The sequence below is a fragment of the Cyrtonyx montezumae genome, unplaced genomic scaffold, assembly GCF_038088225.1.
Source record: "Cyrtonyx montezumae isolate F1298 unplaced genomic scaffold, pur_monq_1.0 scaffold_15, whole genome shotgun sequence".
NCBI classification, from domain to species: Eukaryota; Metazoa; Chordata; class Aves; order Galliformes; family Odontophoridae; genus Cyrtonyx; species Cyrtonyx montezumae.
Window position 1 is genome coordinate 1541022 of NW_027071881.1, and position 288358 is coordinate 1829379.

At 44.9% G+C, this 288358-nt stretch overlaps 2 protein-coding genes across 2 annotated transcripts in view; both read right to left on the reverse strand.

The window, feature by feature from the left end:
- Window positions 1-26556: 26556 nt before the first annotated feature.
- On the reverse strand, window positions 26557-206713 carry GALNT17 (polypeptide N-acetylgalactosaminyltransferase 17). The gene is made up of 11 exons (XM_065731702.1): window positions 206460-206713; window positions 160147-160330; window positions 144076-144242; window positions 136085-136259; window positions 134038-134235; window positions 93226-93343; window positions 41066-41251; window positions 37867-38004; window positions 36581-36676; window positions 28181-28348; window positions 26557-27940 (listed from the first exon to the last, which is right to left on the reverse strand). The coding sequence occupies exons 1-11, from the start codon at window positions 206695-206697 to the stop codon at window positions 27812-27814; spliced, it is 1797 nt and encodes a 598-aa protein (XP_065587774.1). The 5' UTR covers window positions 206698-206713; the 3' UTR covers window positions 26557-27811.
- Window positions 206714-271992: 65279 nt separating this feature from the next.
- Window positions 271993-288358, reverse strand: part of AUTS2 (activator of transcription and developmental regulator AUTS2) — a 659029-nt gene continuing 642663 nt past the window's right edge. The window contains exons 13-19 of the mRNA XM_065731703.1: window positions 287916-287945; window positions 286482-286553; window positions 283512-283653; window positions 282938-283015; window positions 281162-281245; window positions 280026-280248; window positions 271993-275514 (exon numbers count right to left, since the gene is read on the reverse strand). Of these exons, the coding sequence (XP_065587775.1) occupies window positions 274275-275514; window positions 280026-280248; window positions 281162-281245; window positions 282938-283015; window positions 283512-283653; window positions 286482-286553; window positions 287916-287945 (1869 nt within the window). The 3' untranslated portion in view covers window positions 271993-274274. The remainder of the gene's footprint in view (window positions 275515-280025; window positions 280249-281161; window positions 281246-282937; window positions 283016-283511; window positions 283654-286481; window positions 286554-287915; window positions 287946-288358) is intronic.

Consider the following 288358-nt stretch of genomic DNA (forward strand, 5'->3'; position numbering starts at 1 on the left):
AAGTGTCTTTTAACCCCAATTTCTGTTTAGATCTCTATTTGCCTGTAATGAGCTGGCTTTAGAGTAAGCTGTCAAAAATAGTTCTCATGTAATGACAGAAAACTGGGATAATCACAGGCCCACCAAACCTGTCACTGCAGAGACAAATGCAGTGCAACAGCAATTTGTACTGTAAGCAACCTGTAGCACGATGCCGATGATGCTGGCAAGCACATTTTCTGTGTCCTGGGGCTGCACAGATAAAACTGGGAACTTCTTCAAGCATTCGGCACTGCCTGGATTGCTTGCTGGCAGTGGATAGCTTCTAGGTTTCAGCTAAAAAGTAGACATGGACAAATAGTGGAAATTCTGGATGGATCAGTTGCACAAAAGCTCCAGAACTTATAACACCATAAAGTAGTTCCTCAAAAATTCAAGTGTTTGCCTCAGCCCATCAGTTTTCAGCCCATGTCCTTCTGAAACTAGCAAGCTTGATCAGTCAGTAAGGTGCTGTTCCAGTGAAGAAGCCAACAAAAGCCTTCTGCACAGGCCCCAGGTGGCTGGTTTTCACTCATCAGCCAATAGTCGAAGTTTAAAGGACCTCCGGGGAGAAGGACCTGGGTGCTCTGGTGGACGACTGGTTGTCCATGAGCAGTGTGCCCTGGTGGCCAAGAAAGCCTAGGATGCATTAAAAAAAGCATGGCCAGCAGGTCAAGGGAGGTGATTCTCCCCTCTACTCTGCCCTGGTGAGGCCTCACCTGGAGTATTGTGTCCAGTTCTGGGCTCCCCAGTACAAAACAGACAGGGATCTCCTGGAAAGAGTCCAGTGGAGGGCTACAAAGATGATAAAGGACATGGAACAGCTCCCTTATGAGGAAAGGCTGAGAGAGAGCTGGGGCTGTTCAGCCTTGAGAAAAGAAGACTCAGAGGGGATCTGATCCACGTCTATAAATATCTGAGGAGTGGGAGGCAAAGGGACAAGGCTGAACTCTTCTCAGCAGTGTGTGGTGATAGGACGAGGGGAAATGGCCACAAACTGAAGCATAGGAAGTTCTGCACAAATGTGCATGGGAACTTTTTCACAGTGCAGTGATGGAGCACTGGAGCTGCACACAGAGGTGGTGGATCTCCTTCTCTGGAGATGCTCAAGACCTGCCTGGACACCTACCTGTTCAACCTGGGCTGGGAGCTGCTTTGGCAGGGGGTTGGACTAGAGGTGAGCTCTAGAGGTCCCTTCCAACCCCTACAATTCTGTGATTCTGTGATTCATCACAGCTCTGAGAGCTGCAGGACTGGAGGGCTGAACTTCACACCCACAGATCCTAGGGCAAAACCACTGCAATAAATATCTGTATTAGGGATCTCCTGTTACAGGCTTCTCTAGCATATGTTGAAGCTCAGCTTCATCTCAACTTCCAGGACAGCCACAGGGACAAAGCAGAATCAATTCCCAGTCCCAAGGAGAACATAAAATCATAGAATCGTTAAGGCTGGAAAAGACCTTTAAGACCATCTAGCCCAACCATCCACCTACCACAATACTGCCCACTGACCATGTCCCTCATGCCACTTCTCCAAGTTTTTAAACACCTCCATGGATGATGACTCCGCCACCTCGCTGGGCAGCCTGTCCTAGTACTTAACCACTGTTCCTGAGAAGAATATTTTCTTAATATCCAACCTGAACCTCCCCTGGCACAGCTCGAGGCTGTTCCTGCAGTCGTGATTGAGTGTTGCTGCTACTGAGCCATGCCCTGATTCTTCAAGTCCCAGCCTGCAGAGTGTTCTACAGCAAACATTAAAACCTCAAGAGTGAAGGATTTCAAATGGAGGGGCTGAGAGACCCCTAGCTTTGTCAGTATGAACAGTACCACTGTAATAAGCATAATCACTGCATGTTGTACGGAAAACCTCTCCAGTGATTGCTGTTTGCAGAGGCTGATTAAATATAAATTAAACTCATTTGCATGTTCAGCATGCTATGTGTATTGAATGGCAAGAGCATCCTCCTGACCGGCCCAGCCAGCATGTTCGAGGTGATCAGCCCCTGGGATGTATGCACACAGAGGCTGCTCCACGTGCTCAAACAAGCACCAGCGACCTTGGCATCTGCATGTTAACATAATTAAAAGAGCATGGAGCTACGTTAGGGGAGGGTCAGGTGGGAGTTAGGGGAAAGTTCTGCTCCAGAGGGCGGTGGGCATGGAACAGCTCCCCAGGGTGGTGGGCACAGCCCTGAGCCACCAGGGCTCAGTGAGTGGCTGGACAATGCTCTGAGATGTATTGTTAGGGTTTGGGTGGTGCTGTGTGGGGACAGGGGTTGGATTCAGTGGTCTTTGTGCATCCCTTCTAACCAGGGATATTCTGCAATTCAATGATCATAAAAGTTTTAGTGCTAAATCTGAAATATCATCCAAATCAAGGCCCAGAGAATTGTGTTGTCTTTAGCTTATGGAAGTGTGGTACTGACTTGGAGCGTCCTTCATGTGAGAGCTCTTTGGATAACCCATGTTTTTTTCTTTCCTCTATTGAGAGAGATTCTTGACCCTAGTCTGAAGTCAAGACTTGCTAAGAGAAGGGAGAGAATAACTGACTTCTCAAATTCCATGGTCAGAAATTGAAAACATGCACTCCAAGATATATCTATTTTTTCTATATTGATTTCTAAGGAGGACTTCATTTGAGAAGTTGCCTGGAGACACCGGCAACAGCCAGGCCAGAGAAGATGCATGAGGAAGCTTATGGCCAAAGCCATAGGATCTGAGGAAGGCAGGATTTTTGTACGTACCACGCTGAGCCAGCAACTCTGGCTGCTGGTGCCAGTTTTAGTGTCTTCTCTCATTTCAAACCAGAAAGAATCTAAAAGCCTGAAAAATACTGAAAATGGAATTTGCTTCTTACACTGAAAGAAAGTTTGAGGTACAAAAACAGGCTCCAGATTAGGCCCTGCCAACACAGTCCTGCCAAAAGTAAATGTGTTTGCAAGTGGATAACCCATACTTTAATTCTGAAGTCCTTCAACCACCTACTCTGAATAATTTTTATTACTTAAGCTCGATTTCAAGAGGCAATTTGAAAATAAAAAGTTGTCCTACTCCTTTGGAGACTGATCACAATTTTCACTAGCTTTTGGAGAAATGAAAACAGCAATTATTTTTAAACGGTTTTCCCCTATAAATAGGAGAAACAAGCATCAGTTCAGAGGACAGAAGAAAGGAAACAATTGAAGAGGGACTACACTGTGCCAAAACAGAAGAAATGTTGGGCATATGGGTTCGCTTATGCTGGTCGTGGTAACAGGCTCTAAGAAAGACAGAGATAGCAAATTAGGGGTACTACGAATCATTGTTTTTTCTTGGGAAAGCAGTTACAGTGCTGCCATGATAAATCGCTTCTGAGAATTCAGGGTACGCAGTGTTGACATCTGTCAGGCTGGAAGCTGGATGTACATCACAATAGCAATTATTCCAGCGTTTTTAACCAAATCAGAAGAGTGAACTTGCACAAATGAAAAGGCTCCTTTATGTAGAAGCTGCCAAGTTTAAAATCAATTCCTGGCTTTAACAGAAACCCAAAGCAACCTCGAGCAGCCGAGGTAAACACGGTGTTTCTCTTACAGACTTGCTGAACTCCTAACCCGACCCTGCAGAAAGCCCCACTCCAGCACAAAGATTGTTACTGCTGCAATCACACCAGCTCCACGCTCCCATAGAAGGATTAACATTTAATTATTTCTCAGTTTGTTTTATGAAATATGGACAAGCTGCTTCCTTCGCAATAAGCCATGAAGACATCATCCTCACTGCATGCAGGGGGAGCTCAGTGGGGTTTATTTACCCATCCCTTTCTCTAGGTTTGGCTCTGAAATTGCTACTGCACGCCCCAGGCTGAACTAAGCAGATACCAGCAGGTAGAGCTAACAACCAGTGTTAATAAAAATCAATGAAGCATTCTTACAAGGAAAACTGTTATCCCTTTACAGCTCACAGCCTCCTCACTCTGACAAGATGATGATCAGCAGATGTGGAAGCATCAGATGGAGGCAGCTCCAAGAAGCTATCACATTACACATCCTCTTACAATCAAAAACATCTGATTATGTATTCACAGACATTTCTTAATACTTTGGGGATGCTTTATCTCACTGGCCAAACAAATCAATTGATGTCTACATCACTTCTAAGTGTGAAACAATGTGTTATTATAGTTATGGTGACCCCGGTGATATCAAACCTTCCAGTCACAGTGACCTCACTAATGAAAATGCTTCGTATTGAAGCAGTCCAGCTTTGTAAAGGTCTTACTGCGTGACAAAGGAGCCTCAGGGATAACCGCATCCTCATGGCCTTCCAGCCACGCTCCTGTCCAAGACATGATCTCACCACAGGGCTCTATTGCCTTTTGCTGAAACAATGCCTTCTTCTGTATCCCAAGGAAGTTGTTCACTTCTCTGGCATGCTAAGGTAGGGTTGCAGGAGCAGAGATGGCAGTTCACACCTCTGTGCTAATCCAAACCAGGAGCAACTGACTGCCTTTACTGAGCAACTGCAAAGATATGCTTAGAAATAGTCATCTGCCTTCTTGCTCTCTGTCTGAAAAATAGAGCTAGGAATTACTTTTCCACTGGCTTCTACTACAGGCATTAGGCTGCCCACACCCAGGAACAATGGGTTTGCTGTACAGATAGCACAGGAAACCTACAGCAGCACCTCATAGGCTGCTAAAAGCCCCACATTGTCCCCAGTCCCACCAAGTTACAGCCATGGGGTTGGGTTGGTCAAAGCATGGTGGCAGCTGGAATGGGAGACAGCCTCAGAGATTTATCTCAGTTATGGTACAAAACATGTCTGTTTAGGGACGTTCACCTCAACTACTGTCATCCAGATCGTGTTGGTTATTAGGGAAGGTTACAGTGAGGCACAGGTGGCATAGGCAGGTCTAATAAATGTTTAACGAGCTGTTCATCCACATGATGCTGTAGACTCTCCTGAGTCACAGCTGCTCATACAGGAAGAGTGGCTCAGCTGCAGGCGTCTCAGCTCTACTCATCTACCTGTAACAACCCAAAGCCTGTTGCTGTGTCTTTAGCTGTTAGGAAAAAATGATAGGCTAACTCTTAACAGTTCTCCTCAGGCTGTATGAGTCTATGAGCATCATAAGCACGACGACAAATCATCCCGCTTAACAAACAGCTCAATTTTCTCTGTTCCCTGACCCCTCTGGTTAGAGCTGATATCAAAAGTGAATGATGCCAGATGAGATAGAGACTGAGTAAGCGCAGGTATTTCTCTATTTATATTGATCCCCATTTATCTTCCAATATATCCAAACACTTTATTTTTCAGAATCTGATCAATAACCTCATGTGACACGCTTGACCCAAGTTCTTATTTCCAAGATTTTTCTCAAGAGCAGAGCTGACCTAAACAGGAAGATTGCATGGTCATTCTGAGCAATATAAATTCCTGGTGTCATTTTCCATTGCAAGAGCAAATGAATGGAAATAGTACTATCTACATCTCATGTGGAGAGTGAGAAAAGCATATTCTTTTCATTGGATTTGGTTTCCCTATTACACTCTGCAAAGAAGAGATACTTTAATTAATGCAAACTTAGTAAGAAATTAGAGCACCAATATAATTGAAGCATTGATTAAAAAGTCAATAAAACAACCAGCTAAACCTCTTTTGAAAGTGGAGCAATATGAATTTTACTTGATTAAATATTACAATTCAGCCAATATTTAACTATTCAATTGTATTGACTTAATTTCTAACATGAAGCTGGGAATAAGCATCTCTTGGGACTTAATTATGTTAGTTCTGCTTTCTTTGTTGTTTTCTTGTTTGTTTGTTTGTTTGTTTTGATATTTCTTAAACTTCTGACAGAGCAAGTCTTCCATCCCAGGGAAACATATTCCATGAGGATAATTTATGGGTAATTAGGAGTTCTGGTAATCATGTTCATATTTGAAAATTAACTTCAAGAAATCCATCATAGCTATAAAAATTCATTTTTACTTCAAGACAGCCTCCATTATGAGTTTGTTATTGAACTTGGCAGCTAGGTCAAATCAATGGCTGTATTCTAAGTCTACTGAAGGTCATTCTGCTATGTAGTGAAGACATTTACCCTCCCTCTTTCACAAACATTGAGAGAAATGTTGCTGCAACCTGCTAGCCAACCTCCAGCTCCTCAGTGACACACAAGGAGGCCACATCTTTTCATTTACCTCTAGCACTGAATGGATCTGCAACACAAAACACTCACGAAGAGGACTGAGTTTCACCTCTAGGAAGCATTGACCCTGTAAGGGTCTAGCCCAAGGCAGAAGGCACAAGATAAAATGGTGAATGCAAGCTATACTTTTACATTCAGAACTAAGTGACATAAGACAAACTTCTCAGCCACTTGCACAAGTACTACAGAGGAGGTTTTTCTGAAGGGAATAAAAAGAGGGCAGAAGGTGTGTTGAGGGGAAGAATGAAGAAAGAAGCTCAGTGATGTCAATCCAGACCAACCATCCCACCTCCTGTCTCTCAAAGATGAGAAAAACTCCCACCATCAGAGCAAACTCAGCTATGGGGCTCTTCATCCTCAGATGGCCATACTCAACTGCTTCTCTATCCTCCTCCTCCATATGGAACTTTCTTTTGATTGTCATTCAAACACAAAAGTCCAGGAAAGGACATATTGTGACCACAGGCACACTATGTGACCACTCCAGGTTTGGATCAACCCCAACATGCAAGGAGACCACCTTGCAGCAGGCTGGCACAACCACCCATCCCATGGGACATGGCTGTCCTCACCAGATTGCTCCTTACCAGGAGAAGTCAGATAGGGCTCAAACAATGGTGCTGCAGGTTGCAGTCCTTCTGGAATACCACTGAAGATGATTTCCTGGCATTTCCCTTCATAATCATAATACTCATAATTATAGAATGGCCTGAGTTGAAAGGGACCTCAAAGATAGTCTAGTTTCAACCCCCTGCTGTGGGCAGGGTTTCCAACCTCTACAGCAGGCTGCCCAGAGCCACATCCAGCCTTGCCTTGAATGCCTCCAGGGATGGGGCATCCACAACCACTCTGGGCAACCTGTTCCAGTGCATCACCGCCCTCTGAGTGAAAAACTTCCTCCTAATATCTAACCAAAATCTCCCTGTCTTAGTTTAAAACCATTCCCCCTTATCCTATCACTATCAACCCATGTAAACAGTCGTACCCCCGACTGTTTATACTCCCTTCAAGAACTGGAAGGTCACAATGAGGTCTCCCCATATCAAGCACTGTGGTGATGCTTCTCTGTGGGGAACGCTGGCATTTTCTGCTGTCTCCACTGCACAAACCATTAACATCTTGAGTAATGTTTGGGAATATCAGACAGGCTGGAGGAGGCCATGTGCCCGGCTTCTCCCAGAAATTGTCTAGGGTAAAGAAAGCAAGTTGTTCTTGAGGTTTTCAAAACATTTCTAAATGTTGGTTGCAAGATACATGGGCATTTTTGGAAGAAACAAAGTTGTGCTTCAGAATTTAGCAGGACTTTTCTCTGAAGAATTAGCATGGCCTCATTTGCCATTTCTTTTTCCCCTATGATATACTCCAGTTCTTTTTACCAATTCTTTGAACACAATAACTATGAAGTAAGCACCAAAGCACAGATGAAAGTGAGAGAAGGAGTCACATTTCCAGATCAGTTTTTGCACAGCATTTGCATATGATCTTTAATTGGGCCTGCAGGAACATTTGATCTCTCTCAAGCGTGCAGTTACTTTCTGCACACCCACAGGCTATGCCTGCACCTCCTGAAGCAGAGCTTGCCTTACATACAAATACATATATCTGCACAAGGAAGGTGTCTTGAGATCTCTTGAGGCAATCAGAGAGCAGTCAGGGGTCTAAAACCACAGGAGCAAAGTCTTGTCTATCCACAATGTCTGATGTGACTGAGCAGTGCAAAGCAGAGATTTTACAATGGTTTTCTTCAAATAAAACTGAGGTCAAGTTTAAAAATTGCTGCTTTGTCAGACTTGGTATGTGCAGCTCCTCTGGCTGCAGAAAGGTTGGTGCTCATGTGAGGACATTTCCCAGTTGCTCTGTTATGAGGCATCACTTGGGAAAAAAACAACAATATAAATCAGCCTCCAAAGAGAGGGCTTTCTCTTTTCTTTTCTCTTTTTTCTTTTTTTCCCTCTTTTCTATTTTTTCTCCTTTCACATCTTCTCTTCTTTCCTTTCCTTTTTCCTTTCCTTTCCTTTTTCCTTTCCTTTTTCCTTTCCTTTTTCCTTTCCTTTTTCCTTTCCTTTCCTTTCCTTTCCTTTCCTTTCCTTTCCTTTCCTTTCCTTTCCTTTCCTTTCCTTTCCTTTCCTTTCCTTTCCTTTCCTTTCCTTTCCTTTCCTTTCCTTTCCTTTCCTTTCCTTTCCTTTCCTTTCCTTTCCTTTCCTTTCCTTTCCTTTCCTTTCCTTTCCTTTCCCTTTCCCTTTCCCTTTCCCTTTCCCTTTCCCTTTCCCTTTCCCTTTCCCTTTCCCTTTCCCTTTCCCTTTCCCTTTCCCTTTCCTTTTCCCTTTCCCTTTCCCTTTCCCTTTCCCTTTCCCTTTCCCTTTCCCTTTCCCTTTCCCTTTCCCTTTCCCTTTCCCTTTCCCTTTCCTTTTCCCTTTCCCTTTCCCTTTCCCTTTCCCTTTCCCTTTCCCTTTCCCTTTCCCTTTCCCTTTCCCTTTCCCTTTCCCTTTCCCTTTCCCTTTCCCTTTCCCTTTCCCTTTCCCTTTCCCTTTCCCTTTTTTTCCTCTCCTTGCTCCTTTCTCCTTTCCTTCCCATCCCTTCTCTCCTTTCTTTTACTTTCCTCTTTTTTTCCTTTCAACTCCCAGCCTCTCCATGGAATGGATGTACAGCAAGCTCTGAGCTGGACTTGAACAAAGAAAATCTAAAACTGCCATTACTTTTCCCTGAGATAGGAACTTTAAGAATACAGGTGCCCATTGCTGGTGTCATTGCTTTCAGGAGAGACACTGAAACAGTTTAACGTTAGAAAAGCAAATCAAAGCCCAAGTGAGCTTTGAGATTGCAGCAAACATGCCCTGTTGTAATTTGCAGCATGATGGATGTTCTGGTATGCACGTGAGATGTAAAAAAAAACCACAGCAACGTACTGTGTGACATATTCCAGTCTTAGTTTAAAAATAAATGAACATACTCTCAAAACGAGAACAAAAACAGCAACAAAAAGATACAGGACTCCAAAAGGAAAGCTTATCCAGGGGTTACGAGTGCTTCATGAACTGAAAGCAACATCTGAAAAAGAGAAAAAAGAAATGAAGAACAAAAAGACACACACAGAGAAAAGAAAACACACTCTATGACATCTAGTGGTAAAAGAAGCTGTGCGCACATGCTCTGCCACTCCACACAGCCCTACAAGACACAGTCTTATGCCAGTCATGAGAGCCAGGCTATTTTTGGCAGCGAATTCACTGTACTTACGTCTGCACTTCTTGACAATAATCTGTGTGCAAAGTGCAGAGTCTTTATTCGCAGGTCTATCAGAAGTCAATGCGCTACATGCAACGGGTGAGCGCTTTCAGCTCCTCCAGCAGCTATGCTGCACATGGAAAACAGCCCTCTGCGTAGGCAGATATCATTCTGACAATAGCAGATAGCTCCAGCTCAAACCCAGATATCTGTGCGCTTTTATCACCAAGCTTGTTGCTGGCTTCTGAGAAATGATGACTAGCTGCACCCTCTATTCTTCTGGTTTGGAATGAGAAGGCCAAATATTGGCATTCTTTCTAGATATTCTTGTACAAAGTTGGGCTTGATGATCCTTATGGGTCCCTTCCAACTCAGGATATTCTATGATTCTACCATTCTAATATTCCATGAAAGTACTCTGATATAACTCATTGCTCCTTTGGAATATGGAACTACTTCAGCTTTTTTAGGTCGTTTTGTGCTCCCATCCATCACATAATAGCTGCCCCAGTCCTGCAGAATATTGTGTCTGGAAGAAACCAATGGACTTGAACAGACCTCTGTAGCAAAGTCTCCTAGAGCATAACTTCACCCCTGCCTGGCTTAATTCAGTGCAGCAGTGCTATTCCTTCAGGAATCTGATGCAGATCTAGACCTTTGGTAGACCTCCACCACCAAAACCTGGTGTCTGTAGGGTGCGAGAATCAAAGCACCTTGTTCTAGAAATCTTGTATCTCAGGGCGAACCCAGTGAATGCAGGTTCCCAGTTTGAGATATACAATGAATATCAATAAGTGAAAGCCATGAGGGCTAGTGATAATGTCCAGAGCAAGTGAATCCAGGTCTCCTGAACCTAAAAGAAACCCCCAAAAGGAAGAAGGGGGAAGAAAAGTGTGAGTGCATGTTCTCTTAGTGGGGAAACTAAATACTGCCATGTATGCCTAGCTGCTGCACAGCTTGACAGTGCTTCTAAAACACACATCGCTCTAGCTAATAACTCAGCACAAATAGCGTAACACTGAATTAAGAATTGTCCACAGTGAATTAAGCAGGATCAATTTAGAAGAATATTAATGTTTGCATAGGATAAACCATGTCCCTGGCTGCCTTTTAAAGCAATTCTTTAAATAATAAGTGTACCCATTAAAAAAACCCTGAAATGCCTGCCTTTTTTTGCAGTTAAAATCCCTTGTTTTAATAGCTATGATTCAGAGCACTTGGTGTAGAGGGGCTTTATCAAGTGGTACTGCAATGGGCACATTGCTGGCATTGCTCCATAGGACCCCAGTGTTATCTGAGGCTCTTGCAGGAGACTGAGCTGAATAAACCAAGCCAAATCAGATTAAAAAAAACAGATTATCCCGTGTTCCTGACATTTCTGCCAAGTTGCAGAACCCTCCCATCATAGAAAAGGCAGCACTACTTCATTATCATAACTGTTTAGGTTATACTGCACTTCCTTCAATGGAGATGGTCACAAACAATTTCTGGGTAGTTTTAATTTTGTACTTCTCTCTGCAACAAGAAGCAATGAGAGAAACTTCAGGGTGAGTCTACATAGACCCAAAGGACATCCTTATAGTATTTTCTGAGATGCAAAGTGTGGGGAGGCAGAAAGGACAAGAGCAATGGGCTTGGATCTACAGGAATGGAGATTTTGGAATAAAATCTCATTAAGAGAGAGGTCAGCCTTGAGGGCTGTAGTGGCTGTGGGCTGGGTGAGGCTGTTTCTGGAGAGATGAAAGAGCAGATTACTGGATCCAGTACCCAGTCATCCTGCTAGGCAGCTATAGATAGGAGGTGACGCAAACGTTGGTACCTCTTGCATCCCCCTCTCCTCCATCCATGCTGGAAGTGTTCATGCTTTCAGCCTGGCACTAATGCCCACACGCTTCCTGCTAGGAGTCCTCTAGGTAGTGCATTAGTCACACAGTTTGTCAACGTGAGCTCCAGGCCGGCATTTATTTGAACTCCTTTTATTTTTTTCCCCCTAGCACAACTGTCATTGCCCTCGGTGAGAATTTGAATGCACTCAACATCCTATTTGCAGGGCTGCTGCAGAGCTTGCACGTTTCCATCACCAAATCTTGTACTGTTCTGCCAACACAGAATCACAGAATCATAGGGGTTGGAAGGGACCACTGGAGATCTCCCAGGTGAACCCCCTGCTAAAGTAGATCGCTACAGTAATTTGAACAGGAAGGAGTCCATTTTTTACTAACTCCAGGGATGGAGGGTCCCCCACCTCTCGAGGAAGCCTGTTCCAGGTCTCTGTCAACTTCACAGCAAAGTTCTTCCTTCTGTTCAGATGGAACTACCCATGTTCCAGTTAGTGCCCATTGCCCCTTGTCCTGTTGTTGGACACCACTGAAAAAAGAGGCTGGTCCCACCCACTTGGCACCTGCCCAAATGGTATTGATAAGCATTGACCAGATCCTCCTTCACATTTCTCTTCAGGTGAACAGCCCCAGGACTCTCAGCCTTTCCTCAAAAGAGAGATGCTCCAGGTCCCCATCATCTCTGCAGCTCTCAGCTAAGTTCTCTGCAGCATTTCCCTCTCTGCCTCGAACTGAGGAGCCCAAAACCGATCAAGTGCTCCAAATATTACCTCTTCAGGGCAGAGCAGAGAGTAGGATCATGTCCCTCACCCCGCTGGACATGTTCTTTGTAATGCACCCAAGTAACTCTGTCTTCTCAGTGTTCTCCATATCTAAGGGCATCCACCTTGTTCAGTGGGCCTACATTTTCCATACTCTTGTTTTTGCTATTGGCATACTTAAAAAAGCCTTTCTTCCTGTCCTTGACCTCCCTCATCAGGTTTAACTCCAAGTGTGCTTTAGCTTTCCTCATCACATTCCTGAATGTCCTGACAACATTCTTAAAATTCTCCCAAGAGGCCAGACCCCATTAATTCCACTTTCTTCTTGCATTTGAGATTTTCCATGAGCTCCTTGCTCATCCATGCATGTCTCCTGCTACCTTTTCCAGATTCCTTGGTCTTAGAGATCTTGAGCATGGAAGAAGTGATGCATGAATATCAAACAATGCAAATTGGACCCAACTACCTTCCAATGCTCTAACCCATGGGATACCTCCAAGTGGATCCTTGAAGGGAATCCGATCTGCTTCATGATCAAGAAATTACAGTGAAAATCTTTATTCTGTCTTTGCCATTCACAAAGGCCACATAGAAGATGAGAATCAGAATGATAAAGAGTCAGGGTTGGAGGATGGATGGGCTTTTCTTGTTTTTGCATGAAATGGAAAAAAAAAGCTGCTTATCTGATAATAAAGTGCAAATACTCCTTGAACAATTGGAATCTTATTAAAATATAGAGGCAATGATGGATAGTCAGTACTGAGGAGGTATAAATTGAATATTTTTGGCAATGTGTTGAGTACCTTCAGAGAAAATGTTTGGAATACTTTGTCATTTCATGGCTAAATCCCAGCAAGACCTGGACTATTTTCATTTAGCTGGGTACCTCTTGCAGAGCTAAACTCTTTTCTCTCCATTTAAACTGCCTTTTTTTTCTTGCAGGAAGACCCAACTTTAAGCTCATTGATTTAGTAAAGATCAATTTCACTTCAAGAGCTTGAGAAACACTACCTCAAAAGGACTGACAGATTTCATGGGTTTCCTTCTGCAACTTCACTTGCAGTTGCCTTCCTACAGTTGAAGGATTATGTCAGCAACCTAACCTCCAAATAAATCAGAGAAACAGTTTTGAAGTGAGCAGACTGGAGTGGAGGAATAACATTTTTTATTGTCCTTGTTCCTTTTCCTGAGAAACACAGGGACATGTACTATGGGGCAGTGGGATGGGGAGAAGGAAGATCTTGAGTTTGCTAACTGCTTTCCCATGGTCATGATCTGTTGTGTAGTCCTCAGTTTCACAACTCCAGACACAGCATACTGGATCCATCCATACTGGGTGGTTTACTCCATCTCCTTTGAGGTACCTATTGGTCTGGAGCTTTCAGAACTGATCAGGGACCAGAGAGTATCACTAAATATAGAAATATACAATGCACAGTATTCAGAAATACATGTGCAATATTCAGACAGTACTGTATTGCTTCAGAAAGAGCAAGAGAAGTAAATCACACTTCACCAAGTCTGCCTGCAAGATAAGAATAAGGCCTCTATTAACATTTAAAAGAGAAGATTGTTTTCCTTTCTTGCCTGCGGACAAGCTGAAACCAATCATGACCACAGATAAATCCATCCTAACATCTTGTGCTGAGACTCTGAGTAACACCAAAGGGTTTTATGAAAAGGAAAGCTCAAGGTGAGTATTGCTCAGAACCTCTCTGCTCTGAGGGACAAGGGTGAAAGAGCCAGGAGTGAAGCAATCATCCCTTTGTTCTTCCATGCAGTGAGCATGGCCAAGGCTGTGCTGGTGTGGGGGAGGGAAAGAGAAAACAATTTTCCCATCTGGAAAGACATCCATGCTTAGGAGCCACTTAACAGTCTCCAAATCCAACCTTCAAGGTATATTACAAATTAACTGACATGTTCTTATGTAGGTGAAATGAGGACATGGATGGGGGCACACGTGCTGCCCTAGCAGCCCTCATCAAATGACACACAGTGCAGTCTGCTTGGTAGCCAGTTTGGGCTTTAAATCTGTTCCACAAACACTTTCTGTTCTTAGCAGTCCTCTAGGCTACCTCCACTTATTTCATCACTGAAACACGTTGAAGCAAAGCTTTGTTTGCGGTGAGGCATGGAAGGAGGAGGAGAAAAGAGCCTGGAGGACTCAGAAAATGAGGAGCAACATCACTCCTCCTTTCACTGACCGTGAAAACATCACCACACGTTACAGGGAATGCACTTAGCTCAAAGTGGGGACGCAGTGCTGAAGATCAAGGAAAGGGGAAAAGGAAAGTTGGAATTGGGACACTTGACCACAGTCACTGAAGAGATCACAGCTGCTGTGTTGCCCTGGTGCTTCCCATTGCTCACTTTTTGCACTCCCAGTTTGGCTTCTCTTGGAGCAAAAGCTGAGCACCTCTGCTCTCCAACCACGGGCCACTCTTGCTAAGAAAGTTTGAAACCTCACCCCAGCACTCCATACCCAAACATCAGGGCACGTGGGAGAGCTCCTGTCTGGAAGAGGCAGCAACTTTTCCTTCCTACCGACTTAACAATACTGGCAGTATTTTCCTTTTAAAAACACTTTGCAGCCAAACCTCGCTCCTGGGTATTTTGCCTTAGATTTTGAGGACCTCTTGTGGTGGAAAGTAGAAACGTGCTTTTTGAGAAGAGCAACCACTGCGAGGTGCGGGCTGGTTGGGTTCCCCACGTTATTTGCAGGAGCTTTACAAACAGAGGAATGGAGATCAGATGCTCCCCCTCCTTCAAAATGCTCCAGACAAAGGGATAAGACCCCCAGCCTTTGTAAGGGTACAGTGAATGGCACAGTTTGACAAGCTGGGTGACCCTGAAAAGAGGAGGCAGTGATGCCTACACCTTCTAAGGAGCCAGGAAGGCCCTTGTTCACTCCCTTGCAGGCCCCAAGCTATGCCATAATCCATTTTGGGACTTCATTTTCCCTGACTGTTTCATTTAGGAGTTCTTTTTTTGTTGTTGGTGGTGGTGTTTTGTTTTGGTTTTTTCTTTTCATTTTTAAGGGACTTCTTTTTAGAGGGGAAAAACACAGCAAAGACAATCTTGAGCTGCTCACCATCCCACAGAGCAAGCCCTACCACGTCAGTTTGGCAGTGCCCACTCCAGAAGCTCAGGGGTACCCATCAGCTCTTGGGACTGAAGGCAAATGTTTCACTGGGGATGTGAACAGCAGCAAGACCTCCTGTACAGAGAGAAAGAGAACACTGCCATGCTGACTTTGCGCTCTCAACATTGGATTATTTGTATTAGGACTGTATGGGCTTAGGGGTAGGCAAAGCAAGGAAGGAAAAAGCCAAAATAGCTCAGGTTAATTCATGGTCTCAAGTTGTTCCAGAGGAGGTTCAGGTTGGATATGAGGAAACATGGGGTCACTGTCTCTGGAGGTGTTCAAGGACTGTGAAGATGTGGCACTGAGGGATGTGGTCAGTGGGCATGGTGGGGGTAGGTTGGAATTGGGCTGAGGGATCTTGGAGATCTTTTTCTATCTGAATAATTCAATGATTCTATATCTCTACACTCCTATGTGTTGCTAAGGAATGAAGGTTATTTTTGTCTCTTTGAAGATGTTTGATGTCCTCTCTCAGTCAGCACCATTGACTCTGCCTGGAAGATGCTGGCAGCAGATACCTGGGTTCTGCCCTTTCTTTGCTGTCTTCAGGAGGTGCTGGCAGAGACCACGTAGACAAGCTCAAAGCAGGGCAGTGCTGGGGCAAAGGCAGCCCATTTTCTGCCCTGTTGACTTACTTATTTACTTTGTTCTTACCATGAAAAGACTGAAGTGTGACTTCCAAAGGCTTTATTTCTAAGTGTGTACCTCTGGTCACCATCTCCAATAGCTCAGGACATGCATAGAGTGACACAACTGTGCCCTTGTCATATCCCATGCCATCACCAGTGGCTCAGCACAAAGATTTCAGCACAGTGCAGGGCTGGGACAGCACTGCTGAAGTCAGAGCCACCTCTGTGTGGCCCCTTGTGCATCTCCTGCTCACCTCCCAGCAGCTGCAAGCCCCCTCACAGAAAAGCTATGCGCATGAGACTGCAATTCCACACACCATCCCAGATAATAATAGCTCCTGGATGGAAAATCCAACCATCAATGGTTCCTTTCTAAAATATCTGTTTCTTTCTTATCTCCCTGAGCCCGAATAATTAAACTTGTCAGTTGATCACTGTGCCTCTGCCAGAGTGTTGGGATCATGCTGCTCGTAGGGCACAGGGCTCCTGGAGCAGAGCCCGACATGGGAGCACCCCACTCTCCTGTACATCTTTGAAGACTATATTTTGCAATGCAGAGTGATGCCTCTAACATTGCTCCAACATTGCCCCATGGGTGTTACTGGGCTCACGTGAGCCCATGTTCGAAAAGCCAACACTTCTTTGGTCCCCATCCTGACTACAGTGACCCATCCTGGGCTTTGACACATAGGAACTGCTCTGACCCAGAGCCAAGGTAGATTGGGTCTCCTGCCATAAAAGTTACCAAATAGAGATTTTGAGGCTGTTACTAAATAATCTCACAGCTAGGTGGAGCCTCCCTGTCTTTTTGGGGACAAAATCTCATGTTAGATTACTTCAGTAGGGATGCTTCAAATTGAGGAGTTTTTGTTTTGTTTTGTTTTAGCATGCAAACACTGACACAACAGCAATCCCAATGCCCCAAACCCGCATCACCCACTCTCATGTGTGGGCATGGAGCAGCCCTAGCTCCAGGCTTGCAGACCCCAGAAGCCACTCTGCTGTGTGACTACGCACACTCAGCCACACTGCAGCCAAACACCAGAGGGATGAAGGGTAATTGAAGACGTGTGCTCACATTTGGCTTTGCATCTGCAGCTGGTCTGAGCATTTGAGTCAGTCAGGACAGCACCTGACCCTTCAAGAGAGAATAAGGCATGGCTGGCTCTGGGGACAAGGATTGTCTCTGCAGCAGTGTGTTCCTCCAGGCACTCCAAGATCAGGCACCCCAAGGCAGAACCTTCCTGGTCCCTTATCACAGGGATCAGCAGCATCCATCTTCATCTGAAGTTGCCACTCCCTGGTTGACAGACTGATGGGTAGGACCTTGCTGGAGTGAAGGACTGGGGTTAGAACAGGGGGCTGGACACACATGGAATGGAAATGTGCTGTGTACCATGGCACATCTGGCTTCTGCCTATGGCAAGCTGGGGACATGTGGACACATGTCTGACTCCAGGAGAGCACCTCTGTAAGGGACCCACAACGTGCCCCTTTTTAGTGCCTTATTTACCAAGGAGCTCCAGGTTGGTGCATGCCAGATGGAGCTCCCATCCCATGCTCCTCTCCCCATCTGTGCTAGCACAAACCATCCTCACATGTACCTTTTTCTAAGCCAAACATAACCTCCCTGCTCCAACCTTATAAATACATCACATAGTCACCAGGGTGCTGCCCCACACGGAGGAGCCATTCACAGCACTATTCCAAAGCCACTTCTAGCCCAGTTTGGGATTTGTTAGCCCCATAGGCAAGTCCTGGGCTGCCCGTAACACTGCCATCACGCTTTGCTTTCTAATCCTTCAGACACGCAGGGCTGTTTGAGTTCCAGACACACGGTGGCACTGGGGAAGCAGCTTTCAGTGCTGAGCAGCTCTTCCAGAGCTTCTCTCACTGTACCCCCAAGCACGAGAACACGGGGCAGCAGAAAGCCCTACAGGCAAAGCGTGAACTTCACTTTCCATGCACACGAAGGATGAGCTCCTTAGGGTTTGGTACCCAGCAATATCAGCGTGCATCATCCCGTGTTGCTGGTTCCCATGCACATCTTACTTAGTTGTCTTTCTCTTGCCTGTATGCTGCTGTTGCCCACTCGGGGCCACTGCTCCTGGTGACCTGGCTGCAGGACACCCAGCCCTATTGCTTCCCCAGGGGTCTCATGCACTGTGATTTCTGATGTGCTTGCAGGGTTTTTGGGGTTTTGTTTTTGATTATTTTTATTTCCTTATGTGAATACATCATGATGCATTTCCCTTCCAGGAGGAGGATGTGAACACACAGAAGGAGAATACAAGGCTCTGCCATGAGCACTGGGACACTCACAACAGCCCAGTGGGCAAGAGGTGACCTCTGGGCAAGCACTGGGCACCAGTTCCTTCCTTGGCCACCAGTGCTAGGGGAGCAGCCATGGGGTGTCTGCCAGCACTATCAGATCCCACAAGCTGCTGGGCACTGGTACAACAACAACTCTACAATTCTGACTACAAGGGGACAGGCAACTGCGTGCCAACAAAGCGAGGAGATCACCCCATGGGGCTTGACCATGTGTGGGGTTGAAGAAAATGAAGACTGTTCAGTCTGGAGAAAAGGAGGCTCAGGGGAGACCCCAGATTTCTCTACAACTGCCTTAAAAGAGGTTGTGGCACATAGGGGTCAGGCTCTGCTCCCAGGTAACAGTGATAGGTTGGAAGGTGATGATCTCATGTTGTGCCAGGAGAGATTCAAGTTGGATATTAGGAAAAAATTCTTCCCGGAAAGAGCAGTGCTGCAGTGGCACAGCTGCAGTGGTGGGATCACCATTCCTGGAGGTGTTCCAGAACCATGGAGATGTGGCACTGAGGGACGTGGTTATGGGCATGGTGGGATGAGAACTTAGAGGGCTTAGAGGTCTTTTCCCAACCTTAATGATTCTATGCTAAGAGTGTAGCCAAAACATGAAGCATAGAATGGTTGGGTTGGAAGGGACCTCAAAGCCCATACATTTCCAACCCATGGGCTAGTTGCCACCCACCAGATGAAGCTGCCCAGCACATAAGAGCAGCCTTCATGTAGTACTTAGAGAACATAAAACCTTCCAAATCTCTCACCCATGCCTTGTTGGGTGCTCAGGCTGGACAACCAGAACCCAGGATGGCAGAGAAGCATTGCCCAGAAACCCCCCTGGCACAGGGCCATGCCCAGTCACCCTCCTGGGCCCATTCCCTGTGCTTTGTCTCCTGCACACAGCTCCCAGCACTGGGGGGGTGGGGTGGGGGGGACCTGCAGTGGTCAGGGCAGGCAGGGTCTCCTGTAATCAATGGTTGGAGTAGGCTGCACAACAGCAGAGCTGAAAAATAGCAGTGGTGAAGCCCAAAACGCTGCAGCAAACACCTCCCAGGTAGTTTTCCAGGCCAACGGTTACAGCAATCGCTCTCGATGTTCACACACAAATAGCAATAATTAAAGGAAAAGAAACAACAGAACAGCGCGTACGCCTAACAAGATTAAAAATAATAATAACGATTTAAAAAATTCCTCCTCGGAAAACAATTACTCTTTATGTGCACTGTTTGGAGTCTCAGAGCAGACCCACATTTAAACAAGCCAAATTGTAGGGTGCTGGTCCCAAGAATCTGGGGAGAAGCTCTGTGCTCCATGGGAGGAACTCCCTGCCCTCTGCCCAGCTGATTTCTTTAGAAGAACATTAGTGTTATTGACTCGATTGTCTGTCTCATTGCAGTTTAATAGCAAAATTGCAGAGAAATGGATGAGCTTATTGCTTTTAGCAATTTCACGCACATATTTTCAGCATGGGGGAAATTGTTCATTACAACATGAGAAGCAGCTCGTTTGACTTTGAGGTTTTAAGCACTCTGATTTTAAACATCTTGAATAACAAATATATGTTACCTGCCATCTATTCCCAGGAAGGACTCAAATACTTGGAGGGACATTGATTTCACAAGCAATTAAGTAACATTTCAATCCCCACCATGCCACTCTGGCCGTGAAATAACTCACTGCTGAGGATGAGAGCCCCCTCCTCTCCTCAGGCCATGCAGATATTCTTGGGTTGAGGTTGGAAAAGACCACCAAGATCAGCTAGTCCAACCATCAACTCATCACCACCATTCCCTTACCCACAGCAAGAGCACTGGTGCTAATTGGGAGCAGAGGGCTCTCAGTGAGTTGGGCAGGAGCAGGTGACTGCCAGCTCTGGGGTGCACCCGCAAGCACTCTGCTTTCAGAGCATTATTTTTCTACATGTGCATCATTGAAAAAACATGTTTTCCCTCGCCAACTATTGTCAGCGATCACTTGCTTCCCAACAGTCCTGAGATAGCAGCTGATTAATATCAAATCTCTGGGAGCTGTTAGATATCCATCAAAGGCTGAAGTGTGTGTCTTTTGCCTATTGAAACAGTTTAACCACTGATGGGATTATAATTATCTTGCTATCAACTGCAACAAAGCAGCTCAGCAGGAGCTGTTACACTTAAACAGGGGAGGTCAATGGAATTATTCTAGTGGGAAAGTAAATGTGAGACCGTGACCCTGCTCTATAGATTGCCTATAATTAATAGGGTTTATGATTTATAGCGGGACCACTCTATCACCTGGCAGTGCCAAGGTTGGCAGCTATGTGCCCCTGGCCGTGCTCTCCCAGCAGGATACACACAGCTGGGAGTGATGCTCGGCTCCAGTGGTGGGTGATGGAGAAGTAGTGATGCTCTGGGGCTGGAGAGCATGGAAGCTGCAGTTCATTTATTTTTTGAGCAGATGGGAAAAGCATCTGCCAGGATGGGGTCAGGGATCCCACATATCCTGCAAAGACCCATGGCCATGTGTTCAGGCTGGGCATGCAGGGCTGACTGCTTCCCTGGTCCCACTTTGTGTGGGGCACCTCTGTTGTTGGCAGAGACAGAGGCTGCAACCCTGGAGGCTGCAGCCCAGACATTTCCCCATTTTTCATCTGACTGATTCTGTCCCAGTCTCTGTCGTTTCACTTTCCTGGTTGTTTTGCCTTCCATATCTTTTTCCCTTGACGTGGGACATACTCATGGCCCCACCACTGTTGTAGCACAGGACAGGAGGCTCTGGGCATTCCTTCTGCTCTAATTCAGCTCATTCTGGGGAAGACTGTGGAGGACTTGTGTGGTATTTTTTCCCCTTATTAAAAATCACAGCCCACAGTGAGTCTTAATTTTCAGATCCACCTCTACCTGTAACCCCTTTCCCCTTCCCTCTGTGTGAGTCCTCTCAGTGGAGGGCCACAGGTTCATCCTACTGCTTCAGAAAGACGTGTCTTCAGATCTGCGCTGCCTGAAAGCAGGATTCCCCCAGTGTCTGCAGAGATTTATGTTGGAGAAGACTCAAGGACTGGAAACCACCACTTTGGCCATCCAACAGGTGCCCAACCAGTGCCCAACACTAACCCTAACCCCAACCCCAATCCTATCCATCTACTCTCTACCATCTACTGTGACTCTAACCACAACCCTAACCATCTACCCTCTAATATAATCTTAACCCTTACCTAAACCCTAACTATCTAACATCTACTCTCTACCCTAACCCTAACCCTACTACTAGTCAAACTCTGCACAGCTGGCAGAGGTGGGATGGCACGTGCTCTGCTGATGGCTATGTACAAGCAATAAAACAAAGGTCTGCCCAATGAGCACTGTGATTAAAATTTAGAGAAAGAAAAAAGATGGCTTGCCTGGGTTCCAGCTCCAAATGGAAACCTGTTAGAAGAAAATGGGAGATAGGGAATCTAAATAGCAAAATGATGTACAGTGAACAAAACAATGGGGTGGGAGAGCAAGAATACAGGGAAAGCAAAGCAAGAGGAAAAAAAAAAGATGAAACAGGAAAGAATAAGAAAGTAAAAAAAAAAGATCAGGAGAAATAAGCAATCAAATGAAACAGCAAAGGAAAGAGAGCGAACAGAAGGAAGCACATGGAGAATAAAGGAGCAAGCAAGGACAGAGACAGAGCAACCTCCTGCTGAGAGCAAAGACAGGAATGTAAGGCAGCCCCAGCCACAAAAAGTAAAACAGGACAGTCATTGTGAAAGACAGAAACTGTTTTCCTTTGTCTCAAAGTTTGCTTTGTAAGACCTTTTCTGGTGACAAGACTCTGAGTGATAACTGAGTGATAACTGTTATCTGGATGGGTGTTATGGTGCCACTGTCTCTGCTTATGGTTGTAAAGATAAGCAGAAATAGGTGCTAATAGTCTTTTCTGGGGGGGGTAGGCTTGGAGAAGCTGACCACCACAAAAAGACAGCAATGCTCCTGCATGGCAATGAAGGCAGCATCCACTGCTGGCTTATCTGTTGGGCCAGACATGTCACACAAAGAGAAAAGGAAAAAACACCTGAGAAATGAGGGATAAAAGGCCTTCACTGAACTAAGGATTTTGGGGGGAGAGCTTTCAGCAATGAACTTTGGAGAAGAACTCCCAAAGAAAAAAATCTTTGAGGAGAACTCCCGAGGAGACGTAGGACGGACCCCTTGGCCTGCTGGCTGCCATCCCCCGCGGTGACCTCACAAGTTCCTGAGATCAACGCACCTACTACGAACCTCTCTGGATCCACGGTGGTGATTATATCTCTCTTGCTTTCTGCCAAGTCTCCTTGCTTTTCATCTCCTTTCTATCGCCCACCTTCCCTTCCCCAGATCCCTAAGCAACTAGTATTTGTAATAAACTGGTTGGGCTAACATTTGACCCGTTGTGTCTTAATGTCACCATCGGGTGTACATATACATATAAAGAACCTCGTCTCCCTCCTTTATATTGGAGCGTGACAGTCATAAAAGACAAAAAGAGAACGAAAATAGCACCAAAGCCGAAAGCGTGATGGGAATGGAGGTGGTGGTGAGCTGAGGCTGGAGTGGAGGGAGAAAGCAGAATGCATGGAGCACTCCCGGCAAGCTCTGTCTGCTGCCATCCCATGCCATGGGACGAGGAGGGGACCTGCAGAAGATCATGGGGACACCCAGGGAACCTCTGCCTGTCCGGGGAGGGTGTGAGGCTCAGAGCGTCCTGGTGAGTGCTGCTCTGCTCTAGTGCCAGCAGCTCTTACTGCCTTACAGCTGGGTGCCAATCCCAGTCTCTGCACAGCACATCATCTTGACCCCACTCTGCTGTTATTTTCCTCCCGGCTGTGATTCTGAAGAGCACTGTAAGAATTAGCTCCTATGCAGGTTCTTGCCTATCTATGAAATTCTTGCCTATAACAATAAAACCTAGAACAACAATAGCCAGGACATATATTTGGAAAGCTATTACACATCATGTCTCGGAGCCACCAGATGGGAATAAAATAAGAAACTTCTCCTTGGAAAGCTCTGTGGGTTATAAAATCTTTCTTCTTGCTATTTTGTCTTCTGCCAGAGGAATAACACTTGACACAGACCAGGATAGCTGCTCTTGGCAGCAATTCCTGCATGCATCCAGAATAAAGCATTGAGCACTTTGGGTGATAACCACAGCTAATGCCTGGATTGGTATTTTCCCGTGTGCTAAGCACCACCAGTGTGAACCTAAGCCCCATCTGGGGGTCAGGAGAGCTGCACCCAGCTGAGGTGGCAATGGGACTTAACACAGCCATCCCCCTGGGATGTGACACCTAACCTGCTGCTCTCCCCCAGGGATCCTGGGTTAAGTGGAGACTGCTGAGCTTGAATTTCAGGTTTGTCATTCCTGCTGTGTTGTTTCATTTGACAGTGGTGCTGGAAAGATGCTGTCACTCTGCTTCTAAGCAGAACGCTCTGCCTGGATCCTGGTCCCACCAGCACTGACTGCTGAAGACCTGAGTGACCTGAGCGGCTTCGATTGGTCTGGGAATGTCGTGTGGCTCCTACCTGTAGGAAGACCTGAAGCCATTAATAATTTGGGACTTTTTTGATGTACAGAAGCAGTGATTTCAGGAACCACCTCCTCCAGAAACATGGCATCACCCAAGCTATGAGACAGGGACATTCAGGGGGATTGGACTTGATGATCCAATTCCTACAATTATGTGATGCAATTTTATGATTCAGTAAAAAAGCCAGAAGAGCTTGGCACCGTATCTTTCCATCTCTGATGGGGATTCAAGGATTCATGGCCCCCAAACTGGCACCAAGTTCTTCCAGCATTAAAGGGACCATCTCCAGATTGCTTTGGTTCACCACTTGACACAACAGCCCTTAATGCTTCAATGTCCCTGAAAGCCAGCTGGGATTCCAGTGCTCATGTTCCCTCTCCCCACTTCCCAACCTAATGCAAGCTGGTTTTTCTTCTGCAAAGAAGATTTTCCAAACAGCCCATTTCACCCTGCCTGCAGAGCACTTCAGTCCGTACCCATCAGCAGTGCATGAGTGCCCCAACAGCTCCCTGCTCAAGCAGAGAGATTTTGCTATCAGGACTGCCAAATGCATGCAACAAGAATATGGATTTTCTACCATTGTGGTAGGTTTTGAAGAGCAGTGGCTGTGGACTGGATGCTCCATGCTGGAGCTGTATTCCCCATGCTCTGTAGAAATGAGCTCAGTGCTGGAGGCCACACTCACCTGGACTATTTCCAGCAGCCTGCTGTGTCCTTGGCTCCTAAGAACAGCAACAGTGCCCTTGCTGTAGGGTGCACACACAGACAGAGCTCCTACCATCCGTATCTACCCACACCTCACTGCCCTCCTAGGGACATCACATCACCAGCCAGCCTGGATTTTAGGACAACATGGATGCAAGAAACGGGGTCTAAGCTGTACCTCAAACTTCAGGTTACTTTCAGTAGCATCCACTCTGTGTACATTTGCAAGCGATGCTGTTTTACCATGTAATGTCTCTTTTTAACTTCCTGAATGTAATTGCATTATCTTGGTGAGTGGCAGCCAGCATGGATGAATGAAATGGGAGGTTAATCTGCACCGGCCATCTCTCTTGATTTCTCCTTCATTTCCATTTCTTTATAAAATGGAAGTTCCATTAAGACAGCAGCACTTTTCTATTAACTGAGTAACGGAGAAGAATGACTGCCTCTGTATCTCATCAACGGTGAATCTTTTTAAAATCACTCAAGAGGCAAGGCTCAAATCATATATTTAATAAGAACCACTTTGATATCACTTTTTAAAGCAATTAACATTATTATTAGAGATAAGCGCAAGATGCAACATTTAGATCCAGATTCCTAAGACAGATTTCTAAGGTTTAGGAGAGTGCAGACCTCAGGTCATCGCCTCAGCAATCATCTCTGCATGTCACAGACCAGTGTGAGAACAGAACTGCACTTACACGCACACAGCAGATAAAATTCTCCATTTTAATCCCGGTTTTGCCACTTTTCAGTCATTTTCATGCACTCTACGTACAGCAGTGAGAACAAGGAAATCATCTTGACAAGGTTTCTTCCCCACCTGAGGGTCCTGGAGTGAAGCACTCATTCCCACACCCCCTTCCTTTGGGACATTCAGGCTTTTGCCTTCCTCACGCTGCACGAAGGAAATGCATCTCCGGCGTTTTGCTTTTGAAGAATCAGAGCCCATCACCAACGGTATCACCCGAGATCGGGATCACTGGGATCACCCGAGCAAGCTCACAAAGGACATCACCACATACTGCCGTGCCGTGACCTCGGCCAACAGTGCCATGGTTGAGCAGAGCAATCCCCGCCTGCTGGAGGAGCACGTCCTGCCAATTACGGCAGCCACGGCTCCTCAGTGCTGACAGCGAGGGGACAGGAGCCTCCAGCAGCAGATGGAAGGCTGGCGGCAGTGGCACCTTCCACCACCACGATTAAATGTGACAAAGCCCATCTGCCGGCGCCCTGAGCACTGGCAGGACTAGAGCGGAGCTGAGAGCCATGAGTGATAGCACAGCAACATCCAAAGGATTCCTTTTTCCCCCGCCCCTCCAGAACATGCAGGCTTTTCCCAATGATGCACAGTGTGTGGCTTCCACTGATGGCTGGCAGCAACTGACTGCTTGATTAAATGGGAATTTTACATTTTGGCCACTAGCTGTCTCAAATCCCCCACACTTTCTTGGACTCTTCTTCAATGGCAAATGGCTTTTCTTAGAAGGCAGCAACAAACGGAGGGGAAATGTCTCATGCACCTAAAGACATTGCAATTGTGTCTGTTTCATAAGTGCTTAGATTTATTACACGAGAGATGATGTAACTGTGAGTAAGAGCAAAATTCTACACTGAGTCCCTACTTTGCAATTCAGGACAACAAGAGGTTTTACTGCATGATGGAAGGCAAGGGAGAAAACCCAGAGACAACTCCAACGTCTTGCAACGTGTAAGTGAACAACCAAATGTGATGCTGTAGAAGGAACAATGAAATAGATCTGTTTCTGTTCAATAAATTACTAAAACATCAGTCATAAACCTGCTGTGTGGCACTGAAAATTAAACTCGTTTAACACCCAGGTAGCACTATCCCGATGCAAATGGAAGACAGGCATGAGTGCTCCGCAGCAAACAACTCTGTGCACATCCCATCTTTGGGAAACATATTTACACATACATCTCATATATTAATATATTTTAGTGCACCCTAGCCAGAGGGCAACCAGAAAGAATATTATTCTGTGAGAAGGACAGGAGATGGGCTGGCTTCCCTTCTCAACCCAGCAAAGCCTGTAGCCGCCCATTAGTCCCACATCCATGTGGAACGACTTCTCAAGGCAACGTTTCCCTTTTCCAGTTAGTCCTGGTGTCTACCAGGACCCACTCCCACGATAGATTTGATAGATTTGATAGATTTGATTCCCAGGATTACTGCGAGTCAGAAAAACCAGATGAGATCGTCCCACCATGTTAACAAGCCTTAAGTGACTTCAACATGAAGAATTTCAGGCAAGTCACCGTTTATTGGTCTCTCCCCCTCCCTTACATCAGCTCCACTACAGAAACAAGCTGAGCAGGCAGGACAGATGTGTTTGAGGCTCAAGAAGAAAATGATACCACTACAGAGGAAAGGAGACCACCACTATTTATGTCTTCACTCAGAGACAAAGATGCCTTAAAAACAAACCCTATGGCCTCCATGGGAGGGAAGCCTGAGTGGGACTTTCACTCACATGACCCGCCCTCAGACTCTTGCACACATCAGCACATCCATCTGAAAACAGCAAAAAAAGGGGTAACAGGGGGTCCCCAAGGGGCAAGTTCCCAGCTGGCAGCCTGCTGTGCAATGTTTGGGCTGCCATGGGTTAATTCTAACAAGCCATGCATCCAAAAGACCCTAAAATGGGCAGGCAACCAACTGTGGGGCTTTTCACTTAGGGTCTCCACGAAAAGAAGGGCCAGGACCGCATGGGGCTGGTTTGGCTAACAGCAGCAAGTGGGCAATGGGCAGTGGACAACAGGAGCTCAGGATTCTTATTCAACTGCATTTCATGTAATGACATCTGTGATGGGGGATTGGAGAGATCTACAGGATCTATCAGAGTGTCTTTGAGAGCTTTGCTTCTCCCAGACTCAAGAAAGGGGATGCTGGATGCAGGAGCAAGAAAGGGAGAAGAGAGAATGGAGCTAGCAAGATGCCACATCATTCAAACACAGCTTGTTTGTGGCTTGGCAACCTCTTCCTTTCACAAGCAGACATGTTTGCACTCTTGCCATGCAGATATATGTAGGGTCCTCAATCACAGTACAAATCTGGCTGGGTCTTGGGAGAGCTTGGAGTCATGTGGGAAGACAGCATTTCCCTGCCAATGAAATGCTCACAAGGATGCATGAGCTTATTACACTTATTCCAGCAGAAATAAGTGGTACTTTTTAGAGTGCTTGCCAGAAGAAAATAGGACTTCTGCCCCAATTTCACACGGTTGAAATCACCTGCAGGAGACTAATATACAATAAAAATAAAGACACAGATGCCCATTTCCACCATGTCCTCTCCTAATAACATGAATAAAGCTCTGTTTTGATATTTTGTCCTTTCCAAAGGAGTCCAGATGGATAGATCCAAGTCAGCCATCTTTCAGGTGAAACTTCTCTGACTTCTCCACTCTTTACTTGATGAAATTTTTAATTGTCCACCTCTGTCCTGTGCAGCTGCGAAGAATCAGATCGATGCCAGCCATTCCCCTGTTCTCCACCTCCAAGCAGCGCCCTGTTCCCTTGTTCAGGATGGCACCATTCTACAGTTAAAGACATGAAGAAAACAAAAAAGAATTCAAGACACAGGGATGCCTTTGGAGCAAGTGAGGACCACACACTGCAGGCTGGAAAGCACACAATGCTTCATGGATCAATAATGAGATTCAAGCAATAAAATCATTTCCAAAATAATCAAAGGGGTTGAGTGGAGCAACCTCTGCCACTGCCAGCCCATGTTTTTGGGAAAGAGGAGAAGCAGTGATGGCAGACCCATAACACACCTGGATGAAATTCCAGCGCTTATGAAGGCTGCTCTTGACCTTGTCACAGTCGAGGAGCTGGGGAAAGCGGCTCTTCACATTGTCCACCAGGCAGCGGGTGTCTGGCAGGAGCGTTGTGGTCCCAAGGGCACCAAGGTGAAGGAACCCCTCCTTGGTGTAGCGTGCAAGCTGGGATGGGGAAGGAGGGGAAAAAGACCATCAGTATCTTTGAAGTATCACTTGTACGCTATACAGAAGAGGACAACCATGTCAGAGCCCAAGGAAAAATCTGTGAGGATGATGAATGGAGAAAGTAGAACTGATGAGGATAAAAGAATAACTCTTCCTCCAGCCTTTCTCTCCTATTCAGTTTATTTTGCAGATGCAGGTGAGGAACTAGGGGAGAGGAGAGCGGAGGGGAGGGGAGGGGAGAGGAGGGGAGGGGGAGAGGGAGAGGGAGAGGGAGAGGAGGATTCTGAGCCTCAAAGCCTTAAATCACAGGGCAGCCTTCTCCTGGCTTTGAATCTTGGCTGAACCCAACTGGCTTGGAGGTCATGCTGGCCCAGTGTGGCTGCTCATGTGCTTGCCAATCCAGTCTTGCTTTTGCTAGGGAGCAATGCCACTGGTGCACCTGGCACAGCCCTACAGCAACCTCAACATCAGCCAAAGGGCAACATGTCACTGGCTCTGTTACCCAGGAATGCAAACACAAACATCTCCCACAGCTCAGCACTGCAGCAAAGGCTCAGACCCACACCTGACTGCCATAATATCACCAGCACGAGTGCCATCCAGCCCTGGGTGCTGCAGTGGATGCTGCCAGAGCCAGGCCGGGGGGGCTGGGGCTTTGGGAAGCAGCTGGCACTGTAATGGCACCATGCACAAAGGGTTCCTGCATCTGCAGTGTTTAAGAGCCCCCACTACAATGTTTCCCTAAACATATTTAAATTCAGGAGTGAAAAGGAGATGAATGACAGCGGCCTGCCTTTCATAGTTCAGGGGAAAGATATACACAGCTGCTTATTTAAATTATGAATCAATCTATTATCCAGCAGACAAATGAGGAGTATTCAGCACGTTAATTAACTGAGCATATCTGTGACCCAGATGTTTAAAAAGAGACAGTAAATCACACTGGGAGTATGGGTTATCTCTGTTAGAATAATTAAGCACTGGAAATCAAGTTAAAACAATGTAAAAGGCTCTGACTTGAGCAAGAAACAGCAGATACAGCGCTTGAATCTCATTTTCCTTCCCTCCATTTCTCTCTTTCCTAGGGAGAAGGGTTCTGGATCCTCCTGCTGGCCCCACAATGCCTCTCTTCCTTGGGATGCTGCCTTACGCTTTTTGCTCCCAGCTGCAGGATTTGCACTTAGAGCTCCCAGCAAGGGAGCTGCCCTGTGCACAAGGCAGGAACAACTTGGGAAGGACTTCCTGAGCACTACGTAAGGCTCAGATTCACATGACTTGTTTTCTGCAGTTTGACTTTTGATGTTTCAAAAGAGGTGGTGTTCTCAGACTGACAACGCCTGTAGCCACGCAATTCATCTGAATTAGTATCTGAGCACCAGCCCACAGGATGGGGCCACTTGTCTTGACAGAAAAATCATCTCGAGGTCCCAAACAGGCAGTGCAAGTTACCCTCCTCCTCTGGTTCCTGACATGCTTCCTACCGTGCCCATAATTAGCATGCTAGGCACTTCCTTTTCTCATGCTGTTTGGCAGTTTGTCTTCGTAGAGTTGGCCCCGTGCCCATGAGGCAATGCGATTTCTGCTCGTCCACGTTATCGCCTAATGCGGTGGGAAAAGTAAGTAGAGCAAAAATCAAATCTTTCCCGAGGGAGAGAAAGGGGCAGGGGCTGCAGGGAGGCTAAACGAGCTGAAAAACAAACACGGGTATTATGAAAAATGCATCAAGTGCATCTATTAGATGTGTCATCTACTATGTATAATAGCCAGATAAACAAAGCCCTGAATATGTGTCTGGATCTGGAGGCGTCTGATACGGCCCCATGGGCTGCTGTGGGGAAGTTAACCAGCTCTTTTTATCTGGATTTGCCTGAAAAGAGATGAGAAGTGTCACATCTGAAAGAGCAGCTCCAGACTGCTCATCACTTGCAGAAGGCTTGGGTCTTATTTAGAAGATTCTTCATATTATCAATGAATCACACATGCCATTGGCACTGAAACCTTTTGAGCAGTTGCAGCAATTCACCATTTCACCAACCAAGCAGTTGAAGCCCACCTGCCCACTTCCACGTGGTTGGCACAGCCCAAGGCAGTCGATGAGAGTTTGTTCTTCAACTGCATGTGAAAGCTGAATGAGCCAGGGCTGATGCTTGCTGCCTGATCAATGCTGGAGGTGCACCCAGCATCCGGGTACCCCCAGGGTAACAGCACTCACTCCTTGTGTCCAGGCCTGGGGCTCCCAGCACAAGGATGTAGAGTTGTTGGAGCTGGTCCAGAGGAGGCCACAGAGATGATCAGAGTGCTGGAACATCCCTCCTATGATGAAAAGTGGAGGGAGATGGGACTGCTTAGCTTGGGGAAGAAAAGGCTCTGAAGAGACACAATTGTGATCTTCTAGTACTTACAGACAGGAGGGGGATTGTCTTTCTATGTAGGTGGACAGTGACAGGACAAGGGGAAATATATTTAAGCTGAAATAGGGGAGGTTCAGGTTAAATGTTTGGAAGATATTCTTCACTCAGAAGATGATGAGGCACTGGAACAGGCAGCCCAGAGAGGTTGTGGATGTCCCATCTCTGGAGGCATACAAGGCCAAGCTTGAGGGCTTCCAGGACCGTCTGGTCTAGTCGTTGGCAACCCTGCCCACAGCAGTGGGGCTGGAACTGGGTGATCTTTGAGGTCCCATCTAACCCAAACCATTCTGTGATTTTACAGTTCCTCCAAGCTCTGGGAAGACTTTTCCACCAAATACTTTCCTGCTGCACAACACGGTTTTTCTCCTCTCAAATGCCTTGCAAGAACTGGGAAACAACTTTTTATATGGGCAGATAGTCGTAGGATGAAGAGGAATGGTTTTAATCAAAGAGATGAGAGATTTAGGTTAGATGTTAAGGGGAGATTCTTAGATAGCAGTGAGGCACTGGCACTGCTGCCTAGAACTGTGGGTGACCCATCCCTGGAGGTGTCCCAGGCCATGGATTGGCCCTGGGCATCTTGAGCTGGGGGGTACCCTGTCCATGCAGGGGCTGGAATTGGGTCATCTGTAAGATTCCTACCAATCCAACCCATTCTGTGGATCTACAATTCTATGACTTGTCAAGAAAGGCACCTAAAGAAATTGCTTAGCTTCACACAGGACAGTGAACAAACCTAACAGACCAAGGGGACAGGCCAGAGAAAAACTGTCTGAAAACACTGATGAGGTAACCACTGAGAAGTGGTTAACCTTGATGAAGTTTTCCACAGCTTAATCAGTGTAAGCAGCCCTTGGCCACATCCCCAGAGAGAAAAAAGGATTCTACAGCATTTCCCAAACACATTTCCAAGTTTAGGCTACAAAAAGACAGCTTTGGATCTTGCTGGGTTCTAAAAATAAGGGATGAAAAGCTCTGGGATCTCAAAATGAATCTTTATGCCATCAAAACAGATGTTGGGACTAAAAAAGAAGGCTTTGGATGAGGATCTGGGTCCTAAATTGGTGCTGCACACATGCCCCGTGCATTGTAAAACAGTACCAACAATACATCTTCTTTGATTATTTTTTCTGGCTGGCTGCATCTCAGGGATGGGAGAAAGTTAATTAGACGCCTTAGCACCTGGGAAATAAAAGCCTTGATGACCTTCATTGACTCTATTGGAAAATAATTTAGGGTTGTTTAGCTTCCTTTCTGCAGTGAGCAGACCATCAATTAGCAACTGTTAAGTAAAGAGTACAGTATTTTCTCCTTAACCCAATTTCATCCGATGTGCTGTTTTGTCATCCTTGACATCGCGGTGTCCCGGATGATCTCAGTATTGATGACTTTGTCCCCAGGTTCTGATGATTAAATGGGCAAAACATATTTCATCCTATAATTAAATGAAATGCTCTGCTGGGTGAACATTATCTTAAGTTTTATAGCATTATAGTGCTTTCTATCACATTAATATATCACCATCGCTCTGTCACTCCAATGAGGTATTACTATATTATTAGTGTGATACATCATTACAGCAAGGTTTTTTCATGATGTATCACCTAAAAGATGAAGCCATCAGGAAAAAGTCTAAAAGAGCACATGCAGTATAATTACAGGATAAAAGGATACTTCATTATGAAATCTGATAATTATTTGACCTGGAAGTTAATAAAAGCAGAGAGAATGAGAAGGTAAAGGGAAAACAGAAAAGCAAAGCAAAAAAACAACAAAAAATTCCCAATTATAGACTCTGCAACAGAGGTGCTATGAGAAAAGGCCAAGAACTCATCCACATTTAGCACTGGGTATGGGACCACTGCACCCAACCACATCAATATACATGCCTCATAGAATCACAGAATCATTACGGTTGGAAAAGACCACCAATATCACCAAATCCAACCCCAACCCATCCTCACCATGCCCACTGCCCACGTCCCTCAGTGCCACATCCCCATGGCTCTGGAACACCCCCAGGGACGGTGACCCCACCACTCCCTGTGCCGATGCATTACCACTTTTTTTGGAGAAGAAATTTCTCCTAATATCCAACCTGAACCTCCCCTGCCACTCTCCTTGTGTTGTCCTGCAGCTGAGAGCAGACACATTACTTGCTGAAGCAACAAATCTACTTCTGAACTGGGAAATGGATTTCAGCGTGGTTATGATGGGCCACAGCATCGGGGACAGAAGCGGGCGTTGCAAGCCACCGTGTGAGCACAGGCACCACTCTGCATGCTGAACTGCTGAACAACCCAACAGGAACTGCAAGTCCTTGTGTTTTACACATATATCCAGCAAGTGAGCTGTCTTAGCAAAGTGTTTACATCACTTCTAATGATATTTCCAGTAATAAATTACAACATGAAGCCCATTAATTAAACTGTAGTAGTGAAAGTCCAATTCCTTTTGTGCCGTGTCTGTGTTCTTGCAAAAGGCTGATTTCAGAGCTTCTGCACTCCCTGATAGCTCCTTTTCAAGGAGTTAAAGCTAATTGCACATATGGTGAAACAAAAGAACTGCCAAGAACTAGCTCTCAGTTGGAGAGGGAAGAGATGGTGTGAGATGGAAAACCAGGAAGAAAAACCTGTGCTGAGCTTGCACAACAGGCAGTGCTTTATTTCAGAGTATCAGGTTGGAAAAAGAAAACGTCGTTATGTTTAATCACAAAAGAAGTTGTGGAAAAAATAAGTAACCTGTTTTGAGTCGTTGCTCTTAAAGCCCAGGCTTAGCAGGCACTGTCAGATTAGCTCAATTTTGCCCATTATAATTCACTTAGAGGTTTAAGTTTCCATCCTGGAAGTCCAATAGATAGTTTGTGCCATTTAAGAAAAAGAAATCGTGCATTTATGCAACAGCTAGGTTATATTTAGCAGTGACTTGATCAGCCATGGTTGACTGATCTCTGTTTAAAGATGAGGATAAACCAAAGTGAGGTTTGTCTCTACCTCAGAGGACTCCTGTGGCCTCAGCTCAGCTGGCTCCTGAAGTTTGCAGTTCAGGTTCAGATGAGCTTTGCAATTAGTTAGCCCCAGTGAATCTGGAAAGCTGATGGTGACTGTATCGTGCAAATGGACTCATTATACATCTCAGTCTTCTTCTTGAGCTATCCCAGATAGTTCAGATCGATCCCCACACAGCCACTAAGGCTGCCACAGCTGCCATGTCCTGCAGCACTGACTCCCTGCTTGGTTCCATCTCAGTCTTCAACTCACCTTCCTGCCTATCTTAGCAGAAGTCATTCTGCAGGGGAAGAATTAAAAGAGATCGAAATCAAATGTCCTGCGAAGCTACCAAGCCCTTGGGAACAGCTACCAGATTTTGCTATGAACTCTAATATGAATTTCCCATCTGAACAGCAGCAATGGCAGTAACTCCATGAAGTCCTCCTCCCATGCATGCGTTGTGCAAGCGCTGTGAAGGAGCTAGACCTGTCTGCAATGTCCAATAGCTCTGTTCTCAAGCTCTGTTCAAAACCAGCTTGAAGCCACAGCACCTTCTGCATCAGCTGGAAAACTCTGATGCTCCTACTGGAAATCCACTCAACAAATCACTCCAAATAGATTGGGAAACCTATGCTATTGAGCCTTCTCCTCCCAGATCTCCTTTCCGATTAATATGTAGGCAGTGTTTTATTATGTAAATACCTGCAGGCATTTAATGGGGGTGGTCTTGATTATGTAATACTGAATGCCTTAATTAATGCAAATGCAGTACTGAGCTTTCTTTTGCAACGTGATGAATAAAACTGAAGTTTCCTTCTCCCAGCTCACATGGAGACCACAACAGTGATGCTGGGCAGGCTTACTGAGCTCTTTGGAGCAGTTGAGCATTTCTATGTAATATATGCATTTCTGGGACAAGCTGAAGTCTGATGCAGCACTATTTCATGGCATAGCATACTTGTCAAACAGCTTATCAGTGGATATAAGTCTGTATCTTGGACATACGTCTTCACTCACTGCTGTGTTACCTCCTGTGCTGCTTCACTGCAGCAGGATTTCATCAATAAGGTTTGAACACCTCTATGAGACACATGGCCCTTCCTCCTGGCAGATCTCGGGCTAACCCTTGTGCTGCCTGCCAGCACAGACAGCCCTGGTTGAGAGTAGTGATGCTAAAATAAGCCGTTGGAAGGCCTAGCCAATGCCAGAATGACAAACATCATGATACCATGACAGAAAATGGTGGAAGGACAAGCTGGAGCCGCCTGACTGAAGAACATACCCCATAGAGAAAAGCTACCAACACCCAAGTAATGCAAAGGTAGGCTTTCCTTAAAAAGTGCAAGGACAGACTGTTCTGCAAACAAATACAACTCTCTTTATGCCCTCAACACAGCCAGCTCAGCATCCAGCACAACAGGATGAGTTTGTCTCCCCTAACCTCACCCAAATCAGCACTAAGCTGCCTGTGTCAGACTAGGCCTCATGGAAATGAAGAGTAGTTAGCAGGACTTATCCCACCACGCCAGGTGTCATGGGGCTGCTCCTGAGTGCCTCTTCCCACATTCCTTTGAGAGAGCACAGATCATGGCTTCAGACCAGACCCCCAGTGATCAGACAGCTATGAAGGTACACTTCTGCCCAAGTTTCTAAATAGATCAGTGGATGTAATTCCTTCAGTAGCAAGATGCCTGACAGACACAGCAGCAAGGAAAAGTTTCCGGGTTTGATGGTGGCCACAGTCTTTCCAAAGGAGAAATGGAAGAAACAGCCATGTTACAAAGGAGCTTGTCCCGTTTCAGAACCTGTTACCTGCAAACCCTGCATCTTGGCTACATTTGCACAGCATTTACGTGGGAAATGGATACCTGTTATATTTTCTCCTTCAAGACCGGATGGGAGAAGGGCATTGTGATAAGGGAACTGCATGCTGAGATGACAACTAGTGGGCACACAGAAAGAAAAATAGGAAGGAAATCTCACAATTTAGGCAAACCACTGAAGTGAGGATACGGGCATCGGTAAGAGGAAAAACAGAAGGGAAAAATTAAGTTAACCCAGATCCTGCAGATCATGGGAGTACAGCTCAGAGTCTGCTGTTGGCAGATACCAGCAGCAGCAAAGCAAGCGATGCCTGTTTTCTTCCAGCACTACAGCTATGGAGCTACCAGCTTTCCTCTGCTGCTTTCTTTTCCAAATGCTATGAAAAATAAAACTACACAGAAGGACAAATAAATCTGTCACTGCTATCTCTGAGTATTTGACACATCCACTGTTCCTCCAAAAGATTGAATATGAATCTTGTAATGAATTTTGATCCAGAATGAGCTTGAAATTAGGATAAGAAGCTTCTGGTTTGCTCCTAAGATTCTGAAGAGGCCAAGGGAGTGCGAGGAAACTAATGCTATGCTAAGGCCCAGCCCTGCTGAAATGGTTAATTATCATCCTATCAAAAAGCCCTATTTGTTTTCTTATTTCAGTTGGTTCGTTTCTACTCCGTCAGATAAGAGAGAAAGAAACAGTCTTCAAATGCTCTTCTTGTGTGTGCCCTGCTCTGCTCATTGGCCATTTGCTTTCAGAATTATTTACCCTCGCCCAGAAGATGTTTTCAAATTACACTTTTACTCACAGCTCTGCTGCAATTATGGTAATCCAGAAAAATAGCTCTAAGAGGAGCTGGGAAAACACATCTTTTTATGTGAGTTGTTTTGTTTTCTTCACCAAAAGACAGGCCTTATACATTTGAGACTGAAGCCAGCAGACACTGCACGTCCAGACTCCATCCTCCATCCCTCCAGCTCTGCTCCCTGCACACGTGGGCTCCTCACCTGCGGTCCCCAGCCGTGGCACGGGTACAGTATTGCTGTGTGGTTCTCCTGTGGGCCCTGGTCAAGGCAGACATCTTTCGCCTTGTTGTTTCGAAGCTGTAAGAAATAAAGACTGAGTGGTTTAATTGTCCTGCCTCTTCAGACATAAGCTGGGGACTGGTATGCTGCCACGTCTCTGGCCATGGAAAGAATATGTGGTGTTATGTATCAATGGGCATAATCAGGCAGAGAAAAGTTTACTGTGCCATATGTTTTCTTTAAACATGGGCGTAATGGTGACTATTTTTATATCATAATCACCAGTCAAAGGAGCCAGCTTCCTTGAGCAGTGTTTTCATTTGGTCATGCGTGATAGTAACAAATGTATTTTTAGACTGTTTTCAGCACATTGTCAGGAGCCTGAAATCAATGCAGAATCGTTCCTATTTCATCAGAATCCCAGAGTGTTCAATAAGGGAGGAAAAAGATGTCCAGGTAGCACAAGGAAACCTGTTAAACTGTCTCAGGGAGGAGGAGATGCAGAGCTGATGGCTAAGTAATCACAGACACCCGTTAGAGGGAGCACGAGAGTGCAGGGCTCATGCTACAAACCAGGTCTGTGAAGGAAGAGATGTCCTCCCTCCAATTTCATCACATAGGTCAACTGAAATGAAATAACGCCTTTAAAATATTGCTTGGTTTGGGGCAGGTGCCTTGAAGCTATGAAGTAAATCCAATAAGGAAACTTTCTTAAAACTGATGCCCATCTGGAGTGCTCAAGATGTGTTTCGAGAAGCCTTCTTGAACTGCCACTGTTCTATGAGACCCATAGCAACAAAATGCTGTTAGCTGCCTGTTTTTATATTCCTAGTACTGTCTCAAAGCCAAGGGAGATTGAATTAAGTCTCCTTGCTTTATCTCAGCCTTAAGCTGCCGTGACAATGTATTATTATACCCTATGGAGACCACGTAAGATATTAGGCTGAGGTTAAGTCAAAGGGTTTTATAAAATGACTACACATTTGCTGCATAATCCATGCACTCAATAGGCAACACACACAGCTTTGTGTGTCAACTCAGTAAATACCATATTAAAACATTTTACTGTATACGGTCTCCAAGATTAGAAATAGATCCCAACACAAGTTTTCACAAGCAACTGTGAACAGATTTATAAACATTTATACAGCTACCAGGAAACAGTAAGGTCTGATTCACATTCAAATCCTTCGAGGCTACTTCTCATCAGAGCCTCACCAACTGTAAATATTTCCTGTCTCATCTAAGGATGTATCAGCCTTAATTACCTCGCCATACGCAACAGTGTTGTTGTATCTTCTCATTTCTGGATAAACGTGGTCCAGATACCACTGGAAATTTTTACACTTCAAGTTCTTCCTTAAGGCTTTTCTCTCAGAGACGTCCCCGATGTCGATACCTGGATTCTGAAAAATGAGAGACACAGCACATCACTGAATGGCTCTTTAAGAGAAGATGAGTGCACTTCACTGATTTCATGTTTCTTTCCAATCCACGTGGAAACTGCCAAAGGTGGAATAACTTCACACAGAAGCTGTGCCAGGAAATTTTGGCAGGTGCATCCAAGGCTGAAATCATCATCAGAGAAGTCTGACTTCGGACAGAGGCTTCACAGCCACAAACAGAAGGAGACACTTCTCTGACAGGGTTTGAAGGCCTTCTCACATCAGACACCAGACTGACACAAGATACACTTTGGTCCTGCGAGGAAACATGAGAAGTGCAACATGGCAGAGACAAAGCTTCGCATTAATCCCCTCTGACTCTGGATCAGTCTGAAAATGATGGAGTTTATCAAAAGGCACGGTGCCATGCTATTTTTAAAAGATCTCACCTACCACTTAGGTACTGACACAGTGTATTTTCAGAAGAGCTTAACAGCAAATGTATATTGGGGTTTAAAAGATGGCTGTGTGCTCAGTCCTGGGAAAGCAAAGCCCTGTCTGCACCAAGCACCAAAACCCTTTCCCTTACACGACCTTTGAGGTCCCTTCCAACACAAGGCATTCTGTGATTCTATAGGACACTCTTCCAAGAGGTATTTTAGAGGACGACATGATTAGAAAGGTATATAATATATATATATATATATATTCAAAGGGAATGGTTTAAGATTCAAATAGAAGAGAAGCCAATAGCTAAGAACAAAGGATAAAAACCATGGGAGAACAGAGGATGAACCTCAAAAAAAAAAAACAACCAAAACCCTTTTTTGACAATTTGGACAAATGCATAGTGAAAGAGCCTCCCTGGAGACGTGGAGGAACCCCACTGCTCACGCTGATTTAAAAGAACACAGAGCTGCACCGTCTGTCCCAGGAGGAATGAACTCACAGGGGCAGGAGCTGAAGAGAGCAGTCCATCTCTAACCTTTTATTTCATTACAGAATTTGGGGAACTAATGCAGCAGCCAGGTGAAGGAAGTCAAAGGCACAAAGCAGCCACTTCTTCCTCCAACTGTCTGGGTTTCTACTCTATTTTAGCTCCTGCTCTTTTCTCTTCCAGTGATCATTAACTACAGCTGGGAAAGCAATTTTCCATTACAATGCTTGTAATGATCTCCTAATGAATTATTCACTCTGCTTTAGAGAAGACACCATTTTAATCTGTGACTGGTAGCTCACAGGTGAAATAAAGATGATTCAGTGTAGACAGGTAGGACAGGCTGAGATCTGAATGTGTGAGACTGGAATATTCAGTACCTGGTGCTGCATCAGGGGATGGCCAGGTGGGGTTAGGAAAAGGTTCTGCACCAGAGGGCAGTGGGCATGGAACAGCTCCCCAGGGCATTCGGACAGCGATCTCAGACATAGGGTTAGGATTCTGAGGGGGTCCTGTGTGGAGCAAGGAGCTGGACTCGATGGGTCCCTTCCAATTTAGGGTACACTATGACCCATTGTCCTGGTGCTGCCTTTTCAGAGATGTGTGGGATCTGTGCCCTCCTGCCACACACTGGGTAAACAGCATCACCTTCCCTCCCCACTCATCTATTTCCTAACAAAAAAAAAAACCCAAACAATACAGGGCTTCCCACCACCCTCATAAGGGCAGACCAGAAGCATGGGCAGTTAACAACCTTTCCCAGGTATCTGTTGTTCTCTAATGCAGTACAAAGTTGTGACTACTGTGTCTCTAAATGCCAGGAAACCTCCCCAGATGTAACCTTTCCTCCAGCAGCCGCAGCTCCCGCTAATGCCTTTCAAAATGCCCTGAAGCATCATGCTGCCAGAAGGCAGGTTGCTGCAGCAGGACCCTGGAGCAGCTCCCAGATGGGGTGGGATCTGCAAGGAGTGCTTATTTCCACTGCCAATAGGATGACAGTGTATGTACTTCGTTATTACAGGGGGTCTTGGCATTCCTATCCAAGAGATGCTCTTGGGCTTTGTGATTTAGACATCACCTGCTCAAAGACCAGAAGCCAACAGCAGCTGTGGATGTATGTGAAATCTTCCTGGAGCTTATAGATCTTTGTGCAGAAGTGTAGGGAACCACCTAGAGAGATTCACATGTAGGATCTGTTTCCTGAGCATCCTGAAGAATCCCACAGCTTCCTAAAGATGCACCATCCTGCAACAAGGCAGGATTTACATGAAAAATAATGTCAGATCTGGGGAAGTTTAAAAATTTCTATTTGGAAGTAAATATAACCATCAGAGCTTGGAGCACTTGTACAAACATGGTGCTGCTGGGAGGGCATCTCCTTTTGTGAGCCACCAGCCTCTGACCCCTCACCTTGGTTCCTAAGCACTGTTGGCCTCATCCTTCCCAGTGCTGGGAGGACCTGAGTTTGCCTGCACACAACATGGACCTGCACAAACTGTGGAGCAACACACAATGCCATAATCAATCATCCCTGAAAGGAGATTATAGGGAGGTGGGGGTTGGCCACTTCTCCCACATAACAGTGATAGGATAAGAGGTGATGGCATTAAGTTGTGCCAGAGGAGGTTCAGGTTGGAGAAAAGGAAAAATTTCTTCTCAGAAAGAGTGGTGATGCAGTGGCACAGCTGCCCAGGGAGTGGTGGGATCACTGTCCCTGGAGGTGCTCCAGAGCTGTGGAGATGTGGCACTGAGGGACGTGGGCAGTGGGCACGGTGGGGTTGGGGTTGGACTCGGTGATCACAGAGGTCTTTTCCAACCTTAATGATTCTCTGATTCTGTGATTCAGTGTAATGACATAAACTCATGCTGTGTAAACACTCAATGGGAAGATAAATACTACACTGCAGGTTTAACACTGAGAAAACTAAAATGAAAACACCTGATGGCAACTGTAAGAATTCCCTCAAGTTCTGCTGGTGCTGCAGCATCCCCATCAAAGCTGCAAGAGTCCTCATGGCTTCCATGGCGAAGGATGTGATGCAAAGTATTTAAGGCAGTTCTTTCCTTGAGAGCACTAAATCCTCTACAGTTCAATATTTTAACCCAGCGAAGCAAAAACTCAAGAGGAGGGCACAATGGCCATACCTCCAGAGGCAAATTCCATGCGATGTAGACATGGGACTTGTAGTCGTCCATCCACACCTCGGCCACTCGCAGGGCGTTACGCTTGGTGTAGAAACCTATGTTGTTGTTGTAGGGCTTCTTCTTGCGTTCGATGTGGGCCACCCTGGAGCAGGGCAAGACTTCCATGCTGCCACCGCACAGCCACACCTGCAACGAAAGCAGGCAGAACTTCCATCAGCAAAGGGGCCTCGACAAAAGGTCTGCGAGCAAATCCAAGAGAAAGAAGGTTTTGTGGTTTCTATAGCACACAGTATCTCATCACCTTGCTGCAAATACAAACCTGTGGCCGTGTTTGGACTTTGCTCAGCACCGAGCCAGAGGGAGAGGTTAGCCTGTGCCCACAGCAAAATGCACTCTGCCTTTGGTGCGTTGGTATCACTGTGTTGTAGGATGAGGTGCTGAGTTTGCAGAGATGCTTCCACTAAATAAAAAGGATTAGTGCCTGGAATAACTGAAACAATTGCAAGAGCTCCTTCTGCAAAAGGGATGACTCAGAGAAACATATGGCAGGGACAGATTTCTCCCTCTTGAAAACATTTGTTCATTATTTTTCTTTCACATGCTGTTTAAAATTCCCTTAAATCACAGTTTACAAGTTAATAAAATATTTTGAGAGCTTATTTTTCTCAGACACAAAGGGAATGTGCAGAATGACTCGCCATACCTGAGTTCTTCACTGCCTGTTTGCCTTCACCAAGAAGTTCCTTAGATTAAAAATCCACAGCAAGGACACCAGGCACTGGGCAATCATTATAAACACATATGCCAGCCAGGCCTAATAATCCCAGTTTTGCCTATTCTGCAGTTTGCTTTGCATTATCCTTTTGCACGGTTGTTGTAACACCCAGTGTTTCTGGGATCTTATCCAGGCTCACCACCTTTATTCCCATCTGCGTTCCCTAAATGTTATCAACCTGCTCTGTACACTCCCTGGCACGATGAGGAGCCTCCAGGCCCCCACTGCCTTACCAAAACAACCCAAACTCAGCCCATTTACCTCACAGGGGTCAGAAAAAGGAGTCCAGGGAGAGCAGCACTATGCAGGCATTTCCACAACTAGCCAAGGATGTGTTGTGCCCAAACCCCAAATACGTGCAGCTTCCTGTGCTAACAACATCCAAATGACACACATGAGATATTAATGAAATCACAATAGGAAAGGTGAAACTGCTCTGTCAGCTGCCCTTTTGAATTATGAAATGGCAATATTTCAACTGCTCCGAGGAACCCTCACATCCCCTCCTGGTGTCATGGGGGAGTGCATGAGAATTTGTCCTGATCTGAGATCAAAATAATCATTCTCAAAAGTTTTAAGCCATCATGTAGTCGAAATGCCATCTTCCAGCCAGCTTGCTTCGGGTAGTGGGAATGTAATATTGTCTTTTATGTTTTGTTTGAATAATTCACATGGTTTTATGCTAGATAGCTCCTCATATTTCTGGAATATCTGTGCAAATCATCTTGAAATGCATATATTGTAATAAACAGAAAGTGCTGCAAACGGGAGTGACTATCTATGTATCCACGAGCCAGAGACATCAATGAAACCTTAATTCAAAAAAAGGCACTTCTTTTGAAAAAAAATAATACAAAAAAACCCTCCACAATGCTTCTACCATCTCGTAAGTAAATCTTACATTGTCATTAGAGAGATAAAAATCTAACGGCTCTTACAACATTTTTGCTGGCAGCAACAGGAACAAAGAGAAGATGGGGCTATTACACAGGGAGGGGCTGTGCCACCTTGGGATTGCTGTCCCCATTGAAGCAAACTGTGGGCCCAGATGTCACTTGTTCCCACGTGGCAGTGAGTTCCTGGCCCTGCTGGCATACAGGTGAACAGGTCCTCAGGTGCTCAGACCCATAGTGCAGATTCTTTTCTGTTGTCAGCAACTCATTTGGGAACCTTCATTACTGTTTCTTTAAGCAACTCTCTGTTGCACCAAAAAATATTTAATAAGAAGACGCTGAGAATAAGGTTTTTCTTATTCATAGCAAACAAAGCTGCAGTCCCTTAGGGGACTCTACCTACTGCAACTAACAGCTTTGAATAGGCAATTAGTCCAGCAGGATTTTTTTTCTGCTAATTCCTTATGGAGTTGTCCATGTTTCTTAGGAGATGGGTAATCAAGAGAAGCACTCGAGACCAATAAAAAAAAAAAGTTATTGTATATTAATTCATGTTTAGCCCCTTTAATTTGGCAGAATCTTTCACACTGCTTGCTACAATGGAACAAATAACAATTATATCCATTCATAAAACACGCATGGAGTGTGTAGAGACATCCTGAAGACTCAAGATGGAGTGTGTAATAGAGCAGGTTAAATAATGAGGAACAAGTCACAAGTTTCCCCTTGTTTTCTGACATTCAGATTTCACCATGACTATTAGCTTGCCATTCATCCACCCGTAAAGAGATGCAGAATTATAAATAGAACATTCCCCTCCAGTAAATGACAGTGACTCAGTGACTGCTCCTCCATCCGTCTACACACAGGAGTAATCAAATGTACAGAATGATGCCTGGGTTTAAAAAAAAAAACAAAAAACACTTAATACTAAATTCTATTAAAGCATTTCCAGAGAAACAAACAGAAAAGAAACCCATCACCAGGAGAACTTTGGCGTGTTTTCACAGAATCATACAATCGTGGGGGTTGGAAAAGATCTCTAAGATCATCCAGTCCAACCACCCATCTAACACCAATTTCTCCCACTGGATGATGCCCCCAAATGCCACAGCTCCACAGCTCTGGAACGCCTTTGGGGACGGTGACACCACCATCTCTCTGGGCAGCCTGCTCCAGCACCTGACCACTTTTTTTGGATAAGGTTTTCCTAACATCCAACCTCAGCCTCCCCTGGTGCGACTTGAGGGCATTCCCTCCTGTCCTTCCCAGGCAAAAGATGACAGCTGTAAGAATTCAACATGGAAAACCAGCGATTCTCAGGCAGTGAAATCTGTGAGTGTCGCCGAAACAGCATCAGCCAACTACTTTCTAGAAGTGTTTGCCCACTTGGGAGGCAGCCCTTGGTTAGTGCAAGCTTCCATAGCCTTGCTCTAGGGATGGGGTGACCCAGTTTTGCTCTCCCATCACCCTCAGGGAAGAAGAAAGGTGTCCAGAGGTGTGAAAGCACTGACAAAATAGCCAACATCATGCTGACCTGCACTGGAACAGCCAAAAGGGGGAACAAATTTGGTGTGGGGCAGTGCTGCAGTAGAGCTTTGAGGGAGGTGCAGGATTTTCTCTTGTGCATGAGTGTGCAAGTACATTGCGATATTCAAGGTAAAGCATTCCCCCACCTCCCAGACGAGGCACCAGCATCTCCCCTGCCATCAGCCTGCAGGTGTTCTGCAAAATCAGAGCTGTTCTCTCACTGCTCATGAAGAGCATGTAACGTGTCTCCATGCCTAGTGATGGCTGGGATGTCAGTAGGTGCAGAGCTCAGCAGCACTGCAGGAAGCACGTGTCCTCCACTGCTACTGCCCTGCTGGTTGAGGAGGGAGAATGGGCTGGAGTGTGCAAAGTGCAGCACACAGACAGCCCTTTGTGCTGCTAAGAAAACCCCCTTTTCATTTGACCAGCTCATTGCAGCAGATCACAGAAACAGTTTTCCAAGTGCTATGCAGTTAGGAACAATTACTGTCCACGATCCCCTTTGCTCTCCAAAATTCACTGCAACCACCAATTTGCTTTGCTCCTGTCTGCCAAAAGCAGCAATTACCCCTCCAGGAGCATTATTTAAAAAACAAAAGGACTTCTGACAATCTGTGTGCCATCATCGAAGCCAGCCAGGTGGAAACGAGAGCCCCAGAGGAGCTCTGCCTGCAGGAATCACAGCATCATCAAATCAGTAAGGTTGGAAAAGACCTCTAAGGTCACCTAGGCCACCCATAAAGGAGGGTACTGAGAGCCTGTCCTGTGCTACACCACACTCAGGGCATTGTCCGTCCTCTCCAGTGGGCTCATGAAGTATCACATCTCGAGGTTTGCTATAAGGTTCCTTCTCAAGAATGGGACTGAAACCAATTCACTTTGAAAACGGTTTAATGCATACTAAGAAAAGTTTGGTCCTGTCCCAACGCAGCACCTTCTCCTCTCTTATCATCTTCATCCACGTGAGAAAAAAACATCCCATTGCTTGGGCAATGCCTTACATAACGCCGTGTGTCCTCCTCACCACTGGGACATCATTAATAATCATCATAATAAAAAGTCAGAAGGACAGCGGCTATCCGGGGTCCTGAACGTGGCATTCTGGCTGCGGCTCTCCGAGACTTCCATAATGCACACTGACAGCTCCCATTACAGGATCCTGACTTTCCTTGCTTATAACTTCGCCAAATTTTCAGTATTCAGACTGAAATATATCCTAGAACAGCTCGAGCCTGCCTGTGGTTAATGCAAAGAGACATCATGTCCAATGGTGTCAGGATAAGTCTGCAAGGTAAACTTCTAATCTCCGAATGTATTGTGACAGAAGGATACAGCAAAAAATGCTCCTAACTATCAGTACACAAACTCCAGTCTTTTCCAGCTGATAAGTTCAATTCTAAGGTGATTAGCAAAACTGTACTTTAATTAGCAACAGATTTCCCATTTAACAGTTTTGTCTTATCTTCACTCCTCTCCTTTTCTTTTAAAAGCAACTTCCTTAGTTAAGGGAAAAACACAATTACCCAGGGAAGCTAAAATAATAAAAACACATTAGAATAAAGGCCTAAATAATAAAACTGAGAAACAGCAATAAATAAATAAATAAAAAGATGGCAAAGAAATACTAATTTCCCCACAAGCTCCCTTCTACAGCCCTGAGATAGGGTCTCTCTATCCAAATGATTCCTGTCAAACAGAAACACTTTCCCCAACACATTTCTCGCTGTGTGGCTGAGGCAGTTTGTCCGTTCTGTTCCCATTCTGGCACCCATGCCTTCGTGCCAACATGAAAGTGCTGCAGAAGAAGGGTCAGCAACGAGATGAAGAAAGCTTTCCTGCAAACCCCTGTACCCAAAGTTGCAAGACTCTCATAACCAGCAAGCTGGATTATTCTTGATATACATACATTTAAAATGTTTGCCTGTATGTTATATGCCGTATCATCATTGAAGTGCTGCTGTGAATACTGCTGTCCAATTGTAAAAAGAACTGGAGAAGAAATGTAAAATTACATGAAAATGAATTAAGGCATCACACGGAGAGGGGGGAAGTAAAAGAACACTTTCTTTCTACTGCAGAACAATGCAGCATTCATAACCTCCGCAGGAGGACACAAACACTCCTTGAAGAGGGCTGTCTTTTAGGCTGGGTATGTGGATTTTCACAGATCCCATTGGAGGAGAGAATTTACCTAAAAGCAGTGAACCTTCACAGGCACTGTGCTGCTGCCATCCAGCAAAGGTGCAGTGCTGCTCCTACACACCAGGCCAACCACCAGGCACTGCCTTTGGAAAAAGGCAACCCTATGTGGGGAGGTTGGGCTCAGTGGTTGGGATGCCTGGGAGGTGGGGGTTGGACTCGATGCTCTCTAGAGGTCCCTTCCAACCCCTACAATTCTGTGGTTCTGTGTGGGTAGGGGCAACTGATGGATGCCAAAAAAACCCTTCTTCCTGAAGGAAATCTTGACACGAGTTCAAGCCAACAGACAGATTGCCTTGGAAACCTCCATGTGAGGTGGAAGGGGTTCTGCATCCTGCAGATGGGAAAAAGGAATTCTGCTGCTCAGAGCGTTGGTTTGTTCTCTCCATCATGAGGCCACAGGAACTCCTTCCAAGAGGATAACTGATTTCAAAGATGATTATCTGTCCTGAACAGAACCTGTCCTGACCTGATCATCTCAGACAACACTGAGACAGAGAATAGTAGCGACAAGAAGATCTGCGGCTGTTTAAAACAATAAACTATCTCTTTTTATTTCCTTTTCTCACGTATTATCCTCTTGAAAATCAGGACTTAGAACAGGTTCCTGTCTCTGCTGTACCAAACCAAGACCAGACATATCCAGATTATCCAGTGTCCAAATGTCCCAGCTTTTCTGCTGAGACTACTAAATGTACTCCTGCTATCACAGCCATTTAGAAATGCCAAACAGAAGCGGAACCCAGGTGCGAAATTCACTCCACAAATCCTAACCTACAGCAACACCGTGTAACAGTGATGGTTTCCACCCTCTTAACTCTGTGTGGAACATAAATAGTTTAACATCTGACATATTGGAGATGCTAGAATAAAACAAGCTTCACGTCAATGTGAAGCAGTGATTTCTCTGTGCTGCCACAGTTCAAGGAGAATGAGACATCCACACTGTGACTGTGTTTGCTCAAACTTGAGGCTTTTCCAATGAAAAATTTATGCTGTGCTCCTCCGTCAAATCCAACAAAACCTGTTCTACATTGTGCATCATTGCTGGGTACAATGGGTATTGATTGGGCTTCATCACCAGATAAGGTGTGTAAGAATGGGTTTGAGAGGAGGCTGTATTTAAGACACTCCAATCACAAAGCACAGCAGAGGAGGATTAGCAGCAAGGCATGTGTCCCCAGCCTCCAGGCTCAACAAAAAAACCACTGTGAAAAAAGGGCATTTCGTCTCTCATCACATCAGGATGGGTACTTTAATTACTTTAAAATTAAACTACAGCAACTGGGGTTACCTGTTGCATCTGCAGAGATGCCCTCACCTGAGTCCCAGCCTTGGATGGAGCCCAGGCTTGTGCCACTGGCTCCTGCTGGCTGAGCCCAGCATCGCCATGGAGTGTGGAGGTCCAATGATGTGCTGAAGTGTTTTGCAGCTATTGTGGTATAAACCTGTGTCTTTCATAATACGATCAGTGTGAAAATTCCTCAGTGCACTGATGTTACCTGATCAGTCTTGGCAGCATGACAGGGACCTGATTATGCTGTAATAGCGTAATGCAAAGATTATTATGTAGACCCATAAAAGACAAGTGCCTATAACTAGCATCAACAATACCTGTAAGCCCGTTTGGAAGGCAACGACCATGTTGGGCTTTACACCCTTCTAAGACACAGCCTTACCTACAGGATTTGACCCTCATCTACTTGGAGGTTGCTCATTTTTGGTTTTTATTGCCGGTAACACACCAAAAGCATCTTCATCACATTCTCCTATTACCACCTTTGTCAAAGCTGTAAAAATAAAACAGCATAAACAGTTCAAGGGAATTTTGATCTAATTTTCATGCACGGAAAGCTGCTAGAGAAAATTCTCCTCAGACAGCTCTCCGGACTCACACAGCTCCACGTGGGGAGCGGCAGGAGAAGGGGGAAGGTGTCGTGTAGCAGTTTAACCATAAGAGGCAGTTCTGAAACGGAATTATTTATGCAGAGAGAGGCAGTGCATGCTAGAGCTGACAGCTCACCGAGCTCCTTCCAGTCGTCTTAACTCCAGCGTATCATGGCTGCAGCTTTTGTGATCGGTAATTACAGATATCCTCTCATCAGACACTGACGGCGGAGGCGCTGGAAGGAAGCCGAGCTCCGACACAGATACTTGTAGATGGATAGGATTTAATGCAACCCAGATGATCCTTTCTGCAGAAAATTGCTCGAGTAACTCATCAAAAAGAACAGCTAATGAGTTTAAAAGTAGAACGTGCAAATATTGAGGGAGGAAATGTATGCAGTGTCTGTTATTTGGTGTGAATGCCCATACACCACATACAGACGCACACGGTATGCTGTGCCTTGTCAGAGCTCTAACTCAGACCGACAATGCTTTCTAGGCTCTCAGATGCTTATGCTACGGTCTTTCTCATTCATTAGGATTGGTAAGAATGCCAAACACGAGCATTGAAACAGACTGTCAGGTTTCCCTATGGCTCCCTCCCTCAGTTTTGGATTTTGTTCCTATTAGGAGGGGCTTCAAAGGGCTTTATCTGTCCTTGACACACAGAGTCCCTTGACATTCTGCCACGGGGAATCTCCAAGGGGGGAGATTCATTGGGACAATGGGAATTTACTCCAAAAAATGCACCATTACAAACCGTAGCACCGCATTTTAGTTCAATCACAGAAACACAGAATGGTAGAATCACAGAACTACAAAATATTCAGAGTTGGAAGGGACCCACGGAAATCATGAAGTCTAACTCCTGTCTCCACACAGGACCACCCAAACCCAAACCCTATGTCTGAGAGCAGTGTCCAAAAGCTCCTTGAGCTCCAACCGCTCAGGGCTGTGCTCACTGCCCTGAGGAGCTGCCCCATGTCCAGCACTCTTTGGTGCAGAAATCAGGCTGTCATTTTAGCAGTTAGCTATGGGCAGCATGTGAAGGGCAAGTTAAATTTGTAAGCTAGCTGTCATCTGGCCCTTGTTTTAGAGGGGAATAGCCAGCTGCCTGTGTCACTGAGCTCCGTGGGCTATTGCATGCTACTTCTCAGCACACTCCCCCTTGCAGCACCACGTATGCTGCAGACAGACTTAATGTGTGCAAGTTTAAAATCTGAAAATAAGGTCCAAACCAGATGGTTAGAGACTGGGGCCGCTCTGTCATATTTTTGCCATTCACTCTGCCATCTGCTTATTTTCTAAGGCAATGCTAAAATCCCATCTTCAACGGAGTCATCTTAGGCTTTGAAATAATGAATACTTTGCAACTCAAAGCAAGTGTGAAAGTTTAAAGCCCGAGCAATTGCCGTGGCTCTGAAGCTATCATCAGCAAAACTGCTGATAACTGACTGTCACAGACAGCCTTCGACCTCCACTAAAAAACTCCTTTAAAGTTCTGGCACATGTGTGGGTGAAGCATTGTGCAAAGGCTCTCAAAAATGAAAAGCCTCCTACCAGCTGCTCATCAGCACCGTCATCTGTTCAATGCCACTCCTTCAAGTCTGGCCAGCTCCAGAGCCATTTCCCTTTGGTACAGATCAGCCACTGAGCTGGAATTATGATTTGAGGTCTGGAAGCCTTGGGCTGGGGATAGCAGTGAGGATGGTACGGCAGTGCAGATGACTGAAGTAGACATGAGCTACTCCAAGAGCACCAAATTACTCTGGTGCCTGCCCACCTGGATCCACTCATTCATCTTCAACAGTTTCCATTACAAGTGGCATGGGCTTGCACTCATGGTTACATGTCAGTTTACTAAAGACCACCGCATCTCTCTGGTGTGAGAGTACAATGGGTGCATGCTCTGTGGTTTCAGAGGACTTGAATTTGCTCACAGCAGCCAGCACCAATCTTCAACTATCTCACTGAAACCATGGCCGAGAAGACAGAGGCTGTGTAACGAGTGGGGATAGGATGGAAATTAAACCACATCTAATGCAGAGTGGGGCTTTCCCTTTGATGCAAACTGCATTGACTAAAAACAGAGCTGTGTTCCTATTTTTATTAATACTAATCTTAATTAATGCTATCTCTGTAGAACCTAACCCTGATCAAAGCCTTGTTTGGATATGCAGTCCTGCAGAGGCAGTGTTTATTTGAACTGCTGAGGGTGATCCAATCCACTGGAACAGTCACAGCTTCATGGGAAGATGTGAGATTGCATCATTCATGCCCAGAAGAGCAGCAGCAAGCCTCTCCCAGCACAGCCACACACTTCAGCTGTGCTCACGTCCCACTCCTGCAGCAGAAAGTGTCCTTTGTGGCTGCCCAGAAAGCACGCTGCTTTGCATTAAGTCCTCTTATAACACACACAGAAAGTTGTTCCATCGACCTGCGGGACCACATCACCATAGCAGTGATTAAAATCGTTTTGAAAGATGACCTTGGCTGTTTGCACAAGCCACACTCCATCAGTTTGCTCCTCCCCTCCTCAAATCCTGGCCACAAAGCTTCTGCTTCATCTCTATGTCCCTCGGGGTCTGGTCACAGCAAAGACACCACCGAGCATGACCACTAATGACTTTTCATGCAGCAAACACCAGCTGTGCTCATTATATTGCACCTCGTCAGTGCAACGTAATGGCAGTGAGACACCAATGAAAGAGCAGCTCTGCATTGCCTGCAGGTGACTTCAGTGACGTGTGGCTGCTGTGTGGCAGAAGGGATGCAGGCTACCCTAGCAGGATGTCCCTTCAGTCACATTCCCAGGAGGGATGGCTGGATAGGTCTCCATGCTGCTGCAGTGTCTGCCTGCTGCCCTGAGCCCTGGCTGAAAGTTAAGCCATGCACACACACAAACAAGGCTCTCTGCTGCAAATCGCTCTAGAGTACGGCTGCACTTGATGGGTCCACACGAGAGCCTCCTGAAGAAGTTACAACACACAGCCTACACACTTGGCTGATTGAATTTTTTTCTTTGTATTTATGAAAACCTGAAATGTCCCCAGTTCCTTATTTTTCCCCTGCAGGTGTATTTACAATATAATGCTGGGAGTATTTTGGTAGCATAAGGGTAGATAGAAGAGCGGGAGCCTCTCCATCCCATGGCACCAGTTGTGGCTGCAGAACTTTATGTGCACCCTACAGAGAGCTCTTGTTCGGTAACTATTCTGTTTTCAGACTATCCATACTGCTATGAACAGGAAAACATACCCTCCTTACTCATCTCACCCAGCCAGGATGCACAGCAGGAGCACCCAGCACTGGGATGCAGAGGCTGAGAAGCCTGTGGTACATTCCTGAGCAAGCTGATCCAACCTTGAAGCTCAGCCAGCATTGAGCTGGAAGTGGATGACAGCCCTCAAGAAGTCTGAGTCTGAATTATTCTGCAACTCCTGTGCAGAGATGCTTAAGACAGATGTACAGAGATCCCTGTGAGGATATCACTAGGCTAGGGTAGAAAAGTTGTGAATTATCATTTTGGCTCTTCCACTGAGCAGCTTGACAAGTTATTGCTGTGCTACCTACCCTAGTTATTCCCTTCTACTAATAGTACAGTCTCACCAGACAGCATCTTGTGAGGAGGGAGGCTGTAACAACACATGGTGGCTCCTAGGGACACAGTGGGGTGGTCCATTCAAGACAGGAATATAAGGAATGATTCTGTACAGTAGGACTCCTCAGGCTATTTTAAATTTAAATATCTACACAACAGTGTTTTTCAAATGTTTCTCATCTCTGAGCACTGTCAGTTGAGGAGAAGAGCCCTTCATGAACTTCTTCAAGTTAGACACAAGAACTTTGTTTCCTGCCTGTTTGCAGTCTGCATCTGGACAGCTAGTGAGCTGTCTACACACAGGGAGCAGACTAAAACCCTGGTCTGAGATGTCTTCTAGGTTCCTTAGACCATACTGTAGATGGGAACATTCACTGTGTGATTCAGTTAGACCACACAGCTACACGCAGGGGAGATGGAGCAGGGCATACCTTCCTTCTCTTCCATGCAAGGACGTTAACTGTGGCTGGGTCAATACAAACAAGTTGGTGGGCAAGGAAGACATGGTTAGGAATCTTTTACAAGTCAGACTCTGCTTAAATCAATCAAAGATCTGCAGTAAATTTAAAACAGAGAAGCTGAGTTAATAGAGAAGACAGTTAGGCAATGCAAGCACTTTGCCACATATTAAAGAACACATATTCAGCAATTCATACGTGTAATAAAAGCCCAGTTTCTCTGAACACTCAGCTATCTCAAGTGAATCTCTGCACTGAACAACCACACCCCAAAGCCCTCTATAGCTCAGCTGCATCCTGCTAAAGCTACGGATCCAGTGATACCAACACACCTCCGAAATGGAGCTCGACTCAGTTCACTTATTATGAGGGTCTAACAGTATTTATCTGGCATGACACGCAGAGTGGTTTGGCAAAATCACACATTAGCACCTTTGTGTGCTCAAGCTGACAGGATCCAGTTTATTTATTTGATGTCACCTTGTCTGCCACAGTTCTGTACTTTCCATTGTCCTGCTATCTACACAAGTCATGCCAAATATTTAACAGGCTTTAAGAACCTCTATTCTAACTCCCTAAAGGCATAATCATTGTTCAAGAGCATCTAATATCCATCAGCTTCTATTTTTATATTCCGTCCCCTTTTAAAAGCACTAATTAATTTACTCTTCCTCCTAAATAAATAAATAAATGCCTCTGTAGAATAATGATGCCCTCAATTCCTGCAGAAGGAACTGCAAGCCTGGTTAGTGGCACCACATTTCATTCAGCACAGCCCCATTCTATGACTGCACTTTAATAAAGGGAGCACGGTCCTTATCCATTCTTCCCTGACTTCTCTTGTCCTTGATTTGCCAATTAGAAATAACTGCAGTCGAAGTGATACAATCCCACAATGCTGGTTGCAGACAGACTGTCACCTGAATAGCTATTAGAGAGCAATAAAAAGCTCATAAGGATTCTTTTCCCAATGAAGCATGTTGATGAAAACAATGAATGTTTTAATCTATTTATATGTATATACACTTAGGAGTACACATTTGGATATTTTGTTCTAACACGAAGAAACCAATTATCATTCTCCGTAACTCCAAGCCTCAAAAAGCAACCAGGAAGTATGAAAATGGTGATTACATTCTAATAAGACATTTCCATAGAGGATATTCAGCTGAAGTCTAGGACGGCACAGAAAACAGACAATCAATGTAGAAATTCATCAGTGAGGCAAAACTGCTATTTTCCAGCTCTTCCAGAATGGGGCTGCACTTCATGCTGTCCGGGGTGGTGGCACCCACCCCACACCCACCAGCACACCAACCACACTGCTCTAGCTGTGAATGCCCCAGATGCACTAGGAGTGTCCATCCCCATGCAGGCACACAGTGACTGCAGCTTTTCTGTCTTCTCCTTTTTGTCTGACTCCAGGCATCCCTACCAAGTGCACGGATGGCTTCTGTGGCCCCAGGAGGGCAAAGCCCACCAGTGCCTGCCCCAGGGGGAAAAATGCATCCTTCGCAGTGTCGCATACAACAATTTATGCCTTATCTGCACTGCACAAAGACTAAAAGCAACAAACTGGTTTGGTACACTACCTCTGGCCTCATCAATGGCAATCACTGCCAGCATCCATGGGTGAGAATGAAGAGGAGGGCAAGCACATGGTGACACCTGGCCCCAGCTCTTTCCCAGCTTCAGGCAATCTGTGGCTCAGGGATGGAGGGAGCAGCAGGCAGAGGCCTTTTATTCACTAACCCCTTGCAGATACTTTTATGTTTCTTTTTTTCTTTTTTTCCTGGGGTGGGCATGGGAAGAGCAGCTCACTGTTTCTAAGGGTCCGCAAAAGCCAGGGCAGGGCTCCTGCATGGCCACAATACATCATGCACGGCATGAACTGTGCCTATGTTCCTCATGGTGCTCTATGGGATTCAAGATGAAGCCAGTGCACAGGGCCATCCCTTTCAGTACCTATGCTCAGATTGTGCTGGCGCCCACAAAGAAGAGATGGGGGAGAGGTCTGCAAAAAAAAATAAATTAATTATTATTCTTTGATTTAATTGGAGCATGCTGTGTCATGGGAAAAGAAAAATAAAAAAGGGCTGTTCTCTGTAAAAGAAAATTCCCTTTTTCTTCCTTCAGCCTCCAAGAGAAGCAGCAAAGCTTTGGAGGGTGACTTTGGGCCTCTGCTCCTTCTCAGCAGCTTTGCTGTGCAAGGCCGGAGTGGCTCTTCTGCAATTGCTTGGCAACAGAGTTTTTTTCCCTTTTATTACACATCTGTGCTCTGGACTCACTGCCCTGTTAGAAAGCCATTTCCTCCAGCTCTTCTTCCAACAGCTGGGGAGGGCTGAATGGAGGAGGCAAGGACAGGAGCCAGGCTGCACGAGAGGAGCAGATCACTCTCCCACAATTACAGCCAGACAGCAAGGACTCCAGGAAGAGCCTGATTTTTTTCTCATGTGAACAGTTCTCTTACAAGAGGAGGACAGAAAATCCTGTGGGTTGGCAGGCACAACCAGGTTTCACTGAGTGCTCCCACAGCTCCTCCACATCAGCTGTCTCCAGAGAGTGGCTGCGGAGGTGTGGGCAGAGAAGATGAAGTGAGAGCTTCCAGGAGAAATCAGGATATATAGGAGCAGACGGATGGACCAGAAACCCCAGAGGTGTAGGTGCAGCTGGGACGGTGCAACATATGGTTCTGTTGTGCTCTCCATGTTCTGCATGAAGCAGTGAAGGAAAGGAGGGTTTTCAAGACGTGACTGCCATCAGTCTACAGAACTTTGGTGGCATTGATGCCTGGTGGCAACAAGAGACTTGCTAGAGCAGGACAGGAAACCCAGCCTAAGTACTGCTGCTCCTCAAGTACTCATGGCAGCTCCCAGCAAGGCGATACTGAGGCAGGCTTCCACAAGCAGAAACTCAGAGCATGTATATGATCATGTGGGGTCGAAAAAGTCTGTCATCAGATTCTATGTCCTCAAAAAAACATCAAGTTTTAGGCTCTTCATTGAGTTGTCAATGTGGCCAAGTTCACATTTCAAGGCTGTAGAGCATCACAGCTTCTACAGTGGTGCTGGTCCATGTAGAACATGTTCCTGCTCCTTCTCACAGCTAGCCTCAATTCTGAATCTACTCATTTAGGATTTACACGTCCTGGCACAATAGGAATGGGAAGGGCAACGTGATCTGCTGTGCAGGGCCTTCTGATGGCTTGTGGAGCTTTGCACGGCATGGGGAAGTCTGACAGCAAGTCCCTGACAGCAGCACTTTCATCAGTACATTCAAAATATCGTCTCTGTAAACAGGCTGCAGTGTGGGAAAAGCAATCCCTGCCGTTAAGTAGGAGCAAAGGAGGATGAAAGACATCGCTCATTAGCAGTAAACAACTAACAAGGCCAGACTGTTCTCAGTTATTTTAGTTGGAGAAACTGAAAAAGATGGGTGCTCCTGATGTGTCACTGAGATAATTTATTCTGCCACATTTTCATTCATGTCTATGAAGTGTTTCCCAAGTCATTTATCTAAACGAACTATCACATTCTTATAAACAAGAAAGTGTATGACGGTTACTCAGCCCTAATCCAAACTGTCTCGTCTGAAGAAGAAACTCATCATCTTGGAATTAAACCTTGCAAAGGAGGTAAAGGGTTAAAAAAAACATTTTTTTTTAAGTATTTCAACAAAAAAAAAGAAGACTAGGGAAAATGTGGGTCCCCTACTAAATGAGGTGGGTGCACTGGTAACAAGGGACACTGAGAAGGCAGAGATGACTTCTTTGCTTCAGTCTTTAATGCTAAGATAAGCCCTTGAGAATCCCAGACCCTGGAGGTATGAGAGGGAGTCTGGGGAAAGGAAGACCTTCCATCAGTCAAGACGGATCTGGCCAGAGAGCATCTAGCCAAAATCAATGCACACAAACCCGTGGGCCCCAATGAGATGCACCCAGTGTGTGCTGAGGGAACTGGCAGAGGTGATTGCTGAACTGCTCTCCATCATCTTTAAAAGATCTTGGCAAATGAGAGAGATGCCTGAAGACTGGAGGATAGCCAATGTCACTCCAGTCTTCAAAAAGGGCAAGGAGGAGGATCCGGGAAATGGCAGGCCAGTCAGCCTCACCTCTGCCCCTGGAAAGGTTATGGATGAACCTGGATGAAGGGACAGAATCCACCCTCAGCAAGTTTGCTGAAAATAGAAAGCTGGAGGAGTGGCTGACACACCAGAAGGCTGTGCTACCATTCAGCGAGACGTGAACAGGTTGGAGAGCTGGGCAGGGGGGAATCTGATGAGGTTTAAGAAGAGCAAGTGTAAAGTCTTGCACCTGGGGAGGAATAATCAAAAGCATCACAACACGTTGGGGGATGACCTGCTGGAGAGCAGCTCTGTGGGGAAGGACCTGGGTGTTCTGATGGACAACAAGTTGGCCATGAGCCAGCAGTGGGTCCTTGTGGCCAAGAAGGCCAATGGCATCCAAAGATCATGGCCAGCAGGTTGAGGGAGGCAATCCTCCCCCTCTGCTCTGCCCTGGGGAGGCCACATTTCAAATGCCACATCCAGTTCTGGGCTCCCCAGTTCAAAAAAGTCAGGCGTCTCCTAGAAGGAGTCCAGTGGAGGGCCACAAAGATGACACAGGGCTTGGAGCATCTTCCGTTATGAGGAAAGGCTGAGTAACTTGGGTCTGTTCAGCCTGCATAAAGAAAGACTGAGGGGAGATCTGATAAACATAAATATTTAAAGGAAGGTGGGAGGCAAATGGAAGAGGCCAGGCTCTTCGCGGTGGTGCATAGCGATAGGACAAGAAGCGATGGCCTGAAACTTGAACATAGGAAGTTCCATACAAACATGTGAAAACAACTTCTTCATGGTAAGGGCGATGGAGCACTGGAACGGGTTGTCCAGGGAGGTGGTGGAGTCCCCCCATTACTGCTGTACGGTACGTGCTTTAGCAGAGGGGGTTGGACTCAATGATCTCTTGAGGTCCCTTCCAACTCCCGTGATTCTGTCATTCTGTAATCTCACATTGGAGCCCCCTTCAACCTTTCCCCTGCCTGTTCCAAGCACTCACACAGACACTTACACATCTTGAGCTGGCTTTCATTAAATTGAGATTAAAAGGACTCTCTCCACAGACAAAATCATAAAATTGAAAAAGTCTCATTTCAGCTTTTCCTTCCAAATATGAAGCTCCCCATTCAAGGGCGCACCAGCACTAATAACTTTTCTGCTGAAGCAGCTACTTCTATTTTATTCCTTAAAAAATGCATTACAGAGGCTACAAGCCCCACAGCAGCAGCATAGATGTTTTTAGGTATCTCTGGTACGTGTGCATGACATTTTACTCCAGAAGGCTTTATGAATACACCAAAAATACAAATGGCATGGATGTGGAGTGCCCAGCTCTGTTCTCATCCTTTAGCTTGCAGATATTTGCTCTGAATTCAGCATATAAAGGTCTGATTATATCTCAAAACAGTTGAGTCAAAAGGATCTAAACCTTTACAAAATTTGCAGCACACTGATGTCAATGAAATTCTTTCAAAAAAGAAGCAGAGCATTTAAAATTCATCAGAACGGACAGCTGATGTATCTTTAGCTCTGCACTAATTTCAGGAGCTGCAATAAATAAAAGAAAGAAGAAAGAAAAGAAATAAAAGAAAGAAGGAAGTTGTGACTGGAGCAAAATTCGGATTTATCAAAGCAAAACATTATCACCAACTAGATCATTTCTGAACTTCAATTTTGGAAACTTTTCAGTTCTTTCTGAAAAGCATTTCAAAATCCAAACAAAATAATGAGTTTTGGAAACAAGAATGTATAAAGTGGACAGCACAGAGGAAAACAATGAGCAGCGCTGTGTCTGTGGGTCACGATGACTCATTTCTCTCATGTTCATTTGTTTAGATTTCAACACCAACTGTTATTAGTTGCCTGATTCATTGGCATTCATGTGTTCTGTATGAGTTTAAAATGACAAATAAGGCAATTCCCTGTAAGCACACAAAACCAGAAGAGATGGAAACAAAGCATAAAATCAGAAGACCCCATCCTGCTTGCTGCCCAATGGATGATACTAAATTTTTCTGAGACACCTGTTGGAAAAAGTGCCCACTGCTGCAGCACCAGATGCTGTGCTGAGGTTGCTTTTAATGTGTCCCTCTGCTCTAGCAAGGTTATGCAGGAGAAGGGCTCCTCTGAGGCTGTTCATGCTTTTGCAAGTCATACCAGCATGTTAATCCTTTTTCTTTTAAACACCTGCAAGTCACCAGGCAGCCTTCGAGTGACTGCAAACCTTAAAGCATGAAAATCCTTCAACCAAACTCCCTCTAAAATGAAGTCTGGGCCACATCCTGGCTCTGCTTCAAATTACACTTGTGAAGAGCGAGCCAAATCCCTGAAAGAAAATGGAAATATTTCCATGCACTTCAATAGGCTTTAAATCAACCTTAAGTGCCGTCCCCTCTGCCGAACTCGGCAGCGGTTCACTTGGGAGATGCCAATGCCATCAGCACGTACCAGGGCCGAGATTTCAATCAGAATACGATAATAAAACTTCATTTTAATTAGAAAGATGCATTCAGGTGCAAAAGCATCTACTCTTCTGAGGCGCATGGAGAGCTCTGGGTCTGAGAAGTGCCTCAGAGCTCTGCTTCATTAGTTTAACTAGAAGCTGCTCGTTGATCTTTCCTGTAAATGAGCAAGCTCTAGCACACCGTTAAGCACAGTTATGCACATCGTGCTGGAGGCAGAAAAAAGCCTGCCTGGCTGTTCAAATCCCTCTTATGGCCATGGACAGCCCAGACAGGAAAGGTCTGGGGTTCTCCTCCTGCCTCCATAGCACTTCCATGAGCTGTTAGCTTTCTGCCTGAGTGTAGAGATGAAGACTTTTCTCCCATCAGCAAGTGGTCCCACGTACGTTTGAATAAACAGTTTCCTGCTGAAAGAGCTGCCACGGAGCTGCTGCATCTCTATTTTCATTACACTCTGACCCAGTTCAGAGACGAAAAGACTGCCAGAGCCTCCAGTATTGCTGGGGAAAGAAAAGATCAGGCTTGTTGTCACCAGCCATGCCCCATGCTGAAGAAAGCATATTACTGGTGCACACACAATGATAATGCATGTACCAATGTACCCGTGATAACAGGGCTTTGTATATGCTCACAAAGCATATAATAACTTACCTTGTTCTCATTTGCTGCATTCTGTCTGTCATGGTTTGGGTGCTTTTAAACGTCTTTAGAGCTATTTAGAATTACTCATCCTTCTGCAGGATGAAATGAGAATCTGAACTCAAAGTGCTGGTACAGAGCTCGTCACTGACTGTTTTCATCTCTGTATAATTACCTTTGAGATAGATTCCTTCATGAAGAGGAATGACTCAGCTTTCCCAGGGACTGACATACACTCCGTTCCCCCTTGTTGTAATAAAGTTCTGCTGAAGGTGTTTGGGGCAAACCACTGTCTAAAACCTCAGCGATGTCCTAGGCTGGGTGCCAGGCATCCAAGCCCAAAAACAACAGGGCAAGCCCAGGTTGTTCCCAGCAGAAATCCATTCAAGAACCTCAAGCTCAGACATGTCAAGCTTGCTAGTCAGCAGGAACTTTGTTTCTGTGAAAAACGCTGCAGTTTGTAATTTTCCTTTCATTCTTACAAGTCCCAGATAAGGGCATCAGCAGAACAGAAACACTGATGCTTGTCTTCCAGAGCTTCTCCGGAATGACCCGTCATTGTATAGCTTTACTGGGAGCAATGCTGGCATATGTATGTAACATTTATATATGAATTCTCCTCACCAAATCTGTATAGCAAAGTCATTGATGAACCCCTCATTCAGCAGTGCTGGTGGAAACCTGGTCTAGAAAAAGCTGCTTCTATTTCTCTTCAGCTCCATACACACAGGAGAAAAAGAGGACTTAATTTCATCTGCATTAAGATAATATATTAATGGGTCACACGCACATGCTGAGCAAATGCAGCCAAAGCTTTGATGCTGCCAATGGCAGAGGGACCTGGTTGTAGTCCCAGATCTGTAAAATCTCTTCAAACGAACCAATAGTGGCCATTAAGCAAATGTGTGGTTTAAAGGTAGCAATTAATTTACAAGTTGTCAGGGGTCGCACCCCACCCTATCTCTGGATCAACCATTAAGAGGTATTTAAATCCTTCCAGAAGGCAGTAACCATTACTTGGGATGATGATACTGTACTTCCTGTTTTTCTTGAAAGTGCTTTCATTCGACCAGAACCAATTCAACCACAGAATCACAGAACGGCCTGGGTTGAAAAGGACCTCAAAGATTATCTAGTTTCAACCTCCTGCTGTGGGCACGGTCACAAACCACTAGACCAGGCTGCCCAGAGCCACATCCAGCCTTGCCTCTGTGCCTCCAGGGATGGGGCATCCTATTGTATTTCATTTTCATGCCGGTAGTTTTTCTACAATGAGAATGAAAATGCAACATTTTCCCACACCAAAAAAGGAAAAGAAAGCTGAAAAATCCTCTTTTTCTGCTTTTGCCACCCTGCACTGGGAAGAAAGCATGTCTGATGGCAGCACTACACTGATGTAGGGTGGGGTGAGCAGCCCTCAGCAGGCACCGACCCCAGCAGCAGCCAAGACACGGGGCCAGACATGGACAGAGATAGATGCCATGCAGCTCATTCGCAGATGGGACTGGTTAGGAGTGATTCTGTCAGGGCTGGCATCCCCACGCTCTCGGCTGTCTGGAGACAAGTGCACTTCAGTGCGTGTCTAAATGTATTTTAGGTCTCAGGCAATGCCCATGGAAATCAATGCAAAAATTCCTACTGACCTCAGCAGATGTTGAATAAGGAATAAAATATTCAGTCACCACAATGAAGCTCAAGCTGTTATTAGGTCTTCGCTAAACAAATAAAGTAGATTAGCTTGACAAAATAAAGGCCTTTCACCTCCTTAGGGGGGAGGCAGTCTTGGTGTGGCCTGGTCCATTGAGGAACATGAGCGAGGAACCCTACCCAGCCCACAGCTCTTTGCAAATCCCTTCCACCCACAGTGATTTATTCACTATGTCATAAGTGAGGCTTGCTCTTGTTTGCCAGCAGCTGATCGCAGGAGAGGCACCTCATCCTCTCCCCCAAGTCACCCAGTCCTGGGCACTGCTGGCCAAGTGATTATGGTTTTCTGAGGTCATTCATATAGAAAAAATAAGTGAAAATCTATAAAACAGCAGGAAATCTACAGCCGAACAGAAGAAAACATCTTTGAAAACTGAAGCAGTGACTCACTCGAGGATTGCAAGAACTGGTGGGCACTCAGGATAATCAGCAGATTAAAAAAACCCACCATGATAATGGACCCCAAATCTTAGTGAACAAACTGTTAACTCCTGGTTGACATTACTGGGTGGTTTCAATTAGGCACCACCCCACTGACGTCCCTCCACTGGGCTTTGCAGCTGGGCACTTTGCTCTGACAAAAGCTTATGAAAAATGAGGAGAAATCGAAAATCTGGAGCTGGGAAGATCACATCTGGCAGTGTCTACCCGGCCTCATGTGATTTCATTCCAGCTCCTAAATCTATTGGCTTCAAACCATGGTAAAAAGGCATATCCAAAATGAAAGGCACATTCCTGGAGGGCTCTTCCACTGCCATCTGCAAATCATTACTTCTTCTTCATAAAAATAATGAAGTACAAATGGTTACAGGAGAAGGGAGAAATTCCTGAGCTCTTTCCAGCAGGAATTTTACATAGTGTCCACAATGGAGGAGAAAAGATGTGGGTGCAGGAAGTGTCCACGTGTCCTTTCAGTGGGGTACAAGAGAAGCAAAGGAAAAAAAAGGAGAGCAAATACCTCCTGCACCTTGCTGCAGAAACAGTCTGTGTGCACAGCCACCCACCACATTCCCCAAACACTGACGACACGCAGCTCTGCTCACTCCAGCCAGAAAGCTTTCAACCCTAAAGCCATCATTCCAAAATCTATGTATAATGTGTTGGTTTTTCCAATCTTGGCGATTCTATGAGTCTACAGGAGCCAGCACGGGGTGAAATGAAATCCCTGCCAGAATCTCCTGCCTGATCCCCTGGGAAGCAGAGGGTGCACAACAGCACCAATGGGACTCTGCCTGCACAGGGTCACGCTGCGGATGAAAAGAGCAGCAAGAAATCAGCTCAGAGGACTCCTGACCCACACACACTGCCCATAGGTTGCAGTGTTAGGACTGGCGTGACAATTTCAGCTTAGTTTCATCCTGGGAACGAGGGGGAGAAACTCGACACAGAGAAAGAAGCTGCTTGGTAGCTATCTTTTAGAGAAACTTTTTCCTTTCCTGTGTGAGTCATGAGACTGGAATGAGTGAGATTGGAAGATTAAACAAGTTATCAACTCCCCATCTCTGGGAAAATAAAACCCCTTTTTCTCTCCAACGGCAATTAACAAGGAGCAAAAGTAGATAAAACTGGAGCCGGCTGCTTGCCATCTCCTCTTAATCTTCAGATAACTATTTTCTTAAACCTCCTTCAACTTGCTGCTCCGCATCTGCAGCGCAGCAGTCCCTGCAGATGAGGCTGTCTCAAGAAGAAGGATAAGGACATTAAGGAAAATGGAAGATAAAGAGATGAGGGAAACGCTTGGCATGCTAAGAAGGGTGAAAACTTACAAAGCTATTGCTCAGACCAACACAGGAACAGAGATGAAAGGGAAAAGATTAACTTCTGTTGTTCGGTTTTATGAAGGCGCTGTACACAGCTTGAGCTAATAGGGTTCCTCGCTGAAAATCAGAGAGGACAGAATTATCAGCAGCTAAAGCAAATGGAGGGAGGTTGAAGATGAATTCCCAGTGCAACATAAACGCTCAGCTGATGGTGAACTGCCACGCTGCCCTGGAGTCCTGGCTGTCCCAGCTCAGTCTGGCTGAGCACAGCAGTGCTGCAGTGTGCCTTTCCTCAGGCACCTCCAGGGACGCTGGAAGCTGCTGCTGGACAAACCACCACCGAAGTGAGGACTGTGCCAAACTCCACGTGTTCACCCTCAGAAAGCTCAGCACTGGAAGAAAACGCATCTGTCTCAAAACAACACATAATCCAACGGGGTTTGTTTCTCTGCTCACAGGATCACAGTGCTGCTGAGGCTGGCAGGGACTTCTGCAGACCCTCCAGTCCAACCCCAACCAGACTGCAGCAGGTTGCTCAGGGCTGGGCCAGGTTTTGAGCATCTTCAAGGATGGATACCCTACAGCCTCCACAGTCCGTGCACATCCTATACACAGGGACGGCCTTCAGGCAGCGGTCCTGGGAAACCAACCCATCCTCCTTGACTTCTCCAGTTTTTCTTCTTTTTATTTTTTAAGAAGGTCGACATAAAGTAACAGTGAAGTTGGATCTCTCTGAGCTGAGAATTCTCAGTGACTCTATGAAAGCTGCATGTAGATACCACCCTGGTAACACGTTATAGATAAGACATCACAGAGGGATGATGATTTTGGCTTTGTTTTCTTGAGCATAAAAGCGCTAGAAGCAATTTTCCTCTTTTATCCAAAGCAGAAACATATTACAGACTCTCCAGATTCCATTAAAGCATCTAAACCATGTTCCACACTGCCACTCTTTAAAAAAAAAAAAATCAATGTATTAAAAAAAAAAAGTGCCAACACCAAAGTCTGCTTTCAGGTTGAACTGTCAAAATATTTCCCATGCTCCGTGCAGGTACGCCCTTCTGACTGCCAGTCTTTCCAGATGTCTCCCCCAGTAACAATTCTATTTTCTCACTTGCTAATTTCTTTATCCATTTGGTAGGAACACTTCACACTAATTGTCGATTAAAGGCAAGTAAACAAGATGTAATTTCCAGCAGGACACCCACATAATGCATGCACGAGTCTGCACAGCCGACAAATCAACCAGGACTGCTGCTTTGACAGAAGCAACCAGAAGAATATGGATAAACACACCATTAGGTCTACAGCTCCTAAACAGAGCTCCAGGTATTAGAAAAGCTTTTTAATACTTGTTAGTATCCTTCCTAAACAAAAAAAAAACTGCTGTAAGCATCACCCAGAGCCTCCCCTGTAGGTGCCAGCTGCAGTGCTGCTGCTGCTCTGCGTCTCAGCTGTCAGCATTGGGGTCTTTGCTCCATTCCCATCCTTCCCTTCTTCGTGACTGCTCCCACATTGGGTTCTCCCCATCCTTTTCCACTTAGATAAGAACCACATTGAGCCTTGGCATCTCGGTCCATTCTGAGGTTCATCTGAAGCCAGGCAATTCAATTGCTGACTTTGAAGTTGTAGGGTTAGAAAAACTGCTCTAGAGATGAGCTACTCACACTGGATCTGGCTTTGCTGATTACCAAGGCGGGCAGCGTGCCTGGCAGCAGAATTTCAGGGCTTGGCACCTGGCAGCTTCCAGCTACCACATCACCTTAAGAAGTGCTCCCTGCTGCTTTCAGAGGGACTCTGGAAAAACAGAAGTATTTCCTATCAGAAATACCACGGCAGCCTCACACTGAGGGCATCCCCATGGCTGACAGTCGCTGGATTTGCTGCTGGTGTCAAAGGGCCTGAGGGACTCACAACGGTCAGCTGCCCAAATCACAACACTGCTTTGTGCTCTTTAAACAAATGCCCAGTGCTCTATTCCCTTATGTCTCCTTTACAAATTCAGCTGCTTAATTAGTTCATGATGAGTTATTGCATGCATTAATAGCAAGCCCATGAATAAGCACCATGCCTGCTGCACAGCTCAGAAAAGGGGATCTGCTGTGTGCACACTGCAAATTAAAGTTGGTGAGAAAATGCAGTCTTCATGGGTTTGACTTCAAACATGTTCCTGACGGCACTTTGCTATTGCAGGTGCCAAACAGGAAACATGTGAAGGTATTGTTTTTGGATTATTATTCTTCTTTTTTCTTTTAAGGGAATTGTTTTAGAGGAAAAGCTGTACAGATGTGGTCCTGAGCAAACTTCTGTGGGTGCTCCTGCTTGAGCAGGCCTTGGAGGACCCAGAGGTTCCCAACAGCCTCAGGCAGTCCCATGCTTTCATCTGTAGAGAAGGCAATCAGAAGCGTGGCAGAAATGCAACCAACACGTGATTTTCAGCCAGGATTGCAGGACTCTATGCTCACCTGATTCTCAATGCCAACAGTATCTGTGATGCTAATTAGCCAGTTGCAATTACACAGTGTTACACTGACCTCGCATGTCATCTGATAGTGTCATGGGAGGTTGAGTGTTTCAGGGTGATGTGCACTTTTTATTCTTCAGATGTGTTGTAATTAATTGGAATCTGGGTTTCCTCAGTGTTGTGTCCATGGTTATTCCCTGGTACTCCATGCTGCACAAAAAGATGCAATGGAAAGTTTCTTATTCCCATTTTAAAGATGGGGAACTGAAGAAGAAAACAGCTGTGTTCAGTTGGCGTTCTGAATTTGTGGAGCCTGAAATAAATCTCAAGTGATGGTTTTGTGAAAAGAACTGATGCACTGATGCACTGGAAACAGCTGATATCACACACGTACCACAGAGAGCAAGCTACAATAGGAAGAACTAAGGGAAAAAATGAAAAAAAACCTTGCTTGTTTATTTACAGCCCCTCTCTGTACCACAGGAGAGGATATCCCTGCTCACACCCTGTAGAACTACGACCAGACAGGAACATTCCCTACAGGGAACATGCAAGAATTGTGGGAATGGATCCTTTTTCCTGATCAAGAAGCTCAAACTCACAATACTGGGTTTGACTTGCTGCAGAAAAGTCATTTTGCAGCTTGGAGCTCTGCTTTGCAACACATGTGATGGTCCTGGAATGAAATGCAAGCCCAAACCTGGTCAGGATGCTCAAATCTATTGAATATCACCAGGAAGGAGGAAAGCCTGTATTTTCAATTGACCCTCTCAATATATTGCAGCTGTGAACAGGAAGAAAACAGAAACTATTAGCCAAGCTGGGCTGGTGTTTCTGGCTTCAGTGAAGATCTCGAATTTCAATATTTCAGCTGGTGCAAGACACAGTCCATGTGAACAGCCACCTTCCATGAAAAGCACAGTATTTATTTCCATTTTATATGAATTACTAAAATGACCCCGATTTACCTCTCACCCAACTAAAGCAATGATGTTAAGCTCCAACTTATCAGGAAGGGCAAAAGCACTGGGTGGGCACTGGGCAGGACAGGGCCATCGTGGGCACAGCTGTGTCCTCCTGGCCCCATCACAGGTCACCACTAGGCAGGGAGCCTTGATCCATCATATGTTATGCAATCAGGTTTTTAATTTGCAGCAGTCTGAAAGCTTCCTCGCATATAGGAATTCAATTAAGGAAGTGAAAGGCAGCCTCTTGCAGTGCTTTGCTCAGACAGCCACATCAATTTCTGCCCACAATTAACTGGGGTGAAAGAACAAAATGAAATCTCAGAGCAACCCTCATTCCCTATTGACTACAACTCGTTCTTTGCTTTTAGATAAAGGCCACTGTCTATCTATCAGCTTTGTCCAGACCACTCTGAGTAAGTGTCAGAAGCAGGAAACTATGAGCCTGGTACTCAAACCAAGGAAAACTTCATAGTGACAAGAAAGAGAAATACAGAGGCTGCAAGGAAGCAGTGAGGGATGTTACAGAGGACAAAAGCTCCATGTGACAGGCTACATCTCCCATTTCTTTCCTTGCACGTAGTATATATACATCTCCCATTTCTTTCCTTGCACATAGTATATGTACTTCTTTGCAATATGTATACGTATTAGCTCTCTTCAGTATACTACATTCTACTGTAACTGTTTTTCCTTTCATCTAGTCCTCTGCTCAAATCAGTTCCATTCTAATACTGACTTAGGAAGCTCTTTTGTGATGAAAGCAAGAGGACTGTGCTCCTGGCTGCTACGTTGATGCCTCTGTGACAAACGCTTCCCTTTCTTTCTCTATTTTAACTGCTTGTACTCAAAACTTATCAACTGTAATATTAAGAGAAAAGGTAAAGCAAGAGACAGCTCATTTATTCTTCTCGCTGCTTCGCTTATGAGATGCCACCAGAGCCAAGACTGCTCAACAAAACGTCTTTTAGACATGCAGTGAGGTTTTTATAATGTCAATTGATCATTAAAGATTTAACTCAGATCACAAAACTAATTTTACTCAGTGCTTCCAATAAGCTTTATAGTTTGGTGACCCCACTCCTTCCTTGTTTCAGCATCTGCTGACAACTGGCTGGCCCAAATGGCCCAGAAATAGACTTCATCCCAGCTTAAGTCACATTCTCACCTTCCACAAAACATGCAGCTACCAGTTCTACAGAAAAACCAATGCTTCAAATAGTTTGCTTTCAGAGGCAAAGAAACAGTAAGCGTGCTCCTGAAGAAATTCAGAAAATTGGCCATTCAAAACTTCATTTTCCCATTGGGATTCTAACATCAATAAATGACCACTTTAATGTCATACGTTTTTTTTCCTTTTACTCATTTTCTCATCATTTCTAGCATTAAAAATGGTTTATAGAAAAATAAAGAAGATATACTCTGGACATGAAAGTATCTTGTTCAGTATTACGCACAGCAACTCCGTATTTCAGATTAATAGATGATACAAACAAGAAAGCAGAACATAAGAACACAGTACAATTCAACTGCAATGCAATTCTGCAATACGTGCCTCAATAGCTGGCTGCCTTTGGCTTTCATGACCATGTACAAACTTAAAACCATAACACCTAAGAGAATTTAGCTTCAAAGTGAATTGTGAACTGCCCATGTTTTTTAAAAGTTGATACTTGGAACACATAAAATCTGTTACTGCATGGATTTCCATTCACATTTAGAAAATACACGAAAAAAACCAGTGCTTGAAGTGCTTATCTGTCTCACTCTGCTGCCACACAAACCACTGCTAAGTCCCAAGAAGATCCTAACAGATCAGATATCTGTCATATGAAATACAAAACATTTATTTGCACAGCTTCCTTTCACAATGGGGTCAACACAGCCTCCTTCTCTTTGACACGCCAAGGAATAATTTAGTCTTCCCTGTTAGCCACTTTGCAGTGAAGAAGTGCTGAAATTTTTATTTGTTTCAGAGAGCTGCACTAAGGGTAGGATAGTCCTGTGACAGTGATGAAAGATGTGCTGAAATGGGTATCATCCAGCCAGCAACGTTCCCTTCTGAAGTCATTCTCGAGCTGCTTGAGCGACGAAAGGATCAGGAGACATCAAGGGCACCCTCAGACAACAGAGTGCTGAATATGGGAAAAAACATGGGCAAGCCCACAGACTTCTAGCTTGCCAAAGAGTCACACTAACACTATTGCTAAGCAAAAATCACAAAATTAAAGCACACCTGCAGTACATCTCCCTCCATGTCTCATCCAGGAACCAGCTGTAATTAAAGCAAGTCCACTTGTTTTAAGCACACAGATGTGATTTCATCCAACATGACGAAACCCTTAAGACATGTTGGCTTGAAGAAGATGAGGTCAGCCCGTGTCCAAAGCACTGACCTACTTCTTACTTACTCTTTCGAAGGAAGAAAGTCTGAGGGCTGATACAGAGGTGAACAAAGCACCTTGACTCCATTCCTCTGATCAAAAAGCAGACCGGAAAAATGCTGGAGCAGGAGGACATGCAAAGTGCTGAACCACAATACCAAATCAACAACAAATAGGTGAGGTTAAGAGCATACATACAAACAGTCATTCTCAAACTGCAAAACAACAAATCCAAATCCTGCTCCTGCAGCCCTCGGTGATGCAATGAGCCCAGGGACACGTGTGCCCTAGGCACGTCAGGCAATCAGGCCTTTAATCCTCCACATCTGAGATAGGTGACCTAGACCACCACCACTGTCCTTGGTCATACCACTGGATGAAGCTTTGGGGTTAAAGTCTGTTTGGTTAGAACGGGAGCCCCACACTTCTGTCCTCACCCAGCATCCCCAAGAGCAGTCCAGCCACCACACTGACCCACGGGTGGGTCATACCTGACCAGCACCGTGGTGGGCTGGAGGACTTCTGTTTTATGCCAAATCCAATGATTTAGACCAGCTATAAAAACTGCAAGTTGGTTTCATCTTTTCAGATCTGCAGTCTAGGCCAGAGTTGTCTCTTACCAACCCACTCTTTTTGCTCAATATCAGGTATCTGTTCTGCTGGCAAAAAAATATATATATATATATATGCCAAAGAGTCAACACGAGTTCATACTCCGAACAACAGAATGATGGAAAAAATGTAACCTACAGAGCCAGAAATTTTGCTTCTTGGCTGCTATATAGCAAGAATAAAATCCCATCAGCTAGCTCAGCGTAGAAGGTCAATATTTTCCTGTATTACCTAAGACTTCATAAAGACAGTAAGGAGTAATCGCAGTGCACAAACATTCCAGCTCCTTGCTTAGATTATTTGACATGAGAAAAAAAAATAAGAAAAAATAGCTCCAGCAGAAGTTTTAAAAGAAAACTAACTTTGAAAAACTAGGCACTTGCAGCCAGTTAATGACACCTTTTGTTTTCGTTGGGCAAAACGCCTAGAAAGCCTGAAACTCCCTTTATTTTCCCTGATTGAATAGGCAGCTATTCAAGCTCCCCAAAAGCCCAACCACAGGGGTTGGGAAGTGATTAATTCTCCACCAGCTGACCCGCTGCAGCCCTTAATGTGTTTTCCCAGATAAAATTAGAAAATACTTCATTCTCCCTTTAATTTGCATGATACTCACCTGCATTTTCAACACTTATTACCACATTTGTAACAGTATAACTAGGCTAAAGACCGAATGTGAAATTGAGTTTCATTTCCCAGACTATGTATTATACTTTAATTAATTCTAACAACTGCTTATAGCTATTAGCACTGTGCCAAGCTGGGACTTGTTTATATATACAAACATTTGTGGAAGCTATTTCTGCAGGAGTATTTTTGTGCAGAGAATTGTTTGCCCAAGTCCAAGTTTTATTGGAGACCTGGGATCCATGGGTGGATGAGATTCCCTCAGTTTTGGAGCTTCTCCAGAGAAAAAGAGAACATTCCGTGTCTGTGTATTTTCATGCTCAGAGGGCTCTGCTTCCACAAACCCCAGCTCAAATCTCCCCCCGGTCCTGGTCCCTGCAGCCACAGGGTGACAGACACAGTATGAAGACCTGGGACAAGATGTCCACAACGTTAACTCCTCACTCAGCTGGATCCAAAGAACTCACATCCATGAGGGAGTTTTGGGGCTGAAAGAGGATATTTCATTCGATCTGGAGCTGCCAGCAAGCATTTGGTGCTTGTGGAGATGGATGAACCTGGCTCAAATTCCACCACTGTGGGAACGTGGAGGGACCCCTGAGGATCAGCAGTGCTCCCCTTTCTTAAGTAGGAAAAACCGTTTCCTAGAAATGGTTTCCATTTCAGTGTCAGGAAAGCAATATTGCAAGTGTCCTCTCTCCTCACTGAAAGGATTCCACGTAATTCCTACTGCATCTGGTTTTAGTTCAGGAATTCTGTGTCTGGCTTTGCCAAACAACTGCAATAATAGAGACAAGGGATGGGAACCACAAGGGGAATAAGAATTTATAGTGTTTACTCTGTCTTCAGAAAACCTTCACTAAGGCCCAGAGTGTCATTATGGGCAGGAGGAGGAGATTTCTGCTTCCACTGGCTTCCCCTTGAAAACAAGACACAGATACGTAGAGCAACTCAGAAAAGCTTTGTCTTCTTTTTTTATTGAGCCTTCAATTGTTAAGCCTTCATATATGTGGTGCAATCTGTATTTGAACAACGCAAGTGGGAAAACACATGAAATCCAATGATTTGTAATGAAGACTGAGAATAAACAGATAACTGATGTGAGGTTTTAGGTTTATACTGCTAAGGTATCAGGGGAAAAAAACGCAAGTGCATTTATAAGCATGATTTTTCTTAAAATCCTTTCCAAAGACTCACGAAATAATCAGGCTGGGCAAAGTTTTGATAAGCTGCTTTCCAGCGCAGAAAGAAAATGTTCTTGATAACGTTGGCCAACGGCAGAAGAAAATGGCTGTTGGGGCATTTTACTGCTACTAGGTCATGTAATTCCTTCTGGCAGGATCTGCTTAGAAAGCTTCATCCCAAGCCAGCTGCCTGCAGCTCCCCCAGGTTCTCCTTCACTTTTGTTCCAAATTCCTGAAATTTGGGACTCGTGGGGACTGTTACCTGTGGGGAGGTTTTCCCTATCACGAGGCTTTCCAGCCCACGAGCAATAACAGCCCAGTAACGTAACACCAGGCTCGCAGGGCTCTGACTGGAGGAGACGAGTTGATCCCTCCTGAAACTCTATTTCCACACAAAAAGTCCACTCTTTAGTGCTTGCAGTACCATCATTAACAATACCATTGTTATTTTTACCATCTTTTACAGTGATGTTAGGAGCAGAATCACAGAAACATAGAATCACAGAATTATCTCTAAGATCACCCAGTCCAACCATCCACCTGCCACCAATATTGCCCACTGACCATGCTCTTCAGTGCCACATCCCCATGGCTCTGGAAGCCCTCCATGGATGGTGACCCCATCGTCTCCCTGCGCAGCTGTGCTACTGCAGCACTACTCCTTCTGAGAAGAAATGTTTCCTACTATCCAACCTGAACCTCCCCTGGCACAATTTAAGCCCATCACTATTGCTGCTGCCTGGGAGAAGAGGCCAACCCCTGAGTACAAGTGTGCTCTTCCTAGGAGGGGAAGGATCAGCTCTTTCACTCTTTCTAAGCTTACCAGATGCTACGCTCCAGTTCCCAAAATGTGATCCCTTTTCGGGAGTTCTCCCTAGCTTTCTAATTTCCCAATACGTTAATTTCGGCTATTAATAATCACTCACAGCATCTGATTGCCTGTGCAGCATTTGCCACTTAAAAGGATTTCACATGTATCAAACACACTTTCTTGGGAAAGCATTTGATCTCTGGAACGTGCAGTGCCCTAAATTGCAGCAAGTCCAGTTACATTAGCTCTCTGGGGCTTATGCCTGGTGTGCCGTAAATATATGGCTTTAAACATATCCACTTTTGATCTCAAATCAGAGGAAGAATAAAAAAAATAATCCACTAAAGATGGGAAGCTTGGGAAGACGTGGTGACTGAAAGCCTCCTTTGTTTCGAGGCTGAGCTGGCTCTGAACCAGAGCTCTCTTTCTAGAGATGGAGAAAGCAGTTAATTTGTTCTGCTACTAAAAAACAGATTAAAGTGCAAGGCTAAAGCACTGTAAATAACACCATGTTCCTTCTCAAAGCCAATCAAATGGGTGCATAAAACAAACAGAAACATTTTAAAATTCAAACGGAAAAGGAAAGAAGGCAGAATTTGCACAAGGCAGACCCAGCTGCAGGATTTTTCCCTCCGGGGTAGAAGCAGGAGCAACCCGTCTTCCACTCAGAAAACCCTCAGCACAACCTAATCCATCCTTTCAAGCTTTTCTTTCTTTCAAGTAATTACCGAGAGCTCACGGTGTATTAATTTGATGGTAGATCTCATCTACGCAATCCGCTAAAAACTCAATCAGAAATCAGACTGGCGCGTGCTGAACACCACCTCTCCCCCCTGATCCTGGTGGTGCTGATGAGGGGCAGGGGTCTTTCATTCATATGCAGGTAGGGGAGGCACTCAAACACAGAAACTCACCTTGAACCACACCATGGGCAACCGCAGGGCTAGGCGAACAACACACAGGGAACAATTTATCCACATCAGACAACAGTTTCGAACTCTTCCTCCAAATTGGCACACGCTGAGAGTCTATCAGCCCATAAATATGGGGGACAGTCTGGCACAGCAAAGCTGCCTTCAGGGACGGTCAGAGCTACGTTAACACGTGCTATACACGTGCCACGTGAATGAGCAGAAGGGGTTTAGCAACTGATGAAGAGTCACAGGTGGACACAACCAAAGCCAGACGTCAGGGTGCAGAAAGAATTCAGTAATCCTCCACTCCACATCTGTACAAGTACAGCTCTGTAATGTATAGCCCTTCCCTCCCTAGTAGACTAATGGAAAACCAAGCTTGCCACTTTGCATTTCATTTGAATCACAAGAGACACTTCAGGAGGTAACAAATTGAACCAATTCTTGCCCTGTATATTTTCACAACAATAATTTGCTTTACTTTATGCAAAGAGCGTCATGAATATGTATTCCAATAGCAGCTCCCATAAATCAGAGCTCAGGGTGAACACACAGCACGCATCTCCTCAATTAGAAACCTGCCTTCCCTGGGGATTAAGCAGACGCTTGGTGGAAAAACACCAGGAGCCACTTTGTCTGTAGCAAAAGATTGAAGTAATGCTTTGCCCCATGCGTGGCTGTGGTCGCCCTTCCCACGCTCAGGTCCCTCAGGATCTGTTTTCTAACACGCAGTGTACTGTCCAGTCCCAGATATACACATCACAGATGTGTCAGCCTGTAAAGCTCATCAATGCAAAGAGCACTCGTTTAAAACAGCCTAGCACTGCTCAGTGACATCTGGCCCAAACATGGGACGTGATGCAGTCACGCTGAGTCTCCACTTCTCTCCAGACTCTCCAAGGTTGGAGCAATGCCAGGCAGGGAGATGAGTTTGTTGTTTTTTTTGTAACAGCATTTTTATGTGAACAAGAAATATTTGTTAATGTAGTGTATTTCATCCAGAGACCAAACATAAATGATGACACCGATGCTGGTGCATGACAGGTTCATGCAATGAGCTACCCTCAGCTGTAGACCATGCAACACCCAGCCTGAAGCTTCAGCCTGGCTGATGTGAGGCACTCTTGAAGCTCAGAAGGCCCAGATCCAACGGACCAGTGGTTTGACTCAGATGCCATCATGAGCAGCACCCCAAAGCAGTATCAATGACCGAAGCAGAAGCCAGAACACCGACGAGCATTCAAAAAAACCACTGTTACATTCAGCCTCACCCAGGGGGGTTATTTTCCACGTCAAGAGTGAGCAGAACCACAGGACTTCCAAGTACCTTGACACCAGGACAAGGCTGCTGCCGTGCAACTCAATGGGGATTCCTGTCACACAAGCAGAAGGCCAGGACAGCCTGCACAACAACGAGCCAGTGAGATGATACAGGAAAGCCACGTGCCTGCCCATGTTCTGTTTTGCTCTTCTATCTTGCAGAACAAAGGGAAGAGCCTGCTGCTGGATGTGATCCCCCTGAAAACGAGAAGAGCTGAGGAATACTTTCTGGATACTCAAAATATTTCTTGCATGGTGCTCTGAGCAGCGCAAGGCCTTGGATTTCAGTGCTGCCTGCTCACCGTCATTCCTTCACCATCAAACAGCCTCAGCAATAAACTTCAGTTCTGTGGTTCTTCAGCTCCACTATCCTAGGACGTGCTATTAATAATGATGAACAGCTCAGAGTTCTGGATATCACAGGTAATACCACATCCCATTTCAACAGAAAATTTCTACCTACTGTGATGATAACCAAGAGAAATAGGAAAATGCCTGGATAGAGATTGCCTTTTTATACATGAGAAACTCATAAAAACAGTGCTTTTACTCTATTTTATGTTTGAAGATTTCCCCTTAACCAACGCCAAGGAGTTGCCATTTTCTGTCTACTGGGAATTTATTGTGGATCAGTTTGGAAAGCAGAAGAGCAGAAAAATGGACATTTTCTACCAACTCCAGTTAGTACTTGCTGCCCTATGCATGTTTATAGGAAAATACATCTGCTTACTCCTTTAAGATCTGAACATGCCATTTCCAGGACATCACCATAATTTAAACAGCAATTCTTATGCAATGTGCAGGAACTGCAAGGCAAGATGTTATGAAATATGTTTTATATTTGTACATGCTCGGGAGGAACATTCATTCTCTTTAAATAGCATTGCCTTTCAAAAAACTGAGACAGGAAAGACTCTGATTATCTACAGTGAGGGTCTGGGAATGAAGCTCCCACCCATGCAGACAAGGCTCTGCAAAGGGCAATCCCCAAAAACTCACTGCTGGGTTAGGGCCAGAGCTACTTAAAACAAGAGGCACATCAGTAGGGCAGAGGATGGTTTTCCTCATGAAGAATTAACAAATTCTGGCATTAATAGCATTAACACATTTGAGGTGCCTGCTCCATCAGCTCCAGCATAGGTGCTGGTGCTACCTGTACATCAGCTTTCCGACTAGCACACATCTTTATGGCACCTCTAAACCTCCCTAAAGTGGTTTTAAAGGAAAATGCAGATGCACGAGCTCCCACTGCACAAGCAGGGTGCCAAATGGGAAATGTCCATGAATGGGAACAGACAGAATCTTTAAGCATCTCTGTGAGTGGTGCCATTAAGGGTCAACTGAGGAGCAAGGGCGAGAAGAGACAAAATCAAATAGGAAAATCTGTAATGTCGGTCAGTGCTGGCTTCCAAGTGGCTGAGATGGGCTGGCAAGGACAGCAGTGAGGAGGAGGAGGAAGGAGGCACTGAGCTGATTAGCAGGTGGAAGGCAGGGGGTGAGGGGTTAACGCACAGCACGCTCCCCGCGGCAGAAGGGAGGACACTGCCTGCCTTGACAATGAAATGAGTGCAGTTTTGACAGATCTGGGTCTGCTGTGCTTAACCTCTCCTGCAAGGAGATTTTGAGCTGATTTGTTCTGTCAGAAGGAATCATTCCTGGCTGCAGAGCGTTTCCCTGCATATCATGATTTCGCTGGCGGCAAGGCGCAGAAACAACTCGGAAATTACTTGCTGTAAACTTGTGTGTATCTTTGGGCTTCACGGCTTTCCCAGAGCTGACCTATAAACACACACAGGCGTTGTGGAGTGAGGACACACAGACAGAGGTCGGATGAGGACTGCACGATGCAGCTCTTCTCAGCAACCCCATACATGGGTGTGCAGCCCATCCGAACACCCGCTGCAGGAGTTCAGCAGGATGGACCACTTCTTCTCGTTATAAAGGACACGTCCCCCTTCAGGATTTTCCAGGGAAAGGTTCAGGAGGAGACCCTGCAACAAGGAGCTGCTGCATCACATGGCCACAGCCCTACGCTTCCACAGTGGCACTGATCTGGCAAGCACTGCAAAATGAATGGAAGCGTGGGGTGGAAGACGCCTGAATAAGCCAAGCAGAGATAACGTTCAGGAAGTCTTCTCTTTGCCTTCAGCCAAATTCAAGGGAACATTCTGAGATGTGAAGCTAGCAGAGGTCAATAGCCTGTGTCTGGTGAGCCTGGACCTTAAAGCCCATCCAGCCTGCTCCCTGCTGTAGGCTGATTGTCACCCACCAGCATCTTTCCCCATGCCAAGAGCCTCCTCAAGTCCCCTGTTAACCCACTGCCCTTTCATTCCAACTCAAATTCCTCCCTTCCCAGACTCAGGGCCCTGAGCTATGCAGCATGGACAAGATGTGGCAGCCCCAGCGAAGTTCTTGCTTCACTCAACTCCTTTCTCAGCAAATCCCTGCATATTTGCTGCCTCTCCAATTGCCACTGGCACAAGAAGTGGTCTTTCCAGAAGGTGCTCACAAAGAGAGCCAGCAGCATCCATCCCCAAGTCCCCAAATAACGGTCAGAGCAGAGTGCTTCATGAAGAGGATGGACAAACACTGGCAGAGAAATCAGTGGGGCACATATGTACACATACGTACAGCAGATGTGTGTCACCCTTAACAATACTTCTCAATTTAAAGTACCAGATGTCTTCAAAACTGTGTTAATTGAGAAACTCGCATGTGTGTTTACTCCTGAGAGCCACAGACCTTTCCAGGTGATGACCAGGAGCATTTGTACAATGGGCTTTTCATGCTCTTCAGTAGACATCATCAGATACCCTTTATAGTCTACTCTATTTACATGATACACATTTGCCAAGAGCTAAATGCTTTCAACGAGAATAATCTACTACACACTGCTCATTTGCAATGAAGTCCTCTCCTTCCTTTACGGTGATGCTTGCCAGTAATGAAAGCAGCTGGCCTCAAAATGCTCCAGGACTTACTCTTAACTGGAATTGAAATATGGAAATTCAAGGGAAAAAAGAATCCTTGAGATTTGCTCTTAAGCCAGAAAATCTGCTAAAGCAATACCATTCCCCTAGCACAATGTCCAGAGATCTTCAGCCTTGGCTGAGGTCTCCGACAGCTACCAAACAAATACTCTCCTCTGTCTCAATAAATCTACATTAATTTACAGCAGCGAGATGAGTACAACTGAACTCACAGCTCTACCAGATATAACATTAATTTATCTACAGTTCAAGTAATGGCCCTAAGGGGTGCGTGCATCTGCTGGAGGCGCACGTAGTATCAATCTCTACTTCAAATGCTGCTATAAAACCAGGAGTTCACCAATACCTGTTGTTTCGTTCATCTTTTTATTTCTCAAAGCTGCACGTTCAAAGTCACATCAACTTTAGGAGAAAAAGGAGAAGAGATGTAATTTTATGAGAAGGAAAGAAAAAAGAGAGCTTGATCGTGTATCAGCATTACAGTTCCCTCTTCTAATGTTTCAACATCTACAAAATTTAAAACCCTCTCTGCATCTTCCTCTCTCCTCTACAGCAATGATTGCCTTTAGATATATACACCAGTTACAGTAAGATAGCTGAAAATGATGAAATGCCATAGGCATTTTATTATGCATTCAGGTTTTTAAGACTTGCATTAAAACCACATTGCAGAAGCCTGGTCAGAAAAGCTGAGAGAACTTCTGCAAAGATTGCAAAACTGACAATTTTCCATTTCAGCTGAACATATCTCCCTCTTAAATGGTACAGGTCTTCTAAATTCAATACCAATAAATACATTTTTCCCCTTATGCAAGTCACAGAAAGAGCAAAGCAAATCCATTACACACATAGAGCACTATACCATGAACTTTCCAATTGAAATCTGAGCAGAACATACAGCTGAGTTCTCTGGCCTGATGCACAGATCTCTATCAAGGATGTTTTGCTCACCAGCAATTCAACTCCACAGCCTCCTGCTTGCACTGGGGACCAGAGTCAGCTCTGGATGACCATTTAGTCAGTGTAGAGCTTAAACATTAGGAAAATAAATTGCTGGATGGTAGTTTCAGCTGAGGAGTTGACCATCCTGCTGTGTTCTTGAATGTTCTCCTTGTATCGTGCAAGTGATAATCCCTGAGCAACTGTTTGCTCCTCTCACATAATTTGAGTAGACAACGGAACTCTTGTATGACATGACAAGACACTCTTCCATGTATTTGACTCCCAAATCAGCAGATGATGTAAATGAACAGTTTTGAAAGGCTTTTTGAATGGTTCACTTGGCTGTATTTTGACTGTCAGCAAAAATTACCATTAAGATGTCCTGCTTAAGAAGGTTGGTACTCCTGCAGTTCCCACAAATCTGAGTAACTGAGACTCCTAGGAGGTGATCAGTCCTGATTGTTTTCTAAAGAATTGCTAAGATTTTGGTATTTTGACACTTTTACTTCACAGCCTTAGAACCATTTAGAGACGCATCATCAGACAACACTGGGGCCCTGCAAGCAGATGCAGAGGTTGCCCAGAGAAGCTGTGGATTCCCCATCTCTGGAGGTGCTCAAGGTCAGGTTGGATGGGATCCAACCTGTGCTGGAGGGTGGAAACACTGCCTGTGGCAGGAAGATTGGGACTAGATGATCTCTGAGGTCTGCTCCAACCAAAGCCATCCTATGATTCAGCTGATCTTTGGCCAACGAGTAAAACAGATAAGGTCAGTAAGATCCATCCCCTGATTATGTATGCTCATTACTAACCTAAAGCAGCAGGGAAGTGATACCACTTTCTGACAGGAGAGTATGGGACCCTTTTGGGTGCCCTGGCAATTCTGCTGGTTTCAGCCCCTTGGCCACAGATGCTCATATCTTTGGGTAAAGCTGCAGGAAGTCCTTCTTGGGAACAAGAGGGCTAGGAAGCTGTCAGGATAATTCAGTGCAAGAGCTGGAAGATCAGAGAGCTCTGCATATTTTTCCAGCTCTGGATTTTTCAAATTGTGTTGAAAGGAGACATCTGTGATGGCCATTAAAGCAGGCGAGAGAGGAGCCCCTGGGGCAGAAGAAATGTGTCATCTCCTGTGACTCATCACCTCTAAGCATCCATTGGAGATGCCACAGGGAAGCACAGATGAAGAGAAAACAAAGCTTGCCAAAATACAAGTTCACCAGGATGGTGAGATGTTACTGGATCTGGAGCTGGCTGAGCAGAAACCAAAGCTACAAGGAGTGATTTCTATAAGCTCACAGCCAAAGCCCAGGGCTGGTTTCCGATGCTGGAAAAATCCAGTGAGGAACAAGAGTCTTACAAACCCACGCTGAATTTCAAGTACTAATGGCCAAAGGTAGTGTTTTCACAGAAGCACAGAAGGCTTGTGCTGGAAGAGACCTCAAGGATCATCAGGTTCCATCCCAATGCCAAAGGTGGGGCTGTCAACTGCAAGACCAAGTACTAGACCAGGTTGCCCAGGGCTCATCCAACCTGGCCTTGAACACCTCCAGGGAACGGGGTATCCACAGCCTCTCTGTGCAGCCTGTGTCAGCACCTCAGCACTGTCCCAGTGAAAAACTTCCCTGACATGTAAAAAGAGAACAAATTCAATTACGTACATTTGTATGGTTTTAAACTCCAAATCCCAGGAAGGAGAGTGGATACAATTCATTTCCAGATGCAAACCTTCTTTGCATTTGTCTGTGCCTCTACAGGTGCAAAGCCAGCCAAAGCAAAGCAGCCCAAAAGTGGACAGCTGATCTCCACATCCTGTTTCAGATCTGCTCTCCTGGACTTCTTCACTGCTTGCAAGGGACTAAGGGCAGAATGTATGCCACCAACACACTCAATGGAAGTCTTACGATGCTCCACACTTGGAGATTTGGATCACTTCTCTTCATCCATTCTCCCATATCTGCGGTGACAAAGGGGGCAGGCATCATGGATAAACAGAGCACCTGGTGTTAACAAAGACACATCTGTGCTGCAGGACCCCACCCTTAGAAGGAGAATACTGACAGGTATCTGCCTTCGGTGGAGGGTTAACATCTCTAGATGGAAAAGGCACTGAGTACAGAGCTACCACTCACAATGTCTTTGCCAGCAAGGTTTATGTTAGCACTGCTTAAGCATTCTAAGTTACAGCACCTAGTCAAGGAGGTCACCATTTAATATCCAACCTAGATGCTTCATTTGGAAAGCAAACAAAATGCATCCTCAGAAGCAATTATAAAAACACTGATAAGCCCTCAGCACAATCAATACCTGAATGACACCAAAGCAACAAATAAGACAAATGATACAGAGGAGGCAGGCTGCTGTGCCCAGTGGTTCGGAGATGAGACTGCTGCCCTGAGATACACCAGATGTACCTGGAGCATCCCCACCACTCAGTGTACTGGCCACTGAGGAGCAGGGAGAGGTCACAACCCCAAGGATCATTTTCCTTCTACAGAGAACACTGCACTGTGGGAAGGAAGTCCTCTGTCACGTGCTGCTTTGGGCGCTGTAAGATCTTCAGTCTTAGGAAAGTAGAGCCGTGGGCTTAGAAATCCTGTTCTATCATGAAGTTGGGTACAGTTCAAATGCGAACTCATATCTGATTACCCCTCTCTGTTTAACTCTGTGGCTTTCCAGATTGGAATCCCTATTCCACAAAATAAACCTGAGTCCTCTGTGCCCAAGGCCCTGGTATCTCCTCTATAGGATTATATATGAACTCTTCATTATGAGCTGCATTATTTGCAGCGGTTTCTGCAGGGCTGGGAAATTCTGATTCCATTCCCCTTTTTGTTCCCAGCACTGAGCTTCAAAGCATACATCTGATACTGAGGAACTGCAGTCAGCACAAAGCAGTATTTCTCAATAAAGCACAAACGCAAAAGAAAGTGATCTCGGCTTGATTGATGACACTTCATTTGCATATGCCCACTAGCAGTACTTTGGTTAATTAATAAGTATTTGGGGCCTGTAGATGAATATGAAATAACAGGCTTGTTATTGCAGCTTCAGGTATAAATTCATTCAATGAAAACAGGTTAGTTCACTTCCCAGTGTCTTCTCATACCTTCTGTGCAAATAAGACAAAATAACTCCCCAGAAGGTGGTGAGACATGACAAAATCCAAGAAGGATGTGCATGTATTTTAAAGCTACACAAGTTAATTAGTTCATAAAACGAAAACTGTTTGGAGGGAAGAAAAAATAAACAACGAGCTTTCCTCCAACAAAATAAGGTTGCCTATTTCATTCTGCAAATATTAACCCTTATGGCTCAAGTTCAGCTCCAGAGGGCCCCAGCTCAGAAAGGCACTTAAGAAGCACTTTCTTTTAAGCAGGAGCAATATTGCCACAGAAATCAAGAAGACTCCCAGGTGCTTAGAAGCTGAGTGATTTGCTGGAGCACAGCCTGTGTTGTCAAAGGTGGAATTTCATTTTACTCTATGATTGGCCTCAGCAGCTTCCTGCGCTGGCTGCTTCTAAGCAGTTCGGCGAGAAATTGGATGCTGAAAGTATTGCTTAAAGCCCTAGTGTGGGGAAAAAGGACACATATACACACTTTCATTCCATGATATCTAATAGCTCAGTGTCTGAGTTCTTAGGCAAAGCCAAGGAAGCTTTGGTCAGACAACTGAACCCTTACAGAACTTGAGGATGGGATCTGGCTGACAGCTTAATACCAGCTTGCAGGGCAGACATCAAGCTGTGACATTTTCCATTGCCCTGGGGCTCCTGGGAAAACCCTGAAGTCAAGGAGATAAATGAAAACTGCGCCGTGTTACTGGGGTTAACCACCCTTTGGGCATTACAGCAGTGGTGCACCTCAGCCATTAGATCATCTATGAGGTGATTGTCTTCCTATGAATAATAAATGTACCATGGGGAAGCAAAAAGTTCACTGCTGTGATAGTACTCACTCTGCAGGGAGCAATGTCTGTGAACACTGTTCAAAATGAGTCCCACAGAGCACCACCTCTGTGGTCTCCACCACGGAGCACAAGGACACAGTATACTGAAGGATAAATGTACTGGGAAACAAATTACACCTGGTTATTTCCACTGTTATTCTCCATGATGCATAGGGCAAGTCTCAAGCAATAGCACATCAAGGGAGGTGTGTTCAGCTCCAGGCTTTTGCTGGTCACAGAAGGAAAGAGAAGATTTACCCAAACTGCTGTAAGAAGTAAATGATAAGGTCCCAGTGAACTCTGCTAAAATTTTGTTCCCCCTGATGCTCTGATGCAGTCACACAAGTTGGCATGTACTGAAAATGCTGCAGAACAGCTGGGCCAACCATTCTGACATGACGACCAAATAAGCTGATCCTTCACACTGCTGCCATGAATACTGCCAGAGTCCAAAGACAAGCAACACATGAGACAACCCAATTCCTATCTCAGCCATGCTTTACATATTAAAAAACTACCCTGAATATAGTAAAACAAAAGAATCTTGAGTACGTGGGATCTGTTCTGGTCAGTGCAAGCCATAGGCTGGATACAGCACAATGTGCCTGAAGAAGAGACCTTCCAGAGCTTTCTGCAAAGCTTCAGAGCTGGGCAGGATCCTGGACCAAGCATTACCATTCATACTGAGTGTTTTACGTCTGCTTCATACTCACTGCATGCTGCAACAGCAAATGATGCCCAGAACACTGAAAGCAGAAGGTCAGAGGCAGGTGACTGGCAAACGAACATGTGGGATCACATTTCTTTTTGTTGGAGGGACAGGCAATGAACACGAAACAACCCATCACACCTGGCAAAAGCTGACACAAGAAGGTGATGTAAAGCAATCCCAACCTCAAATGAATTCAGATGTTCAAGGGAAAGCCCAGGAGGGCTCGAAGGTTCTTCCAGCAAACATGGGATGCTACAAGGGCACTTGCAGGCACAGAGGACCCTGGTAGAGAGGGCTTCCTTAATTTGGGCATGAAGCTGATGTTGCTACAGGGCTAGGACAATACTTTCTCATTAGTGCTTTTGTTGTCACTTATTATCTTCTGCTGACTCAGCGTTTTCAGCACTGCCAAGGAGTTTGGATGAACATGGAATCCAACTGGAATGGCTCAGAGCTGAGGCTGTGATTGCAGCAGGGGTTCTCCAAAAACAGTGGTTTTGTTTGTAAAAAACAACGGGTTTGACCTGAAAGTCCTTGAGAGAGGATGACTGCAAAGCCTTATGGAGACAAAGGATGCACTCAGAGATGGCTGGGAACTGGTTGGGAATTGGTTGGGAATTGGTTGGGAATTTCTTGATACAAGCTTTTTGGCTGAGAATCACAGCAGCGTAACAGCACTGGTTACATTTTTACTAGGAACAATCCTTCTGCCTGTAGAACAATCTACAATGAACAAAGAGAGAGGTTTAACCTCATCCACAGTGATGATGGTATCAGACCACTCCAAGGTCTGAGGTCACCTCCACACCAGAGACTGCGGAGATCAATAAACCCAACGTGTGAACCTGCTTGACGTAGGGAAGAGCCCAGTGCATCCCACTGCCCGAGAAAGTGCCTCACAAGTGAGGCTTCCTCATAAGGAAGGACAAACGAAAAGAAAAGATTAACCTTGCCTTCCCACTTGTGATGAACAGGGAGCATTTTGAAAGCTTTATGAACATAATGGGACGAAAAAAAACATTTCTCTTCTCAGTTTATTATGAGCCTCATTTACTGGTGTGTAATTTCATGTCAATTTCTCTCTTGGTATTTCCCAAGTGTGCTTTTTATAAGAAGACAAAGTTCAGTTTGGCTTGGAGTCAGTTCTTAGGAAGACACAAGCCTGTTTTTTGTTTTATGGGGTAATTTATACCCCAGACATCACAGTCACACACACAGAGTAAATGTGCTGCTGCTCACCTTGTGTAGTCAAGGGTGAAAGAAGAAAGCAGATTTAGGACAACTATTGTTTCAGGGATCCAAAAATACTTAAATGACTGTTGTCCTCTGGGGAGAGATGTTTTAACACTGGCTTTCAGGGGGTTTAACTTGGCTGCACCTCAGCAGCTCCTGACTGAAGCCACCAGGCACTCAGAGCCAGCAGTGCTCCAGCTCATGCATCATCCCCCCATTAAAGATGACTCACTGCTGGAAATGTGAGGGAGGATGAGAAGGGATGCCCCAAACTGCTCCCACTCAGCAGGGCCCAAGAGGCTCATAAAGAAGCAAACCAATGTGCCTTGCAGTACAGAGGAGAATACATCAGTTAGAAAGGTAAGGAATACCTTTTTTAGCTGCTCGTGCCCATCACTGTTGCTCAAGAGGAGTTAAGTAATTCATTTCTGTACAAGAACAGAGGGTGAACTCCAAAGCATAGCCATGCCAAGCCTTGGGATTTCACCTACGCCAACGCCTTCACCCCAGACATGGCACATGGCATCCTATGGTGAATGACAACAAAACAAGCCTCTGCCCCACACAATCCTTGATGTGCCTGCTGATGTGTGAAAGCTGGATTCCACATGTTAGTTGTGCCCCCACCCAGACAGACAGAAAATCCCTCCTGCCGGGGGAAAGTTGAATGGGACTGTGCTGCAGTCATCTTGCCTCACCTAGAGAGGCCCAGGCATCCCTCCCTGGAGATCCTGGAGTCTTGAGGGGATACTGACAGGAACTGAGCAACAAGCAGGGAAGAGTGAAAATCCAGAAACCCTAAGTGAGAGCGTAAAGGGTTCGCAGGGTAGATGTCACACACATGAAACACAGCATGTGGTAGGAAAAAAACAACAGCCTGTCATGAGGATACTGGAGGTGCCAGGCACTAGGATAGGGGAAAGTGCAAGCACATTGCCCCAAGAGCATCTGGAGCAGTCTCACCTGACACCATCAGCATGGTCCAAATCCCACTGTGACAAATTCAGTGGCAATAACAGCAAGAAAAGGCTATGTTTAACAAAAGCACAGTTGGGGCAACCAATGTTCTCTCTCAGAAGCATAAATAAATCAAACTGCTGAGCCTCAAGGAGCCTCCATGGCCACAAGGCCTTCGCAGTAGCACTGCTGGCTACTGCAGTGCTGTGCCTGCTCTTTGCACTGGTTTTCTCCACCCAGGCCCGGGATGTTCAGGGCGGGTTCCAGTTCCTCTCCAGCATTAAATCAAGGTCTGGTAGATCCCTAACTGTGCTGGCCAGAGGCAAACGCTGACCTGTGAAAAATCAGTAGGAAGCTGATGCCTGCCAGTTTCAAGGGGGGATAAGGCATGGCTGAGTCCTAAAATGGATTTCTTCATCCGCCAGTCAATCTCATTCACAACACACAGCTCATTGCACGCAAAGAGTTATCATCTTACCCAGTAAAGATGATCGGTGTCTTCCTGGCATAAAAATCAACTTGTCAGTAAAAACACTAGAATCAAGTGGGGTGAAAAGAGCTGTCCCTTCCCCCTCCATCAGCAGTAACAGGCAGGGATGACAAATCATTTGCTATCAAGAGCAAAGAGAAAGGCAGGAGCACTGCGGGGGTCTGCCTGCAGTTCCCTTCCCCAAGGAGGGGCAGCTCTGAAGCGGTCAGCACTGCAGGAGTGAGGGTTAGAGCCCAGAGAGGAAATAATCAAAATACAGCTCCATCTCCATGGAGATAGGTTTGATGAAAAAGCATTTGAACAGTTTGGAAAACTACACCAGAGCTTCTTATAGAGCATTTTCAAGCACCTACAGTAAATACGGAGCTGACAGCTAAAATGCCAAACATAGGATCTGGAGTCATACTCGTACTGATTTCTGCTCTTAAAATAAATGCATGCGGTGATTGGATATTGTTCAGTGGTGGTAATATTTCTTCCAACCGCGCAACAATCGCTCTGAAGAGCAAAATCAGCTTCTCTGGCAGGGATACAGGTACACATAAACAGTCCGTGGCCATACACAAAGGTAATGCATTACTGGCATATCGCTATTTCTAAAGCTATGTTTCTAAGACCTTTACCAAGGTCAGTCCTACTCTGCCTCTTACTTTCTTCTGAGTTAACTCAATTTTCATTTGGAAAGAGCCCTAAGCCTCAATTTCTAAGTGGATTTTGGTGCCTGGCTGATAAAATACTTTCTAAAAGCTACTCTTAAGTTTCTATTGTTGGCAGGTTTAGGGCTTTTTGTTACTTTAAATGCTTCCTACACTTCAGGATTCCCTGAGGCCTTGGAAGACCAAGGGTTTCACCAAGGTTTATGCCTCTAGCTTTTCTAACAGAGTCCTGCCCCAAATGCAAGATCTCTCCCTCCTTCCCCTATTGCCACTGCCCCACCTGAGTACCCCCACCACCGATGCTTTCACTGCATCATCAGCATCCAACCACCATTGTGAAGTTGGGGCTTCTTCAGTACAAATTCCCCAAAATTTCAAAAGAGAGGGGATATTCAAACAGTACATACTCTTCAGGTAAGCAACAGATACCTGGTAACATAACCCCAAAGCATTCAACCAGCCAAAGGCAACCAGAATCATGGCAGTCAATGTGCCAACACCTCCTGCAGCTCCACAGAAAAAAGCCTGGGAGACATCTCACATCAAAACCCATCTATAAGTCAGATTGTCATTGGTCCAATCTGTCCCCCCACATTCCCAAAAAGACATTTGCTGCCACCTGTGTAACTTCATGAGTAGTTCAATCTCAGCGAAATTAGGTGCAGACAGGAAAAAAAACCCTTTACATCATGAGAAACTTGATTCAAGCCCAACTACTGCATCTCAGCAAACCCTCACAAGCCTAATAAAGCCTTATGAATAAATTACATGCTTTTCAGCCTTCTATTTTTCAAAGTGATAAAAGATGCAGCAAAGTATCAGCACAGATCTGCCAGACCTGACCAAACCCCCATCCTGCACCAGAGAAATGCCGTAATTCACACTCCTGCACTGATGGACAGGGCGGCTCAAAAAGGATTTCAGGTGCTGCCTGCTGCGAGCTATCTCTGTCTGCACCCAGACTTTAATGCATTAATCAGCAGAACTGAAAGGGAGGTATTTGAGGATGATCAAAGAAAAAGCCCCAGTGAAACACATTTTGAAAGACACCAGTAAGCACACATCCCAGAGTCAAAGCGTGGTACCCGATATTGGATGTCTGCACATTTGGTCGGTGCTATAAAAATAAATTCCATCCCAACCAGGTGTATTTTCAGACTCTGACAGGCACTAACTATTTCAGTATTAGGTTCATGCAAGTAAAAACCCAATCAAACATCCATCCGTTCCTGTGCTCCCTGGTACACTTGCATCTACAACTCATCCATTTCAGAGATGTGCACAACATCACAGAAGAAGATGTGGGGAACTGTTGTTCCCATCAAGCTGAAAAAGCCTGTTTGAGAACATTCAGATTAAGAGAAGGAAAACAAAAAAACAGAAGGTGCTTTCTCACGATGCCCTTCCTCTGTTCCTGCCTTCACATGGAGAATATTTTCTGCCTCCCATTGGACTGGGTACAGGTTGCCTTTCCTTCACACAGTCCCAGGGCCATCACAGCTACAGACACTATGACAGTGCAATCATAGAATCATTAGAGTTGGAAGGGACCCTTAAAGGCCTCCTTGTCCAACTCCCCTGTAATGAACAGGGACATCTACAGATCGGTCAGGTGCTCGGAGCCTGGTCCAGCCTGACCTCAAATGTCTCCATGGACAGGGCATCCACCAAAGAAGAACTGCTTGCTCTCAATACCCTACCTATATTCTTAATAAAAAGATACAATGATATATTTATGGAAAACACATGCAGAAAAAGCCAAGCTCCCCTGAGAAGCTTAAGTATTCCTGTTTGATGGCTCTCCTTTTTTTTGCATCTGAGGGGCCTGACCCTCTCAACATTTCAGCAAATGAATAATCACACTTGTGTAAACAAAACGGGCTCCTTCATGGATGAAAAAGACAAAAGAACCTTTGTACATTAAAAGGCTATTTAATCTAAAGAGTTTCCAAAAGATGAAACGGTGCACAGGCACCGTGCCCTCTGGGAGAGGATCAGTGTCACTGCCAGTGCAATGGGGTTACTTAGGTGACTAAGCAGCTGCAGGATGAAAGTCTGGTAATTAAGGAAACCACCCCTAACAACAACGTGCTCAGTGCCCTCATTGTGCCCATTTGCTTCTCCATGCTCGATGATTCAGCCCTTACATCTACACAGGGGTGCAGCTCTGCCTGTTCTGTTGACACAACTGTTGGTCTGGGGGCATGTATGAGAACTGCTGAATTGCGGCCTGAACCACTGATTGGTCACCTGAGGTGAGCACCGAGTCAGCCATGGGGCACAGGTGGAGGTGATATACCTGTGTGAGTGGAGGGGGTGGAGCCTGGCTCCACCTCTCCCAAACCCCATTTAAGGGTTGACCACCACCAGGGAAGGATCTCTTCTCCTCCTGTGTGGAGTCCCCTGTGAGCCTTGACATCCTGAAGGTGAGCCATCTTCTCTTTTGTATTATTTGTATCCTATCTATATAGAACTACTTAAAATATACCATCATCCATACTATTTTATTGTGAAGTACCATCCTTGGGAGTTATTTACCCCACAGGGCACCGGGACTGGGTTGGTGAACGTAGATGACAAATCTGAGGGAAAGGCCTGGAATACAAGGGGGCATGCTGTTCTCTTCCTCTGGAAATTGGTTTAAAAAACCCAACCCAAGCTTCAGACAATTTAAAATTCATAATAAAATGTAGCTCAAGTCAGTCACTAAACCTCAAAGGGATCCGTGGATTGTGCTTTTCTTAATGAATTCAATAATCGATTCCTACTATACAAATAAGGTGTGGGATGGATCAGCTAATAAGCATTCTCAGTTAATTGCTTTCTTCAAGTGACAATTCGCACAAATGATACCATCAAAGGAGTAATAATATCCTTATTGATTAAATTAATCTCTGAAAGACAACTCAAATGAGTTTAATTAGCAATGCACGACAGTAGCACAGAACACTCTGAGAATAACCTTGTAACCTGTCCCAGGCTTGAAATCATGGCAACAGTCAGGCAATAGCCATTTGCATCTTTATTCACACAGACACCAGCAATTTTACGGAGCATCTTTAGCGAATGTCTGTGACTAACCATGAAAATCCATGAAACCCTTTGTGCAGAGAAGAGGAGAGATGCTGCAACAGCAGTCTGCCTGCATCACCATTCAGTCACTGAGAGCCATGGCCACAAACAGGCTTAAAATCAAATAAAAACCTCCAACGAAAGGAGGAGGTCAGAGAAGGCCCTGTGTCAAAATGGACAAACTGTGCCAGTGGGGACCCAGGGATGCACCAATGCTTTCAAGATATAGGAACCGGGCTGCAGGTTCACAAAACAAGGGGAGAAACCTGCTTAGTGAAGCAATGGGTTGAAGAGATTGGGTGAAAGTTTGGATTTGGGAGAGCAGTTATTAACTCTGGGCCTGGGGCAGGGTACGTGCTACAGGGATATCAGGAAACACTTCTTTAAAGAAAGGGTTTGTTAAGCACTGGAATAGGCTGCCCAGGGAGGTGGGTGAGTCACCACCCCTGGATGTGTTTAAAAACCCTTTGGATGTGGTGCTCAGGGACATGATTTAGTGGAGAGTTGTTAGAGTTGTGTGAACTCAATGATCTTTAAGGTCATTTCCAACCTGAGTGATTCTATGATGCTATGCCTCCATACTCTTGCAGCAAGACTGAGACCGGGTCAGTGATGGGGGCCACGGCAATTTTTCAGGAGATGTTAGGGCTTTTTAGCTCCTTCTGAACAGACATGAGTCTGCCTGAAAGCTACAGACATTTCACAGCAGGAAACTGAAGTTACATATTCCACCAATACAAATCGGAGACAAAATCCTATGTGTCACATCCTTACTGCAATGAAATGAAAAGTATCCTCAAGTTAAAAGCCACATTGCCATGGGTAGGGGACACCCCAAGAGATGTAGAAAGATGAAGCATGACTTCACTCCAATCCCATTCTATGACGTTAGGAGAAAAGAGCAAATCTTCTTCCATCCTTCCCCAACTGATCAGGAATGGCCTTATGTTGCTCCAGGAGTGGTTCAGGAGGTTCTGTGTGGACTCCATGCACTCGGCAGCCTTACCCAGTCACAGGCACAAGGAGGTTTCCACAAATGCTCTGCTGTTGGGAGTCATCAGCTCATGGACAGGTTGATTGAACACTTGGTCCTTGTGGCTGTCAATGCAGTAAGAAAGACCCAGTGCTCTTGTAATTAGATTTCAAGGCACACTTTGGAAAAAAGAAAAGTGTTGAAAATCTCTCTATTGAAATATTAGCCTACAACGCCTTGCTTAGCAAAGACTTGCGCGCTCTCTGCCAAGAAAAGGGTAATTAGAGTTGATTCTGCCTCAGAAAGTGAAGTAGTGGACATCGGGGATGAGGAGAGAATAAGCACAGCATTCTGGAGACACTCCAGTGTGATAAAAGAAAATACAGTAATACAAAGAACAACATGTTCCCCGTGTCAGGGCCAAAGCTACCCCGTGAGCAGAACAAGAATTTGCCTACGGCAACAACATGCTTAATGGCTTTATTATTAACTGAGCAACCCAAGGGTGCTCCCCAGCACGTAAGGGACAGCAGTAAGCCCGGAGCTACTTCATGAACGTGAGTAATGGGGTTTGGGTTTTTTAAGTAGCTCACACAGAAATGTTCTCATTGAGCTGACTGAAATCAGCAACTGAAAGCGCGATCTACAAATACTCCCCCACGCAAAGATGTAATACAGAAGTTATATGTTAATGAGACTCTTGTGTGCTATCAAGCCTTGGCCCCTGGAGGTTAGGACACTCCAACCTCCTCAATTATTTGTTGCAGTTTCTATTCAGATTACTTACCTTTAATTTTAGCGTTGAAAAATTATGCTAACATTTAGCAAAAACCTTGTGTTTTTGCCTAAAACAATGTCATTTTTCAATTTTGTTCTCAGAGCCCTAACAGGTTTATTATCTCATTTTTGTTCTTTGAGCATTTTTTTTAATACGAGAATAATGTTTTCAAAATTGCCATGATTCTCAGAATGGAATTTGCGTCACCATCAAAAACAAAAATAAATCCTTTCTGCACATATTTTTCATCCAAGAATCGCTACAACAAACATGGAAGCACCAAATTGCTTCTCTGACTACAGCCAAAGCAAACAAACCAAAAAAGCCTTAAAAGCCTCGACATTTTATATTCAAATTGAACCTTTAGAAAAAGATTTGATTCCATCAGAGTGGCACGTTACTGATAACGTGAGATAGTTGTTACAGACCCCACCATGGCAGGTTGCAGGCATGTGGGGAAGGGCTGACTGTCTCTGAGCCGCAGGACGACCAGAAAAAGCTAAATCCATCTGACACCCCGAGTTCAATTTGAAACCACAACAATTCTGTTTCCTTTTATAGCTGACGATTAGCCTTGGGTAAGCTACTTATAACTGAGATCTAACTGTAAAGCAGAACTCAAAATATCTGGCAATTGCAAACACAGCACCTATGGGAGCTCTCCCTCCACATGAGCTACCTTACAATGGCCAACACACATTAAGTGGGATTTCTGTGCCAACAACTCCTGCCTGCCCAAGTAAGTCACCTGTACTGATTTTAAAAGCTCAGGGATGTTTGAAAACGTACTGCCTAAAAAGGTGGATTTCCTAAATATTCTGGCTACCAAAGCCACCAGTATTTTTAAAGTCTTGCTCAGAACATACAATGCATGCGTGTGCAAGAAGCAGGGAAGCATACAGGCTGCAAACACAAGCCTGGGAGAGTCTCCCCCCCTGAGAGAGGGGGAAGGGAGGAAGAAAGGGATTATCTTTTTTTCCAAAAGGATGTTTACTGCATGGTTCTAAAAAGTTCAGCACGTGAAAAAGAAGACGACATATGTTCACCAGTTGTCCCTGAGACATCATCTTATTTTTCTAGTTAAGAAGCCAACCTTCCATGAAATCCCCCCAAAACCTAACAGATGGGTTAAATTATTAATTGTGAGAAGACTAGTTCCACAGTGATGATATTAAAAAAACCCATAGATAAACAAATTAGGATAGTCACAAGAGAAGCTTAGTTTGGAGTCAGATCTCTCTAGACCCAGGAAGCGACTTGCATGATGATGTACAATAATTACTTCATATGGAGAAGAGCTATGTGGCATATTTAAAGCCTTTAATTTCTACTCCCCTGTTTAAGTGAGATTATTGCTCCCTGTAGCCAATAACAATAGATTTTTTAAGTTTCTTTTGATTTGCCAGCAAAGTAAATATCCTCTGGTAAATCTATGAACTGAACAATGATTTTTCATTTTTACAACAGCACAGTCAATTCAATTTTCCAGCTGTAAGTCTCAAGTCTCTGCCTATCAGCCTGTTAACATACAAGTACCATACTCTAAACCATGCCTGCAAAAACCTCCACAGACTTTTCCATCCCAAGTTGCTTCTGAACACTGAATTCATTGCTTAAGAATCACTTCACTGGATGTACACATTTGAATCACTAAACCCCATCTAATATTTTACACAGTAATCAAGTGATGTTGTCACTGTAGATGCAGAAATGAGGAATGCCTTGTGGATTTACTGAGGAAGCTCTAAAAACATGGCTATTAGTGTTTCACTTTTAAAAGTATGCTTTGCCTGCTTAAGAATATACTTCATCTGCAACTGCTAAATGCTTGTATGGTATTTTCAGGCACCATGTCTCCTTGGGAGACTCATGAGAGTCCCACTGCCTCCCTAAGACACACGATAAAACAGCTGATACTTAAGATATCTATGACTTAGACAAACCAATGTGACAACTTGACCAAGGCCTGTTTGTATTGCCCCCCCAGAAATGCTCTCACCCCTAAAATCAAGTCATTGTCATCTTTAAGCTAAAATAAAAATCCTTTAAAACAAACCAATGTTCAGCCTTCCTAAAATGTTGTAGTAACTGTTTAGGCTAACTTGCTGAAGTTCTGCTTTTGGTTCCAACGCTAGGTGAGCTTTTGCTCACAGCTGTGGCACAAACCTTGATGCCGAGCTCGATGTTCTCCCCTCCATACACGTCCATCCCGGGATCAAGAAGCCCAATCTCTCCAAAGAACTTCCTGTGCACAACAAAGGAGCAACCGATCATCGCTGGCGTCCTGTACGAAACACAAAACAACAGAAATGCAACAGATCAGTGATAGTTCTCCATCATCAGTGGACCAAAGGGACCATCTTTGGGCTTCCATTCCCTCATACAAGAAGGAAATAAAATACTGTTATTCTCTTCATCTTTCTTCCTTCCAGTACATCTAGTAACAGAGTAGACTTCAGGACAGGTATTAGTATTTGTGAAAATAGGTTTCTACTTAGGATCTTTATAATACATTGTGAAGGTGCTGCTACCAGCCATCGAAGAGCATGAAAAATGAAGCAAATCCATAAAAAACTGAGGATGGCTGTTTGCAGAAACATTGCTGTGCCTTTTGCTGAGTTCCACCAATACCTACAGTGCCCTAGGTTGGCTTGAGATGAAGTTCTCCCATTCACCTGTGAAGCCCCGTGCCCTCCAGCTCGCACCTCTGCAGGTGCAGCCAAGCAGTGCCCAGGCAAGGAAAATAACAGAAAAAAAAGAGAAATTCTACCACTATCCATGGCATCAGTGTAATAGCAGAAAGACTGAAAAACTCAGTGTCAGGGGTTAATTTATAATAAGCATGCAATTTCAAGGACAGGGTAGATGGTGGTGTTTACTAAGCACCCCTGCTGCCACATGCACATAAACCAGTCCTCCCTCTGTGCTTTGCAAAATGCTGGATCACATCTCCATCCGATACAGCTTCCCTGAGAGGAGGATGCTGTTCTGATCTCTGCAAGCTGAGATCGTGTTTGGGGGCATTTTGTGAGTGGTTAAACACTTGTGACCCTGTCTGTAAAATTACACTTTGCTACAGAGCACGGCACTGAACAAAACCGTATCATTATGCCCTTGCTGCTTGGGGATACACTAATCTGTTGTGGTTATGGTATGCAGAGAGCTTACCCCCAAGGATATTTCCTGTATGAAAACAGAATATAAAAGCCATTTTCCCCTTTAACTTGCTTTCGTTTGAAAACATGCTGTTAAAAAAACAAAGGGATGCTTTGCTAAGGGATTTGATTTAGTAGTTGGGTAGGGATAGTGATAGGAGGATGGTTGGACTAGATGATCTTGTAGGTCCTTTCCAACCTTATGAACCTATGAACCTATAAGAAAACAAACAAAAAAGAAAAAACCCAACAACATAAGGATCCACTTGGAGGGATCAGCAAGGAGGAGATGAGGAATTCTGCAGGTTAAAGGCTTGCCAAGGTACTGCCATTTTCTCAGGATCCCTCATACCTATGTGAAGCAAATGAAACAGTGCTGCTTCAAGCAGACGGAACCATACAGGACATCAGAGACATCAGCTCTGCAGTCTGAGACACCTACCTCAAGCAGCCTGGAGAACACTTGCATGGTAAGGGGTAGCGTGCATGTCTGCAACTCGTATTCACTTAGAAATGTGTGATTCCTTGAGGAAACTTGGGTTTTGAGGTAGAAAGGAGGCAACAGGACGGCAGATAGTAAAAACTGGCTCAAAGCACAGCTCGTGGGCTGTGTAGCACACTGAAGGCCAAGCCAAGCAGCCAGTGACCGCAGAGGGGGAAAGCATCCTCAAACACACCCAAATGTGGCTCCCAGGATCAGGCCCGTGCTCAACCCTACCATCCGTACTGCATGAAACAGACACATCTGCCAGAGAAGCCATGGATGAAGAGTTCTAGCCACTTAAATATTATTATTTATAGGCGTATTAATACTTTCAACAGACTGGCAGAGCAGCTGAATGCTGTTGCCATATTAAGAGTCAGCATAGGAATCCATCAGAGGGGTTTTTCCAATGGATTTTGTCTCTGACAGCCAGCTCACTCTTCCTTCCAATAAGCAATGTAATGCTTCATGATGCGCTGCCACTCCAGTGCTTAAGATTTCCATTGTCCTGCTTTATTTGTGGCAAGTTAACTGCCATTAGTAGAAACAATTCCTTCTGAAACGATAAGCACATTAGGGATGCCAAATCTAATAGCTCCATTATCCTAGATCACCTGCTGCAATTAAGCAGAAGGCTGAGTTGCTCTGGTTTTACACAGAGCAGCCACAACCCAGCCCATGGGGAACAGACGTGGTGGACAGAGGGACCTCATCTGGAGCACTGGGAACTCACCACCAGGTCAGCAAGGTTTGCTGGATGACCCTCAGCAGTTGAGTGTGGGAGCTCGACTCGGTAGGGATGGGGAGCCCCAGCTCACTCATAATATGTGCCACAGTGGCATCTGACAACATAAAGATAACCTCTCAGCCAAAGGGGCTTACCAGTACAAATGAAATAATCTTATTTTTCAACAACATTTGAAAAATCACCAGTTGTAGGAGTTGGCCATGCTGTCACCAGACTCTGAAAACACAAATTGGAAAGGGGCATTAAAAAGAACTCCAAACTGGCAACTCCTGCCCTCGAGTGCCACCCAGGAAAGCTTTTTTCCATCATTATTTTGCAACACACCTTCTCTTTATAGACCAAAGAGTCACTGATCTTTTCAGAAATGCTCACAGAAAAAACCTGATGGGGATTTTGCAACTTCACCTTCAGATTTTCCTCCTCTTCATTTTTCTGCGCATTGCTTTCCACAAATGATAGCACGGAGCATGCAAAGCAGCGCTCCCGAGCGGATCCGAGGTCCCTCAAGCAATACAAATTAAGTGCTACATTCTTCTTTGTAACAATGCCTCCATATTAAATAAATGAGAATCATGCAATGCTCAACTATTTAAATAAAAACACCATTTGATTTTGCAATAAATCCTTCAAAAAGGTGGACGTTTACAATAACAGATAGCCCATCCACCACGAAATTATGGCCTGCAGACAAAGAGCTGATAAAGCCTCTTGTTCCTCTGCCCCTTAATTAAAAGCATTAACACAGTTTGTTTTTAAAAATCACACAGCTCAGCTCAGCTCAGTGCATTTACTTGTCCCGATAGCTGTGCTCGCTTTAATGAGGAAGGAAAAGCAGAATTTGGCAGAAAAGGATGAACAGAAATGTTTAGCACAATTACTGGTTTTGCATCCAGAGATCCATGCTGTTAGATCCTTGCCATTATTTCTGTTGGCTGCTCTATACTGCAAGTGACAGAAGGTCAAGAAGAACAGCTTTTATGAAATATCCTCAGCATGAATCTCTAAATAAAGATGAAGAAGATACAGGGGAAAACATTTATCCTAGTCTATTAAGTTACGTTAATGGTCTTCCTTTCTTCAGTGCACAGTTACCATCTAATCATTAAAGAGTCTCAAGTAGATTGCTTCTTCAATTCAAGGAAATTAATTTTCCTACACAATTGGATCATGCTTCCAATTTTATGCTAAAGCACAAGTTATAAAACGTGGAAAAAAGATACTAAAAAAAATATATTAGTGGTCATGCTGGTGCAGGAGGGCTGAAAACTTTAAGACTTTGCTTGGGTGTCCAGTTACCATAAAGATGCTGTTGTTTCTGACAGATAAGAGTCACAGAGCTGCTCTCCTGCAGCAACCCAATCCCAAAGCTTTAGGAGACGGGGCACCACACGCAGCATATCTGTGATGGTCTTTTACCCACCCGGAAGGGCATTATCTGTCATTGAAGTCTCCCAGACTTACCACTCTTCACTCAATGCACCACACTCAAACACCCTATTTTCATTTTGAGATTTAAGGCTCAGCCAAAATATCTGCTGTTTTCCCCATCTGCTGTACCTCTGTGCTACAGATGGGGGTCACTGCTGGAAGCCCCATCTCAGCAGGAAACACCGAGCTTATGGCCCAAACTTCTTAAGAAGCATCAGCTCCTCACTTCCAGCTCTGTGCTGGGTTTGTACCTGGATCCCACAGTGACTGACCAGCAATCATCTCATACAGAATGGGTTGGGAGGGACCTCTGAGATCATCTAGTCCTAACCCACCTGCTATAGGCAGGGACACGTCCCACCAGACCAAGTTGCCCAAAGCCCTTTGGAGAGCTGAAATCAGACTCAGATCACGTCAAAATTTGCAGTTAAACCAAAAAATTTGGCAAAATTAAGTACAGAGTTTCCAACAGCGTCCTATAAATTATTTTCCAGACTATATCTGGGTTAAGATGTTACTCAATTTTACATGACAACCTATGGTAAGAGAAGTTTCTTTTGGCCCTAGATGGAAAGAAGCAGCCAATTTCCAAACAAAAATACACCTCCATATTTATTTATCTTTTGGATGGTGAATGTATTGTGTAATAAACACTGTGCTCTGTTTAGATGAGACCTGAGGAAACATTTTTTCTCTGAAAGAGTGGTCAGGCACTGGGATGGCCTGCCTAGGGAGGTGGGTGAGGCACCATCCCTAGCGCTGTTCAAGAAGCGTTTAGATGAGGTGCTGAGGGATTTGATTTAGTACTTGGGTAGGGACAGTGATAGGAGGATGGTTGGACTAGATGATCTTGTAGGTCCCTTCCAACCTTATGAACCTATGAACCTATGCAGAAATAAAATACAATCACATGGCATTAGGACTTCATCTCTCCGGTTGTAAAACTGGGTTAATCCCACAAGATCTCATGAGCCTGACCCCCACCAGAGAAATGGAAGAGGAGAGGAACTGAATGATTAGAAACGAAATGGGAAACCACAAGCTTGCTGTTCCATCACAATGGACCCAGAGATTATCTACGCCCTTGGGTGACCACCCTACCCTTTGTGCCCCCCACAGCTTCTCCCAGAAGCAAATGTGCATGGCAGACACAGCCTGCACACCCACTGCAGAGCCAGAATTTGCTTTAGTAACAAACTTCAGATCATTAATTCCAGAAGTTTGCAGTAACAAAGGTGCTGAAACACCAGGGCAGCTGCAGGAAGCCACCGCCAACAGTGCACAAGTGTGAGGGCATGATGCCGATCCCAACAGCCCCAAAACCAATGTCACAGATGAAGTACCTCTCCAAAGGAGAAATATATATTGCTTCTGCCTCCTACAGAGGGGCTTCTACGTGCACTGGCAGAGTCAGGCAGGAGCCAGGCTCTCAGCTTCCCCTCAGTGCCTGTGTAATGGTGTGGGCTGATAAAAGCTGGATGTCTTTCAAGAGATCGTAATAAAATTTCTAGGAAGGAAAGGCACTTTAGCCCACAGCAGCGTACCTTGCTTAATATCATCCCCAGGATGGCATCTGCAATAGTTGTTTTTTGAATAATTCTAGCTTCCCTGCCCCAGTGACCTTGTTTAATTGTCTGTTTCAAATGGGTTTATTTTCCCGCTGTTGCTAAGTACTATGGAGTCTGTGGAACAAATTAAAAATAAAGAGATATCACATAAAAAGAGATGCTAGATTGAATGCCTTCTCCACATTTACAGGAGATTAATACGACTTTAACTTTTAATGACACAGAAGCTGTGAAAACAATGGATTTTTGAAAATATCTGTTCTGACTGCCATGGCTGTGACCTTGCCTGAGATCCGTTTGACTTTGTCGCTGTTGTACGGCTGCTCCGATTCCCACGTCAAGAAATGACTCAGCCAGGACCTCAGGCAAGGCACTCAGCCCCTCTGTACCTCACCTACCAGATGAGCCTAATACCTACGTGGTCTTCAGGAGGAGCATTTATGAATCACTTCTGTAACTTCTGCATTGCACCTTCTGAATTTACTACCCTTGTTGTTACGTATGCCAGACCCCTCCAAAACTAAAGTCATCTTGAGTCAACTGCACTGGCAGTTAACAACCTTACAAGTAAGAAATCACACAGTCTGCTGTTTCAAGCCTTGCTTTAGGCCACCAGCAGCAATGAAAGCCATGTGCAGGCCCTGATAGTGCCCGTGGTGTGTTAAGATATGGCATGCAATCTAAAGCAGATTTATATTACCCGTCCAAGCTTCTGTACTCTGACCTAATTGAAAAATTTCTCCTGCTGTATTAAAAACTGCTGCCAAGGTCATTACCTATAAGTGTTTTCTGTCCTTGCCCATTTTGCAAAAACCAAGGTTGGCCCAGCACTTGAGATCACGAGATGCCAAAAAACCCCACTCCACGCTCCCATTTTCTACAGCACTTTTAGCAGCAGTTCGCATGCATGCTGCTAAGGCAGGCAGAATGTGCATGTGCAGTAACAGTCCCCAGCTGTACGTGTTTTGCCAGTTGAACCCCAAAGAACTCCACTGACCTGGATCAATGTTGTTTTTATTTTTATTTTTTATTTTTGTAAAGCTTTAGGCTACTGCTGATGTTGAAGCCCATCTACCAGCACTATGGTCCTCCCGTTCCCACCCTCTGCCCTTTACCTTCTGCAAAGGAGGGAGAAAATCCATCCCACTGGTCCTCAAAACATTTAAGAACTTGATTAAAAGCCATTTAACCTTTTATAAATGTCACCCCCAGTGAAATGAGGCACAGCCCTACACACCACCATGGTATGCCAGGTCAGAGGGGCCAGGTGGAAGCTGTAACCCAAGGCTCCATATCCTCACCCCATTTCCTCAGCCATGTGGAAACAGAGGATCCTTAGGTCACACACCAGCTCTCCAACCATCTCCCATGGTGATCTAGTAGGGACCCCAGCTGAAGAAGCCAACCTTGAGAAACCCTTCCATACAAGCATCTGGAAGATGGGAAGGATCATTGCTCAGTGTCATGAAGGTTCACACAGACATGCATTTTTGGGTTGCTCCCACTCATTCTGACTCCTGGCAGCAGTGCAAGGTGCTGACCCATGGTCCCAAACCTGCACTGCCTGCACAGGGGAGCAATGCTGCACCACAGTGTTTGAGGTGCACAGTTTTGAAACAAAAAATGGTAAACACATGAGTACAAGCACTGAAGAAGTCACTTTGGAGAAGGTTAATTTGGTAATTACCCTTCAACTGGGACTCAGGCTCTGTTCGGGCATGGTTTTGAGGAAATGGTTGCAATTACACAGTTCTCCCTTGAGACAAACTTAAAAAATGGTTCTTCATTTTAGCTGACTTAATGGCAGTTGCAGAGCTATTCCTGGAGGCAGCGCAGAGACAGAGGCACTCATGGGGAAAACCAGTCTTTTCCACTTGGTGGAAAGCCCCCAGCCCGCAGTGATGAGCTGAGGTGCCTGCCTAGAGCATGGGGAAACAGGGTCCTACAGGGCACTGCAGCACCACCGTACGCTTGCAAACATCAGTACACTGAGGTGCTGACCCTAATGGTCACCCATTTATCCACGAAAGTAAAACTGCAGGAAACAATAGTAATTCCTCACAGTGATTTATTAGGGTCAGTCGTAGAGGAGAAGCCACACGGTCTCGGAGTTAGAGGCTGAGATAAAATGGAGCATGATTTTCACACATACACTGGCTCAGATTGGAAGTCACTAAAAAATAAGTAAAAAATAGCAAGAAAAATATTTTACTGTCTGGAAAGTTATTGCACATCAACAAGGAATACAAAGGAGAGAACAGATTAGCATAGATGAAGAGTCAGAGAAGCACAGTATCTAGTTAACCTGTTTTTACTTTCCTATGTGACTGGTGCCCTGAAGGTTTAACACTCAAAGCAGATCTTGGAGCTGCTCATTTGTTTTACTTGCAGAGTCAAAGTGTGTGTAGTGCAGCCACCACACCCAGTCCTGGCTGGGAAGTCATCCACTGACACTAAGCAGGCTTGCCTGCAGGATGGAGAGAAGGATACCCAACAGGTGCTTGAAGATAAAGCCAGACCACCCACAGTGGTGACCAAAGACCAGTAGCAGATCAATAAGAAAAGATGGAGAGAGCTGTTGCTCTGGAGAAGCCACAAAAGTGGTGGACAGTGCTCATAGGACCAACTGGGTGCAGATCACGAGCATGAACCCAACAGAGAGAGGCGTGCCCATCAGAGGAAGAAAGGTGTGTGGTCAAGGCATGACATTCATCCAAAGTATGGCAGGGGGCACAGGTGTGTCCATCCACTCATGGAGGTGGATCAAAGAACTGATAAAGAACGGATGGAAATGCATCCACCTGTGGCAGATGTGACCTGGCACACCACCCCCAGCATGCCTTGTCTCTAAGTCACAGCACTGGGGGAAGAGCCCTGCAGGAGCACCAGGCCAGCTCTGTCTGCATCGCAGCCTCTCCTCCCACCCTTCACTTGGCCATGACAAACAATATGGACATCCTGAAACAGAACACGTGTTGGATCATCCAACAGTGAACACACTGTTGATTGCTGATGGCTGTGTAAATCCTTCCTCCTTTCCTTTCCCTCCCCCAGCCCATGTGAAGAAGTGACAACTCTTCATGGAGCCCCAAAGGAGGGTGGAGGGTCAGGCTGGGAAAGGCTCTTAAACAGACAGCAGTGGGCATGGGACAGGCTCCCCAGGGCAATGCTACAGTTTGGGAAGTGTTTGGACAATGCCCTCAGACACAGGGTTTCAATTTTGGGTGGTACTGTGCAGGGCCAAGAGCTGGGCTTGATCCTTGCAGGTCCCTTCCAACTCAACTACTCTATGACAAATCCAGGAGCAAAGCCACAAAGCCTTGTCTACATTAGGAAAATGGATGCTTTCTTCTATCTCCCACAGTTAAAACTTGCAAACCAACACGAAATAAAATTATAGCAAAATAAAGCGGCTTGCAATTTTCATCTGAGCTGGGAGGTGAAAGCAAATCAGTCTCTTCCCCCTGCTGTGCATCCCCACACTGCACACAGGAAAGCTGCTCCTACTTAACACAGGGTACATACGGCAAGCACACACCTTTTAAAGATTAATCAGCAGAAGGTCACGGTCCTTTCCTGTTATTGACTATCAGTCACCTCTTCAATGCAAGTGGGAAGTGCCCTCCTGCACTGCTTATTCGGGAGTTTTCAGTCTCATGTGAACTTTTCATTAAAAGGTTAGTGTTTATATATGCAAATCAGACATATTTATTCTATGCTAGAAGCAGCACTCCCTGGGGCAACGTCAGGAACTGGCTTCAAAGTTTCACCTGAGAAAGACTCAAACCTCCTCTCTGCTAATTGGCAGCGACCGAAATCCATCTCGTCAAGCAGAGCAGAACAGGGGATGCCTTCATCAGTTGCCAGGATGCTTGGATTTAACACAGAGCTAGGCATCAAACACCTTTAAACTGTTTGCCAGTTCCTCAAGGAGACAATGTTTTATAGCTAGCTCCAGACATGAGGATTTGCATTTGCACCCCAGCAGAAGAATGGCACATAATGCTGGGACTCCACGTGCATGAAGCTAAGCCACTTTTTTTGTTATTTCCTCCAATACACGATCTTTCATCACTTCTGACCCCCACCTCATCATAACAAAATGTTTGGTGCAGGAGATGGGAAGTAAAAAAGAGAAAATAATAATGAAGAAGCAAATGCTTCCCCTTAAAAGCACCCGGGACAGGGGGCAGAGGTTGTATGTCAATCTGCATACACTCACCTCATATCATACCTAATCCTAATCCCTCTGGTTTTCAAATGGGACCACGGCCCTTAGGTTGCTATTGGTAATAAGTGCAATGCAACTGTGACTTCATCTCCTTCCACTGTTGCTAAACTGCTAATTAAATGATAATTACTTTTAGATGTAATATGTATAACTAACAGGCACTTAACAGGAACATGTTATTTACTTTTCTTTTTTAAATGTGAATATACTTTCTCTCAAGGGCAGCAAAGCCGCTGATGTTCAGTCATGTTTCTCCTCTCCAGATCGCAGGGAACAAAATTCACAGGTAAACCCATTTCTCTCCTTGCCTGAGCCACAGCTCCCAGCCCAGCCGAGCAGCAGGGTGTGCCTGTGGCTGAAGGATCAGGGCTTGAGGCCTGAGCTGCCAAAGAGTCCTTCAGTACCCAGAGCAGGACTCTCGTACCATGTTATGTCCTGGCCTATGACCAAGAATGGCAAAATCAACACACCCTGATTAATTTACCGGGCTCTTGTGTCTTAGCAAACACCCCCCAGGGGCTCTGTGCTCAGCTGCTCCTAATGCAGAGGCAACAAGAGGAATGAGCTCAGTGCAGAAACACGAGCCACGGCTGCTTTCTTCCAAACCACAGCTGCAGGAGGTTGTGCCACCACCCTATCCATTACACAAAGAACATCTGCTCTGATAGGCATGTATGCAGACTGCAGAAGAAACTGCAGTCCTACAGGAAAACTGTGATAAAGTGGTGACAGGACAAATCTGGGCTCTTAGGGTGTGGATGTGAGCATCACTCTGGAGCAAACCTCCTCCGTTTGAGGCTGAAATGACACAGAATCAGAATCATTAAGGTCACTGAAGATCATCTCATCCAACCATTCACCCATCCCAGTGGAACCACACCATGAACGGGCCCTGGTTTGCTCCAAACACACAGAACTGTCTCCTAAGCCTCAGCACCTCCTCAATGCTAAACTGAAGGCACTATCAGAAGTCTTCATCGGCCGATGATGGAGCTCCCCAAGACAAATTAGTTTTGCACAGGCCCTCGTTGCTTTCTGATGTACTGCCGTAATGGATACTGGAGTTAAAGATTCAGGAGACAGACGTTATTGGGAATTTCGCAGATATTTCTGCAGATGGAATTTAGGTAAACGTGTTTACATTCACTACAGGCTGCTACTAAGAATAGGGACATGAATAATGGTTATTGACAGATGGAGCAGTTTCACTTTGTGGGTAAATGAGAGTGCGCTGAAATAGCCCCGTAAGCACCTCAAAGGAGCTGAGTAACGCATTTATTTTGACAAGTATTTGATACGAGCCCATTCGTAGGGAGGGCAACTCTCAGGTTTAACTTACCCTTCACGCATCCACAGCACAGAAGCACAATTCCTGAGAAACATAACAGATACATTTTGTGCCTCCAGCATTTAATAGTAAATGTCATTCTCATTTCTCAAGCGTTGGGGTTTTATTTTAAACACTGAGTGAAGCCGATAGAAAAGAAAAATGAATACGGGAAGAACTGTATCAGAATGTAAAAGCAAGGTCAGAAAAGATGACTGCCAGGTGAGGAAATTCAGGGGTGTGGATGCAGTTTTGGACTCACCCCCATTTGGAACAGGGCACATTCAGAAATCAGATGTCCCTGTACTTACAAAGGGATTTAACCAAACTGCCTGCTTAAGGGCCAGGCAACTTGGGGCCATCACCTTCAAAGGCAGAAAGCACATTCAATCCCCAGGTGCCTTTATCACCCCCAAAAGATCTACGAAAATGTTAAGGCTCTAAGCATTTCCTCTCATGGATGTACACAAATTAAGGACCACTACTGATGCAATAACTCTTAGAAATGGTGACATGAGGCAACATAGATCACAGAGCAAGCAATGAAATCATTACAGACTATCTACTCATGGTAGATGATCATCAAAGCTGGTGTTCACCTTATTACCCAAACCTACAAAGCCTGAGTTTGGCAGTCCAGCCTGCAGTGTACTTCTGCTGGAATGGGGCACACTCAGCATGAACCAACTCAGAGCCAGTTTCTTCAAAAAAGCCAAACACAGAATCACAAAACTGTAGGAGTTGGAAGGGACCTCCAGATATCATCTTGTCCAACTCCCCTGCCAAGGCAGCTCCCTAGCACAGGTTGCACAGGTAGGTGCTGCTTTTTTTCTACACAGAGAATCTGGATTTGTGAAGCTGTTGGCAAAACTCTCAGCAAGCTCCTTGGTGGCAAGGGTTCACCTTCAATGTATATTAAAAAAACTGTTTGAATTATGGGTTGCTCATGTAAAAGTCAGCACACATCATCAGCCAGCTTGCAGTCTCTGGCTCCTGGTAATTAGGTAACTGCAAATGGGATGAATGGGCTTAGCCATGTGTAAAATCAGCATCAGCCCAACAAGAATTGGACTGATGATGAGCCAAAATTTCACGTGTATGCTTAACTTGAAACATGGTAGGAGCTCATTTAAAGTCTGCATCTTCAGGAAATAAAGGAAATCTGGAGCACAAGTCCTTCTCCTTCAGACTGCTGTCCTGAGAAATACAGCATCATTCACTGGCTGCATACAGTCAAACTGCATAAGTCAGCACGAACGTTCATTTAGTGTCCTGGCAGGTGTTTCCTTGCAACTCACAGCCACTTTGGCAATGAGGTTCCCAGGACTGAGGAGGAGCTGCTGAAGGCAGCCTGGGCACCCTCCATCACAGCAGATCAAAGAATCATAGAATGGTTTGCGTTGGAAGGGATCTTAAAGATCATCTGGTTTCAACCCCCTGCTATAGGCAGGGACACCTCCCCCTAGACCAGGTTGCTCACAGCCCCATCCAGAATGGACTCAAGTGGGAGAGTGAGGGCATCCACAACCTCGCTGGGCAACAGGTTCCAGAGTCTCACCACCCTCACAGGAAAGAATTTCTTCCTAATATCCAGTCTAAATCTACCCTTTTCCAGTTTAAAACCATTTCCCCTCATCCTGTTGCTACATGTCCTTATACAGAGTCCCTCTCCAGCCCTCCTGTAGCCTACTTTAGGTCCTGGAAGGCTGATATGAGGTACCCCCCAGTGCCATCTCTTCTCCTTGGCAGACAGGATCTGCAGTTTGCCCTGGCAGACCTCCAGCACACTGCAGGCTTTAAACACACCAAAACTCTGTGACTGAACCTGTGGTATGGAGAAAGCTGGTGGAGTGGATGCTAGCATCTGAACTCCTAGAAAAGAAATCAGACAAGAGGGGACCCTTTATTGGCAGATTGTCTGAGGAGTCCTGCAAACCCAATAGGAATCCAACCGAGGACTGCTGAACCAAACCAAGAGCTGCAGTGAGTTCACGCTGCCAGGATGCGCTTCGTGCCCTCTGATCCACGCTGCTGATTTCTGGAAAAACGTGTATCAAGCTCAACCACAATTTTAAAGCATCTCTGCAGAAGCTTCTTGCTTGGGTAAGATTAACAGCAGGAAGGAAAGACAAAATCTAAAGGCATGTGCTAGGAATCGCTGCCAGTTTTGTCACACGCAGCAACGATTATGCCCTCTCTTTACACAGAGCACCACATGCCGAAAGAGCTAAAAGCACTCTCACTCTGATTTTTCCTTTAATCAGAAAGAAAACGTGTGGAATTTAACAGTCTGAGGAAGGAAGGAAAGCAAGCAAGAAAGGAAAGCGTTAACCCCTTCCTTGGCTGACAGACCTCTTGCTTCAGCAGGTGAGGAAGGAGGCTGCTGCCATATGAGGGGAGCCACCAATAACAGGGAGCAAACAGGAAAAGCAAATTCTTCTGAAGTGGTGGGATAACCTGTATGTAACCTATGGAGGACAAGTGGTGCAATGAAAAGGTTCCTAATCTGTATGTGAAAACCATCCAAACACTTCAACGCTGACGCTGTACTGAAGCACCTCCTCACTGAAGCCCAGCCCTACCATCCCTGCTTTCACGGAGAGGAATGGATCTGATATTTAACATTTCATAGATTAAATAGGGGGTGGCAGAAGAATTCAATTTGAATTAAGAAAAGCACTTAAACTCATATTGATGTTCGCGATGTAGTTCAGGGATTTCTGCCTAGTGATTTTCAAAAAGTAGAAAAGTATTGTCATATAAAACATGGCACAGGATATACGTCTTTTCAAATTGCTCCTTGATGCCCACAGATGTGCAGCATTAGCAGGGAAAGCTGGAGCACACCAAAAGAACTGCAGTAGTTAAAAAGAAATAATTGGATTTTAAAAAATTCCTCTTCAAAATCTAACATTAGCATTTAGGAATACAGAGTTTGGTCTTCGTCTTGCAAGCGGTCTTGACTTCAGTAAAACGTTTTCAATTAAAAGATGGCTAAGTGAACGAAGCCCCGAGCACGTATTTTCCATAGGACTGGTGCTTACTTTTGGTCCCTGTGTTGGCTCCTATGGAGCAGAAGCCCTAAGCATGTCCTTGGCACTGACCATGAGTAGCTTCAACAGCTTCACATCCCCACTTCCCTCCTACTCAGCTCTTCATCGAGGCCAAAACAGCTTGTTGCCATTAATACTCATGAAACTACTTTCATCCGGACACTCTGTAGAACTTCCCATCCCCTAACAGCCATTAAGAGAGCAAGCAAATACATGCATACAGCTTCATGTCTCAAAAATCCCAGCGGCACCACGAAACTTCAGCCTTAACTCTGGAGCCTGTGAGAGCTTCCCATATAACTCAATTATCCAGAAGGACAGAAAGTGCAGGAAGAGGAGCTATGAAAGCACATCACGTGCTACTGGTGCCATGATGCCAGGAAGAGGGCTGAACTGCCTACAAAGAACCAATGGAACACAGTTTAGCTTCTTATATTTGGCCACAGCCAAATGCCCATTGCCCTCTCCCCTTGGCTCTTCTTCACACTGGAAAATACAACTAGCCAAGAAATAAAAATAAAAGCAGATGGCCGCTGCCATGCTGTGGCTGCTGCAACCTTTGCCTTGATCATTCCCTGTATAAAAATCGCATCCTTGTCTGTAGGACACCACAGCTCAGCCCTTCAGCATCTGCAGGAGCACCGAATATTTGTGACCAGGGCAACTTATGTTCTCCAGTTCCCACGGTGGCTGTGAAGAGTTAATGGACAGAGAGAAAGTTCAAAGTTATCTTACAAGAAAACCTCCAAAACCCCAAAAATGTCTGACCACCAAACCACAGAGCAGCCAAGTTCCCATCCCGGCTCTACCAGGTGCTTTGCTGGACTGGCAGAGCTGCACCCTCTCCCACACATAGGAGCTTCCCAGCAATGTTTCTGTACAGTGTTTTTAGCAAAAGAGCACATCTGATCCATGCATTCTACACACTCAAACAATAACTCCTGCGGACTGCCTGCAGCAAATCAGCCTGCTCACATCCACGCATGTATGCAGAGAGATCACAGACAAATCCAGGACTTCATCCCACATCTCACATCCCAGGGTTAAATGAAAAACCCAGCCCTGCTGGAACACAGCAATTGCTGTGTGCTGCCTTCCCATGTGCCCCAGTGTCTCCAGGGCTGCATTTGAATCACACTGAGAGGACGCAAGGTCCAAAACTCAGCAGCATTAGCCTGGGATTTAGAGCATCTGTGTAGTTGTTGGTCTGTTGTTCTTGGTATTTTTTTTCTCCCCATTAATTTAATTTGACAGAAAATAGCAGGAAGGCCTCTGGCTCCTGGGTGAGCAAAGTGGATTAACAGCAGGAATTTTAAGGGAAGCTGAAACCAAACAGAGCAGAGTGGCCAGTGCCAGAGCTAAGAGCCCTGCATGCCTGCTAACAAGGCAGTTTCCCCATCCCACCCAGCCCTCTGTGCCCTGCATGTTATAATGAGATTATTTTCATGCTTACTTGGAACTCACCTGTTCCTACTTCTCCTTTTTACTTTACTTAGACCATTCTGACTGGAGAATGAACACACAGCTCTCAGTGGGCTCTGCAGGAGAGGCAGCATCCACTGCTGCTCAGTGTTACTGTGATGGGTTTGAGAGCAGCAAACCCTGATCCTGCTGCTCCATGGAACCGTGCACTAAGAAAAAACGCCTTCATGGGGAAATGTCCCTGTGGCTCTGCAGTCAGGATGGCATGAAGCTAGCATCTCAACCTTTCTGACAGAGGAGCACTTGAAATCTCATCACTTTCCTGAATAACTGTGGGCAGAGGTGCTGCACAAACGGCAGCAGGGACAGCACCTTGCTTGGTGCAGGAATTCTCCATCACAGTAACAGCTGCCAACTCCAGCTCATTTCCACCCTGGGAGCAGCAGCAGATTCAGTCCCCACGTGAACATCTCTGACCTCTCAGCAGCACATCTGAGCACAAGTTTTTCCAGACCCCAACGCTCCTTTGTTTCTTCTGAAGTCTCTGCCAAACTGAAATGCATCCAGACTTGAAGGAGGCTGGAGATCTAATCTCCATTCAGTTTTGGAAGCTCACTCCCTCCAAGAGGGAAGGGAGAGGGGGAATTTCTCTGCCCACTGAAGCAGAGCATAGGAGCTGTACCTCGGATATATGGAAATGCAAACAGGCAAGGCAGGCTGCTCCTGCAGAGCACAGCCTGTAGTGGAGCTCCTGCCACAATAAATACCACCGGGCCTAAATACTGACACTCTCCTCCAACAAATGAGAAGCCTTGGCTTGTGAGGAGACAGAATTTCACAACTGGCTTGAGTAGAAGAAAGGGTTTTAGCCACGATCTTTAGGATTTTGACAGAGTGGTTTGGTAGCCACGTCCAAAAGCAAAGTCCTGTGTCTGCCCCAGCTCTTTCGGCAGCAGCAGGTTTTAATTAAAGCAGGAACACGCATGACAGAAATTCCCATTCTCAGTTACCCAAGCCCAGCAAACCTCCAGAACAAGGCTGACTCTGGATTGAGCCCAGTTGTGGCCAAGCTGCTATGTAAGGAACACAATTAAACACCAGCTGCTTCTCCATTTTGTGTAGTTTCATCAGCTGCTCACTGAGACAATACAAACAATCAACAAGACACTGCTATGGGAGGTGGGCTAAAAGAGGATGCTGCCTTCCGTGAAGAAGCCAATACAAACCTCTCACCAACCTCTTCAGCCTTGAGCCCCATTAAGGACCAACCACACTGAGTCAAACAGCAGTCCTGCAGAGACCCAAATGCCCGTGGGTACTCTGTGATCTCTGGTGGTTTTAGAAGAAGGAAGGATTTAGAAATCTCCTGCAAAGCCCTCCAGCAGCTGTTGTTCAGGCCAGTTTGGTTTTATCTGGCCCAGTGCAATAACAACCCTGTGCCTGTTGCTCTATAATCTGTCTCTATCACACTGAAATAACAACTTCCACATAAAGTCAACAGCTGAAGGCATGTGCCTGGTGGACTCCAGGGGCAAGAGGCAGATAACAATCCAAAACTATATTTAATTCAACCAAAATTCACCTGGAGTTCCCATGCAGGGACTCTCCCACAAACACCACATCATGGCGAATCAGAAAGAAACCAAGGGCTGGGGAGGAATGCCACAGAGACTGGCTTGTTCTTCTCCACATGGAGAGAATAATTCACTAGGGAAATGACTTACAGAGGCACCCAGGATTCTGCACCCAACTGTCTTTCCCCAGACATCATTTTCAAAAGACCCACGTGGGGACACTGCTGTCCACTGCTGCTGTAGGCACAGCACAGAACAGCCCCCATCCATCGTGCACAACCCGACCTGCAGTGCACACCTCCAGATGAAACTCACCACAGCAGCTTCAGACTCCAAGCAGCTTTCTTCCTAAAGGATCTCAGTATGCACCGATACAGATGTACTTCCACCTGAGTATCACTCTGCAACACAACTACAGACATTTGGTTTTATTTTCCAAATAAGATATTTTCACTTACACAAAGATGGAGCATGCTTCAATACAGTACCTCAGAAAAAAAAAAAGAAGACTGGTGGAATAAGAGTTCTTTCCATCAACAAAAGGGAGCCCGGAATAGCATTTACAATACCAGCATATATTTGAAGGCCTCTATTAGTAAAATTTGTATAGGATGCACCCTGAGAGGCTTTGAATGATAACAATGACACTTGTGCTTTCAGGAAATAACATCCTGCAGAAGAGATGAAAGCGCTCTCCCTCCGCTTCACTGTTCAGCACCTGCTCTGCATCTCCTGCGCCTAGGAAAGGGATTTCAAATTACTTGGAATTTTTTAATGGGACATCAGTACCGCCATCCAACTGCTAATATTCCTTCAAGTTATTTCTGCCATCAGTTCTCAGTTCTGCAGAGCCAACCAACAGAGAAAAGAATGAAAATTTGCTAAGTCAATGCCTGCAGTGGAACTCGAAGATTAAAAGCTGGGAAGTTTACCTGCTACTCCTTACAGGGAAATGGTGAAGGCAGGAATGTCCTGAGGGAGCTACAGAATGCTCTCAGGAAAGTAAGCAATGCTGGACATGCAATGCCACACAGCCCAGGGATGGGCTGAGCTCTCAGCATTTCTGGAGGGCAGGGCCAACAGCCTCAGCACAGGCACAAATGGATGCTAAGCCTGGCACGGCTCATGGCACGAGGTGGGATAAGCAGAACCCACTGGGGTTGCCTGGCACACTCATTTTCCTCAGCTCCCTGCTGGACACAGAGCTGGATGGGATATTTATTACACTGTATGCCATTATTCTTACAAACCTCCATGACGCTGGCAATTAATTTTCCTATTCATTTTCAATCGTGTTAGTCCTAACAGTGTCCTCAATGTCCCAGCAATCAATATATTTCACATTACAATGGGTCATAGAGAGACAGCCGGAATGCTTTTTCCAATACTGTTTTCTTGGAACTTTCCTTCAGTCTCCATTAAACACAACGTTTCAGCAAAAACCTGGCATCACATTTCTGACTTCTGACATTTCCAACCAGCACTGGAGCCCTGTGCTGCTCCATGCATGAGTGAACTGAAAAGAAAGCACATTTCAGATGAGCGGGCAATCTGCACCCGGAATTTCATATATGCTCATGAGATTTATTCAAGAGCTCAACGCCATTCCAATCACACATTATTTCTGCTTTCCTTTGATACCATTTCCCATTACATGTGAATTCACACGGCAGCAATAACACCGACGTGCCAGCTCAAAGCTAGCTACTGTCAGGAAGTCGGGTGTAACAAGGCAAACATTTCAAACTAATTCAGCTTCACCGAAAGCCCACATCTGAGGCAAGCTGTATCCAGAGCCACACACAGCCAATAAACTTAGTACGTCTTTGGGAGAAAAAGAGAATCCATCATTCCCCCTGACACCAGAGAATCACGTAAAGATGATCCAGACTCCAGTCCTGGGATTAGCAGAGAATATTTTTCAATGTATGGGCCACTGTCAACGTGACTGTATAAAACTGCCTGCTCCAGACAACTGACCCAAAAATCGCATCTGCCTTCCTAGCAGATCCATGCACTACACTGCATTTGGGGGACCAAGAATTTCATGCTTGCCACACTGTGCTTGGAACAGATGCTTGACAAAACTCCAGGGATATAAATAGGGCAATCATTTACTAAGGCCATATGTTGGAAGCATGTAAGATGTATCTGCTTAAATGAAAAGCCTTCAAACAATGGTAATGATAATAATAGGACTGAGCAGATCTCAGATCTAATATTCTTAGGAGTTTTCTGGTTTGGGGCATTATACAGTAGAGACTCAAATAACCCCTAAGTAGCTTTCTTCTGTTCCCCATCCAACAAACATCTCCATTACTGAGAGGCTGACCGTGGGCCCAGAGGTCCCTGTGCAGACTTGGCTTAATGACAGCAGCAAGACAACAACCTTCATGCCATCCTTGTGGCAGGATGTCCTCGCTGCCTAGAATGGTACTAGCACTTGAAGACCAAGCAAATGCAAGCACCTCTGACCACCCCAAATCTCCTGCTTTTTTAACACCAAGGATATGTCTCCAACCAACTCTCTGGGAGCAGCTGTTCACAGGGATCCAGGCAGGAGGAAGGGGTCAGGAGAAGCTTCAAGAGGGCCAAATGCCAAGTGCTGCAGCTGGAGCAGCCCAAGCCCTGCTATGGGCCAGGCTGGGGGCTGTGCTGCTGAGTAGGGCCTGGGCATCCTGCACAGTGGGCTTAAAGCCAGCCAGCAGCAACCAAAGCTTGCAGCATGCTGGGCTGTAGCTAGCAGCATCCGTACCTGCAGGGCATCTACAGAGACAATGGAGATGGGCTCTTCACTCCCTCGCCCAAAGCCAGATGCTCAAAGTTACCATGATTAAATATGTAGCTCTTCAAAGAGCTCCATCCAGATACTGCTTGCTAATGCAACAGGACATGCTACAGACAGATTACTCTATTATTTCCTGGATAGAAATTCCCTTCCCTTTCAGTAGCCTTCATAGTTTGGTGTTTCTAATTTCATTGTTAAGTGAGTTTTTGTTGTTTTTTTTTTTTTTTGGGGGGGGGGGATATGAAATGTTTCCCAGGTTTTAATATATAGGAAATGATGCAGGACATATGCGATGGGGAGCAAAACGTGCTGACAGCACAAGTGAGTGGAAAAGTCTGAGGGGAATAGCAGCAGAAGGAAAGGAAGACACTGCATTAAACATTAGTGTTTTAAAGTTGCTGAGCAAAGGAGGAAGATTATGCAAGCCAGGTTTGACATATTGCTTTCCTCCATCACTCCAGTCCCCATCGGCAAAGGAGAAGTGCAAGTCTCATGCCCAAATGTGAAACATATGGTGAGTCATTCAGAACTCATCCATTTCTCTGATGAAATCTCAGGAAAGATATAAACATGTCTGAATGTCTCTTCTTTATTATTGCACAAAGGGGCAAATATTGCCAGGCGTCAGTTATTAGTGATGTTTTGAGACGTACCCACAGAGCCAATCTCCTGAGCAATGAGGATCCTCCGTTCCTTTGTCCGCCAGCATCCTAGCTTGACTGCTGGGACAGTTTAGCATTCCCTGTTCCTGTCAAGATGTGTTTTCAGCTTCACTGCTTCACTTATTTCCCCTCTCTTGTTTCAGAAGCTGAATATTCAGCAGCATTCAGAGAAAACCACGTATTAGATGTGAAAATAGGAGTCTTGGTAAGAAATCAAGAGATAACGGGTTGAAGTTTCAGAGCAGGAGTAGATGTCCAGAGAGTTGATCCACCAAAATCATCAGATGAATCCTCCAAACATTTGGCCTTCATCAACTGCTGCAAATGTTTTCATTTACAGTGAATAACACCTCCTTGTGAGCTAAATCTCTGTGAAATACAGCAAATAGGAATCATATCCTAAAAATTCAACTGATACTTTGATCTAAGTCACTCAACAGTGCTTAGAGGTCTTCAGAGCCAAAACCCAATCTTTAAAGGTCACCTAGACCTACAACCCTGCATCTCATTGTTCCGGGGCAGACCCCTTCCTTTTTCTTACTGCTGTGAGAAATGAGGAAAATGGTTCTGCATTCTCATTAGATTTCCTAATGCTGCAGGAAAGGTGTGATGTCAACAGCAAGGCATTATTGCTATAAAGTGATTAATCAAGTCAACTATTTATCCTTAGCAGTGTCGCAGGCAGCCCCTTCACCAAAATACACTAGCAGATACTGGAAGCATCTGCACTTTCAGGTTTCCTACCTGATGGTTTTTGTGCATTTGGACCCTGATGTAACAAATAACAAGCACCCTGCTCAACTCTGCAGGAACAGTGAGGCCACCCATGCCCCCTGCATCCTTAGGGCCATGGAGATATCCCCAAACATGGGACCCCACGGCCACTCCACCCTCCCAAGCCCTTCCAAAGCCATTCTTAAATCCCAAAGCAGTGAACAGCCAAGGGCTTGGCTCTAGGTGTCATGGGGTAAACTCCAAATCATTGCCTTTTGTGCCATTGCAGGTCTATCCCACCACAGTCTTGCAGTTAGCTGTTAGAAAAAGGCTCCAAAGCTGTCACACAGTCTTTCCAAAGAGACATCATAGTTGCTCTCTGTTTCTCCAAAGCCACATTGTGTTTGCAGCTTTTGATTTGGAGGAAATCAAAACAAACTGCACTTTGTCACAACTTCTCAACACCTCTCCCTCCACACAATCGGACTCCTTTAGTTCCTCGGGGGCAAAAGGTGTGAAACCCCCTCCTCAGGTGCCCTGCATGTACATTTACACATGAATGAGGTGAGAAAAATGACCCACCTGGAACACCTGCAGCTCCTTTTTTAGCAGCAGTACACACTGTGTCCCTACACCATGGCTCAGTGGCTCCAAATCCATCACCCTGATGCTGTTGGGACACTCCCACAAAGAGGGGGCTCACACCATGTCATCTTCTGTGTTGGTTATTTGCAAAGACATCCAGGTGGTGTGGGGGAACTGCCACCATTTACCACTGCCACCATGGCATGCAGTGCCTATCCTGAACCTGCATCACCATGCAGCACTGCTAAGACAATACATCACTCCCTGGCAGATTTTTCATGGAATAACACATAACACAATGCACTTTCTTCACAACAAAACTGTTCTGTTTTCTCCCTTCTACTGTAGGCACAATGCCTCACAGAAGAGCTTAGTTTAGACAGACACAGTAAACAAATGTGCTGAGAGATGATATGAGTTAGTGCTTTACCTCCAAGGTACTAGCCTATGACTCTGTTCCTGTCCTCCCCCCAGCTTGATGTGTGGCCTTGAGTGAGCTACTCACACTTCCCAAGCTTCACTCTACCTGTAAACACCTTTCTCTCCCTATTCAGACTTCAAGGATATTGCAAGAGGGCCCACTGCTTCTGCGTGTTTGTTCTGTGTCTATTAAAAGCTTAATCTTGTTTGCAATCTCTATGAGAAGTACTGTGACAGAGTACCAGGGTCTCAGCAGGTCAAGGAAAGAAAAACCAAGTTGTGTATTGTAAATGAGAGCTGAAAACAAAAAAACAAATAGGAAAAAAAAAAAAAAAAGAAGAAAAAGGGGAAGAAAAATTGTGGAAAAAAGAGGAATCTTGTTGACCAGAATGAGATTCAGTAGGTCATGCTGATGATAAAGGCTTGCAGTCTCATCAATAAATTAAACTGCAACCATATATGAAGCCAACAGGATGCTTTTTTAAACTGTTTGCCACCAACTTACATTTGCTGTTGGATTTAGATAATGTTTGTAGTTGTTCACTTTGTCATATTAAGACAGTTCCATGGTACTGTAAAATAATTTTAGCTCATGGGACTCACATTGCTGTTAGCAGGATACTTCTTTGATACAGAAAAGACAGCCCAGCCGGCATCCCATTGCCTCCTTCCACTTCCACCTTGTTCTCCACCACGTCTAACAGCAAACACAGGCTTTGCCTTCTGCTGGTTAAACCTAATAAGCCAGACCCTGGGGTGGAAAAGCCCCTTTCTCACCAGCTGGAGATCTAACACACAGTGCTTTCCACAAAGATCACTTACAGTGGCTAACACTTTGCTCAATTTCTGGAAGAGAGTTTGCAATTAATTACTATTCCCTTACCTTTTTTTGCCTCTCCCACTAAAAGCCCAGAAAGAAAATCTCGTCCTCATCGACCACGGGATACAAACGGAGCAAAGTATTTAATGGGACACTGTACTTACAGGGAAGATTCTGCTTTTCAAGGAGCATCCTTGATGTTGGATGTTAATGAGGGAAAATCTTTTAGAGCTTGTCAGAGATTCTGAATACCTCTATTTCTCAGAATTTCAGAACTCAATCAACATTTTGCATTTACAAGGGATGAAAGGAGAGCTCTTGGGAGCTCTGCAATCCAAATTCCAGCTTCACACACCTGTGTCCCATCCTCTTAGAAATATTTCTGTAAGTCTAAAAGCAAGTGGTGCCACAATTCGTGCTCCACATTCGCTGCCATACTTTTGTAACACACTCACAAAGAATGTCATGCTGACTTTCCTCAGCTGCCCTTTCTGTGCACAACAAGGTGAAGTGGGGCACTGCAGCACCCCTCACCTGTACCAGTTGGATAAAAACGAGACCAAAAAGACATTCAGTGCTTAGGCTGCAGGATGAGGATGGTGATCCTCTTCTTGAAGCCATCTCACAAATCCCAAGTCACTAGAAAAAAAAAGATGAAAAACCAATTTTGCAGAGGCAACTAATAGGCTGCACAGAAATGAAAGCTCACAGCTAGTAATAAGCTAGTCATATAGAAAACCTTTGGAATTAATTATTGTTTTTAAAGTTTCAAGTGCAATGCTAGTGATTATTTCCCATTGTTTCTCCCCTAACGTAGGCAGGGAACAAGGGTGGAGTCCAGATCCTAAAATGCAGGTTGGGAAAGGGTTGTGTGAGGAGCCAGTGTACAAAGAGATCTCCAGACGTGCTCCTTCATGGGCAGCACAGCCAGGGTACACCCAGTGATCTCTCATTCCAGGCAAGTTCACGTGCTGATTAAGAGAAGCTCTGCAGCATGGTACACACCTCCTGAACCAGAAATCCAAACCTGCACAGGTAAAGCAGGGGCTAAAGCAGAGTAATGCTACCCCTTGACTTCACAGGAGAAGTTTGCTCCTGCTGAGAGCTGGGCCCTGAACTCTTTGTTTATTCTAAGCCACAAATCACAAGAGGTCGGTCTGGGGGGAAAAAAAAATTAAAAAAATATAAAAATAAATGAAGGTTATTTTCCATTTGCTTGTACACAGTAAGAAAGATAAAGCCAGTTTGCTTTAGAATAAAAATGCCACTAGTTATTTATCCAGGTGAAGAATTAGGTATACTGCACAAGCTTGCAAAAGCTCAATGAAAAAGTAAATCCTTAGGATGGAGTGTATGGGGCAAAAAAAGATTAATTGATTTGTGACTACACGGAGGTTTATTCAGAGCCATATTTATCACTGTGGTGTTTGTGAATTCAGTAGAAACTCTACTCAGTTTTCTTCTGCAGCCTTTCTTTGCTGCTAAATGAAATAAATCAACAGGAAAAGAGAAATTACTCTTAATTTTAAGAAGAATCGCTTTACTTTAGAAAATAAACCAGACTCCAGAGCTGCTGCAGCTCTGGGATATCTGCCCCCTGGTTACACCCGGGTGGGATTACCCAAACAAAGGATCATTTCTCAGCTGATAGGAGTGACAGCATCATCACTATGGTGGGGGAAATAACGGCCAACATTCTGATGTTACTCACTTCTACTGCACAGCAATGAGTTGCTTGGGGTAGAAGATGGGGGTTAAAAAGGGAGATGTATGTTCTCCCTGCACTACAGCCTCACTCCCACTTCTGCAACAGGACTGCCCATGGCCTATAACCCAGGAGACGATCCACGCCTGCTTATTCTGAGGACATAAAGGCAGAGTTTGCCCATCTCTTTGAAACGCACAGCCTGGTGGCACTGCCTAGGACACGCTGCAGGGCCTCACCCTGCTGAAAAGTTGCTGAGATTTCAACAAAGCAGACACTTCAAAAGTCAAATCTGCATTTCTCGATGGCTGGTCATATTAGTGACAGAAAACATAACCGATTTATCCCAGCATCTGTTTGTGCACTTCGGCACTGTTGCCTTCTACTCCTCTTGCACCAGAATAAGCAACCCGCCAGCTCGTTCACTTACACTCAGAAATCACTTTGCAGAACAAACACACAAAGAACTTTCATCTCACTCATGTTGGGCAAAGCCTTGAACGATGCTTTGTGAGCACATGAGAAGCACACCAACAACAGCACTGTGATGCCAGGGATGATGGGTTACCCAGCTGGGCTGGGGCACCCAATCCTCAGACTCTACAAATATGCACTTGACTCTATTTAGCCACTGTGGTGAAAGGATGTGCTTCAAAAACACAGAGATCCCAATACCATAAAGACATCTATTTATTGTTGCTTCTTCTGGAAAGTTGCCCCACTTCTTCTGGAAAACAAGCCATGACACATGAGCCATTTGCAATGTGCTGCAACTGTGACATTGGTTGTATTTCCATGGCAACTCTCCCCCCGCTCACCCAACTTATAGATATGCATTCCCCTTGGAGTTTGCTTGCAGCCACAGATCATTATATTTAATCTGAACAAGTGTGTACCTGAGTTGACTTCTATTTCATGAAACTGCATCAGGAATTAAATTTCAATCCCTATTTCCTTTTCTTACGTCCCAGCATCATTACTTGCAGTGCTGTGCTATTACTTGTTGCCATTTTGCATCAGTACATAATGATCCAATATCAGATAATGTTAAGATGCAAAAAAACACTCAAAACACCAGACAGCAATTTTCTGCTCAGTTTCCCAATTTAACCTGAATTGATACTACATTGTAAGTTTGGATGAGGTTCAGGGACTACTCTAATTGTAATAGCATCTCGGGCAACAGCCGCCACTTGCATCCTGCCTTTCTGCTACTGGCCTTGATAGTGCCATTAAGAGGCAACGGGGAGAGCTTGTTTCCAAGGTTTGTCCTAATGAAGAATAAAAGGCCCCAGTGCTAAACCTCGTCCTTTTATCAGGCTGCTGCCTCCAGCCCAAAGAAGCCCTGAGCTCCAATCAAACTCATTATGTTTTATCAATATCCCCTTCAAATGGACACGTTCAACTTCCTCTTCGAAGTCTAAAACGCAATCTGATCAGAAGCACACCTGGTAGGATGCTACGCTCACCATCTCCCTGCACCTCCTGCATCAAAGCTTATTCAGCTTACAAGTACAAATGGCTTTTTCCCATCTCCCAAATACAAGCACTGCAGATCTCTTCCAGCTGAGTCAGCTCTGGTCTCTTCCACCTCAGAGGCCACCAACCAGAGACCGTCAGCAGGTTACACCAACTGCAGCAACCCAGCAACCCTGCTGGATTCACTTCACTGCCCCACAGACACCACAACACAACAGCAAAGTGCACTGGTGCAACGAAAGGCAGCTTTCTTCCTGCTGCCTGAAATGGAACTGGACAGAGGACGTGTTCACCCCACCAGACATCACTCTTGGCCACAGCTGCCCCCACGTATGAGGTCTTCTTCCTCCAGCATTGCACAACTGCCTGACAACAAACAGGCAGCTATGCCTAGCTCAGAAAATCCTTCTCCACTCCCATTACTCCTTATTTTTTCCCCAAAAACTGTGGTTTAGATAAGGAAACAGCAGAGCACGACGATCAGAAGCCACAGCCCTGTGCACCAAGCATGCACACAATGCTGCTACTTAGACAACACTGGAGATTCAAACAGTCCTTAATGAGCAACCCACACCTCATAACCACAACAGGCAGACATTTCTAAATGGAAATATAGACAGGTCTTTTATTCCCTCTTTGGAAAATCACTGGAATGAGCTGCCATAAGTAGAAAAGGCCCAAATGAAAGATGGGTGGGTGGCACATGGTAGGATAACATATTTGAAACAGAATGATTGAACGTTTTATGGAGCCTTCATCTGAACTCGGCTGGCGGGCGTTTCTGCATCTGCAATAACCTGTTTCCTTGATGCTAAGTCTGTAAAGATAACAGGAAGCACACTGATCACACTGGGTTGGCCGTTCCTGCAGCAATGAAACCTAACTGAGACAAACCCACAATAAAATGAAAACAAACAAACAAAAAAAGGGGTTTGTTAGGTATGTTACTTCTTTAATTTATATATACAAATTTATGTTATGTATTACAGAGGCACCTTACGTTCTCTGTAATCACAGAAGATGCTGGCGATGGACAATAACAAATCAATCTGGAAAAGACCTATGTTTAAAGTAATGTACTGAAACAAACCTCACAGTGCATTTTGTCATACGTCGTATGCTCATGCAAGGCAACATGTGGCATGTGCTGTGCATGATTAGGACTACTCCCAAGCAGACATGACTCAGTGCTCCAGTTATGTATCAGACACGAGGTGATCTGGGAATCTGAATAATAAATGTCCCCATCACCGTGGAGTCAGGTGCCAAAACCCAGACAGCACAAGGGACTGTATTTATTCTTTAAGCAGTCACCTCCCACCACACACACTATGTGTGACCATGTACTGGGGGTGGTCAAGGAACAAAACTATTTTGAAAGGAAACTCTTTGGAAAGGTGAGAAAAACAGTACTTCAGCATTTTCTTTTACTGGATGCAAGGTGCGTGATTGTTTTATTTGCTGGGGGAGAGTGGAAAAGGACTAAAAGATGACCCCATCCCACAGCAGATGCACTGAATGACTAGCTGCTCAGGAAATTCAACCAGGACATCAAGAAATCAAAGGAGGAGCTGAACCCAGAGCTCCACTGACAGCAGCGTGCATCCTCAGCACAGCAAGAAAGCAGTTGGATTTTGCTTTCAGCCCCTGCTCATGTTTGATAAATTATACAGATTAGAAGTGCTTTAACTGAAGGGCCTGGAAGCATATTCCAAAATGCTAAACAGTGACCTGGGACTATGCAGGCTTTGGTTTCCCATTTATCAGGTCAATGGCTGAACTAAACCAGGCTGCGCCCTGCTGCCAGTTATGAGATGTCACAGCTCCAAAAAAAATCCAAACAAGCAAAAAGAAAAGCCCTAGGCAGGTCTGGCTGCAATGGCTGCAGGACCACAGCATCATTCTGGGGGAAAAAAAAGAAAGAAAAGAATGGCAAAAAGAAGAAATACAGCCTGCCCTGCCACCTGCACTCCAGGGGAGCCCCCTCAGGTACCGCCCTGTGCGCTCAGGTGAGTGCTTCACCACCTCCCAAATGGGCCATTGACTCCATTTTTGCTTCATCCCTCCAGTTTGCCCTTAAACAAATCATTCCCTTTCAAAAGAAACTGCTCCACTGTGATGCTCACTCATGCACAGGAAATTAAAACGCACTGTAGAAGTAATTCATGCGCCCTGTTGGCCGCAGTGCCTTGCAGAGTATGCCTCCCTCCTCACACATGCACGTGGAAAGCATTCGCACGTCTGCTCCGAGATGAAACAGCTCAAGCGTTTTTCAGTACCATCCCCCACCCCAAAAATCAAAAACTTCATTGAAGTGGAGGTTTGCACCAGGCTGAGGATGCCCCACAGAACGGTCCACCTGCGAAGCATCACAACGTTATCACTGTTAAAATGCTGAGGGTGCAAACCAGCTCAAACTGTTTTCATTAGGACTCGTTATACTGTTCTTGCTTCCCCTGGAAAAAAAAATCACAGGAGAAAAATAATTCCCAGCCAGCTTTAATTTTAATTGATTCATATTCAATCCAATGAGGTCATGCATGTTTAATTATCATCAGCCTTATTATAGATGGAAAATCAACTTCCTCTGATGTTGCTATGCTAATTATCATCTCATTTGTTTAGCAATGGCATCCAGACAACTGAATGAGATTAAGGCAAACAAATAGCAAAAGGAGCTGCACCGAAGCCATTACAAACAGTGGCCAGGGTTCAGCAGAGTACTCCACCACAGAGCTCACATTTAGCTCCACTTCAGCCCTCCAGTCCAAGCCCCCCAGTGGGGAAAGTGCTCGAGCATTTCCCCACATCACACTTCCAGGAAATTGAAGAGAAGTGGGAGGAAAAAATCACCACATTTATTGAACCGACAGGAATGAAGGTGCAGAGTAATTAAAGATGAGCTTTTCAAAGGATATAATGTTTCTGAAAGGCAAGACTGCTGGAAGCACGGCTCAGGTCTCCTGGATTAGACTGACTGCGAGGAATAAAACACTCTTGGACAGATTTTTCTAAATCCCCTACAGCACAAGCTCATCACCAGGCACTCGTGCCCCTTGGCCAATTTGTCCTCTGTGACTGCTAAGTGCCAAGCCTCCTGTCACTGCTAAGCTCCCTTCCAAGGAACACTGCCATTCTGCACCTGTGAGAACAAGAGCCACGTGCAAGTAAACAAAAATCGACCAAAAATCTGCCAACAGAATGAAAATGCCCTGCTTTGCCTTTTCAAGAAGGCAGGTAAACTCCATGTTAATCCCTGCTTTGAGTAAGCATAATTCTTTTGCGTCCAAATAAACGGTGGCATCCAGGAGTACAGTTGCAGTACATCAGTGCAACGATGCGCGTGACCCGAAATAAGAACACGAGGACCAGGAGACTGCTCTCCAAAGCAGCTGGGTGTACATATCTTTGAAATGGTTATTAAGTTCAGTTAAGTACCAAATTAAGCAAAGAGTGGGAGGAAGGACTGATGAAACTATCATCTCCTGATCCAAGTTTAACCTTGGCTGGCAGCACTGCCTGTTTTTTTTTACTTCTTTTTAATTTAATAATGCTATGATGATTTATTTCTTTGTTACGGCCTATTTCACAAAAGCACAAAAAGAAACTACTGTATATAAAGCCAACGCTCCCTCACAGTTAAAAATGAACCCATTTTACTAGGCATGCAGGAATTTCTTGACTAAGCTAACTATAAATCAGCAAGAGAAGCAAGCAAGCTCACTGGAAAGAAAGCAGTCATGCTGCATTGTCTTTCTGCAAGGCAATTTCTTGCTAAAATGGAAAGCATGTCTCTACTGTACAGCCCTGCAGACTAATATGCCCACAGCACTCCTTGGTTTGCAGCACTTTGGAAGTATTTTACCTGGTCACTGCTTCATGTCCCAGACACAAAGAGGTCGTCAGCACTGTGCCACAGTCCTGTAACACTACCAATCCTTTATTATACTCAAGCAAGTTTCCCTGGCAATACCTAACTGTGCCCATCCCAAAATCAGCTGGAACCATCAACTGTGGCTAGCAGCAAGCCAGCCATCTGCTTCCCCCATCTCTAATTTCTGTTCCAACAGTAACTGGAATCTCTCCTCCACTTTCCACTTTTATTTTTAGCTCATCCTCCACTCAGAGCTCAATTCCCCATCAGTAAGTCATACTGCATATTGTGAGCTTCTCTTTCCTTACAACCATATTTTCTTCCAGCAGCAATATTATAGGGGAAACACTGCATTTGTTGACCAGTGGCCAAAGAGCTTTATAATACAAAGAGAACAGCATTTAGAAATGACAAACACAGAGCCAGAAACTTGCTCAAATGAAAGCAAAATACCTTCACCAAACACTGTGATCTGGAAACAAAACACATATATATATATATTTCCCTATAGGAGATGGTGACCAAGATCAGACCGCCCACATCTAAGAGCAAAGGCCTACAGAGCAATGGCAAGGACAAAGAGCTCGTGAAGCTTCTCTCTTCTCTATACTTTCACTCTGTGCCTGAGGTGATGCTCACACAGCTGTCAACAGAACCAAAGATTAAACATTGGGTTGACAGAACGTTGCTTGGCAAGTGCTTCTTTACCAAAGAAAAGTGAAGGAAATGCAATAACACATTCCGAATCGTGAACGTTGCAGTGGTACCAAGAAGAGAAATTCTCAGGGTAACTGCTCTGGGTCACCCCATGTCCCTTCTTAAACCAAATTCAGGCAGTGATAATTAACACTGTAATGGCACCACTGGTCCCACTGATGAAGCACGGGGGAGTTTTCCCAATTCCCAATAGAAACTTAAAAGCTGAATCCCCAACCATTTCTTAGCATCAGCCTTTCATCCTGCTTCCATTAGGCCACAAATGTCACATTCAACGGCCAAGTTGGACTGGGGGCTGTTGCTGGTGTCAACCTGCCCCCCTCACCCCACAGCTCTCCATCCCTTCCATTTTTCCATCTGCAGAAGAGAACTGTCCAGAGAGGAATTTCAGCCACTGCTTCTTGGCTCCCTGCCTTAGCAGACTTGCTATGCTTAATGAGAAATTCTTGTCACTACAATAGGAGAAATGAAAAAAAAATAAAGAGCCAGAAATGCTGCATCACGTGGTTAAATGCCATGTGGAAACTGCGTTGGTGGAGAACTTCTGCCGAGCTCTTGGAAGGCTGTAGCTGCTCTTCTCCAGGGCTGGACTTCACAAGAACAGGAGCACAAGAGGAGGCAATTAGAGGGTGCACATTTGTGAAAATGACTGATGGTTTTCTAATTGACAAGAAAAATAGAGCAGCATCGGCCGAGGTGGCGATGGTTACAGAATGGACTGTTGCCTCCACTGACATCAATCCAGCACTTAGCAGAAGGAAAGAGCTCTTCCAAAAAAACCCCAAGCAGTGATTTTGGGAAGAATTTACAAAGACTGACAAACCTGAAGCAGAGCCTCCCTGTCTCCAGGGAGCAAGGAGCCTCTCTGCAGGTTGAGTTGGCCATCAGGATGCCCATCTCCAAGCAGCACACCTCTCTGTGGGCAGGAAACCATCTTCCTCCAGCACAGAAACCCCCCCAGCCCAACCCTCCCATTCAGACAGACAGGGTCCAATTGTGATCACAGCACTTTGAGGTCTCCAGGCACCACGTGAGGCTACTGACAGCTGTTTGCTTCAGTGTTTCGTGGCTTTTCTGTGTTGGTTTTTATTTTTGTTTTTTTTTCTTCTCCTTTTTCTGAAGGGAAATCAGAGAGGAAGGATGAGGAAAGAGAAGGACAGCTCTGCTGGCATTCAAGAAGCGATGCTTTGCTATCGGTGCCCCAGGCTGTGTGGGCAGACACCCCATTTCAGTGCAGTTTCCCAAAATTAAAACATAAAAATAAAAAAGTGAGTTCACTCAGGTATTAATCAGAGCAAAGAAGCAAATGCTCATCAGATCAAGTTAAGAGCATCTCGAGCCTGGCTGCTCATTAGCAAATACCCGCTCGTCTTCTAAGGAGCACAGCAGCTTCTACAAGGCAATTAGAGTCTGAGAAAGGTGTTCATTAAGCACCAAAGTGCCCAGCACTGAAAAACCAGGCTTCCTCAACTGTCATATCAAGGGAGAGATTCCAGACGGAGCACTAACCAGCTCCTAGCCTAGCATTTCCCTTGAAGAGTCATCTCAGGAGTGGAAGCAAAGCAGGTCTCCAATTTAGGGATCCTAAAAAAATGGGCAGTGACAACCCAGAGCCTCATGGAATTCTTTAGGATCAGCACAGCTGGTGTTAAAGCTTCTCTAGGTGTTTCTGTGCTGAAGGACCCCGCAGCTGGCAGCATCTCTGCAGGCAGGCAGCTGTCCCATCCTCAGCACAGAGCTGGCTGCAGGCTGCCAGTTCTTGCAGTAATTTCAAGGTGCTGATGAAAGCTGCATTCCAAAGCCTTAAAAAAAAAAAAGAAACAAACAAACCCAGCAACTAAAACATGTCTGAATGTGTTTTTGTTTCCATATGAATGCAAAACTCATAAGCACTGTCTGCCAGGATGGGGACATCAGCCCATTCTTTGAAGGAACCCAATGTACACGACAGCTCCAACGTCACCATACAGAAGGCAGACAACATCAACACTTTCTAGTTCTTCCCCAGAGACCAGGAGGTGGGGAGAGGGTGCGTGCCCCGTGCCTGTGGGTGGCAGATCAGGGATCACTACCCCGGAGCCTTGTGCCTCCAGGAACACAGCAGCTCCTTCTCAAAGCCTGAAACACTCTTCCTGCTTGGTATGAAGTCTGCACTTTTTTGGGTGTGTCGCTTTCTTTGAAAAATGATGGCGATGTGGGGGCTGTGCTCTGCAGACAAGCTGTCTCTGTCAGAGCTCGGTGTTCAGCAGTGATTCCTCCATCCGTTGAGTGCACGTGCAGGGCCCACAGCAGTGCTTCCTGTGACCAAACCTGAACCTAACAGTGCTCTCAGAGCTAATAATGCTTGATATGGGCTTGAATTTTGTAAAACAGATCCTCCCACAGAAGGGCTGCCTTCAGAGTGAGCAGTGAGGATAGCAGAGAGCTGGCAGCCAGAACACCAGTCATGCTTGTCTCTGGAGTAACTCCTCTGCTGCCACCAAGTCATTCCCCAACTACAGCTCTGCCGTGTGCACTCCCCTTGCTCCCTGGCTGCCACATCATCCGACCTCCTTCCACATCACTGCCACCCTCAAGCTCCTGTGACATCCGCTGTGGCCACACCACCACCGAGGCAGGGGTGGGGGGGTTACTGAGCTGCCCCTCCTTGGCTGTGTCCACTCACAGATTTCCACACCTACACATTTGTGATGGAAACCAAGAGGGAACAAAGGCTGCAGCTGCCCCGGCCCACACACCAGCACAGAAATTGAGCACTTGCAAACGCTACAGCTGGTCCTAATGCACATGGAGATAAGGATGCAAAGCATGGGTCTAATGAACAAGACACGTTTCGGCCAACCAAGGTCTCAAGACACTGCTCACACCCACGAGTACAAGCACTGGGAAAGAATGCGGAGATTTAAGCTCAGGAAGATTTAACTCAGGCTACCCAGCTCTGGGCTGCTCGGGGCTGGGAGACTTCCTGCAAGCCCCCAGACTCCCAGGCAGAGGCAGATGGGAGCTCACTGGCATCAGATCCTTCTTGCTCCAGCTGATGGATATGATAATAAGGATCTATTTTTTCTTTAATCTAAACTACACTTATTTACGTTCCACCGACTGAAAGGGACAGTGAATTAAAGTGCACATGAAAGAAAATGATAGCCCTCAGCACTTGCTCTCAAACACTCTTTTAAGTCTTGTTTGATGAAGGGCTGCTATATTTTGTCTCTAAGCACAACTGCCTCGATCATCACCTATTTGTTTTGAATACCCACCACAGAAGTCATTAAATACTTCCTACTTAATGAGAATAGATTGGTTTTAGCCAATAAATCACTTAAATGCCATCTGCTAAAGAAGAAAGAAATTCAAAGAGCCAAATTCCCTCAACTCCTTTTTGCATATTTTCCCCTCGCTTCCAGATTTAGAGAGAAAAGACGTTGGTATAATCCATCAACTGCAGCTTTCTCCTAGGGGAGGTGTGAACAGACCACAGAAAAGGCCCTGCTTGGCTCTGACTTGCAAAACCACTTCATGGACTACTTTGAAACAGTTCAGCCAGCAGGATAGAAGCTCTGAGTACTGTTGGTGCCCCAGATTGTTTTGTTTTTATTCATAAGATTATTTCAGTGAAAGGAGGCTGACTGAGGCTTAATTTTACTAGCAATTGTTAAATAATTCAATACCCATCTTTTCTGTCTCTTTAATGCCTCTGAAAATCAAAACCCTTCACAAATTAAAGGGCAAATCCTGTTTATTCTTCCCTTTTCTAAAGCAACTGACATCAATAAAGGCTGTTTTTGTGACAAGGGCTCAGATTAAAAGTTCTGTTCGTGCAACTATTTGTTTATTTTTAAATCAGGAGCATGTTGTTTTTCTTTTTTCTTTTTTTTTTTCTCCTTTTAATCAAAATAAGAGAAAAATAAGAGAAGTATTTGTAAAGCTTTAAGAACACAAATTTCTCCAGCATGGCCAGCCCTCTTTCTTTATAGAAATGCCTTACGTTACGTGACCCCCTCAGGAGGCGGAATTTGCTCTCTCTCCCTGTTTGCTTCCTGCAGGGACAATCCCAGCTGTCCCTGACCCAGCTTTGGGAAAAATTCCTGCTGATTTGCTAAGCTTTACCTGCAGTATGCCTTCAGTTTAGCACGGAGAGGTGGTTTCAATGCAAAGAATGCCCACACTGTGCTGCACTGAGCTGTCCCAGGGGCTCAGGACCGGCTGGAGGGAGGGCTCTTCCAAGCCAGGAGATGCACGGCTCCTCTGGAGCTGCCCAGCATCCAAATTCCCCTTCTGCGTTCCGAAACGAACTACTTAAGGGTTCTCAAATGCTGCCTTCTGATGGTCACTTGGCCAAGCTGACCAAGCACGAGCCCACTCAGAGCTGCACACTGGCATCTCCAATGGCATCAATCAAGGTGCTCAGAAGCTGCAGAAACATTAGTGCCATGGAATCATTAAGGCTGGAAAAGACATCTGAGATCATCCACTACAACCATCCACCTACCACCAACAGTGCCCACCGACCATGTCCCTCAGTGCCACACCTCCATGCTTCTTGAACACCTGCAGGGACACTGACTCCACCACCTCCCCAGTCCTTTCCTACAGCAGCTTTCCTCCAATTAATAGAAATCACATCGCTTGCAGAGGACCAACCCCTGGTCTTTGGCTGAAATCTCACCATCCATTTCAGCTTGTCAAGCCACCTCCTGGCTGCAGCCAACGCATGCGATCACAAGGACAGCTCCTCACACCTTAAAAACCATCCTGCTGCAGCACTAACAGAGCTGGTCAGCACGCAGGCTGCTGCTAACCACCCACATATGCTTAAATCCCAGGTGCACCCTTAGCAGGAGCTTTATGGTCCTTCAGGCAGTGATGTAACTCCGTTCGTCTTGTAAAGCCTGACACTACGACAAATCATTAGTGCCCTTCTTTTATGCGTTGTGCTCAATTATGGAAGGTTCAAAATGACCGGTCGGAGAATTCATCATAAAAAGGCATGACAGCTTTCTCACACCGTGGGGAATCCCTGTGAAGTTTGAGAGCTGAAAATGAGTGTGCTGCTGAAAGTCACTCGGTGCAGGAAGTCGGGGTGTGCTTCCCCACAGCGCGTTCCCAATCCCTGGGATGTCAATGAAACTCTTTTCTCAAATCCTCGCCAAAACCTGGTGACTAAAAGCATGCCCCCACTGATAAAGACTACAAAGCTTCCTGCAAAACTGCTTTTGGAAGCCAGCAAAGCACTTGACAGTTGTAATTTAATCCAGAGATGGATGACAAAGTTTATTGAGATGAGGATTCTGACCTAAGCCTTCCCTCTCCAGAACACAGGTCCAAAACAAGATTGCCCCAAATTAAATACTGATGAAAAAAATCCCCTTATTTCTCCTGTTGGGCTGTTTGCACGTTGTCAGAGGCCTCTGTCCTGACCTCCTGACAGTCAGGAGTGACCTTAACTTTAAGAGTGATTGTACCTGGATGCACAAGGCTCTGGCAACCACAGCACATACAGCGTAGGTTTGATTTACAGACGGGTGCATGGAAAGATGCTTGTACCTGCTCTTCTCCCAGAAGCACTCACAAACCTTGCCTGGGTAGTACAGTCATGACAATCCCCTATTGGTCTAAAGTTTGGACCAGTGTGCACTAAGGCCACGGGGATTTTTGCTGTAAGGGTGATGGTAGTGTGCTGACCTCTTGGACAAGTAACTGCAGTAAGCATGGGGGTGGTTGGTCAGTGCAGAACTAATTTGAACTGTTTATAGAAAGGGGTTTAGTGACAGACAGCTCATCAGCAACGCTATTTTAACTTGGTGTTTGAGTTACTCTTTATATAAGGCCATTAAAGAGCTCCCTGAGTGTTCTGCACCTGCTGGGACCTTCACACACACCCTGGCTCTCCAAGCACACACAAACATCTTCTCAGACACACCTGGTGAGGCTTCCAAATAGAAGTGACCATTACCAACCATTCCTGCTTATGGAAATCAGCTTTCCTTTTGACCTAACAGTCAGCATTTCATACAAACACCTTCTTCACAAAAAATACAAGGAATAAAAAACCCAAGGAATAATCCTTGAAATTATGCCCAGCTCCCCCAGTATCACCTACATAGCAAAAACACCACCAGCATAAATCCCTACGGCCTTCCAGCAAGCGAAACGCACCTTGACCAGAGTGGGAGATCTCAGTATTATTTGCAGTTTGTGACAGAGGTGACAGTTTATAATAAACAGCACACGCATTTTGTTGAGCAGCAGAACTAGGCACCTTCTTTCCACCTGCATGTCATATTCCATAACCAAAAACCCCTCTGTTTTTTCCCATCTCAACCTCAGCATCATTTACACAACCATGATGAGAGTTCTCTCTTTCCTAATGACATTGCAAAGCAAATGCATTAGCATTTGAGGCTGAGATAACAGGTAATTGGGTGGGTTAATTCAAATTATTTTCATCATTAGGGGGAAAAAAAAAACAACAAAAAACACCACCTAAAATCACCAGCTTTTTTGTTCTTTTACAATCCATAACTCTCAAAACCAATTTCCTCCTCACAGTGATCTTAATACTAATTAAATGAGCTTTTGTCTTCCAACACCACTAAAGATGAAGTACCACATAAAACAGCTGCAGCAAAGCCCCATCCAAAGCCCAATTTAACCTGCTAGCTGCCTCCCAGCTGGACTCTGCGTGCTTGCAAACACACATCTGTCATCTCTGAAGCCACCCAAGGACTCCTTCAGTCCCAGCACATTAGGGAGCTTGCTAGCTAACTATTCAGCTCTGCTTTTACTGCTCAGACTGAGCCAATCCACCAGGCAAGTGCAGAAAATACAAAGAGAAAGTCAAGAAATGCATTATATTCTATTCACGATGCTCTCGATGGACCCACCAAGGGCACCAGGCAACCAAGATTATGTGCACTGCTGCCAGCAGAAAAGTGGGACGACCCTTATTTCTGCACTCAGATACGTGTCCCTCATCCTCAAGTCTGGTTGTATGCTCTATCTGCTTACTTGGCTTCTTGAAAAAGCAAAGATGCAAGACTGTATTTAATTGTCTTCCAGAATCAGACCCTGGAGCCATCGAGGTGTCACATCTGTAATTATAAATCACAAGTCTTGCATCTGGAGCGCAATCAGCAACTCCAGTCAGAAATCTCACAGATATCAGCAATTCCTCCAAAGCTGCTTTCTGACAAAACCTGATGCAGCACCAGCACAATCAGCCAGGCAGAAGGAACAGAAGTGCTGCAGCAGCAGGCAGGCTCCTTAGTAAGAAGCCCCCCAAAATCACGGGCTGCCAGGTGGGAGATGAAGCTTTCCTGGAGAGCACTGAAGGCAGATCCCACTTTGCTGCTGACAGATCAGGGCAGCAGCATGCCATTCGCAGCATTTCCAAAGACCTGCTTGGGACAGGATGTGGAAAGCATTGGCTTTCTTCTGTCTTCCCTTGATAAATAGGATTTCTGGGCTGGCAGTAAACACTGCTCAAAGTGTACCATTAATAATAAAGGACTGCATCTGTACCATTAGGGGAAGACCTACAAGAGAGGAGCTCTGCAGATAAGGATCTGGGTGTTCTGGTGGACAACAGGCTGGCCATGAACCAGAAGTGTGCCCGTGTGGCCAAGAAGGCAATTGGTGTCCTGGGGTGCAATAAACTGAGCATGACCAGCAAGCCAAGGAAGGTGATCTTCCCCCTCTGCTCTGCTCCAGGAAAGCCACATACTGTGTCCAGTTCTGGGCTCCCCAGTTTAAAACAGACAGGGATCTCCGGGAAAGAGCCCTGCAAAGGGCCACAAAGATGATACAGGGCCTGGAGCACCTTCCATATGAGGAAAGGCTGAGTAACTTGGGGAAAAGACTGAGGGGGAGTCTGATACATGTTCATATCTAAAAGGAGGTGGGAAACAAATGGATGAGGCCATGCTCTTCTCAATGCTGTGTAGCAACAGGACACGGCCTAGAACTTGAACGTGGGAAGTTCCATAGAAACATGTGGAACAACTTCTTTACAGTAAGGGTGACAGAGCACTGGAACAGATAGCCCAGAGAGGTGGTGGAGTCTCCTTCTAAGGGAATATTCAGGACCTGTCTGGATGCCTACCTGCGTGACCTGCTTTAGCAGGGGGGTTGGACTTGATGGACTCCTGAGGTCCCTTCCAAGCTAAGCTATACTGTGAATCTATATGCACACATTAACACCACCTGAATGAGAAAATTCAACTATTTTGACAAGAGCTCATGCTGATGCATATAAGGATTTACAGGATGACTGTTTAAAACATCACTTACTGACTGCCTATCATGTGAGGGCTAATTTAGATGTGTCATCATCACAGTTTTATCTTCTTTGCAGAAGTAGTCAGAAATGTCCACAAGCCTGGCAAGGAAAGTCTAGTTGTGAAATGCATGCACGACAGAGTGCTGAGATTGAAGTTCTCCTCATGTACCAGAATTTTAAATGTTAATAGAAAAAAAATACAGAAAATGAATTACAGAATCCAGGTATTACACCAGCATCTCTTCTAGCCACTAAGAGAGACTGCTTCTTGTCGGAAAATTACTGGATAGAGCACAAACCTGGGAACCAGTTTGAGACTGGGCCATATTTTAGATGAGTTCCGTGCCATCAGCACTCTTTGCCTGGATAATTATAACCTATGAATCACCATGAGAGAAAATTGCCTGCCAGTGTGTTCCCACAGCTGTCTGTCCCCAGTCACTGCTGCTGAGGATTTGGTGGGGGCAAGTAGGAGCCCCTGTCTTGGGCAGGGGAGCTTCTCTTGATGCTGCCATGATCCCCACTCACCAATGCTATAAAAGAAAACAAACAAAAGGAATAAACTGCCTTTTTTTCCCCACTCCCACTCTTTTATCCTAAAAGGTCACTATAAAACTAATGTACCTTTGCAAATTGTCATTTCAGAATCTCCTCTAATCCCATGCATAATGACACGGAGTGCCACACTGGTATCCCAGTCATGCAACACTGTCATAAAGTGCACAGTTTTCATAGCACCAGGTGACAAAAAAATAACCGTAGTCATTTATTTCTGGTCTGAATGCGGTTGCACACCATAATGCAACGAGACAGTATTTTTCAGCAGCTTTTTGTTGTGGTCACTACACATCCATCTCTCTCATAACCCTTCCCCAGTGCGCGTTAACAATGTTATTTCAGTAAGCTGTTGAATTATTTAGCATCACCATGAGGCTGGTGGCTCTGTTACAGAAGCAGCTCCTTGGAGGCACTGCTCTCCAACAGAGCCTGTGCTCGTTCTGCACACCCCACACCTGAGGCAGCAGTGTCCACATTACACTTCAGGTATCAACAGGAGGAGGAAGGATTGTTTACATGGGTTGATAGCGAGAGGACAAGGAGGAATGGTTTTAAACTAAGACAGGGGAGGTTTAGGTTAGATATTAGGAGGAAGTTTTTCACTCAGAGGGTGGTGATGCACTGGAACAGGTTGCCCAGAGAGGCTGTGGATGCCCCATCCCTAGAGGCACTCAAGGCAAGGCTGGATGTGGCTCTGGGCAGCCTGGGTTAGTGGTTGGCAACTCTGCCTACAGCGGGGGGTTGAAACTCATGATCTTTGAGGTCCTTTTCAACCCAGGCCGTTCTATGATTCTATGAAATAACTGACCTCTGTGCAAAAAGCAACCCCAGCCTAATGCATGGAGCTACTCTCTCCTCCTGCTGTTATACTTTGCTCAGACAGACTTTTCCCATACCTGCAGCCTGCAGGAACAACATTTCAGAGCTGCCAGCCACAAGAGCTCAGTGTAAGAACAAGCTAAGACCTACTTTTCCAGTGCCTGTAAAATATTTTCACTTGTTCTAACTTTGCCCTGAAAGGAGATTTTTATTCAAAATACCCAGTGCCTTTATTTCATGAATTCACACTTAGTTCATTATGCAGCAATAATCACCTCATTCCTTATGATTTCCAAAAACTGAATGCTGTAATTGAAATAAAGCAACTTCGTCATGTTCAGTTAAACGTAAGAATGTACAAACCCATAGTCCCCATAACCCCCAGTATTTCTGCACACCATGGCTGAACAATACCCTTTTCTAAAGCTGTTCGCCCCAGCAAGACCCCTCCCCTGATTATGTTGCAACACAACCCTCTGAGCACCCAACCTTTCTAGGCTTGCCTCTCACTTTGTCTTCCCACGTTTTGCCCCATCACACCTCACTGAGCAGGCTGTGCAACGTACCTGATGGGCAGCGAGGGGTCCCCAGCATCCCACCAGTCCTTGGGGGGGCTGATGTACATGCACCACAGCTCCCAGCTGTACCCGTGGGCTGAGTTCTCATAACGCTGCACCTCAAAGTTGTCCTGCTTGATGTTGTCTATGGAGGGAAGGATGACCCTTCTTCGGTTTTCCTGAATTCGTGACAGCACTGGCTCAGCCCTGGTAAAAGGAAGCAATGTGCAGAAAGAAATGTATTATCTCCCCAGTTTGCACATGGATGCTGCTGCCTTCATACAGCTTGAACACTTAAATGAGGGTAAGGAAATAGAAATCTTGCCATTGTTCAGTAAACAGAAGGGAATATTGTGGGCGCCTCTTGCTGCCATTCACAAGTGGCATCGTGTCACCAAAGAGATGCAGCAGAACGCACGCAGAGTTCAGAAAGGAGCACACAGCTCCATGCAGAGCCACTGAGCAGTCCCACATTGGATCCAATGCCTCGGCTTCCCTGCTACCGACCTGCCTGCCCCTGCTTTTATCAGCACAGAAATCACACGCAGAGAGAACACATTTACACGGCCAGGATGAAAGGCTGTTTCCAAAAGGCACTGCCAAGCCACCAAGGAGATGCAGCAGGAGGTTGCCAGTGCTTGCACTTAGCAGGCTTCCCTGTGTGAGCACATCCCTCGTGCAGGGCTGTGAGCAGAGGCAGGGACAAAGCCCTGCATGTCTGGGGCGGTCCTACACCACTGCCTACCCCTATGGAAATTCATGGGTGAGCAGAGGCCAGCAGCAGAAGTGAAAACAATTCCCACAAACCGAAGCGTAAAGCTGTTGAAATGAATGAAAGCTCTGAAGCTGGACCTTATCTTCTCCTGCAGAGCGAGCACACTATGTTTTCTCTGGTATACTTGTTTAAAAAATCAAACCAACAAACAACAGCATTATTAAACAGTAATTCCACACTCTGAACTTAACACATTTTCAAAAGTGTCATGTTTTTAAACTGAGCTTTCTGGATATCTTCACTATGGTAGCAAAGAAATCAGACAAACCATAGGGCTGGATCTGCAGGCAGAACAGCACAGAGAAGGCGGTCAACAACCACCTGGAGACTCCTTCCAAAGAAGAGCAGCAGCAGCAGCAATGCAGTGCCAGAGCTGAGTCCTCACCACAGAACCACTCCCTTTTGAAACCTATTCCAAGAGTAAATGGCAACTTCCTCAGTACACCAATAAAAGCATGCGTAGAGACTTAACGACCTGAAGAGAGGAATGTTTAGCTGGGAATACAGATATCAACATAAGTAATGACTCCCAAATACACTCTTCTGATGCGCTGCTATTATAAAAAGCTCTAATGACTGCACAGAACTCTGTGCTGCTGCTGAAGCATTTTTCTAGCGGATGCTTCTTTGTGTTCAAATCAGACACGAGTTAGCATCTTCTCCATCTAGTTTCCTAAACATGGGCCATTTACTTTTTACACATGGTTGGAGAGAAAAACCACTCTCAGTTTCCTTCCACAATCTAGACTCACAGAAATTTCATCCATTTGAACCCACACGTTTCGGCTCTCTCTGGAAAAAGAGTCCTTATGAAACACCTTCTGTTGTTTCTGCACCTCTGCACTTATTCCTAGCTGCAGAAGAAACAAATCAATCCAAGACATCAGCCTCCCCCAGTGGGATCCAGCTGCAAAGGGCAAGAATGTGGGAAATGCTTTCTTTTTCAATCCCCCGCTGTCTGGGCTTTTTATTTTTTAAACTTGCAGTTCTTAGGCCTAAGAGAACTGGAAATGAGCCTGAAAAACAAACTGGAAGCCAGGGAGAAACAGGGAGTGTCCATCGAACTAGGGACTAGGAAATGAAGCAAGAAAACAAGAGCAATAATAATTAATATCATATATAAATTAGACCTCCCCTGCGTCATCCCATTCAGCACGGAAGAAAGACAAGATCCACGTATCAGCAGCAACGTTCTCACACATCCTAACAAAACAGCAGGCTGCCCCACGTCAACACCCCACCGCAGGCACACTGAACGTGTCCTCCCAGCCGAGCACCTACCAGCCAGCAGTGAACTCCACGTGGGCATCAAAAAACCCGGTGACGTGGCCACTGGCCGCCTTCCAGCCTTCGATGCGCGCTCGGATGAGGCCTTCCCTCTTCTGGTTGCGCACCACCTTCACGAGCCCCGGGTACCGCTTATTGACGTATTCCTCCAGCGGTGCCTTCAGTTCCTCTGCCAGGAGAAGCACCAGAAACCCATGGAAAAGTTGCAGAGCTGTCACCTACCATAACCCCCTGCACCCAGAGACCACTGCCAGAAAGGATATATTCACCTGGAACTACCTTGGGCTGAGTTAATGCTGGTTTGTGTTTGTCAAACCTGACTCTGAGTGGACCACGATAGAATTAGAGAGAATTTGGCTCTATTTGGAAGACCTTCATCCTCTGTGTCTTATGCTCAATGGAACTGCAGACGGTTTAATTGCGTTGCCTAAGCCCATATGTGTGCTGTGGCTGAGAGCATGATGGAGCTGTCAGCCTGCAGTCATTACCAGCACCGAACTCGTCGGTGGGTACAAGGTACATATTGTGAAAAGAGATGCACAGAATTTTTGAACGTGGAGTATAAGAGAGGCTGGAAAGGCTGCAAAAAGCAGTAGACAGCAGTACAACCGACCACCAGGAACAAGGAAAACCCTCATGGAACACTGCAGCTCCCATCGGATGAGCCCTACATATGTACAGCAAGAGTAAAGAGCCTCCTGTTGCAAACCTTGCCTTCTGTGCTGGGTTACCCCAGTGCTCTACCAGGAACTTTGGTCCTTGCACCTCCTGGTGAACCAGTAACATGCACAAAGACCTACTGTCAAAAAGTGCTCTGTAAAACCTAAGCACTGTGTACCAACACGGATTGTTAACAACACGCGAGTGCTTCATGAGAGGGTCTTTGATTCCTACAAGGCTCCAAGATGTCAGGAAATTAAGATATGGTCAGTGATCCCAAACAAAGGTTGTTACCCCCACACATACAAAAAAATAATCACAGTTAATATAACCCACAGCGTACATATCAGCAACAAAGCCAATCTTCCAGGAAGGAAACACAGCGAATGGAAAGCAAATGAGTCAACAGTGAGTCCCATCTGCTGGGCTGGCCTGGGGTACCACCAAAGGATATGGCAGCATCGATTCACTTTCCCTCCACGCCTTCTCCAAAGCACATAAAGTGTGCTTTCTTCAGATCGTTCCCCTCACACACCAATTTCCCCAAAGTCTCATTTCTCTTTGATGCTGAAGTGGGAATAAAAAGAATAAAGCAAATGAGCCCCTTCCTCAACTCAAAGCATCTGCATCACATGCACACATAACTCAGCAATTTCCATCTCATGCTGAGCCACTCGGAGAAAAAACAGTGCTTTATGGAGACAACAACTCTTCTGAATGGCTTTAAGTAGACAGGGACGCAGAGTGCTTGGCAGATGAAGGCCCACAGCACAGCACAGCTTCTCGTGTCCCTCTGTCATTAATGCTGCAGACCATGGCATTGCAGGCTAGACAGAACGATTAAAACCTCTTTCAACAAATTGGAATTTGAAGCGTTCCCTCATTGAGGGGAAACAGGAAGAAACATTCATGGGAACTGCTGGAGCTGCTCGAAGGAGGGGGTAGCTCTACTGAACCAGGGAAGAACTGTAAAATCGTGCCTCAGAAGAAACTGGATTCAGAAGAAGCAGAAACAAGCTGGAGAGCCCCAGCTGCCTCCTGCTGCTGCTGAAGGATGCTGGAGCCAGCAGCAGACAACCGATATGCCACACAGACAGAGCCCATGTGAAGCAGCACAACACTAGGAAGGTTTGGGGGCTTGCTCCCCCTCTTCTCTCCCAGTCTGTCTCAGCCCTGAGCACTCTGGGGTGAGAACTAGCTCCTCTGATGTGCCTGTGCAAGCCCTGGCAAGAGGAAGGCTGCACATCTGTGCTGGCCTTGCTGGTGTCTGACACCTCCGAGCTATGCAGCAGCTCTGCTGCAGGAGGGCACGGTGCTCAGCATGGGTAAGCACAGTACCACAGCACTTTGGGAATTACGAGACACCCACCCAGCCCCCAAACAGCAGGCCTGTGAGCAGGCAGGGCTGGGCTTTGCATGTGGTGTGCTGTCAGAAGGGACCCGGAGCACTGCTGCATTAAGGTTGGCAGCAGCAAACCTTTTCATCTGTCACCAGCTTCAGAAGTGTTTCATCTCCAACTCCTGCATCTCTGCAGCATGTCCCAGAGCTATATTAGGAAGGTTAGGAGGGCTGAAATAGTATGCCAGGAATTAAGTGACTTCCACTACGGGGGAATAGCCAAGATCCCTGCTTAATAGAGTCAGCTTTCCCTCAAACTGGCAAGCTGGCCTTTGAACCTGCTATTTTCACTACTTCATACAAACTACAGCAAGGGAGGAAGCATCTGGCCACTGTTCTCCTTGCCTCTGCCTTATGCAGTGCACTTGCAATGCTTTTGCCTTTATGAGCTCATTGCTGAAAATGAGAATATTCACCGCACACTGCACCAGCAACAAGTTCAGCATGATATGCAGCTCAGAAAAAGAAAGTCTGGATGCAAAGAGACAACAAAAAGGAGACAAGGGGGGAGCAGAGCAGCGGCTGCCCCACTCACCCTCATCCTAACCAAAGCAGCGTCAGCACAGCCCATGTGCTCACGAGGTATCTGCATGGGTCAGTCTCCAGGAGTGCTCCTTCAAAGCACACCCACATCATCCCTGAATCTCATTCGTTACGGATGAAATCAATATCTGCACATCGAGGTATCTGTGAACATTTGGTCTTTGCCACTGCATGAGACATTTCCAGTGAAGTTTTGCAGAAAGAAACCAAACTGAAAATGCCAGCAGGTTCAATTTCAATCCTCCCTTTTGTTCTCTATCTGTCTGTATTGATCTTCACTGAAGGGCGAGTCCAAGAAAGTAGAATCCAATAGACCTGTTGCTCTATTAAAAATTCCAGCTGTCAGCTGTAATGACTTAAGTTATGTATTGCAAAGTGTTTTGTCACCTGCATGAGCCTTCTGGGAAATAGGCCTGCCAGACAGACGGGCCATCAGCTGCCACTGCAAGTGGCTGTGTCACAGACAGCAGCCCTGAAGGAACATCCACTGCTCTGTGTTTCGTGCTGCAAAACCTCCCCAAATCCCCCCAAGGTGGAAACTATCCAGTGGCACACAAAGGAAGGAGCAAAGACCAATGGCACCAGATGGCCAAAGGAACCACCAAGTGGAGAAAATTTATATAGGACACTTAGGGAGCAGGCTGCACCTCCTCTTCACCCCTCAGGAGAACACGGCAGTGTTTGCCAGGCTGAGCCAGGAGGGAAATGTCTACAGATCCCAAGGCTTTACCAGAAACCCCGCAGGCTGCAGGACACGTGGGTTAGGGCTGGGAATGTCCCGTGCCATGGGGGCAGCAGCACTGCCCTCTCCTGCCTGACACATCACAGCCATCGCAGGTCAGGAATCCATGGAGGACACTCCTCCAAAGTTCAACAAATGGCTGTGAGCATTTTGGCAGCAAGATTCAGATCCAGGTGAAACTCCAAAGCTTTTCACGTCTGTGTGTAAGTATCAAAGAGGAAATGGTGAAAAGGAGAGCAGGTGCATCAAACAATTTTCATACAGAGACGTTGGGCCAGTACCACTGAGACACAAAGGCCAGACTGGTCCCAGTGAGTGCCTCCAGCTGCACGTCTCTGGCCGATCAAACCCAAAATATAGGGACAAACCCATCAGGTTCATTGCCTCCTCTGCTCCTTAGCAGGGACTTGAAGCTGTGGTACTGAACACCTGTGGGGACAGCACCAGGTCTGCTGCAATTAAGCAGCCCAGTTTTGGATAGAGTGATCAGGCACTCAGGCGGGACTGACGTCGAGGAATAGCTGAGATGATAACTGAGCTTCTTATAAGTTTGTTAAAACCATTCTCTAAACCCAAACCCACGCCAGCCAGCTCCCAGGGGAGCACACGCTGCTGCTGCTGCTGACAGGAGCCGAAAAACAAGGAAGCGATGCAGCAATCCACAGCTGATGCCTTGCACCGAGGTAAACTGCAACCCGCAGCATCGGCCCTGTGTGCAGCCAGCTGCTCCGAGCAGCCTTTCATCCAAAGGTTTCCTTTGATACCAAGAAGTTTGCTGTTCAAAGAGATATTATCCCAGATTAGAAACATTAGATGACAGCCAGCACAAGAAAGCAGGCATTGATTTAAGCGACACGCACGAAGTGTGCAGGCGTGAGATAACGCAGCATCTCAGGGGCACTGTGCTGCATCCCTCCAACGACCTGGGAACTTATCCCTCCCAAACACCACCTGCATGCCCGCTCTGCAATCACACCCCGCAACAAACAAACAAACGAAGCCTCCAAAAGAAGTCTTTACAAAGCGTGACACGCAGCTCGAGGGGGAAAGGGGCTCCAACTACAACTCCCCACGCTTGCTCCTTCAAGGAGGGATTTTTTCCCATTACAATAGCTTTGTATCTTTTATCTCCTTGCAGCTCGCAGGCAGAGAATCAGAACGCCCGTGTTTATTAACTTTTAATCTCTCGTTGCACACTTTTACGTTGTGCAGCGCTGTTCTCTGAGAGGTACTACAACAAAGCTGAGAGCAACACGGGCCTGGTGAGTCCTCACGAGTGCTTTGTTCCAGCCTGAAGCCACAGAGCACCCAAGAGATTTTGCCACCCTCCATAAGCGTTTGCTGGCCCGCCTGGAGGGCAGCTTGCAGCTCCTCAGCTCCCACCCCCAGCCCTGCAGCTGACAACAAAACGCGAAGCCAACCTGGAAATCTCAGGGATCTTGGCTGCAGAACACACGTTACTCTTATATTACCGGTGGGGTTGGAAGTTGGTGATCCTTCAGCTGCCTTTATCTTCCTGTACGTGAAAAAATGCTTCCCAGCAAAAAACGCACCAACACAGAGCACCCTACAGCGTGCGGCCTGGAGCCGCGGCCTTCCGGCGGCCTCTAGTGCTTCCCCACAAGTTGCCCCTAGGAAGCCACCAGGGTTTAATGCAGCCTTTGCTTTTGGGCCCTTGCTCTCAGAAGGTCCATCTCCTTGCTGGTGCAGAAAGCTGAGCCCCAGGACTTCATGCAGGCTCAGCCACAAGCCCTATGCCACAAAAGCTGTCCTGTGCTCACAACCAACTCCAGCAATTTCTTGGGCCAGGTTTTTTTCAGTGTCCAGCTACAGGACAAGGGGCAATGGGGACAAACTACAACATGGGTATTTTCACCTGAACATGAAGAACTTCTTTGCTGTGAGGGTGCCAGAGCCCTGGAATAGGCTGCCCTGAGAGGTGTGGGGGGTCTCCCTCCCTGCAGGTATTCAAAACACACCTCGACACCAGACCTGCTGCAGGGAACTGCTCTGGGGGTTTGGGCTGGGGGATCTCCAGAGGTCCCTTCCACCCCTACAACTCTGCCCTTATCTCATTTAACGGACATTGCATGCACACAGCCCCATCCCTGCTGCTTGACACAAGCGTTTGCTTCTCCAGGAGGCATCCCTAAATCTTAGGGCTCATGAGAATGTATTTTCCTGTAATTATTTTCCTGTAGAGATAAATCTATATATTACAATGACTTTGTTTGCAATATCTGAAGCATCAACTGTAAGATGTTGCTATTGCTGCTCACAATTATTTCCTACCATTAATGCAAATTAATATGACAATATCATGGCCATTAATATTTCTTTGCTGCCACTGAAACTCCTTGATGATGCAGAGAGTGAATGCACAGGTCCGAGAGATATGTGTTGGTTTGTATCATTTCTTTTACTGAAATAATCTATGTTATTATACACTTGGGAGGAGCTCTCCATAAACATCTGCCAAGTTACCTCATTATCTTCCTTCAAATCCTCCCGTAAAAATCTCATTTGTTATGATGCCTACAAAGACTGAGCAGCGCGGCTCCAACATTATTAACTAACCCTAGTGGTAATGGCATCTCCTCATTCCTTGCTCCTATCTCCTCTCCTACTCCCAATGGAAGGTTTTTGAGGACAGAACCATTTTGGTGCTCAGGTTTTGTGCAACACTGCCCCTTAGGAGGAACTGTGGATGCTCACTGGGGTAACTGATGCATCCTCATGGTGGGAAGCAGATGGCACACTGCCCAGGTGTGCAAAGCAATTGATTTCGCACAGCACCTGCACACCATGCAGTGTGGGTCATCTCTCTGCATCTCACCCTGCCTAGCCAGCTGCCACAGGGCACTGCAGCACAGCCCATGCAGCCTGAGCAGCCCAGCAAAAGCAGGCACAGAGAGGGAGCCCTCCAGCAACAAGAGCCCCACCATCACCCTGCCAACACCAGAGCTGGTACAGCATTTGTGCAAGTCGCCATACTTATACAAGCCACCAGGGAAGGCTCTGACTTGCAATCTCAGCAGTGGATAAAGGGATTTTATTCCATACCCTCAACACAAGCTGCAGTCTCAGCCTACTCAGGGGGTTGATGCATTTTTGAAGGATTCGTTTCATTGTCTCCTATCTTTCGATAGCATCTTCAGAGTCCCTGACTCAACGTCAGTGCTGCGTACTGGAGGTGGAGGCTGCTTAGAAGCACACTTCTCAGTGAGTGGCAGTGGGTAGAAAAGCTCAACGATTACTACCAGGAGGTCCTCTTCTCTTCACCCCATTGGTATGGTTTGGTTTTGAGAAGGAAAATCTCGTTCTGGTGTTTCAAACTGGGCAACACCACAACAGGAGGTCACCTGCACTTTCTATTCCCTATCCAAACTGTTCCAGCTCTGAAATCCCACAGCTTCACCAGCACATATCACCTCAGCTTCTGCACTAGAGCTGCTGTGATTTTCATCAGCCGAGGAGATGGCCTCTTGTTTCTTCTACTGGTAATTATAATTCATCAGCTTTCTATAGTGCTCATTACTGTGATATCTGAGTGCCTATTTTTACAGGCTTGAGTAGCTCACCGCACACCATCTCATCTTGCTGCAGACAGACAAGCAACCTCTCAGACTTCCTTTGGCAATGAGCTGTCCGCATCCTGTGCCCTCCCTGTTCTTCCTTTCTCATCACAGAACCCACAGCCCGTGTCTATTATTATTATTATTTTTTTAATAATACCAAAAGCATGCACTGCAAATGAAGGCAGCAATCAAAGCAACAACCATTTGCTGGTCTTCATGAGATTTTAACTGCCCTAATGACGTTATCCAACTGTACACTGGAAAAACAAACCTGGGAAGAATCCAAATTGAACACAGCAAATTTCTGTTAGCAAAAGCCAGAAGGGAAGGTATTCAGAGGGCCTGCAAGAAGGTTGAACCAAAACACGAATGGCTAATATGGGAAACCTAACATATCCCTCCGTGTTTTGTCATGGCCTGAATTTATGCGTGCCTGGTGTGTTCATTTCCTCCTCTTCACAAACCTTTCTCACATCAAAAACATAATACAAGGGGCAGTACAGTCTCTGCAGATCCCAGACGTTACTATATATACATATGTATATAATTATTATTGTCTTTTTTAAACTAGGCCTTTGCTATAGACAGGGAAACTGAGGCACACAAAGGGGAAATGCCAAGAGTGACAGCAGTGTGAGGAGACAAAGCAGAATTGGGTCTTTGTGCTCCATGGCCTCGTTCCTCTGCTTCGTATTTAGAGGTGATGCTCTGCAACGAGCAGAGAGCTGTGAGTACTAACAAGGATGCACCTGGAACTAGAACCTGTGGGTGCACTCATGAAGAGAAAGGTAAAATTACTCTCTAGTTTCCTTTGCAGACTTGTAGTTTTAAATTACAATTCCAATCAGTAGTTATTTCAGATTTTAACTTTGGTTTGATTCTGTTTCACTTTTTGCTACAGAAGCTGAAGAAATGGGACAGGGGGAGAACCACCCCATCAGCAGCATCACCACGACCAAAGGAAACGCAACACAATGCCCACGTGAGATCCAAAGAAAGCAAATCTGAGACGTGAGGAAATCAAACCCAGTCCTGTTCTGGTGACCCACGCCCCAGCACTAACCTTCATCGCTGTTGTCGTCCACAAGGATGATCTCCTTGAGCAGGTGGGCTGGTGTGTGATTGACAGCACTGTGCACCGACCGCAGGATGACTGAGAGCGCCTCATTGACGAAGATGAAGATGATGGAGATCTGGGGCAGGTCCTTGCCATATTTCAGCTCTTTGCACCTGTGGAGAAAGAGATGAGGTGAGCAGAGCATGCTGCAGCACTCAGCGCTGGGCTCACGTTTGATGTGCAGGGTTTAAGACATGGCACAGGCGGCTCTGCAGTGTTTCAGCTGCCCAGGCATGACTACATCAGCACTGCATAGGAAGAGATGGCAGCACCAGAGAGTGGCCGACCAAGGCAGGGTGCAAATGGCTCGCTCAGCTGAGGTTGTGTTTGCATGATCGTATCTCCATAGGTACACAGCTGCCAGAACAGAGGAAGCCTTTCCCATTTAAAAGGAAGCTCCTCTTCACTACTCCATGTTAAGATTAATTGATGCTCAGAAATGAGTTTTGTTCTTAAACTGCACTTGTGAACTTTCTCCCATCTGCCTTGGTATGAAATGAATACATAACGACCCTTGTTTAAATAGTTTTAATCAATGTTTTAGCTCTCTTGACAGATCCTTCCGAACAGATTTCTGTCTCTGAAGTATCCCAGCAGGGTGCTGCTGTGAACTGTGGTCTTTAAACTTCACAGTCAGTACAGGTTAAACCAAAGCTTTGAGATCACCTCTCTGGGTTTCAGAAGTCATTGCTTAGCTCCAACATTGTGGTGGCGGAGCATCTGCTCGGGCACATTTCTGGTGTTAGAGGTGCTATTGGTGGCAGAGAGGTGCAAGGTGCTCCCATTTCCCCCACCAGCCTGCTCCCCAGCCAGCAACAGATTCCCTGCTTTAAACAATTCAACCAAACTTGCCAGTTTCCCCCAGAATAAATGCTTTTTAGGGAAGAACAAGCAAACGAGCTGTTCTGCTCTCTGTTCCCATTCAAGCTGGATTAGACATGCAACATCAGCAATGTTCACAGAACTGCAGTGAGCATTCACCAACTAAATCCTGCCCAGGTATACAAAGACAGAACGACGCAGGACTGATATCCAGGAGCAGCTTCAAGCTTGCTGACTCCCCAGCAATGACTCCTCATTTAATTGTGCTGGATGTTTCTTAGGCAACAGCAGTACTCCAAGAAGAGACACAGGAGACAGAGATTTCACAGAAACACAGAAACCATTCTTTATGATTCCTCTTTAGTTAACAAGGATGTTGGATGAAAACAAGGTTGCATTTCCTGATTTAACTTCTGCATACCCTAAAGCAATCCAAGCTCTCCATGAAAAGGAATCTCCCAAATGCTGAAAAACATCTTCCAGAGGGCAGCTCACTCTTTAAAATGAACACGACTGACCCTGAAAGCCCGGCACAGAAGTCAAACTAGACAGCATGGGATTAAAAACTTGCTTTTTACAGCTGTCAGTACATGCTAAATCAAAGGGAAAGTTGTCACAGGATGAGGAGCACTTCTTTCTAATGAATGCTCACCTCTGGTCCTTGGGCCACACTTCTGGGGAATGCAGGGCTGGGCTTTTGATCACAGCAATTTGGAGGAAAATCCAAATCAAGGCCTTTGAGGTTCATCTTCTGCTCACTGTGCCCCTTACCCCATGGCTGAGGGCCACAGAACAGCATTACAGGTAGAAGTCAGGAAAGGAGCAGGCACCTCAATACCTGCACTGTAGGAGGCAAGGTCTTTGCACAAACACCACTGTCCTGGCTGCTGTGGTTGCAACCACAGGAGCAGGGAAAGCAGCAATTTAAAACCAAATTAACCTCAGCTGGGACAGCCCTCCTGAGGGCCCTCTGGTGCACGAAGCAGGGCTGCCAACTGCTAGAAGTAACTAGATCATGTTGCCCAGAGCCCATCCAACCTGGCCTTGAACACCTCCAGGGATAGGGCATGCACAGCCTCTCTGGGCAGCAGAGTAAAAAACCCTTAGCGAGGAACTTCCCCTCTGACATCATTTGGGTGATTGCAGCCTCCAAATGCAAAGCTCAGACCACATCCATGTTCAGGATTCAGGCTGAGTGGATGCACACACACCAGTCCAGACGGCAGGCTTGTCTCTTTGGGGATGAGCAATTAATGAGATGAAAGTGATCCTCAAGAACATTCTCAGGGAACTTGAGGCTAACCAGCAATGAGGAGGCAAGAAGCACTTGAAGCCACTTTCTGTCCCAAGGCTTTTGCCAAGCTTATTGAGAACTTGCACTAAAGCCAATGCAAACACATCTCTATGTAGGCTAGAAAGCCTTTGCAGATCCTCACATCTTCCAGGAGAACGACCCTAGGTTTTATCCCTAATGCTCAGCTCACGTCATACCTGCTGGCTGCTCTGCCTACCAGCAACTCCCAGCCCTGCAGGGACGGATGCCTCAGACAACAATTGCAAATACTCTGAAACCTTTTACATGCAAATATGATGATGGTGAGATCAACACAATATATCCCCTCTGGAGTCACTGACTCATTTTCATTGGGTCAAAGTCCAGCACCTCTTTTTAAACTTAAATTTGCCCACTAGTAGGCTGCAGCTGATCCCTCATTCCTCCTTTGCCAGATGAAGAATGCTCCATCGGTAAAGCACAGAACAATGCTTGCTTGCCAACACCTGTGAACTAATTAGTGCAGGTTGCACAGTGACATTTTCCTCACTAAATCCTGCTCTCTTCAGCTCATGTAGGCTGGCACCAGCTTGCAGGATTTATATCAAAATATCATGGATTAATAGCAAAAAGATACAGAGCCCTTACGGCTTTGTCTCTCATTTAGATCAATGGGACATCAGAGTAAGAGATGTTTTATGTCCCATTAAATCATGCCTGACTATGTCCCCTTAAATCACGCTGTGAAAACCCTCTTTAAGTTTTGCCTTCCTAATGCACGGCATCAGGGGTGGAAGGCAAAGCCCAGCCCGAGCAGTCACTGCAAAATCTCGCTCATCCTTCAACAGTAGGAAATGGGGTTTTACTCCACTGTGGTCCTTTTCAAATGTCTTTGGTCTGAGATATTCATTCTGCACAAAAGCCCAGCTTTGCAATCAGGAGCACGTGGAATAAAATACATTTACAGGGAGGCTTTATTTTTATTTATTTTTTTACAGAGTCAGTTTTATGCAAGAAGCCATTCACAAACAAAGGATAAAAAGAGGATGTGGGGGAAGGGCTGAGTTTATGCCGAACAGCTTGGTGTGTGTCAGGCTGCATTAATCAAGTCAGCAAATCTCAAAACAACCACAACAACAACAAATCAAGTTGTGCAACAATGACAGCGTGCTGCAGGGACAACCAGTGTTCAGATGTGAGAGCACAGAAGGACCCGAGGAGCATCGGGACAGATCACACAGCAGAAACACCACTAGCACCGAGACCCCGCTCCAGAACTATCTGCCTCCTCCTCGCTCAAGTTATCCGCTCCTGACAGCGTGCACATCTATTTTCTGCAGTACCTCAAATCATTACAGCCATCATTTTTTCCTAATTTGTCCCAGCTGTACCGTCTGCGAGTCCTTCCTCCCCAATCCATATATAAATATGCCTACCCAAATTTTACGTGAAGATTAAAAACCATTAAGCAGAAAGTATAGCTATTCTCACTCCTAGCGAGAAGGCAGAACTCCATAAATTTGAGAAGCCTGCTCCGGTTGGGATGTGCCATGGGTTTCAAATAGGCTCCATGTTTTAAGGGTAGTACTTGGATCTAGTCAAAAAACCAGGCTTCAACAGGCTGCCTGACAACAGCCCAGATGGTGCTTTTAAAACCCCATCCGCACAACCCGCTCTCCAAAGGTCACTTCCAGATTTGCACCCAGCACCGTTCCCTGCTGCCTGATGCTGATACATGAACAAGGGAAGGCAAATTAAGAAATGCCAATGGAAAACCAAATCTTGCAAAGGGAAGCATTCAGACATGCCCTGCAGCATGTGAGAAGCAGTGCAGGGAACTTGGCAGGACCCTGGTGCCTGAGCCAGACGGCAGCATCCAAATCAAAGCCTGCTAACAGACAACTGCAGCTTCCCCCAGGCTGCATGTTTAGCTCTCAAACACGCAGCTGCCCACTCACTGAAGGACAGCAAATACTGGGGGAAAGCCAGAGGCAGTGCAGCAATATGTTGCCTGGGGTCCCAGACCCCAGCACTTGCCTGCTGTTGGTTCCAGCCCAACCCACATGAGCTGCAGTTGAGGTCCCTGACCCAACCCAAACTTGTCCAATAACCACACAGTGATCTGGTGGCATCATATCCATGGTGCAAGCTGCCAGCGAGGCAAGTTTTCCAGTTAAAACATACAGTAGGGCAGTAGAGGCACACCAGCAGCTGTGGGCCTGGCTTGGGTAGCACCTCTGCAGCCTGCATAGGGGAACAGCTCCTGAGCCCATGCACTGTGTGGCAGGGCAGTGAGCAGGCACAGGGAACAGTTCAGTGCCCCACTCCCTCTGGCAGTGCCAAACAGCATCAGTTCTTGCTCATGTTCAACATCAGTGCAAGGTAACTGTTGACATGAAGAGTAGCACATCTTATTCGGAGATCTAAGTGCAGTGCAAACTTTAAGTTTCCCATTTCCACCGCAGCAGGAACGGTCACCACTTGACAGATGGAGAGGTGATGCACAGTAATGCACGCAATTGCCCAGAAATGAATTACTAGCAGACCAGGAACCTAGGAGTCCGACACATAACCTTTTTATCACTTTAAAATAAGGTTATTTCTTACTTTCTCCCTGCTGTTCAGCCCTCCCCAGCCTCCTCACTGCTCTGTGTCCTTCCCTCAGCAGGAATAAGGTAAGATTTCCCACACAAAGGACAGACACTGCATTACCAAGCAGGACAGGCTCTGCTTTGGATGTATGTCAAGTATGAAAAACAGACATGGAAGAAAAGGTCAACAAATTAACGGTGGACTGCTTTCTTGCAGCCATTGGAACAGTTTAATTGGTCTGACTAATGGCTGTCACAGAGTAAGCATCACACAAGGCAAGTTTGGGGAGCACAGAGAGCTGTGGTATCCTCTGAAGGATAGCATAATGAAGGATAGCCACCCACCAGTGGTGATGGACCTGCTGCTTCTGCTGCCACGAGGCAGAGGGGCCTGACAGCAGGAGCCCTCTGTGCCAGCCTCCCAGGCGTTCAGACTGATGGATGAGCACTGTCTCTGTCTAATGGCTACATCATCATTAGCTCTGACTCCACGCCATTACTCATCTTTGAAGAAATGCCCTTCAGTCTGCTCAGTGCACTGTTCTGCACGGTGCCGAGGTGACGAAACACACACATCCCTTCTGGGATTCCAACACCAGAGACAGCACGTAGAGCGACGAGCACCCATACCTGCACTGCGCCACACAGTTCTTCCCACATCCTCTGAAGTTGCCCCTACATCTATTGATCGGGGTCCTACTGGATCCCCTTCATCTCATGAATGTGATCAAACCGTAATACACAAACTGGACAGACAGAATTAAGTATAAAAATCCGTACTGGTGCCTGAAGAGGAAAACAAAGTGGACAAGGACTTCAATGGCTTTGATTATGGAGACCACACTTCTTCATAAAAGACATCTCTTTCACACATTTCCTCCTCTCCTACTTGTCAGAGCAGCTGGAGTGGTTTTCCTCCCTTATTTTTTTTAATTCTGAGCTCCCAGTACCTCCCAGATCTGGTTCTTGAAGTTAGTTATTAATCATTTCCTTGCTAGCCATCACACAAAATAAATCCAGCTAACGTGCTTCTCATAAGCTTATCCCTCACTGACATTTCATTCTCTCACAAGGCTTGAGGGTTTGAATATTTAAATAGGCAAATACTCTTTTGATTAGTAGAATAAATGATTCTTGTTACTTACGGCCCTTAAAAACAGTTAGCCTCATGAAAGTGCTCAAATATGTTGGCACAGCTTTCACAGGATTCTGTAGATTTTCCTGCAAAATATGGTTCAGCAGCAGAGAGAGTTCAACTTAACAATCTCATATGCTTTTAAATGCCTCTCCTGCACTGACATATGGAGTTGAAACATTAAAGCAAAGGTGCATAGAAGTCAACTTGTTTAAAATTTCTGTGCATTAAGTTGAATTCTCCCCCAAAATTACTATCACACAGATTACAGTTTGATCAAGCCAAGCTGGAGCAAGCATCACCCTGCAAATAAGGGAATCATCAGTAGGTGACTTGATGCCTAGGACTCATTGGTTCCAAGACCACAGTGTCAGAGCAGTGCCCTGGTAAGATATTCCAACCTTTATACAGAGGGGGCACCCACACTCTTCCTATGGAGAAGGGTCTCAAGAGCAGGTTAACACATGCACGGTTTGTAATCCTACAGCTGACCTTGGGTGCCTGTCGCCTCGTGTATGCTTTCCCAGATAGCTCAATTAACTCTGTCCACCATCTCTGCTTCTTGCATAGAGCCCTGGGCTCTTCATCTGCTCCTTATCTGTCCCATGAGAACAACGTGTAGTGTGACAATGCAGGGCTGGACACAGCTCGGTGCCTTTGCCCCACGTGGCCACGTTGCAGTGAGGTGAACGTGCCACCCTCGTCCACGTCTGGGCACTGAGGAAGTCCACAGAAGAAGTGGGGACTCTCAGTCTGTCAAGAGACTTCAGAAGGAGGAGGCTGTTCTCCTCTTAATTGAGGAATCGATGATTTAAGCACCACTTGATGCCATTCAAAGCTGCTGTTATCATCCTTTTAAATGAGGAACTGCAGAAATCAGCCAGCCAGCCCAAGGCCACAGGAGGTCAGTGGGGCTCAGGAACAAAGTTGCACAGTGATGGCAGTGCCAGCCTAGTGACCTAGCTGCAATCCAGGGCAAAGCCCAACAAACTTGAAGAACATCTATGAGCGTTTTTATTTTTCAGTCTATTATGTAAATGGTCCCCTCTGAATGGGGCTGAACATTGCCAAAATACGCATGGACTGAGGGAAGAGGCTGTGAAAATGGCATCCTATAGGCTGCTCTCACCAGGAGCAGAGATCCATGCTCCTACTCAGGACACATGGGCACCACACCAGCCAACGTCACAAGCAGAGGAACACTGATGCTGCTGGAAAGGGGCACCAAATCCTCCACGTTACAAGCTCGTAAGTGCTCTGAGATCACCAGGTGAAAGGCAGTAATGTAAAGTAGTAAATTAACAACGTATGCTTTGACACTCGCTGTTAGAAATGTCACCTACCCATGTAGGTGATCATGTAGACACGATGCTGGATGTGGCTAATTAACAGACATTCAGTGCAAGGAGAAATCGAAGCTCCCACTGAGGTCAATGCAGAGACACTGGCACTGCCAAAGGACAATTTATTCCACTCCGCTCCCCTAGAAGTACCTGGCTGCCCTTCTCACAGGCTGATGCAGCTATTTTTGGGAGGCACCAATGCCTCTCCTCAACCTTGACCCCAAACAGACCTTGGCTGAACTTCCAGATGGGCACATCCCAGGAAGCAAACCCTCACCAACCCTCTCAGGCCCATGACCCCATGGTGCCAACTGCACCCATGGTGTGTTGGGATACAGCCATGAGCCTCACCAGGCAAACGTAACACAAAATCCTTGCTGTACTGCCTTACCTTAGGAGCTTCTTCCCAGAACAGATCTCATGAAACTCAAGCTCTTGCCATGCCCTGTATGTACTTAGGGCAGTGAATAGGAAAAGTGGCTAACACAGCACTGCCTGGGATGGTTGGTGGAACAGTGCCATTGCTCTTATGGGTGCTGTAAAATGATGAATTTAAAAGCAACAGCTGATTTTTACAGATAACTTATTTTTTTCTTACAGCATATCCACTCAGCTGACTGGTTTATGAACTCGTGCCATTTTTTTTGGCTACAGCTGGATGGTCCTGAACACAACTAACGGGTGTAAAAATGTGCTGTCCCCGCCTTGATGGGAAGGGACAAAGAGTGTGGAAAGGCTGAGGATCTTCCTGAAGACCAGAAAGGGATTTAGGGGTGGAATGCAGAAGCAATGGCTGCATTGCCAACTGCCTGCTTTTTCAGGCAATGAACACAGACAGTCAAGCATATACTCCAGCACAACAGGATTCCTCTTTATTCAACAGATCAAGATCCACACCAGCACTGCTGTTCTGTGGTTAAACTGGCTCCTGTATTAATATCTTAATCTCACCTGCTGCATTGTCCATAATAAATAAAGCACACAAAGCAAGCACAATAGAGACATAACTGGGGATCAGCACTGCCTGACACAGGGCAACAGCGAGCCAAAGAGGTCACCCAGCTTAACCAGAACATAACAGCAACACCATTCCCACACCTCTCCCAGGCATGTTATGGAGGAATCAAACCCAATACAGTCAAACGAGCTGAACTGCTACCGGGTTATGAATCAAAAAGCTCATCTGACTTGTAGCTCTCTGCTGGACAGGTACAGTGGGGAGTTCTGAACATGCTCCGTGGGTTAGGTATCAGTTCTTGGTTTGCTGAGCCTACTCAGTGCCTGCTGTTACCTGTAGATATCCAAATGACAACAGATACACTGGTATAACACAGAGAGTTCGGAAAGTCTTTTGCTATTGCTTAAACCCATGGAACACAACTGAGGGCTAGAGATTTGCTTGCTGCTGTCAATGAGCAACTAATAGGAGTACTCATGGCCAAAGCATTGAACGTCAGCTCCCTTCCCTCCCAGCCTCCAGCAGCAGCTCCCAGAGGAGACGGCCGCACGCTGCAGCTCCAGGTATAACTGCAGAGCAGCTCAGTGCGTGTGTGCCCAAGCAGCAGCGGCTATGGAATCACTGCTGTGAGGGACACTGAACAGAACGAGCAGCAAACACTATGGGAACGCATACAGCCTGGGAGGTAAACCCCAGTGTGTCGATGCAGCACTGATTGGATGGAATGATTTACTCGTGATCGGGCTGCAAAGCACTGGGACTGAAACACAATACGTTATAAATCACTTCACAATCTGCTGCTGCCCACGCACATGCTGTTGTGCCCAGGCAGATTCAGGCTTGCTCAAGTTTCTTTAATCCAGGCAAATTTACTGCTTCTCAGCTTTTACTGACATATCCATCGTGGATTCTGGCTTTAAATCTCAGTAGAAAAGCAAAAACTTGTGTGTCCTGCTGAACGGATGGCAAATAATCCCAGAAAGTACAGCGACCCATTTCCAACAAGCTTCACCAAAATAAAGCTTCTCCAGGAAACGGTCTGATCTTCATTTGGCTTTTGTAAAGATTATAAACAAGAGTAGAAGAAAGCACGTGTTCAGCCTGCTGTTCATAATGCCACTTCCTAATCACGCCCCATCCACCCATTGCTCATTTAATTGCTGTTTTGCTGATTCAGTTGCACATCTTCTGGCAAAAGGGATTATTAATATTAAATCAATTGTATCTGCACTGCGAAGTAGATGGAAAAGCAAGCCACTTTCTATTACCTGAGAACCCTAAGAGGTCTAACACTCTCTGATGAAGCTTTATGTTTATAGATCGAGAACATAAGATTCTCATAAATTGACTTTCTGATCATTAAACCTCTAAAATTCATCAAGTTTTGCTGCTGAAATATCTTTTTTGTTTGGCTTTGTTTTTTCTGACTCCCACCTAATTTCCAGGAACTACTTCTCAGAAATGTTGTGCTTTACATTTTTACAATTACAGTACCAAAACCACGCGCTACGATTTCAGGATTTAGGTACATACAGACATTTTTAAGTGCACATCGCTTACTCAGCAAGTTCTAACAAGAAATGATCTCCTAAGCCGTAAAAAACAGAACGTGCAGAGCAGGATTTATTTTTGTGACAGGCTCTTGTAATAAAGTCATTAGGTGCAGACAGGTCTAAGGGACATAAAAGCCAGAGCCATTATGAGTGTCACATCCACTTACCCATCTCTCCCCACGCACACAAGCTCTTTCACATCAGTGAAGGAATAGAACCACTGGGAGACCCTCGGACTTGGATTTATTGAATGGCCCCAAGCTGGGGACAGAGGGAGGAAGAAAAGTAATGAGTTTTAGAATTATTTCAATGGATTCACGCTTTGTGTTGACCATCCTTCAAGACACATCACGGACTGCAGGACATTATCACTCACTCCGTGTCCCTCTGCCCATCCCAGCCAGCTCTGCTGTGAGGCTTTGGATGCTGGGAAACCAAATAAAAGGTTTCAGGATCGAAGCTGGCAGACAGCAGTGATGCACCCACACCTCTCCCTGGTTTGCAACCTATCTGGCAGCTCCCAAGGCAACAGCACTGCTCTGTGCAAGGCAGGCAGGCAGCTCAGCAGCACCGGCACACGGGCTTTGTTTCCTCTGGAAGGCACTGCAGGAGTAGCACATCCAAAGCTTTATTTGCTTCATGTGTTTTCGTTAAGCACAGTGCAGTTAGAGGCATTTGTAAAGCAGGTATTTTTCAGTGCAGGGGCTCAGAAAAGCACAAAAGCTAGTTGTTAAATTACACTAAAGCTGTCTTCCACCACAGCACACATTTAACACTTATGTTTACATTAGTTAAGTGTTTTCCAGCACACTTCATGGATAAAAGTCTTCCCTGAAGCATCATGTTCCAAACTCAGATGAACGGGGAATAATTCTGTAGTCAGGAAGGAAAATTTGTGGAATCTACTATGAGAAGGAATTGAGGTTCTGTGTTTATAAATCCACGACCGCAGCATTTCAAGATCACACGAAGGCAGAGTAACACCACCAACAGAATCCCACAGCAGCCACTAAACAATCTCCAGAGTTACTCACCCAGAAGCACTTTCTTACCCACTGAGTTAAAAGGAGCTACTGGGGCTTGTAAAGCACTGCAGCTTTTGGGTTGACTCTATACAGAGCCATGGAGCTGTGAGGTAAAGGGTACTGCAAGGACCTTTATTTCAGCAGGAAAGTAAAGTTGTCCCATGTCCCTATCCCAATCCAGAATAAAAAGAGAAACTTTTCCGTGGTGGTCCCTTTTCACAGCCCCCAGTGGAGCCAGCTCCATTTGCACCATCTTCCTACCCCAAACCTCAGATCACAGAGGGGTCAGGTTTGGAGAACACAAGGAAAACGTGCAGCATGGCAGAATTAAAACACTTAAAGCCACAGAGACCTGAAACGATAGAGAGATGGGACAGATCTGGCGAGGCAATGTGCCTGCCCAGAAAATATCCATCAATCCACCTCTGAGCAGAACTGACCCAGCTTTGGTAAGAGCTCTGAGACACGCTTCCCTTACAGCAGAGCCTCAGCACTGACACTCGCTGCTTGATTTCCTTGCTTTCTCTCCCCAAAGGTTTTCCAGTGGCATCTCTCCAAGCACTGGAAAATATCACTTCAACTACGCTGAAGCCACAAAAAACACAAGGACAAGATTTTTCACTCGCTGCTGGTTCAGATCACAAGTATCTGCCAGGAGGGAAGACATACTAGTGCTGACTTTTTTTTTCTAGGGATGCATTCCCATACACTTTTCAAACACAGTTTCCCACTTGAAACACTGCCATGGCTTTCTTCCTCCTTAGAATCAGAATTGGTTGAGTCGGAAGGGACCCTTAAATGGCATCAGGTCCCACTCCCTGCAGTGCACAGGGACACCCACAGCCCCATCAGTGCTCAGAGCCCCTCCAGCCTGACCTTGGCTGTCTGCAGGGATGGGGCATCCTCATCCTCAGCCTCGGTTCCTCGCTACTTTTTCCTTTAATTCTTTGAAGAAGAAAATTACTACACCCTGCTTCTCATTTCCTTGCTATTGTTTGTACATAGGATTACAAATGTTTAGAAAGAGAGAGAAAGCCTTTGCAAAACCTAGAATTTTGAACACAATGGAGAAAGAGCTCTTTTGACCTCCTCTGTCTGCAGTAAACAGCAAAGACTACAAAGCAAGAGTCATGAGTCTATTTCCCAGCAAATATCACCAAGTAATTCAGTTTGTTTTAGCCTTTTAAGCACGGCCCTTCTCCGCTGATTCATTTCACTGAGCCTGGTTTAACACCCTAGGGCAGGACATGACTAAACAACTGGCATAATATCACAAATGCACGACTGCCAGCGACCAAAATAATTGAGGAAATCGCCAACAAGGAGCTCCCACTTGCTACAATAATGTTCGCAGATCTCAGCCACAAGAAAAATATGCTTGGGGTGGGGAAAAGAGGAAAAAAACCCACTTTGTTTCAAGGAAAGCTTGAATGAGCTCGCATGGCTTCTAGTTTGTAGAGGAAATGAGATGTTAAGATACAGTGGATGCTAGATGTGTGGAAAGCAAGGCACTCTGCTGCCCAAACCATGAAATATCCAAAGACAGGCGAGGTCTTGCTGACAAGAGGCTCAAATACAGGTCTCTAAAGCCCACAGTCCTGGACAGTCCTGATGTAACCAGGTCACATCCCCAGTCATGACTTTCCAAAGGTGCATTCAGTTTTGAGTATAAGCATATGTGTACATATACACACAGTTCTTTGGTCCTGCAACACCCCTGTAATAGGAGTAGAGGCTGAGATTTACAGGTACTCCACAGCAGAGAGCAAGGGGGTCTCCAGAGGTGGGGAGAGACCCCAAGAGGAGCGATGCCTCCTCCTACAGCATGCTTTCACTACCCCAGAACACATTCTTGCAGCCAGTACGTACAAACTGAGCCATCAAAAGGTAAAAATCAAATTAAAAATTGATTTGGTTCCTCTAAGTTTCCAGAGAACAACCCAAAGGGCCCCTAAAATCCCCTGTCCTTTCCACGATAGACCAGACGGTTTCAACCAGGAGCACCTCTGGAAGCAACGGGGTGATTCAGCCACGTGGGGCACCTGAGTGCAACAACGGACTCAGCTCCCAAGCATGCCCCTGGGAAAACATAAAACCAAGTCAGTGATATGCAACTGTTTGATCTTCAGCAACTGCTTCCAGGTGATGGTCTACCTCTGCCCAAGGCATTGCTCTAAGGCTGCGCAGACCAGCTAGTAAATGCAAACCTTTTTTGCCATGCTGTGATAAAAATCAGCAGCAAATCACGTTCCCCACGCTTTACATGACCCATGTGTGAGAACTAAAATGCAGGCAGTGGGAAGGGAGGGAGTTTCCTGGTTAGAAAGCCCTCAAAACCTCGGAAAACCAAGCTTGTGGAAATTACTTCTCACTCAGTTCTTCCTCTTCTGTTTAACGTTGAGTGTTGAATTGAGGTTTGCCTGCATGGGAACAGCTGCTCTGAGATTTGCAGCAGCGGGAATATGTCATCTTCACCCAATGATTCAATAGTCCTCGAAATTGTGGGTATTATTTTTCTTAAATCTACTCCTTAATCCCATAATGCCATAAAATACCACCGAATAAAAGCTTAGCAGGATTCCAGAAAGGAACAGACTTTTAAAGAGATAATGAGAACTCCGTGTTTATATTAGATAGGATAGAAAAGAGAATAGAGAAGACAACGTAGCAGATGGGCAGATTATTTCATAGTTCTCCTTAATATGATTTCTTCAACCTGAAGCATCTGTTAATTCCACTATCAGAGATTAGATATTGGATAAGATGGAAGGCCAGGCTGATTTAATGCAGCAATTTTTCCTCTCTTGTTACATGTAGGAGGGGCTCCCATTAAGTCATACACCAACTCATTAAAACAGAGGTGTGTAAAACCTAGTATCAAAGCGGGGAATGTAAGCAGCCTTTAGGATCCCATGTAAATAAGCTTTGCTTTCAGTAAAGAAAAAAATGTAACATCATAATTTGTCTCCCACCCCTTTATAGGCAGGCAGAAAATCAGAGTCCTACAATGGCTTGAGTTGGAAGGGACCTCTAAGGTCACCCAGATCCAACCTCAGTGCTGTGGCAGTGTCGCCAACTGCTAGATCAAGCACCAGGTCAGATATCAAATACAATAAACAAATGTTATATCAACAACAAAACTCACAGACCAGCCAAGTCCTTCCCAGTTTTTGCAGGAGAACGTAGATGAAGGTGTTTCCAGACTTTGGATACTCCCAGAACATGAAGAAATCTCTTTTTAAGGTCCAAAACCTTAATCAAGCTAGCTAGAAATGCGTTGCTGATGTCTATCTCATAACCCCAGTTCTCAATAGCTTGACTCAAAATCAGGTCATAGAATCATGGACTCATTAAGGTTGGAAAGACCTCCAAGATCATGCAGTCCAACCCTGGCCACTCTACACCATGTCACTGAGTGCAACATCCACCCATATGTCAACCACCTCCAGGGATGGTGACTTATTATAGCCAACAGAATTTCCCTCTTGGGCTAAAGTGGAACACTTACAGATTGCCTCTGAATGCACAGCACCTTTTTAGGAATTAATTCAGCATAAAGCCCAGCACTGCTCAGGTGGTGAATAGCAGGACAGGCTTTAAAAAGGAGAAAGGTAAAAGGAAAGGATGTGACAGCCACTGCCAGAGCAGCCAAGGACCATGAGCATTCTGGACAGCGAGCAGCCTTTAGCTGAAACAAACAGGCCTCACCATTACATTTAAAAGTAATACATGCTTTGTAATGCTTATCAGCTGGAGTGTTTTCAACAATTTTTCCTACTAATGCTGCAATTTCAAAACCATTTAGGCTAATTTCCTTTGCCTTGAATCTATTTTAATCAGAGACCAGGATACTTGACTTAAATGGTTTGCATTAAACCCTTCATAAAATCAGCCATAAAATCGCATGCACAAAATAGCGAATGGATCTTGAAGTCAGAAGCAGGAAAAGCTGAAACTTTTCAAATCCTCCAGCAAAAGCAAGCTTATTTCATAACCACATCAGCCATTCTCTTAGGATACCAAGAAAACTGATCTAAAAAACAACACACACCCAAAAAACCCCACCACTCTGAAGTTACTGCATAGATAAAATTCACTAAGCTGTGCAACCCACAAATTCTCTCCTTCAAAGTATTAGCCCAGCTCCAAAATGATGCATATGTAATAAACTGCTGCGTCTGCTGTGTCCTCTCCACCGCCCTCCCATGAAATGACTGATAGTGGGACCAAGGAAAATACAATGCAAAACTAAAAATGTCAGAATTAATCCTTTTCTTCCCTCGAAGATCTGAAAAAAGCATTAATTCTCAAATTAATTCTCACAGAGTAATGCTGGCTCTGCTAGAAGTCAGAGTTCTGGATGAGAAATGAAATAAGAAATTTAGACTCAGGTAACTGCTAGAGAAGGTCTCACTTAAAGGATTTGTCATTGTAGTGAGATTTGCATATCATATAGCCGAAGGTGCAATTTCTACCTGCAATTTATTTTGTCCAGACAGACTGTGCCAGCAGATCGGAGGCTGGGCCTCCATGCCTTTGAAAACTCATCCAAATATTTCTGTTGTCATTGGTTGACAGCCTTGGAAACTATGAGTGGCTGCTTGAAATTCATGGAGCATGCAGAGAAGTGAAGGAACAAAAGCTCTCTATGCTCTCACATCGTTAACAATTTGCCAGCACGCTGGAGACATGTAGCTGCATCCCCTTGCTGCATGATTTTCAATGGTTTGCAGATGCCAAGCAATAGCTCTGTCACCACACTAATGACACAGGCATTTGGACATGTATCTTTCAGAATCTAAATCTCTCTTAGCTATATATATATATATATTTATTTTTTTTCAATCAGAGCTGTCACTCCAGGCCTGGAAAAATTGTCACCTTCCTATTTTGAGGAGCATACTGCTAGCCATATCTAAAATTAACTTTCATACAGATAAACTTTTACTGTAGCTTTTCTCACACTCTTCACAATGATCTGGTATCTCATTTAAAGTGAGATTGTGCTTAGTAGGTAATGTTCATCATCACCATCACCTTAAAGGTCTTTTTAGTGAAATAATATAGAGAGGGTATTGCCACTGCAACCACTGAGACCTCTTCACCTGTGTCTGGACAGAGGTGTCACTGCTCAGGAGACATCTGTTACTCTTTATGTTCAGTTTTTAAGTCCTTCTGCCACTGAGGTGCAAAAGGGTTTAAGTGCTCCAGCTCTCTCCCTCCCATCCATCCTTCAGGGACAGTTAAGAGATTCCTGGCAGCACATGAAAGCGACCATCAGCCCTGGCTCAGGTGACACAAAGCCAGTGGTACTTACTTGGTTGGACGATAATCTGGTATGGAACGGTCCAGTGAAATTTTCTCACTGAGGTAGGAGTTGTAGCCGTATTTCTCATGGGGTCCCTTTGCTTTCTCCTCCTCCTCAGGGGACAGGGTGGCTGGAAGCCCCCCTTTGCCACGTCCACCATAGCCTTCAATGAGACCGAGTGACTTGGACAGACCTTGAGAGAAAGAGAGCCACTGTCACTGTTAAATTTGTCACCATTACTTCCAAGTCAAAAAAGAAACAAAAGCAATCCAAGAAGACGGGACGTTTTATTTTGGTCTTCTGAAAACAATTCTCACTCCAGTCCTTTGACCCAACACAGGAGGGAAAATGAGTCAAATTTTGATATTCTTCACAGTTCGAGCATGCTGCTCCTGATAGCTCTACCACCAGCATCCAACTGATAACCTGTTCCAGGGATCTGTGCATTTATTTAGCTGTTAGGAAGGTTATTCAGGCCCCCTTCCCCTCTAAGAGAGGTAATTACATATAAGGTTAGATGTCCCCAGGAGAAGGATAGGTTGAACACAGAATAAGAATAAAATTGGGTTGGTTAACTGCCAGCTGAATGAATTTTTGCTCAGGATGAACAGTGAACAGCATACAAATGTTATGGATTTAAAAACAATTTCCCCTCAAAGCTTTCTTATCTTTTATGGTATAACATACCCGGACCTTTATCAAGTTGAATTATTTATTTATATCTGCATAGCTGAAGGAAACAGGCAAAGATCAGAATGAGCTGCACAAAAAGAGCTATATTGATGATTTGGTGGTGATTGTGAAGCCAAGTTTGTACTCACGTTATTACTTATTACAAAGGACACCTGAAATTTGAATATTTTTCATTAGCAGAGACTTGTGCTTGTCTTTGTCAGAAAACAAAAAGTCTGACGGATGATTTTTGTTGTTGTTGTTTTTTCCTTTTTCTAAATTAAGACACCAGAACATATTTGTTTCCGTTTTAATGGCAGAGTTTTGATTCTGAGAGCAGAAGAGACCTCACCACTGCTATTTATGTAAGGACAACCAACAACCTTCAGGTCATTTCCAGGGCACCACGATCCCAGCACTATCCTGGACAGAAACACTGTGCTGCCCCACCTACAAGATACATATTTTAACACTTTTTCCATAAAAAGCAGTATTGTGAGGCAGTGAGAAAATCACCTATGAATGTAAACCACAGTTTGAAATACGTGGATGTAAATTGTTGCTGTTATTCCTTCTGACAAGGGACCTCCAAACAGCCCAGAGCTTCTGAGAGCTGACAGAGCCTCTGACCACACTGGGTTTGATTAGATTGCATCCGAGGACTGTAATAACAAATCATCTGCAAGGAGAAGCTGGCTGAGACTTGAGGATGGATCAGGCATCCACGCTGCCATCATCTATTGCCTTTGCTGCCAATAAGATCACAGCTTCACAGAATCATTAAGGCTGGAAAGATCTCTAGGATGACCAGGTCCACCTGTCCACTCACCATGCCCACTGGCAATGTCTCTCACTGTCACATCCCCTCGGTTCTGGACCACCCCCCAGGGACAGTAACCCCATCACTGTGCCAGTGCCCGACTGCTCTTCTGGAGAAGTTTTTCCTAATATCCAACCTGAATGTCCCCAGCACAATGTGAGGCCATCACCTCTCATCCTATCAGTGTGACCTGGGAGCAGAGGCCGACCCGCACCTAGCTGCAAGATGCTTTCAGAGCTGTAGGGAGCCATGAGGTCTCCCCTTACAGACAGATTCCAGAAGATCAAACTCAGTATTTTTTAAAAACATTCTCACAAAAGAGGTAACTCTCTTGAAATGCCATTTGTTTTTTCAAAACTGGGTATTTTCTGCTCAGGAACAGCACACCTGATGGTGCATACATTTCCTAGATCACGTCCTGCTTCCTGTCCAAAAAGACAAAGCATCCTCAGCTGATCAGCTGAGGGCTTTATCTAACTGATACATTATAAGACAACTCAGTTTATAAAATTCCTCCTTCTTCATCTCTCCCCATGAAATGCTTCTTCCAAAACACTAGCTAGGAGAAATCATCTTATTGAACAGCAATTCTGTTTCTTGGTCAGAACAATTTCACACAGAGCTGTGACGCCCTTCCAAATGTGCTCTTCAGAATCCACCAGTTTCCTTTTCAAGCTTGATTTTGGTTTTCTTCACTCATTTCAACAGACTTCTCACCTCCCCAGTGCTTTTGCTAATGGTGCTTTGAATCTATGTGCTTCTAAGAAGGGCTGCACAGAAGTGGGGGCTTTCAGAGCAGCAGCAGCTGGCAGAGGCTGCATGGATAAAACTCCCTACTTGAAGGCAACAGGGAGAGACTCATCCCTCCAAGGTTAACTGAAACACCAGATGATCTGATTCGGCTTCCAGGTGCTCAGCTCTATCTTGCATAATACAACCGTGCTCCTGACTACCTAGGTGAAATACCTGCAAATAGGCAGAAGAATGTAGCTCTCACCAACAACCACAGGAGCCAGCTGTCCCAGCTTGTCCAGGACCACTCAGCCTGGAGGACCTGAGCCACCACTGCCTGCAGCAGGAGATGCCTGGAGCAAGGACCTCTTCACAAATGAATTCAGCTGCACGGGAATTGCAGGCCGGGCACACTGCAGCAAACCTTCAGCCCTCACCCACCAGCAAAGAGCGTAGGGAGGACAGGGTGAAGACTGCTGGAGAGCACGAGGATAACCTCCTTACTTGCTCTTCTGTTCTTTTATTCCAGAAGAAAGATACAAAAGGGGATGGTGCATACTCTACCTCTCCCGAAACATGGTCAGGAAGCACAAGGGCCGTCCCAGACCTATCTGTGCCCCTGTCACAAGGTAGCTCAGGTCTGGCAAAATGATGCCTTTCTGCTGATTGAAGAGGCACCAGAGAAATGCCAAGACATGACTTCACATTCAGCAGCTCTGACTGACAAGCTCATAATGCCATTAACTGCTTTCTTCCAAGATTGCACTTGTGACAACTAGATGCATACACACACCAGCGTCCATTTATCTCAACTCACGCATTACCTGCCCCAAAGTTTGTTCCTGCAGATGAACTGCTGTCCCAGTAAGCACAGATAGATCTGTGCCATTTAACCAAAGGAATCAATGAAGGAGATTGATTCATACACACTGGGCAGGGCACTGATGCTGCGATCATCATCCTCTCTCCCAATGCCACAACAGCAGAATCACCCATGGGGACAGTCACAATTCCCAGGTGCCACGCAATGGGAGATGCAGGTGTTTATGCTGGTTAAACATGGCACACCCCAGCTGAGGCTGCCAGAAGGGTTCACTGGTGCAGCTGGAGTGTCACTTTGCATTGTGGCACAACTCACCTGGCAATTCATGTCATCCAGCTGGCTGAAAGGATGCCTCAGGAGAGGCAGAACTGAAAAACAGTGCTTAGCACAGCCCTCAGTCGGCCAATCCATTCACCCATTTGCTTGTACTCGTTCCGTTTTAGGGCTGCCCAAAGGAGAACATAATTCCAGAAGTCTTAAACATATTTGACAAAACCTTGGACATCAGCCCCAGCACAGCCCAGCACTCCCCACTGACACCTGCAGGCCCTGGCCAGCAGAATCAACTGCTCAGGAGCTTGGAGCTACAAAGTGGGGTTCCTGGAGGCAGCACATGCATCTTTCATTTTCTATGTGCCCATCACAGTCAGCATGGAAACACCACTTGTTTCTCACAGGACCAGACATCTCCAGTACCACATTCACTGCAGTGAATGATTAAGTGCCTGTGGTGGAGCAGAAGCAAAGAGGCAAAATCACTTCTGCAGCCAGTTGCTCCCAATACACAGCTGCCCAGGGCTAGTTTTCAGCACAGCCTTTTGCTGTGGCCTGCTAGTAGCAGTATGCTTCCAGCATCGTGCACTTTGAGAGCCTCCAGCCCTTTGCCAAAGCTGCCTGAAACTGGCCTGCAGTGCCACAGCACAGAGACACAACGAGCAAGGAAGAGCAAATAATGGCATGAGCTTATTTCCTTGAAGAATTGGGCTAAGAATTAAGAACAGTCACATTTCCAAGCCACAGACCTACTCTGTTATCATTCTGGGCAGGCACCAAGGCAGGAGTGCTGAGCTGCTGCCAGGACATCTTTCCTGAGGCCTGCTCCAGCCTATCTATAGTGATAAACAGCAATAATCCCCCACAAAAGGGCTGATCCTCGGAGACTCTCTAGTGAATTTTGTGAGTCCATGAGATGGAAACGGGCCGCATCCAGCTCAGATACCCAGCACAGATCAGAGCTCTGAACAGCTCGGAGCTTCGGTCATCCTTAAGCCGCATTTGCTCTACACGAAGCTTAGAAATGATGTTTTTTTTTCTCAAAACCTCTCAGCTTTGAAACAAGAGTCACGTACTGCTCCTGTGTTGGAGGAATAGCAGGAAGGAAGGACACCAACACCTGCTAATATTGGAGCCCCTCCTGCTGAAACGGCCACACTGCACTCCCCAAGGACTGACAAAGGCTTGTTTTTTTCAAGACAATATAAAAATCTCATCTCTACAGCCAAACCATTCTTGGACAGTTACAGTAAATATATTATTCCCTTCTTAAACCAGCAGTATATTTCACCAGGAGACAGGAGCTTTCTGGGATAGAGAAAACCTATGGTAAAGCGCAATATAGTGTGATACACGGCCTTCATTTATAAAGTGCCCCACCAAACAGGCTCCCCAGGCAGCAGGCCTGTTGGAAAAGCATTCTGCTATGCTTCAGCCTGGATGAAAGAAAACGTTAACCCTCCCCATACAACCTTACAGCAAGGGAGCGTCCTTTGTTAAGGCTGGGGAATAGAGAAAGGCAGCTGAAACTGAAGAACAGGGGTCCTGAGCCTGAGAACTGAGATGGAGAAGGGGATGAATGAGAGCAAATAACGTAAGATTTCCAAAAGGCAAATAACGGGTGAGAGCTTCGAGTTGTGTCCCTTAGCGTTCGTTTACGCCATCCTGCCACGTGTGTTACAGAGCACGCAGTCTGGATTTAAAGGCACGTGTCTTCACCCTCACAGTAACAAAGCCTTCCCTGCTCGAGAAGTGATAAATACAAGAGATGAGCCTCAAACTGGAAATAAAGGATGCACAAAGAGAAAATTAAGGGCATCGCTCTTCCAAGCCGAGCTGCGCGGAGCGGCCCTGGCAGGGATGTGCGATTGCAGCCTCACTTCTTCCAGGGGTCTGGAGGCCAAAGAGAAATTCCCAACTCGGGAAAGGAATAGCAGAGAAGATGAGCTAAATGATATGGGTTACATGTTACGCTGCTGAAACTGCTTCACTCTGATCTCCTGGCCAGGATGGAAAGAAATGACGCAAGGGATAGACCTTCAGGGGCACCGAATGAGAAACAGAATAGACACCAGGGGGTAAATGTCATAGGTAATGCTGGAAATTATGGAGAACTGCTGTAGTTCTGAGTGTTGTCTTGCTGAATGCTGCAAATACAGCCTATTAAAAGGAAGGCTCATTAAAGATAAGGGTAATTGGCAGACTAACAGGCACCAATTTTCTTTTGCAGCTTTGGTGGAGCCACAGACCTACGAACACATTTTCTCTTTCTCCCTGCAGCAGTTTTTCCACTATTTTTCCCCAGCCTTTGCTCAGACTTGTTTATTACACTACATAATGCCCCTTCCTCTGACTGTGGGTCACATCTGCATAGCACACAGCTCTCTGTGCAGGCAGTACAGAACACACCCAGCTCCAGCAGCCTCCCTGTGCACTCACTCCTTCCCCACAGCATCCTTCAGCCCTCACAAAAGGCACTCAGTGCAGCAGTAAAGGCACTGCAAGACACAGGATCATTTCAGCATCAAACACTGAGCAGGCTGCAGACCAAACCCTGCACTGAAGTTTCACTGCTATCTGCTCCCATTTGGACTGTACTTTTCCAATGACAGCATCTGAATCCTTTGGAGCAGCTGTGAGGGTCCGACCGAGCTGCTTCACGTCCTCGGCCATGCAGATGATGTGTTGGTTTACTGCAGAGAGAAACTTCAGTGTGTCCGTGGGCTGAAGGTGGCTGCAAGATCTCAAACCGCTGGCTTCATGCTGAATGACAGCAGGGAACTCAAGAAAGCAGATGATGGATCCTGATGGGCCCATGGTTGGCAAGCAGGGATCCCAACCAGGCACAAACTGAAAACACAGTGCATTCTACCTGCAATCCAATGTGTTTAATCTCTAAGGAAGCTCTGGTGTAGGTGAAAAACTGAATAATTCTTAGTAAAACGTGCTTGTCCAACTCATTCAAGTCACTGTGATGAGTGGGTGTGAGAATCACAAGTTTTCCAGCAGTCCTGCTATGCAAGCACCAGAACAGGACATGAACAGTTCCCAATTAAACATGCTCAAGGACAGTTTAAATCAACATCTCTATCCAGGAGGATGGAAGCACAGCTGAGATCATGCACAGAGCAGCAGGGCAACTTCCAAAGCTTCCTTCCCACTTTGTACTCCATGAAAATGATGGAAGAAGAGTGTGCTCTCAAACTGCAAAGAGTTTAGAGACTGGTTTGAAATGCTTAATATAAATATACGTTTACACACGTTTTTATGTATATACATGCACACATGGGTAATTGAAGTTTTCTTATCTATATGGAAATGGAAACACAGAGCAATTACCTTCAGAGCCAGAGGGAACACTGGCACCTGTTGCAGACAGAAGATGGTCCTCAGGAGAATTTCAAAGCCAGTCTTGCTCTGTTCCAGCCATTGCACTATAAAGTTCAGGATGGAAATGAATTTCCTGATCACAGTTCACCTCAGGCACAAAATAACAGGAATCCTTCAACCAGCTGAGGCCGTTCAGTTCAAAGGACTGATACAGTTAACTCTAAAACCTGGGACTAGTAGAAGAGCTTAGACACAGATGTATGCCCTCTGAAAGCCCAAAGATAATATTAGCACTGATGATTCTGCTGCACATTTTTAAGTTACTCATCACGAAAGAAAAAAGAAGCAGGATTTAGCAGCAGAACTGGTTCAGAATCAGAAGACCAAGGAGACCAGGCTCCTGGAATGGGAGCAGGGAAAACAGGCAGGTGCTCATGCATAAATATCTAATTCAGATAGGGAAAACAAGAGCGAAGGTGATGAATATCCCAAGGAAAAACCAGGATGTGTGTGAGGCACTCCTGGCCGTTTAATGAGAGCAATGCTCTTCCCAAGCACTAACATCACAGCCCCGGGAGCTGCACCTTTCAGATGAGACATCAAACCAAGGCACCAACCACACGCAGTCAGGAAGGGGCTGCCTGCAATGGATGGATAACACCTGAACGTGGGGATTTCCAATGGATATGGCCTTCCAGCACTCTCTCCCCCTTCTCCTCATGCCCCATGGGGTCTGCATCTCCACATCAGCTGGAGGAAAAGGAATTCCTGTGACAGGCAGGCAGCTCGGCATGCTCTCTGCAATTAAATAATAACCACAGCATTGCATCAGAAGGGACAAGACACGTGTGTTGTAGGAAAGGATGCACATTTTGCAGGCAAGGTATTGATGTATTTGAAGCAGTTGCCAAGTGGAGGAGTGACATATGCAGCGCCAGCATCTGACTCGCAGCTCCAGATAACAGACTGGGATCTGTGCAGGGGGATGGATGAGGAGCGTGTGCAGAAAGGCAAAGAAAAGAATGTGTTGTAGCAATCTCACTTGAACATTATGACACGAATACAGATTTATATCTCTGACTAACACATGGGACCACTGTATTCTGGAAATATATGCTTTTACTTGAAAAGAGGCAAAAAAAAAAAAAACCCGCCAAGTAGTAGTAGATCAAAAGGTTTAAGAAAAAGGAAAATCGGGGTCGAAAACATCATTGAGATCATTCAGAGAGACAGCTGACTCCAGGCACACTGCATCCATGTTCAAGATGTTCAAGAGCTCCAGAGAGCTCACTTGATTAAGCCCTGCCTAAGGCCTGCTTTCAGCGATTCAATCTTACCAGGATGCAGGCACAACCACTTCCCCACCAACACACAGCAGTGAATTTCCATCAAGTGTATAAAACACTCTAAAGCAATCTTCCCACTGTTATTTTAAGTTGGCAGGAGCCATCATAAAACACCATCATGCCCAGGTAGCAATAAGGAAGCAACAAGGGCGTGCTGCTAGAGGGAAAATGGGGCTTCAAGACACACAGTTCCTATTACAGATTCACCATGAGAAGTGAATCTCAGTCCAGGAATGAGGCATCATGGCTTCTCTTCACACTGATGGCAGCAGTGAGGTTAAAGAGCAACACTAAAAGCTTTGTCCATCACAACATTTGCAGTGAGTTAACATACAGCTATCTAAAACACAAAGAAATACTTTAAGAAGAGTCTATACTAGCAGCTTAGCAATGTAACCCTTCGTAAAACATGGCAGGACTTCATATTAAAAACCTGAAACTGTTCCAGCAACTTCCAAGATCAATTTAGGGTGGGTCACCATTCAAAAGAAAGACAAGGCCCCTGGTCCCTGCTCCTAATGGGGTATTAATTCTGCAAACATCAGCTTTGCACTTGATGGACTCTGCTGAAGCACTCAAGCTATTCCCATACACACCAGCTGAGCTGGTGCATCCTCAGACAGTCAGGGACACAGGAGCTCAAAGGAGAAAAGTCCAGGGTAGAATGAACACTTGCATATTTGTACTGGTCAGCCAAGAGGTAATTCTAGTGAGGAATTAAACTATTCTCAGTAACTTTACTCTCATAAACAAGACTGAAATTCAAGCAAGTACAAACCATCTTGCTTTCCCATTTGAACTGTGTGGAAATCAGCACAGCAGCAGTGCCAGGTACATGCAGGACGTGCTGAGAAAAGCCGGCGGCAGCAGTACACGGAGGTCTCATTTATTCTGAGACCCAATTCAAGCCCCAGAAAGCACAAAGGAAAATTAGGAGACATTGCTCATTATAACTTCTCTCACAGTAAAGACAGCTCAAGTTCCCAAATTCTTCTGCTCCCAGCTGCAGATCATCATCTCTCTCATTTGCACTGATGCAGAGGCTCGTGGGGGCCATCCTGCCAACTGTTTGTGCTCAGCATTCACTCCTACCCTCCTCAGCCAGAACCTCAGGGCCAAGTGAGCTTTTTGGTGGGCTCAGGGCACCTACTTTTATGCTCCTGAGTAAAATTCAGCTTCTTTGGGCATTGCAATCTGTGCTCACCCATCACAGCCCTCAAACAAATCTGGAAATGGGAAAAGAGCAGAACCCACAAAAGCACGAGCCAACATTAATTTGTATTCAAAGCTTAAAAACTGTCCTCTGCCCTCTCATTTTCACAAGGAATCTGATATTCCCTGATCACATCTCCACAACAAGCTGCTAGTGTTTGTGGCTTCCACCGACACGTTTGAGTTTTCTTTTTTGTAAAGCACATCTTTTCTCTAGGCATTGGCCTGTTGGTAAGGGCTATGTGGCAAGGAAGGAAATGAGGAGACAGCCAGTTTTATCATAGGCTTCACAAATTCAATGCTGGTGCTGCTTGGGGCATTTTGGCATACAGATTGTGTTAAGCCCATGATGCTGTGCAGAACCACCAGGGGCCCACGGAAGGGATAGGGCAGAAAGTGGAGTCAGAAAGCTGCTGCAGCAGTTTCCTGCTTGCTGATGCCGACCAAGGAACTTCCTTCTCCTTCCCTAATTCTCACTTAAGAAGAGAGATAGGTGAGTACAGGTGGTATTTTTAACCCAAGAAAGAGTACTTACGCCACCGAAATGCTATACCAAAAAGCTGGGAATCAGTGGCAGAAAGGTATGTGGCACTGTACACTGAGAAACAGTGCTTCTCAGACTCACTGTGCTCCCGAGTTCATGTACAGGGACCCTTTGCTTTGTACAATCCTTCCCTGGGCTACCCCTAAACCTGTTCATTAAAGCAGTAAAGAGCGAGGTAATTACAGGAGTTATTGTCCACAGTGGACTTTCCCAAAATAAATATGAACACCTTACATCCAACATACAATTGTTATGCTCAGGGTTAATACAATCATCTTCAACAAGCTTGTATGTGCCTCTTCCTTCCAACTGCATTTTGCTGAGCTGTGAACTTGCTACTTTTTAAGGTCAAGAAAGTCTATTTTACAGGGCTCTGCTTAGTGCACTTAATTTCTTTTATAATACTTGCTCTGGCTGTGCTCAGATGCTGCTCTCACTCAGCAGCTGAAACAATTTATTGTTGGTTTACTGGTGTGCATTCAGTGCTCTCAGACTCACAGGACACCCCAGAGAGTGCTTCTGCTCTTCAAATTTCTTCCCATCTGCTTGTGCTTTGCAAATAGGTCATAGGGGTGACACACTACGACTCACAACATCTAAGGACAGAAATAAAGACATTAATTTGGTCATCTGAGAGAAATATTCTCCACTGTGATGCCTCTGTTCTTGTACACATCTGCATTCTCCAAAATACCACTGTTAACGGTTCCAAGGTGTTTTATGAAATGTGTGTGTTATTGCAGTGAACACGAGCACAACCTCAGACAGCAAACTGGAGCTGCTCTATTCTGTCTCTATTGCTTGTGGCGAAGGAAGAGCCTCGCTTAAGTAGTTCGCTATCAAAATCAGAGTAGTGAACTTGGTGAAGCTATTCAAGTGTATAAGTAAAGCACATGCTTAAACACTTTGCCAGACATAGGCTTCTAGGAAGGAGAACCTCAGCATGCTCTCTACTGCCAATGCAAATTTAGGAATGGTTACACCGCAGCTTTGGGAACTGCTCCTAAGAGGTCACAGATCTGTGACAGTTTAACTTCATGTTTCTATAGAAAGAGGATGATGATAGGCACTAAGTGCTTCAAAGACATAACTAATGCTCAAAGCACTCCTGAGAGGGAGCTAAAGATGAGACTTGGATTTTAAGCCACCTGAAGGAGGACTGCCCTTGCTCATTCTGTAACACTCGGTACCGCAGGGTATGCAGTACAACAGCCTCTCAGTCCCGCTGTGCTTGGCACCCCAAGAGAACAGACCTGAAAGCATACCCCACCCATATTCTAGATAGTCAAACACAGAACGTGTCCAGTCCAAGGTAACACAGATAGAAAAAATTACTGTAGAAATGGGAAAAGCCTCATCCTCACCAACCCTCTTCTCTGCAATGATCTGCCCTATGTTTGCCATGGAGCCAGGACTTCCCACACAGATGCAATTTGCACCTCAATTCCCTGGCAGTTCCCCAGCCCTAAAAGCACACAGCCCTTCTTTCCTTGTCATCCTGCAGTGACACATTTTGGTTCCATTAAGGCCAAGCCACAGCTCAGACCTGCCCAGAGGCAGCCACCATCAGCCCAGGGACTCCCACCCAGCTTCCCGTGAACTCAGACTCATTTACCCCTAACAACTGTGCTAATGTACCCCTACTGCTACACAGCACACAGAAATCAGCTGTTCTTTTTGTGCTGATACTTACTTACAAAAAATAATTAAAATGCCTTACCACTGATCTTCCTAGGCACGCAGGGAGAAAAATGAGACATTAATTAATCCTCTGATTCATCATCCTGAGCGATTTGGGAAGTACACTGCAACTGCCCAACAGTGGGTTCTACCTTCCTCTTGCTTTCCCATCTATCTAGAGAGAAATGAAATTAACACCAGCCTCATGAAGCCTGCCCTGCTCACCTTCAGCAGATTAAAATACTTAAGGGGAATAAAAGGGTTCTTGTGCGACACCAAGGGTCAGCAACCTCATTTATCAGCTCCTTGCTCCTCCAGGTCAGGCTTAGCAGGGATTCGGATTCCCAGAAGAATACACTGCTGCAGCAGACACTGAGCCACCAAATCCAGAGCTGCATCCCTTCACTGCTCCATAAGTACTGGGGGTGCCATGGAGAAGATGCCATGGAAAAGATGTTGCCCCTTCTCAGGAAAGGGAGGGATCACTTTACAGTATTACAAATCCCGTGCTTACAGCAGAGAATGAACACCAGAGCTCAGCAGGGGCCCTGGGCTCAAAGGAGCTGAGGACCCACAGCACAGACCAGCTTCTCCAGCAGGACAGGCCCCACTCTGCCAACGCACACAAGGACCAGTGGGCATCAGTTCTCTTCCCCCACTCTTTCCCAAAGATACCTCCAAGGATCCACAACTCTTTCTTCCTCATTGCCATGACAAAGCCTCCCACACATCCTGAGTTAGCAGAGATCAAATTCTCCTTGGGGAAATTATTTATTTATGAGCAAAACACAGCTCCTGCTCCAGATGCAGGTCAAGAGAAAAAAAAATAACAACTGCATTACATTCATTTCTTCATGCTTACTTATTAAGGAAATGTCACCTTTTGACAACACTCAAGAGCAACTTGGATCTATAATTCAAAGAGAACAAAGAAATGCTGAGCGGGAAGTGAGGAGCAGAAAGATGCTCTCCCAACTCATCTTTTGGGCTTAAACTGGGTACAATAAATATTCTCTAAGTGGAATGAGGAGGAGTAAGTTATTCTGAGCAACAGTGCCACTTTTCCTGTACCAAGTCCTCCATCATGGCAGAATTTCATACCTCTGCTTCTGGTTTAACCACCCAGCACTGCCATGATGACTCTGAGCCCATGAACTTATTTCTGGCTCTGTGGTTCCAAGCCACAGCCCTGGATCCCCAGGCAGGTCTGCTGGGCAGGCACACAGCCCTTCCTTTCCTTCCTACACTTTCTGCACCATGACCAAGCCCTCACTTCAGGCATCTCAGCCCTCCATGTTTCAGGTCTTCAGACAGCCCTGGGTACCAGAACCTTTTCTCCTTAATAACCATGCTGAGTGTGATCTCAAGCTGCTCTGTACTCATTTCTCCAGATCCTCTCTTACCCAATTTCCAAATTATTGACAAAACATATTGCTATCAGAAATTCAAGCTCTGAAGTGCCAAGCTGAACACATTCAGAGGTTGGTGCTGGTTTGGCATCAGTATGCAACTCAGGTACGTACGCGGGCTTGAAACAAAGACTGTGGGACTTTTAAGTCTGATATTGAACTTCAGCTTCATAACCCTGTGAAAGTTTTCCCTGGACAAAATGCAGAGGGAACCTGTGAGCATGATGTACTGCTGCTGCCTTGCCATACAGCACGTGAACTTCAGAGCAACTTACTAATTTCTGTGAGTGGAAGTACACTCCATACCTCACAAACCCATGTCAATTCCTGGGCAAAAGGGTATGCAGCTTGCAGCTCGCATGACAGCACCCAAAGACACTGCAATACTGGCAACTGCTCTCTGTGCCACTTCTGTGGATTAAAACAAGTATCTGAACTGGTGAACCCAAGGTGCTAATGGCTCCATGGGAGTCCGACATGAAGAGATTCCTTCACCTCACTGCAGGCCTCGAGACAGACTCCTTTCTCTCCAGGACAGTGAGCAATTTCCTAAGGGTCACTACCATTTGGGGCTGCACACTTAAGGAGTCTCATTTCAGATATGGGAAACGTTTTCCCTGTTACACATCACTGCCGTCACTTACCCGTATCCATCATCGCCTCCTGGAGATACCACCCTAGTTCTGGCACCAGGCAGGTAGGCAGCAGATTAAACCAAAGCTTTCCTGTGTGCACATAGATGCTTAATGATGTACACAGGGGAGGGGGGTGAAGATGATGCAGAAAAATACCAACTGTGTCTGTGCTGAGAATATCTAAGCTCCAAAATGAGTATAGTTACAAGCCCAGGAAGAAAGGCACAGTATGAGCTTATAGAAAATACCTAGCTAAAAAATACATATTTCTTTTTAAAAGGCCAAATTGCTGAGAGGACGCATTTGGAAGGACAGCATCGAGTCCTTCAGGCCAAATGATATATCACACTCCCAATACATGCATTCTTCTATGAAGCACGATGTCCGTTTCAACTAGACTAGCCTCAAACAAACCAATCCTTCCTGGAAAAAGCCTTTGAAAGGGACACAAAAGCCAATGTGCTCCACAAACAAACCCAAACAATCCTCACCCTTCCATCAGTCAACATGTGCAGATCCCCTGCTAACCCAAAGCACTGCTCAGTACCAGCCCACTCTCCCTGGCTCAGAGATGGACAGACACCAGAAGGTACCTTAGGTAAATGAGGGCTGAGTGGGAACTCTGTGCTCCCTCACTCCTGGAATGAACAGCCATGTGCTTCCATATAATCAAGGGCAGAGATAAACCTACAGATGAGATAACATACGACAGAAGAAAGGACAATATATGTTTACTAATTTTTCGAAAGGTCTCAGAGCAAACTCCCCAATTTTTGCACAGATTAATTAGAGTAATTAGTTAAGTCATTAACTGTAAGGTCTGTGGAATACTGTTAGTCATTTTATTGTTCATTTGTACCAAGCCTAACTCAATGGGATCTTGATATATGACTGAGTTTCCTAAACACTACCCAGGTACAAATAACCAATGACAACAGCAATAAAAGCAATATATTCGGGGTGACTGCAGGACTCTGGGAAGAAGATGTTAATCAGTACAAATTTATCACTTAGTCTGTGCCTCAGCGGGGATGAGAACCTGGTCTGAGGGCTCTGTGCTGCGTTTCGAATGGTGAACGCGTGCCACTGGAGTACCTGGCAGCTTTCAGGGATTAAGCAGGATTTTCCCAAATCTGTCTTGATCTTCTGCAGTGTCGAAGCCCACATCTGCAGCCAACGCTGCCTGCCGCTCCGTTGGCTTCCTTTACACTTGCCCGTGCTTTGTAAAAGGCACGTCTCCTCTCAAGGCTGGGAAAGGGAGAAAATCCCCTCTGCTGACTTACACTGGGCAATATGAGGTGTGGGAGGAAAGAAAGGCAAGTGCCCCATCAATTTCTAACAGGAAACATTTATTAGTGTCTGAAGAACCTGTGCCAACAGCGAGCTGCAAGGCTCTACCCACAAACAGGATCAGTGCTTCCCAGACAAACTCTGAAATGAATATGTGGCAGTCACAGACCTCACCCCATAACTCCCTACATTACACGCCTGTAATTGCCTTCACAAAGTAACTTGCTGCTTATGTGAAATCAGAAGAACCCTGCTGTGCCTATTTCTGGCATTTATTGAGACGGCATTTGAGAATTCTGCGTTCATCTGTACATTAGTCAAAGGAAATTATAATAAACAGCTGCGAATCATTACACATACACCAGGCCTCATCTTGTGAGATACCAGACCCAGCAACAAAGTACTAAGCCCTCTTTCACTCCATCGGAAACTCATCACATTCTGAGATTCTGATGATGGATTTCAGGTAGAGCCAATTTCTGGCCAATAAATACCTCGGTGTCATTCTTCCCCTCAGGTTTGATCCTCTAAAACAAGCAGATTGTGTTCCCATTCACACGATTCATTATTACATTAAAAAACCCTCATCCATTAGCACCAGTTACCAAAAACCTCACGGCCCAAACTTCCACCCACAGAGCTCCAGTTATCCTACTCCTGACATGCCAGTCTTTCAAGCAACCTGCTTCATAAAGCCACCCCGAAGCAACAGCATGCAGCTGCAGCATCCTATGGGCACAGAACAGAAAAATAACCCTACAGACAATGCAGGCAGGCTTAGGTAGAAAATCTGCTACCTGAATGCAGGTTCCTGGAAGAGCCCAGAGCTCTTCAGCTTAACAAAGGATCAGCAGTGTGGATTTAGAATCTCTCAGTCCTTCTACCCGCAGCATCAGCAGCACACACAGACGCTGCCAGCTCCAGCACTGCGGGCATCCCTGCAGCACCCCACTGTCACCTCCCAGCCTGGAAACACCATGGCTTAGCCCTACCGAGCTGATAAACTATCAGCATGTCAGCCAACCTGAGCACTAACAGAAGGGAAAAAGGAAAGAACAGCAGCAGGATAGTAAATGAAGATAGATGAGTTTGTATTAGCATGCGGCTACTGAACTGCAGTGTTATCTAACACATTAGGGCTGTCTGCAGCTGCCTGAGGAGGAAGACAGCCTAATCACCCCTCCATCAGGGCTGTGAAGGCCCACCAGCAGCCCTCTCCTCTCTACTCCTTTGCTTCTATTACTGTCCCCAAGCGTGGGACAGCTGCAGGAGCTCAGCACCAGTGGGCTGTGCTGGGTCTTAATCCTCAACCTCCTGAGCTAAAGGTGGAGCAGGAATCCCCCTACAACCACAGCAGAGGCACCCATGATGCTTTTCAGATTTCTGCACATCGTATACTTCCACAGAAATACAGGGTTGATTCAATCCCTTTCAGATGGGATACTAAGTCTGTTTACATCTCAGAAACATTCTGGGCAAACAAGCATTAAATTAGGCACAGCTCAGGGTGGATCTGGAGAACTTCATCCTCAAAGCCAGGCTTTAGGAATGATGATCTGAAGTGGCCACCCTAGGATATTCAGGCTATCCCAGTGCAGCCCAGCAGTCAGCAGATGTCCAACTTCTGCCCATGAGCTGCGGCATCAAGCACACCCCAAAAAGACCACCCTAAAACATCTGTTGCATTCAGACTCCTAAAAGCTGCAGGAGTGTTTGCAGCACCCAGGAGCATGCAGAGACACCTGAAAGCAAGCAGCCCAATGAAGAAAGGAGCCGTGGAAAGATACAACAAGACCAGTGGAGGAAGTGCGGGTTGCTCACATCTTACTGTGCATCTGACTGGGAGCTATAAAACATTGGCTATAAAACACTGCAAAATTAAGGATCCCTCCTAATCCTGAGGCAGGGAGCCTTAGGAAGAGTGGGCTGCAGCAGGACTGCACTCCTTGCAACTGCAGCAGAGAGGACAAGCAGCAGCACTGCCATCATCCAGTCCATTATAAACAATGATCACAATTAAGTGCAGGCAAAGGCAAGGATGAGTGCTACTCATGTCTCTTCGCATCTGATTTTAGATTTGGCTGAACAGGAGCAGGCAAGTACACAGAGCTTGTGCTGGAAGCCTGGGGGGAGGCTGGAGCCCTCTGAGCAAGCATCCAGCACGTGCTGCCCAAACTCCCTGTAATGGGGTTAATTAGCATTAATGAACTTAGTTGCAGACCTCTCAGTTTTGCTATTTGTGACACGAACATTCTTGATCTTAAAATGCAAACATAAGCACAACATATGTAACGGCAAAGGAAGAACAGACTTTGCTTTCAAATACACACAACTCAATGACATCTCAATGGAATCACAATGAAAATCTGCACTTTCATAGGGCTGGGGAAAAAATAAGATGTTCTTTTTCTGGTATCTCAGTACATCTGTGCACCACTGGAAAACAAACAAACCATACAAGAGATGTGGCCGGTGCAGCACCAGCACAAGTACTAAGTAAAACACCAATAATATCAGAGCACTGCCTTTCGAAGGCGGCAAGAAGTGATTAAGATAAGAAAGGAGAAGAATGTGCAGAGATTAAAGAAAAGGCACTACAGGAGCACAGAGGCATGTTTGCTGGAGCGGATCCAAGCAGCATTTCTCCATCCCGAGTTATCTCCCATGTCATCTCCTCATCAGGCTGCCGAAGCACACTGCAACCTGTTGCACAGCCCGGCCTCATTCACAGCACGAGCTGCACATTCCCAAGCTGCTGTACATCAGCAAATCTGTCATCTCGGGAGCTCTTAACTCACTTCCATTCCATCTTGTGGCTGTGCACGGTGCTCCCATGTGCTGCAGCAGCCCACGTCCTCGAAGTAACAGATTTTCCTTCCCACTGAGGCAGCACAAATGGATTTCGTACCTTGCAAAGAGTAAAAAGCCTGGCCTCACCAACCTGTGCTCCACATTAAAGGCATGCAGGGTCTGCTGGTGGATATACAAACTGGCAAAGCATTATCCATGGGCTCTCCTCCCACCAATCACTCATTTTACAGGCCAGATGTTTCCAGCTGTTTGGCAAAGACATGATGATCCTTCCCCTGGAGCACTAAAGGAGATGCTCTGATTGCCACCTGCCCACATTCCCAGCAGGCAGCATGGCAGTATATGTGTTAAAACATCCACTAAAAAACAGAGTACTCTCAGGCACAAAGCCCATCGCACCCTGTGCCAGGAGAAAATGAATTCTGCTGGCAATGTGTACCAACTCCATAAAGTTCATGGGAGAGCACAACCCACCTCCACTTTGCTCAGTACACGTGCCAAGTTTACCTGGACACCTGACAGCACCTGGCATTGAAGGAAACAACATGTGTTTGACATCTGTGCAAATCAAGGCAGGCATTTAACTGCTGGCACAGAGTTATCTGCAGTTTGTGATATATGGTGTCATACCACCTTTTACTCTGGAAATAGATCATCCACTTAACATATACACCAGATAGATGATGCAGGAGTTTAACAGTGCCCTCGATAAAAGGACCTGTAATGGATTTTTAAAGTGAATTTAAGTCCGATGGAAAGAACCGTAGTGATGCTCATGGAAGCCTAAATCCTAAAACTGTCCCAGGAGCCATTTCTGGTGTGGAAGAAGCACTCTGAAGAGGAGAGCTGTGTAATTCATGGATGGGGAGCAAAGCCACAGGTGAGTGCCTACTCCCAGCCCACAAACGCTTACTTGGGTGGAAGTGTTTCATGGCGTCTGGTCGAAGGAAAGAAGGGATGAGAGAAAACCCAAGAGCACTTGCACATCCCTGAGGACTGGCAAGGCTTTTGTACGAGCAACCGAAAAGTCTTCTCAATGCCACACAAAGGTCCTGCATAACCCCAAAGTGTCACCCTTGATCCTCCTTTTTCTAACTACACTTAAACAACCTTTCCCCACATCCTGAGCCCACCAATCCACGTGGATCTTGTGCACACACTGACTTCCAGGGGACACAGAGACAGGGTGACCCTCTGCAGGAGCATGGCCAGAAGCACTGACCCAGCAAACTACCTAGTTCTAATTACATCAGTGCTTATTTTGAACACGAGTATGCCATTGCATGCAACACACCATTTTCCTCTAAACTTCACTTTCAAAACAAAACAAAAAACAAAAGACTGAAGCTCATGGTGAGGGAAGTCAGACAGTTTGCTGTATGAAAGCACCTGCTTAGCTACCTCTGAACATGTACATAAAAGCCAGGATTAGCACCATACAGAAGCAAACATGCAAACAAAAACCTCAAACTGATCTGAGAGGGACCAAGTGAAAGAACAAGTAATAATTCCATCAATGAAAAATGTGTGGCCTTTAGCAGGATATCACAGTTTAAAGACAGAGAAGGTGTACAAAATAAAGGTACTTTTCTCAGTGACCAGCTAGAAAACGATCATTTTTTCAGTGTCCTGTACAAATCGATGTCTTTTTCACACTGAATGCAATGCAGTCCAAAAGTAGGTACAAATATGTTTAAATAACCGACTGGGGAAGTCTAAACAACACGGGCTGCCTTAGTTGCTTCTCGACACTCACCTTCAAGACACAAGACACCAACAGCTCAGGATTGTGCAGCTGGATTATCTTTCTTCTCTCACGAAGGTTAACGTCACAAAAGATGCAGAGCATCGTGTGTTATCCCCTGGCCCTTGCAGGAGCAGTGCTGTTAGAAGGCTATCAGCATTTCTGTTAGAATCTGTATCTTCAAGTTGAAAATAGGAATTTCCTCCAGGGTAAAACTTGACATTCACACTTCTGTCTCAGAGCAAACGTTTCAGAAAACGTATTAACATCTCTGTCGTGGTGAAAAAGAGCGATAGATATTGGAGACCATTATTACTAATTGTAATTGCTGTACCTGTTGGGCTCAGTGCAGCAGAATAAAAGCATGCTTTTATTTTTGGTGCTGGATACTTAAAACCAGGATCCTCAAGCTACACCTTGAGATGAAAGAAGAGATTTGCAAAGGCATAAGGAAGTAAAATACTTCGATTTCCCAAAGACCTGCAGAATCCTGAGTAGCTGAGTAGCCCTACTAACAAAATGAACTTAAACACATGTGACTGCCTAAGCCTAAATGCTGTAAAATGCCTAAATCTTAATGATTCCTGACGAAGTTTGGCCTTCAGATCACATTAATTCTTTTGTTTAGCCGTTAAATCCTCTTGATGCTCAATGGGAACTGAGCATCTGATACCCTTCCCTTGAAAATCTCCTTACACAGAAAACAGGATTCGGGAGCATTTGCTTTGAAAAATGTATCTGAAAACACTGAAAACCATCCTTGCTCTAGCATAAGTCATCTTGACAGGACAAGGGGGAATGATTTCAAGCTAAGAGAGGAGATTTAGATTGGATGTAAGGAAGAAGTTTTGTACACTAAGGGCTGTGAGTCACTGGCCCAGGCTGCCCAGAGAGGCCGTGGTGCCCCATCCCTGCAAACAGCCAAGGTCAGGCAGGAGGGGCTCTGAGCACTGATGGAGCTGTGGGTGTCCCTGTGCACTGCTGGGAGTGGGACAGATGGCCTTTAAGGCTCCCTTCCGACTCAAACGATCCTACAGTGCTAAGATCTTATACCTTATCAGTTGCATTTTCAAGATTTGTTTCTGGTTTTGCTCATTTATGAAGACTACAAGGTACAAAAAAAGACTGCATCACAGAGATGAGAGACAGGAAAAGGAGGAGAGCAATTATTCTCCTGCAATGACTAATATAAACATTTTGTTTATGTTAATGCAATTACATTAACGTAAACAGTGCGACATTAGCACTAACAGCAGCACAACAAACAGGAGGCTGGTGCCAGGCATCTCAATGCCACCAACCTGCAGAGCTGCAGCGTGCCTCCACTGCTGTCATCACTGCTGCTATCTCCACAGTCCTTGTGCACTCCAGGCACGACTCACATCCATCCAGGATTTCTGAAGATCTGGCAGACCTAGCCAGAACTTCAGCTGTGCATCCAACAACTTAATCCAGCTGCAGCCCCATCTGATATCCCAGTGACAGTCAGTGCCTCTGTGCTGACCTTTGCTCCCCATGCCTTAAGCAATGCAGAAGTGTGAACAAAGCTCCTTACTGCAAAGCTATACCTCAAACTCAGCCTCAGAAAGTTCCCGTCCCCACTTCAGGCCTGAGGTCCCCAGCACACGAAGGATATGGAGCTGTCAGAGTGGGACCAGACGAGACCCTGAGGGTGCTCAGAGGGCTGGAGCACCTCTCCTATGAAGACAGGCTGAGGGAGCTGGGGGTGCTCAGTCTGGAGAAGATACAGCTTCACATAGACCTCAGGTTATACACGGAGAGCAACCTGCTCCATGATCTGTTAGTGACAGGACGAGGGGGAATGGCTTTAAACTAAAAGAGGAAATTTAGGTCAGACGTGGAGGAGGGAGTTCTTCACCCAGAGGCGCTGCGGTGCTGGTACTGCTGCCCAGCGGGTGCCACGTCCATGGAGGTGCCTCAGGCCTTGGATGGGCCCTGGGCAGCCTGACCTGGGGGTTGGAACCAAACAATCTCCCTTCCAACCCAAACCATTCTTTGATCTGTGCTCTTGGCACTTTCTTTATGCAAGGGCCACCACCCAACAAGGCTGGCCACCATACGTTCCTGGCTGGAGGCATCTCCAGGAGGAGGTGGACAAAGGGGACCTATGAGGGCTCACAGGAGCAGAAGAACCAGGGAAGGACACCCGCAGCTGAAACACTGACAGAAAGATCTGCCAGGAGAGCCAGGAACCAAAGGGTACAGAAGGATAATGACTGTTCTGCACACCATCCTCCCCTCCTTAGCAGGATAAAGATGCGAGGCCATATACTGGAGAAGTGTGAAGGGAGTTGTGCAAGCTCCCAGAAGTCAGTACCCAAGTTGGTGTGAAAGGGTGGGCAGCACCCTGCCCATCTGCCCCAATGCATGTACAGAATTGGAAAGCTGACAGAAAGACAGAAACTGCTCCTCCTCCCCTCCATAGGGAAGGAAGACAGTCCCATGTATGCAGGTGAAATGCACATTTCTGTGAAAATAAAGACAAAAACAACACTTAAATGCTCCAAAATGTCCCAGGTATTTAATGTGAAGTCAAGGCTTAGCTGCTGGAAGAGGATAATGTAAATCAGGACCAAGACTCAATCCTGGGACTACAACACCCGCCCGTAACATCTCACTAACCACAAGCACCAACCAGTCCCTTTTGTGCAGCTCTGCATTCACTCCCAAGTTGTTAAACGGAAAAAAAAATACATTGATCCCCAGGACTTAAATTATAGCCCAACACACCGCTAGTTTATTAGGTGAAGCAAGCCTGCACAGACACAAAAAATGAGACTCTGTGAACCAGACTTATGAAAGACATCAATTTCTCTGGGAAGGTTGCACGGTTACAGAGCATGCAGTGCTCCTGTGCATTATTTAGAGAGGGCTCTGAGCCTCCGGGGACATCAGTTTGCCCTGATGGAGAGGTCCTGTCCAATGGACCAAAATTAGCTTTATTGAATCATTCTGCAGAACATAGGAGAGAGATGTTCCCTCCTTGGTTCCAAACCCAGGCAGACTCCCACCACAGTGTTCTGCAGGCTCCCAGGCAAACATGGTTTCTACCACAAGCTGACTGCTCTTCCCTACAAAACATTACATTACCCCAGTGAAGTTCTGTGGCTGCATTTTTAATGCAGACTATTAATTCTACTGTGAAGTGTGCGTCTAAAACCATTAGACTGTGATGAAAGTCTAAAACAAAGCCACTAATTACATTTTTCATAGACATCAGCCTGTAACAAAAATAGACAAAAAACGAAGCTACAGAAGTGAAAGCCTCGCAGAGGTGTACCGGATCCCTATCGAAGGGAAAACTAAAACATATCATTTTCCCAAAATAGAAGTCATCAGCTGTCTCTGAATGACACTGATAAGGCTGTTAGACTTTGTGCACGTACCCACTGGTCCAGCAGTGCTGCCCCAGCAGCCCGTGGTCAGTGCCCCATTCGTGCTCCGGCCGCAGCAATCTGTCGGTGCAGACTGCCAGAAGAGCTCCGAACGGCTGATGCCTCCCCAGCCACTCGTATATCATCTGCTCAATTAGTCACTGCAGCACTTGCATTGTCTGGTACCCAAAATAATCCACATTTGAGAGGAAGGTTAAAAGTGGGATGGTCAGAAACTAATTGGGAATTATTGAGCTGCTATTTTTTGCCAGCGCAGAACAAACTCATAACGTTGAAAAAACTCTGCAGACATAACATCACAGTGCAAAGGGAATATAAAATGTTAATAATGCTACATAACATGAATGAGGAAGCTCAACACAATAGTAACCTTACTAAAGCGTGCACAGAGTAGAAAAAAAAACTGAGATGTGGCTACTGCACTACTAAGAATGCTCTTGCAATATCCAGCTGCAAGTGGCTGCAGTGATGGTAAAAGCCCGCTGAGAGTTGCCTCCCCCAGCACGCAAAGGATATCTGAGGAAGCTTTACACTGGGTTTCACCCAGCAGCATTCAAGTACATGTTCAGGCACAGAAGACAGCAGCTGGAGGATAAACCAGTCAGCTGTTCCCAACACACAGAGGCAGAGAAGGTCAAGGAGGACATGGCAGTGCAAAGACACTGCGAGCGCCGCGTGGCACACAGAGCAAAGCATCCTCCAGGTGAGCACAGACAGGCACACAGCCGGTGTCTTCCGGACAGAAGAACTTGTCTTTCAACTCCATAGAACAGCCCTCCATGAGAGATCAGATGGTGGAAGATCTTCTGAGACAGCTTGCTGGGAGCACCCTGACACACGCTCCATAAAGCTGTTTTCTCAACAGAACATGACACAGATGTGTGATTTAGACTCACCAGGTAGCCCTGCTGCTGGCCTCATTCTGCAAGCACTGTAGAAGCTCTTACAGCTTATCAAGCATGCCTGAAATGCACAGCAAAGCACAAAGGGCCACGCCTGTGTGACAACAAAAAAAATTACTTTTTCTCCATCTCTTCCTCTCCCTAACTTGGGTTTGCTTGTCCCTGGCAGAGATTTAGCATGGGTGACAGTTAAGGAGTTGATGGCACAGAACACGGTCATTTTTCCCAGCACATGACAAATGCATTAAGAAAGCACCACTAAAACCAGCAGGTAAGGTGACTGCAGAGCTGCAAGAGGTCAGCTGTGCCCATATTATCCATACCCAACATCATGACAGAGAAGAGCTACGCTAGGAGGATTTCCAATCCATCACAGCAGAGCTGCAGCTCACAGTGTTCAGGACCCACACTGCATCGATGTAGCACAGACCACAGTCAAAGGATGCAGGGGAGGCACAATGGCAGCAGAGGGACTGCGAGGAACAGCAGGCACAGAGGCAACCCAGCCACCAACACTGCAAGGCACGCTGACCACTCTGCCACAAAGCCCTCCAACATCCAAGGGGTCTGCTGCACCTGCCTGCCATGGAAGTCTGAGGAAGGGAAAGGCTTCATCCCTAATGGGCTGTGGGAAAGTGCAGAGAGGTGCTTCGTTCCCTTGGCCTTGGCCAAAGTGATGATGTATTTTCCAGAAGTTCCAGGCACTCTCCCAGGATCACTGGTGCAGCTTCTTGGTACGAAGCCAAGGCAGTTCTCTCTCTCTGTTGTTTCACGTTATTGTTAAAGATGGGAAGAACAACGCACTTTGTGAATAATTCCCAATTCTTCTCCAACTGCTGCAAAGATCTCAGATTTGAAATCAGCTGAAGAATGTTTTTCCAGCTTATGTCACACAGCACAGGCAGTGATACGTTTGTAGTCCAGGGCACCTACACCACAAGGGATTGGAGGCTCCTGCTGCTGTCCAGATCCAAAGTGCTGAAATGATCTCTATGATATAAAAAGTTGCAAAATACAAACTTTTCATTTTGTTTTATGCAGTTGCTCCTGATCTTGTTGGGTTGCTTTGTTCTGTTTTGTTTTTCTATTAAAACTTCTTAATCCTGACATTTAAATTTGAAGTTTTCCCCAAACTGCCTTTTTCACCCAACCAAACTCCTCCATTTCATTTTTTTGCCATTAGCTTTCTTCCCATGCTCCCTCCCGTGTTGCAGTGCTGAGCACACATGGCACGGGCTGCAGGCTCACCACCATGCTTTACCAGAGGAAGAACTGGGGCTCATGCTGGATACTTCAGAGATTTTTCTGGCTGCATTTGAGCTGAACATTTTACAGCTCTGGTTGTGTCTCTGTGCGCTGAGCAGAGATTTCTCATTTCATACATCATTTACTCCTGCAGCGATTCCACAAAGTCACAACATGTCCTTAATACACAGAAGAGGAGAAATCTATTCTTCTCATGATAATGGCTAAGGCTGGAGATATTGAGCACAGATTTCTCTGCACAGCAATGCCACTTGCTACAGGATAATCCTATGTCCTTAATAGAGAAATACAAGGCAAACACAGGAAAGAGTCAACTCCCTGCAATCAAAGGATGATGGTTACAACAGGAGGTTTCCCACAGCTCTTAACAAGTTATTTATGTGCAAAGCTGCAGCCATAAGTGGAGTATAATGCTCATTGGAAGCTACAGACAACATTTTTAGAGAAGAACAGGTGCCTGTGCGTGGTCAGCAGGCAGCAGCGTTAAGCACTCGGTCCTGTTACGTAACTTGGGGTACAAACACCGTTCAAACCAATTACAACATTGGTTGGCAACTTCATCTTTGGCTTTAGCATCCTCCTCTACAGGTCTGAGCATTGACCATTAGAGTCAACACATGGTCCAAACGCCAAGCCTCTTGAAGAAAAGCAGAAGAAATAGAAATTGGGAGGGTACAGCATGATGTGTCCCTCCTCCACGCCAACAGGTGACAGGAGTCACTCGAGTTTGGAAGGTGTTAAACCCCACCAGTTAAAGCTGCCAGTTGAAATTTAACTTATACCAACAAAGCTTCTGTTGTCCAATGCATCGCTGACAGTTTCCTTGGAACAGAATCAGAGGCTATGGGAAAATGTGTACCCTAGAAGGCAGCACCATTATAAGAATAAACTGGTTATTATGATTGCAAATCTTCGTAGAGATACTCCAGGCAGATGTTAAGCAGATGGGTAAGCCATTTTTTTTCTGTGAGGAAAGGAAGTTCATTGAGTTTCATTAGAAATGTTTCCACCTTCTGGAAAAAGTCACAATTTTCATGGGAGAGCACCACCAAACTTAATCAGATCCTTAATGTTCCATCCCGAATCTATTTGGAAAACTCTGGCGAAGTAAGAACAGTTAAACATGCTAACCAAAGAGAAGGGACAGGGCAAGTCAAAGAGAAAAATGAAACAAACGGCTTGAGGAGAATTCATTAAAAACCTGTTTCTATGAGATTCTGCATGCCTCTGTTTTCTTTCCCAAAACACTGATTTTCCAGTGATTAGCAAAGACAGAAAAGGGTATTTTGAAAGAATACAGAAACTAATATATAACTTATAAAGGATCATTCTGCCTGATGACCAAGCATAAAGGCTGCAGTCTGGAATCGCTCTGCGCTGCTTTAGCAGATGAAACCAATCCCCAACCAACTTCACCTGCTACAGACTTCAACAGAAAACCTGTGTCCTGGTGTACACACTCTCCACATAACCACAGACTGGGAGCAGCAGTCTGCGTCTTGGGGCTTATCTAATCCCCATGAATAATTGCAACAAGTTTGATGCTGAGCAACAGGTCAACTCGCCCAAGTGGGTACAAGGTGCTCATGGGCATCCTAGCTATCATCTAAAACCAAATATTCTTGGATATTTTAGCACAAAATCTCAAGCGTTAGAGAAGAGTTTCTCCTTGCAGGACATCTAGAAGCAGCTCCCAGTGCCTTTTAACACACAACTCCTTTGTTGACATCATTGCTCTTTGAATCTGCAACCACAGATCCAAACCCTGGGCGTCCAACACCACTTGCTTCACACAGACATCAGTCCTCTAGCCAAAAGGAAGCTGCTTATGGCAGGCTTGGTCCAGGTGTGCTGTGTCCACACAGCACATCTCAATTTGTGAAAGCCAACTATGAAGCAGTACTTGGAAAACAGGTACTAAGGATACTCAAAAGCATTAAAAGCCTGATTTCCCAGATTCTAGGCATATATTTTTTTCTGTGACAGTTCTCTGTATCTCCTTCCACACAGAACTGGCTATATTATGTCATTACTGCAGTGTGGTTTATTTTAAACTGGAAGATTGCACTGGTGCCAGGATGTTCCACTGAGTCAGACCCCACCTCCGCTGCGCCGCCACCGCTGTGTTCCCTCTATCAGCAGTGCTGTGTGGCAAGCTGCTCCGCAGGGCCTGCAAAGAATAGAAAGCATCCAAAGCCAGAGAGAATTTGGGGCACTGCTGTATCCCATCTGCTCTACTTCCTGCCCCTTTTGAGGTCTACATGTTGCAGCATTCAGAGTTTTTACCCTTCAGGAAAGCTCAATTGCAATAAGCTGCTCGGAGTGCTTGCCCCTTTGCTTGAGTACCTGAATGGGAAGCACTGAACTGGTATCAGTGGTCTCTTCTGTCTCCAGGATAATTAGAAATGTGAGCTCCAGGACCTCGTTGGAAAGCCACATGAACAAGGAAGCCATCAAGCTGCATAAAGTGTGTACTGCAGGAGATTTTGAGGGCAGAAGGAACACAGTAAGCTCCTTTGTGTCCTCCTTTGTACACTTTCACACTCCCCTTCTCGCACCTGAGAGATATGTTCTCACCATCCCAGTTCATAGCACATGCTGGCCCTTAAAAATATCCTTCTTTCTCTTCTAGAGGGTCAGCTGATGCACCCTGCCCAGCAGAACCAGCTCTCATGGCTTTAGCTCATGATACAGCCTTGCCCAAAGGCTTCCCAGCAACCTCTCACCAGCCCTTTTAAACTAGTTGCATCCCAACTTTTTTCCACTCCAAGTCAAGGTCCCTGTCATTTTGCATTCATTTACCCACTCAGTAGCCCCACAAAGCCACCATGCTTCTTTAGCAGGCACACCAGGAAGGCAGGGGGTGCTCCTGCAGCAGAGGGGAGGGCTGGGAGCTCCGTGGGCAGAGCACGGTGTTCCCATAGCCCTTCAGCACAAGGGAATTCCCAGAGCTTCACAGGAGCAAGAGGGAAGAAATCAGAGGGCTCAGTGACACCTCCATGTGCACCAGCACAAGTTGTCAGTCTACACGTATTAGGAAAAACAACTAGTTAATTAATTTGCTCAGGAAAAACACGCTTTTCAGGGCTTTTTCAGGGTCTGGCATTACTGAAGCTCCACTCCTCCAACAGACACACTGGCTGCTGCGCCAGCAAATGCATCAAGCACTGTTTGCACACAAGGGCCCATCTGTTCCATCTCTCACAACTGGATCCAAGAGCTCCGCTGTTATTATTTCCATCTCTGTACTCATGGGAATGTCTTTATCCCGTGCCACAGACGAGCACATCTCAAAAAGGACACTCTGTCACCACCACTGCTCAACCATCTTTGAGCACTTCTCCCTGGAGCTCAGCTCTGCCAGCTCCCAAATCCTGAGGACAGAAACCCTGGGGCATTTACCATCGGCCTTCATCCTGCTTTGTCCATGCTGTCCATATGGAGCAACCGATAGCAGAAGAGCTTTATGTTTCAAAGCATGAGGTTTAATCCTTGTATTTTATAACCTCAGCACAGAACAACTGAGTGAAAAGTTGACGAGAAAGAAGCAGACTGCTGACACCAAGCAAACGTTGGGGTTGAGGTGACTTAATTCTTCCCACGTCTGGGTCATAGTTGTATATTACAGATTAAATCACAACCCTAGGAGACATCTCACCAACTCCTCAGCTTCCAGCTGAGAAATGAAACCAGCCTATAGTGTCCTGTAATATCTTTGGGACTTCTGATCTCAGATTAACATTCTGGGCACAGGGAGAGAGAGTCGCAGCTGGCTGAGAACCCCGAAGACCTTGGATATGGTTTGCCAGCCATCCAAAGCCATCATCCATAGCAAACTGCTTTCAGCTAAAGGCAAGAGGCTGCTGTATTAACCATGATTTTGTTCACCAGTTATTTGAAGGTGGGTATGTAACAACATTCTGAATTCCCTTCCAGGACACCTTCCAGTTGGCGAGCTACACTGATCCCCAAGTGCTTCTTTCAAACCATGTTTCCCCAGAATTAACCCTGACACGAGCCAGAGTCACCTCTAACATCACCCTTTTCAACTGCTTTCTGGTGAGCACTATCCTCTTCTGGTAACTGCTTTCATTTGGGCAATATCCTATCTTTCCTGACCTCTCCTTTATGTCAAAATCAGTGAACCTAATGAGCCCTTGGCCTCCTTCCTCAAGCAGCACAGACACCACTAACGTAACAATCTCTTGACTGCAAAGAGTGCAAGTGTAATACGTCCCACCAGGCTGCGTTCCTGCTGGATAGATGGTTGATGCAAGGTTCCCTGCAGGGCTGGATCTGGCCCTGAGGCTCCAGTCATGCACATCACATACCCTGCTTACCCTCCTCTCTAACTGGGCATGTAGGGCTATGCAAGGAATCAGTTGACATTTCAGAACTACCTAAGTGCCCTGCAAAATAAGATTTTTTTAATCAAACTTAACCTGTTATAATATTAAAAGAAATGGAAAAATGACTAAGAAAGCATTGTCTCATTATCTCTCCAACAGTTTGGCTGATTGAAGTTTTTCTTTTTTTTATATTAAAATAAATCCTTCTGAAAGGAATCATTAAATTCCCACTGTAGACACAACTTGTTTTAATGACACTGTAAAACATCTTATGTTTTACATTTCAGTTCAGGCAGATTATGCTCTGCACCATTGGCACACACAAATCTGAAGCACATCGTATCGACATACACATTAAATACAAGTGCTACAAAAAAAAGTGAAAATCAAAGCCTTACTGCTTTCTGAAATTAAACAAGAGAGTGTGTCATGCAAGACTGGAAAAGACTGCGATGCGAGGATCGCCGTGTAAGAGGAATAGCTGCACACAGTCCATGCCATTCTGCGTTCAGCTTTAAGCCTCTTACCTCCTCTGCTGACACACCGAGACTCGAGAGATGCTGTGAAACAACCTGAAGGTTTGAGAGAATGAAGGAACAGTTCATCCACACCTTCTGCAGCACCAAGACAGGAAAGCCAGTGGGAGGAGGACTTTAAACACTAGCACCATTCAGTCGAGGCTAAATGAAACTGTGTGATGCTGGGCCACCCTAAACACTAACTGTGGGGATTACACTTCAAGGAATGCCTCTAACATTCCTGCACATATTGATGTGCTGAAGCATTTTCTCCTTACTTCGGACCTTGCTTTCACACCAGCTGCAGTACAGTAGCTGGGGGACAAAGAAGCTGCTTCAAGCCTCTGTGTAATGCAACCCAGGGGAAAGGCTGAGGAACAACAGAGCAGAGCAGGGCAGCAGGGCAGCTGCTCTCCCCATCACTCTGTTAGTTTGACTTGAAATACCTTCCTCTCTGCAATGGGCCAACAAGCTTTCCTTTTATGTTTTGCTGAAGACATACAACATAGGAAATGGGCCGTGAGACCTCCTCTATACCTCTCAATGGAAAAGCATTTGAGTTCTGATTCATAGAAGAAGAAATTCTATTAAAAAAAGCAACAGGGCACAGTAATTGTGTATAGCCACGCTGAGATGGGAGCATGAACACCCTTCAGTGGCTGTGAGCAGCCTTTTCTCACCTACTCATCGGTTCTTAATCTTTAACTTCATTCACAGATCCTGCTGAATTCCCAATGGGCTCTGCAAACCCAACATATGGCAGCAGTGAAATGCACGTAACCACAGGGCAGGGAAGTCTGCAGCTCACTGCACTCCAGAACTGGGAAAAAGGAAAAAGATATTTCAGGAAAAAGCAAGGCACATGGGTGCTCTTATAAAATACTATCACTACACAGGGTTATCAGAGAAAACTTCATACTATATTCTCTGAATAAATGGGTGAATCTTCATTGCGACCTGAACTTGTTAAGAACAGCTCAGTCAGGACGCTCTCAATCAGAAGCTCAGACCCACAGGGTGCTCTCCCCACTCTGCCTACCAGAACACCTTGTTCCTTTAAACGCAGGAGCAGAGTATCAGTCAACTTAGGAGCATTCAAGAGCTCAGTTCCCCACCGTTTCTCGCAGTGCACGACCCATCAGGTCCTAGTTATATGAACTATTTTGTAGATGACACGAATCAAATTTCGAAAACTGAAAAAGCATAGATGTAGATTGGATATAAGGAAGTAATTCTTCAGTATGATGGTGGAGCTGGAACAGGGCACCCAGAGAAGCTGAAGATGCCTCACATCCCTGAAGAGGTCAAGACCAGGTTGGATGGGGTTTGGCAGACTTGGTCTAGAGGAAGAGGGGTTGGAACCAGACGGTGATTAAGGTCCTTTCCAACCCAAAGCACTTCATCATTCTTTGATTTTCACTCAGAACCAGGAACAGCCAAATAAGCCCTCTCTCAGTAAGCCTAACACTATAAAACCCAGTTTGTAGGACAGCTGGTAGGACCTGCAGGTGTTAGCACAGCCATGAAGGCTGTAACAGGGTAAATACTGAGAGCAGGGCAGGCAGCCCCCAGCATCCAAATGAGTGTTGGCTCTCTAATGTGTTACACAATCCCTGGTACTGACTCATCATCCTTTCCTGCAGAAATCCATGCATTTCAATGTCTGCTCTAAGCGACAGTCATTCTGATCTAGGCACACATAACGCTGACTTTACACCAAAGCAAATGACCACCCTAGAGACAGGGCAATGGGCTACAGCTGTGCACACTCACGTTGTTTACTGGGGACAGCACTGGCCCTGTAGTGTCATTCTACAGCTCCAAGTCAGACAGAAAAGACGGAGCCCTCTTTTAAGGAAAAAGTCCCCAAGCTGTATATGTGTGCCAGTATATGTATGACTCTGTGCCTTTCCTGGCTACCCAACAAGGAGTGTGTGAAAACAGAAGCTAACACATGTCCTGATGCATCTGCTGCTCCAGCCCAGCTCCAGGGGACCTCCAGACCCTCTGCCACTTGGCAGCTTTCCACAAGGACATTCCCAAATCTCCTGCACGGTGCTCGTTCCCATTTAAGTGAGGCAAAGGAATGGCCTTCCTGAAAACGTCGAGCTGTGGTTAATGCTCCCACAGAGCCACACCTGAACCCTGCCACCTACCAACTGCCTCTGTACAAAGCTTTTAATCTGGAGGAAGCTCCTGAAGGACAAACGAGGTTTCGTTGGCTTTGAGTTCCCAGGTGAGTGGCAGAAGAGGACTCGGTCCAGGAGCACTGACGCAGATCCTTTAAAGTTATATAAATAAAGAACAGCCCATATTTGAGTCAGCTCGCTCTCCCCCACCCCCTGCTAAGTAGGTCACTGCCTGCTATGGAAATCAGCTCGCCTTCAAAGCAGGTTTGCTCCTCTCTTCCCTTATCTCCTTAATGTTAGAAATGTGCAAGCCATTGTAAGAGCAAAAGTTAATTTCAGACTAATTTGATTTATTCCTGGCATGGGTATAAATATGAAACTGTATTTACTTGTCACAAAAACCTTGAGACATTAAAAATGAATGAAAGCTTGCAAGGTATCTCCCACGCAGCTCTGAATTCGATACAAAGCCTGAAGTCCAAGTCCCTGACATAACACAATGCAAATGAAATACAAAGGGTCCTGGTGACCTAGTAAGGGGAAAAAAAGCTCACAAATTCAACTGTGAAAGCTTAAGGGACTGATGGGAGAGAAGCCCAGCTCACATCCATCTGGGGCTGAAAACCGGGCACTACTGCTATCTTCCTTTAACCTCAGCATGCAGCCTTGTAATTCCTACTGCTGGTTAATGAAGCACCTCACACGAGCCTGATCCTCACTCTGCTGAAGGCACTGAACACAACACAGCGTGAACCTGCAGTGACCACAGTGGGCTCCTTAGGGCTTTTCCAGCTCACCCACATGAAAGCATCTGGGCAGGATCCACCACTGAACACACTACAGGGGACTGAGCCAAGCAGCATCCTCCAGCTTCAGCTCCAGCCATTACAAATCCAAGCAACCACGGTGGGGAGCTGAGCTGAGCTCTCCCTGGACCTCCAAACCTTGGGGCCACCTCTCAGCAACTTTCTGCAAGCCCTGAGCATGCAGATGGCAGAAAGTGCAACTCAAAGGCGCTGAAAGAAATCCAAGTGCTCACAGAAGGCAAATGTTAAAAGGATTTATTTAATAACACCCCCCAAAAAAGTTAAAATAAGTGAACCACGAGAATTTCATTATTACTTCAATGTCTGTATCAGCGATTTATTTTTTTAAGTATTTTAAAAGTGAAGAATAAAGGAACTTCCAAAGATTGGGAAAGCATTTGCCTTTGTGCACCTCTGAATATATCGCATTGAACAAGGTCCTGACTCAGCACGTTCAGCAAAGTTCTGATTCACATTTGTGCAACTTCAGCCTGTTCCTCTGCTCCACTGATCCAGGCTGAAGACTCCTAGATCAGCTTTTTTTTTCTTTTCTTTCCAACTTTTGAGCTTCAGCTTTTAAGGTTTTAAGCCACGGCTCAGCATGGAGGCTTGAGAGAGGGAAATGAAGGAGCGAGCAAAAAGGGAAAAATATCTCTACCTATCTATTTTTAAAAACTTTTGGAAGAAAAAGAGGGAAAAGAGGTTGGTAGGTCAGATGCAATCTCCAACAGAAAGCAGCGTTTTGCTTCCACACAGCAAAATGGGATCCTATGGCCAGGAAACAAGGAGTGAGCTGGGAAATACGCAGCTGCACTGGGGCTGCACAGAGCCTGCAGCACGCTGTGTACATGGCACCAGCCTGCTCTTTTAACTCAGAGGGAATTATTTCACTGGATTTAAAGGGAAAAAGCAGGAGAGCTGACTGACAGATGTGAGTCTAGGTAGAAATAGATATCTATACTTCTTTTCCAGATAGATAATGAGGAAAAGGATGACTTCCATCAGGGAAATAATGCACATAAGCCTGAAGTCTGCACACAGGTCACTCATTTCCCTATCAAACTCCCATGAGAGATCCCTGTATCCTGCATAAAATAGTATAAATATAGCATAAAGGTGCATACAAAGAAGGAAAGAGGAGTGAAATCTGTTGGTGGAGTGCCTTCATGTTGCTGTGTTACTGTCATCCCCAGACTGGGGGCCCTGGGCAACCTGATCTACTGGGTGGCAACCAGCCCACGGCAGGGGTTGGATCTGGGATGGCCTGGAGATGCCTTCCAACCAAGCCATTCTACAATCTATGATCTTTCACTGAAAGACTTGTATTTAAAGTCAGGCGGGACCTGTACAGCTCAGGCACACATACATCCTTAAGGACGTCCACGCTCAGGGTTCAGATTCAGTTCATCACCAAAATTCAGATGATACTCCCAAGTTTTCACCCACATTCAAGCTGCCTTAAGAGTTTACAGGTTCGTTCCAGCCTCGAGTCCTGTCCGCCTCACCCACCCCTGCAGCACTGCCCATGCTCTGGGACGTGCTTTTGCAGCAGTGTTTCCAGGATGCATCTTCCAAAGGCTGACAGTCCCAAAAATCTGTAATTGCAATACGCCTGGAGGTTTTTAAATTTAGAATGGGCGTTATTAATATTAATATATACCATTTCATAGTAGGAAGAAATACAGAAAATAGACAGCACTGTGCCTTAAGGCCTAGGAATCAGCCGGGATTTTTGGCAGCACATGCTGAAGAAGACAGTAACAGCTGTCACATCACAGCTGGAATTGCCTCTGGTGGAGGTGATTGAGAAACAGGACGAAGGAAAAATAGAGGTAAAATTCAGGTAAAATGGAACACAGGGAGGACAGACATCTGAGTTAATGGGCTTTCCATGCTTGCAGAACATCTATATCTGTATGAATTGCCTATTTCCTCCCTTTTCCTTCAAGTACTTCTAACTTAAGTTTCACACTTTCTTTTTCACACCCACTTTTCTCCATTTGCTTTGCATTCTCGACTCCTTGTTTTGCAGGGAGGTCCATCAGGGTTTGTCAAAGGCCTCAGTGACACTGGCAGCACGCTATCTCCTTGGTGTCCTCCTTTCATCACACCAACCCTTAACAAAGCCAAACAAAGCACAAAGAAAACCTTATTTCTTCCCCACAGGCAGCTGGGGAAGCTTGCAAAGCTGCTGCTCAGGCTGCTGCCGCCCACATTACCAAATCTAACTTGTTAGAAATCTGTAGGAAAATCTTAAGAACTATTAAAAATAAAATAAAAAGAGGAAAAAGGAATATATATGAATATAGAGCAGGAAATCCCAGGTAAAACACCAAGCACCCCTGGGTTTGCCCTCAGTGACTCAGAAGGAGTGTAAGACACAAAGCAACGCTCACTGAGAACGTCTGCACTCGCCAGCACTGCTGTTCCTCTGCCAAGCCCAACCGTGGCCGCTTCCACCAGGGACCTTTACATCAAAAACTTTCTAATGAAGAGCAGTGTGAGGTGAACGCTTAATGCCAACCTGCAAAAAATCAATGGCACTACTCACTGTTCTCAGACATTAAAGAAAAAAATCACCAGCAGTTAGCTGGGAACTAGGACAGCTGCAGTATTTAAAATACGTACTACAAATGAGAAACACTTAGGCACATCATAATTAGAAAATGGCAAATATTAGGAGTTATGGGAAAAGAGATCGTTAAAGCAGATTTTAATAGCCCAGCATTTCATACATTTGGATGTGAAAAGCCCAGCCTGCACACACTTAAAGCGTTCAGCCTACCTTAAGAAACAAACTGCTTCATTTCTGGAGCTGTAAAAACAAAGGGTAAAAATGCTCTTCAGCACAAACCCTTTAATTTTGCTCCAGTGGATGTGTTTCACACAGTTAATGGTACCCACACACCTGAACACTCTGCTAATGCTAATGCTAACCATGAAACTAGCAGAAATACACCTGATATTAAGGTTTATGGAAGTTCCCTATCCTTTTAGTTACACTTCATTTATAGAAAACATCTAATTGTGACTAACACACTTGTTGCAGATCTCCAACTTGCCACAGCTTACAGCAAAACCTCAAGCACGGGCTGTGCATCCAAACATTCGTAAGCAAAACAGAGATGCCTTTCTCAGGTAGAGGGCCCCCATCAAGCTGGCACCATTCCCAGTCCAGGCACCTTGTCCCATGCCTGATTTCCTTGTCACCCACCCATGCCAGCTTCCTGATCTCCCCCTTCTGTGCTCCTGTGGCTTTTCAGCTGCCCTGCTGCTCTTCTGTCCCTCCATGGGCACAATTATACCTGCTTTCTTCATGCACTGTGGAAATACCTGGACTTATCTGCTGGGATGAAAGATAAAGAGGATCAACACAGTATTTGATCACTTCAGCCTAACTGGAAAAATTATAAATAAATGAAAGCAGTTTTCTCATGATGGGAAAATTTGGGCAGCCTCAGAAGAAGATGCTCACAGATTCCACACTTGGGTCTGCAGCTTCGGTGCGAATTTCTTCCTTTACACATTCAGTTCCAGCAAATATAATTCAAGATGTTCAAGACCTGCCTGGATGCCTACCTGTGAAACCCGGGCTGGGAGCTGCTTTGGCAGGGGGCTGGACTCAATGATACTTGGAGGGCCCTTCCAGCCCCCACAGTTCTATGATTCTGTAACAGAGCCAGGTATTTCTGGATATGCAGCTCCGCCAACTCTAATTGGAGCTGGACATGCAGGAGAATGTCACAGTTTTCCATACAGCTGCACAAAGACCATAAATCCCGGCGGGTACCTCGAACTGGGATGAGATGCAGTTTTGCTCCTTGCCATGCGCTGCCTCAAGATCTCTCGTAGCAGCCTGGCAGCCGGTTCTAATTTGCAAGGGCTGATGTTGTTGTACAGGATCAAAGAGGCAGCATCAGGAGGGAGGAAATGTGTACAGGGAACACAGCATTAATTAGTACTGGAAAGTTGCACAACGTCCTGAGAAAAGACTGATGAAAGCATAAAATCCTGTGCTGCTGCCTGTCCTCCTCTAATGGCTGTGCAGAGCTCCCCCAGAAGATCACTTATCAATTCAGTGCTCGATCCAAAGACAACCAGAAGCCATCCTGAGCCGACTCTGGGAGCACCTCTCACCCAAGGCAATGCAAGAGACCTGCAGCTGCCTGCCTGACACTCCTGGAGGGGCAGATTTCCACGGGAAAGCTTCTGCATGCCTGCAGATCCCCTACATGATGCAGCTGGCTTCCTCCTGCTGAGCCCACCTGTCCCCAGCACGTGGACAAGGGAAGAATGTGGAGGCCGATATGCATGGAAACAAACAAAACCCCTTCACTCCATGATCTCTAAGGTCTTTTCCTACCTGAGTGATTCTATGATTCACCTCAGCTGACAAACAGTTGATACAGATTGAAACCAGTATGAATTTGAAATCCAAAAGCCACAGAATTAACACATGAGGCCCAATATCCCTCAACTTCTGCTGAATTATTTGTCTCTCTAAATTGCAATAAACAGTTTGGGAATGACCTGTTTCTCATTGCTCTATAGCACCAGGTACACGAGATGTGAACCAGACATGGGATTACCACTCTTAATGTGAGTGGTAATTGCTTAATTCAGGCTAACTTCTCAACATTTCTTACGGTAAGAAATAGGAAGCAAAGCGAACACCACGCCTGCTCCGCCACAGTTTTCCATTTCGACCTCTTTGGTGCCAATTCCAAACATTTAAAATCCACCAAAGCAGCCTGCCAGCTTCTTGTTCTCATCCCATATCCCACATGCAAACTCTTCATTCTGCAACCCTGATGCATCCACTTGGAACCTCTGTCTCACTCAGCACTGACCTTGTAGTGAGCCGAGCCCTAAACCTTCCCTCCCAAATGCCCGGTGCCCCTCTTGGTGAAACCAGCCCCTTCTTGGCACAGCTGCCCAGGGAGTGGTGGGCTCACCATCCCTGAAGGAGTTTCAGAGCCGTGGAGATGAGGCACTGAGGGACGTGGGCAGTGGGCACGGTGGGTTTGGACCTGGGGATCTCAGTGCTCCTTCCAACCTTAATGATTTTAATAACATGAATACCAACTCCAAACTGAAATTTCCCACAGTGGTGTTCAGTCTGCATTTACTGAAGGGCAAAGCACAACATGGCCCCAGTCCTGACTACAAGTTTAGAAAAGCGAATAGGTTATTACTATTATTGTCCTGTCAGCACCAACTGAAGAAAACTGTAATAAAATCTCACAGAATACAGTTTTTATGCTCCAACCTATTTAAAGCATCCCGCGTTCCTACACACTTCACAGAAGTCTAAAAACTACTTCACCACAGTGTAAGAAACAGGTAACAGACAAACAAAGCTATTTTAAATGCAGTAAGAGAATAAAAGTGAGCGTTAAAATATCACTGAAGGCATTTTCACTTTTTTCCTCTTTGGTTTTGTATTAGAGCATGATCGAGTCGTCGTGTCACACACACAAAAATCTGCTGTAATTTGGCATAAATATGAGTGTTTTCATGATTTAATTCAAAATGCAATGTGGGCAAAGACCCAGAAAGAAATTAATTGTTTCACTTCTTGGAATTAACCTTCTCCCTTTGTTTTTATGCTCTCAGAACACAACCAACAGCAACAGAAAGCTGTTATGTTTTCTGCACAGCACGTGAAAAATACAACAAGAGTGGAAAGGATTCGCGCAGCCACAAAACTTGTGCAGCCCTCACGCCTGCCCATGCTCTCTGCAGGCTGAGCAAACACCCAAAATAATTCAGTAGGGGCAGTGCTGCTATCTTAACCCACCATCCATTTTTCTCTTCTAGTGGTTTTCTGCTTTCTGTATCTCAGCAGCACGTAGACATACCAAGGCAAAGCAATTGGGAGTTGCTCTGCCTCCAAACACAGCGTATGGGAACTGCTGAATCACGGCCTGAGCCACTGATGGATCACCTGAGGTGAGCACTGAGTCAGCCGCAGGAGCACAGGTGAAGGCAATGCACCCGTGTGAGCAGAAGGGATGGAGTCTGGCTCCACCTCTCCCAGACCCCATTTATGTGCTGACAGCAAGATCCCTTTTGCTGCAGCTCACACAAGAAGGTACCAATGGGAACAGGGACAAAGGATCAGGGACAGGGACAAAGGAAACAGCTGAACAGGGACAAAGGAAACAGGGACAGGGACAAAGCGTTTAGATGAGGTGCTAAAGGACTTAATTTAGTAGTTGGGTAGAGATAGTGATAGGAGGATGGTTGGACTAGATGATCTTATAGGTCCTTTCCAACCTTATGAACTTATGAACTTATGAACTTATGATCCCCTTCCATCCCCAGTGCCAAATGCTGACACATCACAGCTGGTTTTACTGCACCCAAACCAGCCAGGCAGAACAAGGCACACCAATGGTGCAGTGAGAGGTGATGCAGGGAAGCCCCCACTTCCAAGAATCCTTCATTTTCACCATCAGCAGAAGTGGCACTCTTACAGAACAGCCTGGTCATGTAACGTATTAAAGATCCTTATTTTAAAAAATCCACTTATGAAGAGTTATCATATCACTTCTGTATTACAGATACTGGGAAGATGCAAGTATTTCCCATACTGAACAAGAGCTGTGATACAGCAGATACCCTTTGGCATCACTGTCTGTGAATACTGCAAATCAGAGGGAATCCCAGGGAGAGCCCTACTGTACAGTAACCACTAACTGGTGCCCATAACACAGCAACCAGGAGACAAGCTCTGATCAAAAAAGATGAAAGCAAACAACAGTCCTATTCAATTCACTCCCAATTTCAGGGAATGGTCGCTTCTATTCAGATAAGTTTGCATCTCTGCACCAATGACAGCAACAAAGCAGCGAGGCTGCAGCAGTGACAGCACAGAATGGTACAAGGCTCCACGAAGGGCTCTCCTTGAATGTAACGCACCGTGTAGGGCTCTCATTGCATCATTACTGCATTATTTTTACATAACTGTCAGCCAGTGTCAGAACACAGGTCGATAAGCTATTAGATTTATAGGCAGAACCAGCCGCGCTTGCAGCAGTAAAACGTAAAAGCATTCAAAAATTTCTGAAAGGAATTTGACCACAGGGATCGGGGGCTAGAAAATATATGGTTGCTAGTATTCCCAAAACTGCTTAGGGAAAATAATATTGTACCACCAGGGTGTGTGTTACTGGAGCTGAATCACTGCTGTTGGCTCACAGTAGGGTCAGTACTGTACACACGGGGTCCGAACAGCCGTCTGCAGACGTCAATAAGGACACGATGCTGAAAACATCTCCTGTTTAAAACATTTCAGAGCGCAGAACATCCTCACCTACTCCAGGGACTCAGCCTGTGGGAGCCAGCAGCCTGCCAGCCCACCATGACATCTGCACCAGATCGGTGGCTGTTATGTAAAGATCAGCAGCGTAAATTGCAAAACGAGAAAAAGCTTTTTAATTACCTGAGCGCGCTCATCTGTGTTTTCTTTTGTACCAAGCCATGCAGCGGCACACACACCACATCATTTCCTCATGGGAAACACACACAGCTTTGGCCAGCAGGAAAGCAATGAGGGAGAGCGATGGCCAACAGCAGGGTTGAGTCCTGAAAACCGAAGCGTGTTGGCAGCATACGCCCAAAGCCAGCTTCATCTGTCCGTCCCCTCTGATCAAAGCAGAACGGGGGACTCTGCTGCCCAAGCAATGCCTGCTGCCACTCCGACAGCCCTAGGGCACCCGAGACACGGCGCGGGCCCAGCAGATGTGACACTGCTCCGACGGCGGAGTCGTGTCCTTCTGGAGTGGCAGCTGGGAGCTGGGCAGGGTGCCCGCGGGCACTGGAATGTCACTAGATGCTGTTTTGCCAAACACATCCATTTCCAAATGTTTCTTACCGGAGTCGCTGAGGCTGGAAAATAATACTGTAACTCACATAACAATTTTAACAGCTTTTATTGTTGTTGTTGCTGTTGTTGTTTTATCCTCACATTATATCCATGGAAGCCCTCACAACTAATTTGATTGCCTAAATCTAACGTAGGTTTGGAAAATGTACCATCGATCCAAGGTTGTGTTCCTCCAGTCAGACTGACGTGAGTTGATATGCAAGAATAAAATGCCAATGTTGTCACTATTTGCTAGTCACTGCTGCCGCATCTCATGACTCCTGTGTTGTCTCCGCATGACAAATGTGTTAGTGGCTTATTACTCATTCACTGCCAACGACAGTGAATATTCAGTTGACGATGCCAAACAACGATCGAAGACAAGAATTATCTATTGGTCCTAAGGCAGCCAGGTTTGTAAACTAAATGTCACGCTGACGTCTGAGCTTCTAGACGCTTCCTAATTGACTATGTGAAGCCTCACCTTGTAACTCTATTATTTCCCTTACGAGTATTTCTTCTGTTCATCCTTCGATCGCTATCGGACATAATTTCCACGTATAACTCACAGGCAGCAGCTCTCAGGCGTCCGAAGACCATGAAAACTGCTCTCCCTGCAGCTATTGAGTTTAGGTGGAGAACTTTTAGCAGCACTTGCTGAGTCTGGGTAGCTTGCACAATTTACAATAGGGAGCACGGCAGCCAAATCTGTTAGGTACACAACAGATGTGAAAGCCGTGGGTTTTATCAGGCTGCTATATAAGGCCATGAAAAATAATATCGTTTGTTTCTACTTCAAAAACATCACAGTATCAGAACAGACAGGGAAGAAAGCATATCCGATTCTGTGTGATAACCATCAGTTAACACTGCAGTCACATCCATCGTAGCGTGCCACTGTTCTATCTCCACGTCATCTGCTCTGATATCAAAGGGTTTCATGCAGCAAGGCTATGCTCCTCTGAAGATCTATTTTGATCTGATTTCATTAATGTGATTAAAGTTCGTCCCGTTCTGCCTATAAGCAGCGTTTTTCTTCTCTCAGCTCTGTATATTTAGCTGTTTATCTTAATCAGAGAACTTCTTTGTGCTTTAGTTATACATTACCTACCTGCTAGGAAATCTTAATATTACTAATCTGTGGGTGTAGCACTACTACACGCCACTAAATGGCTGATGGAATGGCTTCTAATCTGCCTTATTTACATATATAATTTTATACTTGGTAGTTAGCTAAGTTTGTAATGTACTTTGAGGATGATAAGTGTTATAGAAGATAATGCTTATCTTACTCTTATGGGAAGTAAATCCACATATCTCTAAAGTGTTTTAAGTTAATTAAGTGCCACTTTACAAGGGGGATAGTAAGACCACGCCAAGGCTGTGTTACAGTATCTGTCTCCATGTCCACACAAAGTTAATTGCTTAATTGGAAAAGCAGATGAGAACAAAATCTATGCACAGAGGCCGCTGGCACGCACTTGTTCATATCTCAGCACGTGCAAATAATTGCATGTGCAAAAGCACAGACACAAGCTTGTTTAATGAAAAAATGAGCATAGCTTATTTAACTGCCAAGGAATTTAAAGCTCCTCTTCAACATTACTATAACAGCAGTTTGCTCTGTACACTTCCGTAGCTCAAGGGGAAACCTGTTTCCACTAACCCATTTTCTGGCCTGCTTACTCAGTGGTTCTTCACTGCTTGGAGATTTTAACCCAGGACCCAGAGCTCTGCTGAACATGCACAAGTAGCACGGCCTGGAGCTCTGCTAGCAAGCAGCCATGCAGATGTTTACTCCTGCACAACTGGGAGGTGGCTAAATACCTGCCTCAGATAAGCAGCAGGCAGCTGAACTGATTCCCCTCTATTTGCTCAAGGTGCTCAGCAGGAGCTGATAGGAGTGATGGCGCTCCCCATGTGCTCTCAGACACCTCCTCCCTGTGCTTCTTACTCTCAAAGTGACAGCGCTACTTCAGGACCACACTGTTCACATACTGACTTCAAGAGCATCTGGCAAGCAGGGTTTAGAACACTCATCACCAGTGCCCTGATGCTCTGCACACTTAAGAGCAACTGACAGTCCCCGTGCATCCCACCAGCATCCTAGCAGCTGGCATCCCACCCCTCAACGCTCCTCGAGCAAGCACCAGCCTTCTCTCTGCCTTTGGAGAGAGGGGTGACTGCATACAGCACCTTCAGAGGATGAAGGGAGGTGGAGCAGAGAAATGCAAAAGCTCAAGGAATAACACAGCTTTCTTCAAACCACACCACTCCACCAATCTCGGCACACGGCAGTTCGGGGCTAAAAACTTTGGCCCAGCCTTGTGGTTTCCCTGCCCTACGAACACGGTGGCTCACATTCCTCACAGACATCAGTGGGCTTTCAACGACGGCCCCAGAGGAAGCATAGGGCTGCAGCAGAGGCGGACGGAGCTCCTCCGAGTGCTTACACCTCCAGCTCCTCCCCAGCTACCTCAGATCTACCTTTACACAAGCACACAGATCCTCTCTTTGTAAACATGAGCCCAAACCAAAAGGTTCATCTGTGTGAATCTCCACAAAACTGGAGGCAATCTGGACCGCTTATGTAAATGTCAGCATTAGAAAAACATAAAGAATTGGATCCCAAAGACAAGTTGTGGTTAACATCCCGAACGAAGCGCGCATACTCCTTTCAGACTCTCATTAGCTCTCTCCCAACATCTGCTCGACGAGAAAATTCCATCCATAAAAATGACAACAAGGATTAAAAATCCCCTGAATTCTCAGATAAGCACGTGCCCACAGGAGAGCCGCCCGCAGATCGCTCCAAGGTCACCTGCAGCAGCGCTCTGTGCAGCAGGGCAGCACCTGGGCAGGGAACAGCTGTGAGGGAAGGAAAAGGGAGAACCACAGCACTGCTGCAAAGAGCTGAGGAGCAAGAATAACGTTTTAGAAGGAGCAAGGCATGTCTATAGTTTTGCAGCAATTCTAGCCCCCCTCACGAAAAAAACAAAAAACCAACAACAAAATAAAACAAAGACAGGAGACAAATTTGGACAGCACTAAGTCTTCTCGTGGACTCTTCATGAGTGACCAGAAAGAGAACACCAAGTGCAGGCAGCACTTCTTGTGATCAATGCCCAACCCCCAGCCCAGGTTGGTATTCCCATGTCCCAGGTGGGGGTCAGTGCAGGCAGTGTGCCAGGATGTGTCTGGGACAGCTCTTGTGCACAGAGCAGCACGCTGCAGAGCAGGAGTGGGCCTGGCTCTGCTTCCAGAATAATGGGGAGAAACACCATTCAGATTGAATGATGTTACATGTAAAACTGTTCCTCTACCAGAGCTGAGGCACACAGCTTAGCTTAGCTTGTTTTTATGACCGACCTTTAAGGAAACAAACAGGTATACATATATAATGGGGGCTGCCACACCAGAGAGAGACGTTCTTTCTGTTCTTTTGCTGAAAAGAACTGAAACCACAGCAGGAGTGGGATCGGATCACTCATTGGATCCGTATGGAACTGGAGCTTTTTAAGAGATTTGCTTTTGTAAAAATAGCTTCAACTCCCACTGAAAGCCAGCCAAGTGCTGTAACGCAGACAGCATCCACAGCCATCCCACCCAAACGGTGCTCTGGTTTCCCTCAGTGCCCAGACACCTCCCAGCGCTCCCTGAGCTGCAGGCTTTCCCTGCACCGTGCTGCAGCGTGGACCAGCACCTCCTGCATGCTGAAGCACAGGTCAGACTGCAAAACACAACTTCAAGCACCAGAACAAATTCTCTTGGTGGACGTGTTGCACCAGGAGGGAGCATACAGTGGGCTTTGCTAGGTGCTAGTCACCAGCATGCATCTTTCCTACCCTAAAACCAGGAAAAACGAAGTGAGCTTGTAGCTGCACGCTTCAAGCAGGTGCTAGGAGCTCTGCTCTCACCACTCTTTGGGGATGGAGGAGGACGGTTTGGGGAACATGCCCCAGTGGCTGTGCACTGCTGGTCCCACCTGTTGGTGTCCTCTGAGAGCACTGGGCGTGGGAGGACCACTTCCCTTGGCAAAGCCTTGCTGAAGCACAGTGCACACAACACCCAGAGCACGCAGTACTTTGCTAAAACTCACACGTATAAACTTGACCCAAAGTTACATAAAACAGCTCTAAACCAGAGCTGTTTGTTAGGCAGACTCGTCAGCATCACCATAACGCACCCCAAAATACACAGGGCAGGTAAGATGTCACATGAATGTGTTCAGATTCCTGCCAGCACTAAGAAAATATTTGTGATGTGTGCAGCGTGTGACATCCCGCTGTGCCTGCCCTGCTCCCGAGCACACAGCTGCTCCCAACCTATCCCATGGCAGCCCCTGCGTGACACAGTACAGCACAGCTCACACCCATGGCTCCAGGAGCAGCCCCAGCACACAGCAGGGCTGGGCAGGACATCCCATGCTCCCCTCCATGTGAGCAGAGCAATCATTCTAACTTCAGCTCTCCCTGTGTACTTGCAGGGTGGTAGACAGCATTGTGATTACGTGTCTGACACCACAGTCCTGGCGTGCCTAGGTCTCCTATCCTGACCTACACCTGTTGCCCCTACATAAGCAAAATGCCCAAACTTCTGCTCGAGCAGCACCCACCAGCAGTGAGCTCCACAGTTTGGGGGTCTGTAACACAACCCCACCTTTCCACCTTATTCCTTTTCCTTCTTCCACTTCGCCTCGCTTGCTGCTTCAACCTCCGGCGGTGCAACAGACAGGTACTGCCCGCAGCCGTGCAAAGCAGCAGCACAAACAGCACCTGCCCACTCCGCGGAGTGCTTCTCATTTTGTGCAGCCCCTTCCTCGAAGCACAGATGCTCATCCCGCTTTCCCCCCCCTAGGAAGGGCACGGACACAGCGCAGGTGCACCGGCTGTCAGCACAAGGCAGCACAGCACTGACATCGGTTTCTCTTCAGAAGTCAGCGAGGGAACAGCACTGACACCGCCAGAAGCACCAACTCTGCTAATTGTGCAGCACCGAAGCTGGGAGTCGTTAACGCTACAGAGATGGGAAGGAATGAACGGGAGCCTGGGCTGAGATCACACTGCCACTCGGGGACCTATGGGGAGCAATTTAAGAAAAGAACGAGCTTCCCCATCAGTGTTTTAATTAGATGCCTCACCTCCATTTATGCCCTCACGACGTCTCTCTATCCCGCACGGCATCTTTAAAACTCCCTTTCCACATCTCGGAACTACTGAACCTGGTGAGATTGTAATAGAAATCCCTTTGCTGTGCTATAAAGAGAAGCATTACTGAGGTTTCAATTAGCAGCTGTTAAGGCTGAGCCGTAGGAAACACTGAATCGTTTGCTCAACTTCTCACAGACACTGTGTTTTGCTTTCCCTCCTCCTGCACCCAAACGATGCTTGGGCCGTTTAAAAACTCCTTTCCAATAAAAAAAACAAAAAACAAAACAAAAAACAAAAAAGCACTTCAGTGGCCATAAAGCCATTCCCGGATCGATAACGCTCCGCTCGGAAGTCCTTCTCCCCGCATGCACAACCGCGATGCTGTGGTTTCCCTGCTGGCACCCAGACCCGAAGGCAGCGCGGCCGTGCCTCCCTCACACCCGGTGCGAGGTGCTCCGAGCTATCAGCACGGGCACAGCCTGGCACTCAGGTCTGCACTGGACGCCTGTGAACGAGATAAAGGGAAGCAGCGGCTCTGATACCAAAACTTGACAAAAGCCCCGCGCCCACCGTACCCCACGAGAGCTGTTCCTACCGTTGAGCTGCCTGTAGACGATGTCCTCCAGGAGGGAGAGCCTCTTCAGCACCGCGTCCTGGATGGAGCTGATGCCGCGAGCCGTCAAGTTGACCACTTCAGCCCTGGGATGGATGTCACGAAAGGACTCGCCGCTTTTGGCCGTGATGGGTCTGCACTTGGCCAGGAAGAGGACGAAGCCAGCCACCGCGATCAAGTTTAACACCAGCAGCACTTTGACTCTCCTCAAAGAAGCCATCAAACTTCCCGAGGGGCACCTCCCGCCGCCGCGCTAGGGGTCCGGCCGGGCAGGTGCGTGCCGCTGCGCGCACATCGCACGGCTGCGCGGAGAGCTGCGCCCGGCCCCGGGCTGCGCGGTGCGGAGCCGCTCGCTCAGCCTACGGCCCCGCGGGGGAGACGCAGCCGGGGCCGCCCGCCCCTCTCGGCCGCAACTTCATGCCCCGCGCGGCGCGTCCCGGCGACGGGGGTGGGGGGGGGCCCTGCGGCAGCTCCGCGCGTGGCGGCGCGGCGCTGAGGGGACATGCCCCGCCGGGCCCGGCCGCGCCGCCCCTCCCGCCCCGCGCCGCCGCCGCCTCCTCCACCTCCTCCTCCTCCTCCTCCTCCTCGCGGCGGCAGTGGGGGCGGTGCGGAGCCGCGCGGTCCCCCGCCCCGCTCGGCGGCCGCGGGGAGCGCCCCCTGCCCCTCAGCACCGGCCCTGCGGGGCTGCGGCACGGAGCGCGCCGCCGGGAGCTGCGCAGTGCCCGCGGGCTCCGCGCGGCTGGAACGCGCAGCTCGGCGCGGTGCTCCGCGTACGCGATGCGGGGAGGGATGTCGGAAACAATGCACGCGTGCTGTTCGGTGCTGCGCGCGTTCACGTGCCCTCCAGCCCTGTGCGGGGTCCGTTCACCGACTTTGCTCCTCGGTTTTCCCGGGGGGAAGCTTTATCCGCTCGCTTGGCCATGCAGCTCTCCCTCCCCGGGCGTTCAGGCACAAACGCAGACACCTCCTTCCCTCACACGCTCTGCTAGCACCTGCCTGGCCAGCGCGGACCTACAACGCTTTAAAAATCGAACCGTTCTGGTGTTAGATACAGTCGGAATAGACCGGAATACTCGAAATCTAAATGCCAGAATATGGGAAATTCCCATCTGAGAGCATGGCTACCACAGAGCAACGCAGCAAGCTTGTGTCTGGGCCACAGCAAGCCCCACTTCTCAGGAAGGTGATGTGAAAACGGATGAGAAATTCAAGCACTGACTCATTGCAGTGCACCAGGCACCTTTCCAAGGGGTATGAACATCCCCTCTCCCCTTCAAGCCATCACTTACAAAACAAAATATAGAGATATATATCAAGGCCATGGAAACAAAACTGCTTTAGGGACTCAGAGTTACAGCTTGTTACTTGCGAGCTCCTCCATGCTTTTCTGCTTTCAGATCCAACAACCTGCTACAGCCCCTTAGGGAAGGGCACCTGGCACATTCCTGCAGGCAGAAGCTGAGATGCTCCTCTCAGGTGGCCCAGCTGCAATGAGGGGGTAAAGCTGACTGAGGAGGGGGATGTGAAGCTCCACCCAGCTGAGCAATTCCGGACCACCAGGACAGCTTTTTGCTGACGCTGAGGGGAAGCACGTTATACCTGCATGGCTGGGGGGGTTACGGGGTGTTTTGGCACGTGATAATCCAGGAAAAGAAAAAACAAAAGCACTTTGCAGAGCTGTTTATGGAAAAAGCAAGGCCACGTAGCTTCAAGACTAGCAGGAGCAGAAATAGTTGTGCAAACAGAAGGGCACCTGCTGCTTGTTTAAAGCAGTCTTGGATACACACTGTATTCCTGCACTTCTGTCACCGCTCTGCGCTCCCACTGAACTAAGTGTTGTTGCGTTACAAAGAAACAGCAAGATCTATTTTAATTATGAAACGCTGGTTGCAAACAGTTAGATTTAAGACGTTTGGGCACGGGGCTATCACAGAATATGACTCCAAAGCAATCAATCAGTCAGTCAATCAATAAAATTAACTGCCATCTTGCTGAAATCCCTGCAGCTTGAGAGCGAGGAGCCCAGGCTGGTATTGGTGGAGGGTTTCTGAAGCTGTTTGATGAACACAGTGCCCTTCACATCTACACATTTGTTTTGCCAGCGCAGACTGCAAGCTTCAGTCCACTCCTTGCTGAAAGGCAGTGAGAGTATTTTTGACTTTTTTTACCCCTCTTATGGGAATGAACAGAATTAAGTCCCTAAACAAAGCAGAGCTGGAAGAAGAAAGCCACGTCCCACCTTACAGTTCTGCTGTGTACAGTTCCAGGACACCTGGCCACTGTGACAGTGTGTGATCCCCAAGGCCGACCCCAGCCCACCCCCGCCGTGCCCCCTGCCCACGTCTCTCAGTGCCACATCCCCACGGCTCTGAACACTCCATGGATGGGGACTCCCTGGGCAGCTGTGCCACTGCAGCACTGCTCCTTCTGAGAAGAAACTTATCCTAATATCCAACCTGAACCTCCCCTGGAGCAACTTAAGGCACTCCTTCTCTTCTTGTCTGTACGTAACGCACCCCATGGCCAGTATTTCAGATTGGCCTCACTGAGGTATTAATGGCAATACAAGGTGCTAGGCTACAGCAAGTGTGGGAACACCTGCCAGGACTCCACTCTCTAAACTGGGGTTTCAGGAACGACTGGCTTCCCTGGAGGCTGTTGGGTTGGTTTGATGTTTTGGTTTTTGGCTTCTTGTTCACTTTTTTTTCTCACTCTGTGTATTTTTATTGCTTTTTTATCCCCCAAAAGTCCCAAGGAGTTACAAAAGAGAAGAACTGAAGGGTATTTATTGGTACTGGGGAGAGAAGATCGGTTGGCATGCCTAATAGAGGAGTTCTATTTTTGCCTACTACGGTAGAGGCTCTATCAACAGCACACATGCTTTTCAAGTGCTAGCCAAAATAATTACTTCTCTCCTTCTGTGGGGGGAAAAAATCCACTGAATCATGAATATTCAGCAGGTTGATTAACAGCATAGTAATCCTTTAGCTAAAATCTCTGCTCCTTAAAATACCATGAACGCTAGCTGCCAGTTAACATGAATTAGAAGTATAAAAATAACTTGGTTTCCAGAGGTTATCTCATCCGAATTACTTCAAAATATCCAATGGTAGCACAGTGCCAACGAGCAGCCAGGGCAGACCCCAGACATCCTTGCTATTAGTTAGTTAGCACAGCTGGGCTCTTTGTTGGCAGGATTCAGGTGGTGCCCAGGAGTCGCCAGCCTTTCATTTTTGTCTCAGACGTTTGAGAATTGCTGATTATTTAACTTTTTTATTTCTCTGCTAACTGAAACCACCAAGAGAGCCCTCTCTTGCCAGGAGAGGTGAATACAAGCATCCCCATTGCTTGGGGGTTCTTTCCTTTCCACACTGGTGTTCTCTCCAGGCAGGAGTCCACCCCATGAGGACCTAAAGGCTGCTGTGGGGTGCAGGTAGCATGCACTCACCTGCCAGCAGCACCAGCAGCAGGCAGGGAATCCCAACTGCAGTATGATCCCGAAGCATAAGGTCATTGTGCTCAGGGCTGTGCTGCTCCCCACAGTGCAGTGGTGCTGGCTCTGTGAGAGCCACTATCAGTGTGATGTTGCACTGATCACTCGAGCCCCAATTTAGTGAAATGAGTAAGCATTTGCAAAAAAAGCGTTTTTACTTTTTTTTTTTAAGTTGATGGCACATTGTGTGCTCCTTCAGGATTCATTTTTGGCAGTGAATTAAGCATGTATTTAACATCAAGGAGTGAAGCCTTTATCTCCATCCTTACAATTCTCCTTTGCTACAACTCACAAAAGCAACTTTTCCCCCAGTTTTATCTTCAAAGTTCAGAAACTTATTTAGCCCTACATTACAATGATTCTATTCATATTTCATGAATTTTTAAGTTCAGACTGTGAGAATGGACAGCTCATCACTGACACATCAGTGAAATGCTGTGACAAACAAGCAACATATTGTGCTTTTAGCTTATGAGATTGCTTTATGGTTCCCTCAAGGATATTAAAAAGAGATCTTTGCAAGGATTATCATTAAGTATCTTTCAGGATCAGCACTTCTGAAGTTTCTAGAATGGCTTCAAATCTTGAATGAGTTTAGAAATGAAAGAATCCACTAAGAAAAAGCAAAATCGTATTTTGAAGCTCCAATATTCTTTAGTTTTGCTGCTTTGCATTTCAGATTCTGGTCGTCACTGTGAATGCTAATTCCTGCATCGTGTTCTTATTGAAGCTAGATTTAAGTTTCAACTTCTTCATTAAAAACTTAGGGAAAAGAGCAACTTCACTGAAATTTTGTCAAAGTGTTAAAAATATGTTTTTTTAATAAGTGGTTTAAATACTGAATTCTTGTATCGTCAGAAAAGAACCTCCATTTACTTTCTATATTAAACAACATACCTCATAGCACATATTCTTACAGCACCTAATCATCTCACAGTCTTCCAGAACATTTCATCTGAGCTAGGAAGTACTGTTTCTTCATGCTACATGTAAAAACAAAAGACCTTTGGAAAAGGGGCTCTACATTCCCAAGGAAATTAAGAGATGATGAAAGCAACCCTGCCACCATCAAACCAATAGCCATTAGTACCAGAGCTCTGTTTCACATCAGCATGAAGTCAATGATATGAAGTTGATGTTCCCTTGATAGGACAAGGGGAAATGGAAGAATAAGACTGGAAATGAGGAAAAGAGATTTTACACTAAGGGTGGTGAGGCACTGGCACAGATTGCCCAGAGAGGCAGTGATGCCCCGTCCCTGCAGACAGCCACAGTCAGGCAGGAGGGGCTCTGAGCACTGATGGAGCTGTGGGTATCTCTGTGCGCTGCAGGGAGTGGGACAGATGGCATTTAGGGATCCCTTCCAACTGAAACCATTCTATGATAAGTTCAAGGGTAACCTACAGCTCATAGCCCCTTCTTCAGCAGTGGAGTACCTCCATGACAAGGGAAGGCAGGGAAATCCAGAAACGTCACTAAGCACAATTTGCAGTATGCCTCTGTTCCTATCAGCATTGGAGATCCTCTCATTTGACTGACAGAAGCATCTCAGAGCGTGAAAATAAGAAGCCTTGGTATAATGCTTGGGTATAATCAAACCTTCCAGGGTTCAGTTTTTCTCCTGAAAAGCCCAGCCTTGAGTTTGGCCTCATCAGAAGACATCCTAGGAGTGGAGTGTCCCTGCATGCTGCATACCGATCCTGGCTCTGCAGACTCCCCAGATGCTGCAGCTCACACTTAAGAGCAACTAACCACGTAGATAAAGACACGCTTAGATCCTCAGCTCTGGGCCAAGGGGAAGACCCAAAGATTTTTGAGAGCTACAGAGCACTGAGGTGCAACTTGTGGCTCCCCAGGCACAAGCCGGGTGCAGACACAGGTGTGCTGAAGAAGCAGAACTCAAACCTCATCTGTGGTGCAGACACAGGTATCAATGGAAAGCAGACACCTGCTTTTTCCTCCTTATCTAATACAGCTCTCCTTGTGCTGATGAAAAAAAAGAAAACAACCAATGGTGTCTTTTTAAATAAAAAGCAATACAAAGTTACTGTGAATTTTACAAGCCAGTGCACACGTACTTGTTACTTTAGGTCTTTTTCTGATAATTAAGCTATCTCGTGCACTGATTTGTGCTTCAGCTATGTTCTAGTCATGCTACAGCAGCTTTCATCCTGCTGTGCCTGAATGGTGCTGACCATCTGGAAGTAGCACAGTGTTTTAACCTTAAGAATGCAAACCTCCCAATAAAGAGGTACCACAGATTATAACAACTGCTTAATGAACACCCGTCTGTGGAGTGCATCACGCTAATTAAGTCTCACTGATAAATATGAACCAAGTTCTCATTACAGAATTTAAAAGATACTTCTCATAAAAATTTCAAGAGGTCTTCATCCCAGCAAAGAGATGCTTCAAAGCAGTTCTAACGTTTAGAAGCCTAAGTAGGTCAAGAAACAGACATATATATGTTTATGCTTTGAATTAAACAACTGAATTCCCTCCTGTCACATTGCCTTTCAGTTTGGGACAATCTATATATTAAGTGCTTTGTTGAATGAGCAGTCATAGGCATGGATTGATGTAGAAGACCTTACTGGTCTTTCCAACCTTAATGATTCTATGGTCCTCAGCTCAGTAATTGCTGCTGAAATATTCCCCATAACTGACCTTGGCTGGGGATTTTGGGAGGTGTGGGCTGTAGAGGGGCAAAACTCAGCGAGGATGCTCCTCAAAGCAGCACTTTTCAGGTGTGAGACACCTTTTTATTCCAAATACTATCAACTGGAAACTCAGTCAGGGCATATCTCACCTTCTCCTCTTGTTTAACATCTCAGTGAAACTGCTGTCAGAGATCAGGGACAGCACAAGCCACTCCTCAGGCTGTATCGTGCTTTCTTGTCAGGCTTATCCATGCTTATCCAGAACAGAAAGCTTGCTCCATGAAAGCTGGCTCTCAAAACTGGCTGTGATTTTCTCTGAAGTTACAAAAGCAGGATTCAGGCTACCTCCTACCACCAGCAAGCACAGACCCCCATGAACCAGTAGAGCTCCATCCCAGACCCTGCTCCTGGTTAGTTGTGAGCATCCTCACGGGCAGCTCCAGCCTGATAGAACAGTTGTTAATCTTGATGCCTTAAAAGTACAAACTGCCTGTTTTCATATGGTCTAAGGAGTTATTGAGTTACCCTGAAGCAATTGTTTTTAGCTTTGAAGATTGCTGCTTTCATTGCAGAAGAATGGCTGACAATTTTCTGTTTTCTTCCCAACAATAGCATTTGTTGTGGGTGAAAGATATGACATCTTTAAGGAAGCAGAGAGAGAGAATTATGTTTGAGGCTCTGCTTCTGAAATGCGTCCCCTGAAGGAATACACACTTTCATCTGGGGCCGAAGATCTTGCAGAGAAATATTTTTTAAAGGAAGAAGACTGAGAGCCTATCAAGTTTCTTTCCCAGTGTTATCGTAGCACCTGGGTGCTTCCCCTTTTCCCAGTGCAGAAGGAAAACAAAGCATAAGGAGATGCATGGTTTCACTCAAGATGCAGCTCAGTTTGCAGTGGAGCAGCCATGGTGTCTTCAGAGGTGCCCCAGGTCTTGCTCCCCTGCACAACCACCAGCCTGCAGAGCTGCAGCACGGCAGTGCCAACAGCCTGGGTGTCCTGCTCACACACTGCCTGGAAAATCCCATTAAGTGAAAAAAAATCAGCAAAGGTGAATCAGAGAGACGTCATCCTCTCAGTGCTGTTGAGTGCAACCTAAAGCTGCTCTGCCTTGTCAGCAGCTTTGGCTCAAGGAAGAGATACTTGATGTTTAGAAGTTCTGTATATTCCTAGTAAACCAGATCTGCAGTGCTCAAAGCTTCTGGCTTGCTGGTTGCTTCCTCACTGTACATCCTGTAGTCATTCCTCCTCCCTTGCTAGCAGTGCTACACTGAAAGCCCAGCAGAACATCAGATGGAGACACTGCAGTGCTTTGTTTTCTTCTCTCCTTAACTGCTTTTTTTCCTTTAGCATTTTAAAAACACAATGCACTCATGAACGCTTGTAAAATTCCTCATAAAGTTTGCTGTGCCACAGGATTATAGAATACCTCTCAGAACTATGGATAAACAGCTAATCTGAGACCTGTCACCGGAAAGCACTAATATATTTCAAAAAGCTATTAGCCCTTAAACCAAAAGCAACACAGAATTTGATTTGGGGCAACAGGCTATAAAGCACTGAAATTGTTTGGCAACTCTGCATTGAAAGCAGGTGGAAGAAGCTGTTAGAGCCCCAGTATTTATTTTATTCTGCTACTTAAGGTATATTTTACATAGTTTCTAAGATCTGCATATCAAAACTAACGTTAAGTAAGGACATTTGAAAACATTGCTGAGCGATGGCTGTACCACACATTTTCAGGAAGCAAAAGACTGTTTGTTATGTTACACAACAAAAGAAGGGAGGATAGTAAATATTACATACCAAAATAGGAAACCATAAATAGCTTTTGCATTTTTATAAGGCTTCGTACCTTTACGGAGCTATAGAACCATCAGTGCTGACCATAACCAACCAGATATGAGCAATATCCATTTTTGTGGATGGAAACACTAAAGCACACTGATTAATCCTTAAGGCCCTGCTGTTTCTGAAGGGCTGTGCTGCAGCAGTGGCAGGGCTGACAGGGGGTGCCAGTAGAGGGAACAAAGTGTTTGGGGAATGCCAGGGAGAAAGGCAGTTTGTGATTCTCACACATAACGCCAAAGCATAAACTTGTTTCCCACCTTTCATCTATCCTCAGCCTTTATGGAAGTCTTGTCCTTCCTCCTTGCCCTGTAGTGGTGCTGTTCCAGTGTTCCCACCATGTTTACATCTCCTGTGCTGAGTGATTCCTGCAGGAAGAGCAGTGCTCATAAGAAAAACATGTCTGGTTTTTCCCTGGGAAATAACCTACTGTGTGTAACAGTTTTTTTCCCCCAAAAAATTCTCACATCTCAGAGACATTTAAGGAAGGGAGGTTCCAGAATAATTAACCAGAGCACTGCTGCTCCTGTGCCCCTATTGCAAGTGTTGGGGTTTATTACTGTAGTGGTGTCCCTCTGGTCTTCCCACGAGGCTTTGGTGCTTGCTTGCGACCAGTTAGATATGTGTACATGAGGAGGGGCCAAATTCTATGATTTTCTCAAAAATGGGTTTCAGTGATAAATAACACCTTCATCTCCCTCCATTCAGAGGAGTGTAAGCAGTGTGGCTGTGACTCACACCACAGTGCTGTCACAGCATTATAAATATTTCAAGAAAAGCACTTGAGGTGAGGAGGAGACAGTTGTGGAAAGAAAGCACTGCTCCCATGGTGCAGAGGTCTGGCAATCACATGGTACCCAGATCCACAGGCCCGGGACACCGAGCACATCCCACCAGGAAACATCCTTCAGCTTTCAGAACTTACACTGACATGTTCACAGACACTGCTCAAAACTATTTCAGGGCATATTCACACCATCAATTAGCACATATAGGACACGTGTATTCTCCTGTTCTGGCAGTCTCCCTTATCTGATGCTGTAAGCCCTCTCCTGTCCCAGCTGGATAAGGAGGAAACCCACTTGGGTGGTGAGATGGATGTGGTGTGGCTCCGAGCAGACAAACACACCTGTCTGCTTTGTGGAAACCAGCTTCCAAACTGAGCATTTGTAACCTTGAACAGAGTAATTCTGTGGATGGATTTTTTCTGCCTGTACAAAACTGCATCAAGCAGAAAGCGAGCAGAGCATTTTGGAAATTTCATCTATGCATAAATTAAAAAGAAGAAAAAAATTCACACCAAATCTAAATACCACCCACCAGAAAAGCTACTCACTCACTCAGCTGCTAAGCTGCCTGCAGTGGCTTCCTATGGAAGGAGGAAGAATCACAGACAGGATCACTCAGTTGGTTAAATTCAACAGGCTGAGAGCAGCCCAGCTCTTAGACCAGCTATTACTTTGCAGGATTGATAGAATGAGAAGAACCACATACAAATTATTTTGAACTCAAAGACTTTAAGCTTCCCATTGCAGGTAGCAGCTGGAGGGCTTGTTCTCTCCCCTCTGGAGTCAGAGGTCCACACACAATGCTTACTGTACTGGGACTCGTGATGCTGCTAAGCATGTAGTGCTATTAGAAGTCAATGGCTCCACTCACAGGTGATGTAGAAGGAAAAAGTCACTTAGACTGAACGAGTCAGTGAATGAGAAAACACTGTTCACTGGATTTAGTTCTTCCATTTGTTTGTGAACTGCTTGCAAAGATGCATTTTCTTGCTGTTCTGCAGACAGCCTCATAGTGCAGTAGGAGTCTGAAGGTACACACTTCAGCCTGGTAATCGTTCAGCAAAGTTGCAATTTGTTCTTGAGTAAAGGGTCGGGATAACACCTGCATTAACCCAAACCTGCTTAAGCCCTGTGTTTAAAATTTCATTACAATAGCTCCCTGAATTGAATCACATCAGTAATCACATGTGCAAGCCTGTTTGTCATGCTGTTTGTCTAGCTCCATTGTGGCTTATGAGATTGTTTTTGATGAATAGCTACAAGGTGACACCATTCATATGATTCAACTGGGAAAGAAAAGGGACTTTTGACATGCCAGATGCAATAAGCCAACAAAGAGTTAATTTTAACTGGGATGATGTTTGGCACGTGGTCATCCAAATGCTGTGAACTCAAACAATTCGACAGAGCTATTTCTATAGATGATATTCTCTAGTTCATGTCAACCACTCATACTCAAACTATTCTATAATTCATCAGTTATCTGCGAGCCCTTGACTGTTTGACTTGCTCAGCTTTTTTCAATAGCCCTGAATAAGAAGATCAACTGTCTGCTCATGGGAAGTATTTAGAATCTCTCCATATAGTATGGGTGTCCCCTCCGCAATCAGTGCTGAAGTGCTAAAATATTTTGGTGTATAGCGGATTCTGCTGCTGAACAAGTGCAAGCTGAATCTCTTTCTTTCAGTGCAGGGAGTCTGGAAAGGATCTGTTTTTTAAACTCTGCCTTGGGTGGGATAATGAATGGTCTTTCAGCTGTATTAGCAAAGAGGAAGTCCTGTAGGCAAAGCTTTCAGCTTCTCTTGTAGGTGTAACTTTAATCACTGGGGACTATGCTGAGTCAAATAAGCCTGTTGATGTGGTATTTCTCTGAAATAAGAAGCTTTTGTTGCTCCTTTAAAGAGCTGCCAATGCCTGAAACAACATTATATGTGTGTGTGTGTGTGTGTGTGTGTGTGTGTGTGTGTGTAAGCATTCTGCTTAGAAAAAACAGCTAGGTCATGTTTGCCGTACTGATCTACCTTCCCTCTATATCATCAAGGGCACCTCCACAGAAGCAAGAGCCTTTTTAGGGATCTTATCTGCTACTGATGGTTCTTCCCCTAACTTAAGTCTAACTCTCATTAGGCGCTTCTTTTCCATCTCCTCAGCAGACAAACAATGCTATCAGCTCAGGGGAAGGGATCTGAATTTCAAAGGAAGGCAAAAAAAAAACCAAACCAAACCAAACCCAACCCTAACCAGAAGACAAACAGAAAGACTTAATAAAGCATCATTAATAAATGGCAGGTCAACCAGAGATGATTTCCCATATGCTTCCCATATGGTGCTTTAATGAAAACATTATTGGGATCGGCGTTTGCTGGGTATGTAGCCAGAGATAAAGGCACGTTCAAATAGAATAGTGGAGGCTGAGAAATGCAACATTTCTCACTGTCAGTATTAGGCATGACTATAAAATACAGCACTTTTATGGTGTATTAGGTGTAAAACTCTTAGGTACAGAGTGAAAGCCATCATCCACCACCCATTATTTGGATTTTTATGATGGACTAATATTTGACACCTTTATATAATACCAAGTAGAGCTTTACTCAGAGACAACCCCCATTCATATCCCTGGAACAGATCACACAGCAATTTTTATCATGTTCTGGATAAGAAAAGCAAAGCCCAGCCCTCTGTAAACACCTTAAATATAACTCACTAAGAGTGAAGAAGCAGTGTCAGTGGTTTAAAACTGGAAGTGTGAGCCTTCTTCCACATCCTGGCTGTGCACGAGTCCACAATTATTAAAGAACATGCCACGCTTTTCAGCCAGCGAGAGCCTTGTGTTTTGCAGCTGCAGCTTGATTCAGTACACACAGGTCTGATGTCTGTTATAGCAGCCCTGCAGGTCCACAAGCTAACTGATATAATGCATCATCCTGTTACAAGCCAGTGTTTATAGCACATCTCAAATCCAGAGGCAAGCAACAAGAGGAAGAAAAAGGGCCTGTACACAGGGAGCATGGTTTTGGATAGTACTGGAATGAAAATCCTTAAGGAGGAGCAGAAGATCAAATTGCATCCAAAAGCTGATATCCAGCCCAGGAACTGAGGAACGCCCGAGTCCCAGAGAGGGCACAGGGAATGCAGACAGCAAGCCCTGCAATTTTACACCATGTGCCCATGCTCAGAGACCCACGCAAACCAACCTGTGCTCAGAGTGCTGCTTAGTTCAAAACTGCATGCAGTTTATTATGTTTTTTGTTAAAATCTGAGTAGGTTAAGGTGAATTCAGCTTCAAATTGACAGTTTTTGAACTGACTAAAGCCCTGCAATGCTGCAAAGGGCAGGAACGTTACACCACAGCTTTTCAGAGCATACAGCACGCAATGGGAAAGGGAAAACCTTCAGTGCCTCCACTCCTCCTCAGGTAAATCTGTACCTGTTTGTGTCTCAGAGATCAGAAGCAGACTTTGATGGTCATTTATAAAGCACTTGTCTCTGCACAGTTTATGTACTTGTCTAGCACATATTGACTTGTCCAAGGTGAATGAGTATTTCCTTTAGATTTTAATGTGATGCCATGGCTGCCGAGCACTCTCTGTGCCTTACATGTACTCAAACAACGCAGCAGGCCAACACAGTGATGCCATTAAACACCTAGCACTGCTGCGTGCTCCTCTGTGCCACCCTCACCAATAGCCCTCAACAAAACCCCAGTCCTCCAGCCTAATTTGAACAGCTCACTTCTGCCACAGAGCACTTCACAGCATGGGAAAGGACCCCCTCCTGGCTCATCAGCTTTAATTACCTATTAAACTACCTCATATTGCTACTTTTATTAAGGGATCATGCCCACAACATTAATGAATCTGACAGCCCGTGGAGGGGCACCTTGGATAGCAGATCCTCGGTTCTGAGCTATTTGCTAAGGTCTCCCAGGAGTCCTGTGTGCCAGCCCCACGTGCAGCCAGCAAACCCCCTTCCTTCCTCCTCTCCAAGGGACCAGATCAAACCTGACAAGTTTTATTTGCCTGAGTGGCAGAGATGCTCCACAGGAAGGAGGCAAGGATTTGAATAATCAAGTCCCAAAGTATTTCCTTGGTTTTCTTGTTTATTTTGTGTGTTATTAATTGCCAACCTCCTTATTATACATTACATATAGTGCTATTCTCTGGCCAAAGGAAAACAATAAATCTGTGAGAAAACAGGTGACAAATTGTGGTGAAAAATGCTCAAATTGCTCAAAGCGCTTTCCAGGAAAAATTTAAGCTCTACTGTAATATTTATGGCTCCTAAAACCACGAGGCACAGAGAGATGCTTCTCATTTCCCCTGTCTCTGTTTCCCAACGAGGACCTCAATAGAGCATTAAAGTGCGTCTGCCAGGAGAGCCTGGGTTTGCCTACCGGAGAGCTGCAGACAGAAAAGCCCAAAGAAATCATTCCTACTGCAAAGCTACAGCAGGGATCTTTTTAGCTGGATGGCACCAAAACAAAACCCATATGTTTGGGAAATGCCTTGTACCTCCAGGATCACCCATGCTTGCATCACGGTTTCTCACAGATCGATGTAGCATCATTTTTTCTCCTGTCTCAACACCAGAGTTTTGCATTAGCTCTTGCAGATCACTGCAAATGATCTTTTATCCTCGGTTTAAAGAAAAGTGAGGTGAACAAATGAACTTAACACAGCAGTGCCAGAAGGAGCTTCTCAGAGACGCCACATCTTTGTGAAGAGTGAGCAGAAATGCAGCAGACTGGGCCCAAAAGGCCACAGTGCCACGTGGCATCTCGTGCACCAGCAGCCCAGCCTCCCTCCAGCTGGAGGAGAGCACTGCAGAAGGCACTGTGCAGTTGCACTGTAGTCTGAAGAACATTCAGGCAGGCAGTAATTTGAGCCTGTTCATGTCACTTGCAGCACTGCACGTTTTCCCTTTTTTTTTCTTCACTGAGACAAAGCTGTGGAATCATTTCTCTGAGCCAAATGCCTCATGTGACAAATATAAAGTTACATTAAAATATACGTCAGCTTCGCTCTCCTCCGACTCAACATAAAAATTCAAATAATCTGGGACACTGAAGCAAGCTAAAGCCAAAGCAGAAGATGGGAAGGTTTGAAAGGGTTGGTCATACTTTTTCCTCTCTCCTGAAGACTGTTATACTGTGACTGATGCCCTCCAGAAAGCACAGCAGCAAGTTTACAACAGCAAGATTCGTTATGTGTTTTTTTTCCTTCCCCTGCAAATACACCAACAATACACACCATCAGAATTTTACAACTCTTCAGCTGTAGCCCTGCAAGAAATTAAATCATGCACATTTGCTTTTCCAAGATCTAAGCCTTCAATAACAAAGCAAGACTATTAGAATATAAAACGTTTCAGTCATCACAGCTTGATACAATATTTGGGTTTCTTTCCAGATGACATCTGTGAATTTACAAACTGGCAATGCACCACAGTTCCTAAGGGAGAAAAACTTATTTCCTCGACTAATCTCCTTGGAGAGAGAGTAGTGGAGATCTTAGCAAATACGCTGAGCTATGAAAGCTTTTATCCCTGGGACAAAGCACGCTGCACTCCAGTTGCACTACATTCAGCACATGGAGCTGAAGGAAGCACGACCAGTCCTGCTGGCTCTGGCCATAAGGACAGCCCACAGTGCTCAGTTTGTGTGCAGAGTCCCATCCAGCTGCATGGGGAACCTATCCCTGAGGCTGGGGGACATGACAGCAGCTGGACACAGACTCAGCAACCTCCTGCTCCTCGCCAGAAGCATCTGCACGTGCGGACAGCTTGTCCAAAGGGCAGTAATCAGAGCCCAGGTATCAAACAAGCTCTGTTCAGCTTTATACCCATCACTGGAATAACATCACTGCTGTTTCAAGCAGGAAGCTTGTATTCCTGGGTTATAAACCCAAGTGGGAATTTACATGAACATCAAGCAATCAGAGCGCTGCAACATTGGTTCTAATTAGCAGCACTGGAGCATACTGCAGACAGCAGCGTTTCCCTTCGATGTCTGCTTCTCCTCGTCCTGAGATGATTCCCATGGAATGTAGAAATGGAGCAGAGCACAGCTCTGAATTCAGATCAGAGTTTGGAATGAAAGATCCCAGAGGGAAAAACCCACCTATGGCTGGCATCAGCTGCTGGCAAGGCAGCCCAGCTGCTCCACAGATCAGAACAAAGCCACACCAGAAAGTCAACAGAGTCATGCTACAAAAGCTCTATTTCAGGTGAGATGCCCGTAAGACCGAAATGGTCATCTGCCAGGTGCAGGTGGCTTCCACACAGGACTCCATGTTGTGTCCTGCCAGATCTTTTCTACTGACCGAGGTCAAGGATAAAGCTGAAGAAATGAAAGGAGAACAGCATGAAGGAATAAAACCTGAGAGCTGCTGAGAGTTGCTGTTTAGGGCTCTTCACTCCCTTACCTCCCAGCCTGGCATCTTTCTCTAAGGCCATGGTGCAAGAAGTGCCCACAAACAGTCCCCTTACCCAAATCACAAGCTTTCTGGAGCATTTCCCTCAGCCCAGCAAAGCAGAATACCCCTACAAAGGCTTGGGTCCCCTTCCCCTCTCCTCTCCCATTTCTACATGAAAGACTTTTTGCAGTTCAGCAGTCCCAGTTCTGGACAGGATGAGCCAGACTCAGTGGCCAGCATGGAGGCAAGCATAGGATGTGCCAAATCCTGATGTGCCCTGGGAGCCCCTTCTACCCTAGATAGCTTCATCCTGAGCAAAATCACCTGTTTGAACCACACACACTATCAAGCAAGATAAAAAATTAGAAAATAAGGCAGTACTTAAGAGTCCTTCACTCACACAGTTGTTAAAGATCAGTTGCACTTACACCTCAAACAATTATTCTGCATTTTTATGCTCTGATTTTTCCCAGTTTTCTTTGGTGTTGACATCTTTCTATACCCCATCACCACGTCAAGTAGCTGCTCGCTGCTGAACAGATGCTGCTGTTCATGCCTGCAAGAGAACTGACCTCTGAATGCAGTTTGCTTTGTTGTTGGAGCATTTTTTTCCCTTTTAGATAAAAGTCATCAAATTAAAGCAAGCTATTTTTTCCCCGTTTTTCAGAGCATCATAGAACACACAAACATAAAACAGTATGTTTAAACACCTTTCCCAAATCAAGTAAAAACCATTCCATCTCGATGGCAACCAAAGCTGATAGCTCTTCCTACACATCATGAACACAGCAGATGTTAAGAAGTTGTTTAATCTTGTTTAGAATGCTTGAGGTAAAAAGCTGAGGCTTTCAAATATGTACAAAGAAGGTCAAAGAACTAAAATGCCTTGAAACAGTCTTGCTCAAGGGCCAATGGGATCTGAAGTGACCTCTATAATTTCTCAAGTTCCCAAACTTCATTATTATAAGCCCACTTTTCCCTTTTGATGTTTTTACTATGAAGAAGGTGGGTGTTGCCTTCAGCGTATCTAAAACTTTTAAGCATTTCTGATTTATTCTCCTTGAAAGGTTAGTCTACCTGAGGCTGCAGCTAATGATTGGAGATTCATTGAAGTGTAGACTCACCATAATTACATTTGCAACCCCATCATGAGGACAGCTTTACAGCTTCTCCTGGATGTTCAAGAACACAGTAGCCCCTCAGAGTCTCAAACCCACGGAACTATTTCATAGAAGTTACTGGTTTTTAGAAAGTTTTCTCTTCCCTTACAAAAGGATATTCGATCTTTACGTTGGTTCTTTCCTATGGACAATGCCAGCACCTACAGCAAAATGTCATCAGGCTGATCCAGTTCCTTTTGGAAGCACCACTGCCCTACTGCTATCAACTTGGACTCGCAAACACCGGAGGAATTGGACTCGATGTTCCTTGCAAGTCCATTTCAACTCAGGATATTCTATTTTAAAGGAAGATTATGGCAGAGAGCCTTCACATTATAGTTTTTCTTCTAATAAGTCTGTTGGATCTCCTAGCATGCTGTGTGGCTCACAGTATTTATTACTGCTGCTCTGAGTAACACTAGACCATTTTCTACATGCATTTTCATAAATCCATTATTTTTAATTTTATTATGTGGATGCATTCTTTGATGTAATTGAGTTCATCTCAACCACACACACAGAAAAAACCCCCAAAAAACCCAAAAACAATTCAACATCCAAGATCAATTCAGTCATTGATTGAAAGCAGTGCTAACTTCCTGTCTTTATTCTTGTGTTTAAAGTTCGAGAGTACCAACTGGACATTGTTTTGACAGCATGGAAGTTTACCCCTCTAATCCTGTCTGCTATTACAGTATTGCTCATCTTCACTCGACAGAATGACTGAAGAATGTTCTACAAAAAAGGTGAGAAAGTACAGGATTTAACTCAGCTACAGAATATAATATCAACATGAGAGCTAGAAACCAAGACAAAGCTAGGGGTCATAGAGGGCTCATGGGAAAATGCATTGCATATAATGAAATAAAGGCCCAACCCGACACAGTGAAGACAACAAGAAAATTTCTTCTCCTAGCAGGCCCTGGACAAGACCCTGCAGCACAGCTCTGGAGGAGGCTGCATTTGTTCTGAATCTTTTCTGTGCTGTCACTGAACTCCCTTCCCAGAGCAAAGAATAGACAGACCAAGGAGAAGGGTCACAGCCTTCTGTGCCTCCAGCTCTTCACTCGGGGCCAGGATGAGGCAGGAGATGTCAGTGTGGTACACGCTTTCCTCAGAAAAATATTCCAACTCATCCCCTATGTTTGCCTCCTTAGAAAAGATGTGGTCGGGCATTCAGCCCTCCCCTGCAGACAGCTCTTCTGAGTTTTTTCTGCAGCTCTTCTGCAGTTTTAACCCTCACATGATCCTCTTTGTTCTCGTACCAAAGCCTGCAACATGCCACGACTGCCCTGGGACAGGGTGTCCATCTGCCAAGCACAACTGCCCCAGCACCTGCCCACAGTAACAAGGTTATCTTCCCTTACTAGAGAGGGAGTAACAAGTAGCACCTTTAATTACAAATCTATTAGTCTATGCTAACTGCAGCCAGAAGGCGTTATCATTAGCACACTTTTTTTCAGTCAGGCCTTAATTGCCTCATTCAAGCCAATGAAGTATGCCATGCTCAAGTTACAGTTCATTCCTCCCAAAAGGGGGACTTAGATGAACTCTAGTACAACTCCCTACCTCCTCATTTGGAGGACCTACCCTGAGAGGTAAGTTTTCTAAAGACATTACCCATTTTCCTTCCATCCGCTCATTAGAAATAACACAGATATCATCGTTCCCATCAGCTCCTACAAAGTAAACTCAAAGACACATGGAAGAGGTTGCCTTTCAGAATCCGTCCTCTGTTCACCTGCTTTTCTTTTGATCTATCAGTGCCCAGCTTGAATTAATTCTAGGGAGATGCATACAGATCTATTGCAGTAATTGGCAATTAGCAGGGAAATATGGTAGATTCCACCAGGCTATTAAATATAGACCCACTCCAAAACCAGGGCTGGTTAAGAAGGGTTCTTGTTTTCAATGTCTAATGCTTCCAAGTTGGCTTTAACACAAAAAAAAAATTCTCCCCACATTCTTACAATAAAATAAATAACAAGTCAACTCTTCCTCCTAGCACTTGCCACAGCTTCCAAACACACACAGCAGCTCTGGGGTTGCAGGTCTGTGCACATCAGTCTATGTCACGTATCCAGAACAGCTCTCCTATGCTGACAGAACACTGTGTACTTTAGACAGAAAAAGGCAGTCACACATCTCCAGCAGTAAGGGATCTCTAGTCAAACCATGACAGATTTTACTTTTATTTACATTAAAGAGTATCCAAATGGTTCTCAGGTGATGGCTCATTGGAGCTATGGGAGTTCTTTAAAGCAACAGAGCCTTCACCACACCCGAGGAGACAAAGAAGTTATTCTTATAGCACCATACCTTATACTCTGATGTAGCTTTGCAATGGCACTGAGAGCAGATTTTAAAGTGCTAAGATATTGTAAATGTAATGAAAGATGAGATTTATAGTGTCCTGAAGTCAAAGTATCCATGACAACCCTCTGCTGTGCCACAGGACTCATAGTCTGGTTTTTCAGTGTTTGACTAAAAGTGACTTTTCATAAGATGTGAGGTCCCAGAGAGATTTTTCTCTTAATCCCTATGGATTTCACTGCCTCCAGCCGTAATGGAAGACAGCATCTACAGCTGCGGGGCTCCTCACTTTCAGCTAGTCCCAAGAGAGTTTAAAGCTTTAAGAAGATCTACCTAAATTGTTCCCAGTTACAGTACACAACAAGCTGCCATGAAGGAAGCTCAAATAACCCACTCAGTTAAAAAAGGACCAAAATAACTCCCCAGACTTGTATACCTATAGATCTGTGAGGCCTGCACCACTGCAACAGCTCCTGAGCTCAACCAGTGCAGAGCTCCAGGTGACATATAAACTTGGACAGCCCAATACACCTGACTATCTTTTTGCAAGCCTTGTTTTTCTGGCCATCTACTATGAACTGAGCAGTGTGGTATATCCATTGCATCTTACCTGTCCTCTCCTTAATGACCTCATGGCACAAACCTCTGCCCCAGCCAACTACAGCTGCTGTTGCTGTGTGAATAGGAGTGGTCATTTTTATATTATATTAATAATATCATATCATATCATATCACATCATATCATTTATGTTCCCTCCTGTTTTTCCCAATAGCAAACATTTTAGTACACAGCCTGGTCCTTCCTGGTATTTTGAATGTGCACTACTGTTTTGACCATATACATTATTCAGGAGCTTTTGACTTTTTAATTGTAAAAATAAACCCACATGGGCGTTAGGTTTGCCAGCTGTCTCTGGGCTCAGTGCTACACTGTTTGACAAAAGAGCTCCTGTTTCCAAGTCCTAACTCATCATTTAAGCACTTATTGTATTCAATGCGTGGAAGAAGTCCCAATGAAGCCTATGGAAACAAATATTCACTTTAATGTAAACAGGTGCTCTGAGACTGGGATAACTCTGTCCCAATGCATTAGAGATTTAAGCTTTAAAGAATTCTATTTAAAGGGCTTTTTTTGACTGCAGGTAACCAGTGGTTAACAGCACAACAAGCTCCAGGAATCCAAACTGACTGCTCAGTTGTTCTACGTGATCACAGTAATCAAGTCCTCAGCTAGGCAGTAGGAAAACCAGTATTCCCATCAGTCCTAACCTGGTTAGGATTTATAGACGCAGCTCTCAGTAATTTGGATAAAACACTGCAAAACAAAACAAGTGGACAATATTTTCCCCATATCATAAAAAACTGTAGGCTTGGTCATGTTTTGAAAAGCTCTGTCTATTGAACGAAAGGATTTCTGCACTTGCTCTCAAGTTGCAAATTAATGAGAAACAGAAACAAAGACCTTTTAAATAAAAATGTTAATCCTTCTGTGTAGTTGAAAATTATCTTGAGGAGTAGGTTTTAAAAACTAATAAGCTCTTAGAGCACAAATGACTTTTTAATAAACCTTCTCATTTGAAATTGTTATGAATTAAGTGAATTTTCTAACTGGGATGCAAGTATTTTGAGACTGGCTAATGGAAAGGAGGTAAGGAAAACCAAAACTTTCACACAGGAGTCAATTGAGTGTTTTTACATTCAAACTAAAACAAGGTCTGTATCCAACAAGCGTGAGGGCAAATAAGAAAAATGTCATGTACACACATTCTTTAAATCCATGGACGATCGATTTAATGCATTTTGCTTCTTCATTAGGTTGTAGTTAAGAACATGCTGGCAAAATAAAAGACCAACCTCAGTAATGGCTTCATTAAAAGTAAGAATACAAGGTGAGCGTTGTAAGCAGTCTTTCTTGCTGACAATATTGAATTTATACTAAATACTGAAGATGGTTACATAAATCTGCTGTGCCATTCCTGCACGGGATTTTGGACAACTAAGCAACACTGTAATGTAAGCACACATCACATAGATCTGACTTCACCCATTTCATTTTATGCTGCCTGACAGCATGGAATCAAATGAAAGGGAGTGGCTCTTTGGGCAGCAGGAGTCCCTCTGTGGCTCTAAGGAGCCCCAGTTCCCCATCCAAAGGTGGGGATCGCTTAAGAGAAGTTATGCACTTCAACATGCCATATAAAATGCTGTTGTGTTCCTGCTTTGCAAACCTACTGGCTTGGAGTTGTTCAGTTTTGTTGGGAAGATGCTATCTAATAAGTGTGCAGTGCAGACAGTAAGTAGTTGTTAGTCCTCCCCTGCAGCAAAGCGAAGGGACACAAGCACAGAGTTCCTCCTGCAACATAATCAGGGACTTCTCACACACCTACAGCTGTATCACTCTGAAACAAATGGCACAGGTCTAACACACAAACATAGCTCATTAATATACAATTTAAAAAATCAATTTTCTAGTGCAACAAGAATGTTTCATTAATTCAAGATCAAACTGCCAGAAAGATTTTCACATACAACCTCCCCCCAGACATCTCAGGACTAACAGCTTTCAGCTTTTTCCTTCCATAAGGTCTATGCACCTCACTGCAGGACTGTCTTCTTCCCATTTGCACGCCTACACGATGTTTTAAATGTAAAATATCAGAGGGCTGGCCATGCTACCAGTACTTAATCTTGCCACACACGAACATCTAAGTCACTTATCATCTCCTCCTTCCTTACATAAGAGGGTTGCCTGCTACAGGTTAATGCTCCTCACCTATTCAATTCAGTTTTAAGACATGATACTGGTGTTGCGTCCCTCTGGGTTACTGCAGACAGAGCCTGAAACATCTTGCTGTCAGGACCTTTCTTCTACCTCGCATGTATTTCATACATCTCTAGTTTCACCTTCTTTCTGTCTTGAATAATTTCTCTCCATATTTTTGTTCTTCAAATATTTATAGTGTATTCCATTCCATCCCTTCCTCCATCACTCAGAACCTTCTAGCAATTCTCTTTACTAATCAAATCCTTCAGGATCCTGTTAATTTCTTAGCTACCCTTCTCTGACCAACTCCTCAATTACAACAGCTTCACAGCAGTGGAAGTAATCAGAATGTAATTTATTTGGGGTGCACTTATGTAAATACGTTATAGATAAGCACAGCCAAGTGGATTAAGCAGAGTTCATGTAGGCAATGAATTCAGTTCTAACACATACAGATGCTCCTCTCCCACCAAGTACAACAGTTTTGTACACGATTTGCAGACCAGGCCCCAGCAGCTCTGGATAAAGCAGTGCTGGAGGCAGTGGGCTTTAGAACAGAACAATGCAACAAGCGGTCAGCTGCGGTTTCTTTTCAAGGCCACTGATGTCACTCTCACACTGACACTGTGTGGGCTTTTGTTCCTCTAAGACCCCATGAGCTTTAGACTGGGGATTCCAAGAGCTCCTGAGCATTCAGGCAAAGAGCACAATTGGATCCGTGGGGGAAGAAAGCATAAGGGCTGCATCGTCCTGACTGTTATGAGCCCTGTAGCTCTTCTGCGAGTGGGAGCCTGGAATTCACAATAACCAATGCATTTCCATTCCTCTCTAGAAGAGAGGATTTATGTCCCTAGGCTGAGAGCCTCCTCACATTCCCTCTGCAGTTCAGCTTTTGGCACCTTGTCCCCATTTCCAACACCTAACAGGTATTTTCTATGCAAAGTGAAATCGAAGGGTCAAACATGAAATAGATTTCTTTTAAAACGAGATTTCTCAGTGTTACTGTAAAAACAGGTGTAGGTGTGTTGTTTTGATGTTGTTGTTTTTTTCCCCATAGTCAGCTGTTGCTCTTCAGTAAGGTCAATCAAGCTAAGAGCAAGATTAGGTGATCTAATAGGACTGTCTACAATTCTCAGTTAGATGAGGACTTCTGCAGCAAAATCAGGCTGCAGTTCAGTATTCTCAGTCAGGGCCAATTGCACAGTGTTTTTCACCTAAATAGGTTTAGTCTGCCTCCCTTGTTGTTTTCCTTCTTGATGTCACTGGACATGCCTGGGCTCCACGCACAGTGTACTGTTCACATTTCAGAATGGGTGAAATTATAATGCTAGGAAAGTATTTGTTATATGCAGAAGTTCACCAAGTTTGCCTCAACCCACAGATCCTGGAAACACACTCATGTCAGGTTCTCATGGGCTGACAATCTGCATTCTATGCAGTCCATGTAGTTTCCTAGCTGGTTAAAAAGAAATAAAACAAAACAAAACACCAAACAACACATCACATGCACCAAAATACTTTCCCTTTCACATATCCACCCGGTGTCTGGAATGCAGCTCCTCCCAGAACAAGCAGGAAAAGTTTCCCAGAGTTATTTTTACTAGGTTAATTTTTCTCAAATGTTACTGTGAGATGATGAAGAAAACACTTTTGCTCTTAGAAAACAAGGATAAGTCAGACAGGTATGAGAGTGTGAAAAATCACTACTCCTGACAACATTCAGCAGTGTCCACAGGGGTGTTGGAAAGTAGGCTTGGCAATGAGAGCGGCGTGGAGAGTCCTATCGCTCAAGAGGTGACTGAAATAAATGCTGGTTTCTGCTAATACAAACCTGCTGGGTTTATCCTTGTCAAGAATACCATGCATGGCTGGCCCACAGTGTATTACATAGCGATAATGACTCAAAACAGAGATTTAGGAAGCCAGACCATGCCATCTGTAACACCAAATGTCATATATAAGGTTAGCTCTGCAGAGGTTTAATTAATATGAGAAATTGGTTTTCAAACAGAATACTGGAGTTTGATTTCTCTAGTTCCTTTAACTTATGTAAGTATTCTATTTTATGTAAGGTGTTTTTGATATAAACCAGCATCACAGGAAGTTCTAAAAAATGCCTTCTCTCCATTCAGAAACAAACAGCTTGGCCTTCAAAATAATTCAGCATCACTTTTCATAATGATTTCAATCATTCAGTTCTAGTTCCAGTAGGGAGAAAGAAAGACAGACAGACAAAGGGGAAAGGGGTGGGTTAAAGAGAGGGAAAAGAAGTCCTATTTTCACCACTGATTTCGTTTCTCTGACCATGAGAACGTGCTAACAGTGATGAGATGGGTGTTGTACTGCAGAGGATTTCTGTGTGGGAGTGCAATTCAGACAAGGCTGCTGAAAGCTCTAAAATCCCTTCAGTGAGGCTCAGGAGCCCTTTGCCTTCCTCCTTTCTGCAGCCCTGGCTCAGCTTGCCCAAACAGAACAGCTGAACTGACAGCCCCACGTGCACCCCTCAGTTGTACACTTTTAGCACTCCACTGTCTGCATCTCACAGCTTTACACAATTCCCAGCCCGTTGGCACTGAAAACCTTTCTCCTTCCTCTCCATAGATAGGAGATGAATCCCTTCCACAGATTTACACCGAGATTTGCTTTCAGCTCCTGACTAGTGGCCACCTACAGACACCAGCTATCACCTTCAATTCCATCTTCCACACTGCAGCTCCTTGTAAATATTTTTTGAAACACCGTCTCAAGGAACACCACGGAGACAGACCAGTGAGGTTAAAACTCGCGTCAGTCCACCAACCAACATCCCTACTGCTGCAGTAGCCCAACCTTGTCTGTTGTTAACCTCTCTGGAGTGTTACTACAAAATCAGAGCTGAGGAATTTATTTGGTACACTTATGAGTGTGCCCTCTCGCTTACATGGGAGACTTAATTCAAACTGCTCGAAGCAGAATAAATTCTAGAAGCAGAAATTAGGATACAGAAACCTTCAAATAATCAATAGCTTGGAAATTAAGACTTTCTCATGAAACACAGAAGAGGAGAATTTCAGCTCAGCCTTCCAAATAGTGCTGTTTGATCTCAACAGTTATTTCTCCTTAAAAAGGTTTGTTTTATGGAATGTTCAGTACAAAAAAGTGGCTCCTCCCTCAGTTGTTTTTAAAGCTGTAAGCTGTTATCCTTCTAGCTTCTACATGAAGGTTATTATACTGCTTTTTTAAAATAGACAAGATATAGAAGAGCTAACAGCAACTAAGAAACTGCTAGAACAAACACAGCCCTACCATGAAGCAGCCTACAGTCACAAACATGATATCTACCACCTACACCTGCATTCGACCCATCAGACTTCACTTCTTATTGTAGTTTATTTTCTGCTGAGAAGAGCCACGTAAAGGTAAGGATGTGTATGTTATAAACAAAGCACAGAGCAAGAGAAATAGAAATAGGAAAAAGAGAACACAACAGTATGGCCAGGAGAAATCAGATCAGCAAGTTAGAGTCTTAGAAGTGCAGGAAATATAGAAGCAGAGAAAAAATTGATACTGCCGACACTTTTCCAGATTAAACATATCTGGTACATCTGACTCTTGTTGTCAAATGGAATAAGAAGATACAAAAGGAAACGAGATATGACATCCATTTGCAGCACTGCACACACCTAGGGTAAGGTTTTATCTGCTGCTTGGGTAAAGACAAACTACGTGCTTCTTTGCACTTACTACAAGCATTTGGAGTTGTCTAAATCCACTGATAAAATCAGAACCTGTTCTGAGGAGTCAGAAATGATACACTTACATAAAAGTAATTTGACCCAGAAGATGAGAACAAGCAAAGCAGTCTGCTGTCATTGCAACACTATCTCACGTACTGAAATGGCTTGGTTTTGACTAGTTTTCTACTATCATACTTTATTTCTTTAAACAACAACCACCGTATGCTTCAGACATGTAGGAATACAACTGTGGCTATAAGAATTTCCTTACAATATCCTGGATACCGTTGGGACATATAAAAAGAATTCATCTGATAGCAACAGATTCAGGAGACAGTGAGAAATCCCAACTTTTCACTCAACATCATCGGATCACTATAATAATACTGAGAATATCATCATCTGAGAATATCATCAACTGAGAATATCATCATCACCTCAACGCAAATCAGAACTGCCACCAGAAAGCTCTGCTATACAAAGCCTGCCTTTCTCCCTATTTTGCCCACTCCAAAACCTGAGCAAATTGCCTCAGAAGCTCCAGCAACAACCCCAGTCTCACCTTCACATTCCCTGCCACTGCACAGAGCCCGGAGCAAGGAGGTACCAGCAGATAGGGATCTGACAGCAATCTCAGTGCAGAGGGAGCAGTGTGTTAGCAATATGCAACAGACACACTCAGGACCATACCTGCTTCTGACAGCAGTCACCTTTCCTGCCTTGGTAGACACCCCAACACCAGCATGTTTCACTAGACTGACAGCCCATCTCTTATGTTCAATTTCTTAAGCAGTTGACTGCAGGCTAACAGGGAAAAATTATATCATTTCCTTGATAAGTGATTTCAGATTCACGAAGACATAAAAGCTGAAAAATTATTACCACTAGAGAAGACAGATGATCTTTGGATTGCTCTGCTTTTCGCTTTAACCTGTGTCCTCAGAAAAGTATGCGACAAAAAAAGTGCTGGTGCCAATTTCATTTTCTGTTCCTTGTTCTCCTCTTCCATCTTCCTTTCAAATTCATTACTAAAACAATCAAGCTTTATCTCAACAAATTTACTTGAGCAACTTTTTTAAAACAAGTGCTATGTTCTCCCAGAAAAGGGAGCACCACGGAACTGGAAGGAAGAGGTCAGATAGGCTCTCAGATCTTCAGGCTCTTCAGAAAAAATAGCCAAATGTACAGCTGTTGGTTGTACTCATGTTTGAGGATGTAAACAAAAAGGTAAATGGGTTGAGGTGTAAGCAGAATGGTAATTCAATATTCCCATCTTCTGAATTTGTTTCTTCATGACAGAAATCTTCTTTATTTGATTCACAAACCACCCTGCCCCCCCCCACACACACACCCCAAAATGCAGAATAGGACATGCATTGGTTACTGTAGGAGACTTGTTTAAAAATAACAAATACAATTAAATCATGAAATTCTTTAGGCCCACTGGAGGATAAGAAAGAGTAACAGTTTAGGGAACAGAAGCAAGGTTTGTGCAGTCTGAATTGGCCCATTCCTGCAGCAGGAGTGGAGGACATACGAAGAGTCAATAGTTGTTTGCCAGATGCATCATGAGCATTGCAAAAACAGCTCAGGGAGCAAGGATTTCCTATCAGGGTTCAAGCAGGGTTTCAAGGTAAGTACGTACAAAGTGTGCTCTATCAGGCCTCATCTCCTTCAGACTCTGAATAGATGTCTCTTCCTGGGGACATCCAGTGTTTCATATGAACTTTCTATTAAAATGCACAGGCCTGTATGAGGACAAGAGGTTTTCAGGCACAGAAAGTTATTACCTGCATGGTGAGGGTGTATGTATTATATGAAGAGCTGGAGAGACACTTGTCCCAGCTGCCTGTTCAACACAAATGAACTCTTACACATAGATAATAACAGCATCTTCCAGGTCTTCAAAAGGAAATGCAAGAACAGATTCTTAGCATCAGCTGCCTGCTGCTGCTGGCAACAGCCACAATTCCGGTGTGCTCAGGGAGCCTAGAGAAACACAGCAGCAACAAACGCAGATGTAATGGGAGAACCAGATACCCCCCTGTGCATCAAGTAAATGTCATATCCAGGCATAACGCCAAGACTCGTTTTCAGTACCACTAATGACTGTTTCACAAGGTAGTTAATTAGCGAACAAGAAGAAATTCAACTCTTGACTTGGCCCTGACTGGCACTGAGGACCTGGTTTTCATTCCTGTTCACACACATTAATTTTGGTCCATGGACTGCTGCATGTTAAAATTCTGTGCCTCTCTCTGAATATCAGTCAGGTGAGAGATCCCTTTTGTCATTAAGAACTCAAAGGATGTTCAGAAATACCCATAAACCCCTGAAGCACAGTCAGAAAATGTGACCCCTCTGGGAGAGGAAGAGGGCTTACATACAGAGACTACACCAGGGCTTCAAGAAGCTGAAGCTGTACCCCAAAAATGAGCCCTGACAAGGCTGACTGCAGAGGTAGGACACAATAGGATAAGAATACTTTGAGGAACAACTTGCAAAAGCTGAAACATTTAACAATAAATCCTTTACCAAATATGTAGGCAGTACATTGCCAGAGATTCTGTAGGGCCAATGGATGAGCAAGGTGGAAGAGAAGCTTTCACAGAAGATAAAGCCATGGGAAGAAAAAATAAAATCAGTTGAAAGATTTCAGTTCCAGAAGCTTTTATTCCCTCCAAGTCAGCGAGAGCCAGTGGCCAGTTTTTCAACACAGGCTAAGGAATCCAGGTATCCAAATCATCCCAAAATGTTACTTGGGTATCCAATAACTCCTTTATGGGCCCCTCTGAAAGTCATACATGCATACAGGTGGACCAGTTTATCAATTCTGATGCTACTGTTTTTCATTACCGAATTGAAAGTGTTTACAGAAGTGCAGAGCTGGGCCAGAATAGATTGGATTTCTCTCCTCTACCTTCACCCTCCACCTTTCTCCCAAGGTACAGATTCTACCAAGAGACCTAATTTAGGAATGCAATTTAACTGGAGTTGCTTATGAGCTTGGTTAGGAATGATCTCACCCATGTCCCTAATTAACATCCTCAATGTCAGCAGAGTAACGTGTCTGAAAGGATTGGGTGGCAGCTCCTAGACTGTAACTCTGATCCTGCACTCCCCAATTGCACCCAGATCCTCTACCTGGCATTTTTAATTGCCAAGTTATTGTAAAAACACAAGTTACCATTAAAACAACAAAAAGTTATAACTGCCACCACCAAGCTAACACAAATTAACTACATTATCTCAAACTGTATTATAAACAGCTGCATACCATGGGACTCAAGATATATTAATGAAAAGTTAATTATCTTGCTCAGAACTGTGAAGATAAATTCACTTCTGCAAGTCCAAATTAACTTTACAGCGCCTGAACTGAAAGCCAAACCCATCCCCTCTGAGCACACTGCTGTGAAGAGGCTGTGGGAGGTGAAAGCAGAGAGAAAACAATTCATTATAGTTAATTATAAGGATTCGTGGGCATGTTTGTTTGCTTTTAAATTCAAATAGTACACATGTATTGGATACTAGCAGATTTACCTTCTGTATTCAGGCCTTACAGCATCATGCATCCGAGGTAGGAAGTCTAAATTTTGGGAGCACTCCTACAATAAACACCCTCAACTGCTCATAACTTGAATCTAAGCTTTCTCACAACACAAATGCTTACTGAGAAGCACTAAGCCTTTTGAATGCATGGGCTGTCAAACAGGACAGCATGGACCCACTACTTGTACGAGCACGTTCCACTCACAATTAGAAATTAACTTCCAGAAAATACATAAAACCAAAGTGACTTCAGTATAATTCTTTCAGAACTCTAGAAGGTTGGAAGGCGGTTTAAATTCTCATGAAACGAGTGCACTTGAACTCAGTCTTTTGCTGAGACTCTCATCTATTTGCTTTCCTGCATTTCCCACAGGACATGCCACTACAATTTTCCCTTGATGTCTGCCATTTCTGAAAGCCTGGAGGAAGTTATAAGAATAGCCTAATACAGATGAAAAATGAAGCAATCAATAGGCACTAAAATAGAAAATTGCATACATGTATATTACATTAACTACACAGAAATACATCTTCCAGGAGACTTTACAGTAATTGTTCAAAAATAAATTACACCCCAAAAGTGCCTATTAATGTTATGGGAAATAAAGTTGCTTCTGATGTAATTTTTACTGACAGCTTACTGAATTATTTTTGCACAAGCTGTAAGTAGCAGCCTATGCCATAATTTAGATTAAAAAAATTATAATAATCAGAGACTATGTAGGTCAACCAATGTTGTTAATGATTTTAAGAAAGAAAATCAATCCTAACGCAGTCTAAAGGTTGCTTTCCCAATGACTGCCGAATTCCAGCTACACAAATCTTAATTACAATTAATACTTAGTTTCTCAGAGGATGAGGAAAAACCCAACATTCTCAACATTTACAGAATGCATTTTGAGTTGATCATAATTTTGTGCATTTTGTGGATATTATTTTGGCAGTGCCATGAGTGACAAACAGTAGAGCCACAAGAAGACAGAAGCTACATAGACATGGCTGTCCCTGCTAGTTTTTCATATTTAGAGGGATAAATTTGTCTATCTTCAGTCAGCATAACCTAGAAGAAAGCTGCTGTTCACCTGTAAAACCAAGCAGCCATTCTTCCCTCATTACCAGAGATGTGTTGTGATTCTTCCATCCACAGCTCACTTGTGTGGTAACATCCTTGAAAAGAGGAGCTTTGCCCCAAGATGATTCTCAAAGAGAGATGCATTAATAAAACAGACTTTATTAGCAATATATTCAGCTGCCTTCAGTCAGAAGTACAACTGCCATCATTAATCATTAATTTGTATTTTTAACCACAGCCAAAAGTGACAGTCTGAAGCACTGCAGTAAACATGCAAATGCTCTTCAATAATGAAGTAATAGATTTTTAAGTTTCTATACAGGTATATTATGCTAATGTTTGATAGAAATGTATGGTGATGAATAATATTAAGCTCTATTCACTTGATATGTTCTCAAACAGGATATAATAATCTCTCAAGCTTCCCCCTAATCTATATATCCTCTTAAGAAGGAGATTAATTTTCATGCTCATTCATAAGCAAGTCACAGAGTGTGCAACGAACATTATCCAAATGCATCCAAAGAACTTTGAATTTTTAACCCAGGAAGCATCTTCTCCAGGGGCCAAAGAGTCCCTTGTGGACAAGAAAAAATACCCAGCTTCCTTAGTTATGCCTCCTAGAATATTTATCTGTATGGACTCAAGAAAACAAATATGATGTATTATAATGAATTATTACACACTGAAGATGCGGGGCATTGATGTTTCTCCCCAGGGATTAAAGAGAAAGCAAACAACAATGTGAACAAACAACAGTGAATTTCTTACATTTCAGTACATGTAAACAAGAGTAAATTCAACCTGCTGTATCTCTGCACGGTGTTGCTGTATTTTGGTAGAATACCTGTAACTCTGAAGTTAGAAGGAAACAATTGCTGATAACAGCACTATCATGTTTTCACTTCCTAAAGTTTCCTTCTTACAGTCTAACATAACTGCAGGCATTCCATTTCAGCATAGGGTGCTTTTTAGCATATACTTTGTCCTCTGCTCAGCTGCATGCAAGCACCTATGCTCCCGAGGAGCACCGGAGTGAGGTATGCAGGAGCCCAGCTGCAGTATTATTCAGAGGTTCATTTTAGGAGATGCTGCTCAGGCAGCAGTCAGGTGCCAGTGCAGGCAGGCTTACCTCCAAGCAGCCTACCAGGCCCTGCCTGCTCTCTGCATGGTGCGGTCTCCTCATGTTTGTTCTTCACTTATCGCTGCAGTGCTGCGAAGAACTGTATCAAAAGCAAACAGGTAGATAAAGGCCATCTTGAAGAGCCCTGGCTGGCAGCAACGCGATACGCAGCCACCTTGTGTATGGCCACAGGAACAAAGATAGCCACTGTACAAGCCAGAGGAATTCTTTGCAGCTGAGAAGCAGATAAGAGAATACCGATGTTAGCAGCATTGTTTAATTTACTACTGGGAAGCGTTCAAATGTTACTGTAGTGACTGTCGTACCAACAATCCTATTCACAAGAGAAAGAATACTATCTTCCTCATATTGTTCCCAGGCATTATGTTTCCTTTGTTCTGTTCATTCTGGAGCAGATGTTGGAGCTGGGGGCTCATAGGTGCTTTCTGAGCTTTAACCAGTATGTTTGATTTGCTTCAGCATAGACTTCCCAAACCAGCAGTGCCTGCAGTTCAGTGCAGAAAACCCTGTTTAATTTTTAACATAAAAAATGAATACTCGGTCTTCCAGCTAACAAGATTTTTCCCTTGAAAAGGAAAGTGGAGCTAGCAATATGTTGTGCAGCATTTCTCCAGTATTCTTTCATGAATCCTTAAATATCAGTGTTACAATTAAAGAAATTTCCTAGCTTCCCCCATTTAAAAAGTTTTGGACAGGAAATAACTTTATCAAACACTATTAACTCACAGTAGCAGGCAGATATGTTCGTTAAATACCCTGCCCTGAAACTAAGCTGATTTAATTGCCTACTAACTCCTATATCTTACTATTATGATGAATTCAGTTTGTCAAGAGGGATTAATCTCATGAAGCCTATTAAACGTATTGCAGACTCACTTTAATTTCAAAACAGACTCACTGCTCTGCAGGCTGAATGAAGAGAGCCAAGGCTGTACTTTGCTCTTAGCGCTCCATGGCCCTACTGGGTGATGTGGGGGCTCAGGGTTTGGCTATTTGACACTTATCAAAGGCAGCAACCCCATAACCTCACAGCACGGCCCAAGTGCTCCCAGCTAACGAAGCCACAGCCAGCCCTACAGCAGGAACTCTGTGGGTTGCTTTGCACAGGTCTGCCCTTGCTTGCTTCCCCTCTCCAGTACTTTGAAAGGACTCTAGGCAAAATTCTACAACTGAGCATCAAGGGGTGAACACCCAGGATTTATATGGACACTCAAAGTATGGGAAGAGAGAAAGAGTATGGAAAGGGCTAAACAGAGCAGTAGGGCTGCAGAGCTAGTGTAGGAACGAGGCTGGGACTGAACTTAGAAGAACTGAACCTGTTTGCAGCCCAGAAGATGAGGATTAAAGTTATCAGCACAGCATTCCCTACTTGCATCCCCTCCCACACAACTGCCTCTAAAGCAAAGTGCTCTCTTCACAGCTCAGCAGGTGTAAGTCAGACGTGGGTCCCCTCCTGTCTTCTTCACATCACCTCTCCTTCAGTGATGGGGGAAGACTCACATTCTTTCTAGGTCACCAAAGGAATTAAAAAAACTTGAAGTAAAACTACTTATTCCAAGTTAGAAAACAAACCTGGAGAACAGAAGAATTGGCAAGGAAAGTTATCCAGAAAGTGAGAATTTCTGAAGTAATGGGGAAACTGCAAAACATGACATCCTGATGCAAGACAGTACTTCACAGAACGGTGCTTTGGGAATAATCCCCAAACCATTCTTACTGCATCACAGGCAGCACAACTAGGACCCTCTTCTTGCCAAGAAGGCCCAACATGAGGCTCTTAGGATTTGTACCGATGCACCTGCACAGCTCTCCAGCTGCCACTCCTGTAATCTGCCTTTATATTATGCTACATGCTTACCACTCTTATAACATAAGGAGATTCAGAAAGTGGAGTAAAGCTCTACACACCTTTGTCCAGCAAGTACTGGCAATACCTTTGCCTCTGTTTAAAAATCTGCAGCCATTATAGAGAAGTGCTTTCCTCATTTCTGGGAATAGCTTGAAAACATTTAGACACTTTCATAGCAAGGTCGTATTGTCAAGCAGCAGTAGAATTAGCACCAGCTTTTTCAAACCATGCAAAACCACTTCTATAGGGATCTTACAAGCCTCTACAAGGTGCAAGAGGAGGCAATAGGCACAGGCTAAGGAGAACACTAACTGTTCAATTAGGTAAGCATTTTCTTCTGCCCACAAGTTACTGCTGACAGGCCAACAAGCGAGTAGTATAGTGTCATCTGCGTTGCTGTCCTCGGCAGCTTGCACAAGCTGATCAACAAAGGCCTCTTCAGCTCCTGACACTAACTCAGAGCTCCAGTTTGCTGGAGGTTTGCTTCAGGTAGAGCTAGGAGAACACTGAACTCTCCATTTTTACAGTGGCAATAATAATTGCAATGAAGAATCCACGCTTCAGTGGCAGAGTTTTTACCTTAGAACAGAACACAAGTCAATGTAAACAGTGGTGGCACGATTAATTCTGGAGAACCCCAAAGTGAACCATCAGTGAACTGTTAGCACTTCCAAGCATCCCATAGCTTCACAGCACGTATTTTCATTTCCCTGTGTAAACTCCTTTCAGAAGACTCACAAGCACGTGGGTGAAACTGTGGTTACTGATAAAAGCTGTGCTAGGCTCCTACCCAGCGATCCCAATACAACCTGCTCAGTTTTGGAAATCTCCTTCTATAAATTCTCTTAAGAGCTGCATCTGAACTGACACAAAGTCATTCCCTTTTACAGAGAGGGGCCCAGGGACATGAAACCACAATGGCTGCTCCAAAAGTAATATCTCCCATTTTATTACATTGGCTCATGACACTGGAGGCAGCAGAGGTTGAACCTTTCTGCCAATATCTCCTTACATTTTCTTGCTGTTTGACAGATGGCTGCCGAGGGGCAGTCTGACAAAATGATGTCTGAATGCATATGAAGCAAAAGTGTGGAACTGAATTCCTCCATGCAGAAGAAAAAAATGGTACCCACTGCCATTCATTGATGCTTGCTGTACATTTATGGAGACCAAACAGTGGATAAGAGCACAGTGAGGGGTGAGTAGTGCGTGATGTGAAAGACAAGCTATGCTCCAGATAGCCATGAAGATCTTTATGAGTGTGGCATGCATGCTCTTGTTCATCGCTGGCAAAAAAGCGCAGCCAGTGGCAGGGGTTGTTGAAAACAGTGTTTTGTAGCTGAGAATTTGCTCCATCAAACAGTGTTATTATGCTCTTTGTATCTATTACAGGGTCCAAGGAAATAAATGGCAGATGTTACTTTCAGAGTGACCTACGTATGTGCTAATGAACAGTGAAGCAGAATGCACGCCCACAAAACTGCTCAACTTTGGAACTCTGACCACTAAGATACAGTATTTTCCTGAATCGTCATTTGTTTTGCATAAATGTAAGGAAAAGTTAAAGAGACAGAAGATGAGAGAGAAGGAATGACAATTTGCTGCCAGATATTTTTCCATACCTAGTTCATCTGCAGAAATAAGCTCTTCATGCTTTGTCAGCTGCTGCTTTCCTCCTTCACTTATACCAACTGAAGGAGTCCTCGTTTGCTTGAAGTGTTAATTGTTACCAGTTACTACCTGCCTTATTGCTATTCTTTTTGTCCTCTCCTATAATGAGAAGGGAAGAACAGTGCAGGGAGGTATGTACAGTATACATACAGTATGTATGTACTTCAGCTGAGGAGGAGGGCAGAAGAACTGTCTTCTTTGAATTAATTTAACGGCAATTAAATTAGCAAGTGAAAATGGTCAGCAACCTCTCCCAGGTAAGTGGCCTTGCTAACCATCTGAGCAGCCTCACAGAACAGCATTTCTGCTGCTCTGGGTGAGTACCAAATTTCAGTGTTTCCACAGATCCAGAAAAAAGTCCATTATCATTTACCTTGTGAAGTGATGCCTGGTGTGACTAGGTGTGCTAGGGAACCCACTACTCCAGACAGATTCATCACTTAACTCAGCAGGAAATAATGGCAAATTCTTCACCTCAGCATCGGTGGCAACAAACCTGCACCCCAAATCTGAAGGAGTTAAACAAAGGGCAGTCTTTCCAGCAACGCGTTTTCCTTTAATGGTGCAAGGAACCCATCTCCCTCACAGCCCAGCTGCCAGGACCACGAGAAGCGTGAAGGTTTGAACCTTAACCCCAGTCTGCCTCCTCCAAGGAGGAGGACGTGAAACCTTGTCCAGGTCAAAGATGCATCTGCAGAGTGTCTCATCTTTTCACACAGAGAAGAGAAACCGTGAGATGAGAGAGCTGCATTTCTTCTTGCTTGCTGTGTAGAATTTCTCACATACAAACCTCACTCTCCAGAGGTCTTTCAACATCAGATGCTCCCACTTCCAAGAAAGCTCTCAGCTTTGAGATCAGAGTCTCAGTTCACAAGGCTGTTTTTCTTATTATTCCTGTAGACAGGCTCACTCTCTCTAGGTGGTAAATTATTCATTCTACATGTTCTCCATCTACGGCCTGACACCACATATACTGTTTAGTGCTGTGAAATCAATACATTCTGAAAGCTGTGGAAGACTGTGGCAAGTTTCAGAATTTTGAATCCTTCCCCCAGCTATACAACCTATTCATTTTTGATGTTTTTCAATTAAAAGTTATTTCTCTATAACAGCACATTATTTTAGAGGACAGCAGACTGCAAGAAGGACTAAAGAACGTCACAGTGACTACTTAACACTGTAAAGCCAAATACAAAGTCATGTATAAGCATTAAATGTGTGTCAAAATTAAAATCTGAAACAGTTGCTTCCATTGTCTTGTTCAGTTGCTTTTGAAAGCTTGCTAAGGCATTAACAACTGGCTGGCAATCTGTAGCTGAAGGGTAATGAAGACAACTCTCCTGCAGAAGTTAAGTTTTAAAAGAATTAAGTCATTTCCCCTAATTTCATTGTGATTAAACTTACACTGTGATTCAGATCTTCAGGCTTCTACAAGCAACTCAAGCTTTCAGCCTCTGCAAGGTATTCGAATCATCTGCAGTGCTTTCTCCAAACAAGAAATAAGAGAAGTCCAACTGGACATTCAGATGGAAGACCCATCCTTTTTTTTTTTTTTTTGTCAATCAGGGTTGCCAAACCTTATTATATTTAAAGATTTGACACTAGAATGTCTACAAAATATCTGGTCCTGAAATATTTCAGTTCTGACTGAATTTTAAAGAGCAGTTGTTCCTAAGCATACAGCAAATGCTAATATGCCAGCCTCTGCCTCATCATCGTTAAATCCCTGCACTGTCTCACTGAATCTGACTTCAGCTCCCTCACAGAGGACACTCATTGCATTGGCTCCTTCCCATAACCACGCAGAAGGGAGAGTCCCACTTTGGACTGAAGCCCTCTTGTTACTGAGAGGATGGGATGGAATTAAATTATGTGCTAGTCCTGCACCCCTACCACTGCCTTTGATTAATTCAATATCACGCTAATCATCCCGAGCCCTTGCTACATGGACTATGAATGCCCTAAATGGTGAAAAAGCTGCCTTCTCCAGAAATTACCGTGGAGGTACTCACTGTATGACTCTCCTCCCTGGCACTCTCATTCTCATTTTCACTGTTATGCTCAGACAGAGATCCTCCAAGCTAGCTGCAACAAAAGAAGACAAACCCCTCTTCTGTAATAGACACTGTACAGAGGATTGATAAATCTCCATCTGGAAGAGCCCGTCTATTTCACACCTAGAGAGAGACTGGTTGAATGCCTGGAAAATCAGAATGTGAGGACACCCTCCTTGGCAACCAGCACAATAGAGGCAGCCGCCAAGAAATCCATATCAGCTAACTTAAAGCTTGGAACAAATCTGATGTATTTTGTTTTGGACAGTGGTGGATATCTGGGTTTACTTCAAAACAAACACTGCATCAGCCAGGTCCCTCTACAAAACACTCAAGAAATTATGTCCCTTAACTGCAAAGGCATGAATGTGGGGAGGGAGGCAATATATTTGGAAGAGAAGATCTGAAGTTCAGTGAGACTGAGGAGTGTCAGACTGGATAGGCAGGAGTGCTCCAGCCACTTCCTTCACTCATGCACCATGTCTGGACCTCCTTCCTTTACAAAGCAAAAAAGCACAGCATCCTACTTGCACAGGTCCAGGAGGAGCTGTGAGGTAACTGAAAGGTTTAAATGTGGGGAGCAAATATCCTTGTTCACAGTTTTGTTTGGGCATCAGGGAGGAGAAAGGAGTGGAACCACGCGGCGTGTGGCAGGCAGGGCTGCTGGGCATAAGCCGAGCAAAACCTGCCTCTCCTGCAGACAGCAGCGCTCTGTTTTCTGTCCTCAGAGGCAGCAATGCAGGGTTTACACTTTCCTTCGCCTTGACTTCTACACCATCTTCTTTCAGCATCCCATTGTGCTACTCACTGGTTTGCAAGAGGGAGCACCATCCAGCTCCTAGCAACAAAAAACTCGTTCTGCCTTCAGCATTCAGGATCCTCCTCATGCTGCTTTGTGCTGGAAAGGGACTGCACATTTGATGCCCATGGCTTCAGACCTGTCCGGGCATTTCTATGGAGCAGAACTCACCCTTCTCCATCAGCTCTCGGATGTGACAGACAAAGTACAGGACTCCTATAGGGCTGGCACTCATTGCTCACATTCTAAGCCTCAGTGTTTTTGAAACTTCAGCCTCAGCCAAGGAAAAAACTCGGAATATCTCTGTAGCTTTCTGCGAGTTGTAACTAGATGTACTTCTAAAATTATCGAGGCTTAGCCTATTCAAATTGTTCCTCTGGAGAAAGAAATGCAATAACTCATTTTGGACAATCAAAAGCATTCCAAAAATTAAGAGCATAATTCATTTGAGCATGGGTAATAAACAAAGGGATTTGCTTCAAAGACAGCTGGTAAAAAGGAAACACTCCCAATAGGTCCTGATGGCCACTCCGTGCTTTGCCGCCGGGCTTATTATTAGAAGGCCTAATCAACATGAGAGTCTTTAAAACCCTGTTTGTCAGATTGCACCAACAGCCACCGCGTGCTCCACTTTCGCCCTGCCTGTCCCAGCATAGCTTGGTAAATAGGGAAGAATGGCTCTTCAATGATTTATTTAATAAAGAACACAATATCAGATAAATTATTCAAAACATTATTTGCCAACTTCTGCCGCTCACACTGCAAGGAAGAAATTGAGCTCCTGAAAACACTGCATACAGAGGCTGTGCCTACAGAATGGCTCTGGCAATTCTCAAGCAGACTATTATTTCAGAAATCCCCATGCCCAAATAGCTCCCACCGTCCAGACAAAGGCCAGCACAAAAGACAAAACAAAGGTTTGCTCTCCAGCATCAAAATGGGGAAAAATACATATATTTATCTTAAAGGTCGGTTCAGTCATTGAGTAGTTGCCTAGCAACATTTCCTAGCAACACCACTGCAGAAAAACCACAGCAAGCACTCTGCTACAAGTCAATTAGATATGGTAATTTGTATGGGAAAATGCCACTGTCCTTTCCAATTAGAAACAACAATTCCTACTTCATCACCACTCTTCTCAGTAGAAGCTTTGTAAATTTGTCTCCTACTCCATTTTGTTCTGCCTTTCTTTCTTCCTCTTCCCAGGGTTACAGAACTTGACATGAGCAGCAAGTCAATGTTGACAGCATTAGTAGCAACACGAAAAATACACAACAATCCATTCATCTTCATTTCCAAATCAATGATCAATTTCTTCTCTTCTGCAAAAGAAGCTCAACAGACACAGCCAAGATTTCAGTACTCTTCAGGTCTGGAGATACTTTCAAGGGAGGACTCCTACAGCAGACTCCCATCCCAGCACTACAGGCTGTGTTGTGCTTCCCTAAGTAGCTGTAGCTGGGTAACTTCAAATTCTGAAGTGCAATACAATTAAAGAATTGTATTCTTCTATAGTAAACTATTACACACATGTGCTACAGAGTCTGCAAAGCAATAGCAACAGATAAAAAAACCACAGTTTTTTCCAACAGCAACTACAATAATAAAAGTGCTTGGTAATTTCATGTTTTTTAATGCAGTGTATTCTGAAATGAGTTTCAAAAACTAAAAAGCCAGGCAAATCCTTGAGATGGGAGTGATTGCATTTAAAGCTGTTCATTCTTGAATCTGTCAATCTCAGCAATGAAATTCAACGAAATAAAAAGAAAAAGAAAGTGATCCTGGGTGGGCTGGTGACTGATCAAGGTTTAAACAGTCTCATTTACTAGTTACTTCAATTTTCAATAATGAAAAACAGATTCCTTGCTATCAAATGACTAAAATTTTCCAGTTGTTTATTCTTTCTAGAGCAAAAAAGCTATCTCCTACTTAATTGCTTGCAAAAGCTGCTATATGCTTTCATTAGTGTTTTTCATACTCTCTTGCTCCTTTCTAAGAGTTGCTAGTAATTTGAGGGGAGTAAGCTCCAACACAACACCCACAGATCTCACCCATAAACCCATTCACATTCCTAACAAGCTGCAAACCAACCAGCCAAAGAAGTGGAGAAGTTCAGTCACAGCTTCAGATCCTTTTGGAAGCTCCCCAGCTTCCAAATGATGTGTGTGTGCAATTACAGCCTTTCCTAAAGTGTAGAATGGGTGGCTGCTAAGGGATGGAAAAATATCTAGCAACTCCCCTATGAAGCATACACCCCGTTATCAACGTTGCCATCAAGGTTTGGCTGCTCTGCAGGGTGAATGCAGCTGGGAACACAGGGCAGGTGTGTGTGGAAGTATCTGACTTGGAGTCGAGAAATGACCCTGCAGTTCTAGCAGAATCAGCTTTCAGATACTATTAAGAGGAAGCTTATTAGTCTGTCAGGCTTATGTGGTGAATCTGCTATTCTCTGGCTGACTACAGCTTGCTTCTTATTTCATAAGGCCCACAGCAAAATTGTTCAGTAGAAACATAAGGAGTAAAAACCACAACTATGTGTGTTAACATAAAACACATCAAAGTTATTTGAAAGGTCTGTATAGCTTTTAGCAAGGGAAAAGCTCCCCACACTTGCCTTTGAGCAATATATTTGGTAACAAGTTAGTAGAATCAAAAAGCAGGCCTTCCTCCATAGCAAGTACATCCCAACACTGATTTGTGTGAGAGCATCCTGCATTGACTAAGGCAGGGAGATGGATCTGCCTACACCTTCCCTTTAAAGTCAGTAAAGATACCTAAGGAGCACTGAATCTCCAGAATTAGCCTGGAGATCACAAACCAAAGCAGGTTAAATTCTACAACCGCAAAAATGCAGATGCGCTGAGTATGACAGATTGATGTAAAAGGCACTTTGCTCTCTTTTGCCCAACCAGAGCTTTTAAAATAGAGCAAACAGTGAAGAATGAACAAGCAAACCACATCCTCCCCAGCCACAACTGCAAAACACTCCCCAGGCAGCAATCCACCTTTACCAAAGTTGAGAGTAGTTAATTGGTTAGTGCCACATTTGGGATTATGTAAATTGTATGGTAAGAGCACAGGGAGTCACTGACAGCTGCTTACAGGCACCACAATACTGAAACTGTGTTCGCTCATCCCTCAAAAGGCTAGAGAAGACTTTTACAAAAGAAGGAAAACACAAGATTCAAAAGGCAATTTTCAAATTTAAATGAGAAAGCAGTGATTATGCTTTCAGCCCTTCACAGCAGACAGAAGGGCTTTGTTATAAATTTGGGCTGAAACCAGCAAAATTCATCTGTCAGAAAAGTAGAAAGAAAACAACACACAACTTCTCCACAATAAAAATATCCTCATGTTAGTGATCATAGGATCTAAACAAGCAAATAGGTCACTGGAGTGCTCCATTTATTTGTGAAACATTACAAAGCACCTGGAAAGGATTCTGCAGGACAATACACCAGCAAGATGAAAGATGCTCACAGTCTGTGCATCCCATATTCCTTCACATTCTTCAGATGCACTCAATCATGGAGAAGTTGCTGGTGCATGCCAAGCAGTTAGCTGCTATGTACCAACTGTGATGCTCTGTTATTCACCCTCATCAGTGCTTATTTGATATGGGTGAACTGGAGTCAGAACACAAAATCGAGGTGAAAGCCACAAGACTGAGCTGGGAACGCTTCACAACTGCCACAGCCCAAGAAGAGCAGTGGGACCCCTCCTAGAGACCTCCAGCTCCCAAAGTCCCCATGAGTACACTCTACCCTTGTACCTTCAAGGGAAAGCTCTTCATTCTGTTTTGCTTACTGACAATTAAGCAAGAGGAAACTTCCCTGCACCTATAAGGTGAAAATAAAAATAATAAAATGCAGGTTGAACCATATGCCCTTATAGAAAAAAAAAGCCTTAAAAATATTTGGGGACAACTATAAAATAAGTCCAGGCCACTAAGGAAATCTTACAGTCTCTGGGCAAAAGCCATAAGCGTTCCTGGAAACATCAATCTTAAATATCACGTCCATTCTTGTTTTAAGTTCTCCCTTTACTGAGAAACCCAAGTGCCTAAATGGTTATTTGTGGAATACTAATATCCACAGTTTGCAATTGAAATGAAGACATACTGCTGCAGAAACCATATGCAGGCAATCCTTTTTGTAAGTCAGAAGGGAGAGAGAGGCTGCAAGCTGCAGAAGTCAAGAAGCATAGCTATGGCAGAAAACATTTTATTTGAGCACACAGCCGCTATGAAAAGAAGCTTTATCTCGAAGCTAGCCAACAAAATGCCACCTCAGCTGCTGAAAGCTTCCACATTCAATTCAAATCCACACTGGTCAGCAGACAGACAGGCACTGGCTCAATATTTACCAAGAATGAAAACTTAAGTCTTCTATCACCTTGATAGAGACAGACAGAGGTAGGGGGAAAGAAGGGAGACCAATAAACCTCAACCCAGTGCTTCCCCCATCCCCTTTCTTTTTTTTTTTTTTTTTTTTTGAATTTATATTAAAATTGACTGCTTAAAGCCAGGTCTCCAGTTAACTATTTAGACCTGTAACTTAACCTTAGAATCCAATTGTGCATTGATAAGATCTGTCCCTTCCATGTGGACCAAAGTAGGTCTATTTCCAAACATAGCAGTTTAGTTTTGTTTAGAAGGACAGCACATTTGTCAAGTCCTCTCTTGATAAAGGAATCACACGTTCCTGGAGGAAAACACTTTCTCAAAATAAAAAAAAGCTCAAACAGAAATCTTTAAAATACAGCTGTAGAAGAAGCACTTGCTATCTCCAGCAGATTGCTTGTTCACCATCAGGTGCTTTCACAAGAGGTTAAGTCCTGTTCTCACTCAAGATAAATAGCATAGGAATGACGAGAGAGAAGTTTTAAAGTGCTTGCACTCAGTCTTCAGATGGAGCGATGCTCTGACTCCAGCTCTGTCCTCAGGCAGTTTGACTTCACACCAATCTAAGTTTAAAGAACACTGCTTGTCAGTGGACAGACATCAGGATTTGGGTGGATTCCCACAGCACAAGGCTGCATGCAGCTCTCCCAGCTAGCCCAAGGCTGCATGCAGCTCTCCCAGCTAGGCAGGGGAGCAATAGGGAGTTTAAACCTATCACTCTCTGTTCTCTCACGGAGGTGAATGGAAACAAACAACTGCTCCTCAGATTCAGCACCCATCAGCCTCATGCATTTTTCCTTGGAGAAGTAAAAACAACAGGAAGCAGTGATTTGCACAGAAGACTTTTTTTGCCTATTCTGATTGCAGCCCTATTACCTGTTGGGGTTCATTCTGCTTCACAGGGATCTCTCCAGAAACAATTAATGAGCAGAAGGCAAGTCTAAACCAAGTAGGAGCCTGCTCTGAAGTTTCACAATGTTGAAATGCAAAGTCGTCCATAGGAATACAGATCAGGTGTAACAGGGGCAAAGATCTGAGGTGTTTGGCAAGCTGTTAGTAGTGGGCACAGCTAACCAAAGATGAAAAGTACTTGGGAGGTGATGCAGCATACTAATGATTCCTTGGAAAGAACTGCTGCTCTAAAAGGTATGGAGAAATCAGACTTCCAAGCAACTTATCTTAAGGTGTTCGTGCACACCACCAGAACTATCAATATGTTTCAACCCATGTGCAAGGATCAGGGGGAAAGCATAGTCTATTAGCACATGCAAAGCGTGCAAAGGACAAGTTTGGCATGACAAAGCACTTGGCATCATGGCAGTTAAACTGATCCTCACCAGATTGCAAAGGGAGCTGCAGGAGGAGACCCATGCTCTGCTCCTGAGAGTATCCACCAGCACGTGTATCCTCCACGGGTGGAGAGTTCACTAACTGCTTCAGCAGGGAATCACAGCCTGTGACCTCTCAGCTGTCAGCCATGGTTGTAGCACCCTTTTCTACTAAAGGCAGTGGGATTTGTTCAGCCAGACACTCCTGCAGAAGCATAGGAGGCTATGGATTGGGATTTCACTAACAGTGTTATGAAAAAAACTCATCACAAAAAGCTATTTTAGTCTGGCCTACTTCGGGTGCAGTAAATATGCTGAAGGTAACTGCAAACCCTTAGGCAGCTCTGTGACAAGCTTGTGTACTTCAGCACTGTACGTAACTCCATGAACTTCATTTCAGATCACAGGGCTCGTTATCAGTTGCTCCTGCTATTATGCAATTGTTCTGGATTCCATAAGCAGAGAAAGAGGGAGTATAGGTGAGTTTGTTGAACATATTTCTTCAATAAACTATTGCCTTGGAATGCCTCACGAGTGGCTTGAAAGTACAGGTCAAGAAGTGCAGTGGTTACAGCCCTGAAAGAACAAAACTCAAATGGCTCCAAGGATGAGAAATGCTAACTGCTGTGATTACTGCAAACTGACCATAAACCAAGTACTGTGATAAAGAGAAAAGGATGGGCACAGTTTTCAAAGGACACTAATTTTTCACTGCCTATCAGCAACAGTTCTGTCTTTGGTCTCTTCATGTGCTATAATTACTTGCCTGAGAGCACTCCTGAAAGTGTATTTCTCACAACTGGTTTCCACTCCAGTGGAAGTGGCTGAGTCTGTCAGGCATGCTGAAAGTCAGACACAGACCTCCTCGCAGCCTGCTTCCCAGAAGGCATGAGGTACACGTTGTGGAGCAGCTTTTGCAGATCCAACAGGCACTGCTGAACCTGAAGCTTGTAGGTGGAAAAGCAGGACTGCTGAGTCCCTCCTTGCTGTCTTAGACATGAAAGGAAGTTTTCTGACTGTTAGCTGGAAGCTATGTTAAGGCACATGTGAGACAAGGAGGTGATCCCAGTCAGCCAGGAGGGCTTCATCACAGGCAGGTGATGTCTGACTGGTTTGGTGACTCTGTGATGGAGTGATGGCATCAGCGAACAAAGGAAGGGTGACCAATGTCATCTATTCGGGCTTGTGCAAGGCCTTTGACGTGGTCCCATACCACATCCTTATCTCTAAAATTGGACAGAGATGGATTTGAAGCATGGTCTACAACAGATAAAGAATTGGTTGGATGGTTGCAGCCAGAGGATTATGGACAGGGGCTGTGTCCAGGTGGAGGCTAGTGACAACTGGTGTCCCCCACAGATCCATCATGGTACCAGTGCATCTTTGCCAACAACCCAGGCAGTGGGATTGAGTGCACCCTCAGCAGCTTTGTGGGTGACACAAAGCTCGTGGTACAGTTGACACTACAGAGGAAGGAATGCCATTCAAAGGGACCTGAGAAGTGGGCTGAGAAGTGGGTGCACATGAGTCTAACGAGGTTCAACAAGGCCAAGTGCAAGCTGCTACACTCTGATCATGACAATCTTAGATGCACACACAGTGAGAAAAGAACTCACTGAGAGCAGCCCTTTGGAGAAAGACTTAAGGGTGCTGGTTGACACAAAGCTGGACATGTGCTTGCAGCCCAGAAGGCCAACTGCATCCTGGGCTGCATCAGCAGAGGGCAAGAAGGGGACTGTCCTCCTCTACTCTGCCTTTGTGAGGCCCCACCTGGAGTACTGTGGCCCCGGCTGAGCCCTCAGAACAAGACATGGAACTGTTCAAGTAGGTCTAGAAGAGGATCACAAAGGTGCTCATAGGACTGGAGCACCTCTTCTACAAAAAAAAAAAAAAAAAGGGGGCTGAGGGACACAGATTTGTTCAGTATGAAGAAGGCTATGAGATGAAACAGTTGTGGCCTTCCAGTACTTAAAAGGAAATTATAAACAGGAGGGATGCTGAGTTTTTAGTTTGAATAGAGGGGAACACATTTAAACTAAATGAGAGGAGATTTAGGTTAGACATTAAGAAAAACATTTTCACTGAGAAGGTGATGAGGCACTACAACTGGTTGCCCAGAAAAGCTGTGGGTACCCCATCCCTAAAGGTGTCCAGGCCAAGCTGGATCAAGCCCTTGGAAGTCTGATCTGGTGGAAAGAAGGGCCATCTTCATTTTAATGACCAGTTTTGAAGCAATCTTACTTCCCAAATGAGTGTCTGTCACATATTTTGAAGTTGTTCTTTACCTGCCAATCTGTTTATTTGGAAAAAAAAAAAAAAGAAGAAAAGAAGTTACTGAAACAGCTTCAGGTTTGGTCTTTAGGATTCATGTTAGCTCAGCTATTGCATTTGTTAGCCAATTCAATTAGTGTGCAACACAATCTTTGGCCATTTAAGGAAAAACTGGGGCGGGGGAATGAGGTAGGTAACACTGCGTATTATCCCTGCAAATTATTTCTGAGATTAAGGAGTTTTAATTATTAAGTTATACAGTACCCGGAGAGGAATATTTAATTTATGTAGTCTACAAATAGTCAGCCACACTGAGAACAACAGGAATCTAATAGCCTCAGCTAAATCAAATGTATTAAAAGCATAAAATTATACACATGCATGCACACCTTGAATAGCTCTTTCAGTGTTAGCCTTGATGCAAGGCCTGGATTCAGTGGAAATTGCTTTACAAATTAGAGCACTCAGGTAGCCCAGATAAAAAACAATCCTTCATGTTGAGGGACTAATAACTTATTTCTGAAAACGCAGCACGAGGAAGGCCTGGGGCACAAGCCTGGCACAAATGCACAGAGCACATATGTGGAGACTGAAGGTTAGCCTATTAACAAACACTAGGCACCCTGCACCATCCCGGAGAAAACAGATGAAGGACCAGAACGCACAACCCAGCACACTTTGTTCTGCTGAAGAGAAATACCCACAAACAGCTGTTACCTCTTGCTAAGACAGGCAGTGGATCCTTTAAAAACAAAAGGCAACCCATGCTATTAAGTGTCCCTTCACTACCCTTCCAGCTGCAAGAGCTGCACAGTTACTGCCTGCTTCCTAAGCAACAAAAGTGTTCAAAGAAGCATGAAAAATGGACACAAAGAAATGGAACTTCCAGCAAGTGAATTATGGTCTTCCCAAATCAAACAGCAGTCAGCAGGGACTCACCACTGCTGGGCACACACCTTCTCTGGAGGCCTGGTTACTCCACAAACCAGGCTGCCACCTGAGGCACAGCGTCAGAAAGCAAACATTTTGTCCTAGGGAAGGGCTCAGCTGCCTCTACCTGTTCCCTGCAGGCACCTCCAATTATGGTATATATTCTTAACCCTGATATTGCATTAAGTTCAGTGGCTTTATCCAAGTTAACCCCAGCACAGCCGGGACTAAAAGAAACACTTCTTTGATACTGTGCTGCTCTCTTCCTACAGACCTTTGCTGCATCGCTGCCTCCCAACTGCCTGACCTTGCAATACTCAGCATTGCCTGACTTTTTTGGTGGTCTTTGAAGGTTGGATTTTCACCAATTCATTTCCATGCTTTATTTCTTCTAAGAACTGCTTCATGAAGTCTGCTTAGGCTTGGGAAGCAACACTCTGTTAGCGTGTATCTTTTATAGCCAGGAGCTCAAGCATGAAATGGGAGAAAGACTGAGCATACATATATACACACAATGTGGCATGAATGAGTGAGGATAGAGCTCACAGGAGAGATGGGGAACAGTTCCTGGCCTAGAAGCAGCTTTCCATTCCAGGAAGATGAAAATTGATTTCCCCACTCTGGTTGAATTAATTATTATTGCCATCCCTGCGTGGTTAAATAGAGCATACAGTGTAGACCAACATATTTACCACCAGGATTTTCAACAGTAAGGAGGCTGAAGCCTGTCGTTCGTGCCAGCACAGTGTCACAGTCAGGTAGGCTTTCACTGTGCTCCATCACACTACTGCCCATGTTTTCCTTCATCCCTCAAAAGGTCACATGCAGTCTTCCCATCCACCTCACTGCCAAGCCATACTTAAAAGCAATCTGCAAAATCCAGGACATCATCATCCATAAGTGACTGTTGCCTTATTGACACTCTTAAGAGCTCTTTTCCCTACTCCCATTAAAACACAAATAAAAACATGCAATTTTGAAGAGGATAGGATATATTTTTTTATGCACTCTCTGCAATTTGTCCTGAGCAGATCCTCCTCAAGTTCGTGTTAGCTTTCTCCTTTGGGTAGAGGCAATGCTTTACACAGACTGGCACCACAATCCCACGAACAAGGCAACCCAACTTGTGACTAAACTCTGCACATATCCTCCAAGAATGTTATAAAGTCAGAGCAAAGCTTCCAACCCTTGAATTACAGGTAGAGTTCTCCAATTAACACACTACAGATTATTAGGCCAGGCTATGTACAAGCATCTGCTACAAGGAACAGACTTGAAGATCCTTAAAGCTGAGTATTCTGTTCATTTGAACTGGAGCTAGTTGAGTAAATTGATTTTTTTTTTTCTTTTTAATGTGTTTATCCTCTACAGGGACTTTTTTTCTTAAATGCTGATTTGTTAAAACTGTGCCTATCCAATACTCATTACTGAAATGCATGGAAAGCTGCCAAAAGAAGCAATGCCTTCTGGACTAAACAAGGGATTTATTACTGGGAAACCCATGGCACAGGGTAAAAATCCATCACAAACTTATTGATTTAAACTGATTGTAAGTAATCACACACAATTTATATTAAGTGAAACATACTGCCAACTAATTTAGAGTAAGTGAATTGAATGCTACTACTCTGAATTCTATTCAAAAGCAAACTAATTGATACCCAAATAGAAGTAATTGAAGCTTTCAGAAAACATTAATAAAATATTAATCTCTGTTTAGAGTGTATTGATAGGCCATTTTTTCCTATTTAAAAATAGTTAGACAATAATTATAGTATTATATTTCAGCAGAGACTTTTATATAAGCCTAAGGGCAAGTTAATTAGAATTGGACAAGCACTGTGCCTACGATGAGGAGCAAAGAATGTGATAGACAGGATGCAGTTTAAATCACTTCAACTTGTGCTTAATATAGAAGCCTCAAACTTGGCCTACTTTCCATTCAAAATATGATGAAATAAAATCACATTTTACTAAAACATGTTTCTCTCACCTGCAGAAGAAGCATTGTAGGATGCAGTCTGTATTGTATGGCACAAGTTACCACTGCAGGACCACACCTTCCCTCCAACCTCCCCCTGTGGGGACTGAGCTTGTCAGTGTCCCTTGATATGTCACATAATTGGATTGCAGTCCTCAGGAATATTAGTCAGCCCTATAGAGAATCTCACTGCACCATTTGAAGGTTTTTGGTGCTCTTTTAAAACTCTCAATATGTAAACACTGTCAGGAATAACAATAAACTTATTCAGCATGATCTCTCCGTCAGAAGCTTGGCTATTAATATTTAAGGATGTAGGAACATTCTGCAGAAATAAGGTTGTCTGCTTCTAACAGTAACAGAGCATGCCACCATCTCCAGTATACAGTTGGCTTCAGAGCTTTTGAGAGCTGAAGTCCACCTCAAACCTTTAAAGTTCTAATTTTGCAGTAACACTCCAGCATATCTTGCATCAACGAGCTCAAACTTAATCCTGCAATAAGCTGCAGATCAGTGGAACAGTTGTCCATAACTAGCCTCATTACAATTCAATTAGATCAATTTGTGAAGTGCATTGCAGGACTGGGCCCTTAGGAATTTGGTATGTTCCTGGAGCTTAATAAATTGCTGGATATGTTCAACAGGGCAACAGCTCTGCATACAAATCATAATTTACTCCTATTTGCCGGGTTAGTACAGCCACCTGTTAACTGCTTTTCCAAACTTTTAACTTCTCCAAAACCAGACATTCCTATTTATATGAACTTCCCTATTTGTTATAACCTGGCTCTTAAAATCAGAGTCTGCTGAACATTCCTCATAGAGTACAGTGTTGGATATGGGCACAAAGTGCACGCTGCACAAACACAACTGTCACCCTTACTTACCCAGCAGAATGCTCTGGGATGTCCCCCCCACCTTCTCCTACTCAAAGATTTCACATTTCAGTCTGACTTAACTGAAGCCACACACATTACATTGCATCCTCTGGTAAACATACATCAAACTTCAAAACATTTAATAGGCAAAGCACACCAAAACCCGTATGGCACCAGAGCTCTTCAATTATATTAACAAGAATTCTCTCAAAAGATGATGCCAACCCTGTGATTAAGCACCCCAGAGGCCTCTCTGCTTTTCTGCTAGGCTGTGATAAAGTGATACTTCACTTCCATGAGCCAAAACCAAGCTCTAGCAGAGGACGCTCCTGCCCCTCAGGTACTTGCCCAACATGACTTAAGTTCTGGAGAAGCTGCCATGAGAAACAAAATCTAACTTGGAAGTTCAGTCTTTCCAGCAAATCTATCCACTACAAGACAATGCTGTTTAACAGACTTACTTCCGTCCAGTGACATAAATACTAAACTGAGTGCAAACAAGCAGAAACACCTTGCCAAAACTTCCACCCAGAGACATACTCATTGGATGCACGCAGCTGAACTGGTTTGAAAAGTATTAACTTCATCCCAACAAGAGAAGATCACGTCATAATTTAGCTTGTGTTCCTATTTCACAAGCCTCACACTGCTGTTTTAAAACAGTTCCCAGACTCAAAAAAGGAACATTTGTTCACAGCTTATGAGCAAAACTCAGCCCAGGGCTGGGCCCCTCCTAAACTGCATGCTATCAGCTATTACACTGTTTTGCTAATTCTTAACACCTTTTTTTAACAACTAGGGTAGTGATCGCTCCTTTTCACCGAGGGGTAAATGGATTGTTAATAAAGAAATAAAAGTAAAACTTCACTCAGAGACCAACTGTCACAAGGGAAGGAAGTGAGAGGCTTATTTTGTCAAGTAATGGCTAAGGTTAGGCAGATACAACTAGCAATTTTTCCAGCTGCTTTTCTCCCTTCCCACTCATTCTCAGCAGTCTAGCTATTTGCAGTCTCTGAAGGAGATACTAGAAAAGCAACAGAAACTGACAAAAAAAAAAAAAAAAAAAAAAAAAACCAAAAAACCAAAAAACTCTCAACAAACCAACCAAAAAAAAAAAAAAGAAAAAAGGAAAAAAAAAAAACAACCAGAGAGGTTGAGTGGGTCAAATGCAGAAAGACAATTCAGGTCCAATCCCTGAAAAAAAAAAAAAAAGAAAAGATAACAAACTGCACAATTTGAGAATCATCTCTTGGCATCAAAAGCAGCTCACAGTAGGATTGTTTCTGTGCAGAGCTCTGCAGGTTACAGCTGTGGTCAATGGGAAGCAAGCATCACACAGGTGCTTTCATAGGAACAAGGCTACAATAGCACATTCTCCTTTGTAATCTAACTTGGGAGTTAGAGCTCCAAAGAAAACTTTGAAAGGCAGAGCATTGTTGTTTTGTGTAACTCATTTCCTCAGACTGGCATTATGGTGAATTATACCACAGAAAGAATTTTCCCAAGTCAAAATAGATTCATCTCCTGTTACACTAGTATCATCAGGCAAATACCCAAATGCTACTATTTATGCCATATATCCTTGCTCATCCTAAACTAAAGGACCACCAGACCTCAGCTTTAATTCAGATCATGTACAGCAAAAGCCATTTGCCATGTGTTGCTTTGCAGTAGTTGGACACTTCACTTTTCATACTGAAGTAACTCCACTGCTAACAGCTCCAACAATCCAGCACCTGATAACAACTGATACCACAAAGGGATATAAGGAACATGAAATGAGATGTTGCAAAATGAAGTTTAGACATGCTTAAGTAGCTGAAGCAACAGCTAGTATTTGCTGTCCTTCCAGCTTGAAATGGCTTTAAGGATGAGCTGTCCTACACGCTCAGGACCCTTTACTCCTGACAGCTCCAGCAGAGACCACTACTATGTGGGAAGAAAGCTCAAGTCAGACAGCAAACAAGCATCAAATGCATCTACACTCACTTTTGATAAAATCAGAATATTTCAAGCATTAACCATTTTTGTCCTAGTAACAGAAGGCACTCTGTCCTTCCTTTCTTAGGCCTGAATCTCACCCAGGAGCTCCAGCCTTTTCCAAACAGATTATTTCTCAAAAGACTTCCCCCAAGGCTTCAAAAAAATCCAGCTCTTGCTCCACCCTGCTTAACAGCCTCCTGCTGCTCATACACAGCTCCTCAGACCTTTATCTTCTATTTGCAATGCTTGCTCCCAGGTGAGGTTGCTAATCCCAGCCTCCAGGCTGTGTGGAAACCATTAGCAATCGCCCCAAAATCTTGCTGAACAGGGCTGAGCCAGCTCTTGTTGTGAGTGCACCCAGCCCAGTCCCACTGCCCTCCTTCCTGCCAGCTCCTGCACTGAGGCTCTGTGTGGTATTTTACTGGGCTTCCCAGGAAGAGACCCTGGGGAATGGGAGGGGAAAGGAAGTCAACCTGAAAAATTCTCTGATGAAGAAAAGTATCTGTGACTAAGAAAAGGTGTTGACAGCCTACACTAGAGTGGAAGAGAAGCTGGAAGAGGTGTTAAGGACAAAACTTGGAAAAACTATTTTTACCAAAGGAATTTTTCTTATAAAAACAACCAAGCAAGCAAAACAAAGAGCCTTACAATGGTTTCCTTCCACAAACCCATCATAAAATCAACTTATGGCAGCACCTCAGAACACTGATCAGGTATTTGTCTACTATAGGTAAAACAAATGCAACAGAACACTAAGCTTCCATGAAGAAGCATTGTCTGGTGTGAGCTTCATGGATGCAGAAGGCCACCTGGGCACACAGAGCTGCAAGCAAGCTTAGCACAGAACAAATCCACCGCTCCACTGCTCAGCTCCCTGCTGTGTCAGGAATTAAACATGTCACAGGGTAATAATACAGGGAGATGCTAGCTCAGGATAAGCTTTAAAAGACCAACCTGAAAACCCCCAATGTGCAACTTCCTCTAGAGAGGTTGCTCGGGCTCTGTTTCTTGTTCTACAGGAGGTATGACGGTGCTCAGCTTCTGGAAGGGGCAAGAAGCAAGCAGGGAACCCCGTGATCCTTTTCCTCTCCAACTTCCACTTCTTTTGGTTTTGTTTGCTCGTTTGGGGATCTGTGTTTGCTTTTTCTTTTGGTGGTTGTTGTATGTTTTAAAATCACGACCTGTCTGCCAGGGAGATTTAGAGGCTCTGTCTCCCCACCAACACAAGCAAATTACCCTAAGAATTTTGCAGTCCTGGTTTGCAGTTATAGCCTCAAGAGGATTCCTGTTTAACTAAACTTGAAGTTGATGTACTGTCAGATAGCACACAAGCATACACACAAAGAAAAATCCTCTCACAATCCCATCTTCCTTCGGTGTAACTGTGACAGCATTCCCAGACACCCCTTGTACCCAGCCTGTTACTTTCTGATGGTTGCCCTCTCCTCTTGCTACAGCCTTGGATCTCAGAAATGTGAAACACTGATATTAAGAGTGAAAGAAATGCATCTGTGTGATGAGAGTAGTGAGCTGGTGCAGAAGCTGTCAAACCAAGGTAGTGTCTTACAACTGCCACAGTGTAATGAAAACATTCTTTAACAATTGGCAAACAACTGCAATGAGACAGAAAATAAAACTGCCTACACCTGGAGCACTCCCTGCTTCTGAGTACATTTATCTCTGCTCAGAGCTGTACAGCCACTGCGAGTGGGGGCAAACCCTATTCCCAAAATACGAGATCAACACCAAAAAGGGGCAGACAGAGCATTTCTGCCTCCTATTCCCTACTCCCCACCAGGACACCCACGTCCCTCTCTGCAGAGCTCCTTCCCAGCAGGTCAGCCCCTAACCTGTTCCGGTATATGTGATTATTTTTCCATAGGTGCAGGACCCTACACTTAACTCTTGTTGAATCTTATCAAGTTAGGAGTCTTATCAGCTTGCTGAACGGCACCACAGCTTATGGTGAATCAGCCCCCCAGACACAGCTCTCCGAGGAGAAGCTGGGGAGGATCACTGCCCAGTCAAGCACACAGCTCCAGGCTACATAATGAATATGTTTTTTCAGAAATCAGGAATCAAAAGAAAGATAAACTTGAAGCTGACAACTCGGCAGAGCACGCACATACTCGAACTTGCACATCTGACTGTCCAGCAGCCAGAACCTTTCCCTACAGAGGCAATCAGCATGTGCTGTGCTTTGCCATAATCCCTGGCAAGTCACTGGTAATTTCAGTGCCTGAGATTTTATATTATTGCAGAAAAATCTCAATGTTAGGAAAGTTGAAGATTTCAATGCTTTAGACACAGGCAGTGATTTTCACAGGTCACCAGGGAGTTTGGATGTTGAGCTCCTTGCTGGAAGTTTGAACATGGAAAAGCAAGCACAGGCGAGCAAATACTTGAAGTATTTAGCCTTCCCAAAAGGCACCAAAGCTAAGCACTCCAGTGACTAACCACTCACAAAAACACAAGCCTCAAATGTTGGGAGGTCACTTACATCAGCGCTGAGGCTATGAAGAGCTGTGGGACATTATCCAATGCTTCTGCCTTAGCCTCCAGTGCTCGTGAAGTCAGCCAGGCTTGCTGGGCAAGCAGAGCAGAGCCACACTAGCTTCAGGGAGTTTAACCACTGCTATCATTTTGCACGAAGCCAAGTGCAAAGGTGGGGGCAGAGGAGCATTTAGTGAGGCTGCTTGAGGCCAATGAAAAGTAGAGACGGTTAAGAGTGGAAGATTGGTATTGTCAAATCAATACTGCACAATAAATACACTAAGTGCATTAATCCAATTAGCTGAGTGGAGTAAGATGAATGTGTGAGATCAAACAAGGAAGACTGAAAGAGGCTGAAGTTGAACATATCCAAAAGAGACTATGAAAACAATTCCAGAACAGCTGTCTTTTGGCTTCTATGTGCAGTCTGAGAACATAACCTGAGCATGGATATTGTCTGAATACTTTTGGAACTTGTACCCCAGGCTCAGACAGACAGTTAACAGGGACAAGCACAAGTTTTTCCATAACTGAAAGCACAACAATGCCAAAAATTCTGCAGCTGAAGCTTGTTAAGCTGTTTGTTAAATATCACTGCACAATAATACACTGAAAATAAAGAAAACTATCATTGTAAAGAAGTAACTGCTGGCAGAGGCTTATTAACTTGTACCACAGCCCACAGATCTTCAGTGAGTGCTCAGTCAGATCTAGCACCAAACTAGGAAAATAATAGGGAGGAGGAGGCCAGGCTAAGAAAAGAACTAGCAGACAAGGAGAAAGAAGTATTTCAGACAGTTAACAATGCTTAGAGCAGAGAACTAAGCTAATAATGTTATCAGTCCAGGGGTATCTGTCTGCAGTGCATACACACCAATAGCACTAGAGGAGCACGAAAGCAGCCCCCTAAGCATTAATTTCAACCAGGCACTCCAGGAAAAGGAAAACTCTCCCTGAATGTTTTAAACAAATGAAGACTGACTTATGCATGAATTTATTAACATGTTTCCAGCACTGAGCATTTTGGCTTTTAAGTGTCATGTGCTGCTTGAAAGCAAGGCAGAAGCCAAAGCATTAGGAAGAACACCATCTCTTTAGAGGATTACGAATTAAGTTAACTGCACATTACAGATAAAATAGTGGAGTACTTGCCTCTATTCTTAATAATAAACCATAAGGCATTGAGCCACACAGCATGATTAACTTCTTTCAACTTCTCACCATTATTGCTGAGACAGCAATACGGTAGCCTCACAGAAAAATGGAAGAAAAACAGACTAAGGTGAAAATTAAGTGAATTTAGGGCAAAGAAAAAAGTGCTACACTGCAGCTCAGAAGAGACAAGTCCTTTACCCATGTAAAGAGCATTAATGTCGATGTTACAGTGAATTCCGGAAAAGCGGAGGTCTGAAGTGACCAGTTCTGGGGCTTAAAACATTATTTTGCATCCCTTCTCCCTTTCCTCATCTGGATATTTGCTCTCTAGAACACAAAGACAGTTACCAATACATACTGAGGAGCAGAGGAGGATGGACTAGGGAAGCCATGGCTGATGCCTCATACAGTCGTTTGAGCTGGAAGCTGGAAGGGACCCCTAAAAGTCAATTAGTTCAACTCCACTGCAGTGAACAGGAACACCCACAGCTCCATCATGTTGCTCAGGGCATTATCCACCCTGACCCTGAATGCCTCCAAGGATGGAGCATCCGCCACCTCTTCAGGCAACCTGTGCCAGTGCTCCACTGCCCTCCTTAAATCCAGTCTAAATCTCTCCTCTTTTAGTTTGAAACCATCTCCCCTCATCCTATCACAACAGACCCTGCTAAGGAGTCTGTTCCCTTTCTTCAGATACTGAAGGCCTCTCTCAGCTCCCCCTGGAGCCTTCAGTCCTCCAAGCTGCACAACCCCAGCCCTCAGCCTGTCCTCACAGGGACATGTTCCAACCCTCAGAGCATTTTTGTGCCCCTCTCTGAACGTGCTGCAGCAGATCCATGTCTCTCATGTATGGAGAACTCCACACCTGGACACAGTGCTCCAGCTGAGGCCTCAGCAGCGTAGAGCAGAGGGGCAGGATCACCTCCCTGCCCTGCTGGACATGTTGCTTCTGATGCAGCCCAGGATACAGTTGGCTTTCTGGGCTGCAAGGGCACAGTGTTGGCTCTTGATCACCTTGCCATCTTATCTCAGTAGATGCACAAGATTGTAAATGAAGTAACAAAGTTCTTTCAGCTAGGTATAATGTGTGATCTGCAACATGATGGAAGACATGCCTTAGCCAATATACAAGGCTCACTGAGTATATGGAATTTTGTGGTGGCCTTTAGGCATTACAACTCAGCTGTGTGCACACATTCAGTGTGCCAGACTGTGCCCTGGGGTGTTTGCCACCTAAACACACAAGACAGAATTAGAGCTGCTGAAATTTTTCCAAAAAAACATAGGAAAAGGGCAATGAACCAAGATGCTTCATGGAAATTTACTAGCTTCCAACAGCAGCAGCAAGTTTCCCCACATGCTCATCTAGTAAGCTGCAGGGATGTCACAACATCACAGGGCAGGGCAGACATAAACCAAAAGACCTTTCAGGTAATTTAAGTGCTGCAGGACCAACAGCCTTAGGAAACTTGTGGCTACCAAAGCTGGCAGTACATTCACATTTATGGTCTGTGGAAACCTCAGGGAAAATATGAGAAGTGAGCCTTTGGTCAAATTTCAAAGGAAAATACCTTAATTACAAACTGCTTCAGGTTCACTGCACTGATTTATGCCAGTATTTTGGGAACCTGAAAGTCTGGTTACTGCAAATACTCAGTCCCTGACTTAACAGCCCTAAGAAATTTGGCTGCCTACAGAGTACATGTAGCTTTGTTGGGATTCACAGAGGGCTGAATGCTACTTCCTGAAGCTGCTGTGGTCCCAGCATCCTGTTTGCTCTGCTGGCAAGCAGTCTCAGACCACAACGGTGCTGAGCCCTTGGCATTACCTCACAATGACATTTCCTGTTTTGCCTTTGGATGTTATCAGGGAGTTTCATTCTCTATCCAGGAGAGTGAGAGTGACCTTTATTTATTATTATTATTATTTAATTTATTGTTTTCATAAGTCTACAGGACGAGGATTCAAGTACAATGTATAATAAAGAAATATGGAAAATCAGGGTTATTTTGATATTAGGTAAACTATATAATCCTGCCAGTCTCTTAGTGAACTGAAAAGACAAACTACTGGAATTGCCAAATAGCCTGTTCCCCCTATATTTCACATTTGAAACATAAATGCAGCAGTTTTGCCTAGTGAATCACAATTGGCTATTTTACCCTAACTCTTTCAAGAAACATCTCTAGAAGGTTTTTTTTCCTACCTGTGGCAAATTAAGGAACTCCTGGGATTTCTCTGATACTCAGCAGGTAAAGAGTTCATTATCTTCAACACAGTTTCAGCTACCTACAAGACAGAAAAAAGTGACAGCATCATCAGCCCTTTAGGCTGTCTTTGCACCACTTGCAGGTTCAGACATTTCACATCAGAAACATCTTATTTTATAGCCAGGTACTCTGTTACACAGGGATCATTCCCACTCATTTCCTTTTAGACATCCTGCTCGTGTACATGTTAGATAATCCTTGGTCCTTAACTCAAGGTATCTTCATAAAAACAGTGCATTAGCCTGGAAGAGGATGTTTTATGCCCATCAGCTACTTCTACAGGTCACTTATTCTCTATTTGGCAATACTTAAGCCATTAAAAAATCCTTCAGAATTGCCTGAAGATAGACAGATGCCAAAAAGAAAATACACCAGGACACTGGTCTTCCTTTGTAAAAAAAAATAAATAAATAAAAAATCCCCCAAGTCTGTTATTCTAGATAAAAGACAAAATCCTACACTTTACCGTCATATTTTGACTCCAGACTGTTCCTCCTGCCCAACATGTACATATATATACATGTACCTGTGGGGGTGATTTTCCTGTTCCCGAGGAGTCCGACTTGCAATATGAAGGTCTTACACACAAATTCAACAGCAGAGTGTGTTTAAAATGAGAAAAAAAAATAATAATAATAATAAAAAAGCATAAATTGCTGGTAAATAGTGTGGCAGAGTTATCATCTTGTTTTTCATTTAGTTTCTCAGGTTTAACTTAGCTCTTAGCTCACACACCAAAATGCTGCAGACATTCATATGTGAAGTATTTTGGAAGAGAAATTCAAGGACATTCTGGATTTAGCGTTTCAGTGACAGGCAAATTCAGTCCTGTATTTCTGAGCAGAACTGAAGTTGTCAAAGGTACGTGCTTAAAAATAAGGTTCAGATTGACCCAAAAGAAGTCTGGATGCCAGAATTTCATGGAAACTCACATAATCAATTAGAAAGAGATCCAAGTACTTTCTGCTGAACTTCCTGGAGATAGACTGTTCTCTGTTTTCTCAAGCAGTCTTGATGTCATTGAGAGCAAAGCCAAGTTGAAACTGTGGAGACAAGGAACAAATTCATTTGACTCCAAATAGACCTTAGCTTTATATTGCTGCTAATTTTATTGCAGTCACTACAGAATAATTCCTAAAATCTGATGCTCACTATGACTGTAATCCCTCTGAATTCAAGTCAACCTAAACATATGCCATAAGACTTACACTTTGTTTTTGCTAATACTGATAACCAATGGAGGAGAACAGAGGGGATGGGGGGAAACCCACAAAAAAAAACAAACCCAAAGCCCTGAACCATAAAACTTCTACTGAATTTCCAGTAAGAGACTTAACAACTCTTTACAGGAGGAAAGTGAGCGGGCAGGTGGGGAATCCTATTACAGAAAACAGGCACAGATCCCCACTATGACCTTCTTGAGAATCGTCAACCAGAACTCAATACTCAGTTCTTTGCTTTGAGATACAATTTTACAACACACGATCATACATAGAAACACACTACAGTACAGCATACAGTTGGTTTATCTCCATACAACTGAAGACAAATTTCACTTCTGTGTATACTCTACGCCCATGTTGCCAGAACATAAGGGTCCAGCTAGCACACTGAACAAACACAGTCCTTTTATTCGAGGTGAAATGCCATGCTTTCCCCGCTTCACCCATCCCAGCTGCAGGCATGCACTTCCAGGCCTGCACTGAAGGTGGGCGCTGCTCTGTGGCTGCAACCTTCAGAAGTGCTGACAAAGGAACTTGTGGTACTCTGGATGACAAATAAGTGAATGAATGTATTGTAAAAACCCTGTCTTTTGTGCCCACTCCTTTTTGCTATTTCTTCACATATCCAGTCACCCACCAGTGAAGGATGAATTTAGTACTGATGCATTCTTCTTCTGCATTGAATTGTAAAACCTTTCTGGGTGGCCAATACCAATGCATCGAAGGAGAACGGTTTCCTAATATCCCTGAACCTTCCCTGAAGCAGATTAATGCCATCACCTCTCGTCCTATCACTTTTACCTGGGAGCAGAGGCTGAACCCCCTCTCCACCAGCTCCTTTCAGGCAGCTGTAGGGTGCAGTGAGGTCTCCCCTGAGCCCCCTCTGCTCCACACTGACCCATCCCAGCTCTCAGCTGCTCCCCATCAGTGTGCTCAGAGCCCTCACAGCTCCGTTCCCTTCCCTGGACACCTCCATGTCCTCCTTGCAGTGAGGGCCCAGCACCGAGCACAGCACTGAGGTGCAGACTCTCACAGGGCCTGTACAGAGTAACGATGAGCTCCTGCTGCTGCCATCCCACCCGATCCTTACCTTCTGCCGCATTCCTGAATATACGCTCCTCAAACTATTTCCCCTCACAGCTTTGAGACTTCCAGCAAGCAGACAGAGCCCACAAATCCCGTTTGAAGGACCAGCGTGCCGCCGGGACGAGGTCTCCCCCTGGCGCCCAAGCGCGGCACGCCGCCATATTCGCGCGGGTTTCGCTCTCCCACACCGCCCTCTGCAGCCGCTTTCCCTACGAGAGGAAGGGCTGAAGCTGAGGAAAAACGAAAGGAATAAATCAAAGAGCCGAGGGGGGCTTCTCCATCAGTCAGTCGGGAGTGAGCGGTACGAGCAGACCCATGTCGATCCCTGTGGCTCCGACGCCTCTCGGGATGCTCTGGCACAGGGTCTCTCGCACACATCTGATGAGAACCTCTCCTTTTCTCCCAAAACAATGCCAAATTCAAGCTGCAGCGAGTCGTACTAAAGCCTTAAACCATTTTCTGCGGGCATGCCAGCAGCACAATGCATTCGTGACCCACTCTGGGATGGGCACGGTGTGCCAGGCCCTGAGGCACACGCATTTGTATGCACCTTCCTGCGCCGGTCGCCTTCTGCTAAATAAATCCCTCAAAGAAATAAATCAGTATATTGTCGTAGCAGTCAGTGATGTATTTACTGCTGCAAAGCTCCAGATGCTCTATAAGCCACGATAATACAGTTAAGTGGAAAATGAGTCATTTAAAACCATAATGACTATCATAACGCAGCTCCGCTGACAACAAAGCACCGCTCACAGCAGAGCCACAGGGAGAGCACCGCAGGGCTGCTGGCTCTGCAGCCCCGCCACTGCTGGGAGGCCCCACTGGTATGGGGCAGCGCAGATGGCTCCTGCCCTCCGCAGGGCACTTGGGCATGAGTTGTCCTCTCATTAATGTGGCTCCTCATCCTGCTGCTGGCCCACCACTATGCTGACTCAGAAGTGAGCAGAGCTGAGTATTGGCCTTTGGGGTTGGCCTTCCCCACAGCAGGCCTGCTTGCTCCCAGAGCATCAGTCCAAGGGACTGATGCCACAGGGTGCTGAGAGCCACCCTTCAATCAGCCCACCTGTGTGGAACACACGGCCCTCCATGCAAGCACCCACCACAGGACAGATATTTCCAGAGCAAAGTTATCTCTGTGCAAATTAGCGTGCAAACTCTAGGATGCTGCAGCTGCAGGTGTGGAGCCATTTAGCAGCAATCTGTTGCTCACTGGAGAGGCTGCCCTGAGAAAATGCCCCTTGGAGACAGGCAGCCCCCTGAACATGTTAGAACAGGAAAAAAAAAGTGCTACAGTTTCTGCTGGTGTGAAGCAGACAGCTATTTGGATGTTAAATATACAGTTCTATGTCCTCAGAAAATTTGGTCTTCATTTCCCCTTCCCCATCTCCAAATGAAGCAATTCACTGCTGACAACAGTTGGCTCTTTCAAAAGGCATGTGGGGAGGAACACGTGTTGATGCCCTTGTGAATGGCTGAGGCTATAACGAGCTGACATAGGATTGCTCTCATTGTATGTACTGTTTCCAGTAGAGACATGTTTTATTCCTGTAACATAAGCAATGCACTTTGTTGCTGCACTGTAGCACCATGCACTCAAAGCCTAACTGTCCAGAATATGATTGCCTTTATCTAGCCAAATGCTGTGGCTAAGAGCCACTTCTGGTTCCTCTTACTAAATGTGATAAAGCAAGGTCACTCCCTAGCCAAGCTGATCATTGTCTGCCACAGCACTGGTGAGATTTCTGTCATTTATGCAGGGAAACAGGAGAGCTCCTTGCAGATCAGGCTCACATAAAAATAATTTACAGCCACATTCACCTTGCACAAAACAGTATAGCCATTCCATCAGCCTACACGTATTTTAGTTTTTCTTTAACTACCCTCTTGTGGTGTCTCTGAAGAACGACAACTTTTTCTAGCAGGTGAAAATAAATCCAGCACTTCAGCCCATTCCAGTATGGACTCAGACAAAACTGTCCTTTTGGAGGGCAATATACTAGCAGGTTTTTTACTTATAAGTTTTTTGTTTTTGTTTTTAATGCTCCAAATGCATTATGCCTGCCCTTGATATACTGAAGCTCTCTTACACAGGGACTACAGAAAGTCCCAGGAAGTTTATACTGTAAAGTTTAAATTATCTTTCAAAAATGTTAGTTCCTATGCTTTAATGCTAAAGCAGTCAGCACTCTGACAAAGGAAATCTACCACTTATTCAACAGAAATTAGTTAAGGGCTCTGAACATGCAAAGCAAGGGATGCATATCATCAGCATACAGTAATAATGCATATCTGACAGCTATGCAATCAATTAAGCTCTCCCTTAATTATTTTCTCCTCTTGAAACAAAGATGATTGTACTAGGAGTGGGTGGCTAGATACCTGGGGCTAAATACCACTTCTTCAAAAACGTGATAAATACAACCAAGAAAAATGCTACCCTCTGAGTGAGTTTCAGTGTTAATCGATATGGTGGCTATCAGACAAGCCACACTCAGTGTTACCTTATAGCCTATCTGCCTTCAATAACCAGAATGACCACAGGTCTTACAGGTACTTGAATTATTTTATTAACAAGCATAACACAATGGAAAGCTCAGCAATGACAGCAGAGTAACGAAGCCCTAGGCTGGAGCAAACGAGGAGTTGCTCAAAGGCAACAACCATGGGCACAGAAACAAAGCAAAGACTGCTTCACTTCAGAAGGCCTCAGATACACAGGGATCTCCAGCAAGGTGCCCTCACCCCCACTGCCAACCCTTAAATGTGGTCTGGGAAGGTGTGGATCGTAATGCCACCCCTTCTGGTCACTCAGTAATGCACATGAGCTCCCCTGGGTTGGCCCTGCCTTCTCAGTGGGTGCTCAATCACTGTTTCAAGCTGTGACTTAGCATTTCTGCTACAGTAAGTAAAACCATTATTTCACTGAGATAGCTTTAGGAAATCTAGGAGCGCAGGTGGCTGTTAGCGTAGGTTAGAGTGGCACTCTGAAAATCCTCATCACTCACTGCTACTGACTGCCTGATTTAGGGTTTTTTGTTTCTCTGGGTGACTGAGGCAGGAACCTAGTTCCTCTTAGTGACTAATGGGATGACTCGGGCAGTAGATGGCTGTTATCGTACTGGTGATTCTGTTTGTTCCCAACAAAACTTTCCCCATTTATAAAGCATGTATAATGATAAAGTAAAATATCAGACCTGTTGTGGAAACATCAAACACAATGAACACATCCTATAGTTAAAGCCTCAGCAGAAACCAGCAAAGGGAACATGTAGTGGTCACAAGGTACCAACATGATTGCATCCTCCATTGTTTGCAGTACAGAGCTTCATCCCAGGAGCACTGGGCCTGATGCCATGTATTTTGATGTATATAAATACATGTATTTCTATACACGGAGTACACACATGAGGAGGGACATATCCTTTGTGATCAGGAAATGCATTTGTTCTGTAATTATTTTAGTTGCAAGACGCCTGCAGAGAAATAAATGCCCAGCCAAACATACAACTTGTAAAACAAACCGTGCTGAAGACCCTCTGCTGACTCCACAACGTGTGCCTGGAGACGCTGGGAACCTTCCTCCTGGACACAAGCTGCTGCAGATGTTGGTTTCAGGAAGCACAGTGCCTGCCCTTGCCTGCAGCATTGTCACTTCTTGACCAGCAAAAGCCTGGTATCTATTATAGTCATTACCCAATGCACTAATTCACTGAAGCTCTGTTTTTGCCCAGTTACAGCAGCACTCACAAATGCTCAGGGCACCTGGCATGGTGCAATCACATTGTAAGAGTCAGACTGTTCCACAGAGCTTCACATAAAGAATGGGCAGGATTTGTACTTTAAAAGCAGGACAGAAAATCTCTGGAGACTACAAAATGAACAAGGTGTAGGTCCCACCATTCATTTTCACGTGCGCTTCTTTGAACCAGCTAAGTTAGAGAGACTAGTCTCTACCTAGTGAAGAAGTAAGCACTTAGAAAAGGCAATTCAAGGTTTTTAAGATGGAAACCTGATTCAGATCACCTTCTGAAAACTGGATGATTATGTCCCCAAAGATAGCAGTGGGAATCTAGGTGAATTTATCTGTTTATCCAGGCAAGACTTAACCAAATCACCATTGGACTACCAACGCCCTGCATTACTTGAGTCTTTGGTCTTTGCTGGAACCACAGCTCACTCTTCTTTCTTACCAGAACAAAAAGCCATCAGCAGCTCGTCTGTAAAAGAAATCTAATCAATGGTCTGTTACCTCATTCCAGTACCACAAGTGGCTTTCTGCAGAGGTCACCTGCATGTGTGAAGGAGTACAGTTCAAATTATCAAGAATCATACTGAATATTTACTTTATAAGGCACAGTCATAGCAAATAAAAAGCTTTCAGTAAAGTCCTCCCCCACCACCATTTGCCATCTTTCAGTCCAACGAAGACTACAGATTCTGTTTTCATAAGCTCACACAGGTGAAGGTAAAAAGGAACAAAAGCAGACATTGTATATGGCTCTCAGCAAAATTCATCTGCAGTACTTATTGCTATCTATAATATTATATTTAGCTGTCATAAGCCACCAAAACCAAAACAAAACAGAAAAAGCATGACTAGCAAAAAGGTGAGGTGTAATTAGCAGGAAACAAGGCATTTAGAAAGACAACAATGACAATCTAGAAAGTTAAAATGAAAAAAATATATATATATATGTACATATATATATAAAACAAAAGATGAAAGTTCTACCAGAGAATGGCTTTCAAAGAATCCCATTGCATGCCTTGATTTAGTTGGCATCTCAACTTGAGAACTAGTTGGATTGGGGCACGGTGGGATCTTTAAAGCATAAACAAAAGGTGCTGCATGTTTCAAGCACACTCACTCAGGGTTTTCTCTGTTCCTTATGTCTCATATTCCATAAAATAATACCCTTCAGAGTCACTTTCATTCCTATGGGTGGGAACGTCAGACTGTCTTTACATGTATTTTATTTCTCAAATGCTGGTGATTCAAAAGTTCAGAAATTAGAACAAATGTCTGGTATGAAAAAGCCTGCTAACAAGACTGTCCTACACCTGCAAGCTAAAGACTTGATATCAAACTTCTGAGAGGCTGTGAACACTTCTGAAATATTTAAAAGCATTAAAATCTTGTTACATCTTTTGTCATACCTTTCAGGCTTGTTCTTGTGAACATGAGAACTCTCATAAGACTGTTCTTCAAAGGCAGATAGCCACTTAAATTGCATCGAATTCAAAGACTGAAATGCCTCAATGCTTTCTTGGCCTCTGGAACTGATGTTTCATTGGCTTGATTGGAAATTCAGAACCATAAGCAGGAGTGTTCTCAGCACCTGTGAGGTCAAGGGTCATAGTTGGTACAATCCACATTTATTCCCCCTGAAGACATGGACAAAACTGCTAGAACTCCTATTACAATGCTGAGATGAGCTTTGAAGATTACACTTTCATTGGGCCCTCTCTTGTGGACTCCCTCACTGTACCTGTGCAAGCTTTCTCCCATACTTTTTATCCTTCTACAGCCATCTGTGGCTGCTTTCCTTCATCAGGTTGAATTATTTTTAATGATGAAGGCCAAGATATAGGCTGCTTGCAGAATAAAAAACCTCAAAGGTCCTTTTGTATATTATTCTACTGCTGGGTACATTGTTATTGAGAATATGCAGAGATCACATAAAATGGGTTTCCAGAAAGACACTGGGCTACTCTTTTCTCTTAGAAACATGGTTGAAATTCAGAGGAATTTCACTTTCTTCGGATTTGCATAGGAATAACACAGTAGATCAGACAGAAATGCTGCAACAGCAGAGAGAAACAAAACTGAACTTGAATGTATGGCTGCATGCATTCAGTTGTTTAAGCAACAAGTGGTAATTGTTTGGGGAGAAGAACGTTTTAAGTCTTTGTAAGGAAAGCAAATTTCAGTGTCATGAATCATCTCTGGAAAAAGAAACTTGGAAAAAAGTTTTGAAGTGTTTTCATTAAGCTTGTAACAGACACAAGCAAAGAAACAGACCAACCACCTGCAGGACATCGTGCCACATGAGGAGCCAAGTGCTTGTCTCAACAAAGGACACCATGAAAGCTGTGTTATGAAAATCTAAAAGCTTTGCAAGGAACGGCATGCATTTATGCCCAAATTGCTCACTGTAATCAAGAGCCATATTGTCAGCTGGAAACTGGTAAAACGCCATTGGCTTGCATGAAATTCACAAAAGGAATTGCATACAGCCACATACATGTAAGTATGGGACTAACCTACAAGACCAGCTGGTCAGTAGTTAAAAGAAAACGTAAGCAGGGCTCAGAGAGGATGTTTTAAAACAATCCAGGGAAGACAAGGATTTGGTCTCCTTTTTGTTCCTTTTTACCTGACCATGAAAATCATGTTTATAAGATAGCGTATAAAGTCTTGTCATGTCCTTTCCATTCTTAACGGCTATTTCTTCTGAACAAAAACCCACTCTTGGGAAAAGGTATGATTTCTCCCCCATAGCAATGATGGGGTACTCCACACAAAGAAGCACCTAGCAGTTTAGTTCACATTTTTTAATAACATGGCACAATTTACATTACACAAGTCTTCGCTGATGAGGAAACATGCTGAAGATTGAGAGCTGCTTCACTTTTCTTTTCACATAGGATCTAGAAAGGACTTTATTACATACAGGATAAACAGCAAAAAGGTTTGTATATAACAATCTCTTTACAATACTGAAAGCTACCACTACGGTTCCAGTGTACATATTCTTCAGGGTTGTTTTTTTTTTGTTTGTTTGTTTTTTTTGTAATTTTTTTTTGTAATTTTTCCTTCTGTTCTTAAAAAACCCAAAAACAAAAAAATGAAAATAAAAGGAAAAACAAAACAAAACAAAACAAAAAGAGAACACTGCACAACATCTGGAGTTCACAAAATCTGAAGCTCACAACTAAACCTTCAGTTGACTACTAAAATAGATCTCTGATCATTAGAAACGACTGTCTGGAGTTTTTTCTTTTTCTTTTTTCTTTTTTTGCCAAAACAGGATAACAACTTCAGATAGCACTTTAATACACTAGAAGACCAATGGAACTAATTTTATTTCATACATATATTTTACAGTCCAGTAGACAAGATATTGAATTCTCTCTGATAAAGTCATATTCTCTCCAAATATTTAGATAAGAAACTTAATGCATTATAAAAAAGTGTGTTATGAAAAGACAGATTTCAGAAGAATGATGCATTTTCTTAAAAAGGACCACGTTCTTCATGTTATTTCACATCTTCTGCGATTAGGGAACAACAAGGCTGACCTGTTAACTATTCACAGACTTTATTACCAACTGAAATACAACAAATTGCATTATGAAATCTGCAGCGGAGTTCATTAATTAAACTACCGATCCACAGTGAAAACATATCCATCATTGTTCTAGAAAAGTATTGGCTTTTTTGTAGGATTTGTTTCAATGTAGCTAGACAACACTTAAAAAAAAATAATAAAGTGTGCGTACAGATAAAAATGACACACAGACATGAATGGTTATTACCAGATGTTCTTCCAAAAATAAATCTGACGTGTCAGGTGATGAAAGATCTGGAAAATAGCCAGCATTTGATTATTACTCGGTTTAACCCAGATTAATGTGACTGCAAACCTATTTGTCATGACAGTATCAGTGATTATAGATTGCTAACCTGAAGCGTTCTAATACATGAGGTACAGTAACATCAGCATCTGGATGCGGGGGTTCAGACAGAAAACTACACTTCTAGTGGGCTATTTCCTCATCAAAACAAGCAGGAGAAAGAGGCTTCTAGTATAGATGAGCTTGTTCAGGGAAAATATGACTTTAAGTATGTTGTGTGTTGAAAAGGCTCCTTTGAGTTATAAAGGCTTTTGTGAAAAGCCTTAAAATTCATTGCATAGTTGAAGGGGTTTAGCTGTCTATAACAATATATGTAACACAGCATAAGCAGACTGTGTTGATCAATATTAAGTTTGCAAATAGCACAGTTTAAGAAGTATTAATGTATTATGTTACTTAATTTTATCTATTTACATTTTTACAAAGTAAAGCTTTCATCTTACCCTTTTTGCATATATGAACCATTAACCCATGAAGCACTCTTTTTACATAAATATCTACAAACGTCTTCACTTCTGGTCTGAAAGAGCTTTGTACGGTTGTCATTGGTGGTGGCTTGTTTCTAGTCAAATCGTTCAGATTCATGTCTTGTTCTTCAGTTCAAATTTTGAAACTTTAAAACGAGAAATAAAATAGAGTAGGAGACACGAGGAACATATGGACTTGGCTAAAAGATCTGGAAAATTTCAACATATAATATACAAAAAAAACATTTCAAAATCTTTGCACTCAGGTCTATACATATTGTACAGTGGGTCACAATCCCAGTCTGTATCAATAGACTAGTAAGAAGGTCTTTATATTATGTTCATTTACAACGTTCTGTCCCTCTTTGTCTGCTTTTTATTTAGTCTCGCTCTGCTTATCGAGCTTCGATGTCCTTGAGGGTATGAGAAGGAGGCCTCTCTCTCATCTCTGCTGACAGAGGAGTAGTCCTTCTTGGAGACCCAGGCCGAGGCCCCAGCGTAGAAATAAGCGGTGGAGGGGCACTGAGAGCTGCTGTGGGGGGAGTTTTATTGAGAATGCCATTTTGGTGTCCTGTTGGGGGACTGACTCTGGGGTAGTGCATGCTAGGAAGTCCTGGTGTGATGAGGCTTGGGTGAGGGAGGTGTCCATCCAAGGCGGCCGGGTGAACTGAGTGCAGGCGTGCATGTTCGTAGTCCTCTCTGAGCATGTGCAACCGCTCCCTGTCATCCAAATGGTTGCCCCGCTCATGCTCACGTCGAGGGTCAACGGAGAGAGGGTGATGGTGATGGTGGTGGTGATTGTAGTCGTGAGGTTCCCGATCCCTGAACGATCTGTCGGCTTCATATAATCTTGGTGTAGAAAGACGATGAAGGGGGTCATTTCTCAGCAAAAAGTCTCTGCCCAGGGGGTCTCTCCGATGAATATCTAGCTCTCTGTAAGGATCTCTTAAAGGATCTCTCATTGGATCCCAGTGGAAAGAAGGATAGGGAAAGCGTTCTCCACCAGGAATTGGGCTAATTCCCATAAACGGGGTCATCATGCGAGTCCTATCCAGGCCACTGATGCTGTTAATGTGATGTATCCCAGTCACACCTACAGTCATGGGCATAGACACTAATGGACTTGGATGGACATTAGATGTAGATATAGGCGGTGGCTGATCAGACGACCTGTGAGTCTGAGGTCCCTCATGTTGAGCATCATGGTCTTCCTTTCGCTCCTCCTTCACTTTGACCTCACTGCTCTTCTTCGGATTATCGTACGCTGCCTCATTCTTCCTCTCAGCCTCTCGGTTTGAAGTACTGTTAGGCCTGGTGCTCTCCACAACAGGGGGCCTAGCATAGGGTGAAGGAACCCTGGACATTTGCTTTGACTCTTCCACCACTCGGCTTTCATGGCTCAGGCTTTCTTTCTCTGAAATATAGTTGTCCTTCATCTTGTGCTCTTCAACATTAATTTCCTTCCGAGATTCGGAGTGATCCCTCTCTCGCTCTTTGGGTTTCTCTTTTTCTCGAACCTCAGGATTCAGATGGCTCCTGATCTGCTCAGCTGAGCTGCGGTTATGTCCGAGGGAGTTTACTGGATGGATAGGTGCTGGCGAAGGATGGCTGGAGTGTCTTTTCTCAATGCTCTCTCTAGGAAGAAAGAGAAGCATAAAAATTAAAGCACAAGAAACTCTCAAAAATAAAACAAAGCACTTGTTGCTTTGTAGTACGCTAGTAACAAGCACCATTTAATGCACTGCTTCTTTTACGCACTCAAAACACTGGAAGAGCATCCCATCTCTAATCTAGGTCTGTTCTGTTATCTCAGTGCAGGAGAAGAACCCTGAAGTATCTGCTTTGTGAGCGATCTGATTGAAACTTAAAACATGGAAGGATCCCAAGTAATCTAGCTCTAGAAAACATACTTCTAGGATGACAGCCTTAACTGTTTGAAAAGAAGAGAGAGAATAAAAAACATACTAACTTCATGCAAAAAAAAGTGGAGGCAATTACATCCAAATTACATGTGTAACAGGATTTTACCTGCTGCTTCTATTAAGTATGTTTGAGAAAATAGACAATATTTTGTTCAGCTGACTTTTAGAGAAACTTCCAAACCTATATTTACATTACAAGTTTCTTAACTAATTACCCTCATCCTTCTAGATTTTACTTCTCACAATTCAGTTTATTTCTCAAAACTGAAGATTAAAACTTCTCCAGATACCAATACTGCGGAGACAAGCCACATCCAAAAAGGCAGGCACTTCTCTAAGTGTGAAATAAGCTTCAGTGCATGTCTTCTAATAAAGGTAGCCATCATGTACAGATTATACACTGACTTCTTCAGCAGCGATGCCCATCATTCAAACTAGCTCTCAAAGGAACACCTCTTTGGAGTCTGTTGTTTTTTAGGACTGCCAATCCTTTCCCATTTCTAGGGCAGAGTGAGCACAGTGAAGTCAGCCCATTTATCTACCTGCCACTGGCCAAGAAGCCTTCCAAGTACTGCAAGTTCTTTCCATCTTTCAAACCTACTTATGTTGCATAAAAGTTTAGAGAATAATTGCTTGGCAGTGGATAACAAAACAAATTATCTGCATGGATCCTGTAGCAAGTATTTTCTGAAAGCAGAGCTGGCCAAATGGAATAGCATTGCAATTTAGATTGAATCAAATTTGTAAGGTAAAATGAATTCTTCAGTTCCAATGGTTTTCACATCTCACTAACTGCAACTGAGCTGCAGTTTCTCCATGAAGACAGCTCCAGATATTCAGTGCAGGACACGTGCTGTTTCCTAAATATGGGAATTCTGTTCCATCAGAGTGATGGACAGCATGCCATTAAAGGCAAAAGAGAGGGGTAAGCAGCAGTGTCCTCTGCAGTCCCTGAACAGCTGCAGTTTACATTCCTCTCTGGGTACCTCTAAGCTCTAGGTACTTTTGGATGGTGAAACTGCAGCAACTGCTAAAAACTATCTTTGAAAACGGAAATTGTTATTATGACCTCACTGGAAGAATCTTCTGTTGTAACTAGACTGATCTGTTGGAATTGTCAATTTATGGTCCATGTCTGAAGAAAAATCTAAGCGTCTGGAATTTAACTGTTAGAAAACATTTCTAAGTTGAAGCATTTGATACCAGAACTGCCCTGTCTGCACTGACCCCTAATTAACTCCTGGGTATCAGGTTCTGCTTTGATTAACTATGCCCTAAACATTCTGAAAATTGTGTCCTGGCTCTACTTTATCTCCTCTTGTTCTCCACTATATGTTTAGGTCATTTAACAACTTCCAGATTTGGACACAGTGAGACCAAGCCATGAAAACTTATTAAAGGGCACTTTAAATTGTTTTGTTTCACTAGGGGGAGCTGATTGAGCCCTTTAATTGATATTTAATCCATTTTCTGTATAACTAATGTAGTTTAAATTGTTTGTAAAAACTTAAGAAAATAATGGACTTTTTCTGTAATTAAAGAAAAGTACATATGCAATCAAAATAACATTTTCCTTTGCCAATTTAATCATCTTCAATTATAAGGATGGCATTATCTCAAGAGGCTATTGATTACTTAGATAATCATTCACTTACAGAAATGCCTGTCCAGTGGTCAGGGAGGGAACAGCTTTTTTTATCCTCAAATCTACCAAGGGCTCCTGAGGTTAATAACATGGGAAGAGCTGTAAGCCTCAGTCTCCATGAAAAAAGAAACTTAAGATCATATTTGACACTGTGTGCTATACTGAAAGACACTGCAGAAGACATCTTACACCAATTGTTTTGCTTCATTTATATTGACAGAGTGAACAATAGATTACTGTATTCTTTTTAATGTTCCAGGATTACCAACACATCAATGTCTTCGTTAGAATGGAACTGCTCAGTGACATCTTTTAAATTAAATAACACTAAGAAGGAACAAATTCTGTTTTGCACAACAGCTGTATTTGCTAACTTTTTTTCTAATGAGAGTCCTTGACATCAACAAAAAATTGCACACAGCCTTCCAGGAGAAAGCAGGAACTGGAACAGGACGTGGCAGAGCAGCTCCCCAACCAGCTCTGCACCCGGGAGGAGTTCACAGACTGCTGTTTCACATTATCTACACTCTCCTGAGGGATATATCCTATCTCACTCCAGCTAGGGAAGAACTGCAGTACTCTGGCCATTTATATTATCTGAAAAGAGCAATCAGTGATGCACGGTAACTCATTTTGACACCAATCTGAAATGAGGAGAAGGCAAGCTAAGAGGCATCTGCAAAGCACCTTCCACTGATTACAGAAAAAGTCTAGATGAAAGCTTTTGTCTAGATGGCCTGTTTGGCTGCTGATGCAGCTCAGGACAATTTTGATGGTGGGACAATTTTGAGATGAAATTATACCAGAACTGTGGGCATGATTCCCCATTCCGTCTAGTCAAGTTAGCAACAACAGAGATCAGGACCTCATCTAGAAGGGCGAGGCTGTATCTTCACCCTGCTGGGTGCCACTGAAGGTCAAAAGAGAGGTACGAGAAGCTCACAGGCTACACCAGACATTATTTATGTAGGGAGAGGGTCTCCAGGATGGAATTCTCTCCATCTTCTCCATTAGGCAACAGTGTGAGCAAGCTGCAAAGTAGAACTCTTCAAAACCACAAGGATGCATAGAGATACCGGATCAGCAAAGCTGTGATTGTGCTAAACTGGTACCCATAATTGTGCAGAAACATGAAGAATGAATGACGGTTACTTTTAAACTCTCAGATTATTGAAAATAAATATGTTCTGAGCTATGATATGGAATTCAGGCAATGCTAAAGCAGCTTGCAGGGGATGTGTTTCTGAAAGGGATTTTCTTCAGCAGGAACACCTCATAACAGAACAACAAAACAGTAACTGAAATAATCACATCATTGTAAAGACTGCCGTATCATTAGTAACTAAAATGCTTTGCCATTCAAGCCAGTAAAGTTACTCACATGCTTAAGCATTTCGCAAGACAGAATCCCCAATTTCTAACAGGAATTTATTTTGAAGCAATAACACCAGACATGAAAATAATGAAGCTATGCTATCAAACAGAAAATATTCCAAATGGAAAATGTAGGTGACGAGATCTGAAGCTTGACTTGCTCTTCACATTTTACAATAACATAGAAAAACTCTTCGATGTAGTTTTAGAATATCTAATGTGTTAGCATAACTTCTTTTTGAAGAGGCTACTAACACGTATACTTGGGTTAGTGACAACAACCCAAATTATGTGCAAACTTAACAGGAAAGCCATTAAGCCACAACTGGAAAAGCTGAAATCAGTCTCTCTACATTTCTCAAGGAAGGCATGACACTTGCTGAACGGCAAATTCTTATAATGTGGTACTTAAATGTTAAGAGGAATTGTTACGGAGTTAACTGTAGAATGGGAACAGTCCTGACAAAAAAAAAATATATATATATGACCAGGTTTTACTTTATGTTAACCCTTCCCAGCCTGGACATGTTAGAGTGCGACTCCATGTAAAACACTGAACAAAAGCCATGCTGGAAGGTATGCAATAGCAGTGCATGAATGTGTGCTTTCTTCAGGGGAATTCAGGCTGATTTGATGAACGGCATGCACTGACACTCACTGTGGAACTGGACAATGACATACCGTTGCATTTTACAGTGTTGCACTTTTACAACTTTATCAGTGGATTCTCTCCTTAGGCCGTTTTAGGGGACAGAAGCTGTGTTATTTCTTTTGCAGACAGAATCGGATTTACAAAGTTAAGTATTCACAAGTGCAGATATGTGTCTGATGGACTTTGTAATTCTTTTTGCATCCTGTCAGGCACCTATCTACACACTGAATCTTCAAAAAACCTATAAAAACGTCACCCACGAGGAAAGCATTCTATTCTCACTTGACACTGCCTGAACTCTGCTCCAGCAAAGCTCCTACTGATGAAATGAGGTGCAAGTGAGAAGAGAAACAGATGCAGCAGGAAGCACCCAAAGCAGATCTGCATCTTCCCTACTGACAGCTCTGCATCGTAGGTGGTGATGGAGTCAGCTCTACCCGAGTGTCCCTCTACTGAAGCTCTGGTTTAACAATGTGCCAGGCTGGGAAGGGTTAAAAGCGGAACGGAGCCCCAAGCTTTGAACTAGACAATTCTTGGAAGTGTTCTTTCGTACCTTTCTTTGTCATCTTTACTAACAGATGAGTCTCGTTTATCTACATCTCTATCTCTGTCATGAGCTGCAGCAGATGAACTGCGCTCCAGCTCTCCTGGCTTCAGCCAGGGCGGAGGGGTCGGGAACGAAGGAGGAGTTCGGTGCAGTCGGTTCCAGGGCTCGTGAGGGTTGCTAAAGCTCTGCATACTGGGGCCATCCTTGTGGCCGAACATTGAGTTGGGTGCTGAAATGGTGAAGTGGAAAACAAAAAGGTTTAAGAAAAAGGTATGCTCTAGTGAAGGTACTTACCAAAAAAACTTTTACAGCACTCAGAGTTAAAATGAATACATATTATTGGGAGCTGGAAAAGGAAAGGAAATTAACAGAGATTCATTAGAGGGTCTCATTCCTAAAAATGGGCAGGCATCTGATAGCTGTTTTAATTGGATAGGGAAATGCTGTGGATAAAATTGACGAGGGATGAAGTAGAAAGATAAAAGTGACAATGATCCTTAGTCCAAGTATTTTGGAGAAACCGGGAAATGAGCATTATACTGAATATAAATCACGGAAATTGTTGCATTTGATCCTGAACCGAAGTAAAATAATAAGTGGCCAAAATCATGCCGGATTTAAGCATGGTAAAAAGAGTGACTTTTACAAGGATGATCTTTTGTGACTGGACAAATCTAGAGGAATGTTGATGACCCTGGACAAATAAATGCAGGTTAGTGATCTTTTCCAGGCACATGTCCTGGATTCACTGGTGAGAAAGGAAAAAAAAAAGTTCTCATCCACAGCTAAGGATTACGAATAACCACTGCACGTTAACTGCTTTGACCATGCAACAAAACCGCGTGGAATCCCACAGACTCCTTCCACTCATGAGTTCTATATGAAGTTGTTTTTTTTGGAATAAACAATGTAATGTGACATTTAGCACTACGCTGAACCCAAACTATGAGGTAACTAATAGGAAATCATTTACTGGTGACTAAAAAATGCTGTTATTTAAAAGAAAAAGGTCACTTTTCAAATTACCATCTCTTACAGATGCATGATCTAAGCAACTGGTAAAACGACAGCAAATAGTCACCACTGCTCAATATTCTGAATTACAGAGCAAACAAGAATTCATACACAGAGAGGTTACTCACTGACTGTCGGGTTGCCGAGTCCCCCGAAGGCATTGCTGCCCACCGCAGTGAGACCGCTGAAGGAAGCTGGTCGATTGAAAGGCTCTGCAAACCAATGGAAACAGCTCACTGCTATGCTGGGAGTTGTGAGAAGGCATTAAGAGTGTTATCCAGCTGTGCTATGCCTGCATGAAAGCTCAGTCTGTGTCCAACATCGTCCACCCGCGTCACACCAGTGATGGTGAGAGGGTGGGAAATACAAACCAGTCTTTTTTTTTTTTTCCAGTGACAGTAGGAATGGGGCCACCTTACTAGAAAAAACCTCTACTTCCCAGAAAAGCAAAATGTCACAGCACACATGGTATGGAGGACTGCAATCCAGCAAAAGCAGCGACTTCACTTAAAATCTGCAAACATCTCAATTTTTCTGCCTTTTCATTCCCTTCCAACTCAGTTCCACAGTCCTCCTCAGGAAACGACCCTGCCTAGCAAGACAATTATGAAGTCTGGTAATTGTGCTTGCAAAACACCTTCAGGCCATGCCTCAGCCACGTCTCCTACACCACAGCCAGGACATACATACAGCGTCTTATTGTACTGATATGTCATGCTGACCTGAGCATTTTGCAGTGTAGGGAAGTCAGACAAAGCAAATGCTCAATTTCAGAGAAGTTTGGTGATTTGATGAAACTGCCATCACTAAGAAGAGGAAGGACAAACCTAACATTTTTTATAGGTAGCTCTGTACAGAATGATAAAAATACGTCACGAGTCCTCTGTATCAGCTTGGCAGCCCTCCTAAATCCCTCCCTATGCAAAACAAGATATCGAATTATAGTCCGGATCTCATGGGCAGCAGATTGCTTATTACAACACTGTTAAATTGATTTCAATGTTGTTTGTTTTCTTTAATGTTTATTTGCTATTTTTCACTGACATGCACGTTTAAGATCAGATCACAAGATTTTAAGGATCTGCTTCCCACTCACTCAAATAAAAAAGCAGCATCTCAGGAACAGTTTGGAACAGAAACACCTCTCTGAACCTGAGCCTTGATCTTCAAGTATTTTTTCAATGCCTATAAGGACAACTACGCTGAATCTTAACCAGTCCTATTACTCCTCTAATGCCCAGGTAGTTTGTTCCCTGAAGTATTTTAAAATGTGCTGTCACTTTTACTGTTACATGTGTTTGGAACTGCTGCTTGGGTTATAGAAGACAAATGGATAAAATGTACAACTGTTAAAGGTTGAACATGGACAACCTGTAATGGTCTAAACCAAAGGACGTTAAGTAAGAACAGTGTGGCATTACTCTGCCCCAGTGGCAGATACGCAAAAGCAGTGCAAAAGCTCACACAGCTTGCTACAAATTCAAAGGCATGACCTCAACCTGCTATAGGGTTCATCATGGAGATCCAGCTGTCAGTGGATCTGTGTACCTCATAACCAGGCTGAGGAAGCAAAGAACACACATCATGCTTATTCCTTGTGGTGCTACTGGGGTGCTTAACTGTTCTCTCTGTGGACTGGTTAGGCTGAGTCTTTTGGGTTTGATTCTGGTTGGAAAAAGATGGTGGCTGTTCAGACTGCGCTCCATGCAACTCTAAAACAGCCTTTTGGATATCGACAGAACAACTAAACTATCTGTCAGTTCACTGGATATTCACAGTGTAACAAGCTACAGCAGATCGTGCAAAGGTAGCAGGGCAGAAAATGCCTGCGTGTTACTTCTGAGTAACAGCAAGTGTCTTGTACAGAGAGAGCCAAGAACCGCTCGCTGTGGTACTGCACTTACCTAAGTGAGCAGCAGGGTTGAGAAAGTTGCTGTGGTGAGGTGGAGGGCCAAAAGGGGTGCCAGCTGGATGAGCCCCGCCTGCTGAAACAAAGCAACGTGGTCAGCTCCTAGCTAATGCTCAGAGAGGGACTCCCCGTGCCCTAGGCCTGACTATTACTTCTTAAACAGCACCTGACATAAGCAGAAACTGCTGTATGTTCAGATCAGGATCCCTTGCAAATAGCAGCTGCTCTCCTGAACAGAAGTTGTCAGTTATAGAGGGTGGGAGAGAAATGTGTAAGTATGGAAAAACAGAGGGGAGTGTGAAGTACGCTGTATTTCCAACCTGTCATCTCCATGATGCAGATTTCACTGCGTGAAATGTTTCTCTGTGTATAACCTGCATGGCATTTCATCACACTTGTTCTTTTTTTAAAAGCACATGCAATAATTTTTATCAAACAGGCTAATAGCCTCTGGCACGTCTTGCAGAGAGTTCATAAGCCAAAGCATACAGGAAATTTCCTGTCAACATGGCACGGATTAGCACGTTAATGAGCATGCCACAAGAAAGATTTTGATCCTCAGTACTCACTGGCTGTAGAGAAGAGAGTTGAGGGCCGGGCCAGGTCATGGGGGTGGTGGATGGCTCCAAAAAGGCTGGGGCCTGGGGGCCTGCTCAGAAATTCAGGTTTCAGACCGAAGTCCAGCTTGTGTGGATCTGACTGCATCTGTTTCTGAAATGTAAAAAAGGGAGACTGTCCTAAAAGTCACTTTGTGAATGCTGTGGGTATAGCAATTTAATCATAACAACTGATGTTTTAATGAAGATATTCGTTTTTAGGACTTTGGACGTAGGTGTAGAGCTGCTCTCCTGGCAGCAGGTGAACAACCTCAGGCTCCCAGTACGTGTTTTGCCCAGGGTTCACCAGTATCTTCACAAACACATATAACCCTTTGGAGCAAAGCATTTTAGCACAGACTTGACTTAACAAACACTGAAACCTCTGAAGAGGCCTTAAACACATACTTGGCTGTAAGTACAGGTCTGTCTTCAAACAATAATAAAAACAAAGTGAAAGAGAGACGTCAGTTTGGACGCAGTCCCTGGGTGGGCAGGCATGCTGAGAGCAGGGAAAGTGCCAAGTGTGAGAGGCAGAGCTGCCAGCTGAGCTCTCTGACTGCAGGGATCACTCATCACACAGTGACACACACACCATTGCACTGAACCGTTGCATTTAAATGTGAAGCTGCAGTCGAGAAACACTTGATGCTGTGTATCTTTCAGTGCCTCTCAGACTGCAATCGAGCAAGATAGGGGCTAAAATGGAGCAAATTACATATGAAGAGTATTAATGTCTGAAGAACTTAAGTCTCATTTTGATAGCTTGCACTCCAAATTCAAAGCACTGTATGTCGCTGCCTCTATTTATATGTTGTCAGAATGAGCAGACTTTCTTTTTGGGAAGTGTGTTTCCTGATGTAGCTGTACTGTAAATGATAAGTGGATGAAGGATGGGTTCTTCTTTGTGTTGTATACTCACTTTACTGGTCCCCACTTCAATAGTTTTATAGAATGCAGAGGAAAACCAAATTCCCAATTACCTGTGCTGCCAGAACTCCCTAAACACAGATTGATGATTAATTGTGCAGGTCAGCTGAAAGGATTTACAAACGTGTAACACTGAACCGGTAGATCTTAACAGTAATTCTGGAGCACGTTACGCTTAATAAATCAATATTTAATACTGTGCCAGCTCAGAGTACAGACTATTACAATGATATAAATATGCATATTAAAAAGTTATGACCAAGTTAATGTGCATGCCTAGTAGCTGTTTTTCAAGTGCTAATAACATGTCTATGAAGCTATGAGCAGGAGAAAGAGGAAACAAAAAGAGCAGATTTATCAATGTTTTGAGCTAATAACCTGCAAAAGTACTGAAATGCAAAAGATGGCCGCGTTCAGGTCATGTCTTTTAGATGTCAGACAGCAGCACTTGAGTAATTGAAGAAGTTCAGAAAATACAGACGCCTCAGTTGAAGGCTGTGCACCAGATTTTTAGGTTGTGAGCTCTTTTTATTCTTCTTAACAACCGAGTTATAAACCTCTGACTGGCATTACTCAAAACAACAAATCTGGCAGAAACTTTAATTGGAGCCATATGAATAACACTGTTCTAATAATGAAAACATCCCCTGTCTGAAGAGGAACAGAACATCATGGCTGTGCTAAAAGACGTTTGCATGTGTTGATTTACCTTAAGAGTATGGAAGAAAATTGATCAGATTCATTTTACTCCCATTTGCTGCTCTGGAGAGCCCCCCCCCTTTCTTGATGATAATCCTTATGGATGCATTTCAAGTCCAGCAAATGCAGAACACCTTAACACAGGGCCCACTACACGCAGTGCAAATGTCTGCACTAATTTCACAGCACAATGGATCGAGCTGTAAGTCCTTTCCTAAAAGAGAGAGGGCCAAGGAGAGAGCGTAAAATCTGCCTGGAACCCAGGCTGACCCCACGCTGGTCAGCCTGAGCCACAGTGTAGAGCTGCTTCGTGCTCAGGACTGCTGTCTGGCTTGGGCTGTGTCTCAGGAACCCCCTGGGTGTGCAGATGGGCTACACAGGTCTGAATGGTGTCTTGCTGCACAGGTACAGGCAGGCAAATGGCACCTACAGCTGCACACATTCTTTCCTGGGGTTTCCTGCATTTTTGCCTTCATGACTGCAGACCATACCTTGTTTTCCTTCTGAACTGAGATAGAGAAATATACTTCCCAATTACTCTTGAAATTATCATAGTCCACGGCTTCAAAAAGCCATGTAACACCCTTTCCTGTCCATCTGGGCATTATTACTGTTTTTAAATTACTGTCAGTAGGTAAAAGAAATGGCTGTATGAAAATGGCATTTACCGTGGGTTATAAATATACCAGTATGACCTCTTTGAATATCAAATCAAAGAAGATTCAAAGGACACAGATAACATGGGGACAATAATTTCATTTCAAGAAAATATCTTTTCAATAAAATAAAAAAAAAAGGAGATATAACTCTCTAGGTCTATAATCTTGTCTTTTTTGATAATAGGAAGATGAATGAAGATCACTAGCAGGGGAAACATAAGGAAGCTGAGAAGAGAGATATGTCTACTGCAGCAAATTAACCTGTCAACCTTGTTTAAAAGGGTTATTTTTAAACTCTATTAGCTGTAGATTTTAGTAGCTGTTCAACATCTTCATGATCTTATAGCACTATCCTATATAATATGATTCAGTTGCATACAAAGGCTGCAAAGTGTTGGTCTCCTTGTCATTTTACTTTCTAGCACCAGCTCCTGACTCCTGCAGTAGAAGGCCAAACAGACAAAGACACCAACCTTTCCTCCCTATTATTATAGTGAAAATCTGCAGGAGCAACACAGCTATAATGCTGCTTGTGGTTATTTTAACAAGACATCAGCCACAGCACAGAACTGCACGTAGCATGAGGCAAATCTTCCCTCTCCCAGGACTGCACTGTGCAATTTATCTGAAAGGCAGGTGTGCCCAGAAGACTGACCTTGACTTTCTGTTGGTGATGGTATATCTGCCAGGCGATGTGCACATGCATAGCGCACCACTTTCCGGGTTTCTGGAAGAGAACAGGAGGGATACAGAATGAATCAGTAATTTTCCAGTACCTGTGATGCTTTATCCTAGGAATGCTTCTGGTCACCCTCCTCTCCAAACAAACCCACACTGTTTTTCTGCACTCCTACAATCTTCTGATGCCACTGGCTGAGAATGTAGTCTGTGCTGCTGAAACTATCCGCCTAACTACTCGGCACAGCTGGACTGCTTCACAACAGTACGCCGAGTACATTTCCAAAAGCTCTGCTATTCTAAGACTGGCCTTTCCACCAAAAGATCCAAATAAAAACATTTAAAAATCTCAGTCTGGTTTTCCAAATGAATTTGCCTCCCTCATATAACTGCTGGTCTGTACCTGCAATATTTTGGCTCTTCAGTATACCAAAAAAATTGGATGCCAGTAATTTCACTATGGTCGGGAAGGGTGAACTGGCTTAAGCTGGCTCTTTTTGTCTTCACTGGTTAGGTAGTCCATTTCCAGAACATACAGAAATCACATCAGAAAAGCACTTGATGAGGATATATTTTCAATTATCTTCTGATTTAGGGTCTGTAGTTAAACACGCAAATAATGACTCCTGCACAGGTTTAGAAATAATCATAGGAACTAAAGCAGCTCCTTATGCTACCGGTGACTTGATCACTGCATGAACTATGGCGTAGGGTCCAGATACTATTTCTAGGTGTAGATGAGCCAACAATAAAAAATCAATTACAAATAAAATGAAAAAAAAATAAGACCCCTCTCTCTCTCTCTCACACACACACACACACACAAACCTCAACTCAAGGCTTTTGCTTATTCACAGACATTGGTTGTGCTAGTGACTTAATGAGTTCACATGGTCTGTACAACCTTGAATACGTAGAAAAACCAATCCACATCTTTTGGATTACTGTAAGACTGGATCTTTTGGATCCATATCTCTCAAGTATTTTGTGTTCCAATTGGACTGTCTGTCTGTGCTGGACAAGTAGATACTTGGGTAGGAAGTCCCATACTGAACAACACGCAAAGCACACATTAAGTGTTAAAAAAAAGAATCCTTCAACCTGCATTAAAATGAGAAGGGACGTCTGCCAGGGCAGTCTGCAGGATCAGCTTGGGGACCCTCGTGAGCCACAGCAATACAAGGATAATCAATATTTAACCTCTGCTATTTGCGTTAAGGGGTTGTGTGGGAACAGGGAACTTCCAGCTTCAAAACTTCTCATCCTCCCCAAGTGACCGCAAGATGCTGACCACGCTGCTCAGCAAACACAGTGCCCCAAGGCGGAGCAGGGCGCTGCTTTTAATTAGTGTGCTGCTGCAACCCGGTGGGGACTGAGACGAGCTCGACAAAAGCACAGGAAGGTTTCTTACCCTCAACATGGGCCTGAACGGATCTGTCAACTGTGAAGAAGAAATGACAGCTTGGTTACATGCCTGTCACTCAAACAATTGCTCTAATTAACAAATTTGTATTGCTTCATTAAGAGATGAAATTAAAATGTTATAATTTTACTTTCAAATGAAGCTCTTTCAGATAATAATTAGTCCTCAGCCTCCGTATTGGAGCCGGCCTCCCTCCCCCCATGGCTGTTGTACTTAAGTGTTGACAAGCATCGAAACAAGCCACACACAGAGCGCTCTGTCCTCTGGCATCTGCATTAATTTGTTGATTTAATGCTACCAAAATGGCTGGTTAACTGCTCTGAAGAAGAACACAGCTATGTCCTTTGGGCAAACTTCTGCTGCAATCTTCCAGAGCTCCTTGGCTTGCAAGAAGACTGGAATTGGACAGGGCTGTATCAGGGAGCTGCTCC

Excerpts from the sequence above, each read along its gene's own strand:
- GALNT17 (XM_065731702.1), bottom strand. The coding sequence starts at position 206,697 with ATGGCTTCTTTGAGGAGAGTCAAAGTGCTGCTGGTGTTAAACTTGATC. Across the intron at positions 36,677-37,866 it reads ACACTGTTGCGTATGGCGAG|CTTCGAAACAACAAGGCGAA; the intron begins GTAATTAAGGCT and ends TATTTCTTACAG. Across the intron at positions 27,941-28,180 it reads AGCGCTGGAATTTCATCCAG|AATGGTGCCATCCTGAACAA; the intron begins GTGTGTTATGGG and ends CTTTAACTGTAG.